Source organism: Oncorhynchus gorbuscha, linkage group LG19 (genome assembly GCF_021184085.1).
Source record: "Oncorhynchus gorbuscha isolate QuinsamMale2020 ecotype Even-year linkage group LG19, OgorEven_v1.0, whole genome shotgun sequence".
In the NCBI taxonomy this organism is placed as follows: domain Eukaryota; kingdom Metazoa; phylum Chordata; class Actinopteri; order Salmoniformes; family Salmonidae; genus Oncorhynchus; species Oncorhynchus gorbuscha.
The window spans coordinates 23,955,520-24,168,792 of record NC_060191.1 but is presented as its reverse complement, the minus strand read 5'-3'; the positions used below and the strand labels follow the sequence as shown (position 1 = coordinate 24,168,792).

General features: G+C 44.4%; 6 protein-coding genes across 9 annotated transcripts; 1 reads left to right on the top strand and 5 right to left on the bottom strand.

Moving 5' to 3' along the window:
• Positions 1 to 7,058: 7,058 nt before the first annotated feature.
• On the bottom strand, positions 7,059 to 16,090 carry LOC124005401 (cannabinoid receptor 2-like). 3 transcript variants are annotated; one of them, XM_046314626.1, is made up of 4 exons: positions 15,884 to 16,090; positions 10,633 to 10,675; positions 9,848 to 9,950; positions 7,059 to 9,648 (listed from the first exon to the last, which is right to left on the bottom strand). In XM_046314626.1, the coding sequence occupies exons 3-4, from the start codon at positions 9,918 to 9,920 to the stop codon at positions 8,549 to 8,551; spliced, it is 1,173 nt and encodes a 390-aa protein (XP_046170582.1). In that variant the 5' UTR covers positions 9,921 to 9,950; positions 10,633 to 10,675; positions 15,884 to 16,090; the 3' UTR covers positions 7,059 to 8,548. The 3 variants fall into 3 exon arrangements, with proteins under 3 accessions (XP_046170582.1, XP_046170583.1, XP_046170580.1); XM_046314627.1 differs by lacking the exon at positions 10,633 to 10,675; XM_046314624.1 differs by lacking the exon at positions 15,884 to 16,090 and having other exon boundaries at positions 9,848 to 11,315.
• Positions 16,091 to 27,204: 11,114 nt separating this feature from the next.
• LOC124005407 (proline-rich nuclear receptor coactivator 2) lies at positions 27,205 to 31,470 on the top strand. The gene is made up of 3 exons (XM_046314637.1): positions 27,205 to 27,360; positions 27,866 to 28,084; positions 28,522 to 31,470. Exon 3 carries the CDS (start codon positions 28,548 to 28,550, stop codon positions 29,016 to 29,018), a length of 471 nt encoding a protein of 156 aa, XP_046170593.1. The 5' UTR covers positions 27,205 to 27,360; positions 27,866 to 28,084; positions 28,522 to 28,547; the 3' UTR covers positions 29,019 to 31,470.
• A 9,015-nt stretch (positions 31,471 to 40,485) lies between these two features.
• LOC124005404 (serine/arginine-rich splicing factor 10-like) lies at positions 40,486 to 44,696 on the bottom strand. Of its 2 annotated transcripts, XM_046314635.1 has the most exons (7): positions 44,496 to 44,635; positions 43,389 to 43,546; positions 43,129 to 43,233; positions 42,084 to 42,187; positions 41,625 to 41,808; positions 41,445 to 41,495; positions 40,486 to 41,267 (listed from the first exon to the last, which is right to left on the bottom strand). In XM_046314635.1, the coding sequence occupies exons 2-7, from the start codon at positions 43,415 to 43,417 to the stop codon at positions 41,039 to 41,041; spliced, it is 702 nt and encodes a 233-aa protein (XP_046170591.1). In that variant the 5' UTR covers positions 43,418 to 43,546; positions 44,496 to 44,635; the 3' UTR covers positions 40,486 to 41,038. The 2 variants fall into 2 exon arrangements, with proteins under 2 accessions (XP_046170591.1, XP_046170589.1); XM_046314633.1 differs by lacking the exon at positions 43,389 to 43,546 and having other exon boundaries at positions 44,496 to 44,696.
• A 10,007-nt stretch (positions 44,697 to 54,703) lies between these two features.
• Positions 54,704 to 56,105, bottom strand: fabp10a (fatty acid binding protein 10a, liver basic). Its single transcript, XM_046314639.1, has 4 exons — positions 55,891 to 56,105; positions 55,414 to 55,586; positions 55,022 to 55,111; positions 54,704 to 54,818 (listed from the first exon to the last, which is right to left on the bottom strand). The coding sequence occupies exons 1-4, from the start codon at positions 55,955 to 55,957 to the stop codon at positions 54,768 to 54,770; spliced, it is 381 nt and encodes a 126-aa protein (XP_046170595.1). The 5' UTR covers positions 55,958 to 56,105; the 3' UTR covers positions 54,704 to 54,767.
• Positions 56,106 to 57,232: 1,127 nt separating this feature from the next.
• myom3 (myomesin 3) lies at positions 57,233 to 150,130 on the bottom strand. The gene is made up of 37 exons (XM_046314619.1): positions 149,872 to 150,130; positions 145,734 to 145,860; positions 128,932 to 129,036; positions 108,509 to 108,668; positions 107,724 to 107,881; positions 107,057 to 107,149; positions 105,855 to 105,943; positions 105,025 to 105,069; positions 100,673 to 100,813; positions 99,553 to 99,714; positions 97,033 to 97,174; positions 86,983 to 87,182; positions 85,852 to 85,905; positions 84,419 to 84,546; positions 80,585 to 80,768; positions 80,057 to 80,231; positions 79,628 to 79,749; positions 77,741 to 77,928; positions 72,432 to 72,558; positions 71,390 to 71,574; positions 71,146 to 71,260; positions 70,805 to 70,961; positions 70,415 to 70,521; positions 70,286 to 70,330; positions 69,875 to 70,011; positions 68,703 to 68,847; positions 68,299 to 68,358; positions 66,240 to 66,307; positions 65,985 to 66,092; positions 61,460 to 61,547; positions 60,626 to 60,664; positions 60,052 to 60,157; positions 58,943 to 59,106; positions 58,618 to 58,654; positions 58,379 to 58,401; positions 58,206 to 58,261; positions 57,233 to 57,863 (listed from the first exon to the last, which is right to left on the bottom strand). The coding sequence occupies exons 2-37, from the start codon at positions 145,838 to 145,840 to the stop codon at positions 57,597 to 57,599; spliced, it is 4,287 nt and encodes a 1,428-aa protein (XP_046170575.1). The 5' UTR covers positions 145,841 to 145,860; positions 149,872 to 150,130; the 3' UTR covers positions 57,233 to 57,596.
• Positions 150,131 to 163,958: 13,828 nt separating this feature from the next.
• Positions 163,959 to 174,152, bottom strand: ifnlr1 (interferon lambda receptor 1). The gene is made up of 7 exons (XM_046314622.1): positions 173,732 to 174,152; positions 170,288 to 170,408; positions 168,790 to 168,956; positions 168,307 to 168,494; positions 168,016 to 168,160; positions 166,885 to 167,009; positions 163,959 to 166,262 (listed from the first exon to the last, which is right to left on the bottom strand). Exons 1-7 carry the CDS (start codon positions 173,778 to 173,780, stop codon positions 165,234 to 165,236), a joined length of 1,824 nt encoding a protein of 607 aa, XP_046170578.1. The 5' UTR covers positions 173,781 to 174,152; the 3' UTR covers positions 163,959 to 165,233.
• Between the last annotated feature and the right edge of the window lie 39,121 nt (positions 174,153 to 213,273).

Here is a 213,273-nt window from a genome sequence, read left to right as displayed (position 1 = left end):
CCCCATAGGTTAATATGCCACTGTCTGCAAGAATACAGCCTAAACATTTGCTAATTGTGATGCATTTAATTAGATACTGTGAGTCCATTGTGACACTACAGGTGAAATGCGTTGTGTACAATGTAGCCTAGAGCCCACTGCACAGGGGAGGCTTCTTTTTGCATGATGGACGTTAGTTAGCATGTCATGTCATTATAGGTCTCTCCCCATGACTTTTCTCTCTACCATTGTCTATTAGAAGTTCACGCAGTCTAAGTGATCCTCAATGGTCACTGACACTGAGGCAATATGTAGTAGCTGCAAGCTTCATACTCGTCGCCAAACCCACTGGCTCCAGGTCATCTACAAGACCCTGCTAGGTAAAGTCCCGCCTTATCTCTGCTCGCTGGTCACCATAGCTGCACCCACCCGTAGCACGCGTTCCAGCAGGTATATCTCACTTGTCACCCCCAAAGCCAATTCCTCCTTTGGCCGCCTCTCCTTCCAGTTCTCTGCTGCCGATGACTGAAACGAACTACAAAAATCTCTGAAACTGGAAACGCTTATCTCCCTCACTAGCTTTAAGCACCAGCTGTCAGAGCAGCTCACATATCACTGCACCTGTACATAGCCCATCTATAAATAGCCCAAACAACTACCTCTTCCCCTACTGTATTTATTTATTTATGCTCCTTTGCACCCCAGTATTTCTACTTTGCACACTCATCTACTGTCAAATCTACCATTCCAGTGTTTTAATTGCTATATTGTATTGCCACCATAGCCTATTTATTGCCTTTACCTCTGTTATCTCACCTCATTTACTCACATTGTATATAGACTTATTTTTCTACAGTATTATTGACTGTATGTTTGTTTTACTCCATGTGTAACTCTGTTATTATGTGTTGAACTGCTTTTCTTTATCTTGGCCAGGTCACAGTTGTAAATGAGAACTTGTTCTCAACTTGCCTACCAGGTTAAACAAAGGTGAAATAAATCAACATTTTTAAAAGCTCACTGTGTGTGGATAGAAGGGTGATACCGCAGCTCAAACTAGACACATTTATTCATGTGATGCACAGTTAAGGAGGCTCTCAGCTAAATGAATCAAGTTGACATTTTAGCACTTCACCCCCCCACAAAGCGTTAGTTGGGCCTGGCACAATGTAGATCTACAGGCTTTGTGTTCTTTTTCTGCAGAGCTATTGAATGTGTCCTTTTAGATTCATATATCCTCATATTTTTATTCAGTGTCAAATCTAATGTGTGGTTGCACATAAACATTGAAGTCAAATCATTAGTGAGTTACCCATTGTGTTTCTGGTCCCTAGTACCTGAGAGGGTCGTGCTTTATGTATTGACATGGGTTTGTTATCCGTGGTCATCTTTTCTGCCACCTTGCCTTAAAGGCCCAGTGCAGTCAAAAACTTGATTTCCCTGGGTATTTTATATATATATATTTCCACACTATGAGGTTGGACTTGTTAAAATTATGATAATGCCCTTTTAGTGTAAGAGCTGTTTGAAAATATAGTTTTGGCCTGCCTGCATGGAGACATCACCAGGCAGTAAATTAGTTAATAGACCATTAAATGGGTTGGTTGTTTAGCAACAAAACCGACATGTGCAACTATGGGGCAAAACAGACGTGGTAAACTATATTTCGTCAGCAAATGTTTATTGAAAACATAAATACATTTGCACAATGAGCACTTATTCTCTCTCAAATACATTGTTACAGTTGTTGGTTAGCTAGCTGGCGAATTTGAGCCATATTAATAATAATAATAATATATGCCATTTAGCAGATGCTTTTATCCAAAGCGACTTACAGTCATGTGTGCATACATTCTACGTATGGGTGGTCCCGGGGATCGAACCCACTACCCTGGTGTTAAAAGCGCCATGCTCTACCAACTGAGCTACAGAAGGACCACCTATATTAACATTGACATGAAATAAGTCAAAACACCGCAAAACAAGACATGGTATTAAGAACAAGATACAACTTGCTGAAATGAGCCACCTATGATTCCCCACATGGCAGCTTCTTGTCATTGTTGCTAGCTATTGGACTGTTCATAATCATAACAAAACAGTGCTTCAAATCAAATGTTCTTTGTAAACAACAGGTGTAGACTAACAGTGAAATGTTTACTTAAGGGTCTTTTTCCAACAATGCAGTTAATTTTTTTAGTTGATTGAACCTTTATTTAACTAGGCAAGTCAGTTAAGGACACATTCTTCTTTTCAATGACGGCCTAGGAACAGTGGGTTAATTGCCTTGTTCAGGGGCAGAACAACAGATTTGTACCTTGTCAGCTCGGGGGTTTCGAATCTAGCAACTTTTCGGTTACTGGCCTGGCCCAGTGCTCTAACCACTAGGCTACCTGCCGCACCGTTAAAGATAAAGATGTTTTATTTTACTAGAAATAGTGACACAAGGTATAAATACACTGTGAATAACAAGTACAAACAACATGGCTATATATCGGGAGTACCAGCACCGATTCGATGTGCAGGGATACCAGGAAATTGAGGTAGCTATGTACACATAGATAAGGGTAAAGTAACTAGGCAACATGATAGATAATAGACTGAGCTGTAGCACCAGCACATGTGAATCAGTAGCAGCAGCGTATGTGGTGAGTGTGTGTGGCATCAGTATGCATGTTATGTATGTGTATATGTAACCGATGTGAAATGGCTAGCTAGTTAGCGGTGGTGCGCGCTAATAGCGGTTCAATCGGTGACGTCACTCACGCTGAGACCTTGAAGTAGTGGTTCCCCTTGCTCTGCTAGGGCCGCAGCTTTTGTGGAGCGATGGGTAACGATTCTACGTCGGTGTCAGTTTTCTGTGTGTGCAGAGGATCCCTGGTTCGAGCCCGGCGAGGGGACGGACTGGGTAGCCATTTGATCAGCTATTTAGCAGTCTTATGTTCAGGGTCCTGTTGGTTCCAGTCTTTGTGCACTGGTAACACTTGCTATGCAGTAGCAGAGAAAACAGTCTATGGCTTGGATGGCTGGAGTCTTTGACAATTGTTGGAGCTTTCCTCTGACATCGCCTGGTATAGAGGTCCTGAATGGCAGGGTGCTTGCCCCGAGTGATGTACTGGGCCGTACTCACCACCCTCTGTAGCGCCTTGTGGTCCGGTGCTGTGCCAAGTGGTGATGCAGCTAGTCAAGATGCTATCAATGGTGCAGCTGTGGATCTTTTTGAGGATCTGAGAGCCCATGCCAAATCTTTTCAGCCTCCTGAGGGGGGAGAGGCGCTGTCGCTCCTTCTTCACAATGATGTGGGTGTGTTTAGACCATGTTAATTCCTTAGTGATGTAAACACAGAGGAACTTGAACGTTCTCGACCCACTCCACTACAGCCCCATCGATGTGGATGGGGGCGTGCTTGCCCCTCTATTTCCTGTAGTCTACGATTAGCTCCTTTGTCTTGTTGAGGTAGAGGTTGCTGTCCTAGCACGACACTGTTAGGTCTCTGACCTTCTCACTGAAGGCTGCCTCGTCGTTGTTGATTAGTCCTACCACTGTCGTTTCGTCAGCAAACTTGATGATGGTGTTGGAGTTATGTGCAACCACACAGTTGTGGGTGAACAGGGAGTACAGGAGGGGACTAAGCTCACACCCTTGAGGGGCCCTCGTGTTGATGGCCTTCATTGCAGATGTGTTGTTGCCTACCCTCTCAGGCAGTGAGGGCGGCCCGTCAGGAAGTACAGGATCCAGTTGCAGGGGTAGATGTTCCGTCCCATGGTCCAGAGCTTGATGATGAGCTTGGAGGGGACTATGGTGTTGAATGCTGAGTTGTAATCAATGAACAGCATTCTTACATAAAGTAGGTATTCCTTTTGTCCAGGTGGGTGAAGGTTGTGTGGAGTGCAATAGAGATTGCGTCATCTGTGGATCTGTTGGGGTGGTGTGCGAATTGGAGGTGTCTGGGAAGATGATGTTGATGTGAGTCAAACTAGCCTTTCGACGTGGCTATAGCTGTGAGTGCTATGTGGGCGGTAGTCATTTAGGTAGGTTACCTTGGTGTTCATGGGCGAGGTCTATTGTGGTCTGCTTGAAACAAGCAGATCACCCAGTCGTTTCTGCTATGGAGAGCAATATCTTCCAGTCATTCTGGCCACATCAATGCCTGCGCATAATTTGTGACATTGTCAGACAACCCATCTATAAGAAAGAGAGTTTGAAACCTCTCTGCCAATAAGAGCTAGTTTTCAGTTGTCCCCTTCCCACTCAGACCACTCCCAGACAGTCGTTGCAAAAGTCTTGCTTGAGAAATTGTTCTTTGGTAAGAAGCTATTTGTTTATTTTCAATTAAAATGGTAGAAAATAATCACAGTAAGGTACTTAATTGTTTCCCAGAAATGACTCAGTATCTCTCTCAATCTAGTCTCTGCCATCTCACCCCCTCACATAAACCATGCTGTCTGTCCTTTTTTTCCACTGTTCTCTGACCTGAAATGGCAGACTCCCTGTCTCCAGGCTGTCATCTGTGTTCAGAAGGATTGTCCTCTTGAGGGAGGTGGGACTATAAACACACAACACTTTGTTTCAAAGGCTGCAAAGTAAATGCAATTGTCTTGGAAGCAGTGCAGTTTGTCACTTTAACAGGAGACTGGGAGCTGAAGAGAAGAAATCGATTGACTATTTAAGGGATATGAAGAAAAAAAATATATACGTATATATATACAGTGGGGAGAACAAGTATTTGATACACTGCCGATTTTGCAGGTTTTCCAACTTACAAAGCATGTAGGGGTCTGTCATTTTTTATCATAGGTACATTTCAACTGTGAGAGATGGAATCTAAAACAAAAATCCAGAAAATTACATTGTATGATTTTTAAGTAATTAATTAGCATTTTATTGCATGACATAAGTATTTCATACATCAGAAAAGCAGAACTTAATATTTGGTACAGAAACCTTTGTTTTCAATTACAGAGATCATACGTTTCCTGTAGTTCTTGACCAGGTTTGCACACACAGGGATTTTGCAGGGATTCTGGCACACTCCTCCATACAGACCTTCTCCAGATCCTTCAGGTTTCGGGGCTGTCGCTGGGCAATACGGACTTTCAGCTCCCTCCAAAGATGTTCTATTGGGTTCAGGTCTGGAGACTGGCTAGGCTACTTCAGGACCTGGAGATGCTTCTTCCGGAGCCACTCCTTAGTTGCCCTGGCTGTGTGTTTCGAGTCATTGTCATGCTGGAAGACCCAGCCACGACCCATCTTCAATGCTCTTACTGAGGGAAGGAGGTTGTTAGCCAAGATCTCGCGATATATGGCCCCAACCATCCTCCCCTCAATACGGTGCACTCGTCCTGTCCCCTTTGCAGAAAAGCATCCCCAAAGAATGATGTTTCCACCTCCATGCTTCACAGTTGGTATGGTGTTCTTGGAGTTGTACTCATCCTTCTTCTTCCTCCAAACACGGCGAGTGGAGTTTAGACCAAAAAGCTCTATTTTTGTCTCATCAGACTACATGACCTTCTCCCATTCCTCCTCTGGATCATCCAGATGGTCATTGGCAAACTTCAGACAGGCCTGGACATGCGCTGGCTTGACCAGGGGGACCTTGCGTGCGCTGCAGAATTTTAATCCATGATGGCGTAGTGTGTTACTAATGGTTTTCTTTGAGGCTGTTGTCCCAGCTCTCTTCAGGTCATTGACCAGGTCCTGCCGTGTAGTTCTGGGCTGATCCCTCACCTTCCTCATGATCATTGATGCCCCACGAGGTGAGATCTTTCATGGAGCCCCAGACCGAGGGTGATTGACAGTCATATTGAACTTTTTCCATTTTCTAATAATTGCGCCAACAGTGGTTGCCTATTGTCCTGTAGCCCATCCCAGCCTTGTGCAGGTCTACAATTTTATCACAGCTCTCTGGTCTTGGCCTTTGTGGAGAGGTTGGAGTCTGTTTGTTGGAGTGTGTGGACAGGTGTCATTTATACAGGTAACGAGTTCAAACAGGTGCAGTTAATACAGGTAATGAGTGGAGAACAGGAGGGCTTCTTAAAGAAAAACTAACAGGTCTGTGAGAGCTGGAATTCTTGCTGGTTGGTAGGGCTGTGCGGTCCCCCAAATAAATGCCACCACACACCATGACTGACCCACCGCCAAACCGGTCATGCTGAAGGATGTTGCAGGCAGCAGAACATTCTCCACGGCGTCTCCAGACTCTGTCACGTCTGTCAGGTGCTCAGTGTGAACCTGTTTTCATCTGTGAAGAGCACAGGGCGCCAGTGGCGAAATTTGCCAATCTTGGTGTTCTCTGGCAAATGCCAAACGTCCTGCACGGTGTTGGGCTGTAAGCACAACCCCCACCTGTGGATGTCGGGCCCTCATACCACCCTCATGGAGTCTGTTTCTGACCATTTGTGCAGACACATGCACATTTGTGGCCTGCTGGAGGTCATTTTGCAGGGCTCTGGCAGTGCTCCTCCTGCTCCTCCTTGCACAAAGGTGGAGGTAGTGGTCCTGCTGCTGGGTTGTTGCCCTCCTACGGCCTCCTCCACGTCTCCTGAGGTACTGGCCTGTCTCCTGGTAGCGCCTCCATGCTCTGGACACTACACTGACAGACACAGCAAACCTTCTTGCCACAGCTCGCATTGATGTGCCATCCAGGATGAGCTGCACTACCTAAGCCATTTGTTTGGGTTGTAGACTCCATCTCATGCTACCACTAGAGTGAAAGCACCGCCAGCATTCAAAAGTGACCAAAACATCAGCCAGGAAGCATAGGAACTGAGAAGTGGTCTATGGTCACCACCTGCAGAACCACTCCTTTATTGGGGGTGTCTTGCTAATTGCCTATAATTTACACCTGTTGTCTATTCCATTTGCACAACAGCATGTGAAATTTATTATCAATCAGTGTTACTTCCTAAGTGGACAGTTTGATTTTACAGAAGTGTGATTGACTTGGAGTTGCATTGTGTTGTTTAAGTGTTCCCTTATGTTTTTGAGCAGTATATATGTATACCCAGGCATTACTTTAAATGGCTTAGAGCTTAGACTAGTACCCATGCACATTGACTCATTGTAACTCGTTATTGTTATTCACTGCGTATTTATTTCTCGTATCAATAAAATAAATACAAATAAAAAAAGAAACTGCATTGTTGGAAAAGGACCCGTAAGTAAGCAAAAACCGTTCAAATGTTATTTTGATTTTATTTTACTTAGACTATCTACAAGACAAAACATCTACCTTTGTGTTCGATTGTTTTGTGATCGATCTACTGAAATTACTTGTGAACTGTAGTTGCCATTTGTAGTGTTCTATAGAAAAAAGTGTTCTAGTCTCTGTGTTGTGTGACTCTATCTTGCTGACCTGTGCCCCACTTATCTCGACCAGTGGCTTAGCCAGAAATTTGTTGTTGGGTGGGCCTGCAGAAATTGGTCTGGGCCCCCAATTTTATTTTATACATTTTGCCATGGAACAGAGACAAATGTGCAGTTTATAGCTAATCTCATGCTATTCTACACATTTTGGCATGTTGCTGTTTTAAAGAAAATTTCCTGCAATTCTACACATTTTGCCATAGGATAGAGAGGAACATGTGCAGTTTTTTTTAGCTCATCTCATGCTATTCTACACATTTTGCCATGAAGCTGAGAGAAAATGTAGGATTTTTAAAGCTAACATATAGGTGTGTTGACTGTAATAAAGGCACTGGATTATGAGCTGTCTTGTTTGCTAAATGAACAAATGAAATAGGTAGTGGCATGGTGCATGTAGCCATAGAAGCACAGTGACATATGCCTCAATGCAGTCATATTCGTTGCTCATTGGGGGTGTGGCTTTCAGTTCTTGTTGGCATGTGATGTCATTCCATGTCATCTGTTCCGTTATATTTAATCAAATCTGACTAACCCAGTGTACTGCTTGCTATGAATTCTGATTGTCTTTTTACCTAAATATGCAAACACTATGTTCCATTTGGAACACTGAGAAAAGAGCATAAAAAAACATACATTTTTAAAATAAATAATACAAAATCTGAGTGGACTTTTTTGTTCTGATTGGACCCACCCAGGCTCTACCTTTCCTACACCTCTGATCTCAACACTGCTTGCAGTCACAATGTGGAGGACATTGTTTACAACCACAGGGCCTCTATTCAGGACAGGTATTTATGTGCAGATGGGAACCCGTCAGGATCCTCTTCTGGACGCTAAAGGACAGACACTCAAGCGAAAACAAGCATAGGGTAGCATAGCTATCTACATTTACACTGCCAACCCCAACAATGCTGTTGTTTTCCCAAAGGTGTTCATTTGGGATATTTCACATTGTAAAAACATATATAATAATAAATCTATCATGTACCTTGGACAAATAATAAAATTATATTATCTCTGATTGACTTGGCTTGTAGGTGGGTCAGCACAATTTATGGTAACATGGTCGATATCTTTGTTTTTGTCCCTGTTATCACAGTTCATTTTAGAGACATTACCTCCTTATCGCTATGAACACAACAGAAGAAACACAAGTTCACAACACTGCTATAACCCTGATATATGGTAAGCCTCTCAACCCTTCTCATATTCCAGTCATGTCCAGCTGCTGCTTGCCAACCATTTCTGAGACTGTGTTCGGTCGGCAGCTAACGAGTCTGGGCGCCTCACTCTCGGAGTGAGCGCTACAGCTGTTGCTCTCGCCTAAGGGAAGGGCAGTGGTCGTGTCTCCCCCTACGTGCCTCTGGCAGCACCCCAGCCTGTCACTCAGGCGCCCCAATAGCCGCATCAGTGCCAACCTCAGCTCCCGGCAGCGCAGGGCATACAGCAGTGGGTTGACGGCTGAGTTGACCAGGCACATGGTGCTGCAGAAAGCAAAGGCCCTCTGCTGAATGCGCACGAGCTGCACCGAGACGTCTGCCAGCATGAAGGAGAGGGTCGGCAGCCAACAGCCCACCATGATGAGCAGAATCAGGCCCAGGGTACGTGCCAACCGAATGTCCAGTCGCATGCGGGCCTGACCACGGGTAGGCACCCTCTGGTGGCCAGTCATGGATGCCTCATGCCGATTGGCCCTCCACAGGATCAGGGCGTAGGCGCCCAGGATGAGTGACAGCAGCACCAGGATGAAGCTGACCCAGCAGGCCAGGTAGCGGTGGTCGATGTATGGGAAGAGGCGCGAGCAGGGCGGGCTGAGCTCTGTGGGGCACCTCCAGCCCATCAGAGGGAGGAAGGAGATGAGGATGGTGGCGCTCCACAGGGCAAGGAGAGCCAACAGGGCCCTGCGGCGCGTCAACACCACTTTATAACTCAACGCCTGATGTATACACAGATAGCGGTCCAGAGCAGTCAACAGAAGACTACCCACCGAGCCGGTGAACGCCATCGTCACCCCGCCCAGCTTGAAGAGGTAGGCGTTGGGGCCGTCAAGGCGGTGGAACAGGTGGAAGTCCAGGAAGCTGGTGGTGAAGAAGCAGCTGGCAAAGACGTCGGCCAGGGCCAGGCTGCCAATGAAAAGGTAGGAGGGACGCTGGCGCAGGGTGGCGGTGGCGGCGATCACACCCAGGACCAACGCATTCTCCAGGAAAGTGAAGGGTCCGGCCAGGAAACAGATGGAGCTGATGGCTGTCTTCTCCGCCTCATGCAGAACCATATAGCACTTCCGGTCCGCACAGGACTGGTTGACTGTTGACACAGGAATACAATTCAGACATCAGTGATTGGCTGCCATACAACATAAGCCAATGTGAACTCACATTACCAATCATCATCATCATAATATGTCATAGTTATTTTTAATATCAAATAATATTTAAGGAGCCGCAGTTATTGTATTATAAGTTATCCTATTTAAAATATGATGACAATATTCTAATATACATACCCAGAGGTGATGTGGGGGTGCTGCCATTGTCTTCGGACATCATGGCCCCTACAGGCTTGTCCCATCCATCCATCTCTTATAGGTCAGGGGTTAGCTCTGAGATCTACTTAGAGGTGCAGAGGGGAAATGTATGAACATTGTTCTCATACTGTATTTACCCATAGAAATTCAGATTGGTCACAAGTCATCAGACAGTACCACATATGACCACTTGATAAAGACATTATCTGATTACTTAAACAGAACTTCCTGAATGGTGCATCTTAAATTGTACTTCCTTTTCGCATTCCCGTTCCTCGCTTCCTTCTCAAAACGCATCGGAGGAGACGGTCCAAGGGGAGGAACCTCTGACCCTTTCCTCCAATGCGTTGTGAGAAGGAGTTGCTGCCTAATTGCCTCCTTCCTGAATCCTTTCAGGGTCTCTTCATGGCGAAAATGTGCTAAAAAATGGCTTGTGAATGTGTTTATTCAAAACCAATTATTGTCCTATTTTCTATTTATTATCATTGATATTTTTTTTTTCTCTGCTGTAAATTGACAGAGTATTGTTTTGAGGTGATGAAACAGGTCCGTGTGTTCAAATATATTCCTATTAGAAGAAATTGAAATCCACCAAAAACAAGCTTCAGACATTCTGTGGAAGCATAACCATTTAAACACGGGGACCTGTTTGATCACCTCAAAACAATAATCTGTCTATTTACAGCAGAGAAAAATCCATCCCTTCTAGCCCACCTCAAGAGGCACGGTAAAAACAAACGCATTATCAGTAGACATAAACAGACCTTGAGGCTCTCACTTGAAGTGAATGAATTGGGTGGTGACTTCCTGAGAAAAACAAATACATATATTTTTATCATTAATGGAGACAACGATGTGATTCATAGTAAACCGCATGAGTGGGCTTGGTGGAAAGAGCCGTGCAGATGGCTTCTGGTCATCATTTCCAGCTGTTGATGGAAGTACATTAGGTTAGAAAGACAGTGTTGAGTTGGGCCTCACCAGGCCATGGTCATTAAGGTCTAGTACAGTCAGACTGAGCTTGGAAAGCATATCCTCATCCTCTCTATGCACTATAGCAAGGGTCCCAAATTACATTAAGCCATGGGCTGAATTTCTTCATGAGCGGATGGTCGGGGGTCCCGAAACATAATTATAATTCATTTGTACTCTGCAAAGTGACCTCAAGTAGCCCAAATAGATACAGTATTTGACAAAAATAAAATAATTTCAAACCTTGATTACATTGGGATATGATCGCATACACTGAGTGTACAAAACATTAGGAACCCCTGCTCGTTCCATGACTTAGACTGAGTGCCATTCAGAGTGTGAGTGGGCAAGAGAAAATGTCTAAGTGCCTTTGAACTGAGTATGGTGGTAAGGTGCCAGGCGCACCGGTTTGAGTGTGTTAAGAACTGCAACGCTCCAGGGTTTTTCAAGCTCAACAGTTTCCCGTGTGTATCAAGAATGTTCCCCCAAAGGACATCCAGCCAACTTGACACAACTGTGGGACACATTTGGCCAGCATCCCTGTGGAACACTTTCGGCACCTTGTAGAGTCCTTGCCCTGACGAATTGAGGCTGTTCTGAGGGCAGAAGTGGGTGCAACTCAATATTAGGAAGGTGTATGTCTCTCTATATATGCGTGGGAATACTTAGGAACATATTTCCAAAATGAAAATATCTTTGAGCTGATTTCCTAGTGATTTTACGGGTCAAAGTGGAAATATTGCAGCGTTAATCAAAGCTCAGAATGCTTATATTCTTGATCTGACTGAGTTCTAATCGCGCTTGCGTTTATGGGAACAAGTGGAATAATGTTTGCTTGCGTCACCCTGGATTTGCCTCCCTGAAGTGAAACCAACTACCCCAGCTCGCAGTCTGCTCAATAGGCAACTAGTCTAGAGATTCTGCTGACATTGTGCAAACTCACTGCACACCCCTCTACTCCTCAATGCAGAAGTGCAGAATATGTCATTTGTTTCCTGTGTACACACTTTGTCTCCTGAATACAAACCTACATGCTGCCTTGAGAACCTTTAGGATCTCAAAATGAAGTTAGTCGGCGCTCTGAAGTTGAGCCAGACCAGGAGGAAGTGGGCCTACCTGCGGCGACAGGTGTGGTAGAGACTTCCAACGTTTGCTCTGTGAATCCTGTCGGAGATTATTTTGATCCGGTTAGGAGTGAGATTTTTGGAAAAAGTGGATTCCTGCTTTTTGGCTGTTCTGCCAAGCTGGGTAAAGGACAAACTGGGAATGGTTAGATCTGTGATCTGTGAAATCTTTTTTGTGCATCCTCAGCCCAGAGGAAGCGGGCGCAACCTGTGTAGTTGTCACGCCCTGGTCAAAGTATTTTGTGTTTATCTTCATTTATTTGGTCAGGCCAGGTTGTGACATGGGTTTTTGTATGTGGTGTGTATGTAGTGGGATTGTAGCTTAGTGGGGTGTTCTAGGTAAGTCTATGGCTGTCTGAAGTGGTTCTCAATCAGAGGCAGGTGTTTATCGTTGTCTCTGATTGGGAACCATATTTAGGCAGCCATATTCTTTGGTTGTGTTGTGGGTGATTGTCCTTAGTGTCCTGATGTCCTTGTTCTGTGTTAGTTTACACAAAGTATAGGCTGTTTCGGTTTTCGTTACGTTTATTGTTTTTGTAGTGTTTGTGTTTATTCGTGTCTACGTTGTTTCTTAAACATGTATCGCAATCTACACGCTGCAGTTTGGTCCGACTCTCCTTCACCACATGAAAACCGTTACAGTAGTGCTTTGCTCTCTGGAGCAGGGCGCCGCTAAAAGGAGTGATCAGTGGGGTAACGTTGATTGTAGAGGTGGATCAAATGAAAAATAATATTCCTGGTGTTTGCGACACCTGTCATTTGGTGCGACGTAGACCCGGTTGAAATGGCGAGACTGAGAATACCTTGTCTGTCTTGTTGAGCTTTGACACAGAGGTTAAGTTATAGTTGCTATTCCGTGAGGGCCTATGTTACGAACCCGCTACAGTGATTTAGGTGCCAAGAATTCGGGCATGTTGTAGAAGGGAGTTCCCACGATGTGAGAAATGTTTAGGGGGACATAGTCAGAGGAAGTGTACAGTTGGGATAAAGAAGGCACCGTGTGACAACTGTGGGGGTGCCCACGCAGCAGGTGATCCAAAGTGCCCTGTGTAAGAAAAAAAACTGGAAATATCACATTTACATAAGTATTCAGACCCTTTACTCAATACTTTGTTTAAGCACCTTGTTTAAGCACCTTTGGCAGTGATTACAGCCTCAAGTCTTGGGTATGAAGCTACTAGCTTGGAACATCTGTATTTGTGGAGTTTCTCCCCTTCTCTGCAGATCCTCTCAAGCTCTGTCAGGTTGGATGGGGGCGTCGCTGCACAGCTATTTTCAGGTCTCTCCATAGATGTTTGATCAGGTTCAAATCCGGGCTCTGGGGGCCAATTGTCCCGAAGCCAGTCCTGCATTGTCTTGGCTGTGTGATTTGGGTCGTGGTACTTGTGGGAAGGTGAACCTTAACCCCAGTCTGAGGTTCTGAGCGCTCTGGAGCAGGTTTTCATCAAGGATCTCTCTGTACATTGCTCCGTTCATCTTTCCCTCAATCCTGACTAATCTCCCATTCCCTGCCGCTGAAAAACATCCCCATAGCATGATGCTGTCACCATGCTTCACCATAGGGATATGGGCTAAAAAGTTTTAAAAAGTTTGAAATATCCAATAAATGTCGTTCCACTTCATGATTGTGTCCCACTTGTTGTTGATTCTTCACAAAAAAATACAGTTTTATATCTTTATGTTTGAAGCCTGAAATGTGGCAAAAGGTCGCAAAGTTCAAGGGAGCCGAATACTTTCGCAAGGCACTGTATAAGGTCCCACAGTTGACAATGCATGTCAGGGCAAAAACCAAGCTATGAGATTGAAATAATTGTCCGTAGAGCTCAGAGACAGGATTGTGTCGAGGCACAGATGTGAGGAATTGTACCAAAACATTTCTGCAGCATTGAAGGTCCCCAAGAACACAGTGGCCTCCATTATTCTTACATAATGGAGGCCACCAAGAGTCTTCCTAGAGCTGGCCGGCCGGCCGGCCAAACTGAACAATCTGGAAAGAAGAACCCAATGGTCACTCAGACAGAGCTCCAGATAAATACATCCACAGGTACACCTCCAATTGACGCAAATGATGTCAATGAGCCTATCAGAAGCTTCGCAAGCCATGACATAATTTTCTGGAATTTTCCAAGCTGTTTAAAGGCACAGTCTACTTAGTGTATGTAAACTTCTGACCCACTGGAATTGTGATACAGTGAATTATAAATGAAATCTGTCTGTAAAAATAGTTGGGAAATTACTTGTGTCATGCACAAAGTAGATGACCTAACCGACTTGCCAAAACTATAGTTTGTTAACAAGAAATTTGTGGAGTGGTTGAATAACGAGTTTAAATGACTCCACCCTAATTGTATGTGAACTTCCGACTTCAACTGTATATATTATTTTAAATATATGTTTTATATTTTCCTTTATTAATGTTTCCCCCCTAACCCTACCCCTTCCCTACGTGGAGTAAACTAATGGACAACAATACTTATGCTTCCACTTCCAGTTAATACATACTACATACATTTCAGACAGTATATTTTACATTAATTATCTTTTTGTTTTTTTCGTCCCAGCTTTCAGCAACCCTCTAACCCTCCCATCTGTCTTTGAAGACCATCCAGTTGATTTCTCGCTGCCATATATTTTTACTCTGTGCTGTGATGTTTCACAAAAGGTTATGAACCTTTCTATTGTCATAGTTTCTACAGATTGTACATTCAAAATGATCACCTTTTGCTAAGAATATTATTATGTTATTGATCGATTGACTATGACTCATTAAATCACCCAGCAGTGCTATTTGCAGAGTTAGCTCTCAGTAAATGTTGGATTGTTTTTTTTGTATATCGACTTAGGTAAATTAACCTACAGCAGGTGATAATGGCTGGGTTAATTTTTGTTCGTTTTTTTTTCTGTTCACCAAATATCCTTTTAAAAAAAATTAAAATTAGTACAGAAATGCAGTCAATGAGCTTCAACTTTCAAAAAGAACCTCGCTAAAACTCGAACTCTAGTTACTGCCCTGCTGTGTCTATAGAAATAGGACGTTCTTAACCACACAAATATATCACTTTTTTTTACGGCATTGCACCAGTGCCCCACTTTTTGCTTACATTTTGTTTTCATTTTATGAGGTTCTGAATGCTCATCATTCCTATTCTTTCCGTCACAAACATCTGCTTTATGAAAGTACATTTTGGAGTATGGGAGCTGGAGAAATAGGAAGTAAATTACTTTTTACAGAGACCCTTATTGACTTTAGTGACAATATTTCTAAATCTGCTTGAGGGAGATGACGGAATATATGCACTCTGCTTATTACACCACCATAGGCTTCCTCTCTCCGTGTGGACCTGAAATATGCTTTGATTGACAGTTCACAGTAGACTACTTTTCTGTTCCTCGAAGATACTTGGACCACTCATACATATCTTAATTAATGCAAAGTACACAGTACCTATTACTGAGTGGGTAATATCTTAGATTTACAGTATGACCGCAGAGACATTTCAACACATGTTGAAATATAGTGTGTCAACTGAGTTGTGACACTGCAAAAAGGCAAGAAGACTTTCACAGACTGATGTTTTAAACGGCCACTTTAAAACATGAAATGAGGTACCAATTAATAAATGCTATTAAAATCAGAACACATGGGTCACAGACTGATCTGGGTCACAGACTGAACATCAGACAGCATCATCTAACATCTATATACATGCAAAATCCTAAGGAAGAGCATGCTTTGTGCTTCAGAACCTAACAATCATGCTCTCACGTTCAGCATTTCCCTCAAAACAGGTTTCAAACATATTGTGCAAATAATGATTTGCTCTATGATGCTCAGGAACCACAAGGTAGTGTTTTTGCCCTGTGTGGGGTGGACTGTATCGTAGTATAAAATAATACAAGAATAAAGGCAGGCGCTTACCTTGTGTGGATGATTTTCTGTCAGTTCTGTTGTGGTGTAGGAGGAAGACAGACCAAACTGGTGACCTCGGCTACAGCGCCACTGAGGTCCATCTAACTCCACTCCCCAGAACCAGTTGGTGACTGAGTGAGAGTGAGTGAGGGAGAGAGAGCGAGAGAGACTGATGTCTGACCGTTTGCAGTCCCTGAAGTACTAACATGTTCATGCTTTTTGGGCTCATTCTAATGGCTGGAATGGAATCAATGGAACGGTATCAAATAGATCAAACATATGGAAACCACATGTTTGACTCCGTTCTGTTTATTCCATCCCAGCTGTCCTCCTGTAGCTCCTCCCACCAGCCTCCACTGGTCCACAGAGACATTGGCAGAAGTGTCAGCACAAATGTTGAAACATGCTGTGCCAACTGAGTTGTGACACTGCAACAAGGAAACAAAACTTACACAGACATATACATTCTAAACAGTCACTTTAATCACTTTAAACATGCAACGAGGTACTAATTCCGACAGCATCATCCCTTGACTTTTTCCACATTTTGTTATGTTACAGCCTTTATTCTAAAATTAATTAGTTTTTTTCCCATCAATCTACACACAATGTTCCATAAAGACAAAGCAAAAACAGGTTCTTAGACATTTTTTGCAAATGTATTAAAAATAAAAATGTGAAATATCACATTTACAAAAGTATTCAGGCACTTTACTTTGTTGAAGCACCTTTGGCAACGATAAGAGCCTCAAATCTTCTTGGGTATGACTCTAAAAGCTTGGCACACCTGTATTTGGGGAGTTTCTCCCATTCTTCTCTGCAGATAATCTCAAACTCATTGGATTGGGAGCGTCGCTGCACAGCTATTTTCAGGTCTCTCCAGAGATGTTTGATCGGGATCAAGTCCGGGCTCTGACTGGGTCACTCAAGGACATTCAGAGACTTGTCCTGAAGCCACTCTTGTGTTATCTTGTCTGTGTGCTTGGAGAAGGTGAATCTTCGCCCCCAGTCTGAGGTCCTAAGCACTCTGGAGCAGGTTTTTATCAAGGATCCCTCTGTACTTTTTTCCGTTCATCTTTCCTCAATCCTGACTAGTCTCCCAGTCCCTGCCGCTGAAAAAAATCCCCACGGCATGATGCTGCCACCACCATGCTTCACTGCAGGGATGGTGCCAGGTTTCCTCCAGACGTGACGCTTGGCATTCAGGCCAAATAGTTCAATCTTGGTTTCATCAGACCAGAGAATTTTGTTTCTCATGGTCTGAGAGTCTTTAGGTGCTTTTTGGCAAACTCCATGCGGGCTTTACTGAGGAGTGTCTTCGTCTGGCCGCTCTACCATAAAGGCCTGGTTGGCAGAGTGCTGAGAGATGGTTGTCCTTCTGGAAGGTTCTCCCATCTCCGCAGAGGATCTCTGGAGCTCTACATTAATTTCACATTTCCACAAACTTCAAAGTGTTACCTTTCAAATGGTATCAAGAATATGCATATCCTTGCTTCAGGTCCTGAGCTACAGGCAGTTGGATTTGGGTATGTCATTTTAGGCAAAATACTTTTTTTTTAAAGGGTCAGTAACGCTATATTGTTGGGAATGGACTCATCATAGTCTAAAAGAATAAAGGCAGGTGTGGATTCTTTTGTGTCAGTTCTGCTGTGGTGTAGGCGGAAGATGGACCAAACTGATGACCTCAGCCAGTCAGTTCCACCTATCTCCCCTCACCAGAAACTGTCATGCAGGTGAATGAGGACCCAAAAGCGACTTGGCGAAAACAGAGTATTTAATCCAGAATAAACTTTACAAAACAAAAAGCATAATACTACACGTAAAGACAAGAACAGACTGGAGACTTGATCGAGAACTGCAGGTTGCCTCGGGAAGGCACTTGAACCTAGCAGACTCAGACACCTGCTCACCACGCAGCATCTGAGGGAAACACGACACGACAGGGCAAAACATTGACACAGCACGGTGAATTATAAATGAGGATCCGACAGGGCAGGTACGGGAAACAAGGAGAGAAATAGGGACTCTAATCAGGGAAAGGATCGGGAACAGGTGTGGGAAGACTAAATGATGATTAGGGGAATAGGAACAGCTGGGAGCAGGAACGGAACGATAGAGAGAAGAGAGAGCGAGAGAGTGAGAGAGGGAGGGGGAGAGAGAGGGATAGAAAGAGGGAAAGAACCTAATAAGACCAGCAGAGGGAAACGAATAGAATGGGAAGCACAGGGACAAGACATGATAATAAATGACAAAACATGACAGTACCCCCCCACTCACCGAGCGCCTCCTGGCGCACTCGAGGAGGAATCCTGGCGGCAACGGAGGAAATCATCAATGAGTGAACGGTCCAGCACGTCCCGAGACGGAACCCAACTCCTCTCCTCAGGACCGTAACCCTCCCAATCCACTAAGTATTGGTGACCCCGTCCCCGAGAACGCATGTCCATGATCTTATGTACCTTGTAAATAGGTGCGCTCTCGACAAGGACGGGAGGGGGGGAGGGAAGACGAACGGGGGTGCGAAGAAAGGGCTTAACACAGGAGACATGGAAGACAGGATGGACGCGACGAAGATGTCGCGGAAGAAGCAGTCGCACAGCGACAGGATTGACGACCTGGGAGACACGGAACGGACCAATGAACCGCGGAGTCAACTTACGAGAAGCTGTCGTAAGAGGAAGGTTGCGAGTGGAAAGCCACACTCTCTGGCCGCAACAATACCTAGGACTCTTAATCCTGCGTTTATTGGCGGCTCTCACAGTCTGTGCCCTGTAGCGGCAAAGTGCAGACCTCACCCTCCTCCAGGTGCGCTCACAACGTTGGACAAACGCTTGAGCGGAGGGAACGCTGGACTCGGCAAGCTGGGAAGAGAATAGAGGAGGCTGGTAACCCAGACTACTCTGAAACGGAGATAACCCGGTAGCAGACGAAGGAAGCGAGTTGTGAGCGTATTCTGCCCAGGGAGCTGTTCTGCCCAAGACGCAGGGTTTCTGAAAGAAAGGCTGCGTAGTATGCGACCAATCGTCTGATTGGCCCTCTCTGCTTGACCGTTAGACTGGGGATGAAACCCGGAAGAGAGACTGACGGACGCACCAATCAAACGACAGAACTCCCTCCAAAACTGTGACGTGAATTGCGGGCCTCTGTCTGAAACGGCGTCTAACGGGAGGCCATGAATTCTGAACACATTCTCGATAATGATTTGTGCCGTCTCCTTAGCGGAAGGAAGTTTAGCGAGGGGAATGAAATGTGCCGCCTTAGAGAACCTATCGACAACCGTAAGAATCACAGTCTTCCCCGCAGACAAAGGCAGACCGGTAATGAAGTCTAGGGCGATGTGAGACCATGGTCGAGAAGGAATGGGGAGCGGTCTGAGACGACCGGCAGGAGGAGAGTTACCCGACTTAGTCTGCGCGCAGTCCGAACAAGCAGCCACGAAACGGCGCGTGTCACGCTCCTGAGTCGGCCACCAAAAGCGCTGGCGAATAGACGCAAGAGTGCCTCGAACACCGGGATGACCAGCTAACTTGGCAGAGTGAGCCCACTGAAGAACAGCCAGACGAGTGGAAACAGGAACGAAAAGGAGGTTACTAGGACAAGCGCGCGGCGACGCAGTGTGCGTGAGTGCTTGCTTAACCTGTCTTTCAATTCCCCAGACTGTTAACCCGACAACACGCCCATAAGGAAGAATCCCCTCGGGATCAGTAGAAGCCACAGAAGAACTAAACAGACGGGATAAGGCATCAGGCTTGGTGTTCTTGCTACCCGGACGGTAAGAAATCACAAACTCGAAACGAGCGAAAAACAACGCCCAACGAGCTTGACGGGCATTAAGTCGTTTGGCAGAACGGATGTACTCAAGGTTCTTATGGTCTGTCCAAACGACAAAAGGAACGGTCGCCCCCTCCAACCACTGTCGCCATTCGCCTAGGGCTAAGCGGATGGCGAGCAGTTCACGGTTACCCACATCATAGTTGCGCTCAGATGGCGACAGGCGATGAGAAAAATAAGCGCAAGGATGAACCTTATCGTCAGACTGGAAGCGCTGGGATAGAATGGCTCCCACGCCTACCTCTGAAGCGTCAACCTCGACAATGAATTGTCTAGTGACGTCAGGAGTAACGAGGATAGGAGCGGACGTAAAACGTTCTTTTAGAAGATCAAAAGCTCCCTGGGCGGAACCGGACCACTTAAAACACGTCTTGACAGAAGTAAGCGCTGTGAGAGGGGCAGCAACTTGACCGAAATTACGAATGAAACGCAGATAGAAATTAGCAAAACCTAAAAAGCGCTGCAACTCGACACGTGACCTTGGAACGGGCCAATCACTGACAGCTTGGACCTTAGCGGAATCCATCTGAATGCCTTCAGCGGAAATAACGGAACCGAGAAAAGTAACGGAGGAGACATGAAAAGAGCACTTCTCAGCCTTTACGTAGAGACAATTCTCTAAAAGGCGCTGTAGAACACGTCGAACGTGCTGAACATGAATCTCGAGTGACGGTGAAAAAATCAGGATATCGTCAAGATAGACAAAAACAAAGATGTTCAGCATGTCTCTCAGAACATCATTAACTAATGCCTGAAAAACAGCTGGCGCATTGGCGAGACCAAACGGCAGAACCCGGTACTCAAAATGCCCTAACGGAGTGTTAAACGCCGTTTTCCACTCGTCCCCCTCTCTGATGCGCACGAGATGGTAAGCGTTACGAAGGTCCAACTTAGTAAAGCACCTGGCTCCCTGCAGAATCTCGAAGGCTGATGACATAAGGGGAAGCGGATAACGATTCTTAACCGTTATGTCATTCAGCCCTCGATAATCCACGCAGGGGCGCAGAGTACCGTCCTTCTTCTTAACAAAAAGAACCCCGCCCCGGCCGGAGAGGAAGAAGGCACTATGGTACCGGCGTCAAGAGACACAGATAAATAATCCTCGAGAGCCTTACGTTCGGGAGCCGACAGAGAGTATAGTCTACCCCGAGGAGGAGTGGTCCCCGGAAGGAGATCAATACTACAATCATACGACCGGTGAGGAGGAAGGGAGTTGGCTCGGGACCGACTGAAGACCGTGCGCAGATCATGATATTCCTCCGGCACTCCTGTCAAATCGCCAGGTTCCTCCTGAGAAGTGGGGACAGAAGAAATGGGAGGGATGGCAGACATTAAGCACTTCACATGACAAGATACGTTCCAGGATAGGATAGAATTACAAGACCAATTAATAGAAGGATTATGACATACTAGCCAGGGATGACCCAAAACAACAGGTGTGAAAGGTGAACGAAAAATCAAAAAAGAAATAGTCTCACTGTGGTTACCAGATACTGTGAGAGTTAAAGGTAGTGTCTCAAATCTGATACTGGGAAGATGACTACCATCTAAGGCAAACATGGGCGTAGGCTTGTCTAACTGTCTGAAAGGAATGTTATGTTTCCGAACCCATGCTTCGTCCATGAAACAACCCTCAGCCCCAGAGTCAATCAAGGCACTGCATGTAGCACCCGAACCGGTCCAGCGTAGATGGACCGACATAGTAGTACAAGATCTAGATGAAGAGACCTGAGTAGTAGCGCTCACCAGTAGCCCTCCGCTTACTGATGGGCTCTGGCCTCTTACTGGACATGAATTAACAAAATGTCCATCAAATCCGCAATAGAGGCACAGGCGGTTGGTGATCCTCCGTTCCCTCTCCTTAGTCGAGATGCGAATCCCTCCCAGCTGCATGGGCTCAGTCTCAGAGCCAGAGGAGGGAGATGGTTGCGATGCGGAGCAGGGAAACACCGTTGATGCGAGCTCTCTTCCACGAGCCTGGTGACGAAGATCTACCCGTCGTTCTATGCGGATGGCGAGAGCAATCAAAGAGTCCACACTGGAAGGAACCTCCCGAGAGAGAATCTCATCTTTGACCACTGTGTGGAGTCCCTCCAGAAAACGAGCGAGCAGCGCCGGCTCGTTCCACTCACTAGAGGCAGCAAGAGTGCGAAACTCAATAGAATAATCCGTTATGGACCGTTCACCTTGGCATAGGGAAGCCAGGGCCCTAGAAGCCTCCCTACCAAAAACTGAACGGTCAAAAACCCGAATCATCTCCTCTTTAAAGTTCTGGTACTTGTTAGAGCAATCAGCCCTTGCCTCCCAGATAGCTGTGCCCCATTCTCGAGCCCGGCCAGTAAGGAGTGAAATGACGTAAGCAACCCGAGCTCTCTCTCTAGAGTATGTGTTGGGTTGGAGAGAGAACACAATCTCACACTGCGTGAGAAAGGAGCGGCACTCAGTGGGCTGCCCGGAGTAGCAAGGTGGGTTATTAACCCTAGGTTCTGGAGGCTCGGCAGGCCAGGAAGTAACAGGTGGCACGAGACGAAGACTCTGGAACTGTCCAGAGAGGTCGGAAACCTGAGCGGCCAGGTTCTCCACGGCATGGCGAGCAGCAGACAATTCCTGCTCGTGTCTGCCGAGCATGGCTCCTTGGATCTCGACGGCAGTGTTACGAGCGTCTGAAGTCGCTGGGTCCATTCCTTGGGTCGGATCCTTCTGTCATGCAGGTGAATGAGGACCCAAAAGCGACTTGGCGAAAACAGAGTATTTAATCCAGAATAAACTTTACAAAACAAAAAGCATAATACTACACGTAAAGACAAGAACAGACTGGAGACTTGATCGAGAACTGCAGGTTGCCTCGGGAAGGCACTTGAACCTAGCAGACTCAGACACCTGCTCACCACGCAGCATCTGAGGGAAACACGACACGACAGGGCAAAACATTGACACAGCACGGTGAATTATAAATGAGGATCCGACAGGGCAGGTACGGGAAACAAGGAGAGAAATAGGGACTCTAATCAGGGAAAGGATCGGGAACAGGTGTGGGAAGACTAAATGATGATTAGGGGAATAGGAACAGCTGGGAGCAGGAACGGAACGATAGAGAGAAGAGAGAGCGAGAGAGTGAGAGAGGGAGGGGGAGAGAGAGAGGGATAGAAAGAGGGAAAGAACCTAATAAGACCAGCAGAGGGAAACGAATAGAATGGGAAGCACAGGGACAAGACATGATAATAAATGACAAAACATGACAGAAACAGTCAGTGAATGAGTGAGTGAGAATGAGACACTGGTCTACGATGAGATCTGCTTGGGGAAGGATGAAGTTAAAAAGAAAGGGAAGCCATACCTGAAATAGATTCAGCATTTAGGAGCTGAGCATTACATTTTACTATCCATGTTTACAGTTACAAATTCCACAGGTTCTAAAGTCATACAGGCCGTGATTAAAGGTCATAAGAGATTTATTTCAGGGCGGGCCATCACTCTGTAATGTCTTAAATAATGTCCTCCTAACATACAATACTCATGAATGGAAAGGTTGGCTACCCCCCCCCCCCCCCCCCCCCCCCCCTCCAACCTCACCTTTCCATTTCTCCAATATATTTAGACACTTATGCAGTCCCTGAAGTACTAACACGTTCATGTTTCCTGCCTTTTTGTCAATCCCATTTGCGCATTAAAAGTTAAAATGGTGCCTCGGGAGGAGACAGAGCACTCACTGTGAGAGTGAGCTGTGTTTCAGGATGTGTGAGGAAACAAGGTTAAAGAACAGAAAAGACCGAAATTGTGACCTCTGGCGAGCCATAAACCAGACAATAGTGATGCAGAAATGGCCTGTTAAGTGCAATGAAATATTGTGTTTACTCCACAGGGATTGATAATGATGGACATTTCACTGATTCTAAAGTACTGCAGCCTTTATTCAGTATGGTACCATTGTTTTTTTTATACAACTGAGAGCTCGAAACCCCTAATTGAATATGATCTGTTCTTTATGCTCGTCCCTTGTGGCGTGATTGTGTCAAGATTCCCTCGTTGTGCAAAAGTTGTATTTCCTGCATATTACTTAATACAGATGTTCTTTTTTTACTATGACCACATCATCTAAATGATGGTCATGCACAATGAGACAACCAGGATGTAATGTTTTTTTTAAGCAAGAGGGGGCGACACTCACTAACAACCAGTTAGTTTTTCTTCACAATCTGTAACAACTACTATACCAACTGGGGGAACTCAAGAATGGTAAAGGTTTGTAGGGGAAGTGGCATGATTGAGGCAAGCAGAAGTTTGTTGCGTACTGTTGCCTAGAAATAATCCATTTTAAAAATCCCACAGGGGAGGAAATTACAATACTTTATTAGCCTATCAAAATTAAGAAACTGTCGTTTAGGACATATTAAATGAATAATGTGTTAATATATTCTAATCAGGTTCTAAGAGCTAATTTGCCCATATGCAATCTGAAATAATTCGTGTTTTACTATTTTAGCTTTACAACACACACGTTATACAATACATTGAACACATTTGGACTGAAAAAGATGGTCTGGTCCGGCATTGACCCACTCACTAGAGTCGACCATGTCTGATTTAAAGGCAGTATACTATCCTCCTCTTCACTGCCCTGTCGGTGACCTGACCAATTTGGCTGGGCAGAGGGAGGAAATCTGATTACAAGCAGGCAGCTAAGCTCCTCCACTTTTTCATTTCTGTCATTGTCTCAACAGGTGCACAAGCTCAGCATTTGGCACCTACTATACCTTTTATGGTTATTAATTGAATGATTTTAAATGTTATACAATGAGCTAAATAACATCGGTCTCCGAACCCAGAACCAAAGACAAAAAGTATCCTCTCCTTATACATTCAATGAGAAATAGCTTCAGGCCAGGTTTCATACTTTTATGGCCATAATGCTGAGTGCTGTCTCAAGATCAAATTTCCTCCCACTCTCCCACCGCCTCTCTTAAAGAGAGAAAAAAAGGCACTGATATGACCCCTCACTTAAAGTGTAGTCTGACCGTGTCCTATTCCCTCCTTTCAGATGAATGGAACAAAGTCCGCCATTGTGTTACAGTTAGTTATTTGCTTACAACAGATTACCTAATGTAAAATGCAATTGCAACAGCCTGTTGGTTTTCCTTTCAGCTCTTTGTATGTATCACAAAACAATATATTTGTAGTCATTATTAATTATACACAAACACACCCAACCTCTTGCCCAAATTAGGGTGAGAGGGATTGCTTGTGTTCCCATGTCAGGAGTTTGACAACTTGGGTTATTTGACATCCTGCGTGTACCACCTCTATACTCCTGTGTGACCTAGTAGAGCCTCCCAATGACCTAAATTCCATACATAGCTTCTGGCCTGAGGAGGCACAACCTTTGCAAGGACTTGTCACAGGGGTGTATAGTACACACTGGGTACTCACTCAAGGTATATGGGTTGATAGACAGGCAAAATGTTGCAACAACACTCTTTTTACAGTGAGAGACACAGATGAGTGTTAGACATTGGCGAGCACAGTTGGAATTCATCCCTTGTAACCGTTATACAATTGTTTCATCCCGGAGACTTGGACCTGCTATAAATATTTAACACGTAAACCCAGTCTTCAAAATCTAGAACAGTAGGTTCTATAATAAGTCACAGACTCACAGTGTATACTGTCATCAATGTACTATTACCACCGATTAGAAACATGCTCTGATGTAAAACATGGAAGCTGAAATCAGACACAGGCGAGACATATTTATTGTCCTCATAAAGGTTTGTTGTTTGAGGTCTGGTCTGAGGTGCTGCTCTCGTCTCTGAAAACAGAAGATATCCTCCTATAATTGTGTAATATGATCAGATCTCCTTACGTGTTCTGAAATAAACCTCCACTGTCAGGCGGCTGGGAGAGAGCTCCATGACAATGGCAAATGCAATTACCCCAAACGAACCAGACACTGTGTACAAATGGATAGTATATTATCAGAGAGGATGCAGCACATTGACACCAAGTGGTATGATGGCAGGAAACGGTTTATAAATCCAAGCTTTGAGGTTTTTAGTGTAACTTGTTGTTCTATGTTCCCAGCCAAGTTAACGTTAGGTTTGCAACGGTAAAATTAGGTCAGGTTTAGGGGCATGTCATTTGAGTATCTTATCAAACAACAGAGACAACATGGAACACACAGATACTAAGTGAGAAAATACTGTTAATAACAGACCATCTTGACAGTGGCTGACTATAGAGCCCCAAAACAAACAAAAAATGATATATACATATGGGCCACCATAGTGATGCAGTTAGGGGTGGGGTTTAATTGAGAGTGCAAAATTGTTTAACACAATCAAGTAAAATGTATTTCACTTTATGATCTATGGTCAATAATCCTGAACCCCTAAATACACAACAACAAACATATAAAGGGAATAAGCTATGGGGACTTTTTTTTGACCATCTTGAGCAAATATCTGAGAAATTACTGCGAAGTAGGCCCATTGTTAGCTGGTAACTGATGACAGTAATTTGCCCAGTCTTGCAAAAGCCTGTTGCTGCTGCTCACTTCCTTTCACATGAATCACCACCCACCCACTACTACAGGAAATCCGGGTTAAATGTTGTTTCTTTTTATATGGTAATAAAATATAAATACAAAACCACTATAAATATATTAAGAAATGCTGTTATATTCAGGAATATACATTGTCATGGCTGATATTGAGTTGGATTACATAATACTGAACCATTGAGAAGCCAATCATGTCATAATCTTAGTAGGAATTGATCTCTGACAGATTCTCTCACAAACTAGGTTTCCGTCCAATTGGCAACAGAATTTCATGCGAATATTCTAAAACCTCCATATAAACAATATGCGCATTTCCCCACGAGTCCTGTTTCCATCAGATTGACTTGTTGTTGATAAAAGGCTGTGCGTGATGACGTAGTGGACACAAATGACTTTTGCTGTTCAATTCCCATGTATCGAATAAAACATATTTTAACGGGGCTCCATCGCATTTCCAACTCTACTGACGGTTTTGTCGCAACACGTTTTCCATTACATAGCGAATGTGCCCACTCTGGTCGTGGCAAGTGCACTCTAGCCAACAGTTTAGCATACAAATGTTGTATGGAAACCTGGTTAGTGTAGGCTACTCAAATGATTTAGTAATGTAGGTCTACATATCATGACATATTTTGTCAATTGTTCATTTGGAAAACCAGTATTAACTTTTTCCGAAGCATCTGCTATTGACTGTCAGGTTTGATGGATAAATACAAGTCGTTTTATTTGATTTGAATCTAAATGGTGGTTTTCTTGATGCTTTTACCACTCCTTCATGGAAATTCCAACAACAAAGGAAGCCTAGGTTGGGAGGTTTGTCTTTTCGCGTCAACTGTCTGGCAACAGACGTGAATGCGTCTGTGTATCGCCTTTCCGATTGGTCCTTCGGCCACAGAGCTGTTGTGATTGGTCAGAGCTCAGCTTGCGCAGCTACATATACCTACCCCAGCTTCCATTTTGTTGCAAATCAGACAGTCGAGAGGGAATAGAGATATACACACACATTTCTAGATATAGCAATTTCTACATTCAGAGAGTTCAGACGTCAATTCAACAATCTCTGATAAAGGGCTTTTACCAACTAAGCCTGAGGAAGTCGGTAAGAGCCGGTGTTTAGCTAAATTGGCTAAGTTAATTTAGCTTTAATTTTGTGACACCATATGACTTATGAGTGGCGTTCTTTGTTTTGTTGCCAGAGAAGTGACCTAGATAGACGGCTTTTACTTCCAAAGATGTATTCAGTGTTATCATCAAACTTTAGTAAATCAGTCGCTCAATTTCTCCACCATGCTAACGTAACGTTATCTTCCACGCCAGTGAAAGCATTATTCGTTGTTTACGTCGTGGCTTTACATAACTAAACATGGACGCTAGTTGGCTACCTACTTTTATTTTCCAGTTAACTAATATGTATTATGTTGCTACCAGTGTATGAATTTTACCAGACAGTTTGTAGAACGTAGTTAGCTTTGTGAAGATGCATGTTTGTCACATGAGAACTGGGCCCATTCTCAATTTGTAACAGCAACCGTTTACATACTTGGAGCAGTGTCTTTCTATTTTACTCTTAAGTATTTCTAAAAAAATATATATGTATCGTTTAGATCGGCTTTGAGCATATTCGTGCGCTGAAGTGAATTGATGTTCTACTCGGCTTCACGGGAAAACGACGCTCATTGGCACATGACAACTCCAGATCTTGCTGGACCTAGAAGTGCAGCGAGAAGTAGACCGAAGACTACTTCGAGGACCTGGAGCCCAATTGGAAAGGAGAAATTAAGAAGGAAGCATCTCTGCACATTCAACTTTCTAACAACAAAGAGGTAGGCATTGGCTACTAGTGTTTTTTGCTGTCGGGTGGGGGAAGGGCTGATCTTTCACACGAAGGCCAATTGAGCGCATTGAAGTAACTTCAGTAATGCACATTTGTTCCAGCAGTTCTGTTAAATATATTTTGCCCGTCTTAAATATAAACTACGCATATATTTTTTTTAACCATATTGGTAAAGCGGTGTTGTCATCCGGGGACAATTGTCATGTTTAATTGTTGGGCTGCAGGTAACGTTCGCTTAGCATTAAGAGCGTTGGAATGCCGCTGGTTCGGATCCCTGAGTTGCCTGAGTTTAATAGGTGAAACACCTCTATGCCCTTGAGCAAGCCACTTGTAAGTTCTGGATAACTAAATTGTAAATGTTAGAAATGAGTTTCTTCAATGTATTTTTTAGATTTGTTTCTTAATATAAATGTATTCCTCCTTCAGGTGACACATAGTCTGGGAAGTACAGTATGGGAGGTGGAGAGAGGTACAACATTCCAGTGTCCCACCCAGAGCGCCCATTGCCCAAGAAGAACCATCAGCTGGGCCGGGCCAAGCAGAGAGTTGTCCGAGATCAGAATGGAGTGACAACCGTAGCATCCTCGGGGGCGGCGGGAGGTCCTCACCAACATGGCCACCGCAAGGGCGCAGCCTACCCCTGGTTCCCAGAGGCGCGGCTGGCCGCGTCGGCTGAGAAGATAAACACTTCTGTCCGTTTTGCCAACGCCTACGATCAGAATTGGGAGGGCGCTGTGTCCCACCTGAACACACTTCTGGCCGCCCAGTGTGGCGGCCCGAGCTATGCAGGGGCCAAGTTCAGCGAGCCACCCTCCCCCAGTGTGCTGCCCAAGCCCCCCAGCCACTGGGTCCCCATTGGTACTCGTGACAGCAGGGAGATGATGGCCTTCCAGCTGAAGAGCCTCCTCAAGGTGCATGCCTAGAGATGGACTCCCATAGCCTGACCTTTCAAAGCCAACGTGTGAACGAAGGCTCCTGCCTGCCTTGAACGCCCCAGTGTTGTAATATACTTTTGCCTATTTTAGTTTGAGGTGTTCGAAGGGTGGTAGGCATGTTGTAGGGATGTCTCTGCAGCTGTTTGTCACCCTTTTCTCTTTTTTTGAGAACCACAGATATTACAGCGCTGCAGCCTTGTTGGTGGGGGAGAATGCTCTCATTGGAGTCTGTTTCTGTCACTAACGATGAACTGGATATCCTTTGTATTTGTGCTCTGTTTTGTTGTTTTTTGTTGGCCGTTATAGCAATTCTGTGGGCTTTTCTTCCCAAGCGGTAAGGTTGGATACTGTTAGTAATAACATGTTAATGCAGTCTCATTTACAGTCCATTTTTGTGGACCGGTAAGTCTTTGGCACGATAAGTTCTGTTAATCATTAAGGATTTCACCTCTGACAACCTAGTGCTGCCTGAAGCACAATCTACAATAGTAGCATTTTCTTTCGTTTGACTTACTGTTTTCTGTTTTTTTGGGGGGGGGGTAAAATCCACTGTTCTGCAGGGAAACCAGAGCTATCTTTCAGGAGGGAATCTGCTGTAGTAGTGAGTACAGGTCACAAGTATAACCTCAAACTGAAGTGTAGAGGCCATGGCACACAGGCCTTGGACGTTCAACTCCTGTACTTTTTTATTGCGCTGTGCGCTCTGCACTATGGCAGTTGTTCTGGTCCAAGGCCTGCAGCTCTATCATACAATTATTTTGTCTATTTGTGATGTGGTTGTTAATCAATGAGTCAGTTTTGTCTTAACCAAACAAATGTCTTTTGCTGTCATTTTTTTCACCATCTCTCCCTTGTATTTCTGATGTGGTTACCAGTGCCATATCAACCACGTTGGCTTGTGTGGCACAGAGAATTTGGTCCTCTGGGTCACTTTTTTTCCCAACGCAATCAGTACTGCTATTAGCCACTTTCAAACCATCTCGTTCCCTACTGAAACCCCACACAGTAAACAATGCAGAGGAGGGCCAGATTCAACAGGAACATGGAACTGTACGTTTCACGACCTCTATCTCCTGTGCCATGGCCCTGTTTGCTGTGTGGTAGTTTCTTACGAGGAAGTGCAACGTTGAGAGACGTGCGTGGCACAGAGGACGTTCGGCGCAAGGCCAGTGTGGATCTGTTTACATTTAAAGTCTCCAGCGGCAATCTCCAGATACTCACTGCTTTCTGCACCCTACTCTTCTTGCACTGCAATCAAAATAGTTTTTATAAGTTACAGGCTGAGGCCCTTTTTATCAGTGGGTGGTTGATTGACTATCTCCCTATTGGTTCTAATTTGAAGGGAGGCAGTCTTTATTTTCTTTGCAGAATGGGAACTGTAATGGCCATCTTAGAGACGACAAAACGGAGCTCACGAGCTTGAAATAAGTTAAAGAAAAAGAGCCATGTAAATAATGAAATGTGTAAAAAATACTTGCAGCATATGTACATTTAGCAGTGTGTTTTTAAACCTGCTTGATAAAGTATTTTTTAGTAATAACACTGAATGTATAAGTCATGCTAAGGACATGTCTTGACTTCAAATACGGAATATTTTTGTAAAAAAGAATCTGCGTATAGCATTTGTCAATACCCCTTCACTGTGTAATGCCTGTAATCTTGCACATGTTTTTTTTATTGTTATTATGCACAGTGGATGGCAAAATGCATTGTGCAAAAGAAACTTGGCTTACATTTGACCCTTTTGAGGAGACTTGGATATGTATGAATTGTTATATTATTTTCCAGGTGTGCTACAGCCTGAAGACAGCTGCTGGGGACTGGTTTCCCAGACAGATTGACCCCAAACCTGGATTAAAACACCTATTTCAATGGATAGTCTCCATTTGAATTGTTTTTTTTTTCAGGACTACTTATGATCTGTCTGGAAAAACGTGCCCTGAATTGAGTTGTTCGACTTGATTGTGCCTACATTTTAACCCAACTTTGCGAAATACTGTTGTTGATCGACATTGATATTTTGATGTGATTCATTGACCAAAAATGTTTATCTAAAAACCACCTTCAGTTATCTGCTGTTCTTCTGCCAGAAGATAATTGAATTTGGCCCTATGTGAATGTCCACCTGGTTTCATCTGCCTTTGTTCTGTGTTTAAATGCATTGTTTTTTTTTTAAAGAACAAAGATGTGTTCTGTTGGTTTCTGCTAATGATTCATACATATATAAGTCTTTGTCCTAAATTTGAAACTCAAGTGTTTCTCAACAAATTGGCTTTTAATTTGTCCCATTTTGTTTACTGTCACCAATGAATATGAAATTATGCCACATGTCCAGACTTGATTGAATTTGACTTTAAAAAAAAGAAGAACCCAAAGCACTGCTTTAATTGGTCTAATCAAAAAGTAAACCCCAAAAAATAAATCCCTTCCCTTTCCCCCCCTACTTTGTGTCTGTCTTTCTGGATGCACTCATTATTCCAAATCATTTCCAACATTTTAGTACAGGTTACTGTATTTATTTGAAACTGTTATACTGATAATTACATTATCATAGAATACCGGTACTGATATCCTCAAGTAATTGTAGCACTCCATGAAGTTCTTTCAGGCTAGTTAAGGATCTCTTCACACTAGACCCACTGCAATTTGAATACCATCCCAAGGTATTCCTCTTGTCCGGATGGATCCAAAGACTATACATTTTTTTTATTCTACAGCTCAGCCTTCAACGGCATGATTACCCTCCAAGTTTTAAGCCCTGGGTTTGCACCACGCCCTGTGCAACTGGGTCCTGCCCCCAGGTGGTGAAGTTAGGAAATAACACCCCCACTATGCTGATCCTCAACACGGGCACCACAGGGGTGCCTGCTCAGCCCCCTCTCGTACTTCCTGTGTGGCCATGCACGCTTCCAACTCAATCAAGTTGGCAGATGACAAGTAGGCCTGATTACTAACGATGAGCCATCCAACAGGGAGGTGAGGGCTTTGGCTGAGTGGTGTCAGGAAAGTAACTTCAATGTAAACAAAGGAGCTGATCATGGACAGCAGATGTAACACACATCAAGGCCACAGTGGAGAAGGTGGAAATCTTCCAAGTTCATCAGCATACACATCAGTGACAATCTGAAATGGTCCACCCACACAGAGGTGGTGCAACAGCGTCCTGTCGGGCTGTATCACTGCCAGGTACAGCAACTGCACTATCCGCAACCGCAGGGCTATCTAGAGGGTGGTGCAGTCCGCCCAACAGCACCTGATGTCACAGGAAGGCAAAGAAAATCAAGGACTTCAGCTGCCAGTCTTCACCCCTCTATCATGCAGAAGGTGAGCAATACAGGTGCATCAAAGCTGGGACCAAGAGACTGAAAAACAGCTTCTCTCTCAGAGCCAGCCTCTGCCCAGTACCCTGGCCTGAACTCAGTCACTGTCACAGGCCGGCTTCCACCCGGTTACTCAACCCTCTACCTTAGAGGCTGCTGCCCTATGTACATAGACACGGGTCACTTTGTTTACATATGGTTGTATCCATTTCAACTGTTTATTTTTAGAAAACTTCACGTGTAAATATTTGTATGAACATAAGATTCAACAACTGAGACATAAACTGAACAAGTTCCACAGACATGTGACTAACAGAAATAAAATGTGTCCCTGAACAAAGGGGGGGGGGTCAAAAGTAACAGTCAGTATCTGGTGTGGCCACCAGCTGCATTAAGCCCTGCAGTGCATCTCCTCAGATGTGCTCAATTGGATTCAGGTCTGGGGAACGGGCGGGCCAGTCCATAGCATCAATGCCTTCCTCTTGCAGGAACTGCTGACACACTCCAGCCACATGAGGTCTAGCATTGTCTTGCATTAGGAGGAACCCAGGGCCAACCGCACCAGCATATGGTCTCACAAGGGGTCTGAGGATCTCGTCTCGGTACCTAATGGCAGTCAGGCTATGTCTGGCGAGCACATGGAGGGCTGTGCGGCCCCCCAAAGAAATGCCACCCCACACCATGACTGACCCATCGCCAAACCGGTCATGCTGGAGGATTTTGCAGGCAGCAGAACGTTCTCCACGGCGTCTCCAGACTCTGTCACGTCTGTCACATGTGCTCAGTGTGAACCTGCTTTCATCTGTGAAGAGCACAGGGCGCCAGTGGCAAATTTGCCAATCTTGGTGTTCTCTAGCAAATGCCAAATGTCCTGCACGGTGTTGGGCTGTAAGCACAACCCCCATCTGTGGACGTCGGGCTCTCATACCACCCTCATGGAGTCTGTTTCTGACCGTTTGAGCAGACACATGCACATTTGTGGCCTGCTGGAGGTCATTTTGCAGGGCTCTGGCAGTGCTCCTCCTGCTCCTCCTTGCACAAAGGCGGAGGTAGCGGTCCTGCTGCTGGGTTGTTGCCCTCCTACGGCCTCCTCCACGTCTCCTGATGTGCTGGCCTGTCTCCTGGTAGCGCCTCCATGCTCTGGACACTACGCTGACAGACACAGCAAACCTTGCCACAGCTCGCATTGATGTTCCATCCTGGATGAGCTGCACTACCTGAGCCACTTGTGTGGGTTGTAGACTCCGTCTCATGCTACCACTAGAGTGAAAGCACCGCCAGCATTCAAAAGTGACCCAAACATCAGCCAGGAAGCATAGGAACTGAGAAGTGGTCTGTGGTCACCAACTGCAGAACCACTCCTTTATTGGGGGTGCCTTGCTAATTGCCTATAATTTCCACCTGTTGTCTATTCCATTTGCACAACAGCATGTGAAATGTATTGTCAATCAGTGTTGCTTCCTAGGTGGACAGTTTGATTTCACAGAAGTGTGATTGACTTGGAGTTACATTGTGTTGTTTAAGTGTTCCCTTTATTTTTTTGAGCAGTGTATATATGTGTAAGAATAAGACATAAAAGTAACAAGTAACTAAAGTGCAGCAGTAAAATAACAATAGCGAGACTACACAAGGGGGTACCGGTACAGAGTCGATGTGCAGGGGCACCGGTTAGTTGAGGTGACTATGCATAGATGATAACAACAGATTAGCAGTGTAAAAGAGGGAACAATGAGCTGCTGTCAATGAATATCATTCTCACACAGGTATTTATTTTGTCCAGGTGGGAAAGGGCAGTGTGGAGTGCAATAGAGATTGCATCATCTGTGGATCTGTTGGGGCGGTATGTAAATTGCAGTGGGTCTAGGGTTTCTGGGATAATGGTGTTGATGTGAGCCATGACCAGCCTTTCAAAGCCGGTCATGGCTACAGACGTGAGTGCTACGGGTCGGTAGTCATTTAGGCAGGTTACCTTAGTGTTCTTGGGCACAGGGATTATGGTTGTCTGCTTAAAACATGTTGGTATTACAGACTTGGATAGGAAGAGGTTGAAAATGTTGACCTATTTAGAGTTTGATCACACAGTCGTCCGGAACAGCTGGTGCTCTCATACATGTTTGTTATTTGCCTCGATGCGAGCATAAAAGTAGTTTAGCTCATCTGGTAGGCTTGTGTCACTGGGCAGCTCTCGGCTATGCTTCCCTTTGTAGTCTGTAATGGTTTGCAAGCCCTGCCACATCCACCTAATGTCAGAGCTGGTGTAGTACGATACAATCTTAGTCCTGTATTGATGCTTTGCCTGTTTGATGGTTCGGAGGGCATAGCGGAATTTCTTATAAGCTTCCAGGTTAGAGTCCCGCTCCTTGAATGCGGCAGCTCTAGCCTTTAGCTCAGTGTGGATGTTGCCTGTAATCCATGGCTTCTGGTTGGGGTATGTACGTACGGTCACTGTGGGGACGACGTAATCAATGCACTTATTGATGAAGCCAATGACTAATGTGGTGTCCTCCTCAGTGCCATCGGAGGAATCCCGGAACACATTCCAGTCTGTGCTAGCAAAACAGTCCTGTAGATTAGCATCTGCTTCGTCTGTCCACTGTTTTATTGATTGAGTCACTGGTGCTTCCTGCTTTAATTTTTTGTTTGTAAGCATCAGGCGGATAGAATTATTGTCAGCTTTGTCAAATGGAGGGAGAGCTTTGTATGCGTCTCTGTGTGTGTTGAGTAAAGGTGGTCCAGAGTTTTTTTTTGCCTCTGGTTGCACATTTATCATGCTGATAGAAATTTGGTAAGACGGATTTAAGTTTCCCTGCATTAAAGTCCCCCGGCTACTAGGAGTGCCGCCTCTGGATGAGCTGTTTGCTTATGGCGGAATACGAATGACACAGATAACTCTCTAGGTAGACAGTGTGGTCTACAGCTTATCATGAGATACTCTACCTCAGGCGAGCAAAACCTCGATACTTCCTTAGATATTGTGTACCAGCTGTTAAATACTAAAATACATAGTCCGCCGCCCCTTGTCTTACCAGACGCCGCTGTTCTGTCCTGCCAATACAGCGTACAACCAGCCAGCTGTATGTTGATAATGTCGTCGTTCAGCCTCGACTCCGTGAAGCATGAGATATTGCAGTTTTAAACGTCCCGTTGGTAGTTTAATCTTCCGCGTAGGTCATCGATTTTATTTTCCAAAGATTGCATATTTGCTAGCAGAATGGAAGGAAGTGGGGGTTTATTCGATCGCCTATGAATTCTCAGAAGGCAGCCAACCCTCTGGCCCCTTTTTCTCTCCCTTCTTTTCACGCAAATGACGGGGATCTGGGCCTGTTCCCGGTAAAGCAGTATATCAGTCACGTCGGGCTCGTCGGACTCGTTAAGTTAAAGAAAAAAAGGGTTCTGCCAGTCCGTGGTGAGTAATCGCAGTTCTGATGCCCAGAAGTTATTTTCGGTCATAAGAGACGGAAGCAGATACATTATATACAAAATACGTTTAAAAAACAAGTTAAACAATGCAAAGAAAATAACAAAAACACACAATTGGTTAGGAATACGTAAAACGTCAGCCTTGTTCTCCGGTGCCATCCTATTCAACTTTTGCTGCACATAATATTCTATCCTACATTTTCTTCAGATTTATTACATATTCTATCCAAATACTGTCCATAATATGCATACAGTGCATTCAGAAAGTATTCCGACCCCTTGACTTTGTCCATATTTTGTTATGTTACAACCTTATTCTAAAATATATTCAATTGTTTTTCCCTTAATTTACACACAATACCCCATAATGACAAAACAAAAACAGTTTAGACATTTTTGCAAATTGTCAGTACTTTGTTAAAGCACCTTTGGCAGAGATTACAGCTTTGAATCTTTTTGAGTATGATGCTACAAGCTTGGCACACCTGTATTTGGGGAGTTTCTCACATTCTCTGCAGATCCTCTCAAGCTCTGTCAGGTTGGATGGGGAGTGTCGCTGCACAGCTATTTTCAGATCTCCAGAGATGTTAGATTGGGTTCAAGTCCGGTCTCTGGCTGGGCCACTCAAGTACTTTCAGAGACTTGTCCCCAAGCCACTGCTGCGTTGTCTTGGCTGCGTGCTTAGGGTCATTGTCCTGTTAGGAGGTTAACCTTTGCCCCAGTCTGAGGTTTTGACTACTCTGGAGCAGGTTTTCATCAAGGATCTCCCTGTACTTTGCTCCATTGATCTTAGTCTCCCAGTCCCTGCCGCTGAAAAACATCCCCACAGCATGATGCTGCCACCACCATGCTTCACCGTAGGGATGGTGCCAGGTTTCCTCCAGATGTGATGCTAAAGTCAGAGTTTCACTTAAATTTTCATGCACTGAATACAAATCTAAAGTTCAATGGGTTTCCAGCGCATTTTCAACTCAACTGATAGTTTTGTCACAACTGTTTTGTTCAATAGCAAATGCGCCAACACTGGGCCAACACTAGGCTTGGCACGGTTTGTGCGTTGTCTAGTCTACATAATGAGTTTTTGGATGAGAGTGAGAATATTTTTACTTGTCAAATGGCAGTCAAGTACCGATCATCTTGTCACCAGAGTAAGACCCTCCATATTTATTGGAAAGCAGCATCGAGCTCATCACCGTGCACTGTCACCACCCTGTGAAGTTCATCATTTATTTCATCTGTTGCCCAATGATATGGACCACACGTGGATCATGGATCATCACGTGACTCTAAATTTACTTCGATATGAGTTATACAGTGCCTTGCGAAAGTATTCGGCCCCCTTGAACTTTGCGACCTTTTGCCACATTTCAGGCTTCAAACATAAAGATATAAAACTGTATATTTTTGTGAAGAATCAACAACAAGTGGGACACAATCATGAAGTGGAACGACATTTATTGGATATTTCAAACTTTTTTAACAAATCAAAAACTGAAAAATTGGGCGTGCAAAATTATTCAGCCCCCTTAATTAGCGCCACCTTTTGCTGCGATTACATCTGTAAGTCGCTTGGGGTATGTCTCTATCAGTTTTGCACATAGAGAGACTGAAAATCACTAAAGCTAGAGACTCTTACCTCCCTCACTAGCTTTAAGCACCAGCTGTCAGAGCAGCTCATTGATATCTGCACCTGTACATAGCTCATCTGTAAATTAGCCCATCCAATCTACCTCATCCCCATACTGTATTTATTATCTTGCTCCTTTGCACCCCAGTATCTCTACTTGCACATACATCTGCTGCACAGTCTACCATTCCAGTGTTTAATTGCTATATTGTAATTACTTCGCCGCCATGGCCTATTTGACTTACCTCTCTTATCCTACCTCATTTGCACATGCTGTATATAAATTTTTCTACTGTATTATTTATTGTATGTTTGTTTATTCCATGTGTAACTCTGTTGTTGTATGTGTCGAACTGCTTTGCTTGAGAACTCTTTCTCAACTAGTCTACCTGGTTACTATCCCACCCGTTTCCCGTATAATTTATTTTACAGACACAAGAATATCCCATCATGTTGAACAAACAAATGAGCTGTCGGCGTTTATAAAATGACACCGAAACTTCCAGTTTCTACTTTACTTGCATAAAAGCTGGATGGAAACATGGTTAGTAACTTTCCATCCATATACAAATAGCCTTTGCACCTGCCTGTATGGAACAGCAGTAGAAGTCAGGGCCTTAATTCTGACCAGGGGGCCCACAACCCATATTATTTATTATTTCCGATGGGAAAACACCCAAAAGCATAAGTCAAGGCAAAATATGTAGAATAGCAGGTGATTTGCTTTAAAAATACAAAATGTTCTCTGTCTCAATGCAAAATGTGTAGAAATGCACTATGACCACTGGTAGTCATTGCATAGCCAAAAGGTTCAAATTAGTTGTAGAAAATAGGGTATTTTATACATCACACTCTCCGGGGGTGTTTCGAGGTAGTTAGGATATGCAAAAAAATGAATTTCCAATTCACACATGCGTATTAATATACACTTGTACATATGTGAAATAGGACTAATTTAAGCACCCACCTGTGCGCATTGACCAACATTTATCCATTCTAATATGGTGTCCGTTCTCCACGGATCAGTCTGGCCTCGACCTATATGATCAGTAACAATTTAACAGGGACAGTGTTTTAGACGTTTCAAACAAACAATTTGTGGGGTGCCGGGATCATAATGAATCATTTGGAATGATATATTGTTTGATATTGATGCCAGCAAGGCTTTTTAAATTGGGTTATTCTTCCTGTTAATCTATATCGCTATGTAAAGCACACGACTGTTCGTGCAGGCACAAAACCCTCACAGACCTCTTAGCAGCCTGCTGATGGGCCATCAACTGGATGTGATTTCACATTGTATTCAAGCTGGTTGGGTAGGTTTATGCTAGAACATACACACCTGGCCCAAAAGGCAATCCATAAGCAGTTATCTGGACTTCAGAGCCGTGGAAGGGAACAGAAAAGTTAACGTTCACTCGGTTGCAAATTGCAATGTATTTGATACAAACCGATAATATCAAATGGAAAAATGCAACTTATATATTTTCCATAATGGTGCTCATCACTAGTAAATACACTATATATAGAAAAGTATGTGGATACCCATTCAAATGAGTGGATTTGTTTATTTCAGCCACACCCGTTGCTGACAGGTGTATAAAATTGAGCACACATCCATGCAATCTCCATAGACAAAACACTATTGTGAAGTGGAAACGTCTAGAGGTGCTGAAGCACATCTGTACTATGTTCCAAAATCTCTGGAAGCAACGTCAGCACAAGAACTGTTCGCTGGGAGCTTCCATGGCCGAGCAGCCACACACAAGCCTAAGATCACCATGCGCAATGCCAAGTGTCTGCTGAAATGGTAACGTTCTCTGGAGTGCCGAATCATGTTTCACCATTTGGCAGTCCGGACAAATCTGGATTTGTCGGATGCCAGTTGATGCGAACTGCCAACTGTAAGGTTTGGTGGAGGAATAATGGTTCTGGCTAGGTCCCCTTAACTCCAGTGATGGAAAATCTTAACGCTACAGCATACAATGACATTCTAGACGAGTCTGAGACGAGTCTGTGCTTCCAACTCTGTGGCAACAGTTTGGGGAGGGTGCTTTCCCATTCCAGCATGACAATGCTCCCTTGCACAAAGCAAGATCCGTACAGAAATGTTTTTTTCAGAGGTGTCGATGAAGAACTTGACTGGCCTGCAGAGCCCTGACCTCAACACCATTAAACCTGGGGATGAATTGCAACGCTGACTGCGATCCGGGCCTAATCACCCAACACTACGAATGCTCGTGGCTGAATGGAAGCAAGTACCCACAGCAATTTTCCAAAATCTAGTGAAAAATCTTCCCATAAGAGTGGCGGCTGTTATTGCAGCAATGGAAGGGCGACCAACTCCATAATTTTCTAATGAGATGATCGACGAGCAGGTTTCTACATAGTTTGTCTTATTACACACAAACAAATATTACCAATAAGGCACATTAAAAGTTAAGGTAAAAAGTCAGATGAACAGAATTAAACATGTCTACAATACCCATTGGCCAGTTTATTAGGTACACCAGGCCACACGCATTTCCTACAGACCACGAGTCACATAACTTTGGCTTGCTATATAAAGCATGCTGGCATCGAGACATTGTTATTGTTCAATTGAAAGTTAGAAGAAAACGAGTGACCTAAGCGACGCAGAACGGCATCTCAGAACGCACAACTCGTTGATGCTTGTCACCGATGGGCTATTGCAGCAGACAACCACACCGGGTTCCACTTCTAGAAGTTAAACACAAGAAGAAGCGGCTCCAGTGAGCACACAATCACCAATACTGGACAACAGAGTAGAAAAACCATCACCTGGAAAAATGACCGCGAGTTCAGTTTACTCAAGAGCATCTTTGGAACGGCCGTTTGCAGTAGGAACGTACCGCCCGCCGCCCAATCGGAGTGATGCCATTGCACCAGCATGGTCCATTATCGTTGTGGAACACTTGACACCATGTAGAATAGCCTGAAGAATAATGGCTGTTCTGGAGGAGGGGCGACCCTGGTAATAGATAAGTGTACCTAACAAACTGTTCGGTGTCTCGCCCATACTTTCAAGGGAGCGATATCTTTGTACAACCCAAATGATTGAGAAAAGTTAAAACTTAACATGTTTAATCCACAGAGAAAACACTGCTGCAAGAATTGAACAAACAAAATAAAAACGGATTTAAAAAAATGCAGACTTTAGTTACATCAAATGTACAAAAATAATAGCAGTAAACTTGATGGCTAGATATCACTGCAAACTCCAGATGGATAACTTGTTCTCTTATAAATGGGTTTTTGCACTCAAATTCTATAGCCAGAGGTTAATACCTGTTAGCTCAAAACAAGCAGTACCATGACATTTCATAGTTGACCAATTCTTATGCACTGAACTTAATTCCATTGGGTTCTCAAATAATAGAATTAAACAGATATGAAGGTAAATTAAAAACAGACAATTTTCTTTAGAGGTGAATGAAACTGAACTAACAAATGACTATCCATCTGTAGGGACAACCAGCTCTGTTGAATGGTATCAGCCCAGAGATATCATGATAACTCAACTAATGAACCAAGGTGGGGTGTGTAATAACCACTCACTAGATGCCATATTCAAAAACATCTTTAGCTACAGAATAACAGGGTTTGAGGGTGGTGGGGTCCTAGGATCTGGAGCGAGATCGGGACACAGATCTCGAGTATGAGCGGCGACAGGCCTGTTTCTGGGAGCCAGAAGAGGGGTGGAAGTCCTTGACGGGGCTGGGGGATTTGGACTGGGACTTTGTGTCTTTGGGCCTGGATCTGGGATGAGAGGGGGAGCGGGAGGCGGAGCGGTTACGAGACGGGGGTGCGTGGTGCATCCTGTGGTGTTCACGTGGAGGGCCCCTGTACCTGGTAGAAAAAAGGAAGATGGGATATGAACAGAACAATCAGTCAACACACTAATGAATACACCGACTTGACAAATGGTGTTCTGAAAACACATAGGCCTATGCAGTATAAATGCAATCTTATTGCACTGTGCCGTGTTAGGTAAGTCAGAATACGGAGTCGTATACATTGGTCTACCTGTTATTTTCATGGCTTCTGCTTCGCCTGTGCCTGCCATTTGACCGAGAGCTGTAGAGAGAAAAGTGAAAGTAAGAACAAGTCTGCATACAAAGGCATTTCAGTCTGCATTGAATGCCCCTTGGGAAGATGACTTGACAAGTGAAACAGTGGTTTCGTTTCAGTGTCAGAGGAACTCACTCTCTCGGGCTCTCTGACCTCCGAGGACGGCGGTCGCAGGAAGGGCTGCGCGACCGGCGCCTTTCGTAGCTGCGACTGCGTCTGCGGCGGCCATCGCCGCGTTCGTAGTCGTCGTAGCGGGAGAAGGAGCTGCTGCGGGACCCTCTGCGAGGAGAGCTCTCCTTAGTCTTCATCTGGTTGGGGGCTGGAGGGACAAGAGTCATTCAAATTAAATACTGGGCACAAGGAGTTGAGGAAGAAGGGTTTTAATTATAATTTTGCATGCAGGTTGGCAATGATTTCACTAGTCTGAGACTCAAGTCAAGATATTACCGCTAAAAGTGATGTAGGCTTAGTTAGACTCTCTTTAGATTCTTGGGTAAACTGTTCCGATAGTGAAACTTACAATTCACGTTGAATTGATTGGTAGGTAGTAAATAGTTCATTCATACAGGGCACCTAAATAAAACCCATTCTTACTTTTTCGGTCACCCTGTGCAAACTGGATCTCGATCTGTCGACCACACACCCACTTGTGGTCCAGGTTGTGGAGGGCATCCTCTGCATCTCGCACATCCTCGAATGTGCTACAGACTGTTAAGGCTTTTTACTTTTACTCGTGGAAAGGGGTGTGGGAATGGGGAGACATGTACTTTAATTAAGTAAAGAGGCGGGGACCTTCAATTGTTCAGTCAATTGTGTGCCAACATGGGATAATAGTAACCTAAAAGATTAAAAACAACATGAAGCTGAAACTTCTTTTCAAATTTCGGGGAGGCAATGAGAACAAAGGCTATACAAATGCAACATTGAAATCTTATTTCAGTAAACTTGTATACACTTAAAGGTATCACACAGATATGATTTTCTTGCTCTTTTGTACAGAGAACAAACACACAGAGTAAAATATTTGGAGGTGAAGAGCAAGGCTACTATTTGGTAGGATACAAAACATTAAGCTTGTTACCTTTAACATGCTTGACCTTTGAGCTTCACCTTGACCATAACACTAACTGCTTGGCAGAAGAACTTGATTTCTGGCTCGTCTTAGCCCAATACATCCTTTTATTTTCTTCGGCAGACAAATGGAAGCCTTCATGCTCTCTTTTCTCCTCCTTGTATCTTCATGCTTTAACTTTGCTCGGTGTTCTTTTCCCACTATTTCGTGTCGCCCGAAATCATTATGGTCCCTTTGGCTTGAAGCTACTCTACACCAGCCTTTACAGTCTTTGTTGGCGTTTCTCCAGAACTGTACGTCTAACATTTCTAGGGTAACAGAAGCAATTTATTTAAGAGAGGAAATGTTGATTAATGTCTGTACACATTTTACTATGTTTGAATGTTAATGTTCCCCTCCCATGAACCAGTATAGCCTATTTTTAGGACAAATATACAATAATTACTTCAAAACAGTAGGCAAACTCAAGACGTGTGACATCGTCAACATGACCCCCACGTGTGAATAATAATAATGCCCCGAATGAAAGACATGTTCATTAATACATTACATCAGGAGAAAGGATATTGAATGTAAGCAAATCCTCTTGGACGCCGTGTAGAGAAGTCAAGTGGAATGTAGACATCTACAATAGGCCCATAACGACCAAATTCACGGCGTAGTTCCTCTGGCCTAAAGTGTTATGAAATGACATGACATTTAGTGTAATGGCCAGTAAAGTACAACCCTTTTAGGCAAATATTAAACCAGTGTGATTCGAAGTTCAAACCTGCAACTGTGGCCAATAAGAGAACCTTCAGATTCAACTAAATTGGCTTAATACTTACCATAGAAATGTGGGTATAAAATGTGACATCGGACAAGAGGTATTTCATGCACTACAAGCCAGGTAGATGGAAGCCTGAGTGCCAGTCTGTCTGTGCCATCATGCCAACTCCTGTCACTCATTGTCATGTTTGGCATGCATGCAAGTTAAGCCCAGGTACTGGTTCTCCATGATATGGAGTTGGCAAAAGAGCAGAAACAGACAGTCAACCAGTGATGTAAAGTACTTAAGTAGTACTTTATTTTTACTTAAGTAGTTTTTGGGGGTATTTATATTTAAGACTTTTACATTTACATTTACATTTAAGTCATTTAGCAGACGCTCTTATTTTTTACTTTTTCCCTGACACCCAAAAGTACTTTTTGAACGCTTAAGCAGGACAAGCAGGACAAGAAAACCCCTGGTCATCCCTCATTGCATCTGATCTGACAGACTCACTAAACACAAATGCTTTGTAAATTATGCCTGAGGTCCTGTGCCCCCCTTGCTATCCGTAAATTGAAAATGTAAAAAAAAAAATTGTGCCGTCTGGTTCTTAATATAAAGATTTATATTTATACTTTTAATGCTTACCATTTATGGAATTACATTTCCTTTTGATACTTAAGTATATTTAAAACATATAAAAAAAAAAATGTTTTACTCAAGTAGGATTTTACTGGGTGACTTGAGTCGTTTTCTATTGAGGTATATTTACTTTTACTATGACAACTGGGTCATTTTTTTCCACCACTGCCGGCAACCTGGCAGATAGATGAATGGCCAGCCAAATCAGGTTATTCATAGTTGGTTCAAACAACTCTCCTGTTTTTGTGCACACCACTATATTTGGTGCAAACTCATGTGCAGCCTAGCAGACATGCTAACGTTAGCTTGCTAAGCTTTGTATCAAAGCTATAAGTAGATCAGCGAACTTTTTCAGATAACGTTAGTTGGATAGCTAAACTAGTTTAATTTTGTATATGGTGAAAAACGTTAAGGCAACAGACAACACTTAGCTACACGTTTTCATTGTAAATGCTAGCTAGCTAAAATCAGTAAACAACAGTTTAGCCACCTAGCTAACGTAGCTGTACCTCGCACGCCCGAATGATTCTATCATAGCTACCTGGATTCGTCGGAGATGTTTCTAATGAAGAGTGATGGGTTAGGTGGTCTCATGTACCTAGCCATTGTAAAATATTGTTATTACGGTTGAAATTTCCAATCTAATTTAATATCAGTAAATTATAGGACTTGTTCTAGCTGTAGCAAAAAGCAGCGAGGTAGTCTCATCAATTGGCGAACAGAGGCCAGCGCGCAGGCTCAAATATTATTATTTTAGCCCAGCCCACCAGGGGTGGCCTGGGCATCTGGTATTTTGGGCAAGGAGTGTTTAGATGTTAAATGATGAGTATCCACGGCCGGCCCGCTAATTAGGCAAGATTAGGGCGAGTGGGCACTGCATCTCAGTGCAATAGGCGTCACTACAGTCCCTGGTTCGAATCCAGGCTGCATCACATCCCGCCGTGATTGGGAGTCCCATAGGGCAGCGACACTTGGCCCAGCGTCGTCCGGGTTTGGCCGTCATTGTAAATAAGAATTTGTTCTTAACTGACTTGCCTAGTTAAAAAGGTTCAATAATAAAGACAACCTCACATAGGGTGTGTTCGTAAATTCAACCTGGAGTGCCAGAGGTGCTCAGAGTGCGCTCTGGGCATTTGTAAATTCAGAGTATTGTCAGTTTCTCCGAATTTGTTAATGGACAATTTCGCTAAGAGTGCACACTGGACTCTGCGGCCGAGGAGTAGGGTTGATCCGAGCCGTTCTGACCACTCAATGGGGTATTGTGTGTAGAATGAGGGGGGAAAGGATTTAAGTCCATTTTAGAATAAGGCTGTAACGTAACAAAATGTGGAAAAAGTCAAGGGGTCTGAATACTTTCAAATACAAATACTGTATATGAAAGTTAAATTTCCAACCCCGTATCACTAGGGATAATGAATAATGCTTATACATGTTAAAACAGTGTCGATAGTTCACATGTATCCAGCTGCCCTCCATACCATCAACTGAGAACCCAAGCCAGGCACTGGCTGTAAAATCACCTTGGGCACCCTTGGGTTGGAGAGCTAAGGTCACTGCAGAAATTATTTAGACTACTATGTTTTGCATGTTTGGGGTAGGCCTGGTTTGGGAGAGTTGTGTGGAAGGGTTTCGAGCACTGAGGTATTTCAGCGTCCGACGCATACTCCGTTTCGGGGTCGCTGCAATCTGCTTTACAGAGTCAATAATACCTTAGTGCACTGGAACAAGCATGAGCATCAACAACGTCGTCCAGAAGCATGGCAGACATTGGATGAATATTACGTGTTTTTTTTGGCACAAATGTGAGAGGTTTCCACTAGATAACACAGCCCAAACAAGTTGAAATTGGCTATATCGTAAACACGTATGACAACAAAAATATGATTTTTTGGGTTAAGTTTCAAATCAGATTTTAAGACAAAATGTAGAAATAGGTGGGGTGTCGTCTTTGTGCCTGTGCTAACTAGTGTTAGCCCCTGTTCTCCAGTAATCTGAAGAGGTATGCAGCAGTGGCAGACTGGGACTGGAAATCGACCTTAGAAATTTTCTCAAAGCCACCAGCCCATTTTATTCAGCCTCATACGAACCATTCTGTTTTGTTATGCTAATATCCGTGTAGTGAAACAGAATGTAAGCTCGCAAGATCAGGATGAGTCGTATGACGCTACCTATTTTTAGCCAAATAATGCAATGTCGACAGGCTGAAGACCTACATTTGATAGGCAGGCCCACTGGGCTAAAAATGGACCAGCCCTTGTTATGGGTGTGCAACGGCACGTTGATGCCATCTGTTGGTAAATGTTCATTACTGCAACACCAGTGTTTTACCAGTGTGCTTGATATATACACCCTGATGTATTGCAATGTGTTAAACATAACTGGTTACTCACAGGGTCGGTCCTTGCCGTTCTGCCGCCCTAGGTGAGACCAAAACAATGAACGCCCAAAAAAATTATGTTCCAAGTGTTTCCAAAACTATTGCATGCGAGACATATTTGCGTTCAGACAGAGCATTTGGGAAGCGTCGGGTCATTTGCCTCACAAGGTTAAAGGGGAGGTCCAATGGCTCATTGTAATGCAATGGAATTGGAGTCATGAATAAGGGTTACAGTAGAGATATGGATATAATAATGAGATACTTATGTCTCCTCCCTAATGATGGGATTCGTAGTCTACAGTTTCAGAAGGCGGGCCTTCCACAAGCTTCCCATAATAAGTTGGGTGAATTTTGGCCCATTCCTCCTGACAGAGCTGGTATAACTGAGTCAGGTTTGTAGGCCTACTTACTCGCATATGCTTTTTCAGTTCTGCCCTCAAATTGGCTATGGGATTGAGGTCAGGGCTCTTTGATGGCCACTCCAATACCTTGACTTTGTTGTCCTTAAGCCATTTTGCCACAACTTTGGAAGTATGCTTGGGGTCATTGTCCATTTGGAAGACCCATTTACGACCAAGCTTTAACTTCCTGACTGATGTCTTGCGATGTTGCTTCAATATAACCACATCATTTTCCTCCTCGTGATGCCATCTGTTTTGTGAAGTGCACCAGTCCCTCCTGCAGCAAAGCACCCACACAACACGATCCTGCCACCCCTGTGCTTCACGGTTGGGATGGTGTTCTTCAGCTTGCAAGCCTCCCCCTTTTTCCTCCAAACATAACGATGGTCATTATGGCCAAACAGACCAGAGGACATTTGTCCAAAAAGTACGATCTTTGTCCCCATGTGTAGTTGCAAACCGTAGTCTGGCTTTTTTATATTGGTTTTGGAGCAGTGGCTTCATTGCTGAGCGGCCTTTCAGGTTATGTCGATATAGGACTCGTTTTACTGTGGATATAGATGCTTTTGTACGTGTTTACTCTAGCATCTTCACATGGTCCTTTGCTGTTGTTCTGGGATTGATTTGCAGATTTTACACCAAAGTATATTCATCTCTAGGGGACAGAATGCGTCTCCTTCCTGAGCAGTATGATGGCTGCGTGGTCCCATGGTGTTTATTCTTGCATACTATTGTTTGTACAGATGAACGTGGTATCTACAAGCGTTTGGAAATTGCTCCCAAGGATGAACCAGACTTGTGGAGGTCTACAATGTTTTTTTCTGAGGTCTTGGCTGATTTCTTTTGATTTTCCCATGATGTCAAGCAAAGAGGCACTGAGTTTGAAACTAGGCCTTGAAATGCATCCACAGGTACACCTCCAATTGACTCAAATTATGTAAATTAGGCTATCAGAAGCTTCTAAAGCCTTGACATCATTTTCTGGAATCTTCCAAGCTGTTAAGGCACAGTCAACTTAGTGTAGGTAAACTTCAGACCCACTGGAATTGTGATGCAGTGAATTAAGTGAAATAATCTGTCTGTAAACAATTGTTAGAACAATTACTTGTCATGCACAAAGCAGATGTCCTAACCGACTTGCCAAAACTATAGTTTGTTAACAAGACATTTGTGGAGTGGTTGAAAAACAAGTTTTAATGACTCCAACGTCAGTGTATGTAAACTTCTGACTTCAACTGTATATACACGAGGCTGTGTCAGAGGAAGGCCCCATAGACCCCCCACCCCCATTTGTTTTGTACATTGCTGCTACTCGCTGTTTTATCTATGCATAGTCACTTCACCCCTACCTACATGTACAAATTACCACGACTAACCTGTACCTCACCACAGACTCGGTACCCCCTGTATATAGCCTCGTTGTTATTTTGTGTTACTTTTTATTGTGTTTTACTTTTAGTTTATTTGGCAAATAAACTCTCTTGAACTGGGCTGTTGGTTAAGGGTTTGTAAGTAAGCATTTCACGGTAAGGTCTACACTTGTATTCGGCGCATGTGACAAAGTCTGATTTGATTTGAGTTTGTGGTGGTAAATAGACAGCTACGAAGAACATAGAAAAACTCTCTTGGTAAAGTGTGGTTTACAGCTTATCATGAGATACTCTACCTCAGGTGAGCAAAACCTCGAGACCTCCTTACTATTAGATTTTGTGCACCAGCTGTTGTTAACAAATATACACAGACCGCCACCCCTCTTCTATCTTGCAGATACAGCGTAAAAACCCACCAGCTGCATCTTATTCATGTCGTCGTTCAGCCACGACTTGGTGAAACATAATATATTACAGTTTAATGTCCTGTTGGTATGACATACGTGATCGTAGTTTGTCTAAACACACAATATCACAATTGGTTAGGGGACCGTAAAACGGCAGTCATCTTCTCCAGCGCCGTTGTATAACTGTTCAGAGACTGTGAATCAGGCCTTTATGGTCTAATTGCTGCAAGGATACCACTACTAAAGGACACCAATAAGAAGAAAAGACTTGCTTGGGCCAAGAAACATGAGCAATGGACATTAGACTGGTGGAAATCTGTTCTATGGTCTGAGTCCAAATTTGAGATTTTTGGTTCCAACCGCCGTGTCTATGTGAGATTCAGAGTAGGTGAACGGATGATCTCTGCATGTGTGGTTCCCAACTTGAAGCATGGTGACACTGTCAGTGATTTGTTTAGAATTCAAGGCACACTAAACCAGCATGGCTACCACAGCATTCTGCAGCGATACGCTATCCCATCTGGTTTGCGCTTAGTGGGACTATCATTCGTTTTTCAACAGGACAATGACCCAACACACCTCCAGGCTGTGTAAGGGCTATTTGACCAAGGAGAGTGATGGAGTGATACATCAGATGACTTGGCTTCCACAATCACCCGACCTCAACACAGTTGAGATGGTTTGGAATGAATTCGACCTCAGAGTGAAGGACAAGCAGCCAATAAGTGCTCAGCATATGTGGGAACTCCTTCAAGACTGTTGGAAAAGCATTCCAGGTGACTACCTCATGAATCTGGTTGAGAGAATACCAAGTATGTGCAAAGCTGTCAAAGGCAAAGGTTGGCTACTTTGAAGAATCTCAAATATATTTTGTTACTACCCGATCCCATATGTTTTTTTTCCATAGTTTTGATGTCTTCACTGTCCTTCTACAATGTAGAAAATAGTAAAAAAAAAAAAAACTTGGATGAGTACGTGTCCAAACTGTTGACTGGTACATATTATTATTATCATTATTATAATAATCATTTTGATTCATCAGGGGGGTGCTGCAGCACCCTCACCACCCGTACTTCCCACAGCTATGAACACATCACTTAGGGTAGAAAAATTACAGAAGGCTGATAAAGAACATTTATATACACCTTTCAAAATAACCGCTTTGTGCTAGTCTAATAAATTAAGAGTTGACAACACTACTCTATATGTATATAACACGTTTTAGCATGGACATTGCCTTTGAGGGCTTCAGCTATTTTAAATTAGTCATCAGTGGGGATTCCTGTGGGTTGGGAGTGATCAGCCAATGAGCAAAGCATTGTCTTCTTCAAATTGGGTTGCACATGGTTAGTAAATGACTTTAAACTATATCGTCGCCATCTATTGGCTGCAATAAATAAATCACAAGATTTGGTTCAGTTCTCCGGCATTGCAGGTGACGGTAAACCAATATTAGGTGTACACTTTTTTTCAAAACAAAAGAAGAAGAAAATTGAAGACTTTGAAATGGAGATAGCATGAGCAGTCCCATTGAGGCTGTCACAGATGCCATAATCGCACAGATACAGTCCTCTATCTAACTGTATGAACCAAATACAAATTTATGTGAGTTGTCAATGGTCGCGTTCTACTGCTCAGACGTTTCATGCGTCAACCAATGGTTGCGTACCACGTTACCGACTGTGTCATCGACTGACAGATCGCTATAACATATGTCGTTAGCGGATACTTAAAATACCTATCCAGGCGTTGTAAGATCTGGCATGCGTCTGGGCAGAGGAACACGCCCAATCAATTACAAAAAACTTGACCAATATGTAGATTAAATGTTCAATTGACCAATCACGTTGTTTAGGTGGAGAGAGTAGAAAAACCCATCTTTGGCGATGCATGAACCGGGCAGAGAGGTATTTGGGTATACCAGATTTGACTTTAATTAGAGTTACAGGGTGTGTTGAGTGATGGTGTCCCGTCCTCCCAGGCCATTGGCATGGTGCAGGCATAGATAAGGTCAAAGTAGTGGAATGGGATAGTTAAAAAATATATATATAATATTAAAAATATTCTAATATTATAGTCCAGTTGGGGATGGTATTGCAACATATTGAATACCAACCACCATTATACTCAAATAATAATAATAAGAAGAACACATGAACTGGTTGTTTATTGGGCTTCCAATCTGACTCCATCTTTGCACATGGTTGTTGCCCGAATATGCACCATTTTAGAATGAACCTGTATGCCAGGGGTCTCAAACTCATCCCATGGAGGGTCTGATCGTTTCTGGTTCCCTTTCAATTAAGACCTACGCAACCAGGCCAGGGGAGTTTCTTACTAATTAGTGACCTTAATTCATCATTCAAATACACTCGCCCCTCCAACCCTGTGGAATGACTTTGACATGTGCTGTAGGCCTGTTGTGATTTTGATGGTGAAGAAGAAAGATCATTTGGGCATTTTGATTGACAGTCTGCTGGGTGAATACCTGTCTTAATCATTTTGTTTCTCCCACCTGGGTGAGCTGTCAAGCGTGCCAAGAGGGTGCAAAGCTGTCGTCAAGGCAAAAAGGGTGGCTACTTTGAAGAATCTCAAAGATATTTTGATTTGTTTAACACTTTTTTTTTGGTTACTACACGATTCCATATGTGTTATTTCATAGTTTGATGTCTTCACTATTATTCTACAAAGTAGAAAATAGTACAAATAAAGAAAAACCCTTGAATGAGTTGGTGTGTCCAAACTTTGGACTGGTACTGTTTGTGTAGGGTTGGTTGGTGGTGCATTTCTTTTTCAATAGGCATTTTTCATATCAATCTGTAACATGATCCACTACCGCACAGTAGGTGGCGGCATGCACAAACAAACGTGTGAATGGCATGAACCTGAAGTGTTTTGTGTAGGCCTAGCGAGCCTATCTGTGCTGGGCCAGTGCATGTGAGGATTTGATGTGTGTGTGTCAAACTAGCCCATTAAAACTGTCTGCTGGGTTTTGAAAATGTGTTAAGATATTTCACTCATTTGTTGGTTGTTAGTGAAAGTTGGACTTTAGGAGCCTCATCGAAGTAGTCATTTGCAACATAAACCGTTTACTCCAAACAGAAGACGTTTTGCAACGAAAACAAGTGTTTGTATTGGACAAATTCAGGGAGGTCCATCCCCATTTCGTTCTGTTTGCTCTGTTTGCATCCTTTTGGTTCTTAAAACGGTAACCGGTTTCCATTGGAAGACGTAATGAATGCACCCCAGTAATAATTATTTCAATCACCAACTCTATTTTGCAGTCATTTTATAAGATTGGTCAATGACCACGTGTAATTATGCCTGATACTAGGTACAGTGCATTCATGAAGTATTCAGACCCCTTCAACACTGGTTTTATTGGCCAATATTGCCCATCAGTTTGAACACCTGTGGCCACCTGTGTATTTAGTAATGACCATGTACGCTGAGGAAGGTTTCAGCTAAAAAAAACAATAACCCCGTACAGTGGACAAAAATATAAATGCAACATGTAAATTGTTGGTCACATGTTTCATGAGCTGAAATAAAAGATCCCAGAAATGTTCCATACGCACAAAAGCTTATTTCTCTCAGGTTTTGAGGGAGTGTGAAATTGGTGGCAATGAGGTTATGATGTTGGCAGGCATAAGTTACGGACAACGAACACAATGGCATTTTATTGATGGCAATTTGAATGCACAGAGATACCGTGACGAGATCCTGAGGCCCGTTGTCGTGCCATTCATCCGCTGCCATCACCTCATGCTTCAGCATGATAATCCACGGGCTCATGTCGCAAGGATCTGTACACAATTCCTGGAAGCTGAGCATACCCTGCATACTCACCAGACATGTCACCTTTTGAGCATGTTCTGGATTGACATGTATGACAGCGTGTTCCAGTTTCCGCCAATATCCACCAACTTCGCACAGCCATTGAAAAGGAGTGTGACAACATTTATGGAAAATGGTGGTCACACCAGATACTGACTAGTTTTCTGATCCACGACCCCTACCTTTTTTTTTTAAAAGGTCTGTAACCAACAGATGCATATCTGTATTCCCAGTCATTTGAAATCCGTAGATTAGCACCTGTACATACATTCATTTGAATCAGGATACAGGTTTTTATTTTAGTTGTACATCTTGAATGTAAATTATGCATTAGCGATTCAGTGGTTTGTTTTGCAATGTAAAATGAGTTTATGTACCCGACTTGAAAGAGCACTGTGAAATTATAGACTGTGTATTTTGAATCATATGTGAAATCTACACTATCGGTCAAAAGTTTTAGAACAACTAGTCATTCAAGGGTTTTTCTTTCTTTTTACTATTTCTACATTGTAGAATATTAGTGAAGACATGAAAACTATGAAAAAAGTAGTAACCAAAAAAGTGTTAATCAAATTTAAATATACTTTATATTTGATATTCTTCAAATTGCCACCGCTTGATGATAGCTTTGCCTTGATGACACACTTGGCAATCTCTCAACCAGCTTCATGAGGTAGTCACCTGGAATGCATATCTATTAACAGATGTGCCTTCTTAAAAGTTCATTTGTGGAATTTCTTTCCTTAATGCGTTTGAGTCAATCATTTGTGTTGTGACAAGGTAGGGGGGTATACAGAAGATATCCCTAATTTGGTAAAAGACCAAGTCCATATTATGGTAAGAACAGCTCAAATAAGCAAAGGGAAACGGCAGTCTATCATTACTTTAAGACATGAAGGTCAGTTAATACGGAACATTTTCTTGAAGATTCTTCAAGTGCAGTATCAAGAACCATCAAGTGCTATGATGAAACTGGCTCTCATGAGGACCGCAACAGGAATGGAAGACACAGTGTTACCTCTGCTGAAAAGTTAATTAGAGTTATCAGCCTCAGCAATTGCAGCCCAAATAAATGTAACAGACTCCTCTCAACATCAACTGTTCAGAGGAGTCTATGTGAATCAGACCTTCATGGTCGAATTGCTGCAAAGAAACCACCACTAAAGGAAACCAATAAGAAGAAGAGACTTGCTTGGGCCAAGAAACACCAGCAATGGACATTAGACCGCTGGAAATTTGTCCTTTGGTCTGGAGTCCGAATTAGAGATTTTTGGTTCCAACCGCTGTGTCTATGTGAGATGCGGTGTGGGTGAACAGATGATCTCCCCATAGGTATTTCCCACTGTAAAGCATGGAGGAAGAGGTGGCTTGGGGTTGTTTGCTGGTGACACTGATTTATTTACAATTCAAAGGCACACTTAATCAGCATGGCTACCACAGCATTCTGTAGCGATAAACCATCCCATCTGGTTCGTGCTTAGTGGAACAATCATTTGGTGAACAGATGATCTCCCCATAGGTATTTCCCACTGTAAAGCATGGAGGAAGAGGTGGCTTGGGGTTGTTTGCTGGTGACACTGTGATTTATTTACAATTCAAAGGCACACCTAATCAGCATGGCTACCACAGCATTCTGTAGCGATAAACCATCCCATCTGGTTTGTGCTTAGTGGAACAATCATTTGGTTTTCAACAGGACAATGACCCAACACACCTCCAGGCTGTGTAAGTGCTATTTGACCAAGAAAGAGAGGGATGAAGTGCTGAATCAGATGACCTGGCCTCCACAATCCCCAAAACTCAATCAAATTGAGGTGATTTGGGATGAGTTGGACTGCAGAGTGAAGGAAAAGCAGCCAACAAGTGCTCAGTATATGCGGGAACTCCTTCAAGACTGTTGGAAAAGCAATCCAGTCGAAGCTGGTTGAGAGAATGCCAAGAGTGTGCAAAGCTGTCATCAAGGCAAATAAAATCAAATAAAATTGTATTGGTCTCATACACATGGTAAGCAGATGTTAATGCGAATGTAGCGAAATGCTTGTGCTTCTAGTTCCAACCCGTGCAGTAATATCGCAAAGGGTGGCTATTTGAAGAATCTCAAATATAAAATAGATTTGTATTTGTTTAACACTTCTTTGGTTACTACATGATTCTATATGTGTTATTTCATAGTGTTGATGTCTTCACTATTATTCTACAATGTAGAAAATTGTGAAAAGCAAGAAAAACCCTTGAATGAGTAGTTGGTCTTTTGACCGTTAGTGTAGATTGAATACTTTTCTGTTATCCAATCAGTGTTTACTGTGTATTAGATGATGCACAGCAGCATGTTCACAGCACACGTAATAAACCACACGTTTTACGTCAAGCAAGTTTATTTAAATAGCCAAGGACTGCCCCCTGCCTGCTACCATTCCAGGTTTACAACTTTTTGCTCCTCCTGATGAGTGACGTAGAGCCCACCGTCAGCGTCTGAAATGGGGGAGGTAGTGAAAAGTGTCTAGTTACTGTGGTCAGGTCACTATTATACAAATAAAACCACCTAAGGTAGAAATACCCAGCTTGTTTGACCTGTGCCCCATATGTCACAACTGTATATGCTGATATTTGACACACTGTACTGACAGATGTGTAGTGTGTTATTCTTCAGTGTTACCAACATTAGGTCAAATTACCTCAACCATCTCTCCGCCTTTGAGCTCCTGGATGTGTGTGAATTTGTCTGTGTTGCACATCAGCTTCCCTCCCGCCAGTCTGACCGTGCACTGTAGGGGCCAGAGAAGAGAGAGGCGATCAGTAATGTGTAGCAATAACGAGTGACGACAGATGAGCTAAGAAACTTGGAAGACTGGACAAGACATAACACTAACTGCAGATACAAGACGATCGTCTTGACCCCCCCTCCCTCATAAGACAGAACATCCATAAGACAGAACTTTTAAACTACCAAGCATTGCTGGACTTCAATTCAAAGATGAAACCTGTCGATTTAACAATATGTCAGTGAATCAATCAATACTTTCATATGTATAGATTCACCACAGACAGGTAAATTGGGATTGCCTACCTTGAGCTTCTTGCCATCCATGGTGGTGATGTCAGCCTCTTTGCCGATGGTGAAGGAGTTAGTGATGGACTTGCCAGGAGTTTTGGAGGTGATGACGAAGTCATTGCCGTTCTGCTGGATCTCAGTCACGGGCTTGATGTCTTTGGCCAGCTTGATAACGTCTTCTGGGAGTGCTGATGGATGGGCAGGAGGTTGACTCATTAGCTTAGGATTGGACCCATGGAGGCAAACCCTACCTTTTCATTTTGGGTCATAGTTGGGAATCTATAGTCGAATCTATTGTATTTCCTTGATTCCTTACATCCTCTCTCCTTTTCAAAACTCATTAGATGAGAAGGTCAGAGGGGAGGTACCATTAATCTTCTAGCCTCCAATGAGTTTTGAGAAAGAGGACACGAGGAATCAAGCACATACATTTCAGATTCAGCCCTAAAACAACCCTATAGGTGCAATGTAATGAATCTTTAGGAAACTCACAGATGGCCCTGAGGAACTCCTCGTAGTTCTCCTGAGCATACACCTGCCACGTTCCACTGAAGGCCATGTCGTCTGTGTCTGTACCGGTCCGGTTTCTCCTCCTTCACCAAAATGGGCAATAGGAGCCTGAGGCAGCTGTGCGAAGCTCAACACAAATGTAGAAACGGCACTGTGTCCCCCACAGCTACTTATATCAGCAGGTAGAAGGGGCTCCGCTCTGTGCCTCTGTGTCTAATCAGTAACACAGCCTCTGAAGTAATGTTCCTCATTGTTTGAACAACCCAGAGTTCACTTACATCTCTGTCTGGCATGACCCCAACTTCCAGTTGTCTTGGGATGGGGAAGAGTACGTTATGTCCGAGCTGTGCTATCGTATAGTCATAAAATGACATATGCATGGGTTTTACTCATCCCAATAGATTCTGAAACTTCTGACACGCAGATCTCAAGTTTGTTTCGGGGGAGCCCTTCTTGCAATTACTGTCCTAAATGCAGACCTGGGTTAAATTGCTGTATGAAATCATTTTGAATACTTTAGCTGGGCTTTATCGAGCGTGCCTAGTACAATGGAAGCGGTAAAATCGTTGCAAAAGTGCAAACCAGACCATATGGCACTCCGGGCAGGCTAAAGCAAACTCTGAAACTGTTTGAATAGTATTCGAACCCAGGTCTGATGTCCTGTGGAATCTTCCTAAAAAAAAAACTATCTACTCCACTGTTTAACCAGGCGATGGGTGAATGACACCTTGGACAAAAGCTTGTCTATCAGTTCAGAAGACATGTCTTAGCTACTCTTTGCTCGCATAATAATTGTTTCTAATAATCATTGAATGACGAATCCCTCTGGCAGACATCTCAGACAATAACAACATCAGAAGCATGTTGAGGTGAATGAAACCGTGTCAAGCCACCAAGATCAAATGACTTGTATTAGCAGCACACAAGCGATTGCAGAGACGCATGATATGACAAATACGGTATGCGGAGAGCTAACAGGCTAATAGACCTACTTAAGCGGCAGGTGCAGACTCTGAATGAGCGAGATTGCTGCCTCATTACACGGAGGTCAAAGCATGAATTAGGTTGATGTGGAAAAAAACGCACTTGACGTGTCGTTGCACCTCTGTAATCTGCTCCATGTGCAATGACTAACATGACACGTCTAGTGAAGTACAACATGGGAGATAATTGGAATTCAGATCAAGTCTGCTGCTGTCAAGACATGGAATGAACATTTATCGTGCTCGCCTTGGCCAACGAATCCTACTTCCGAGCTTTCTCGTCCCTGCTCACGGGTCCTATTATTTAATTGCTCCAGAAAGAAAGGGGCGACATCATAAAATTATAGCTGACACTCTTGGGATATTTATTGGTAGTATAATGACACAAGAATACAGGCTGTTGCAGTTTTGACTGGGCCACAAATTGACCGCATTCCCTCTTGCACATGTAACTTCTTAGTCATTGCTACAGCCCAATGCCAGAAATATGAACTGCTTCTTATATTTCACTCCTCACTAACTAATTGAACCCCATGAAAACTAACTGGCTGAACCACCATACAAACACAACCCTCTGGGCACACACTGGTCGAATCAACGTGGTTTCCATATCATGTGGAACCAGCGTGGAAAAGACATTGAATTGACGTCTGTGCCCAGTTGGAATCCTCTCTTAGGGCAACAAAACCAACACGCCTTCCTTCCTTACATCTCCACTGCATCGGGCGGAGGCTTCTCGCCGTGCTTGTACACGCTCACGGTCACGTTGACCGTCTGAGTGCCGTACTGGTTGCGCACAAAGATGCTGTAGTTGCCCGTGTCCTCGCTAGTCACGTTGTTTACAGTCAGAGTGCTGCACTTATTCTCGTTGGCGATGTTGAACTGGCCCCCCGAGACGATGCCTTTGTCGTTCCTCAGCCAGAACATCTCTGGGGCAGGGTCACCATCAGTGAAGCAGGTCAGGCACAGAGACTGAGGAGGAGAGAGGGAAAAATAAAGATGACATGATTCACAACAGTCAATGTAAATAGGAAAAATGACCAAATATCACTTATCACTGTTGACATGGGCAGGTAAGGTTATTTAAAAAGAAATACGTATTGGAGAAGATGCTGATCTAAGATCAGTCCCCCTTGTCCATTTAATTGTATTCATTATGATCTAAAAGGCTAAAAGGCTAAACTTGTCTAGATCAGCACTTCTACTCGTTGGTCTAACAGTACAATCACACAAATTGGACATAAAGGATAATGAAGTACTGGTGAACATGGTAACCACGTAATAGGACAGTATTATATCCCAAAGTTAGCCTACCTTATTCTCCATGATAGCCACCACATCTGGTAGCCCCTTGGTCACCCTGGCCCGATCTAAAGCAATGAGAAGGACATTTACTCCCTTTTAATCATCCACAGGAAGCTCATTCAATCATTCCAGTGTACAGAAAATGCAATTATTAAGAAATAATGAAAGAGTAGGCTACTCACTTTTCTCAGCAACCGCCACTTGCCTTTGTAGCAAAAAGCAAGGATAAAAACTGGTAAATACATTTGCAAATGGTTTAATTTCCATACTATATGTCAACTCATCAATATTGCATATAGAACCGTTTTCTGTTTGCCCATGTGAGAATAGTGATTGAAAATAGTACCTGCAATTGTTTGTGTTAGTGTTTACCACTGCAAGCCATGCTGGGAACGCACAATCGATATGGTACTGCACTTACTTCAATCTCTGGTATTCCAACAGAGCATCAGCAAAGGCTTTTGAAGAGAGAAAGAGAGAGATAATTCAATATAGATTACTGTAAAAGTATTTATGAAGAGTGTAATATTCATTAACTGCCTGTCTCGAAAGATGTGAATGTAGATCAAGATTGCAGACACATTGAATTATAATTGAGTAATAATAGTCCAACTCGGAAGTTTACATTCCAGCTCTGAAGACATTGACATGAATCTGAAGCAGTAAAACCCCTGTATGAAGCCTATTTCGTTTAACTGCTTTGAGACGATACTGCTTTTTGAGTGAATCAGACCGGTCAGACTAACCTTGTCCAGATAGGTCTAGTGAGCGGGTGTGCTTTTCTTGACCATCAAACATCTCCAGAGTGTACTTCCCCTTATCGTTCTCCGTGGGCGCAAAGACCTCGACCCACAGCTTCTGCATACTGCTGCCAGGCTTACACCTCTCCAACTGGTCAATCCTACTCTCCCTGGTACACAATGAAATAGAATATGGTAATACAATTGAATAGAATATTGTTTTTCTAAAATCCAAACAAAAGATACTTCCATACAAGGCCATGACTATTTATGTCTGAGGGCTTTACTTGTTCAGTTTGTTTGTAAAAAGCCTTTACGTTTGGTCTTTTTTCAAACTGGTGAGATGAGATGGATTTGGGATTAAGGGCTCAGACTGTCTCACTAAGGAAGCTGTGAAGAAAAACACAAATGCTAAAGCAACTCTGAGTTAAAATTAGACAACAAACCATGTTGCTACAGCAGTGCCCTTACAGAAAAATCACATGTGAAAAATCACGATTTCACATGTGTAGTTTCGTGTTATCACATGTTGAGTTACATGTTGTCACATTAACTTCACATAAGATCACATGAAAACGTGTTTTTGGAACAATCCACCTGTGTTCAGGTGAAATTCATGTGTTTTTTCCGTGTTGGGTTGTCATCAGCTCTGGTAATGGAGAGGTACAGGATGTGCAGGCTCTTGCTCCAGACAGGCATCAACACAGCTGATTCAACTAATCAAAGTCTTAATGATTAGTCTATTAGTTGAATCAGGTGTGTTAATGCTGGATTAGAACAAAAGCCTGCCTGCTCCGTAACTCTGTAGAACCAGGGTTGGTGGTTGGTGCTAACCATAAAATCTGCCAGCAGGTGGCGATAAAAGTCCAGTCCCTGCTCCCTGTATGATGTTTCCCTTAGACACAGATTTAGGATCAACTTCCCCTCCCCCAATCCAAACCTTAACAATTAGCGGGGAAAATGCTAAACTGACCCAAGCTCAGTGCCTAGGGGCAACTTCACCCTACTCTGTATAGCATAGGCTGACTGTATAATGTAGACAAAGTGGATACAGTAGGCCTGGAGCACAGCCCGTGTGGCAGGGCAGAGTACAGAGGCCAGGCCAGGGAACTCACTTGAAGTGCCAGCTGGTCTTCATGTAGCTGATATAGTACTTGAGAGAGCAGTAGAGCTTGAAGCCCATAGCAGTGCATTGAATCCTCACTGGGCCTGCAGACAGCGCTGTGCCACAGAGAGAGGAAAAAGTCAAATTCAGAGAGATGATACTCTGTGACAGGATGTCATTGTTGGGATATTGACAGTTGACAGGGCCGGCTCAGTATGGCCTTTTTCTTGCATTTGAAAGACGGTACAAAAAATACGAAATAAGGTTTGTTTTTTTCTTTATTATCTTTTACCAGATCTAATGTGTTATATTCTCCTACATTCCTTTCACATTTCCACAACATTCAAAGTGTTTCCTTTCAAATGGTACCAAGAAAATACATATCCTTGCTTCAGGGCCTGAGTTACAGGCAGTTAGATTTGGTTTTTTTAGGTGAAAATTGAAAAAAGGGGGCCGATCTTTCATCATTTAATGACTTCGTTGTTCCCATCCAAAAATTGTTCATAAGAATGCTTGAGAAGTCACTCCTGTTTCGGTACTGAAATGTTGGCATAATAGTATTAGGAAATCCATGCTGAACTTACCACACTGTTTGCTCAGGAGTTGTAGGAGCTTGTCATACTCTGTAAATAAAGGCAGAATAATTATATATCCAGACATTGGGCTCTATTTAAGCGATAAGGTCTGTGGAGGTGTGGTACATGGCAAATATACCACAGCTAAGGGCTGTTCTTATCAATGATGCAACGCGTGAGTGTTCCCCTATTGGCCCCTGGTTCACCTCTGACCTCTGGGCTGGGTCTCTAAGCGCTGTGATTGGTCTACAGTGTTCCTGCCGGGGCCAACAAGAGTCAACAAAAGTGTCTCCCATCCGGCTGACCAAAGTCCATATAGGACATTCTATGAACGCCTGGATACAGTCATTAGCAGTGGGATATTGGCCATATACCACAAACACCCAAGGTGCCTTATTGCTATTATAAACTGGTTACCAACAGTAAGAAGTATTTTTTTGTCATACCTGTGATAAATGGTCTGGTATTCTATGGCTTTCAGCCAATCAGCATTCAGAGCTCAAAACACCCAGTTTATAATGTTCATTAACCTCTATGCATAATATTACACTATGTGCAGTCTCAGTTTCTGCATCTTCAGAATAATCATGAGACATAACAATAATGCACTTTGAAATTGCCTCATAACAATCTAACTTGAGAGACTAACATTTCCCTGATATTTCGGCTAGACCGGGGGCCCGTATTCACAAAGCTTCCCAGAGTACTAGTGCTGATCTAGGATCAGCCCCCCCCCCCCAGTCCAAGTCATCATATTCATTAGGCTCTACGAAGCAAAACTGATTGCTTTACAAACATGGGCCCATGTCTGTGGTTGTCCATGACAGTGCCATGACGTCTCACCTTCATCTAGTAACTCCAGTGTGCTGACATCCTGTCCTCTATCATCAGACGCCACGGCTTTGTAGTGGCCTGCCTCCTTCTTAGTCACCTGAGATTCACCAGAGAGAAAACAGTCAATCATTATGACACACACACAGGCACGTCAGCACGCACATACACACAGGGTTTGAGAATACCCAAAACACATTTGACTTTCTGTACACAGACAATCCTACCCACAGGGCACAGACGTCAATTCCACATTGGTTCACCGTAATTTCATTGAAATGACGTGGAAGCAACGTTGATTCAACCAGTGTGTGCCCGGTGGGTAATCATGCAATGATCTATAAACACTCATACTGTAGAGACACTCTGACACATTCTGTGTGTGTGTGATGATCACTGATCAAATCAAATTGTACTTTCACCTTACAGTGAAATGCTTACTTACAAGCCCTTAACCAACAAAGCAGTTAGAAAAATACAAACAAGAATAAGAAATAAAAATAACAAGTAGTTCAAGAGCAGCAGTAAAATAACAATAGCGAGACAATATACAGGGGGTACTGGTACAGAGACAATGTGTGGGGGCACCAGTTAGTCGAGGTAATTGAGGTAATGTAGAAGAGTTATTAAAGTGACTATGCATAGATAATAACAGAGAGCAGCAGCTGCGTAAAAGGGGAGGGGGGGGGGGGGGCAAATAGTCTGGGTAGCCATTTGATTAGATGTTCCGGAGTCTTATGGATTGGGGGTAGAAGCTTTTTAGAAGCCTCTTGGACCTAGACTTGGTGCTCTGGTACCGCTTGTCATGTGGTAGCAGAGAGAACAGTCTATGACTAGGGGGGGCTGGAGTCGGACTATTTTTAGGGCCTTCCTCTGACACGGCCTCGTATATAGGTCCTGGATGGCAGGAAGCGTGGCCCCAGTGATGTACTGGGCCGTACGCACTACCCTCTGTAGTGCCTTGTGGTCGGAAGCTGAGCAGTTGCCATACCAGGCAGTGATGCAACCTGTCAGGATGCTCTCAATGGTGCAGTTGTAGAACCTTTTGAGAATCGGAGGACCCATGCCAAATCTTAACTTAATGATGGTGTTGGAGTTGTGCCTGGCCGTGCAGTCATGAGTGAGCAGGGAGTACAGGAGGGGACTGAGCATTAAATAATACCTGCAAAACACTTGTCTCAACGTCAACAGTGAAGTGGCGACTCCGGGATGCTGGGCAGAGTTGCAAAGAAAAAGCCATATCTCAGACTGGCCGATTAAAATAAAAGATTAAGATGGGTAAAAGAACACAGACACTGGACAGAGGAACTCTGCCTAGAAGGCCAGCATCCCAGAGTCGCCTCTTCATTGTTGACGTTGAGACTGGTGTTTGTGGGTACTATTTAATGGACCTGCCAGTTGAGGACTTGTGAGGCATCTGTTTCTCAAACTAGACACTAATGTACTTGTCCTCTTGCTCAGTTGTGCACTGGGGCCTCCCACTCCTCTTTCTATTCTGGCGAGAGGCAGTTTGTGCTGTTCTGTGAAGGGAGGAGTCAAATCAAATCTTATTTGTCACGTGCGGCGAATACAGCAGGTGTAGACCTTACAGTGAAATTCTTACTCTCAGGCTCTAACCAACAGTACAAAAAAGGTATTAGGTGAACAATAGTAAAAAATATAAACAACAGTGAAAAGACAGTGAAAAATAACAGTAGCGAGGCTACATACAGTAGTGAGACTATAACAGTGGCGAGGCTATAACAGTAGTGAGACTATAACAGTAGCGAGGCTATATACAGTAGTGAGACTATAACAGTAGCGAGGCTATAACAGTAGTGAGACTATAACAGTAGTGAGACTATAACAGTAGCGAGGCTATATACAGTAGTGAGACTATAACAGTAGCGAGGCTATAACAGTAGTGAGACTATAACAGTAGTGAGACTATAACAGTAGTGAGACTATAACAGTAGCGAGGCTATAACAGTAGCGAGGCTATATACAGTAGTGAGACTATAACAGTAGCGAGGCAATAACAGTAGTGAGACTATAACAGTAGCGAGGCTACATACAGTAGTGAGACTATAACAGTAGCGAGGCTACATACAGTAGTGAGACTATAACAGTAGCGAGGCTACATACAGTAGTGAGACTATAACAGTAGCGAGGCTATAACAGTAGTGAGACTATAACAGTAGCGAGGCTACATACAGTAGTGAGACTATAACAGTAGCGAGGCTATAACAGTAGTGAGACTATAACAGTAGCGAGGCTATAACAGTAGTGAGACTATAACAGTAGCGAGGCTATAACAGTAGTGAGACTATAACAGTAGCGAGGCTACATACAGTAGTGAGACTATAACAGTAGCGAGGCTATAACAGTAGTGAGACTATAACAGTAGCGAGGCTATAACAGTAGTGAGACTATAACAGTAGCGAGGCTATAACAGTAGTGAGACTATAACAGTAGCGAGGCTACATACAGTAGTGAGACTATAACAGTAGCGAGGCTATAACAGTAGTGAGACTATAACAGTAGCGAGGCTACATACAGTAGTGAGACTATAACAGTAGCGAGGCTATAACAGTAGTGAGACTATAACAGTAGCGAGGCTATAACAGTAGTGAGACTATAACAGTAGTGAGACTATAACAGTAGCGAGGCTACATACAGTAGTGAGACTATAACAGTAGCGAGGCTACATACAGTAGTGAGACTATAACAGTAGCGAGGCTATAACAGTAGTGAGACTATAACAGTAGCGAGGCTACATACAGTAGTGAGACTATAACAGTAGCGAGGCTATAACAGTAGTGAGACTATAACAGTAGCGAGGCTATATACAGTAGTGAGACTATAACAGTAGCGAGGCTATAACAGTAGTGAGACTATAACAGTAGCGAGGCTACATACAGTAGTGAGACTATAACAGTAGCGAGGCTACATACAGTAGTGAGACTATAACAGTAGCGAGGCTACATACAGTAGTGAGACTATAACAGTAGCAAGGCTATATACAGTAGTGAGACTATAACAGTAGCGAGGCTATATACAGTAGTGAGACTATAACAGTAGCAAGGCTATATACAGTAGTGAGACTATAACAGTAGCGAGGCTATATACAGTAGTGAGACTATAACAGTAGCAAGGCTATATACAGTAGTGAGACTATAACAGTAGCGAGGCTATATACAGTAGTGAGACTATAACAGTAGCAAGGCTATATACAGTAGTGAGACTATAACAGTAGCGAGGCTACATACAGTAGTGAGACTATAACAGTAGCAAGGCTATATACAGTAGTGAGACTATAACAGTAGCGAGGCTACATACAGTAGTGAGACTATAACAGTAGCGAGGCTACATACAGTAGTGAGACTATAACAGTAGCAAGGCTATATACAGTAGCGAGACTATAACAGTAGCAAGGCTACATACAGGCACCGGTTAGTCGGGCTGATTGAGGTAGATCTCGTACAGCGTTGTATGAGATCTTCAGTTTCTTGGCAATTTCTCGCATGGAATAGCATTCTCATTCTTCATTTCTCAGAACAAGAATAGACTGACTGTCACGACTTCTGCCAAAGTCGTAACCCTCTGTTTCCCCTCATGTCTTTGTCAGAGATTGTTTTATGTCAGTGTTATTTTATGGTTGTATAGGTGCGCGACGGGTCCTCGTACCCATGTTTATTTATGTATGTACATATTAGTGTTTGGAGCATGTTAATTGGGCATTCATTAAAAGCCTCCATTTACACTCCGTTTGACCCTCCTGCGCGTGACTTCCCTGCCACCTACACACACGACTCTGACACTGACGAGTTTCAGAAGAAGTTCTTTGCTTCTGGCCATTTTGAGCCTCTAATTGAAACCCACAAATGCTGATGCTCCAGATACTCAACTAGTCTAAAGAAGGCCAGTTGCATTGCTTCTTTAATCAGAACATCCGTTTTCAGCTGTGCTAACATAATTGCAAAAGGGTTTTCTAATGATCAATTAGCCTTAAAGATAAACTTGGATTAGCTAACACGACGTGCCATTGGAACACAGGAGTGATGGTTGCTGATAATGGGCCTCTGTACACCTATGTAGATATTCCATTAAATGTCAGCCGTTTACAGCTACAATAGTCATTTACAACATTAACAATGTCTACACTGTATTTCTGATCAATTTGATGTTATCTTAATAGAGAAAAAAAGTGCTTTTCTTTCAAAAACAAGGACATTTCTAAGTGACCCCAAACCTTTTGAACTGTAGTGTACATTACTATGCTGCAAAAATTAGGTGGTTAGGAGCTTAATAGTTAAAGAGGCGGATCTGTAGCCGGAAGGTCACCAGGTCAAATATCCAGTTGTGCGCTAAATAGTGGGGTTGATCAAAGTAACATGTGACATTATGGGCTAGTTCCCTGGAACCAGATTCAGCCTAGTCCTGGATTAAAAACATTCACAAAAGAGAATCTCCATTGAAAGTGTGTTTTAGTCCAGGATTAATTTTAATCTGGGTTCAGGAAACCAGCCCCATGAGGACTGGATGTGGTATGGTGTACCTGTTGCACAGTCATGGTGCTGACTCCAGTCTGCTGGTCATACACAGCTGGAGTCTCCACGCCGTCCTTGAACCACTTCAGAGTCGTATCCTTGCTTACGTTGGTCACCTGGACCCAGAAAGACAGATGATTCTAATCACACAGTAACACTGTTCACGGAATACATTCATAACGACACACATGCATATCAGAATCCAGAATCCATGTGATTATTTAAGAACAAAGATAACAACATATTAGATATTCCTAAATTACCTTGCATTTGATTATAAACTCACAGTCCTCTGTCACGGTCCATGACAAAAACTCCAGGAAATAGGGTCCTTGAAAGACAGAGCGAATGATTAACTGCGTCCACTGGACCAGAGATACAGCGGCTGTCTTTGCTGGCAGTCAATCAATGAAGCCCGCCATATTCTGGTGTGTCAGCATTATATATTATGTTCTAAAGTTATAGCTGCCTATTTGACAGGAGCATTTTACGCAGAAATCGGATCTTTATCCACTGTTGGCAGTAAATAAAAACACATCCCACATGGACTTTGGACAGCCGGATCCGGCACCTCTCAGATTTGACTTGGTTCGTTCCGCCATCTATTTGTGGGGTAAGTAACTGATCTTGACACAGGTCTTGGTAGTGGTGGTCAGCTGGTGAAGAGGTCCCTATGTAATCACGTTACATAGCCTAGGTTGGTCGTCTTCCTACTGAATTTGAATCGTGGGAGGCCACATAAAAAAATGGAAAAGAAAAGGCAATGGAGTTTGACGTCATTTTTTCAAGTCCAAAAATCCAGAAAAAGACGGTGAATCGAACCCAGAACGAGCCAGAGAACTATCGTTCCTGATGCCAATGCCTTAGCTAGCAGCGCTGGTAATCCCACCAGTTCAGCATCACCACCGGCACCTCCACTAGCTTGTAGGCCTACTAGCGAGTCAGACTCAGCAGGAGAGTGAGACTGGGGGGGGGGAGGGGGCAGTGCATCCACCGACGAAGTGCTCAGAGCAGGTGCAATTTGCAGTTCAACAACAATCAAACATATAACCCCTGGCTTGTCATGTAGAATTAAAAGTTGGGCTGTACAACATGAAAAAAGGTGGGGAACTTGGGGCCTAGAAATCACTGGCAGTGATGAAACTAGCAAAAGAGTGGGTGGGATGTACAATAATTTAACATCCTATGCTTACGACGTAAAAAAGTCCTCTGAAAAAAAGGTTTTTGAACATGCCCGAACCAAGGCACATCTGGTGGCAGCAAGCCTTGTAGACAGGGCTAAAGAGGATACCCAGGTAATAGTTTAGGGCTCCCGAGTGGCGCAGCGGTCTAAGGCACTCCATCTCAGTGCTAGAGGTCTCACTACAGACCCTGGTCCACACTCGGCCGTGATTGGGAGTCCCCATAGGGCGATGCACAATTCGCCCAGCGTCGTCCGGGTTAGGCCATCATTGTAAATAATAATTTGTTCTTAACTGACTTGCCTAGTTAAATCAAAGTTAAATTAAAAACATATAAATATTTAACACTCAAAATGAGTAATAGACACTACAGCCAGAGTCTTCAGAAAATCCTTAGAAGGAAGCTAATTGTCCCAGCCACAGGCCCGCTCATGGCTTTGAGCAAGAAATGGGCTCTTAGGGGTTCAATGGACATAACATGGGGAGAGTCATTGTGGGAGGTTCTGAAAACTAAGGTAGGACATTTTTTTCCCTTTACAAACTTGTTCAGTACTGTGAAGGTAATCTGAATAGGTGCTTCACACAGGGAGGCCTATATATCTCATGTGTGTGTTCTGCTGTAGCCTACACGGATTTATCTTATTTGAAGTTATATTCCAATATTGTGATATTTGTTCAACTGCTACATTTGATGTGTTGAAAATGATATGAAATGCTGGTCGTGTCAGCCCCACAGCTGAGCATGTGTGCACAATGCACAATGTGTTCTGCGGTGTCGTCTAAAAAGGTCGCTGTACATATAACGTCTGGAAAATGAGGCTATAAGAAATTCAGACTTGTGTCAGCCCCGCAGCTATACTCCAGTATGTGGGCCTGCTGCAGAGAGTGCTGTCCGTTTCACCACCGTAGACAGTAGGCTACTTGACTGTTTACTCTGTCTGCTGCGCTGACACTTTGTGTTTGACACTTCTTTTCTCAATGTATTCCGGTACCTCAGAGCCCCCTCGGATACCCCCCCCCCCCCCACCCCCACCCCTCCTGCACTCACTCTGTGTTCCAGGACCTCCCGATTTACAAAAGTAAGCACTGGATCCAGCCCGGAGGTCAGGGGTGAACTAGGGGCCAATAGGGGAACACTCACCTGACTTTCTCTTGTAGTCCATTCTGTTGGCTATGGACTGAGCCAGTGTCTGACGGAACTCTGTCAAAGAGACAACCACAGGGTCACTTCCCTACTGGCACACCGAGGATATGTAGTAACTACCAACAATAAGACAGTAACATTGACTGCAATAACCAAATCGATTGGAACAAATCTATATATCAGGCCATGCCAAACATTTACAGCTCTTTAGAGTTCACAGAAATAGTAAGCTGCCCTTTTCACACTATTGTGCCGATCTGAAGCAAACTGTGCTGGCTCAGCACTTCCAGCAACTATGGTGGATGCGAAAACAGGCCAGCTCATCACAGCTTGGTTTAGCTCAGCTCGGTTCGGTAGTATGAACATCCTGGTGATGAGTTTGGGTGACCAGATGGACTCACTCTCGTCCACGAGCACCAGGGTGAACTGGTTCTTGGCGCGGCCGTCGCAGAGCTGGGCTGTGTAGGAGCCCTCGTCCTCCTTAGACAGCTGGTCAAACAGGATCTCTATCAGCCCACTGGCCTTGTCAAAGTTAATCTTGTGGGCCTAGGGAGAGAGAAGAGAGAGGACACACACAAGCACATGAATGCGCACGTATGTACATACATGTGCACACACACGCAGGCACGCGCACCTCACAGAAACCACGTTTCTACAATAACTTCTACAAGTGTGACTTGCATGTTGATTTGAGCTAATCAAGGCAAGGGGATAAAATGGGGGAAATGGGGTTTGGTTTATTCACGTAATCCTCATCTGTAGTCATTTAGCAATAAACCCTTAGCAGTGTTGACACACGTGCATGGATGCAATCATGCCTTTTCCATACCTCGTAACCCCGCGCAAGACACGGAGTCCAAAAACATGCAAGTTGTGTAATATTAGTTTCACCCCATGGAAAATCCACATCTGTTGCAACAACCTCTGCCGACAGTAGTCTTCCAACCTGTGGTTATTTATTTTTTTAGGTTGATTTCATACCAAATCAACATTGCTATCATGTTGCTACGCACATTCTGGTGAAAATCTTTATGAAGGTGATTTGTGTTTACATGAAATTGCAAGTATGATGGTGAGGGTAGACATGTTTTATTGTGATTGTTTGTGTGATTACTTTCTCTTTCTATACAGTCAATACCTCTTACTAATGCAAACTTGAATGGGGAACTATCAAACGTTTAGCTATTTTGTGGCACATCTAGATTTCGTTGATTTATGGAGATTTTCACTAGAAATGAAAATGCATCCGGGAACAAATAACCATCTGCATATATTCAGAAAGAAATGTGTCTATGCAAAATGCAGTAGCTTATGCTTTATGCACACCTCCGGTAGACATGCTATAACTTGCCTGGTTCGGTCTATTTCTATTTCTATTTTTTAACCAACTTGTCATCGCCTTCCTATTCATACAACACTGCACCATCGATTAAAGCAGGAACATTCTGACACCCAAGCTAGTTTTAGTATTCATTTGAGACATACACACTCTACCGACAGACCAGTAGGCACAAGATGTGGTTCTGGGTTCTGAGATTGGAACACATAGCCTGTGTTTTGAAGCGCTCCTTACTGCAGCACTGGAGATCTCTCTGTCGTTGAGAATGAGGCGGAGCTCTGCAGCGTTGCTCAGGCTCTCAGTCTGCATCCAGAGACGCACGTTCCCTTTCTCTGACACCTCCACCTGCCACTTGGAGCGCAGGGCTAGCACTGTAGGGGGCGGGAACAATGACGAGGGACGCGGTTATGGGTTCAGGTTGGCCTCCAAGCTTCCGCAAACAAAATCATCACCGGGAAGGGTGCTCAACAACAAAGGCAGGAATTGAAAAAAAATAGGGCTTTTACCCAAGAAAACATCTGAGGGAATAGCGTGTTGAAATTGGGATGTTGAACAATATATTATGCCTGTTTCTATTTGAAAAGGAGCACTATCGACTGTTTTAGCTCGATAGAGACTTGTATGATTACAGAGACTAAGTCTTACATGGGTGGCAGATGTGCCAGCCAAGCTCGGTCAGTCTGTCCAGATCTATGGGAAAAGAGAGAGAGAGGGAGAATTACAGGGAGCAGCAATCTTTTGCGCAGGTCTTCTTTAGCTTGGAGTATAAAGTACCTTCCGCGGTAAAGGTGAAACTGGAAGAGATGTCTGGGTTGTCACTCATCTCTGCTGTGTACAGGCCCAGGTCCTCTTTAGTGGCGTTTGTGAAGGTTAGGATGGACCTGGGGACGGACAGAAGGACAGTAAGGCTTAAAGGACAGACCAGGGGACTCAGTAGGCCTGAATGGGACCATAGTGCTCAGTGACAAGGGAGTACATTTTGCATTGTAGTGTGAGGTGAGGAAGAATCTCCACTGAGTCTGACCCTTTGGTGACCTCTTAACATTAAACAAGTCTTTCATGGGTTACATGCCCTCTCTCAACTCTACAGGTCACTTTTTTCTTTCTCTATAAATGGCACACACACACACACACACCACACACACACATACAGCATTGCAGTACCTATTGTTCTCCCACAGTACACTGGCTCTCCCAGCTTCAATGGCCTCTTTGTAGTTCTTGCACCAGACAAACGTGCTCTTCTCCGTAATTTCAGTGGCCTCAAAGGCCAGGAAGATGAAGCCATCATTGTCCACACCAATCTCTATGTCTCTGGTGCCTGATGGAGAAAGAACATGAATCAAAAGTAATTCTGGTGATATTATTAATCAGGAACCTGGTATTGCTAAAATCAAGCCTGGTCCCAGACATGTTTGTGCTCTTTGGCCAACTCCTATGGTCATTGTTATGTCAAACACAAACAGACCTTGAACCAGGCTAATTGAAACCCTAAAATGACTCACCTGGTTGAGTCTGGGCTCTGATAAGCTCAGAGGGCAGAGAAGGGATGCCCATTCCAGCCTTGTTGAAGGCACACACTCTGAGACGATAGGTCCGGCCTGCCTGGAGACCTGACACCTGGGAACACAATCACACCAAAATGAAATATTTGATACATTTGATCATTTTATCAAAAACAAAAACATATTAACTCTATTTCAATGTATCTATATCCTTATTACAATAAACCAAGTATATCTCACCAACCTTCAAAAAGGTATCTGCAATTGGCTCATCATTCACGGCAGTCCAGCTCTGTGATTGGTCGCCCTCGCTCAGCTCCACCAGGTACCCTGTGATTGGTCCTTGCTGTCCTTCGTAGAGAGGCACTGCCCATAGGAGGACCAGAGAGTTATGCCTCACCTCCCTGAATTCCAGGTCATACGGGCAGCCTGGGGGGATGAGTGGGGTTAGCATAGTTAGCATAGTTAGCATAACACAAAGAGAGAAACATGGATAAAGCCATACAGCCTTACATTCTATACAGTACATGGATTGAAAAGTGTCTACTGTGTTAGAAAAATACCAACCAGACCTGGGTGCAAATACTATTTGAAATCAGTGTTTGGTTCATCCTGACTGGAGTGCTAGGTGGGCAGGGTCTGCACTTTTTGGAATTTTCTATTGGTTACATTGCAACATGCATGCTTATTTAAGCAGAGATAAAGTATTTGAAATGAGAATATTGATATTTATCCTTTTCCCCGTGTTTATAATCACCCATAAACAGCCAAGTTGTCCGTGACAGAACAGGCCATCATAAAGAAATGAACAAACAATAATAATAACATTTAAAAAACAAGTAAAGTGATTTTGCTTAATCTACCCCTTCGTTCTTAGTGCCAGTGCACGGTAGTTAATTTGCTTAACGATTTTCAGTCGCATTTAAATTATTTACGACGCGGGGAGAGCCGGCTGGATTCAGCTGGATTAATGGGCTGTGTAGGATAAATGGTGTGTGGCTCTCTCCATTTCCAATATGAATATCACAACAGGCAGTGTTATATGAGAAACACAGCTGGCCATGGCTGTGCACTGAACTGCTCCATTACCGAATGGCAGAGTGAGTAGAGAGAGACAGAAAGAGAGAGAGAGAGAGTGTGTTTTAGAGAGCAAACGTGTGAATGTGTGTGTGTTTTAGAGAGTAAAAGTGTGTGTGTGTGTGTACAGCGACCATGTGTGTGCATCCGTGTGTATGTGCATGCGTAAGTGAATGTGTGTGTTTGCATGATGATTGCATCATCCTCACCTGGCTCAGGCATGGTCCACTCCTCACACAGGAAAGCCTCACTGGGCTCAGAGGGTTTACCAACACCAACCACATTGGCAGCAAAAACACGGAACTGATAGTAATGCCCCCCATCCAGATTACAGACCTGTAAACAAGACACCATAAAATGAATACAGTTACTGCACAAATTACAACCAGGGTTGTGTTCATTAGGACACAACCAGGAAAAACATTTCAAAACATTTTTTGCAACAGAAATGAGCATTTCTTATTGGTCAAGTTTTCTGTTTGGTGCCTACTGAACAATACTCTGGTCATTGAGAAAACAAGGGTCAGCTAGCTTTGAGTTTCAGTACGTCAGCTCTTGCATGGACAAACCGTGGACAAAACAAAAAAAGGTACCCTTTTAAAGATAATGCAACACAGTAGCTGGATTACCTCGGGCATATTCGCAGAGATTCATCTTAAATCTGAGGTTGTGTTCTCACGTCCTAATTTAGCTTGGTTTCTCAACTGCACACATGTGGACATGACGGTGGAGTTGGGTTGCGACGTCTGCGGAAGGAGTGTACCTCCAACTACATCGAGACGCTGTCAGTCGAGATGAGGAAACAGTCTGTGGTTGCATTTGATTAACGTTTTGTTAAAAAAGGATGGATTTCAGCAAATTAAGAAAGGCACGGAGCTGCAGAGGACAAACATGGGTACACGGTAAGGGTTTCCGTATTTACACTCTCGTCTCTACTCAACTCCATTGATTTGATGTACACTACCGGTCAAACATTTTAGAACGCCTACTCATTCAAGGGTTTTTATTTTATTTGGACTATTTTCTACATTGTAGAATAATAGTGAAGACATCAACACTATGAAATAACACATATGGAATCATGTAGTAACCAAAAAAGTATTAAACAAAGTAGCCACCCGTTGCCTTGATGATAGCTTTGCACACTCTTGGCATTCTCACAACCAGCTTCACCTGGAATGCTTTTCCAATAGTGTTGAAGGAGTTCCCACTTATGTTGAGCACTTGTTGGCTGCTTTTCCTTCCCTCTGCGGTCCAACTCAACCCAAACCATCTCAATTTGGTTGAGGTCAGGGGATTGTGGAGGCCAGGTCATCTGATGCAACACTCCATCACTCCCCTTCTTGGTAAAAAAAAGCCCTTACACAACCTGGAGGTGTGTTAGGTCATTGTCCTGTTGAAAAACAAATGATAGTGGGACTAAGCACAAACCAGATGGAATGGCGTATCACTACAGAATGCTGTGGTAGCCATGCTGGTTTAATGTGCCTTGAATTGTAAATAAATCACAGACAGGGTCACCAGAAAAGCCCCCCCCCCATACTATAACACCTCCTTCTCCATGCTTTATGGTGGGAAATACCCATGTGGAGATCATCCTTCACCCACACCGCGTCTCACAAAGACCCAGCGGTTGGAACCAAAAATCTCTAATTTGGACTCCAGACCTAAGGACAAATTTCCAGCGGTCTTATGTCCATTGCTCTTGTTTCTTGGCCCAAGCAAGTCTCTTCTTCTTATTGGTGTCCATTAGTAGTGGTTTCTTTGCAGCAATTTGACTATGAAGGCCTGCTTCACACAGTCTCCTCTGAACAGTTGATGTTGAGATGTGTCTGTTACTTGAACTCTGTGAATCATTTATTTGGGCTGCAATTTCTGAGGCTGGTAACTCTAATTAACTTATCCTCTGCAGCAGAGGTAACTCTGGGTCTTCATTTCCTGTGGCAGTCCTCATGAGAGACAGTTTCATGATAGCGCTTGGTGGTTTTTGCAACTGCACTTGAAGAAACACTCAAAGTTCTTGACATTTTCTGTATTGACTGACCTTCATGTCTTAAAGTAATGATGGACTGTCATTTTCTATTTGCTTATTTGAGCTGTTCTTGCCATAATATGGACTTGGTCTTTTACCAAATAGGGCTATATTCTGTATACCCCCATACCTTGTCACAACACAACTGATTGGCTCAAACGCATTAAGAAGGAAAGAAATTCCACAAATGAACTTTAAAGTAGGCACACCTGTTAATTTAAATGCATTCCAGGTGACTACCTCATGAAGCTGGTTGAGAGAATGGCAAGTTTGTGCAAAGCTGTCATCAAGGCAATGGGTGGCTATTTGAAGAATCTCAAATATAACATGTATTTTATTTGTTTAACACTGTTTTAGTTACTACATGATTCCATATGTGTTATTTCATAGTTTTGATGTCCTCACTATTATTCTACAGTGTAGAAAATAGTGAAGAAAAAAAAACTTGAATGAGTAGGTGTTCTAAAACTTTTGACCGGTAGTGTACACTTGTAAGGTTGAGAACAACCTAATCCTAACTGAGCCACATACTGTAAAGCAAAGATTAAATTCTGCCAGTGTCATTTTCATGGCTTTAGGAAGGGGATTCAGATCATTGATCCCAACCACTTTATTCACAGCCACTTAGCCTTTAAAGTCCTTATCGCCTATGAAGTTATTCTGCTTTAGGGGGACTGAGCCATGGGACAATGGCTATCAATAGACAAACCTGAGGGGCTTATTTCAGTGTGATAGGAATCACACCATCGAAAGACTATGCCTCCTTTTTTTATAGATTGGTCACTAGGCTAGCCCTAATTAGGTGCAACAAAAATCTCTTCATCAAATCAATACCTAGGCAGTGCTGCTTGGAGCTCTGCAGTGAAGTATAGCAGGGGTACTTATCGCCAACAGATGGCATCAGTTCACCTGATTCTGAATCAGTGGAAGTAAAGGCACTGCGGTCGAAATGGAGGTGGAATTCCAAACTAAGCGAGATAACTAAAAATCCTAAGGATTCACATCTCAGACATTCTTCTAATGAGGCTGGATAGGTGGCATGTCTGCCTGACTGTTAAACCAGTGGTGGTGGAAGGAAAGGATTCAGGGGTTAAGTCATTTACATTGGCTTAGACAAGCAGGAAGACCAAAGTGTCCCGAGCATGACGCCTCCGTTGGATCAATATTCTAATATATCTCATTTGCATGAAGGCAGCAAGTGAGCAGCTTGTAAAAATAAGAGCAAAAAGCGAACTCAGAGATGGGAGGAACTATTACTGGAAGAGACTGGGCAGTGGTAGGGGCTGGAGTTGCCCAACAGAGGGCACTGCATGTGGCCACTGTTTTCATTAATGCCTGCAAGCAGATCAATGGCTTTATATGTTAAATACCTTGGACATTAGGGCACACCGTAGCATTATGTTTTGCAATAGAAAACAAAAACAAGCGTTTCTTATTGGACATTGCATCCCTGTTTCGGTCTGCTTTCTTCTGCCTCCTGGTTAGTGGAAAAGCACGGTTTGCTCCAAACTTCTAAACTATTTTGCAGTATGGCAGACTTTGAATTGCTTTGTTCTGTTGAGTCTAAAAACAACATTATAAACTGGGTGGTTTGAACCCTGAATATTGATTGGCTGACAGCCGTGGAATATCAGACCGTATACCACGGCTATGACAAAACATTTGTTTTTCCTGCTCTAATTACGTTGGTAACCAGTTTATATTAGCAATAAGGCACCGCAGAGGTTTGTGGTATATGGCCAATATACCATGGCTAAGGCTTTGACTAGGCACTCTACTTTGCTTTGTTCCTAAGAACAGCCCTTAGCCATGGTATATTGGCAATATACCACATCCCCCCCTGGACCTTTTGCTTAAATATAACTCTTTTGCACTCCATAAAATTACAGGACACCTGTAATTTCCATTGCAAAAGGAGACAGGTGACAATTTCCATTAGTCTCCATTGGCACCACTACTCGTTGCCTAGTAACACAGCTAAGGTAGTAGAGGGAATGTGTTTTTTCCTCCAGTGTACCTCCACCAGAGCCTTATGTTCAGCTCTCTGACCACCGCTAATTCTGTTTTCTACGTAGATACAAAGACGTTAGTTCTAATGGGGTGTATTTCAGAAGAGACAAAATTGCAAGTTGTGCCCCTGTTGGTTATTACATTTGAGTTATACCACGACATTGTTGAATAATTAGCTAGGAAGGCATTCTAGACTTGTCACGTCCTGACCTTAGAGATCCTGTTTATTCTCTATGTTTGGTTAGGTCAGGGTGTGACTCGGGTGGGAAAGTCTATGTTTTCTATGTCTTTGTTTTTGGCCGCGTGTGGTTCCCAATCAGAGGCAGCTGTCTATCGTTGTCTCTGATTGGGGATCATATATAAGGTGTCATTTTCCCTCTGGATTTTGTGGGATCTTGTTTTCTGTTTAGTGTTTCTGCCTGACAGAACTGTGCGGTTTTGTTTTTGAACTAAAAGACTCATGAACACTTTCCACGCTGCGCTTTGGTCCACTCTTCCTACCACCAACGAGAGCCTTTACAAGAGGGGGCATTACATGTAGATATACAGGACAGTCTGAAGTAGTTCCAACAATAGGCGCCTTTTTCCCATTCTAAACCACTGCACCATGCAGGCCATACTTGCTACAAAGTTACAGAGAGCCAAAACAACAACCATGCAAACCGAAATAGGATACAGTGTAAACGCAGGTCCAGTGAGGGAAAACTTAGCTCTCTAGATAGCATTGATTTGCTTTTGCATGGAATTTATTTTGCAGCATCTGATGACCTAACGTGGTGAGTGATGGACATGAATTTCTCCTGTTCTTCAAGACGCAGTTGAAGCTATGATTTCAAATCCTCCCACGTGTTCGTAGTTTGACCAGCTGTTTTCAGCAACTGGTATTGTTGAATTTGTTTGTCACATTGGCAGATTTGCTAGCAACAAACTATTTAGCCACAGTAGCTTCTAGCCTAGTGTTTGATATGCAATGCGATCTCTTCTACTGTAAAGAACAGTGTCTCCTTAAGGACAAAGCTGCTCTTCAATGCCAGGCAAAATTGCAAAGAATGGACAACTGGGTCATGTCTTTGGCAACCTAGCCTTAGTGGAGTTGCCAACAAGCAGATGTTCTGAAAACCGGATGTGGGAACTCTGCTCAGAAGTTTGTTCCGCCTGCTATGTTGGCTACCTAACCGATAGAACGAATGACCAGGTTTGGTGGGAGGATGAAAATAACGATTTTACTTATCAAAATTCAAATATCAATGAAAACATGTAATTTCCTCCAGTAAATAATTGCTTCTGTATTGTTTTCTCTGGCAACTGCGGTATAAGAGGAATAAAAGTCATCAGTTATTTACAAGATAATACACAGAGCATCAGCGTTTATCCCTTACTTAACGTTACTCTGGTAGAGGGCCTTTGTCATGTCAAATGTGACCCAACATTCTAACAGCACTGACACCTGGGTACTGGCACCAGATCCTTCCTCACCTTGTGCTGCCTCTCCTTGGCAGGCTTGGTGTTGACCTTTCTCCAGGCGTCCAGCTCTTTGTCCTTCTGGTCCAGGTAGTAGCCTCGTACAGGGTCTCCTCCATTGTTAGCAGGGGCTCTCCAGGTGAGAATCATCTCCGAGCCAGTGCAGAGCAGCAGTGCGATGGCAGAGGAAGGGGATGGGGCGACTGGGAAGGGGAGATGTATTTGAAAAGAACGTTTGGGCATGCTATACTTTTCCTCAGCCTGCCCAAGAGACCAACAAAAAAAGTATTGCATTTAGATAGTTTAGATGGATAGTGTTTTGAATAAATAGCTAATCAGCTTCTATTCTTCTGTATTCCATTCGATTATATTCTATTCTGGCCACTTCCATGTATCAGGTCAGTTAATGTAAGGCCACACAGGGTTCCAGACACAAAGTCCTGGATTTCAGCCGTAACATCAGCTGATCCGAGTCCAGATTTGGAATCTGGCACCACTGTGAGTGGCAGCTAAAATGAGCAGTCATTACAATGTAGCAGCCTGCAGAGTGTATGTTATTATTATCAGACATGCTATTATAGAGTGAGACAGCAGTGAGAGGGGTCAGCAGTTATTGATCAGGTTCCTGCCTCATCACAAGTCTATGTATTTCACTGTGTTTGTGGACACACCAAAATAAATCAGGAGCCATTAGATCTAATACCTGTCATCATGTAATGGGTTCATGAGCCTGTTATGAACTAATGGTGAATTGAGATCAGGAACAGATTGATGAAGCCCACCACAGGTTTTACAACAGTCATAAATTCCTGGGAGAAACTCTCTTTGCTGCCATGGAGTATTGAGGGTGTGTGAAGTGGTTTAAACTACAACTCCAAGACAAGACCAGAAAACATGGAAACCGTCGCTTCATGTTGAAATGGTTGGCAACTCTACCAAAGGACAAGACCAGAGAACATGGCGATCATTCCCACGTTGAAATGGCTAAGAAATCTACAAACTAAAGAACAATTATTCAAGCTGCAGCTGTTTAAATATTTTAGTCTGGTAAACGCATCTGATCTGAGAACATTTCCAAATGGTACTCTGAAGTATCCATTATAACAACCTACAACAGCCATTGATCTCTGCTGGACAAACCAGAGGCTTTCCGTCAACTGACTATCCTGCAGATGGACCAGCGATCGCAGAGGGGGACAGCAAAGGCATGCGCTCGTAAATATGACATTTGCAATTTCATTTTGAATGAGTGGTTGTTCATGTTCAAAGTATTAGCAATTTATATTATAGTTATCAACTGTATAACAGTGAATCCTCTCAGAGCTTCCCACTCTTGATCTGTTCCCACCCCTTTCCTTTGTCTACCAAGCTGCCATATCGGCTTAGCCCACTAGGGACTTTTCTATCATGTCAGTAACCAATTTATGACCTATTGTGTGTGTGTGTTTATGTAATTCTGTGATTAAGTTAGTCAATAAATCATTAAGCCAATTTGTATATCGCTGATTCATGATCTATGCTAGAGTTTGTGCAGATATCCAAGGGTTTGTAAGTCGCTCTGGATAAGAGCGTCTGCTAAATGACTTAAATGTAATGTAAATGGTTTGCAACATTCAGAATATGACTGATGAGGTAATAATACATTAACTGAAGACTGTAATCGATAAGATATGATATATTCGTGAAATTGACATTCTAAAAACTAAATTTGTCCGTGGTGCCCTGACTTCCTAGTTAATTACTATTCCGTGATTCGTTGAAAACAGACGGGGGGGGGGGGAAAGGGAGCTACTATCTGAACTAGTTCTATTTGTTTCATTATTTCAGTTTGCCCTAATGAATATATCCCAGGTGCATGTCCAACATTGTGGGTCAGTCCGCAGTTTTTTGTCTGGTACTCACTGAGTGCTGCTTTCACCAGGATAGGGGGAGACTCGTTGGAGTAGATACTGTTCCCAGCTCGCCCCACAGACTTCACTCTGAACACATACTCCTTCTTCGACTTCAGACCATGGACTGTAAAACTGAGAGGAAAAACAATACATTTAGGCCTAGGTGTTGCAATGTCAAATTTGACTATTCATAATAGCCCTAATGCCTAAGCATTTCTTTCTACAGTGGGATGGTTCTATAGACTAAAAAGCTATTTAACTGGAAATGGTAATGGAGCAGGACTAGGCTTAATCTGTGTCCTGGAAACTGTCCAATCATGTTCTGTTGTAGAATTAGTGGCAATAAGAACTACAACATTTATCCAATGCACAATATAAACAGCCTTCAAAAAAGAGGAGCTCAGTTCATTTAAATGGCACCGTGAGTTCAGTACTGTACTTGGTGTTGGTGGTTGGTTTGTTGTTGACCGTCCTCCACTCTTGCTTCCCAGCCTCGCTGTAGTACAGGTAGTATCCCAGAATGCCCTCTTTCTCCTTGGGCTCCTGCCACTGAAGCAGGACAGCAGAATCTGTGTCTCGGATGGCCAAGACAGAGGTGGCTGGAGCAGGAGCAGCTAACAGGATAACACAGTGAGCTCAGCTGATTGGCACACTCTTAGGAAAATAAAAACATTCTATCTGAAGCCATCCCTGATTGGCACACTCTTAGGAAAATAAAAACATTCTATCTGAAGCCATCCCTGTAGGAGAACCCTTTATGGTTCAAGGTAGAACTTCCATAAGAATCTTCCATAGAGAAGGTACTGAAGGAAGAACCAACCTGGGTGAAAATGGCTAACTGAAGAACCACTGTCCCTGTAGAATAACCCTAGAACTTTGTTTTTTTATTTAGAAGAGAAAACACAAATCCATATCAATGGAACTAGTGTAACATTAAAGAAATAATACGTTTATCCCTCTCCCTCACCTTGGGGTTGTCCCAGTGAGATTGGCGGGCTCGGCTCTGACGGTTCGCTCACGCCAAACTTGTTGACGGAGCGCACCCGGAAGTAGTAGGACTTCCCCTTCTGTAGGTTAAACATGGGGAACCTGGGAGAGCCCACCGTGATGTCCATGCTGGCCAGCTGCCAGCTGTTTTTACCTGCAATGGACTGATGGACAGAAGGAAGTACGAACAGAGAGCGAGACAGGCAGGCAGAAAGAGACAGAGGTGGATGGAAAGAGAAGTAGGCAGAAAGACAGACATACACACAGTGATTAATCTAAATGTTTCTCACCATTATGTCTCATTTCTGCTCCATTAACTTGACTCCCATATCTTTAAGTCCTTTTTAAAATGTACATTTGAATAAAAACCCAGTCTTTAAAAGGAGATCAGCGATTATATAGCGCAAGCCCACGGGCGAGGATGTTTGAATATTCCTGGGCAGAACAGAAGCGGGAGATCTTGGCAATTGCAGATGCTTTTGATGGATTGGACAGTTTTATTACAGAGTTACTTATAAAAGTCCAATAAAGCAATTTCCTGTGGCAGTTTGCCGTTTTTCTTCTCATTATTGCAATTGCAAGCTGTTGGGCATCTAGTATGCAGAGTCCTGGTTGATATTGAAGAACTGGGGCACTTTGGGGGAGATGTAAAATGAATGATCCCCCCCCCCAGGACTTTGATAAACCAGAACTTTGACAAACTTTAGTCATTGTAAGACATTCATCAAAATAGGAACACTTGTGTCCTTTATAGTTTGGTGGCCATGTACGAACACACCCACAACCTGTACTATAAAACCTCCTTGACGTTAAAACTAAACCAGAACAAAACTGTGGCTAATTCACAACCCTGAACCTAGAAAACCAAGATTTATGCTTTTAGTCACCCCCAAAGCCCAGAGAGAGCTTGACCCAGCTAACAATTATGGGGAGAGAGAACATTTTTGTAATGTTATAGGTAATGTCCAGTTGTCCAGTTTTCAGTTAGTTAGGAACATTCTATCTATGTTAGCTAAAACCTTGTGAGAAACGTTTTAGCAGGTTTTGGTGTTCAGGTTAGGAGAACATTCCCTTAATGTCAAACAGAATTTATCAGATTATACAACATTACTGTTCTAGACGTGTTTTATGGGACATTGCAAGAACATTAACGTGTCCAGTTTGAGGGTTAGGAGAGTATTCCATCAACGTTTTGATATCTTTAGGGCATGTGCTTATTGGGCCAGAGGCCCTGGCCAGACTAAACCCCAATCCCCCTCCCTAGGCGCTTGTGTAGATCTGAAACAACCAGTTTTGTGAATACACTTTGAAGTAAATCTCAGCTCTGTTAAAAGTACACTCAAGAAAACATTCTATTGATCATAGTGATTCAGGGCTATCATTAAAACACGCCATTAATATGTGAATAGGTTAATATGCCGCACCAATATTAGACAGCTATACAGAAAGCCTTTTAAATCGCTGAAATAAGTCAATAAATTCAAAGATGAGAGAATAATCAGATTAACTGACACCTGACATGGACATGGTGGCGCATCGGGAAGATCGAAGTACTGTGAACTAAGGTTGTGAGTTCAAATCCCAGGTTAGGACACATTGAATAATAATTACTGTATAAATGAACATGCACAATATAATCATGTGTGTTAAATGTGTCCGTTGAAAACACTATATGTTAAAAGCACTGGTGTGAGTGAGTATCCCTAACATTGCCAACAAGAGCTATGAATGGATCAGTGGTTCACCAATCAGGGCCTTGATTGGCTCGGCATCAATAGGTGATGTGTAATACTTTTTTTGGGAGGGCACATGAATGTTCCTGCAACGTTCTCATTTAACTTGTCTAGAACGTCTTATGTTCTGTGTATTCTTGGTGGGACCTTGATGGAATATTGTCCTCACCACAGAAAACTGGACACCTAAATATCTTGCAACGTTCCAACGAAATGTGTCTAGAACATACATAAAACATTAGGAACACCTTCCACATTTACATTTAAGTCATTTAGCAGACGCTCTTATCCAGAGCGACTTACAAATTGGTGCATTCACCTTATGACATCCAGTGGAACAACCACTTTACAATAGTGCATCTAAGTATTTTAAGGGGGGTGAGAAGGACTACTTTATCCTATCCTAGGTATTCCTTAAAGAGGTGGGGTTCAGGTGTCTCCGGAAGGTGGTGATTGACTCCGCTGTCCTGGCGTCGTGAGGGAGTTTGTTCCACCATTGGGGAGCCAGAGCAGCGAACAGTTTTGACTGAGCTGAGCGGGAACTGTACTTCCTCAGTGGTAGGGAGGCGAGCAGGCCAGAGGTGGATGAACGCAGTGCCCTTATTTGGGTGTAGGGCCTGATCAGAGCCTGGAGGTACTGAGGTGCCGTTCCCCTCACAGCTCCGTAGGCAAGCACCATGGTCTTGTAGCGGATGCGAGCTTCAACTGGAAGCCAGTGGAGAGAGCGGAGGAGCGGGGTGACGTGAGAGAACTTGGGAAGGTTGAACACTAGATGGGCTGCGGCGTTCTGGATGAGTTGTAGGGGTTTAATGGCACAGGCAGGGAGCCCAGCCAACAGCGAGTTGCAGTAATCCAGACGGGAGATGACAAGTGCCTGGATTAGGACCTGCGCCGCTTCCTGTGTGAGGCAGGGTCGTACTCTGCGGATGTTGTAGAGCATGAACCTACAGGAACGGGCCACCGCCTTGATGTTAGTTGAGAACGACAGTTTGTTGTCCAGGATCACGCCAAGGTTCTTAGCGCTCTGGGAGGAGGACACAATGGAGTTGTCAACCGTGATGGCGAGATCATGGAACGGGCAGTCCTTCCCCCGGGAGGAAGAGCAGCTCCGTCTTGCCGAAAGTTCAGCTTGAGGTGGTGATCCGTCATCCACACTGATATGTCTGCCAGACATGCAGAGATGCGATTCGCCACCTGGTCTTCCGTCAGGGCATGGACTGTACAAGGTGTCGAAAGCGTTCCACAGGGATGCTGGCCCATGTTGACTCCAATGCTTCCCACAGTTGTGTCAAGTTGGCTGGATATCCTTTGGGTGGTGGACCATTCTTGATACACACAGGAAATTGTTGAGCGTGGAAAAACCCAGCAACGCTGCAGTTCTTGACACACTCAAACCAGTGCACCCGGCACCTACTACCATACCTCCTTCAAAGACACTCAAATATTTTGTCTTGCCCATTCAGCCTCTGAATGTCACACGTACACAATCGTCTCAAGGCTTAAAAATCCTTCTTTAATCTGTCTCCTCCCCTTCCTCTACACGGATTGAAGTGGATGTAACAGGTGACATCAATAAGGGACCATAGCTTTCTCATGGATTCACCTGGTCAGTCAGTCAGGGAAAGAGCAGGTGTTCCTAATGTTTTGTACACATAATATCTTAAGTTCTGAGAACATGGTAACCGCGTTCTGGGTAAGTTCTATTTGACATTACGGGAATGGTCTCTTGGAATCATTCTTTGCACATCACAGGAACGTTTGTTGTTAGTTCATGAGAACGCAAATTAGCTAGCGACAAGAGAGCAGCTTCAAGGTCTCTCGGTTTTTAGCGAGTGCACCGATGCCCACCTAAACTGACACCGGCAACCGTATAAGTGTTTTTCTGCCGCCCCTTGAATCTTTAATTATCATAGTGGTCAGAGCTCTTCATTCATTTGGCTCCGAGTCTACAACAGTGAAACAGGTCAATGGGCAGTGGCGGGCTGACGCTACACACACTAAGATGGCCGGGTTGAGGGTAGCTGGTGTGTGTGTGTTTCTCTGTATTGTGTGTGTGATTAGGAGCACATGCCTTAACTCACCCGCTCCACATAAAAGGTAAGTTGCTCCTTGCCTCTGGGCTCCGGCTCAGTCCAGCTAAGCACGGCGTAGTTGTCACTCATCTCACAGGCATGGACACCAGTGGGAGGGAATGGGACTTTCATCTGACCTGAGGTCAGAGGGAAGAAACGGGAGGATGGGTGTAGTAGACCGTAAAGACAACCGGGTCATGGTCAGAAGGAGAAAACATTTTGAGACGGGGAGACGGGGACTATTTTCCATTGCAAATAGTTTTGCTACGGTGTACCCTGCTAAACAAGACCCAGAGCATTGTATCACATGACCAAGCAAGGGTCAGATATAAAATGTTTTTTTTTAATGAGAAACGGACAGATTGTCATGACACACACACACACACACACACACACACACACACACACACACACACACACACACACACACACACACACACACACACACACACACACACACACACACACACACACACACACACACACACACACACACACACACACACACACACACACACAGTTATTGATTCATTGAAACCTAAAGTTGTACCAGGATGCCTCGAAAAAGAGAGTATGGCAGTCTATGAGGCTGAGAGAGTGCGTTATTTTTCATAATAGTACACCATTCCCTGGTGTTTCCATGGTGTTTGCCTCCTCCTCCATCTTTGAGCTACATCAGGGTCATGTTATGATCCCTGTTCAGAGAGGAGCACGCTGACTACCCTGGGCTATAATAGGCATTTACTAGGACACCATGGAGAATAGTCCACCTAATGGAACAAAGTACATTGCTTTCACAAAGCTATTACATGATGGATGATATGAAGAAACATGACGTTGTTATATTGAATATCATAGGCAAAATTGCCACTGGGGTTTTGTAGTAAAAAAAGAGAGTGAAAGATAAGTGTTTCCAATGACAACAGTGTGCACTGTGTGATTTTGACCAATTGTTAGTAGGCATTGCCTGTCCGCTAATTGGTTGATGATGTCATTGGAAACGCAAATATTTTTTACTACAAAACATAGAAACACGCCATTTTCATATATGTTGATGTCGGGGTGGTGCTGGAGATGAATATTTACAATTTTAAACTGCAATGTTTTCTTTCTGCCCCATGATTTAAAGTGTTGAAGTTAACTGTTTCCACACCCCACCAAAAAAAATGGTTTTACCAAAACAAAAAAATCACTTTCCACTTCATACCCTCCATAACCCCCCCCCCCCCAAAAAGTAATGTTAAACTGTATAGAATTGCAGAACATGTGTCTTCAAATGTCAAAAGAATAGAAAGGGAAAAGCAGAAATGTACAGTGGCACTGTATCGTAAGTATTCGGTCTAGGGTAAGTAGCTGGGGGATACCATTGAAAAGGCTGTAGTGCCATAGCTACGAACACTGTTAGCAATAGTACTACAATGATGATGTATGTGGTTTCTCACTTTCCAGCTGGTCTTTGGTGATGGTGATCTCTCTACCTCTGTCCACCTTAATAACTGATTGAGAAGAAAAAGAGAGAGAGAGAGAGAGAAAGAAGGAAATTAAATGCATGATAGCACAATGAGTAGATAACATGGAAGAAACCGTCCATACGATGCCAGCATGCCAGGGCTCGGCAGAGAGAGAGGTAGAGAGAGAGAGAGCTGGGGGAAACAGTCAGAGGCGAGCCAACCTCTTGGCCGTACTTCAACTGTGCCTAATGATCCACAGCATCTGACCAGCACACCCATCTGTCCTCTCTCTCTCTCTCTCTCTCTCTCTCTCTCTCTCTCTCTCTCTCTCTCTCTCATAGCCCCCTCCACACACACAATGTATTCTATTTATCCTATGTTATGTCTCTCTCTCTCTCATAGCCCCCACCACACACACAATGTATTCTATTTATCCTATGTTATGTCTCTCTCTCTCTCATAGCCCCCACCACACACACAATTTATTCTATTTAGCCTATGTTATGGCTCTCTCTCTCTCTAGCCCCCTCACACACACAATGTATTCTATTTATCCTATCTTATGTCTCTCTCTCTCTCTCTCCCCCACCACACACACAATGTATTCTATTTAGCCTATGTTATGGCTCTCTCTCTCTCTCTCTCTAGCCCCCACAACACACACAATGTATTCTATTTAGCCTATGTTATGGCCCCCTCTCACACACACAACACACACAATGTATTCTATTTAGCCTATGTTATGCCTCTCTCTCTCTCTCTCTCTCCCCTCAACACACACAATGTATTCTATTTAGCCTATGTTATGGCTCTCTCTCTCTCTCTCTCATAGCCCCCACAACACACACAATGTATTCTATTTAGCCTATGTTATGTCTCTCTCTCTCTCTCTCATAGCCCCCACCACACACACAATGTATTCTATTTAGCCTATGTTATCTCTCTCTCTCTCTCTCTCTCTCTCTCTCTCTAGCCCCCACCACACACACACACAATGTATTCTATTTAGCCTATGTTCTCTCTCTCTCTCTCTCTCTCTCTCTCTCTCTCTCTCTCTCTCTCTGTCTCTCTGTCTCTCTGTCTCTCTGTCTCTGTGTGTGTAAATCTGAGTGTGCAGATTACCCATAGTTCTGGTGTGTTCTAAAGGGTCGGTGGTGATGACAGGCTCGCTGGCCTTAGAGGGGCGTCCTACACCTGCCTGGTTGACGGCACACACCCTGAACTGGTAGATGGTGCTGTCACTCAGACCTCTCACAGGGTAGTGACATGCCTTCTGAATGGTGTCATTACAACGCACCCACTGCCCACTACCAATGTCACACCTAGGATTAGGGAGAGAGAGAGAGCGAGGGAGAGCGAGAGAGAAAGAGACCATATGAGAAGGGAACGGAAAAGATCAAAGATTTCAAAAAAATTGATTTCATTTTATGACTTTTAAAATAGTTCTTAGCTCAACATTCCACAATTTTGTTATTTCTCCATGAATATAATTTTGTCACTATAAAATACATTTGGAAACATTTTTGATTGCATAAAAGAGAAACACATTTCAGCCAACAAAGGACAATCATTTTTCCACCCAAGTACATAACCTCAAAATAACAAGTCTCACAACTAATTTATAAGAAAATATGAAGAAAAGCAGCCGTTGAATGCTGATAAATCAATACTGAACAAGAAGCCACCTGGGAAAGCAAACAAAGAAAGCAAATAGCTTGAGGGAACATTAAGCTGTGTATGTGTTGCTAGGCGACTGGAAGGCTGGGTCTCTCTGATATTAGGTCTTTCTCTCATGCATATAATATATATATCATATAATACATCAGAGTGAGACCTAACATTAGTATTTTAATGTGCCCTCTGCATGCTAACTAGAGACAGATGTGTAAGTATGATAAAAGTACACACACGCGCGCATCGATCAGCTTCAGTGATTAGTGAGCACCTGTTACCTATGGGAGGGCTTTGATTGAGTTAACGTTGTGTTCCGTGTTGAATTATTATCACGCATATCATCCATCTTCTTTGGGCTTTGCCAAATGGATATTACATCAAAGTTGGCAGGGGTTTTATCTCCCCGATCCAATATGCTCACACTCATCTGAGTAAGTTGTGGCCCAACAGTTTAGTTTGGTTTGCTGTGTGTTGTTGATTTGGAGTCAACAAAGATAGCTTATGTCTAAGATCACTCTTATCGTTTAGACTGAACGTACAGGTAAGCAGTGTTATGCAGGTGAATGAGGACCCAAAAGCGACTTGGCGAAAACAGAGTCTTTATTCCAGTAAAGGAAATAGGCAATACTCCTAGACAAATCGGAGCAGAAAACAAAACATAAAAAACTAATTCCACTCGTAGTGACGAGGACAGACTGGAGACTCGACCATAAACTGTAGGTTGCCTCGGGAAGGCACCGACCGTAGCAGACTCAGACACCTGCTCACACGCAGCATCTGAGGGAAACAAGACACGACAGGGCGAGACAAAGACACAGCACGGCGAACAATATACAAGGATCCGACAGGACAGAAACGGAAAACAAGGGGAGAAATAGGGACTCTAATCAGAGGACAAGATAGGGAACAGGTGTGGAAAGACTAAATGAGTGAGTAGGAGAATGAGGAACAGCTGGGAGCAGGAACGGAACGATAGAGAGAAGAGAGAGAGGGAGGGAGAGAGAAAAAAGGGAACGAACCTAATAAGACCAGCAGGGGGAAAACGAACAGAAGGGAAAGCAAAATGACAAGACAATATAAGACAAAACATGACAAGCAGGCCAGGTTCAAATCAAATCACATGTTATTAGTCACATGCGCCGAATACAACAGGTGTAGACTTTACAGTGAAATGCTTACTTACGAGCCCCTAACCAACAATGCAGTTTAAAAAAATATGGACAAGAATAAGAGATAAAAGTAACAAGTAATTAAAGAGCAGCAGTAAAACAACAATAGCCAGACTATATACAGGGGGGTACAGAGTCAGGGGGGTACAGGGGGCACAGAGTCAGGCGGGGTACAGGGGGCACAGAGTCAGGGGGGTACAGAGTCAATGTGTGGGGTAAATCAAATCAAATTGTATTTGTCACATACACATGGTTAGCAGATGTTAATGCGAGTGTAGCGAAATGATTGTGCTTCTAGTTCCGACAATGCAGTGATAACCAACAAGTAATCTAATTAACAATTCCAAAACTACTGTCTTATACACAGTGTAAGGGGATAAGGAATATGTACATAAGGATATATGAATGAGTGATGGTACAGAGCAGCATACAGTAGATGGTATCGAGTACAGTATATACATATGAGATGAGTATGTAGACAAAGTAAACAAAGTGGCATAGTTAAAGTGGCTAGTGATACATGTATTACATAAGGATGCAGTCAATGATGTAGAGTACAGTATATACGTATGCATATGAGATGAATAATGTAGGGTAAGTAACATTATATAAGGTAGCATTGTTTAAAGTGGCTAGTGATATATTTACATCATTTCCCATCAATTCCCATTATTAAAGTGGCTGGAGTTGGGTCATTGTCAATGACAGTGTGTTGGCAGCAACCACTCAATGTTAGTGGTGGCTGTTTAACAGTCTGATGGCCTTGAGATAGAAGCTGTTTTTCAGTCTCTCGGTCCCAGCTTTGATGCACGGGTGGTTGATGTCCTTGATGATCTTTATGGCCTTCCTGTAACATCGGGTGGTGTAGGTGTCCTGGAGGGCAGGTAGTTTGCCCCCAGTGATGCGTTGTGCAGACCTCACTACCCTCTGGAGAGCCTTACGGTTGTGGGCGGAGCAGTTGCCGTACCAGGCGGTGATACAGCCCGCCAGGATGCTCTCGATTGTGCATCTGTAGAAGTTTGTGAGTGCTTTTGGTGACAAGCCGAATTTCTTCAGCCTCCTGAAGAAAGTCCACAATCATCTCCTTAGCTTTGTTGACGTTGAGTGTGAGGTTATTTTCCTGACACCACACTCCGAGGGCCCTCATCTCCTCCCTGTGGGCCGTCTCGTCGTTGTTGGTAATCAAGCCTACCACTGTTGTATCGTCCGCAAACTTGATGATTGAGTTGGAGGCGTGCGTGGCCACGCAGTCATGGGTGAACAGGGAGTACAGGAGAGGGCTCAGAACGCACCCTTGTGGGGCCCCCGTGTTGAGGATCAGCGGGGAGGAGATGTTGTTGCCTACCCTCACCACCTGGGGGCGACCCGTCAGGAAGTCCAGTACCCAGTTGCACAGGGCGGGGTCGAGGCCCAGGGTCTCGAGCTTGATGACGAGCTTGGAGGGTACTATGGTGTTGAATGCCGAGCTGTAGTCGATGAACAGCATTCTCACATAGGTATTCCTCTTGTCCAGATGGGTTAGGGCAGTGTGCAGTGTGGTTGAGATTGCATCGTCTGTGGACCTATTTGGGCGGTAAGCAAATTGGAGTGGGTCTAGGGTGTCAGGTAGGGTGGAGGTGATATGGTCCTTGACTAGAGGACCATATCACGGAGGCGCTCCGCACCGCTAAAGCTAACTCTCTCTCCTCTGCTCTCATCCTTCTAGACCTATCGGCTGCCTTCGATACTGTGAACCATCAGATCCTCCTCTCCACCCTCTCCGAGTTGGGCATCTCCGGCGCGGCCCACGCTTGGATTGCGTCCTACCTGACAGGTCACTCCTACCAGGTGGCGTGGCGAGAATCTGTCTCCTCACCACGCGCTCTCACCACTGGTGTCCCCCAGGGCTCTGTTCTAGGCCCTCTCCTATTCTCGCTATACACCAAGTCACTTGGCTCTGTCATAACCTCACATGGTCTCTCCTATCATTGCTATGCAGACGACACACAATTAATCTTCTCCTTTCCCCCTTCTGATGACCAGGTGGCGAATCGCATCTCTGCATGTCTGGCAGACATATCAGTGTGGATGACGGATCACCACCTCAAGCTGAACTTCGGCAAGACGGAGCTGCTCTTCCTCCCGGGGAAGGACTGCCCGTTCCATGATCTCGCCATCACGGTTGACAACTCCATTGTGTCCTCCTCCCAGAGCGCTAAGAACCTTGGCGTGATCCTGGACAACAAACTGTCGTTCTCAACTAATATCAAGGCGGTGGCCCGTTCCTGTAGGTTCATGCTCTACAACATCCGCAGAGTACGACCCTGCCTCACACAGGAAGCGGCGCAGGTCCTAATCCAGGCACTTGTCATCTCCCGTCTGGATTACTGCAACTCGCTGTTGGCTGGGCTCCCTGCCTGTGCCATTAAACCCCTACAACTCATCCAGAACGCCGCAGCCCGTCTAGTGTTCAACCTTCCCAAGTTCTCTCACGTCACCCCGCTCCTCCGCTCTCTCCACTGGCTTCCAGTTGAAGCTCGCATCCGCTACAAGACCATGGTGCTTGCCTACGGAGCTGTGAGGGGAACGGCACCTCAGTACCTCCAGGCTCTGATCAGGCCCTACACCCAAATAAGGGCACTTGCGTTCATCCACCTCTGGCCTGCTCGCCTCCCTACCACTGAGGAAGTACAGTTCCCGCTCAGCTCAGTCAAAACTGTTCGCTGCTCTGGCTCCCCAATGGTGGAACAAACTCCCTCACGACGCCAGGACAGCGGAGTCAATCACCACCTTCCGGAGACACCTGAAACCCCACCTCTTTAAGGAATATCTAGGATAGGATAAAGTAATCCTTCTCACCCCCCCCCCCTTAAAATATTTAGATGCACTATTGTAAAGTGGTTGTTCCACTGGATGTCATAAGGTGAATGCACCAATTTGTAAGTCGCTCTGGATAAGAGCGTCTGCTAAATGACTTAAATGTAAATGTAAATGACTAGTCTCTCAAAGCACCGGTTAGTTGAGGTAGTATGTACACGTAGGTAGAGTTATTGAAGTGACTATGCATAGATGACAACACCAAAGTGTAGCAGTGGTGTAAAGAGGGGTGGCAATGCAAATAGTCTGGGTAGCCATTTGATTAGATGTTCAGGAGTCTTATGGCTTGGGGGTAGAAGCTGTTTTGAAGCCTTTGATGGCACTATGGTGTTGAAGGCTGAGCTGTTGTCAATTAATAACATTCTCACATAGGTGTTCCTTTTGTCCAGGTGGGAAAGGGCAGTGTGGAGTGCAATAGAGATTGCATCATCTGTGGATCTGTTGGGGCGGTATGCAAATTGGAGTGGGTCTAGGGTTTCTGGGATGATGATGTTGATGTGAGCCATGACCAGCCTTTCAAAGCACTTCATGGCTATAGATGTGAGTGCTACGGGTCGGTAGTCATTTAGACAGGTTACCTTAGTGTTTTTGGGCACAGGCACTATGGTAGTCTGCTTAAAACAGGTTAGTATTACAGACTCAGACAGGGAGAGGTTGAAAATGTCAGTGAAGACACTGGCCAGTTGGTCAGCGCATGCTCGCAGTACACGTCCTGGTAATCTGTCTGTGAATTATGAATGTTGACCTGTTTAAAGGTCTTACTCACATCGGCTGTGGACAGGGTGATCACAGTTCTCCGGAACAGCTGGTGCCTCTAAGCGAGCATAGAAGAAGTTTAGCTCGTCTGGTAGGCTCATGTCACTGGGCAGCTCTCGGCTGTGCTTCCCTTTGTAGTCTGTAATGGTTTGCAAGCGCTGCCACATCCAGCGTTGCCACATCCAATGAGTGTCAGAGCCGGAGCAGTATGATTTGATCTTAGTCCTATATTGACGCTTTGCCTATTTGATGGTTCATCAGAGGGCATTGCAGGATTTCTTATAAGCTTCTGGGTTAGAGTCCCGCTCCTTGAAAGCGGCAGCTCTACCCTTTAGCTCAGTGCGGATGCTGCCTGTAATCCATGGCTTCTGGTTGGGGTATGTACGCATGGCGAGAGAGAGCTTTGTATTCGTCTTAGTGTGTGGAGTATACGTTGAGTATACGTTGTCCAGAGTTTTTTTTCTTCCCCTGGTTGCACATGTAACATGCTGATAGAAATTTGGTAAAACGGATTTAAGTTTCCCTGCATTAAAGTCCCAGGCTAGTAGGAGCGCCGCCTCTGGGTGAGTGTTTTCTTGTTTGCTTATGGCGGAATACAGCTCATTCAATGCTGCCTTAGTGCCAGCCTCTGACTGTGGTGGTATGTTAACAGCTATGAAAAATACAGATGAAAACTCTCTAGGTAGATAGTATGCTTATCATGAGACACTCTACCTCAGCTGAGCAATAGCTCAAGACTTCCTTAGATATTGTACACCGGCCGTTATTTACAAAAATACATAGTCCGCCGCGCTTTGCTTTACCAGACGCAGCTGTTCTATCCTGTCAGTATAGCGTGTAACCAGCCAGCTCTATATTGACAGTGTCATCGTTCAGCCACGACTCAGCCGAAGGATAAAATGTTACAATTTTTAATGTCCTGTTGGTAGTTTAATCGTAGCTCGTCGATTTTATTCTCCAAAGATTGCACGTTTGCTAGCAGAATAGAGGGAAGTGGGGGTTTATTCGATCGCCTACGAATTCTCAGAAGGCAGCCCGCAATTTGGCCCCTTTTTCTCAGCCTCCTCATTACGCAAATCACGGGGATCTGGGCCTGTACGCGAGGAAGCAGTATTATCCTTTGCGTCGGGCTCGTCAGAGTCGTGAAAGGAAAAAAGGATTCTGCTAGTCCGTGGTGAGTAATCACAGTCCTGACATCTTATTTTCGGTCATAAGAGACGGTAGCGGCAACATTATGTACAAAATAAGGAAAACAATAAGTTACAAACAACGCAAATGAATAAACAAAAACACACAATCGTTCCGGGACCCATTAAACGTCTGCCTTCCTCTCCAATGCCATCAAAATGACACCAACAGAGATGGTCACCTTTTTTAATGTATTATTTCTTATATTGTTACCCCAGGAAATCTTAAGTATTATTACATACAGCCTGGAATAACTATTGGATATAAGAGCAACATCAACTTACCAACATTACGACCAGGAATACAATTTTCCCGAAGCGGATCCTCTGTTCGGACCACCACCCAGGACAATGGATCTGATCCCAGTAGGCGACCCAAAACAACGGCGCCACAGAAGGGGTAGACAGAGCGGTCTTCTGGTCAGGCTCCGTAAACGGGTATATTTCTCACTGCTCCTGAGTATACTACTTGCCAATGTCCAGTCTCTTGACAACAAGGTAGATGAAATTCGAGCAAGTGTTGCCTTCCAGAGAGACAGAGATTGTAACATTCTCTGTTTCATGGAAACATGGCTCACTTGGGATATGTTATCAGAGTCGGTACAGCCACCCGGTTTCTTCACGCATCGCGCCGACAGAAACAAACATCTCTCTGGTAAGAAGAAGGGCAGGGGTATATGCCTTATGATTAACGACTCGTGGTGTCATCATAACAACATATTTGAACTCAAGTCCTTTTGTTCATCTGACCTAGAATTCCTTACAATCAAATGCCAATCGTGTAATCTACCAAGATAATTATCTTCGATTATAATCACAGCCGTGTATATCCCCCCCCCCCCCCCAAGCAGATACCTTCGACGGCCCTGAAAGAACTTCACTGGACTCGATATGAAAAATGGAAACCATATATCCTGAGGCTGCATTTATTGTAGCTGGGGATTTTAACAAAGCTAGTCTGAAAACAAGGCTCCCTAAATTTTATCAGCATATCGAATGCGCGACTCGAGCTGGCAGCATTCTAGATCATTGCTACTTCCACGACGCATACAAAACCTTCCCCCGCCCTCCTTTCGGCAAATCTGACCACGACTCCATTTTGTTGCTCCCAGCCTATAGACAGAAACTAAAAGAGGAAATGCTCGTACTCAGGTCTGTTCAACCCTGGTTCGACCAATTGGATTCCATGCTTCAAGATTGCTTCTATCACGTGGACTGGGATGTGCTCCGGATAGCCTCAGACAACAACATTGACGTATATTCTGACTTGGTGAGCGAGTTTATTAGCAAGTGCATCGGTGATGTTGTACCCACGGTGACTATTAAAACCGTCCCTTACCAGAAACCGTGGATTGATGGCAGCATTCGCGCAAAACTGAAAGCGCGTACCACTGCATTTAATCGTGGCAAGGCAACCGGAAACATGACCGAATACAAACAGTGTAGCTATTCCCTCCGCAAGGCAATCAAACATGCTAAGCATCAGAATAGAGACAAAGTAGAGTCGCAATTAAACGGCTCAAACACCAGACGTATGTGGCAGGGTCTAAAGTCTATCACGGATTACAAAAAGAAAACCATCCCAGTCGCAGACACCAACGTCTTGCTCCCAGACAAATTAAACAACTTCTTTGCTCGCTTTGAGGACAATTCAGTGCCACTGACACGGCCCGCTACCAAAACATGTGGGCTCTCCTTCACTATGGCCAACGTGAGTAAAACATTCAAACGTGTTAACCCTCGCAAGGCTGCTGGCCCAGACGGCATCCGTAGCCGTGTCCCCAGAGCATGCGTAGACCAGCTGGCTGGTGTGTTCAAGGACATATTCAATCAATCCCCATCCCAGTCTGTTGTGCCCACATGCTTCAAGAGGGCCACCATTGTTCCTGTCCCCAAGAAAGCTAAGGTAACTGAGCTAAACGACTCTCACCATATAGCACTCACTTCTGTCATCATGAAGTGCTTTGAGAGGCTAGTCAAGGATCATATCACCACCACCCTACCTGATACCCTAGACCCACTCCAATTTGCCTTCCGCCCCAATAGGTCCACAGACGACGCAATCGCAATCACACTGCCCTAATCCATCTGGACAAGAGGAATACCGATGTAAGAATGCTGTTCATTGACTACAGCTCAACATTTAACACCATAGTACCCTCCAAACGCGTCATTAAGTGCGAGACCCTGGGTCTCGACCCCGCCCTGTGCAACTGGGTCCTGGACTTTCTGACGGGCAGCCCCCAGATGGTGAGGGTAGGAAGCAACATCTCCACCCCGCTGATCCTCAACAATGGGGCCCCACAAGGGTGCGTTCTCAGCCCTCTCCTGTACTCCCTTGTTCACCCATGACTGCGTGGCCATGCACGCCTCCAACTCAATCATCAAGTTTGCAGACGACACTACAGTAATAGGCTTGATTAGCAACAACGACAAGACAGCCTACAGGGAGGAGGTGAGGGCCCTCAGAGTGTGGTGTCTGGAAAATAACATCAAACTCAATGTCAACAAAACAAAGGAGATGATCGTGTACTTCAGGAAACAGCAGAGTGAGCACCCCCTTATCCACATCGACGGGACAGTAGTGGAGAAGGTGGAAAGTTTGAAGTACCTCGGCGTACACATCACGGACAATCTGAAATGGTCCACCCACACAGACAGTGTGGTGAAGAAGGCACAACAGTGCCTCTTCAACCTCAGGAGACTGAAGAAATTTGGCTTGTCACCGAAAACACGCAAACTTTTACAGATGCACAATTGAGAACATCCTGTTGGGCTGTATCACCGCCTGGTACGGCAACTGCTCCGCCCACAACCATAATGCTCTCCAGATGTTAGTGCGGTCTGCACAACGCATCACCGGGGGCAAACTACCTGCCCTCCATGACATCTACATCATCCGATGTTACAGGATGGCCACTGCCTATTCACTCCTCTATCATCCAGAAGGCGAGGTCAGTACAGGTGCATCAAAGCTGGGACCGAGAGACTGAAAACAGCTTCTATATCAAGGCTATCAGACAGTTAAACTGCCATCACCAACATTGAGTGGCTGCTGCCAACATACTGACTCAAATCTCTAGCCACTTTAATAATTGGATAGAATAAATGTATTACTAGACACTTTAAACAATGCCACTTTATATATTGATTGCATACCCTACATTATTAATCTCATATGTATATACTGTGCTCTATACCATCTACTGCATCTTGCCTATGCCGCACGGCCATCACTCATCCATATGACTATTTGATCTTACAGCTTGGCTCAGTAGTGTGAAAAGGTTATACGAGTCCTCAACCAATGTCCTTATTACAGTATTCATACGAAGCCCTAAAGGCCTCTTTGCATTTAAATAACAATGGCTAACTGAACGTTAACACCTTCTCACAGAGTAATTGTTTTGATTATGCAGTGGCTCTTCACAAGTCCTCACTGTCAGCCCTAGCTATGGAAACACAGTTTCCCTAGGATAACATAACGGTGCATACACTAGTGAAACACTGGTGTTACAGTCGAAAAGTACCTCTCCACAAAGTAACCCTCCACTTGGTAGGCTCCATCAGCACTGGGAGGCTCCCAGGTGAGGAATACATAGTCCTTTTGTACATCAGACACCTTCAGGTCCAGAGGAGAGCCTGGACCACCGGACACTACTGCAGACGCATCTGAGTAGGGGAGGGAATGGGGAAGAGGGGAGAGAGACGGCAACACAATTAGACCAAACCAAATCATGAGAAAACAAAAAGATAATTACTTGACACATTGGAACAAAAATATATATTTTTTTAAAAACAGAGCAAACTAGAATGCTATCTGGCCCTAAACAGAATACCCGAGTACTGTGACTGACACAAAATTAAGGAAATCTTTGACTATGTACAGACTCAGTGAGCATAGCCTTGCAATTGAGAAAGGCTGCCGAAGGCAGACCTGGCTCTCAAGAGAAGACAGGCTATGTGCATACTACCCACAAAATGAGGTGGAAACTGAGCTGCCAAATGTATGACCATATTAGAGACACATTTCCCTCAGATTACACAGACCCACAAATAATTCACAAAAAACGACTCCAATTTTGATAAATTCCCGTATCTATTGGGTGAAATACCACAATGTACAATCACAGCAGCAATATTTGTGACCTGTTGCCACAAGAAAAGGTCAACCAGTGATTATTATGATTATTTATTTTCTCTTTTGTACTTTAACAATTTGAACATCATTACAAAACTGCATATATACATAATACGACATTTGAAATGTATTTTGGAATTTGTGTGTAATATTTACTGTTTTGTTTATTTCACTTTAGTTTATTATTTATTTCACTTGGTTTGGCAATGTAAGCATATGTTTCCCACGCAAATAAAGCCCCTTTAAATTGAAATTGAATTAAAAGGCTGGAGAGGGAGAGGACACGGAGAGAAGGAGAGAGAGACAGGGACATGGGAGAGAAACACAGAGGAAAATAGAGATAGAAAAAAAGGAGAGGGAGAGCATTAAAAGCCATCAAGGTAATGTAATCCACAGCAGTTCAATTAAACCCTCCCCCGATGTCTGTCTGGGGCCGCCATGTGAAAGCAAGGTGCGTTGTCTGGAGGTAAGATTAACAGGTCATCAAATCTGCATTAGTTATAAAGACAGCACAAAGGAGAGCACTAAACAGAGACTGAGAAAAATAGAGAGAGAGAGAGATAGTGACAGAGAGATAGGAGAGAGAGAGAAGGAACGAGGGAATTATGTTAAAGAGGATTAAAGAGATAAGATGTGATATGTATTAGACCCGTTTTCTATTCTCTGAGGCTTGAGAGACTGTTACTTTGGCACCAACAAAAGAGTAGGGAAATGTCAGGCAAAATGTCTTTCCAACCTTCTTACAGTTTATGCTGCAAGTGTGAGACATTGAAGTTGGAATCCGTCCGTTTGCGATATTACAACAACAAAAGACATCATTGTACAGAAGAGCGGAGTAGGTACTGTGATTTTATTTTAACACGCCACTGGATGTGCATCTCTTCCGTTTGTTAAACAAAACCATAACAAATGTGCCTTGGGCGACCAGTGGCGCTATTTCACTGTTCCTAGATCTCAGCTTTAAGGCCGATGAGTCGTGGCCAATTGCCTAGGTATCAAGTATGAATGTTCATAAATGTCCTTGCGGTCAAATGTCAGACATCTCACTATTTTGACGTATTCTATTGAGACCATGTTGAACGAGTAGACACCCTCAGTCTGTCATTTTACTTTGCTGTACTCGGTGGTGAAGAGGTCCCTCTGTGTGTCTCTCTCCCTCTCTCCCTCTGCCCTCCCTCCCTCCATCTCTCCCTCTGATAAGCTAAAAGACTTAACCAAACATGGCCCTTGTCTCTTCTCTCTTACCACCCATTTGTAATGCAAATTCAGAAAGAAAGAATCCACTTCCACTTCCACTCCCTAATGACTCGAACTCCAGCAGGAGTTAAGGACCAAGATTTTTTAATAAGACAGAAAATACAATGCAGTGCAATGGTTGTTAATGATATCGAGGTCTTACTCTGGCTGGGAGTTTGCAGTGGTGGGGATGAGGGAGGGACAAGGGGGTGGGGAGGTGTGGGTGACTGGAGTCATGAGACATTCAGTGGACGTGACTGTGAATCTGGTGGGTTTCAAGTAAGTGTGGAAGTGTTAGGTTTGTTTCGAAACACACTGCTGCTAAACTCAACCACAGACACCTGTGGGACCCAGACGTATCTCAAGGCCTCCAGGCAACTTTGGGAAGAAGCTACTTGTAATTGTAGTGTTGGCTAGTTGCTTGAAGATCATAACATGTCAGCTGGCAGCTGCCTTGCTCTTGGCATTGTGTTTTCTTATTATTGCCTTAATGTTGGTATAGTGCCCCTGCTGGCACCTAAATCCCACCACTGCCACCAAAGTTATGGTGGCCACATTTTCACCAGAAAAACTAGAAACACTCCAAACTCAAGAGCTGCTATTGTGAATGTTATAGGGAATATGCAACCTCACGCCAGACCCACAGATACACACGAAGCATCCCAGAACCTACCTTTGACAAAAATGTAGGCTTTATGCTCTTTGATCCCCTCCCAGGTACGCAGACGCACCATGTACATGCCCTCCTGCTCCTTGTGCACGCCCTTCAGGGTGAGGGAAGTGGAGCGAAGGGCGGTCTGAAGCTCCACCCTGCTGGACTGGCGCAGTTGGACTCCTGTGGGAGGGAGGTGGCATTCCTGTGTGCGGGTCCTACTTCATTTATACCAGTTTTCTTGGGCCCAGCACCCTCTAGCAAGTGACGCGCATCAGAATAATACATAGAAGCGGAGGCAACAAAAAACAGCCCACTGGGCACACATTGGTTCAATCAATGTCATTTCCACGTCATTTCTGTTGAACGCACGTGGAATAGATGTTGAATTGGAGATTCACCTGAATTAACACTTGAGTGTACAAAGCATGAGGAACACTTGCTCTATCCATGACATAGACTGAGGTAAATCAAGGGGAAAGCTATGATCCCTAATTGGTGTCACTTGTTAAATACACTTCAATCAGTGTAGATGAAGGGCAGGAGACGGGTTGAAGAAATATTTTTAACCCTTGAGACAATTGAAACATGGATTGTGTATGTTTGCCATTCAGATAGTCAATGGGCAAGACAGAAGATTTAAGTGCCTTTGAGCGGGGTATGGTAGTAGTTGCCAGGCACACCGGTTTTGAGTGTGTCAAGAACTGCAACGCTGCTGGGTTTTTCACACTCAACATTTTCCCATGTGTAGCAAGAATGGTCCACCACCCAAAGGACATCCAGCCAACTTGACACAAATGTGGGAAACATTGGAGTCAACATGGGCCAGCGTCCCTCTGGAACGCTTTCGACACCTTGTAGAGTTTATGCCACGACGAATTAAGGCTGTTCTGAGGGTGAAAGGGGAACTACATTTAAGGAAGGTGTTCCTAATGTTTTGTGCACTCAGTGTATAAAGTATGGCATGTACACAGTTCAGACGATACAACCAACAATGCCAATGCCATTTGATATTGGGGAAGGATTCATACTAGCCTGGTTCCAGATCTGTTTGTACTGTCTTGCCAACTCCTGTAGTCATTGTCGATAAGAGTTGACAAGACCGCACAAACGTAACAGACTAATATCCACTTCCACTCACCATCTCTGAACCAGGCCACGTCCTGTTGGAAGGGCAGCAGGGCCGAGGAGAAGGCACACTGCAGGGTCAGATTATCCCCCTCTTTCGCCCAGGTCGGAGGGAAGCTGAACTCAAACAGAGCCTCCTGCTCCAGCATTGCAACTACAGAGGAAGGAGGAGGAAGATGGGTGGGGGGAGGAGGAGGAAGAGTAAGATGAAAAGAAAGAGGGAAAGGGAGGTGGAGGTGGGAATGTTGGGGTGAAGAAGAGGAGGAGAAGGCAAAAAGAAGAAGAGAAATAAGCAAGAACAAACATCTATTTTCCCAACATCTCCAGCCTCATGATGACGTTTTGTCAGATGAAGTTGAGATTTGCCATCAGCGTACTATGGAGGACACTAGTGTGATCCCATTATTCTCAGCAAGCAATGAGTAACAAGTTTTGCTCTCCCTCAGATTCTCTCACCTGTGGCAGCAGAGTGAAAATGCACAAAAAAGAGGAACCTTAATTAACTGGACGAAGGCCCAGAAACGCCAACTGGCCTGTATTAGTAATGGAAGGGGGGATATTTTCATCTTCAGGAATGCATGCACGCACGCACGCACACAAGCACAAAGGACACACACACACACTTACTCCCTCTCTCGCACACATGCACCCTTGTTCCTGAAAAGGCCTCCCTCACAAGGGGGTAAACATAGGATTAAGATTATTGAGAGAAACATTTGACCATTTTGAAAAGGTCCATTATTCCTGAGACATTATACAGTGCCTTGGGAAAGTATTTAGACCCCTTGACTTTTTCCACATTTTGTGATGTTACAGCCTTATTCTAAAATATATTAAATGCATTGTTTTCCTCATCAATCTACACACAATACCCCATAATGAAAACAGGTTTATTTTTATTTTTTTGCATTTGCACAAGTATTCAGACCCTTTGCTATTAGACACAGGTGCATCCTGTTTCCATTGATCATCCTTGAAATGTTCCTACAACAAGACTGGAATCGACCTGTGGCAAATTCAATTGATTGGACATGATTTGGAAAGGCACACACCTGTTCATATAAGGTCCCACAGTTGGCAGTGCATGTCATAGCAAAAACTAAGCCACAAGGTCGAAATAATTGTCCGTAGAGCACCAAGACAGAATTGTGTCAAGGCACAGATCTGGGGAAGGCTACCAAACAATTTCTGCAGCATTGACGGTCCCCAAGAACACAGTGGCCTCCATCATTCTTAAATGGAAGAAGTTTGGAAACACCAAGACCCTTCCTAGAGCCTTGGTCAGGGAGGTGACCAATAATGCGATGGTCATTCTGACAGAGCTCTGGAGTTCCTCTGTGGAAATGGGAGAACCTTCCAGAAGGACAACCATCTCTGCAGCACTTCACTAATCAGGCGTTTATGGTAGAGTGGCCAGACAGAAGCCACTCCTCAGTAAAAGCCACATGACAGCCCGATTGGAGTTTACCAAAAGGCACCTAAAGACTCTCAGACCATGAGAAACAAGATTCTCTGGTCTGATGAAACCAAGATTGAACTCTTTGGCCTGAAAGCCAAGCTTCATATCTGGAAGAACCTGGCACCCTCCCTATGGTGAAGCATGGTGGTGCCAGCATTATGCTGTGGGCATGTTTTTCAGTGGTAGGGACTGGGAAACTAGTCAGGATCGAGACGAAGATGAATGGAACAAAGTACAGAGAGATCCTTGATGAAAACCTGCTCCAGAATGCTCAAGACCTCAGACTGGGGTGAAAGTTCACCTTCCAACAGGTCAACAACACTAAGCACACAGCCAAGACAACGCAGGAGTGGCTTCGGGACAAGTCTCTGAATGTCATTGAGTGTCCCAGCCAGAGCCCGGTCTTGAACCCGATCGAACATCTCTGAAAAGACCTGAAAGTAGCTGTGGAGCGACGCTCCCCATCCAACCTGACAGAGGTTCAGAGGATCTGAAGAGAATAATGTGTGCCAAGCCTGTACCGTCATACCCAAGAAGACTCAAGGCTGTAATCACTGTCAAAGGTGCTTCAATAAAGTACTGATTTAAAGGGTCTGAATACTTACGTATGTGTAATATTTCAATTTTTGTATGTTTTAGCTTTGTTATTGTGGGGTATTGTGTGTATATTTATGAGAATATTTTTATTTTTTTGTAATCAATTTTAAATAACAAATCAAAATGTGGAAAAAGTTGAGGGGTCTGAATACTTTCCGAACGCACTACATGAAAAATGTATTTTCAAAACGCTATATCCACAATTGTTTCACATTTGTGTTTCTTCGTCCTAAATGATTGCTTATGGGTACCTTCATATGTGTGTAAAATATTACTCTTCTCAGATTTGAGATGAGTATGAATGTTTTTATTTTTTTGCAAAACGCTATATATCCATTTTGTAGCTTGAATGGAATGTTTGTATCCTGTATAGCTTACTGTGATATGTAGTTGTCTCACCTAGCTATCTTAAGATAAATGCACTTACTCTAAGTCACTCTGGATAAGAGCATATGCTAAATGACTAAAATGTAAAATGTAAATGTTTTATATACAGATCTCATATTACTCTATTGATTAATGTTTTTAAAATCATATGTACAGTAATTTATAAACAATTGAGTTTTTTGTTACATTTGACTGTGTAAAACCTATCAGTACTAATTACATGTCTTGAGAGGGAGACGGATGTATAGCATTTAGCAAAAAAACATGATTATTTGTCTCTTTGAAACAAAACAATCAAGTGATAGATTTTAAACAAATACATGTCTGGCATTGAACAACCCCATGCCATGATTAAATAGTGAAAAACACACCAATCTCTTTCACAATGTATTTAAACAACAAAAGCTCAGTTACAAACATGAAACTCTTCCTTTTCGGAGCTCCCCTTTTCCGTCGACAGATAAAACTGAAAACTACCAGGCCTCGTCAGATCCCCTTTCCACCAACAGATCTGAAAGGTTGCCGACATGTTTCCATAATGATCATTGTCGAAATAACAGACCAGGACAATCACTCGGATGCACGTCAATTTAATAACTCCCCATCTCTCCCCATCAATCTCTCTGTTTCAGTCATTCTCTGCATGTCTCCGTCATGATTATGATAAATGTGCTGGGGTTGCCCTTTGTTCTAGGGAATAATCCACATCGGCTAATAGTATCCGTCTCCCTGCTCCACATGACAAAATGAGGTCTCAGCACCACACTAATGTCATTCTGCTATTCAAATCCCATTTTCTCCTCAGCCAGTGTGTATGGATGGCATTACATGCTGATAAAGCTTCATTTGGAATGATTGCTATTTCGTTTCAAACATGCAGAGGACACCACTGTCTGAGTCCATTGATTGTGACTTGCACACCACTTTAAACAGTGTGTGACACAGCGAGTTTGTTATTGTCAATAACAGTTTGATCCAGTTGTGTGTGATGCTGACACAATCTAGGAAGAGCGAGTCATTTTCTAAGGCATCAGAGCAGTGCTAAACAATCTATATAAATAAGCTGTTGGTTATTAGTCAGTGTCTAATCACTACTCTGCATGGTCTCCCTGTGGGTGCAACCAGCCTCTCTACTTGCTCAAAATCTGGAGAATGGCTTAGGAGCATTATAGATATAGGCCAAGCTGCCAGCAAAAGTGAACAAATTGCACTCTCTCTCTCTCTGTGCTGAAATATACATGACTCTGACTGGTGCTGAAATGGCAGCGATTTGTTCACCTACCCCTCCCAATCAACCTCTTTATATACAGGCGCGCACACACACACACACACACACACACACACACACACACACACACACACACACACACACACACACACACACACACACACACACACACACACACACACACACACACACACACACACACACACACACACACACACACACACACACACACACACACACACACACACACACACACACACACACAGACACACAGACACACGACACACACACACACACACACACACACACACACACACACACACACACAGACACACACACACACACACACACACACACACACACACACACACACACACACACACACACACACACACACACACACACACACACACACACACACACACACACACACACACACACACACACACACACACACACACACACGACACACACACACACGACACACACTCCGATGAACCATAAGCATCCCCTTGCCATTCAATCCATCCTTGTATCCAGTCAGCCAAACCATTTCAGAGCACATGCAACAGAGCCTCAGAGTTGTCAGTGTCTTCAAAGGCTCCGTCTTAGCGGGAGAGAAGAGAGTGAACTTCAAAAGGCGGCAGAGAAATTAAAAAGGACATTTTTTCATTAGATACTGCATGAAACTTACTTGGGGTCCAGGATTGCTTGATTGCGGCCTCAGCTCCTTGATATGCTGAATCATGGATTGGGGGGACAAGGAGGAGAGAGAGGGGGGTGGCGAGAGTGCAGAGAGATAGATGGAAAGGAGGGAGAAAGAGAGACAAATCAATCCTGGTAAAGACACTTTTATACACGTCACAACTAATATTCCCTTGAGCCTATTTCAAACAATCGAAAGGAGAACGTGAGCATGTGAAATATGGATGATAGATGAATAGGAGCGCTTGCCCCTCTATTATAGGGGCAGTGAAGTGTGTTGTTTTACAGTGTCAGCCATAGCAGTACAGCGACCCTGGAGCAAATTAGGGTTAAGTGCCTTGCTCAAGGGCACATCGGCAGATGTCTGGTAGGGTATTCAAACCAGTGACCTTCCAGTTACTGGCCCAATGCTCTAAGCGCTAAGCTACACGTGTTTTTTCACTCGTAATGGCATGCATGTAATGTATTGCACTAATCAGTTTAGATTGAAGGTGTAGGCTATTGATATGGTATAGAACGCCAGTCATCTAGGTGCAAACCATCACAGCAGATGGAACTGGATCAAGATGAATTGGAAATAATTGGTACGGATGAATGGTGATTTATATCCCATAGAAGTATGAATGAGCATCCCCTTAGGTTGTCTCACTTGAGTAAAACAAGTATGGACTAGTATGGAGCAGGAAAGGGGGAAATGTGACATGGTTACCAATTTAACATGATCTATCTGAATTTGAGGCAGAGGAGCAATCTGCATGTACGGTGTCCATATTAGGAATACCAAGTCCATGACAGTTGTCAGAATCAGCAGCTACTTACAGTTGACCACCAGAGTGGCAATGGTAGTAGCTTCACCCAGAGAACTCCTGGCAACCACCTTGTACTCCCCAGCATCCTCAACAGAGCACCTGGGGATGGGGAAGGGTGATGACTCATGTGTTTGTGCCACAATCTTGGCTCCAGGCTGAGCCCAAAGCTAAATCACAAGACATGCCAACATTCTCATGTACAGTGTCTTCAGAAAGCATTGTTACAACCTGAATTTAAAATGGATTAAACGTAGATGTTTTGTCACTAGCCAACACACAATACCCCATAATGTCAAAGTGGAATTATGTTTTTAGAAATGTGTACAAATTGATTAAAAATGAAAAGCTTAAACGTCTTGAGTCAATAAATACTCAACCCCTTTGTTATGGCAAACCTAAATAAGTTCAGGAGTAAAAAATGTGCTTAAAAAGTCACATGGACTTACTCTGTGTGCAACAATAGTGTTTAACATTCTTTTTGAATGACTACTTCATCTCTGTACACCACCCATACAATTATCTGTACGGTCCCTCAGTTGAGCAATGCATTTCAAACACAGATTCAACCACAAAGTCCAGAGAGGTTTTCCAGTGCCTTGCAATGAAGGGCACCTATTGTTAGATTGGTAAAACAAAAACAGACATTGAATAACCCTTTGAGCATAGTGAAGTTATTAATTAGACTTTGAATGGTGTATCAATACACCTAGTAACTGCAAAGATACAGGTGTCCTTCCACACTCAGTTGCTGGAGAGGAAGGAAACCGCTCAGGAATTTCACCATGAGGCCAATGGTGACTTTAAAGCAGTTACAGAGTTGAATGGCTGTGATAGGAGAAAACTGAGGATGGATCAACAACATTGTAGTTACTCCACAATACTAACCTAATTTACAGAGTGAAAATAAGGAAGCCTGTACATAATAAACAATATTCCACAACATGCATCCTGTTTGCAGCAAGGCACTAAAATACAAGGTATTGTGTGTAGATGGGTGAGAGAGAAAAAAACATCTTTAATCCATGTTAAATTCAGGCTGTAGTACAACAAAATGTGGAATAAGTCAAGGAGTGTGAATACTTCCTGAAGACGGTTCACTCTCATATTCACTCAGAAGGAAGGAGGAGGAAATGGAAAAGGGGAGTGGAAGTAACTACAACGTCTTGAACAGCAGGGTGCTAAAGGCACACATTTGAAAATCCTTTCGGTTACCTTCTGATTTCCAGCGTGTTGAGGCCAAACTTCTGCTTCAGACTGTGGTTCCAAGCCTGGCCAAAGGCACTCAGGGGTACCCCATCCTTATACCTGGGAAGGAGAGAGTTAATAACAGTCCAAATGTCTAGGTATAAACTAACAAAAATCCCAATTAAATGTAAACATGACCACTGTTATGCTTTTAATGTTCATGCCCGGTGCTAATCATGCTAATCTATGCTACGCAACAGTTAACATGACTCCTTTAGCATATAGATGGCTTTTGATCTCACATTTCTTCTTGAGCTCCGTCTCAGTCGAGTCAAGACTCTCGGAGCTCATTGGGATGCATGCGTCCCATCTGGGATTGTTCAACTCATAAGCCCCTGGTCATCTGGTCCACAGCTCTGACTGTGCTCAGGCATGAATACTGAACACATATTCTTTTCATCCGCTAGTCTTTTAGTGCATCTGCTTATCAAGGGTGACGGTTACACACATTGCCAAGGCTAATTATCGAAGCAAATGAGGTAATTTCACCCACAAATATCAGAGCAATATTCCAATTCAGGAATCAAAGGTTGACATGACAAAAACCTGTGTAGCTACATAATAAGCATACTGTAACCTATCCGTCTTCAGAGATTTTCAATGGAGGTCATTAGCCTTAAGTGTGAGTGCTTACCAGGTGGCCCTAGGGGGTGGGCATCCCTGGATGGTGCAGGAGAGTTTGACCCCCATGCCCTCCCACACCATGTGGGCTCTCAGTGGGATAGGGAAGTCTGGGGCCTTTTGACTCAGGTCCTCCAGATACTTCAAATGGATGGAAGCCTTCTGCTCAGCCTGGAACACGGATAGACACAGATGGTATTCAAATACACTTACAGCTGGTATTCAAATGCACCCCCCTCCATTTGTTTTGTACACTGCTGCTACTCGCTGTTTATTATCTATGCATAGTCACTTCCCCCCTAATTACCTCAACTAACCTGTACCCCCGCACACTGACTCGGAACCGGTACCCTCTGTACATAGCCTCGTTATTGTTATTTGATTATGTTACTTTTTATTCCATTTTTTTTTATACTTTAGTTTATTTGGAAAATATTTTTTTAACTCTTCTTGAACTGTACTGTCGGTTAAGGGCTTGTAAGTAAGCAGTTCATGGTAAGGTCTACACTTGTTCGGTGTATTCGGTGCATGTGACAAATAAAGTTAGATTTGATTTGATTGCTGGTGAACTGACATAAGGCAAAGAAACTTAATTGTCAGTAAGCCATGGGGGAATGTAGGGATGTCAGCGTTGGCGACATACAACTACAATGGTTAAATGAGACCATGTTTATTTTCAACTGGGCAACTGTTTTTATTCATCTGGCCCTACTGAATTCACAATACCAAAGGCCTATAACTCAGTGTCCGGAGTGTCCGTGTATATCTGTATGGGATGAGATCAGAGCAGTCTCTTACCTGCCTACGCAAGGCCATGCGGTCACAGCGTTGGCGGACATAGCGCTGTTCCCTGAGCACCTCCACCTCTACTTTCTCAGCCTCATTTCCAAACAGGGTCCACTTCTCTCCAGTTCTCAGACCCTGTTCATCCGCTGCCATGGTCTCCTTCAGGACATCCCTATCGGACCAGAGAACCAAGAGATTCCCTGTTAGAAAGCCACTGAGAAAAGGCCTATTGGCAAACGTGCATAGAGTACATACACCAACTCCTTGTGACACTGAGGCTGTCCTAATCATAGAAATATAATTAAGCAATAAGGCCAGGATGTTTGTGGTATATGGCCAATATACCACTGCTAAGGGCTGTTCTTAAGCACGACACAACGCGGCCATATACCACAAAACCCCGAGGTGCCTTATAGCTATTTTAAACTGGTTACCAATGTAATTAGAACAGAAAAAATAAACGGTTTGTCATAGCATGGTATATGGTCTGATATAGCATGACTTTCAACCAATCAGCATTCAGTGTTCGAACCAACCAGTTTATAATGATATTTGTATGGTCCTAATATGGACACCTTACATATACATAATCTTATAATATATTGGCTTGGCATTTTTCCAATTTTGTTGACTTACAACCTGGACTAAAAATAGATTTTTTGGGGTGTTTGTATCATTTTATTTACACAGCATGCCTACAACTTTGAAGATGCAAAATATTTTTTGTGAAACAAACAAGAAATAAGACAATAACAAAAAAACCTGAGCGTGCATAACTATTCAAAGTCAATACTTTGTAGAACCACCTTTTGCAGCAATTACAGCTACAAGTCTCTTGGGGTATGTCTCTATACACTTGGCACATCTAGCCACTTGGACTGTTGCCCATTCTTCAAGGCGAAACTGCTCCAGCTCCTTCAAGTTGGATGGGTTTCACTGGTGTACAGCAATCTTTAAGTCATACCACAGATTCTCAATTGGATTGAGGTCTGGGCTTTGACTAGGCCATTCCAAGACATTTAAATGTCTCCCCTTAAACCACTCAAGTGTTGCTTTGGCAGAATGCTTAGGGTCATTGTCATGCTGGAAGGTGAACCTCCGTCCCAGTCTCAAATCTCTGGACGACTGAAACATTCCCTGTATTTAGCACCATCCACCATTCCTTCAATTCTGACCAGTTTCCCAGTCCCTGCCTATGAAAAACATCCCCACTGCACGATGCTGCCACCACCATGCTTCACTGATTAATGTCCTCCTTGCCTGGTCCGTGAGTTTTGGTGGGCGGCCCTCTCTTGGCAGGTTTGTTGTGGTACCATATTTTTTCCATTTTTTAAATAATGGATTTAATGTTGCTCTGTGGGATGTTTATATTTTTTTACAACCCAACCCTGATCTGTACTTCTCCACAACGTTGTCCCTGACCTGTTTGGAGAGCGCCTTGGTCTTCATTGTGCCACTTGCTTGGTGGTGCCCCTTGCTTAGTGGTGTTGCAGACTCTGGGGCCTGTCGGAACAGGTGTATATATACTGACATCATGTGACACTTAGATTGCACACAGGTGGACTTTATTTTAGTAATTAAGTGACTTCTGAAGGTAATTCTGAAGGTAAGCGGTTGCACCAGATCTTATTTAGGGGCTTCATGGAAAAGGAGTTGAATACATATGCACGCAACACTTTTCCGTTGTTCATTTTTTTGCATTTTTTGAAACAACTACTCCACTACTATCACATGTAAGTCGCTCTGGATAAGAGCGTCTGCTAAATGACTTAAATGTAAATGTACAAAACCATGTGTACACGTGCGCCTATGTTTGTGTTGCTTCACAGTCTCCGCTCTTCCATAAGGTCTATTTTTAACAGTTTTTTAAATCTAATTGTACTTCTTGCATCAGTTACTTGATGTAGAATAGAGTTTCATGTAGTCATGGCTCTATGTAGTACTGTGCGCACCCCATAGTCTATTCTGGACTTGGGGACTGTGAAGAGACCTCTTGTGGCATGTCTTGTGTCTTGTGTGTCCGAGCTGTGTGTCAGTAGTTCAAACATACAGCTCGGTGCATTTAACATGTCAACACCTCTCATAAATACAAGTAGTGATTAAGTCAATTGTTCCTTTACTTTGTGCCAGGAGAGATTGACATGCATATTATTCATATTATGTTAGCTCTCTGTGTACGTCCAAGGGCCAGCTGTGCTGCCCTGTTCTAAGCCAATTGCAATTTTTTTTCAAGTCCCTTTTTGTGGCTGAACTACTGAACAGTAGTCCAGGTGCGACAAAACTAGGGCCTGTAAGACATGCCTTGTTGATAGTGCTGTTAAGAAGGCAGAACAGCGCTTTATTATGGACAGACTTCTCACCATCTTAGCTACTGTTGTATCAATATGTTTTTACCATGACAATTTACAATTCAGGGTTACTCCAAGCAGTTTAGTCACCTCAACTTGCTCAATTTCCACATGATTTATTACAAGATTTAGTTGAGGTTAAGAGTTTAGTGAATGATTTGTCCCAAATACAATTATTTTAGTTTTAGAAATACTTAGGACTAACTTATTCCTTGCCACCCAGTCTGAAACTTACTGCAGATCTTTGTTAGGTGTTGCAGTCATTTCATTCGCTGTAGTAGCTGACATGTATAGTGTTGAGTCATCCACATACATAGACACACTGGCTTTACTGAAAGTAAATAACCTATGTATGTACCTAGGCAAGTAGTTAGTAAAGATTGAAAAAATGAAGGGGCCTAGACAGCTGCCCTGGGGGAATTCCTGATTCCCCAGCCTGTTGGAGAGGCTTGCATTAAAGAACACACTGTGTGTTCTGTTAGATAAGTAACTATTTATCCACAATATAGCAGGGGGTGTAAAGCCATAGACATACGTTTTTCCAGCAGCAGACTATGATCGATAATGTCAAAAGCCGAACTGAATTGTAACAAAACAGTCCCCACAATTTTACCTTTATTTAACTAAGCAAGTCAGTTAAGAACAAATTCTTATTTTCAATGACAACCGAGGAACAGTGGGTTAACTGCCTTGTTCATGGGTAGAACAACAGATGTTTACCTTGTCAGCTCAGGGATTCGATCTTGCATCCTTTCAGTTACTAGTTCAACGCTCTAACCACTAGGCTACCTGCCACCCCAATCTTTCTATTATCAATTTATCTCAGCCAATCATCAGTCATTTGTGTAAGCACTGAGCTTGTTGAATGTCCTTCCCAATTAGCATGCTGATAGTCTGTGGTCAATTTGTTTACTGTAAAAAAGCATTCTATCTGGTCAAACACAATTTTTTTCCAAAAGTTTACTAAGGGTTGGTAACAGTCTGATTGGTCGGCTATTTGAGCCAGTAAAGGGGGCTTTGATATTCTTACTGTAGGTAGCGGAATGACTTTTGCTCTCCTCCTGGCCTGTGGGCACACACTTTTAGTAGGATTAAATGGAAAATATGGCAAATAGAAGTGGCAATATCATCCACTATTATCCTCAGTAATTTTCCATCCAAGATCTCTCTCCGGTGGCTTGTCATTGTTGATAGACAACAATAGTTTTTTCACCTCTTCCAAACTCACTTTATGGAATTCAAAATTGCAAATGCTTGTCTTTCATAATTTGGTCAGACATACTTGGATGTGTGGTGTCAGCATTTGTTGCTGACATGTCATGCCTAAGTTTGCTAATCTTGCCAATGAAAAAAATCACGAAGGTAGTAGGCAATATCAGTCAGGTTTGCGATGAATGAGCCATCTGATTCAATGAATGATGGAGCTGAGATTGCCTTTTTTTCTCTCTCCAAAATGTCATTTAATTAAGATGCTCCAAAGCTTTTACTATCATTCTTCATGTCATTTATCTTTGTTTCATCGTGTAGCTTCTTCTTTTTATTCCGTTTAGTCACGTGATTTCTCAATTTGCAATACGTTTGCCAATCGGTTGCGCAACCCAGATTTATTTGCCATTCCCTTTGCCTCATCCCGCTCAACCATACAAGTTTAAATTTATCATCAATGGAATTGTTTTTACAGTCATTTTCTTCATGGCTGCCTGCTTATTACTAACTGGAAGAAGCCATTTCATAAATGTGTCAAGTGCAGCGTCTGTTTGCTCCTCATTACACACCGCGGACCAACAATGAAAACCACAGCACACATGAAACAAAAACAATAGCAGCAATGCATATATAAATGCGTCATTGCAGAAGTACTACAAAAGCATGTTTCGACTCAACAGTAGCCTGGGGAAATATCCTGGGGTTGAATAAAAAAAATCTGACAAACTCTATTTCTGCTTATGATCAGTTTTTTTTTTTAGATAGCATACTGTATGTCAGATCCTGGAGATTCGGCGAGAGATTGGCCTCTAAAAATCAAGCTCAATAAGAAAATGATGCTCAACATGCTGGATGTACACTGAGTGTACAAAACATTTTGAAAAGCTGCTCTTTCCTTGACATAGACTGACCAGGTGAATCCAGTTGAAAGCTATGATCCCTTATTGATGTCAATTGTTAAATCCACTTCAGTCATTGTAGATGAAGGGGTGGACACAGGTTAAAGAAGGATTTTAAGCCTAGAGGCAATTGAGACATGGATTGTGTACGTGTGCCATTCAGAGGGTGAATGGGCAAGACAAAATATTTAAGTGCCTTTGAACAGGGTGTGGTAGTAGGTGCCAGGTGCACCAGTTAGTGTCAAGAACTGCAACGGTGCCATGTTTTTCATGCTCAACAGTTTCCCATTTGTATCAAGAATGGTCCACCATCCAAAGGACATCTAGTCAACTTGAAACAACCGTGGGAAGCATTCGAGTCAACATTGGCCAGAATCCCAGTGGAACGCTTTTGACACCTTGTAGAGTCCATGCCCCGACGGATTGAGGCTGTTCTGAGGGCAAAAGGGGTGCAGCTTAATATTAGGAAGGTGTTCTTAATGTTTTGTACACTCAGTGTATAGCCTTTAGGTCTATAGCTTTAGTTCAATAAAATCACTACTGAGCTGTCCTGCAGTACAGTCAAGATGGCAGGTAACATATAAAAGCCCCCATAGTGGTTAGAGCTTTGGGGATCGAATCCCTGCGCTGGCAAGGTCAAAATCTGCCGCTCTGCCCCTGAGCAAGGCAGTGAACCCACTGTTCCCCAGGCACCGAAGATGTGGATGAGCTCCCCACAAAAGAGCTAAGTCCTATGAGTCATCCAGTGAATTTGCATACTGTCCTGAATTTACACTACCTTCCCTGATAGGAGGGTGGGATTTGTAGGAAAGAGTGAGGGAGCAAGGGAAATAGAGAGAGGTGAAACAAGAATAAACAAGAATCTCACACCTCTAATTGGGGGTTAGAGACAGAGAGATAACGAGAGAGAGCATCGTGTTCACATTGTTATCGAATCAAAACAAAATGTCATGCCAATCCCATATCCCCGGGGTGTTCGTTCAGGTGTCCCAGAAATAGACTCAACGAATCCATGAAGGGGTTTAGAATCCATCCCACATATCCTTCCAAATTCACTCAAGGAGGATTTCATCAGTCTCTACTCTCTCCTCCCAAAAATATCCCCTTTCTTTCCGGCTCCTCTCCTGGGTGGAACGGCTTTAGGTTTCCATGCAGCAAATATACTTCGGAAGGGAGAAAGACCTTGTTAATGTCTGAGCGAAAGGGATTACTAGGCAGAGAAATAAAAAGGTGAGCCCGGGCCTTGGAATTCGAGCTAAGCACGTTAGCAGGCTGAGGTCTGGTTGGCACTCCAGTTGATGGGAGGACAAGAGGGCGTGAAAGAGCCACTCAGATGACAACGAGATGCAGGCACGTCTGCACAGCTGAGGCTTATTACTGCTGTCAGATGCATGGACTTTCTCTCAAGTGATCCACAACTTTCCTTTCTTTTTAACTCTTCCTCTCAGTCCGCATATCGTCCTGCTGCCAAACACTTGTCCTCTTTTCTAAAGGAGAAAAGGTCCTCTTCACTCGATCTCTCTATTCATCACTGCCAGTGACTGGCAGATTGCTTCTTAATCTTTCTTGGCTTTCCTGTTAGAGAGGAACCAGAGTTCATAGCACGGTGTAAGAGTTCATTTCAGTGCATTTACATTTCGTGTTTGTACTGCTTTGACATGCTTTGAATAGATCAAACAAGCATTTTTTGTTGTTGTCACAGATCAGTTATTTCATACTTTAAACTTTGTACTGTGATTGCATGTTGTGTCTTTGGTTATGCCGGATTAAATGATGTGACATGCTATTCTATAAAATCCTTTCTCCGTAATTAATATTACCTGATTGAGCTAATCATGTAAATGTAATTAACTAGAGAGTTGGGGCACCACAAAATAATATGTATAGAGCTGTTATCTTCCGGATAAACTCTTAAAGACCTAGTAATATTTTACATCAATAGAAGTCAATATTAATCGTCACCTTAATTCAGTCTCATCGGAAAGTTGTAAACTCTTGGTTATCTTCCGAACCCTGGCTAACAAGTTGAATCAGCAATACAAAATTGGGTTTAATTCTTTATTTACTTAAATACCTAACTAATCACACAGAATTACATATACACAGAATGAATTATACCTTGATTACATATTACGTGATAAAGGAAAACGTCCCTAGGCGGCGGAACAGATATGACAGCTGGTTACACAAAAGAAACGGGTCTGGGTTTGAGTGAAAGAGCGGGAAGACTGAGGGACAAAGGGAGAAGCTGTGTGCTATCGTAAATACAGTATCTTTTGCATTCTAAATTACCGCCCATTTGGAAAAGGAAAATGCAATAAATATTTACTCAAAGCTGCGCTTCGGTAGGTTGGTGGTAGATGGAAGACCGTGTTGCCAAACCGAGTCCTTTGAAGAATGTCTCTGGTGGTCAATTGGATACGTTATAGTAACATTTACATATTTACATTTACATTTAAGTCATTTAGCAGACGCTCTTATCCAGAGCGACTTACAAATTGGTGCACTCACCTTATGACATCCAGTGGAACAGTCACTTTACAATAGTGCATCTAAATCTTAAAGGGGGGGGAGAGAGGGAATACTTATCCTATCCTAGGTATTCCTTAAAGAGGTGGGGTTTCAGGTGTCTCCGGAAGGTGGTGATTGACTCCGCTGTCCTGGCGTCGTGAGGGAGTTTGTTCCACCATTGGGGGCCAGAGCAGCGAACAGTTTTGACTGGGCTGAGCGGGAGCTGTACTTCCTCAGTGGTAGGGAGGCGAGCAGGCCAGAGGTGGATGAACGCAGTGCCCTTGTTTGGGTGTAGGGCCTGATCAGAGCCTGGAGGTACTGAGGTGCCGTTCCCCTCACAGCTCCGTAGGCAAGCACCATGGTCTTGTAGCGGATGCGAGCTTCAACTGGAAGCCAGTGGAGAGAACGGAGGAGCGGGGTGACATGAGAGAACTTGGGAAGGTTGAACACCAGACGGGCTGCGGCGTTCTGGATGAGTTGAAGGGGTTTAATGGCACAAGCAGGGAGCCCAGCCAACAGCGAGTTGCAGTAATCCAGACGGGAGATGACAAGTGCCTGGATTAGGACCTGCGCCGCTTCCTGTGTGAGGCAGGGTCGTACTCTGCGGATATTGTAGAGCATGAACCTACAGGAACGGGCCACCGCCTTGATGTTGGTTGAGAACGACAGGGTGTTGTCCAGGATCACACCAAGGTTCTTAGCGCTCTGGGAGGAAGACACAATGGAGTTGTCAACCGTGATGGCGAGATCATGGAACGGGCAGTCCTTCCCCGGGAGGAAGAGCAGCTCCGTCTTGCCGAGGTTCAGCTTGAGGTGGTGATCCGTCACCTATGTCTGCCAGACATGCAGAGATGCGATTCGCCACCTGGTCATCAGAAGGGGGAAAGGAGAAGATTAGTTGTAGATAGCTAGCTACGATCAAACAAATCAAACCGTTGTACTGTAATGAAATGAAATGAAAATGTGATACTACCTGTGAATGCGACCGGGTTGTTGAGTTCTATTCAGAAGACGTTGGCTAGCGTTGGCTAGCTAGTAACGTCATTATGTGGTAGACGGGATACTCTGTCTGTTCTTTCCTAGCCCGCGTTTGCAGCTGCTGTGGCTAACTCAACGGCTAGGAGGTATCACTTCTGTAGTGAACAAGAGTTCAAAGTTCATACCATTCGCAACCAAAGCTCACGCTGAGGTTGGCTTAGTTCTGTAGTTGACATGTTAGTCCTTTTAACGCAGAGGCTGCAGACCTCACGTACTTTGAACAGGAAGTTACGTCAAGGCTTTATATTGCTTTTGGGCTATATATAGGCTTTTGCCAGCAGCATACCACCCTGCATACCACTGCTGGCTTGCTTCTGAAGCTAAGCAGGGTTGGTCCTGGTCAGTTCCTGGATGGGAGACCAGATGCTGCTGGAAGTGGTGTTGGAGGGCCAGTAGGAGGCACTCTTTCCTCTGGTCTAAAAAAATATCCCAATGCCCCAAGGCAGTGATTGGGTACACTGCCCTGTGTAGGGTGCAGTCTCTCAGATGGCACCCGAAAGACGTCACCCGTGTCCTGACTCTCTGAGGTCATTAAAGATCCCAAGGCACTTATCGTAATAGTAGGGGTGTTAACCCCGGTGTCCTGACTAAATTGCCAATCTGGCCCTCAAACCATCACGGTCACCTAATAATCCCCAGTTTACAATTGGATCATTAATCCCCTCCTCTCCCCTGTAACTATTCCCCAGGTCGTTGCTGCAAATGAGAACGTGTTCTCAGTCAACTTACCTGGTAAAATAACAGATAAATAAAAATAAATAAAAATATAGTGGAGCGAGAAGGGTGTGTCTGAAAAGTTTTATACCCCATGTCTCTTCACAGGGGCGGGCCACTGATTGTGAGCAGAGCCCTAACCTTATGAAAACCCAAATCTCAAATTTGGAAGCTAAAATTACGTTTCATCTCTTCACCAATAATTTTATATTCAAACATTTAAATTGAACAACAGTGAATCCGATAACTCTGATGTGTAGACTTTCCACTGTAGAGTTTATGTCATCCAATCATTGAGGAGAATGTCTCAGATGACAACCGAACTGACATCATATTCATTAAGTGACACCGCATATGTTATTTAATTGGTCGGATTACCAGAATATAGTTCATTTTCGCCCAACCTTCTGATGTTCCCAGACTCTCTATGTTAACCAAGGGGTTTTCAAATTTCACATCAGTAGGCTAGAGAGAAAAAAGGGGAAGAGGTATTTATGATTGTCATAAACCTACCCCAGGCCAACCTCATGACAGGCATGACCGGATTGGTTTTTAGGGTTGAGGTGCCTCAATGACCGAAAAGGTCTTGATGTTTTGTTTCAACCATTTTTCCAGTTACATTATACTTGGAGATGTCAAATCTAACTCCTTTTGTTCTCATTTGCAACTGCGACCTGGCCAAGATAAAGCATAGCAGTGTGAACAGACAACACAGAGTTACACATGGAGTAAACAATTAACAAGTCAATAACACAGTAGAAAAAAAGGGGAGTCTATATACAATGTGTGCAAAAGGCATGAGGTAGGCGAATAATTACAATTTTGCAGATTAACACTGGAGTGATAAATGATCAGATGGTCATGTACAGGTCGAGATATTGGTGTGCAAAAGAGCAGAAAAGTAAGTAAATAAAAACAGTATGGGGATGAGGTAGGTGAAAATGGGTGGGCTATTTACCAATAGACTATGTACAGCTGCAGCGATCGGTTAGCTGCTCAGATAGCTGATGTTTGAAGTTGGTGAGGGAGATAAAAGTCTCCAACTTCAGCGATTTTTGCAATTCGTTCCAGTCACAGGCAGCAGAGTACTGGAACGAAAGGCGGCCAAATGAGGTGTTGGCTTTAGGGATGATCAGTGAGATACACCTGCGGAGCGCGTGCTATGGATGGGTGTTGCCATCGTGACCATTGAACTGAGATAAGGTGGAGCTTTACCTAGCATGGACTTGTAGATGACCTGGAGCCAGTGGGTCTGGCGACGAATATGTAGCGAGGGCCAGCCGACGAGAGCATACAAGTCGCAGTGGTGGGTGGTATAAGGTGCTTTAGTGACAAAACGGATGGCACTGTGATAAACTGCATCCAGTTTGCTGAGTAGAGTGTTGGAAGCCATTTTGTAGATGACATCGCCGAAGTCGAGGATCGGTAGGATAGTCAGTTTTACTAGGGTAAGCTTGGCGGCGTGAGTGAAGGAGGCTTTGTTGCGGAATAGAAAGACGACTCTTGATTTGATTTTCGATTGGAGATGTTTGATATGAGTCTGGAAGGAGAGTTTGCAGTCTAGCCAGACACCTAGGTACTTACAGGTGTCCACATATTCAAGGTCGGAACCATCCAGGGTGGTCATGCTAGTCGGGCATGCGGGTGCAGGCAGCGATCTGTTGAAAAGCATGCATTTGGTTTTACTAGCGTTTAAGAGCAGTTGGAGGCCACGGAAGGAGTGTTGTATGGCATTGAAGCTCGTTTGGAGGTTAGATAGCACAGTGTCCAATGACGGGCCGAAAGTATATAGAATGGTGTCGTCTGCGTAGAGGTGGATAAGGGAATCGCCCGCAGCAAGAGCAACATCATTGATATATACAGAGAAAAGAGTCGGCCCGAGAATTGAACCCTGTGGCACCCCCATAGAGTCTACCAGAGGACCGGACAGCATGCCCTCCGATTTGACACACTGAACTCTGTCTGCAAAGTAATTGGTGAACCAGGCAAGGCAGTTATCCGAAAAACCGAGGCTACTGAGTCTGCCGATAAGAATATGGTGATTGACAGAGTCGAAAGCCTTGGCAAGGTCGATGAAGACTGCTGCACAGTACAGTCTTTTGTCGATGGCGGTTATGATAACGTTTAGTACCTTGAGTGTGGCTGAGGTGCACCGTGACCGGCTCGGAAACCAGATTGCACAGCGGAGAAGGTACGGTGGAATTCGAGATGGTCAGTGACCTGTTTGTTGACTTGGCTTTCGAAGACCTTAGATAGGCAGGGCAGGATGGATATAGGTCTGTAACAGTTTGGGTCCAGGGTGTCTCCCCCTCTGAAGAGGGGGATGACTGCGGCAGCTTTCCAATCCTTGGGGATCTCAGACGATATGAAAGAGAGGTTGAACAGGCTGGTAATAGGGGTTGCGACAATGGCGGCGGATAGTTTCAGAAATAGAGGGTCCAGATTGTCAAGCCCAGCTGATTTGTACGGGTCCAGGTTTTGCAGCTCTTTCAGAACATCTGCTATCTGGATTTGGGTAAAGGAGAACCTAGAGAGACTTGGGCGAGGAGCTGCGGGGGGGGGGGCATGGCCAGCCATTGAGAAATGCTTATTGAAGTTTTCGACGATAATCATGGATTTATCGGTGGTGACCGTGTTACCTAGCCTCAGTGCAGTGGGCAGCTGGGAGGAGGTGCTCTTGTTCTCCATGGACTTCACAGTGTCCCAGAACTTTTTGGAGTTAGAGCTACAGGATGCAAACTTCTGCCTGAAGAAGCTGGCCTTAGCTTTCCTGACTGACTGCGTGTATTGGTTCCTGACTTCTCTGAACAGTTGCATATCGCGGGGACTATTCGATGCTATTGCAGTCCGCCACAGGATGTTTTTGTGCTGGTCGAGGGCAGTCAGGTCTGGAGTGAACCAAGGGCTGTATCTGTTCTTAGTTCTGTATTTTTCGAACGGAGCATGCTTATCTAAAATGGTGAGGAAGTTACTTTTAAAGAATGACCAGGCATCCTCAACTGACGGGATGAGGTCAATGTCCTTCCAGGATACCCGGGCCAGGTCGATTAGAAAGGCCTGCTCACAGAAGTGTTTTAGGGAGCGTTTGACAGTGATGAGGGGTGGTCGTTTGACTGCGGCTCCGTAGCAGATACAGGCAATGAGGCAGTGATCGCTGAGATCCTGGTTGGAGACAGCGGAGGAGTATTTGGAGGGCCAGTTGGTCAGGATGATGTCTATGAGGGTGCCCTTGTTTACAGAGTTAGGGTTATACCTTGTGGGTTCCTTGATGATTTGTGTGAGATTGAGGGCATCTAGCTTAGATTGTAGGACTGCCGGGGTGTTAAGCATATCCCAGTTTAGGTCACCTAACAGAACAAACTCTGAAGCTAGATGGGGGGCGATCAATTCACAAATGGTGTCCAGGGCACAGCTGGGAGCTGAGGGGGGTCGGTAGCAGGCGGCAACAGTGAGAGACTTATTTCTGGAGAGAGTAATTTTCAAAATTAGTAGTTCGAACTGTTTGGGTATGGACCTGGAAAGTATGACATTACTTTGCAGGCTATCTCTGCAGTAGACTGCAACTCCTCCCCCTTTGGCAGTTCTATCTTGACGGAAGATGTTATAGTTGGGTATGGAAATCTCTGAATTTTTGGTGGCCTTCCTGAGCCAGGATTCAGACACGGCAAGGACATCAGGGTTAGCAGAGTGTGCTAAAGCAGTGAGTAAAACAAACTTAGGGAGGAGGCTTCTGATGTTGACATGCATGAAACCAAGGCTTTTTCGATCACAGAAGTCAACAAATTAGGGTGCCTGGGGACATGCAGGGCCTGGGTTTACCTCCACATCTCCCACGGAACAGAGAAGGAGTGGTATGAGGTATGCGTATGAGGCCTAGAGCGTTGGGGACAGAGAATAAGAGGAGCAGGTTTCTGGGCATGGTAGAATATATTCAGGGCAAAATGCGCAGACAGGGGTATGGTGGGGTGCGGGTACAGCGGAGGTAAGCCCAGGCTGTCATGCAGGTGAAAGAGGACCCAAAAGCGACTTAACAGAAACAGAGTTTATTTAAGTCCAAACAGGGAATAACAGAAATCCTCTAGTCTGTAGAGGGGAATAACTGGAGAAGCGGCCACAGACTGCAGGTCGCTTCGGGTAGGCGCAGGCCGTAGTAGACAGAGACACCTGCTCACACGCAGCATCTGATGAAGGCAAAAAACACGACAGGACAGGGCGATACACAATCACAGCAAAAACACGACAGGACAGGGCGAAACGCAATCACAGCATGGTGAATACTAAACAAGGAACCGACGGGACAGGAACGGAACACAAAGGAATAAATAGGGACTCTAATCAGGGGAAAGGATCGGGAACAGGTGTGGGAAGACTAAATGATGATTAGGGGAATAGGAACAGCTGGGAGCAGGAACGGAACGATAGAGAGAAGAGAGAGCGAGAGAGTGAGAGGGGAGGGGGAGAGAGAGGGATAGAAAGAGGGAAAGAACCCAATAAGACCAGCAGAGGGAAACGAACAAAATGGGGAGCACAGGGACAAGACATGATAATAAATGACAAACATGACAGTACCCCCACTCACCGAGCGCCTCCTGGCGCACTCGAGGAGGAATCCTGGCGGCAACGGAGGAAATCATCGATGAGTGAACGGTCCAGCACGTCCCGAGACGGAACCCAACTCCTCTCCTCAGGACCGTAACCCTCCCAATCCACTAAGTATTGGTGACCCCGTCCCCGAGAACGCATGTCCATGATCTTATGTACCTTGTAAATAGGTGCGCTCTCGACAAGGACGGGAGGGGGGAGGGAAGACGAACGGGGTGCGAAGAAAGGGCTTAACACAGGAGACATGGAAGACAGGATGGACGCGACGAAGATGTCGCGGAAGAAGCAGTCGCACAGCGACAGGATTGACGACCTGGGAGACACGGAACGGACCAATGAACCGCGGAGTCAACTTACGAAAGCTGTCGTAAGAGGAAGGTTGCGAGTGGAAAGCCACACTCTCTGGCCGCAACAATACCTTGGACTCTTAATCCTGCGTTTATTGGCGGCTCTCACAGTCTTCCCCGCAGACAAAGGCAGACCGGTAGTGAAGCCTAAGGCGATGTGAGACCATGGTCGAGAAGGAATGGGGAGCGGTCTGAGACGACCGGCAGGAGGAGAGTTACCCGACTTAGTCTGCGCGCAGTCCGAACAAGCAGCCACGAAACGGCGCGTGTCACGCTCCTGAGTCGGCCACCAAAAGCGCTGGCGAATAGACGCAAGAGTGCCTCGAACACCGGGATGACCAGCTAACTTGGCAGAGTGAGCCCACTGAAGAACAGCCAGACGAGTGGAAACAGGAACGAAAAGGAGGTTACTAGGACAAGCGCGGCGACGCAGTGTGCGTGAGTGCTTGCTTAACCTGTCTTTCAATTCCCCAGACTGTTAACCCGACAACACGCCCATAAGGAAGAATCCCTCGGGATCAGTAGAAGCCACAGAAGAACTAAACAGACGGGATAAGGCATCAGGCTTGGTGTTCTTGCTACCCGGACGGTAAGAAATCACAAACTCGAAACGAGCGAAAAACAACGCCCAACGAGCTTGACGGGCATTAAGTCGTTTGGCAGAACGGATGTACTCAAGGTTCTTATGGTCTGTCCAAACGACAAAAGGAACGGTCGCCCCCTCCAACCACTGTCGCCATTCGCCTAGGGCTAAGCGGATGGCGAGCAGTTCACGGTTACCCACATCATAGTTGCGCTCAGATGGCGACAGGCGATGAGAAAAATAAGCGCAAGGATGAACCTTATCGTCAGACTGGAAGCGCTGGGATAGAATGGCTCCCACGCCTACCTCTGAAGCGTCAACCTCGACAATGAATTGTCTAGTGACGTCAGGAGTAACGAGGATAGGAGCGGACGTAAAACGTTCTTTTAGAAGATCAAAAGCTCCTGGGCGGAACCGGACCACTTAAAACACGTCTTGACAGAAGTAAGAGCTGTGAGAGGAGCAGCAACTTGACCGAAATTACGAATGAAACGCCGATAGAAATTAGCGAAACCTAAAAAGCGCTGCAACTCGACACGTGACCTTGGAACGGGCCAATCACTGACAGCTTGGACCTTAGCGGAATCCATCTGAATGCCTTCAGCGGAAATAACGGAACCGAGAAAAGTAACGGAGGAGACATGAAAAGAGCACTTCTCAGCCTTTACGTAGAGACAATTCTCTAAAAGGCGCTGTAGAACACGTCGAACGTGCTGAACATGAATCTCGAGTGACGGAGAAAAAATCAGGATATCGTCAAGATAGACAAAAACAAAGATGTTCAGCATGTCTCTCAGAACATCATTAACTAATGCCTGAAAAACAGCTGGCGCATTGGCGAGACCGAACGGCAGAACCCGGTACTCAAAATGCCCTAACGGAGTGTTAAACGCCGTTTTCCACTCGTCCCCCTCTCTGATGCGCACGAGATGGTAAGCGTTACGAAGGTCCAACTTAGTAAAGCACCTGGCTCCCTGCAGAATCTCGAAGGCTGATGACATAAGGGGAAGCGGATAACGATTCTTAACCGTTATGTCATTCAGCCCTCGATAATCCACGCAGGGGCGCAGAGTACCGTCCTTCTTCTTAACAAAAAGAACCCCGCCCCGGCCGGAGAAGAAGAAGGCACTATGGTACCGGCGTCAAGAGACACAGACAAATAATCCTCGAGAGCCTTACGTTCGGGAGCCGACAGAGAGTATAGTCTACCTCGAGGAGGAGTGGTCCCCGGAAGGAGATCAATACTACAATCATACGACCGGTGAGGAGGAAGGGAGTTGGCTCGGGACCGACTGAAGACCGTGCGCAGATCATGATATTCCTCCGGCACTCCTGTCAAATCGCCAGGTTCCTCCTGAGAAGTAGGGACAGAAGAAACGGGAGGGATGGCAGACATTAAACACTTCACATGACAAGAAACGTTCCAGGATAGGATAGAATTACTAGACCAATTAATAGAAGGATTATGACATACTAGCCAGGGATGACCCAAAACAACAGGTGTAAACGGTGAACGGAAAATCAAAAAGAAATAGTCTCACTGTGGTTACCAGATACTGTGAGAGTTAAAGGTAGTGTCTCAAATTTGATACTGGGAAGATGACTACCATCTAAGGCAAACATGGGCGTAGGCTTGTCTAACGGTCTGAAAGGAATGTTATGTTTCCGAACCCATGCTTCGTCCATGAAACAACCCTCAGCCCCAGAGTCAATCAAGGCACTGCATGTAGCACCCGAACCGGTCCAGCGTAGATGGACCGACATAGTAGTACAAGATCTAGATGAAGAGACCTGAGTAGTAGCGCTCACCAGTAGCCCTCCGCTTACTGATGGGCTCTGGCCTCTTACTGGACATGAATTAACAAAATGTCCAGCAACTCCGCAATAGAGGCACAGGCGGTTGGTGATCCTCCGTTCCCTCTCCTTAGTCGAGATGCGAATCCCTCCCAGCTGCATGGGCTCAGTCTCAAAGCCAGAGGAGGGAGATGGTTGCGATGCGGAGCAGGGAAACACCGTTGATGCGAGCTCTCTTCCACGAGCCCGGTGACGAAGATCTACCCGTCGTTCTATGCGGATGGCGAGAGCAATCAAAGAGTCCACATCTGAAGGAACCTCCCGGGAGAGAATCTCATCCTTAACCACTGCGTGGAGTCCCTCCAGAAAACGAGCGAGCAGCGCCGGCTCGTTCCACTCACTAGAGGCAGCAAGAGTGCGAAACTCAATAGAATAATCCGTTATGGACCGTTCACCTTGGCATAAGGAAGCCAGGGCCCTAGAAGCCTCCCTACCAAAAACTGAACGGTCAAAAACCCGAATCATCTCCTCTTTAAAGTTCTGGAACTTGTTAGAGCAATCAGCCCTTGCCTCCCAGATAGCTGTGCCCCATTCTCGAGCCCGGCCAGTAAGGAGTGAAATGACGTAAGCAACCCGAGCTCTCTCTCTAGAGTATGTGTTGGGTTGGAGAGAGAACACAATCTCACACTGCGTGAGAAAGGAGCGGCACTCAGTGGGCTGCCCGGAGTAGCAAGGTGGGTTATTAACCCTAGGTTCTGGAGGCTCGGCAGGCCAGGAAGTAACAGGTGGCACGAGACGTAGACTCTGGAACTGTCCAGAGAGGTCGGAAACCTGAGCGGCCAGGTTCTCCACGGCATGGCGAGCAGCAGACAATTCCTGCTCGTGTCTGCCGAGCATGGCTCCTTGGATCTCGACGGCAGTGTAACGAGCGTCTGAAGTCGCTGGGTCCATTCCTTGGTCGGTTCCTTCTGTCATGCAGGTGAAAGAGGACCCAAAAGCGACTTAACAGAAACAGAGTTTATTTAAGTCCAAACAGGGAATAACAGAAATCCTCTAGTCTGTAGAGGGAATAACTGGAGAAGCGGCCACAGACTGCAGGTCGCTTCGGTAGGCGCAGGCCGTAGTAGACAGAGACACCTGCTCACACGCAGCATCTGATGAAGGCAAAAACACGACAGGACAGGGCGATACACAATCACAGCAAAAACACGACAGGACAGGGCGAAACGCAATCACAGCATGGTGAATACTAAACAAGGAACCGACGGGACAGGAACGGAACACAAAGGAATAAATAGGGACTCTAATCAGGGGAAAGGATCGGCACTGGGTGATGATGAGAGAGGTTGTATCTCTGGACATGCTGGTTGTAATGGGTGAGGTCACCGCATGTGTGGGAGGTGGGACAAAGGAGGTATCAGGGGTATGAAGAGTGGAACTAGGGGCTCCGTTGTGAACTAAAACAATGATAACTAACCTGAACAACAGTATACAAGGCATATTGACATTTGAGAGAGACATACAGCGAGGCATACGGGGCCCTGTAGCTCAGTTGGTAGAGCATGGCGCTTGTAACGCCAGGGTAGTGAGTTCGATCCCCGGGACCACCCATACGTAGAATGTATGCACACATGACTGTAAGTCGCTTTGGATAAAAGCGTCTGCTAAATGGCATATATTATTATTATTATTAATCACAAGTGTTGAATTGGGAAACCTAGCTAAAACAGTAGGTGAGACAACAACAGCTAATTAGCTAGCACAACAACAGCAGGTAAAATGGCGTTGACTAGGCAACGGGGCCGACAGATAAAACAAACAAGCAGAATGGAGTACCGTGATTAATGGACAGTCCAGTGTGCATCAGCTATGTAGCCAAGAGATCAGTGTCCAGGGGGCAGCGGTGGATGGGGCAGGGAAGCTGGACTGGCGAGTGTTATCCAGGTTAAAAAAACACTAACAATGACTAAATAGCTTGTAGCTAGTTAGCTGGTTAGCTTCTGGAGGTTCTTGAGTGTGTTCTAAAAATTTAAAATAATAGCGATTCCGTATCACATTGGGTGAGGCAGGTTTCCGGAAGGTATAAACAAATTCAAAATCGAAAAGAGATAGAAAGTAAATATGGGTCCAGTGAGTGTTTGGGACGCGGCGATTCAGACGGTTAGCAGGCCTGTGCTAACAAGCTAGCAGTTCGTAGGCCGGGGCTAAACAAGGTAGCAGTTAGCGGACCGGAGCTAAACAAGCTAGCAGTTAGAAGGCCGAATTAGCAAGCAAGGAGATAGCAAGGGCTAGAGAGTTGGCCTTTGGGGGATGTCGCGATGGGGTGAGTCTGTTTATTCCTCTTCATGCGGTGACATTGATAGACCGGTCGTGGGCCAGTGTATTGTAGCCCAGGAGTATGCTACAGTGGTAGCACAGGTGCTCTGGCCGGGCTAGCTTCAAGCTAAGTGGGTGGAAACGCTAGCCAGGAGTAATCATCCGGGATTGCGGTTTAGCTCGATAGCTAGTTGTGAAGATCCAGCTGAAAAAATGTTCCGTTTGCGGTGGGAATCCGGGATGAAAAATAAATAGGTCCGTTATGCTCTGGTTAGAGTCGCGTTGTTCGAACTGGCGAGAGCTTTCCGAGCTAAAGGTTAGCTGATGGCCGGTTAGCTGAAGACCGCTAGCATAGCTGGTGGTTAGCTGGCTAGCTTCAGTTGAGGGGTTCCGAAGTAAATATAAATACTTTAGGAAAAATAGCTACATTGGGTGAGGCGGGTTGCAGGAGAGTATTTGGAAGCTTAGGTTTAGCAAAATGTTTTTAAAGAGATATGCGAAGAAAAATATGTAAAAACGAAAAAGAAACAATATATACAAGGGACACGACACGACAGGACGACTTACTGCTACGCCATCTTGGAACATTGGTTTAGCAAAATCCCAGCTTCAAGCTGAAGTAAAATAGTTGAGAACAATTCTATTTACAATGACGGCCTACATTGAATCACATTATCAGCCACATGAACAATAGGGAAAGGGCAAGGTGTCCCTGGATAAGGGGTTTTATGAGATGCCACTTTTCCCCCTTCCCATCATGTTTACTGTGACCTAAACCTTCCAGTCTGGATCCCTATTTATTTTGAGATGTATAACATTCTCTACAATGACAGCTGGTTATGAAATCCCCAAGCTTGTGATATAATCTTTAAACAAAAGATGCACCCTACTTCATCACATTCACCTCCTCCGCAGCCCTTTTCTCTTCCCTCCCTCCTCTATAACGTCTTTGCTCGTTAATAAACTCGTGTCATCAGGGATTACTGTTTAGTTTATTGACATCACATATAAACTTATTGAGCCAGTATATGAGGTCATAGAGCAGCTGGAGTTTTAAATGACAGCGAAAATGAAGAGTGAAAATCAAAAAAGAGACATGAATGGAATCTTTGTTTTATCGTCAATCTCTGATGCTTCAGAAGGATGGCCCTTGAACTAAGGGCCAGCGCCAGTGGAACCTGATCTCATGTTGTCATGGATGGTGGAGTGGGAGGATGCAGAGATTGCTTTGGCTTTGGCGTTACATGGCGTCCCCATTGATATTTATAGCTGACGTTGCTAACTTAGAGGCCTACGCTATGTTTCATACAGATAGTTGTCCACAGAGAGTCAGAGACTGTGCTGACTGCAGAGTCATGTTCTGAGTCTATTCTCTATTTGATTGGATGTATATTTTTTATTTGACCTTTATTTAACTAGGCAAGTCTGTTAAGAACAAATTCTTATTTACAATGACGGCCTACCAAAAGGCCTCCTGCGGGGACAGGGGCTGGGATTTAAATATAGAAGTGCAACAGGAAAAGTCGAATGAAAGTGTGCAGTGGGTCAGATTCAAACCCATGTACATGTATTCTGAAGGCAGTGACCTAAACTGCTGGACTACCCCCACGCCTCACTCTGGATGTGCTCTACACAGGAGAGATAAGCCTGGAACCACTACCAGGCAGGGATGAATTAGTCAGGAGAAGATGCAGCAGAGATGTCTTTGCTTTGTGCTTCGCTGAGGTGTTGCCGATTGTAGACGGCTCAGTTTGAACGTTGCCTCAACTCTGACTTTGCCATCATTTGTTTCATAATTGTTTCATAATAGCATTCATTGATCTTACCTCAGGGTGCTCCTGTTACAACGGGCCGTTGCTGGTGCGTGAATGCATTTTAGAAGCATAATTTAGTTATGAATTGTACCAATCGTATTGTATTGACTATGCAGGGGGGTGTGCTTGTACATGGAGCTACCTCACGCTACAGAAATAGGACATAGAACCATGCCCTATGGGCCATTCTGGTTCGGACAAGGCTTACTGTATTACTGTATATATCAGACACCCTAACACCTGCATAACTCTTCTCAACATACCATGTCCTGTGCCGTGGGAATTTGCCGATGTTCAGGATCTCCTTGACCGACATCACATCACCGGGAATGATGGGATAGAACTCAGAGTAGGAAGCCTCCTCATCACTGGTGCATCACAGGGACAGAACAAACAACAACATATTAGATTCATTGGGTATTTTAATCAAAGTAGAAATCAGATAATTCAATAAAAGATCAATTAATCATGAGGAGGTTGTTTTGTCCGACAAGAGTTGTGGGACAGGGTGCGTGGATCTGAAGCTCGATGGTGTCATTTCTACCAGGGTGTCAGACATCAACAGCAAATCTCAGCCCCAAGTCAAGTGTAGTTACAACTGTCCTGCTATTCTGAATCTGACCACCAGGGGAGGCCACACAACCTGAGGGAGTTCCGCTCATAGGTGACCTATGAGCAAAACTGAATTACAAGCACAATGTTTTATTCAACAATTTTTACTGGGGACATGGCTTTGGCTTTTAAAATTACAATGTCAAATGAAACGCGGAAACATTGCTTACATTTGCCTTTATTATTTCCAATTCCTGGAGTCTGATTACTTACCAACAGAACAAGTTGATGAGAATAACAGCTGAATAGAAACAAGGGCAATATTAACAGCTGAGATAGAGCTGGAGTTCAGCATGATAATAGAGACTGATAACCTCTGTGAATAACGATGTCAATGTCTCTGTCCAAACTAAGACTACTTGACTAGCTCTACAGCTTAGAGTGGACTACAGGCCTTTATTTGGATCAGCGACTAGATACAGGATAAAGGTAGAGAGGGAATTAAGAGGCAGCGTTTTATTCACGAGTCAGTCGTCGCTAATGAATGGTTTGTCAAATAATTTGTGATATCACCTCCGGATGCATTGTGTAAGTCTGTTCAATGTAAGATTTGAAGTCGTTATCTCTTGCTTTTAAGTAACACGTACAGGGCCTTTCGTCATATCAATTGTAAGGGAACACAGCAGTGCAACACCTGGGATCCTCCAAACCAATGTAAAAAAGGGTGTAAAGATAAGAACAATAAATCAGTTGTGTGATGAATTGTTACCATGTTAACATTCTAACGAGATTATACAATATTCGTATTTTCTTTGGGGGTAATAGTCACTTTACCCCCAGCTGCAGTACATTACATAATACCTCAATTACCTCGTTTAACCGGTACCCCCTGTATATAGCCTTGCTATTGTTATTTTATTGTGTTACTTTCTTTTTACTTTAGTTAATTTAGTAAATATTTTCTTAACTCTTATTTTTCTTAAAACTGCATTGTTGGTTAAAAGGGCTTGTAAGTAAGCATTTAATGGTAAGGTTTACACCTGTTGTGTAGACCTAACAATTTGATTTGATTTGATTTAGCATGGCAGCTCTAGCAATTGTGCATAAATCTTCTCTGTGGCCTTTTCAGTTATGACAAATGAGCATCATGTTGAATCTTTAAACATCCCTGCGAGTTCATCCTGTTTTTATGGATCATGAATTAAAAAGTCCCACAAAACATCCACCCAGCCAGTAACTGCAGCTGACGTGATATCTGGTTGAGATAGGTGCTCCCATGTGGGGTCCTAACCAAGCTGAAATCTAGTCAGGCAATGCTATGGCTGACCTGTTTTCTCTCAACTGAGAGTAATGTTATAATCACCTGCTGCCTTCTGTTCTGCTAGTTCTAATCGTCTTTGTTCCTCTTTTTCAGTGGTGCATAAAGCCATGTTGTTTTGTTGTGGGGAGGTTGTAGAGCCAGGAGGAACGAACGGCCAATGTTTTGACCCCAGGGTCATATTCATTTGGCAATTAGCAAAAATAAAACTAAATGAAACAGGAAGGGACAACCAGAACTTCTCCAATAGGAAAAGCTTTTTTTTTCTGTTTCAAAACACTTTGATACGGTGTGGACTAATGAATACAACCCAGCTCTTTAAAACAGGGTCACTAATCATAAGGATTGTTTGTTGACCTCTGGCTATGAATCCAGTGCATGTTGTGTAGACATGTGCTTAATTAAGACGCAGCAGCATTGTATTCATTTGCTGTTGCATGATCACATGCCATTATTTCCCATGTAACAATTTTTCTTTAAAAAACAAATGGTGTCATGGACCTTCAGGGGACGCACCAGTAGCCATGGCTCTGTGCCTGTTTGTGACAGAAGCACGCAGTAGTGGTTCTAATTCAAAAGTGCATTTCTTGTGCCTCTCAGCTATCTCGAGCTAGGCTAATGTCATTCTCACACACACACACACACACAAACACACACACACACACAAAAGGACCAATACAGTGAGGGAAAAAAGTATTTGATCCCCTGCTGATTCTGTACGTTTGCCCACTGACAAAGAAATGATCAGTCTATAATTTTAATGGTAGGTTTATTTGAACAGTGAGAGACAGAATAACAACAACAAAATCCATAAAAACGCATGTCAAAAATATTATAAATTGATTTGCATTTTAATGAGGGAAATAAGTATTTGATCCCCTCTCAATCAGAAAGATTTCTGGCTCCCAGGTGTCTTTTATACAGGTAACGAGCTGAGATTAGGAGCACACTCTTAAAGGGAGTGCTCCTAATCTCAGTTTGTTACCTGTATAAAAGACACCTGTCCACAGAAGCAATCAATCAATCAGATTCCAAACTCTCCACCATGGTCAAGACCAAAGAGCTCTCCAAGGATGTCAGGGACAAGATTGTAGACCTACACAAGGCTGGAGTGGGCTACAAGACCACCGCCAAGCAGTTTAGTGAGAAGGTGACAACAGTTGGTGTGATTATTCGCAAATGGAAGAAACCCAAAATAACTGCCAGTCTCCCTCGGCCTGGGGCTCCATGCAAGATCTCACCTCGTGGAGTTGCAATGATCATGAGAACGGTGAGGAATCAGCCCAGAACTACACTGGAGGATCCTGTCAATGATCTCAAGGCAGCTGTGACCATAGTCACCAAGAAAACAATTGGTAACACACTACGCCGTGAAGGGCTGAAATCCTGCAGCGCCCGCAAGGTCCCACTGCTCAAGAAAGCACTTATTCAGTGGGGAAACAAATCCAGAAAATCACATTGTAGGATTTTTTTATTAATTTATTTGCAAATTATGGTGAAAAATAATTATTTGGTCACCTACAAACAAGCAGGATTTCTGGCTCTCACAGACCTGTAACTTCTTCTTTAAGAGGCTCATCTGTCCTCCACTCGTTACCTGTATGAATGGCACCTGTTTGAACTTGTTATCAGTATAAAAGACACCTATCCACAACCTCAAACAGTCACACTCCAAACTCCACTATGGCCAAGACCAAAGAGCTGTCAAAGGACACCAGAATCAAAATTGTAGATCTGCACCAGGCTGGGAAGACTGAATCTGCAATAGGTAATCAGCTTGGTTTGAAGAAATCAACTGTGGGAGCAATTATTAGGAAATGGAAGACATACAAGACCACTGATAATCTCCCTCGATCTGGGGCTCCATGCAAGATCTCACCCCGTGGGGTCAAAATGATCACAAGAACGGTGAGCAAAAATCCCAGAACCACACGGGGGGACCTAGTGAATGACCTGGAGAGAGCTGGGACCAAAGTAACAAAGCCTACCATCAGTAACACACTACGCCGCCAGGGACTCAAATCCTGCAGTGCCAGACGTGTCCCCCTGCTTAAGCCAGTACATGTCCAGGCCCGTCTGAAGTTTGCTAGAGAGCATTTGGATGATCCAGAAGAAGATTGGGAGAATGTTATATGGTCAGATGAAACCAAAATATAACTTTTTGGTAAAAACTCACCTCGTCGTGTTTGGATGACAAAGAATGCTCAGTTGCATCCAAAGAACACCATACCTACTGTGAAGCATGAGGGTGGAAACATTATGCTTTGGGGCTGTTTTTCTGCAGAGGGACCAGGATGACTGATCCGTGTAAAGGAAAGAATGAATGGGGCAATGTATCGTGAGATTTTGAGTGAAAACCTTCCATCAGCAAGGGCATTGAAGATGAAACGTGGCTGAGACAAACTTTTATTTTCCACCATAATTTGAAAATAAATTCATAAAAATCCTACAATGTGATTTTCTGGATTTTTCTCCTTCATTTTGTCTGGCATAGTTGAAGTGTACCTATGATGAAAATTACAGGCCTCTCTCATATTTTTAAGTTGGAGAACTTGCACAATTAGTGGCTGACTAAATACTTTTTTGCCCCACTGTACATGTCCGTCTGAAGTTTGCCAATGATCATCTGAATGATTCAGAGGACAACTGGGTGAAAGTGTTGTGGTCAGATGAGAACAAAAGGGAGGTCTTTGGCATCAACTCAACTCGCCGTGTTTGGAGGAGGAGGAATGCTGCCTATGACCCCAAGAACACCATCCCCACCGTCAAACATGGAGGTGGAAACATTATGCTTTGGGGATGTTTTTCTGGTAAGGGGACAGGACAACTTAATCCCATAGATAAACCCATAAACCCATAAATCTGTGGAGGGAGCTGAAGGTTTGAGTTGCCAAATGTCAGCCTCAAAACCTTAATGACTTGGAGAAGATCTGCAAAGAGGAGTGGGACAAAATCCCTCCTGAGATGTGTGCAAACCTGGTGGCCAACTACAAGAAACTTCTGACCTCTGTGATTGCCAACAAGTGTTTTGCCACCAAGTACTAAGTCATGTTGTGCAGAGGGGTCAAATACTTTTTTCCCTCATTAAAATGCAAATCAATTTCTAACATTTTTAAATGCGTTTTTCTGGATTTTGTTGTTGTTATTCTGTCTCTCACTGTTCAAATAAACCTACCATTAAAATTATAGACGGATCATTTCTTTGTCAGTGGGTAAACATACAAAATCAGCAGGGGATCAAATACTTTCCCCCTCACTGTAAGTATACGTTTCACTGATTCAATGATAAGTAAGTCTCCACCTGTTGTCTACGAGGCGTGTGACAAATACATTTTGATTTGATTCGACACTGCAGTGGCACAACAGTGGGCAGAGGAGTAGCAGTTCCACATAAGCACACAAAGGCCCTTAATACCCAGCAGATACCAATGAGGGTTTTAGTAGGGATCACAGCTAGCCACTCTTATTGTCTCGATTCAAATCTGCCTTCATATTTTTACAGGGCCCGATTTCTACTGTTCCTGTTTCATCTGGAGTTATTAAATTAGACTAACCTGCAGGTCTGCAATCTGGATGGACGGACAAAAAGATTGAGATCAAATTTGTCCTTGGGGTACTAGTGTAAACAAGCTATTATTCCATGGACTTGCCTTAGGCTGGTTGGATAGCTCATTTTCACCCTGTTACAGGGAGGTGTGAAACCAGGTGCAGAGGGTGTATTTGTCTCAGTACAGCCAACAAGACGTTGTTAAATGTCTCCGAGGCGTGAAGAGAAAAACAGTGAGAGCCATTGGGTAGATCTCTAAGACAGGATAGCTAATGAATCCATACAGTAGGATCGTCATTTGATCACTCTTTTGTTGCTGAGAATTTTCCTGCACGGCAGGAAATGTAAACATGTAGTGTACTTTGAGGTTTACAAAGGCTTCTAAAGTTAATAATGTCCACCCCAAAAAATCTGACTTAATTTGACCAAACAAAAAATGTATCAACCCCTACAAAAAATGATTATTAATTATAATCCACAAAATAATTCACATTTCCTGTTGCTACAAGATTGTTTTCATTCTGTAGCAAACTGGCTCAAATTAAGATCCCACATCTTTTTACTGGTATATTTTACATAATAGGATGTTCTTGTGGCTTGTTCTATGTTGGAAAGACTTACTTTTCTATAAACATAATCATGTAAAAAAATACAAGTAAATAGCTGTATTCAAGTATGTGGACACCGCTTCAAATGAGTGGATTCGGCTATTTCAGCTACACCCGTTTGCTGACAGGGGTATAAAATGGAGCACACAGCCATGCAATCTCCATAGACAAACATTGACAGTAGAATGGCCTTACTGAAGAGCTCAGTGACTTTCAACATGGCACCGTCATAGGATGCCACCTTTCCAACAAATCAGTTTGTCAACCTTTTCTGCCCTGCTAGAGCTGCCACGGTCAACTGTAAGTACTGTTACTGTGAAGTGGAAACGTCTAGGAGCAACAATGACTCAGCTGAACTGCTGAAGCGCGTAGCGCGTACAATCATATATCCTCGGTTGCAACACTCGCTACTGAGTTTCAAACTATCTTTGGAAGCAACGTCAGCACAAGAACTGTTCTTCAGGAGCTTCATGAATTGGGTTTCCATGGCCGAGCAGCTGCACACAAGCCTAAGATCACCATGCACAATGCCAAGCCTCGGCTGGAGTGGTGTAAAGCTCGCCGTCACTTGGACTCTGGCAGTCTGACGGACGAATCTGGGTTTGGCGGATGCCAGGAAAACCATAGCTACCATAGTGCAAACTGTAAAATTTGGTGGAGGAGGAATAATGGTCTAGGGCTGTTTTTCATGGTTCGGGCTAGACCCCTTAGTTCCAGTGAAGGAAAATCTTAACACTAAAGCATACAATGACATTCTAGATGATTCTGTACTTCCAACTTTATGGCAACAGTTTGGAGAAGGCCCTTTCCTGTTTCAGTACGACAATTCCCCCATTTACAAAGCGAGGTCCATACAGAAATTGTTTGTTGAGATCGATGTGGAAGAATTTGACTGGCCTGCACGGAGCCCTGACCTCAACCCCATCAAACACCTTTGGGATGAATTGGAACACCGACTGCGAGCCAGGCCTAATCGCCCAACATCAGTGCTCGACCTCACTGATGCTCTTGTTGGAAAACCTTCCCACAAGAGTGGAGGCTGTTATAGCAGCAAAGGGGGGACCAAATCCATATTAACCACATGATTTTGGAATGAGATGTTGGACAAGTAGGTGTCCACATACCTTTGGTCATGTAGTGTATCTCATAGGATGCCCATGTATCCTGTTCTATATTGGAAAGAGATGCATTAATATTGATCCCTTTGAATGCATATCATCTATGAATTTACACTATAATTCTGTAAAGATTTGCTAGTGCGTTTTCTACCCCCTCGTGTTGTTGTTCAGCCACATTTTGGGGAGTAATGATATCACTATCGAAACCACACACTTTTCTGAAGGAGCAGGCCTCTATTTACTGTGTGTGCTTAGTGGACCAGAGCCAGAGTGATATTGTCCAGCCTTAGGCTCCATGCTACATTATTCAACAACACCCTATCACTCTCTCTCTGCACGCTGCGGAACAGTCCAGGAACCAAACAAAAGAAAAAGCAGAAGCTGCTCTCTCTGAGCTCTGTGAAAAAGGGGAACTGTCCCAGCAAATAAACAAAATAAAATGGGAAGTCACAACAATTTGCATTGTCATCACAAGTAGTCTTTCTTTCTGAAAGGAGTGCCTGAAGCAATATGGCTACATAAATTAGCTGGCTGTATTCACTTTGTGAGGGAAATAAACTCGGACTTTCAGAAATGTGTTGTAGCATGGGACAATTCAAAACCCCGAATATAGGTCAAGCAGCCCCCATAAGACCTGATACAAGCATGATCTCTCAGAATATCTCCTGAATGCAGCGGAAGTTGCTCTTGTTAAAGTGTAATGGACCCTTGTGGATCAAAGTTGAGCCAAAGTTAGCACCTCTCCTATTACTTTAAGATGCCGTAGACCTTTATTGTCTCGACTTGCCTCCCAAACTGCAAGTGTTCTCCTTACTGTTTATAGGGGTATAAGAGGGCACTTAACAGAGAATGTTGACTTGAATCGGAATGTCTATTGTTTTAAATTATACTGTCAATCCTCCACAAGAAACCTATTGAAATCATAGAAATATAGGTAATAGAACAGAAATGGACATTTAATGGTGGGTGGACCGGATGCCATATTTGTGGTAGTAATTAGAAGTGAAATGTTCAATTCAATTCACATTTCAATGGTGTACCAGCTAAACTGCAGTGGTCTGAAGGGACAGGATATATGAATGATATTTATACGATTGAAATTACCCACCCTATATTCAAGAGCAGGTGGTGTCTGTTGTTGGTCTTATATGTTAGCTTAGAATTCTGTTGTTTTGTCCTTGTCGAGTCCTTCATTATTTTCTGTATCGTGTATAGTACTAAACCATCTTTGAAAGTTTATAGTCCTTTTTTAAAGCCTTTTTATTTTAATGGTTGTTCTCAATGCAAAGAACTTTGTGATTCACATCTATTAATGAAAAGCATTCTACAATTGTAATTTATTATTATTATTATTATTATGATGATGTTGTGTCTCAACTGCAAAAATATTGTATTTTACACGGTTTGAAGCTGGTGTAAAAAAACAAAAATAAAAGCCTCCATAACAAAACTTCATAATGGAAGCATAGAAATAGTGCACATAGAGCAGATCTGCTGCTTCTTAGACTTGCTTTCAATGAAAATAACCGATTGGGTCGGGTCGCCCTAAATGTACATATTGCAGCTTTAAGCACCAGTCTCAACGTCAACAGTGAAGAGGCGACTCCGGGATGCTGGCCTTCTAGGCAGAGTTGCAAAGAAAAAGCCATATCTCAGACTGGCCAATAAAAATTAAAGATTAAGATGGGCAAAAGAACAGACACTGGACAGAGGAACTCTGCCTAGAAGGTCAGAATCCCGGAGTCGCCTCTTCACTGTTGATGTTGAGACTGGTGTTTTGCGGGTACTATTTAGTGAAGCTGCCAGTTGAGGACTTGTGAGGCATCTGTTTCTCAAACGAGACACTCTAATGTACTTGTCCTCTTGCTCAGTTGTGCACCGGGGCCTGCCACTCTTTCTATTCTGATTAGAGCAAGTTTACGCTGTTCTGTGAAGGGAGTACACAGCATTGTATGAGATCTTCAGTTTCTTAGCAATTTCTCGCATGGAATAGCCTTCATTTCTCAGAACAAGAATAGACTGATGGGTTTCAGTAGAAAGTTCTTTGTTTCGGGCCATTTTGAGCCTGTAATCGAACCCACAAATGCTGATGCTCCAGATACTCAACTAGTTTAAAGAAGGACAGTTTTATTGCTTCTTTAATCAGAACATCAGTTGTGCTAACATAATTGCAAAAGAGTTTTCTAATGATCAATTAGGATTAATGATAAACTTAGATTAGCTAACACAACGTGTCATTAGAACACAGGAGGGATGGTTGCTGATAATGGGCCTCTGTACGCCTATGTAGATATTCCATTAAAAATCAACCGTTTACAGCTACAATAGTCATTTACAACATTAACAATGTCTACACTGTATTTCTGATCAATTTGATGTTATTTTAATGGACACATTTTTCTGCTTTTCTTTCAAAAACAAGGACATTTCTAAGTGACCCCAAACTTTTGAACAGTAGTGTATATCTCCGGATGTGTATATAGGGAAAGGGGGATACTTAGTCAGTTGTACAACTGAATGCCTTCAACTGAAATGTGTCTTCTGCATTTAACCCAACCCCTCTGAATCAGAGAGGCGCGGAGGGCTGCCATAATCAACATCCACGTCTTCGGCACCCAGGGAACAGTGAGTTAACTGCCTTGCTCAGGGGTAGAACGACAGATTTTTACCTTGTCAGCTCGGGGATTTGATCCCCAAATCACTAACCACTATACTGTGTATGTGTACAGTATCTGTTAGATAGTGGGAACTTTTATATAATTATTGCTATAAGAACGAGTTAGCTAGCATGCTCTAATTGTATTGGTCACATTAGCTCCCTGCTAATTCAGTTATTTCCATGCTAACAGATCACAAATCTACAGCCATCAACAGACTGTTGTCCTGCACATCTAATGTGCTTCCTTGTGTTTATCGTCAGTTACTTCCCTTTATTGTATTGTGTAAAATGGTTGTCATTGTTATGATGTTTGAATACAAAATACCCAGTCCCTATATTGACATGCATGCTTTGAATCACAAATCTACAGCCATCAACATAAAACCCGCTCCGTGGCTTGACGACTCATTGCGAGCTCACAGAACAGGGCTCCGGGCAGCCGAGCGGAAATGGAGGAAAACTCGCCTCCCTGCGGACCTGGCATCCTTTCGCTCCCTCCTCTCTACATTTTCCTCCTCTGTCTCTGCTGCTAAAACCACTTTCTACCACTCTAAATTTCAAGCATCTGCCTCTAACCCTAGGAAGCTCTTTGCCACCTTCTCCTCTCTCCTGAATCCTCCTCCCCCTACCCCCCTCCTCCCTCTCTGCAGATGACTTCGTCAACCATTTTGAAAAGAAGGTCGACGACATCCGATCCTCGTTTGCTAAGTCAAACGACACTGCTGGTTCTGCTCACACTGCCCTACCCTGTGCTCTGACCTCTTTCTCCCTCTCTCTCCAGATGAAATCTCGCGTCTTGTGACGGCCGGCCGCCCAACAACCTGCCCGCTCGACCCTATCCCCTCCTCTCTTCTCCAGACCATTTCCGGAGACCTTCTCCCTTACCTCACCTCGCTCATCAACTTATCCCTGACCGCTGGCTACGTCCCTTCCGTCTTCAAGAGAGCGAGAGTTGCACCCCTTCTGAAAAAACCTACACTCGATCCCTCCGATGTTAACAACTACAGACCAGTATCCCTTCTTTCTTTTCTCTCCAAAACTCTTGAACGTGCCGTCCTTGGTCAGCTCTCCCGCTATCTCTCTCAGAATGACCTTCTTGATCCAAATCAGTCAGGTTTCAAGACTAGTCATTCAACTGAGACTGCTCTTCTCTGTATCACGGAGGCGCTCCGCACCGCTAAAGCTAACTCTCTCTCCTCTGCTCTCATCCTTCTAGACCTATCGGCTGCCTTCGATACTGTGAACCATCAGATCCTTCTCTCCACCCTCTCCGAGTTGGGCATCTCTGGCGTGGCCCACGCTTGGATTGCGTCCTACCTGACAGGTCGCTCCTACCAGGTGGCGTGGCGAGAATCTGTCTCCTCACCACGCGCTCTCACCACTGGTGTCCCCCAGGGCTCTGTTCTAGGCCCTCTCCTATTCTCGCTATACACCAAGTCACTTGGCTCTGTCATAACCTCACATGGTCTCTCCTATCATTGCTATGCAGACGACACACAATTAATCTTCTCCTTTCCCCCTTCTGATGACCAGGTGGCGAATCGCATCTCTGCATGTCTAGCAGACATATCAGTGTGGATGACGGATCACCATCTCAAGCTGAACTTCGGCAAGACGGAGCTGCTCTTCCTCCCGGGAAGGACTGCCCGTTCCATGATCTCGCCATCACGGTTGACAACTCCATTGTGTCCTCCTCCCAGAGCGCTAAGAACCTTGGCGTGATCCTGGACAACACCCTGTCGTTCTCAACTAACATCAAGGCGGTGGCCCGTTCCTGTAGGTTCATGCTCTACAACATCCGCAGAGTACGACCTTGCCTCACACAGGAAGCGGCGCAGGTCCTAATCCAGGCACTTGTCATCTCCCGTCTGGATTACTGCAACTCGCTGTTGGCTGGGCTCCCTGCCTGTGCCATTAAACCCCTACAACTCATCCAGAACGCCGCAGCCCGTCTAGTGTTCAACCTTCCCAAGTTCTCTCACGTCACCCCGCTCCTCCGCTCTCTCCACTGGCTTCCAGTTGAAGCTCGCATCCGCTACAAGACCATGGTGCTTGCCTACGGAGCTGTGAGGGGAACGGCACCTCAGTACCTCCAGGCTCTGATCAGGCCCTACACCCAAATAAGGGCACTGCGTTCATCCACCTCTGGCCTGCTCGTCTCCCTACCACTGAGGAAGTACAGTTCCCGCTCAGCCCAGTCAAAACTGTTCGCTGCTCTGGCTCCCCAATGGTGGAACAAACTCCCTCACGACGCCAGGACAGCGGAGTCAATCACCACCTTCCGGAGACACCTGAAACCCCACCTCTTTAAGGAATACTTAGGATAGGATAAAGTAATCCTTCTCACCCCCTCCCCCCTTAAAATATTTAGATGCACTATTGTAAAGTGGCTGTTCCACTGGATGTCATAAGGTGAATGCACCAATTTGTAAGTCGCTCTGGATAAGAGCGTCTGCTAAATGACTTAAATGTAAATGTAAAACATTTATTTTTTACCTTCATTTAACTAGGCAGGTATGAATTCTTATTTACTATGACAGTCTAAGAACAGTGGGTTAACTGCCTTGTTCAGGGACCTGAACAACAGGTTTTTACCTTGTCAGCTCAGGGATTTAGATCGAGCAACTTTTCAGTTACGAGACCAACACTCTAACCACTAGGCTACCCCAACATACTGTCGTCCCGCATATCTAATGTGCTTTCTTGTGTCTATCATCAGAGTAAACACCAATCAACTGGGACCCAACTGGGACCACTGGCTGGTTATTCCTTTCGTTAAAAATACCACACAATAGTTACGAAGTATGATCACATATACATATTTCACATATTTCACCTTACAGCGAAATCCTTACTTTCAAGGCCTTAACTAACAATGCAGTTTTAAGAAAAACAACTGTTAAGAAAGTATTTAAAAATAATAAGAAAAGAAAAGAAAAAAATAAGAAAATAGAAAAATAACAAATAATTAAAGAGCAACAATAAATGAACAGTAGCTATATGCAGGGGGTACCGATGCAGAGTCAATGTGCGGGGACACAGGTTAGTCGAGGTAATTGAGGTAATATGTACATGTAGGTAGAGGTAGAGTGACAATGCGTAGATAATAAACAAAGAGTAGCAGCAGCGTAAAAATGGGGGTGGGGGGCTCAATGCGCATAGTCCAGGTAGCCATTTGATTAGATGTTCATGTATCTTATGGCATTGGCGTAGAAGCTGTTAAGAAGCCTTTTGGACCAAGAACTGGTGCTCCAGTACCACTTACAGTGCGGTAGCAGAGAGAACAGTCTATGACTAGGGTGGCTGGAGTCTTCGGCAATTTTTAGGGCCTTCCTCTGACACAGGCTGGTATAGAGGTCCTGGATAGCAGGAAGCTTGGCCCCAGTGATGTACTTGGCCTTACGCATTACCCTCTGTAGTGCCTTGCAGTCGGAGGCAGAGCGTTTGCCATACCAGGCAGTGATACAACCTGTCAGGATGCTCTCGATGGTGCAGCTGTAGAACTTCTTGAGGATCTGAGGACCCATCGCAAACCTTTTCAGTCTCCTGAAGGGGAATAGGCATTGTTGTGGCCTCTTCACGACTGTTTTGGTGTGTTTGGACCATGAACTTGAAGCTCTAATTCTACTCCACTACAGCACTGTCCATGAGAATGGAGGTTTGCTCAGTCCTCCTTTTCCTGTAGTCCATGATCATCGCCTTAGTCTTGATCATGTTGAGGGAGAGGTTGTTATCCTGGCACAACACTGCCAGGTCTCTGACCTCCTCCCTATAGGCTGTCTCATCATTGCCGGTGATCAGGCCTACCACTGTTGCATTGTCAGAAAACTTAATGATTGTGTTGGAGTCATGCTTGGCCATGCAGTCATGGGTGAACAGGGAGTACAGGGGGGAACTGAGCACACACCCCTGAGGTCCCCCCCCGTGTTGAGGATCAGTGTGGGGGATGTGTTGTTACCTACCCTTACCACCTGGGGGCGGCCCGTCAGGAAGTCCAGGATCCAGTTGCAGAGGGAGGTGTTTAGTCCCAAGGTCCTTAGCTTAGTGATTAGCTTTGAGGGCACTATGGTGTTGAACGCTGAGCCGTAGTCAATGAATAGCATTCTCACGTAGGTGTTCCTTTTGTCCAGGTGGGAAAGGGCAGTGTGGAGTGCAATATACATTTGGTCATCTGTGGATCTGTTGGTGCAGTATGCAAATTGTAGTGGGTCTAGGGTTTCTGGGATGATGGTGTTGATGTGAGCCATGACCAGTCTTTCAAAGCACTCCATGGCTACAGACGTGAGTGCTACGGGTTCGTAGTCATTTAGGCGGGTTACCTTAGTGTTCTTGGGCACAGGCAGTATGGTGGTCTGCTTGAAACATGTTGGTATTACAGATTCAGACAGGGAGAGGTTGAAAATGTCAGTGAAGACACTTTCCAGTTGGTCAGCGCATGTACACATCCTGGTAATCTGTCTGGCCCTGCGGCCTTGTGAATGTTGACCTGTTTAAAGGTCTTACTCACATCGGTTGCGGAGAGCGTGATCACACAGTCTTCCGGAACAGCTGGTGCCTTGAACCCAGCCAGCTGTATGTTAGCCATGTTGTCGTTCAGCCATGACTCGGTGAAACATAAGATGTTACAGTTTTTAATGTACCGTTGGTAGGATAGTGTTGATCAGAGCTCATCCAGTTTGTTATCCAATGACTGCACATTGGCTAATAGGACTGATGTTAGAGGTGGATTACCCACTCACCGTTGGATCCTTACAAGGCACCCTGAATTACCCCCACGATATCTCTGTCTCTTCCTTATGCGAATGATGGGGATTTGGGCCTTGTCCGGTGTCTGAAGTAGATCTTCGCGTCTGATTCGTTAATTTTAAAGAAAAAAATATTTGTCCATTACGAGGTGAGTAATCACTACACTGATATCCCGAAGCTCTTTTTGGTCATAAGAGACGGTGGCAGAAACAGTATGTACAAAAAATAAGTTTAAATTAACGCAAAAAAACACACACAATAGCACAATTGTTTAGGAGCCTGTAAAACGTTAGCCTAACGGCGCCATGCACATAATGGTATTGTGTGTGTGTGTGTGTGTGTGTGTGTGTGTGTGTGTGTGTGTGTGTGTGTGTGTGTGTGTGTGTGTGTGTGTGTGTGTGTGTGTGTGTGTGTGTGTGTGTGTGTGTGTGTGTGTGTGTGTGTGTGTGTGTGTGTGTGTGTGTGTGTGTGTGTGTGTGTGTGCGTGTGTATGCGTGTGTGTGTTAAGATAGTTCAATACCATGTGACAGGGTTTAAAAAGACACTAAGAGTCTTCATCCAAGGCCATCTCTTTGTGTGCCGGGTTGGGGGGTTATTTAAAGCATGTGTGTGTCTGTGAGTCATCTGTCTGTACATGTGTGTGCAGAATTTGTGTGGGCAGTCTTTGAGTCAAGGTTGGTTGGTTGTTGTGTGTGTGTTTATATGAGCATGGGTGACTCTGTGGTGAGTCAGGGCTGTTCTGGGGATTGAAGGCTGACGTTGGCAGGGAGAGGCAGACAAGGTTGACTGCCCATCCGTAGGTAAATCTATAAAAGCGGCAACGTGTCTCTCTTTCTGGAGAGGGTCTCAATGACATGTGAATGTGAATGTGTATGCCTGCATACAGTATATTAGTGTAATGCAAAGGCTACTTTATCCACATGGACTTGTGTGTACCGTGTGTTTGTGCACATGAGTGTAGCTCTAATACTGTCCTTAAGCGAACACACACACTCCCGGACACACACTGCGTCACTGCTCTGCTGTCTCAATGACCTCACAATAACTGCCCGACTGGCTACATGTCTGGCTACAAAAGCTCTAATGTCATCCCACAACCCACAACAAAACAGGGCTCCATTATATACACAGCACTTTTCATCTGTCTAGCTATGCACATATCCGGTAACATACAGTAATACTTGGATGGTGCAATATTGACTGTACTTTACTCCCATGCAAGCCGTTTTCCATAAAGTAAGTGTATGATACACGACATAACCAAATGTATGTGGACACCTGCTTTTTGTACATCTCATTCCAAAATCATGGAGTTGGTCCCCCCTTTGCAGCTAAAACAGGCTCCACTTGTCTGGGATGGCTTTCCACTAGATGTTGGAACATTGCTGCGTGGATATCAGCCTCAAGAGCATCAGTGAGGTCGGGCACTGATGTTGGGCGATTAGGCCTGGCTCGCAGTTGGTGTTGAAATTCATCCCAAAGGTATTCAACAGGGTTCAGGTCAGGGCTCTGTGCAGGCCATTCAAATTCTTCCAAACCGATCTTGACAAATCCTTTCTGTATGGACCTTACTTTGTGCACAGGGGCATTGTCATGCTGAAACAAGAAAGGACCTTCCCCAAACTGTTGCCACAAATTTAGAACCACAGAATCATTTAGAATGTCATTGTATGCTGCAGAGTTAAGATTTACCTTCACAGCCCCGGACCATCATTCTTCCTCCACCAAACTTTACAGTTGGTACTATGCATTGGGGCAGGTAGCGTTCTCCAAACCCAGATTCATCCGTCGGACTGCCAGATGGTGAAGCATGATTCATCACTCCAGAGAACGCGTTTCCACGGCTTCAGAGTCCAATGGCAGAGAGCTTTACACCACTCCAGTCAACATTTGGCATTGTGCATGGTAATTTTAGGCTTGTGGGCGACTGCTTGGCCATGGAAACGTATTTCATGAAGCTCCCGCCAAACAGTTAATGTGTTGACATTTTTTCCAGAGGCAGTTTGGAATTCGGTAGAGTGTGTTGCAACCAAGGACAGATGATTTTTACACACCACGCGCTTCAGCACTCAGTGGTGCCGTTCTGTGAGCTTGTGTGATCTACCACATCGCGAGTGAGGCGCTGTTGCTCCTAGACATTTCCACTTCACAGTAACAGCACTTACAGTTGACCTGACTCGTTGGAAAGGTGGCATCCTATGACGGTGCCATGTTGAAAGTCACTGAGCTCTTCAGTAAGGCCATTCTACTGTCAATGTTTGTCTATGGAGATTGCATGGCCGTGTGCTCCATTTTATGCCCCTGTCAGCAATGGGTGTGGCTGAAATAGTCGAATCCACTAATGTGAAGGGGTGTCCACATACTTTTGTAAACTATAGTGTATATACAGAACACCATATTCAACTAGATATCTTCTGGAAATTCTTCATTCTATCTAATTATTTATAAAAAAGCATTGGCTGAACATGATCTATGGTATGATGACGAAGCAGGGTGTGTGTGCCAGGGTGCCTTTACCTGGAGGTGAAGGTTTTCTTCTTGATCTGCGAGGCCAGTGCCATGCTATGGGACATCTGGTGGGACTGCTCTTCCTGGACCCGTGTCATCAGCGTCTTGGTTGCCATGGTGAACCCCTGACCAACACCTGTGGAGGTAGGAGGTAGGAGAGATGAGAGAGGGATGAATGGAGGGAGGAGGATGTATCATCTAACATTGCACAGTAGGACCACTCTGTGAGATGACATGTCGGAGACTCGCAAAGGAACGCTACAGAGATCTCTTTTCACTTTCATTGGGAGGAATATGTACATTTATGACCATAGTAATTATGCTCATGGTGGATCTCAAATAGCCAGGTGTCAATGGAAATGCATCCAAAACCTGTAATATCGTATTAGCACAACAACAACACATATCCAATGCGTTGTTTTGTGTTTGAAGTAAAGACAGGTGCAGCTGGCGTGGAGAAAGGTGTGCTTCAGGCCTCTGTTAAATGAACTGGCCCTTTGTGGGCCATTGAGCGAGTTATAATTCATTAGTTCAGGTCTGCCACCATGCCGCTGCCTGCCACCCAAGCAGTCATTAATCACTCTCTACTCTGGGGCAGGCCGACAGTGCAGCTCGCCCAACCAACAGAACCAGGCCAGAGCCTGAGTGATAACTTCCTTCACCCACCCCCACAAGCAACTGTCACCAGTGTTAGCGCGTTAGCATTATAAACACCCTCATTTGTTTTTCCTTCTGGTCTGTTCGAATTACATTGGACTACCAGGGCTAACGTTAGCGAGTGGCTAGTGTCTAATGCTTTAATGCTTTGAATGACATTGCAGTGAGCCTGCTGGTCTGACGTTAGCAAGCGGCTGATGGCAAACGCTTCAGCAGGATAGCATCCCCACTGGTTTCCCTTCACGGCTCATTGTTGTGCAAAACAAAAGGGTTGTTTGTGCACAGGTGGTAAAAAGGTCAACCTCCAGTGTGTTAAAATGCATCTGTCTTAGTTGGTGCCTGGATACCCGGACCCCTGTGGAGAAAGTGGAGAGTAATGTTCTTTCTGCTCACAATGCAATTTCCCCTATGTCTTGAGTAGACTGCAAAGTCCAACTCTCTGATGAGAAAAGACAAAGTAATATGGGGATGAATTATTTGTTAGATCATGGATTGTCTGAACAACACATGTGGGCTTTACCTAATCGTCCTGAGAGAGTAATTTCAACTCATATCCATGAAGGCTGCCAAACGTAGAGACTCTTTTGACACTCAACCAGCTTGAGATATGATTGGAGTATCTGTCCATAGGACCACTTTAAGCCGTACACTCCACAGAGCTGGGCTTTACAGAGGAGTGGCCAGAAAAAAAGCCATTGCTTAAAGAAAGAAATAAGCAAACACGTTTGGTGTTCACCAAAAGGCGTGTGGGAGACTCTCCAAACATATGGTAGAAGGTACTCTGGTCAGAGAAGACTAAAATTGGGTGAATAGTTATGCAATCTCAAGTTCTGTTTTTTTTGTTTGTCTTACTTCTTGTGGAGACAAAGGGAAATGGGACATGCAAAGCTCAGCGTAATAGTAACATGTATTATTTGTATATGGAGGCCGTTGAGGCTACTCCATGGAGGAAGAGGATGACGTTCAACCACATGAATTTGAGGAAAGATGAAGAAATAATACAAACACTGAAACATAGTCAAACATTTTTGTAAACACATATTGCCATCCCATTGGCCAGTGTTGGAAAAAGTACACTTGAGTCAAAGTAAAGATACCTTAATAGAAAATGACTCAAGTAAAAGTGAAAGTCACCTAGTTAAATAATACTTGAGTAAAAGTCTAAAAGTATTTGGTTTTAAATATACTTAAATATACTTAAGCATGAAAACTAAAAGTATAAATAAGTTCAAATTCCTTATAATTAACAAACCAGATGGCACCATTTTCTTGTTTTGTGTAAAATGTATGGATAGCCAGGAGCACACTCCAATGCTCAGACATCATTTACAAAAGAAGCATGTGTGTTTAGTGAGTCCGCCAGATCAGAGACAGTAGGGATGACCAGGGATGTTTTCTTGATAAGTACGTGAATTGAACCATTTTCCAGTCCTGATTAGCATTGAAAATGTAATGAGTACTTTTGGGTGGCAGGGAAATTGTATGGAGTAAAACTTACATTATTTTCTTTAGGAATATAGTGAAGTAAATGTAAAAGTTGTCCAAAATATTAATAGTAAAGTAAAGTACAGATACCCAAAAAAGCGACTTAAGTAGTTCTCTAAAGTATTTTTACTAAAGTACTTTGCACCACTGCCATTGGCTTAATTAAAAGTCTATCATTCTCCCTTACTTAATAAGTCACCAGACGCTAATTGTCATTGGGTTACTTTCCCAGTACTGGTTTTCACTATACAGTGCCTTGCGAAAGTATTCGGCCCCCTTGAACTTTGCGACCTTTTGCCACATTTCAGGCTTCAAATATAAAGATATAAAACTGTATTTTTTTGGGAAGAATCAACAACAAGTGGGACACAATCATGAAGTGGAACGACATTTATTGGATATTTCAAACTTTTTTAACAAATCAAAAACTGAAAAATTGGGCGTGCAAAATTATTCAGCCACTTTACTTTCAGTACAGCAAACTCTCTCCAGAAGTTCAGTGAGGATCTCTGAATGATCCAATGTTGACCTAAATGACTAATGATGATAAATACAATCCACCTGTGTGTAATCAAGTCTCCGTATAAATGCACCTGCACTGTGATAGTCTCAGAGGTCCGTTAAAAGCGCAGAAAGCATCATGAAGAACAAGGACCACACCAGGCAGGTCCGAGATACTGTTGTGAAGAAGTTTAAAGCCGGATTTGGATACAAAAAGATTTCCCAAGCTTTAAACATCCCAAGGAGCACTGTGCGATAATATTGAAATGGAAGGAGTATCAGACCACTGCAAATCTACCAAGACCTGGCCGTCCCTCTAAACTTTCAGCTCATACAAGGAGAAGACTGATCAGAGATGCAGCCAAGAGGCCCATGATCACTCTGGATGAACTGCAGAGATCTACAGCTGAGGTGGGAGACTCTGTCCATAGGACAACAATCAGTCGTATATTGCACAAATCTGGCCTTTATGGAAGAGTGGCAAGAAGAAAGCCATTTCTTAAAGATATCCATAAAAAGTGTTGTTTAAAGTTTGCCACAAGCCACCTGGGAGACACACCAAACATGTGGAAGAAGGTGCTCTGGTCAGATGAAACCAAAATTGAACTTTTTGGCAACAATGCAAAATGTTATGTTTGGCGTAAAAAGCAACACAGCGCATCACCCTGAACACACCATCCCCACTGTCAAACATGGTGGTGGCAGCATCATGGTTTGGCCTGCTTTTCTTCAGCAGGGACAGGAAAGATGGTTAAAATTGATGGGAAGATGGATGGAGCCAAATACAGGACCATTCTGGAAGAAAACCTGATGGAGTCTACAAAAGACCTGAGACTGGGACGGAGATTTGTCTTCCAACAAGACAATGATCCAAAACATAAAGCAAAATCTACAATGGGATGGTTCAAAAATAAACATATCCAGGTGTTAGAATGGCCAAGTCAAAGTCCAGACCTGAATCCAATCGAGAATCTGTGGAAAGAACTGAAAACTGCTGTTCACAAATGCTCTCCATCCAACCTCACTGAGCTCGAGCTGTTTGTCAAGGAGGAATGGGAAACAATTTCAGTCTCTCGATGTGCAAAACTGATAGAGACATACCCCAAGCGACTTACAGCTGTAATCGCAGCAAAAGGTGGCGCTACAAAGTATTAACTTAAGGGGGCTGAATCATTTTGCACGCCCAATTTTTCAGTTTTTGATTTGTTAAAAAAGTTTGAAATATCCAATAAATGTCGTTCCACTTCATGATTGTGTCCTACTTGTTGTTGATTCTTCACAAAAAAATACAGTTTTATATCTTTATGTTTGAAGCCTGAAATGTGGCAAAAGGTCGCAAAGTTCAAGGGGGCCGAATACTTTCGCAAGGCACTGTATATTCATGTGAAGTTTATGACCCTTGCAATGTATCCATAACACGTCCTTGTGGATGAGAAAGAAAATAGGAAGTGATTACATCATGACATCACGGAGTACCGTAAGGGTGAATTAAAAAGCCACTTACGTTTGTCTTTGAAGAAAGGGTTATACTCCACAGGCCCTCAAGATGAGCATGAAGGACACACGTCTCTCTCTCTCTGTCCCCTGTCCACCTTTCACTGTCTGTCTCTCTCAATTGCTGTCTCACTCTCTCTTAATCTCCCTGCCTCACCTGTCTTTACAGTACCTATATTCTTTCTCTCTGGTGCTCCTCGCTCTGCCTCTCCCTGTATGAGCAGTGAAGGTGAACCTGGCCCTGGACACAAAGTGTCCTTCACGAAGAGAATGTGGCCAAACACAATGCACTCAAGGTGGTAAATATAGACTACTGACACGTCCCCTCCGGTGCCCCCACCACCAACCCCCAAACCCCAAACCCCCACCCACACCGGCCAATGCCATCCAGCCAGATAGACTAACAGTCAGCACTGCAGACCTGCGGCCAAGGATGCCACAGTAGCAACAATAGAACAACACAATAGGATTGAGGGTTGAGTGGACGGTATGATCTCGGCAGCTGAAAGCAGCAGCTGGAATGACCACAGGGGAAACGATGCCTAAGGTATTCCACCAATCAGTAACTGATCAGTAACTGTCAGGTTGGGATGAGTGTGAATATATGGTTGACTTTATATAGTGAACGTGTCTATAAAACAAGATCATCTTAAACCTATTGGTAGTTGAACATTCACAGAAAATGGGGGGTGGGAGCTCCTCCATTCTTTGTGTTCCTCTTCATTTGGCCCCATAATGGCCTTCCCTCATAATTGAGACCAAGGGCGAGATGGGTAAAGACGGAGCCTAGATAAAACAGCCTGGTTCTCTTCTATTGGAAGACTGGCCTTGAACACCCTCTCAAAGAACAAGGGTTATTAGTGATTGTATTCGCACCTGAGATCCAGTCACGCCATCCCTCCTTTCAAACCTCTCCCTTTATCTCGCAGACTACTTTTCCGTCCTTGATTTCTTTCTCTATCAACCCCCCCTCTCCTGCCTGTATCAACCCCTCCCCTCACCCCTCCCCTCTCACTTTGAGAGAGAACATAGGCTAGAGAGAGAGACAGAGAGAGAGAGAGACGGCAGCTAGGTGATATGGACAAAAATCTATTTCACTATAACATTTGACTGCTGAACGATATCAGCAAAATGCCTGTGATCGCTATGGTCGGTGTCGATCATTTGTGGTTTATCATCCCAGCTCTAGTGTTTGTGTGTGTGTGTGTGTGTGTGTGTGTGTGTGTGTGTGTGTGTGTGTGTGTGTGTGTGTGTGTGTGTGTGTGTGTGTGCGCGCGTGCATACACGTATGCATGTGTTTTAGTGTATGCGTGTGTGTGTTAAGATAGTTCAATACCGTGTGACAGGGTTTAAAAAGACACTAAGAGGCCTCATCCAAGGCCATCTCTTTGTGTGCCGGGTTGGGGGGTTATTTAAAACATTTACTGTCCACACCTGCCTCTGGTATATCAGTAAACAATGCAAGCTGGACTTGCCAGCCCCCTCTTCTCATCATATACCACCAGTGACAGTCTGACTAAGAATAACTGGACTGCCCCTGCCAGAACAAAGCAGCTGAAGAGACCAGCTTTATTAGTTCCTGTTGTAATGGAAAATCTAGCTCCACTTACCGTACAAATCAGTGAATAGTCAGTCAGTAATGTTATAAATACACCATTATAGTGACATACAAGTGACACATCAATTTAGGTGACACTTAACTAATATGTCAGCTTAAAGTGGCATGCTGTATAGCTACAATGGTTAAATGCCACTATTTGGACATTCTAATGAGACCCCTCTTTTACAACTCTCTCCAATATGACACCCACCCGCTGTCGACATGGCACTCCACATCCTCCTCTTCCTCAAGCCAGCTGGTGTAACTGCTTACTGACTATACACTGTAACGTTACTGCATGATTGTAGCGGGTTTACTAACACATTAGTTATATTAGCTATGTTGACTAGGACGTTACTTTAGCTAACATGGGGACAACGACGTAGGCTGTGTGTAACGATGTAGGCTGTGTGTAACGACGTAGGCTGTGTGTAACGACGTAGGCTGTGTGTAACGACGAAGGCTGTGTGTAACGACGTAGGCTGTGTGTAACGACGTAGGCTGTGTGTAACGACGTAGGCTGTGCGTAACAACGTAGGCTGTGCAGGCTGTGTGTAACGATGTAGGCTGTGTACATTTGTACATTTTTTTTCGCCTGGTCACATACAGCTGATGTGTTGTTCACTGAAGTCCACAAATGAAGGGAAAAGGTGAGAGGAGGAGAGTGCATAGAGGTGAGAAGGAATACAATGTGGCTGTTTTGATCAGGGGTGTATTTATTCCACTGATTCTGTTGAAAACGTTTCTTAAACGGAAGCAATCGAAATGGCGATAAAAATACCTGAGTTTGTCCAATAGAAACTCTTGTTTGCAACTGCTGGACTAATGATCACACCCTAGATAAGCTAGATGCAGGTAAGAGTGTGAAAGACTGTATTGAACGTGTCACTATCTGTCCATGTGTCACTGTCTGCCATCTCAACTGTTTCTCTCGACCTGTGTGAACCTACATTGTAAATTCATAGGCTAGGTTGTGGCGACCTCATGATGGGTATAGGGGGAAAACTAGAGTATCATGTAGTAGCCTTAAACCTCTCAATGTTACGTTGAACTGGGTGAATGGAATATGAATGACAGTTATCCAACATGCTGTAATAGAAATAAGGCCATGCTCATGGAAAACACTATTGTCGTCCCTCATCGTAAACGGCACTGACTGCCAGTGCAAAGACCCATTTCCCCGCTACGTCATGAAAAGTTGCCAGCACAGTTCCGAATCAGAAAGCGGTTTGTTTGCATGGCAGTAAATACGATCACATCCAAATTCAGATGCAGTTCATGGAAGTCAGAAAATGGGTAATCAGATGGTTATTGTCGTCATTACAACATCGCAGATGTCTTTTGAGGGTTGATTTACCTCGCAAGCTAACAAGCCAACGAGGCAAGGTAAAGTATCACAAATAGAGCTACATAAAACTAGAAGAATAATATACTTGTTGAGCATAGCTATAGCCATCAGTCTTGTGTGTTTTCATGGTCATGACTCACTCACTGCTCAGTTGGTCAAGATCCCGGCATCCGTACACAGCTATCTGCTAGGGGGCTTTTTGTTGAGAGGGTGCACGAACATTACTCGAACATGTCTTTTTCGCTTGTAAACCAAAAATTGCTCTGTATCTTCAACCTAATAGACTTACCAAACATGGGCTATAGCTATTGCTCGCCAGAGGTAGAGTATCTCATGATAAGCTTTAGACCGCACACCTACCGAGAGAGTTTTCATTTGTGTTCTTCATAGCTGTTTACATACCACCACAGTCAGAGGCTGGCACTAACACCGCATTGAATGAGCGGGACTCTAACCCGGAAGCTTATAAGAAATGCCACTATGCCCTCTGACGAACCATCAAAAAGACAAAGCGTCAATACAGGACTAAGATCAAATCGTACATCGCCGGCTCTGATGCTCATCGGATGTGGCAGGGCTTTCAAACCATTACAGACTACAAAGGGAAGCACAGCCGAGAGCTGCCCAGTGACACAAGCCTACCAGACGAGCTAAACTACTTCTATGCTCGCCTCGAGGCAAATAACACTGAGACATGCATGAGAGCACCAGCTGTTCCGGAAGACTGTGTGATCACGCACTCCACAGCCGATGTGAGTAACCTTTAAACAGGTCAGACCTTTAAGCAGGTCAACATTCACAAGGCCACAGGGCCAGATGGATTACTAGGACGTGTACTGCGAGCATGCACTGACCAACTGGCAAGTGTCTTCACTGACATTTTCAACCTCTCCCTGTCTGAGTCTGTAATACCAATATGTTTCAAGCAGACCACCATACTGCCTGTGCCCAAGAACACTAAGGTAACCTGCCTAAATGACTACGAACCTGTAGCACTCACGTCTGTAGCCATGGAGTGCTTTGAAAGGCTGGTCATGGCTCACATCAACATCATCATCCCAGAAACCCTAGACACACTCCAATTTGCATACCGCCCCAACAGATCCACAGATGATGCAATATCTATTGCACTCCACACTGCCCTTTCCCACCAGGACAAAAGGAACACCTATGTGAGAATGCTATTCATTGACTAGAGCTTAGCGTTCAACACCATAGTGCCCTTGAAGCTCATCAATAAGCTAAGGCCCCTGGGACTAAACACCTCCCTCTGCAACTGGAACCTGGATTTCCTGACGGGCCGCCCCAGGTGGTAAGGGTAGGTAACAACACATCCGCCACGCTGATCCTCACCACAGGGGCCCCTCAGAGGTGCGTGCTCAGTCCCCTCCTGTATTCCCTGTTCACTCATGACAGCAAGGCCATGCACGACTCCATCGCCATCATTAAGTTTTCTGCCGATGACACAACATTGATAGGCCTGATCACCACTATCGATGAGACAGCCAATAGGGAGAAGGCCAGGTGATTGTGGACTACAGGAAAAGAGGACTGAGCATGCCCCCATTTTCAGCAATGGGATTGCAGTGGAGCATGAGAGCTTCAAGTTCCTTGGTGTCCACATCACCATCAAACTAACATGGTGCAAGCACACCAAGATAGTTGTGAAGAAGGCACAACAAAACCTATTCCCCCTCAGGAGACTGAAAAGATTTTTGATGGGTCCTCAGATCCTCAAAAGGTTCTACAGCTGCACCATCGAGCGCATCCTGACTGGTTGCATCACTGCCTGGCATGGCAACTGCTCGGTCCCCGACCACAAGGCACTTAGAGGGTAATGCGGATGGCCCAGTACATCACTGGGGCCAAGCTTCCTGCCATCCAGGACCTCTATATCAGGCGTTGTCAGAGGAAGGCCCTAAAATTTGTCAAAGACTAAAGCCACCCTTGTCATAGACTGTTCATAGCCATAGTCTAGGTCCAAGAGGCATCTAAACAGCTTCTACCCCCAAGCTATAAGAACATCTAGTCAAAGAAAATATGAACATCTAGCCACCTCCCCCTCTTTACACCACTGCTACTCTCTTGAAATAACTCTACCTACATGTACACACTACCTCAACTAACCGGTGTCCCCACACACTGACTCTGTATCAGTACTCCTCTGTATGTAGTCTCGCTGTTCTTATTTCACTGCTGCTCTTTAATTACTTGTTACTTTTATCTCATATTCTTATCCATATTTTTTGGGGAAATCTGCTTTGTTGGTTAGGGGCTCGTAAGTGTGCATTTCACTGTGAAGTCTAAATCTGTTGTATTCGGCGCATGTGACTAATACAATTGGATTTGATTTGTTCTGAATTGGTCCACCTTATCTGAGCGAAACCTAATGTGCGTAAGTAGAAAAAAAGATAGCCACTGCCAAGAGAGACTATTGGGGTGATAGTGTGTTGTAAAAGATACCAAAATGTACCCGTTCCCCTTGTTTAGGCCCATCAAAGTCTTCAAACGCTAGCTGATAAGATTTTCATTACTTCAAAGAAAATTGAGTTTGCCCACCCCGTCAAGCTGTAGCTTTTTGAGAGGCTACATTTTGCCTCAGATCAGAGAATATGCTAAGTGAGCCCATCAAAATGCCCACTCTTAAACAAGAAATTTGGAACAAAAGGTTTGAGTTCAACTCCCAAAGGAACTATTAAGTAATATTTATGTAATATGTAAGATGATAAGTTATGAAACACCAAAGAGCAAAAAAAAGTATAAGGAACTGTATTTCTCTTAGATAAGCTCTTTATTTTCCATCCATCGTCTCCTTGTTGCACTTTTTGAAAAATACCATGCTGGCTTTTCCACCTGGCTGTTTCGTTTGTGAGGGGAGAGGTTGATGTAAACATTATCCTTCTATAGGGTCAGTACGAGCTAACATCAGGTTATTAATACCTGAAAATAATTTCTAAGTGAGTAAAACTCTCATTGCGTCAATTGATCGAGAGCAGGCGGTGACACTTTTCAATTCAGTTTGAAATGCAATTTGCACTCTATTCAAAAAACTCATTTGGGGTCCGCTGAGAAAGTTCATGGAGATTTGTGAATACTGTATGTTAGAGGAGACCAGAGGGTCATCACGGCAATTCTCTCTCTCTCTTCTTCTTGGGTATGGAGAGAAGGCAGGAGAGGATGTGTAGAGGGAATGTCTGACAGATAAGGTGGAGTTTATGTCTGTCACGATATCCCTCGTCATCTGAGGAAGAGTAAGAAGGATCGGACCAACATGCAGCATGGTAAGTGTTGGTCATAATGTAATTGGAAAAACTGAACACTACACAAAATAACAACGAAGTGAAAACGAAACAATTCTGCCAGGTGAACAGACACTAAATAGAAATTAAACACTCCACAACCAAAATGGGGAAAACCGGCTACCTAAGTATGATTCTCAATCAGAGACAACTAACGACACCTGCCTCTGATTGAGAACCATACTAGGCCAAACACATAGAAATATAACATAGAAAAAAGAACATAGACTACCGACCGCAACTCACGCCCTGACCAACCTAACACAAAGACATAAAAAAGGAACCAAGGTCAGAACGTGACAGTGTCAGAGTGTTGTTGCAAGTGAACACGGCTTCAATAGTCTTGACAGCTGTTCAAAGGGAAACAGTCAAAGTAAGAATAAAAGTCTGCAATATCCGCCAAGGGGCTGGACAGTTTCCCATATCCTTACTCCACCTCTCGCATTGTCAGGATGGTTGCAGTCTCTTTCACTACATTTTCACTACATTTTAATTTGTATACAGGCTGTTGTTTAAAGAAAGAGGATAGTCTAAGTTTGGAACCGTGCTAAAGGGCTCTAACAACTGTAAAAGAAATGTAGCTCAACAGAACCAGTTACAACTGAAGTATCTGATCATCAACGAATTTAAGAAAAAGCCATTTGTTTTTTTAACACAGCAGCTGCATAATCATCAGGTAGGCCTGCATGCACTTGTATGCACACTGCATGATCCTCAAACCAGATACGGGCCAAACTCGTGTTTCTAAAAGTCAATTCAAAGGCAATGTACTGTATAAGGCATTTTTCCGTTGAACTGTTATTTAACTTTAAAGTATTTTTCACCTTTATTCCCTTAATTTCATAGAGCCTAAATGCTACATTTATAGGCATGCTGTTGAAGTGCTGTTGTTGATGTGTTGTTGAAATGCTGAACACTCCTGCCAGCCTCTAGGGTGTCACAAATGTTTCACAATATATATTTTAAATGGCAGGCTATAGCCTTGAAATAATAACAATAATATAGCCTAAATAACACTTTTGTTCCTTCTTAGGCTACCTGGCTTGCTCCTGACTGATATGGAGTTAGTATGTTGTTTAATAGCCCATTGAAATGTTGAACATCAATTGATAGTGACAGAATCACATTACTTCCCGTGCAAAGTACATTCTTGTGTGTGGTCGGCAATAGAAGGTTTAGCGCAGCCTCTGAATGTCATAGAGCTAAATGAAAGATGTCCCATATGCATCGGAGTCACGTCTTTCCCTGCATTTTACGCGTTGTTTCTAGCATTAAGAATTGTGGACTAAAAGCGTCGTTATAGATCGGTTTATATAATCAGGTCCATCATGTATTTTTTATCTTAAAGTAACAAGCGGTAGGCCTATGCTTTCAGCCATTTTCTTTAACATAAGAGGGGGGGGGGGGGTTCTACTAAGCTAACATATGGAATTGTTTTAGGATGGTCATACCATGGATCATTTACAATTTTAATTTGGAATTTTAGGGCCAATGTAGATGTAAAACTATACATAAATTGAATTAGGTATTTACTACTAAAGCCCATAGAAACACATCGAATCACATTCATCAATGGCAAAACAGTTAGTCAAAAAATGTATCATAATGAATAAGGTGTCCTATATCTGGGAAGTATAAGAAAGCTCTGGAAATATTTTTGTGTTTGACACATTTTTAAACCTTTTTTTTGGCACAAAACTACCTCGGGGGGGGTCGTAGAGCAAAACGGGGAACACCATCATGCTCCTGAGTCTCATATTTTCCATAGAGTGGTCATATTAAAATTGAAAAAAAATCAAGAGAAAACTGCAAGACTCAATAGAAGACAAAACAAGGAACAAACTAAACAAGACAGGCTTTTGAAAAATTAACTATTTTTTTCATAAAATTGTACAGTTATCTTAGCTAGGTGAATTGCTAGCAGAATTGTTTACTTGTTGCTAAGCAGTTGCTAGGGACTCTCCTGGAAGAAGCTAGCTAGCTTACAAAGAATAACAACAAAAAATATCTAGTTAACAGAAGAAAGGAAGACAAAATAAGGACAAAAGAAGGACAGAAGAAAAAGGAAAAGAAAGAGGACAACAAAGTGAAACAGTCAGCACTTCTATTGCAACTTCGTATTTCGTCGTCCTAACGTAGTCTACACTGCTATCTGCCCAGCAGCTAGCCAGCTAGCAAACGTCCACCGTCTACCGAATAGCAGCACTGTAGAAACTATTACACTCAACTGAACGACTTGATTAGTGTAGTGTTAGCTAGCTACATAGTTGTCTTTGCTGTCTTCGTATCCAAGATAATTGTGTAGTTTAGAGCGTGTAGTCTTAGAGTGATTATCTTAATTTACCGAGGTTAGCTAGCCAGCTATTTGTCGTCCTTAACGTAGGAGACACTGCTAGCTAGCCAACAGCTAGCCAACGTCTACTGAATAGAACTTCCGCACTCAACAACCCGGTCGCATTCCGCTTCGCTCCACAGGTAGTATCACATTTTTCATTTCATTTCATTACAGCACAACGGTTTGATTTGTTTGATCGTAGCTAGCTACATAGCTAGCTACATAGCCGTCTGTGTATCAAAGATAATTGTGTAGTCTAGAGCGATTTTCTAGGTTAGCTAGCCAGCTATTGTCGTTCTTTTAACGCAACGTAACGTAATCAACACTGCTAGCTAGCCAGCTAGCCCCCGAATAGCAGCACTGTAGAAACTACTACACTCAACGGAACGACTTGATTAGTGTAGTGTCAACAACGCAGCCACTGTCAGCTAGCCTACAAAGTCAACAACGCAGCCACTGCCAGCTAGCCTACTTCAGCAGTACTGTATCATTTTTAATAATTTTAGTCAATAAGATTCTTGCTACGTAAGCTTAACTTTCTGAACATTTGAGACGTGTAGTCCACTTGTCATTCCAATCTCCTTGCATTAGCGTAGCCTCTTCTGTAGCCTGTCAACTATGTGTCTGTCTATCCTTATCTCTCCCATGTGGTCATTCTCTCTTTCTCCCCTTACCCATCTGTCTATCGCCTCCTTTGAATTTCATGCTGTCACAGTTACCAGCCCTTTCAAGCTTAACATCCTTATCATTTATCGCCCTCCAGGTCCCCTCGGAGAGTTCATCAATGAGCTTGATGCCTTGATAAGCTCCTTTCCTGAGGACGGCTCACCTCTCACAGTTCTGGGCGACTTTAACCTCCCCACGTCTACCTTTGACTCATTCCTCTCTGCCTCCTTCTTTCCACTCCTCTCCTCTTTTGACCTCACCCTCTCACCTTCCCCCTACTCACAAGGCAGGCAATACGCTCGACCTCATCTTTACTAGATGCTGTTCTTCCACTAACCTCATTGCAACTCCCCTCCAAGTCTCCGACCACTACCTTGTATCCTTTTCCCTCTCGCTCTCATCCAACACTTCCCACACTGCCCCTACTCGGATGGTATCGCGCCGTCCCAACCTTCGCTCTCTCTCCCCCGCTACTCTCTCCTCTTCCATCCTATCATCTCTTCCCTCTGCTCAAACCTTCTTCAACCTATCTCCTGATTCTGCCTCCTCAACCCTCCTCTCCTCCCTTTCTGCATCCTTTGACTCTCTATGTCCCCTATCTTCCAGGCCGGCTCGGTCCTCCCCTCCCGCTCCGTGGCTTGACGACTCAATGCGAGCTCACAGAACAGGGCTCCGGAAGGCCGAGCGGAAATGGAGGAAAACTCGCCTCCCTGCGGACCTGGCATCCTTTCACTCCCTCCTCTCTACATTTTCCTCCTCTGTCTCTGCTGCTAAAGCCACTTTCTACCACTCTAAATTCCAAGCATCTGCCTCTAACCCTAGGAAGCTCTTTGCCACATTCTCCTCCCTCCTGAATCCTCCTCCCCCTCCCCCCTCCTCCCTCTCTGCAGATGACTTCGTCAACCATTTTGAAAAGAAGATCGACGACATCCGATCCTCGTTTGCTAAGTCAAACAACACCGCTGGTTCTGCTCACACTGCCCTACCCTGTGCTCTGACCTCTTTCTCCCCTCTCTCTCCAGATGAAATCTCGCGTCTTGTGACGGCCGGCCGCCCAACAACCTGCCCGCTCGACCCTATCCCCTCCTCTCTTCTCCAGACCATTTCCGGAGACCTTCTCCCTTACCTCACCTCGCTCATCAACTTATCCCTGACCGCTGGCTACGTCCCTTCCGTCTTCAAGAGAGCGAGAGTTGCACCCCTTCTGAAAAAACCTACACTCGATCCCTCCGATGTCAACAACTACAGACCAGTATCCCTTCTTTCTTTTCTCTCCAAAACTCTTGAACGTGCCGTCCTTGGTCAGCTCTCCCGCTATCTCTCTCAGAATGACCTTCTTGATCCAAATCAGTCAGGTTTCAAGACTAGTCATTCAACTGAGACTGCTCTTCTCTGTATCACGGAGGCGCTCCGCACCGCTAAAGCTAACTCTCTCTCCTCTGCTCTCATCCTTCTAGACCTATCGGCTGCCTTCGATACTGTGAACCATCAGATCCTCCTCTCCACCCTCTCCGAGTTGGGCATCTCCGGCGCGGCCCACGCTTGGATTGCGTCCTACCTGACAGGTCGCTCCTACCAGGTGGCGTGGCGAGAATCTGTCTCCTCACCACTCGCTCTCACCACTGGTGTCCCCCAGGGCTCTGTTCTAGGCCCTCTCCTATTCTCGCTATACACCAAGTCACTTGGCTCTGTCATAACCTCACATGGTCTCTCCTATCATTGCTATGCAGACGACACACAATTAATCTTCTCCTTTCCCCCTTCTGATGACCAGGTGGCGAATCGCATCTCTGCATGTCTGGCAGACATATCAGTGTGGATGACGGATCACCACCTCAAGCTGAACTTCGGCAAGACGGAGCTGCTCTTCCTCCCGGGGAAGGACTGCCCGTTCCATGATCTCGCCATCACGGTTGACAACTCCATTGTGTCCTCCTCCCAGAGCGCTAAGAACCTTGGCGTGATCCTGGACAACAAACTGTCGTTCTCAACTAACATCAAGGCGGTGGCCCGTTCCTGTAGGTTCATGCTCTACAACATCCGCAGAGTACGACCCTGCCTCACACAGGAAGCGGCGCAGGTCCTAATCCAGGCACTTGTCATCTCCCGTCTGGATTACTGCAACTCGCTGTTGGCTGGGCTCCCTGCCTGTGCCATTAAACCCCTACAACTCATCCAGAACGCCGCAGCCCATCTAGTGTTCAACCTTCCCAAGTTCTCTCACGTCACCCCGCTCCTCCGCTCTCTCCACTGGCTTCCAGTTGAAGCTCGCATCCGCTACAAGACCATGGTGCTTGCCTACGGAGCTGTGAGGGGAACGGCACCTCAGTACCTCCAGGCTCTGATCAGGCCCTACACCCAAATAAGGGCACTGCGTTCATCCACCTCTGGCCTGCTCGCCTCCCTACCACTGAGGAAGTACAGTTCCCGCTCAGCTCAGTCAAAACTGTTCGCTGCTCTGGCTCCCCAATGGTGGAACAAACTCCCTCACGACGCCAGGACAGCGGAGTCAATCACCACCTTCCGGAGACACCTGAAACCCCACCTCTTTAAGGAATACCTAGGATAGGATAAAGTAATCCTTCTCACCCCCCTTAAAATACTTAGATGCACTATTGTAAAGTGGTTGTTCCACTGGATGTCATAAGGTGAATGCACCAATTTGTAAGTCGCTCTGGATAAGAGCGTCTGCTAAATGACTTAAATGTAAATGTAAATGTAAATATTAGTTAGTAGGCCAAACCGTTCGGACATTACAGACGTTTTTGTGACAAGACCAATTTTCGGGAAGTCTCCTGGTCTGTAGCTCTGCCACTTTCCACCATCCACCACAGATGTGGAAGGCCGAAAAAGGTGGATGTGGTGGATTGAGACGCACAGCCTATGCAACAAAAACTGACATCTCTAGCTTAAACTGACAGATTTTGATGGGGATTTTTTAAATGAGTTAATTAGACTCTTAATTAACACACCAAGCCTTTCACTGACACCGATGGATTTTGCTGACCTTTGGAATCAGAGGCAGATGCTTATGCCTACTTGAAGGTAAGAGCACTCATTGTTGCCCCCAGTGGCCGGTTTCCACATCTCCTGACATCCTCAGACATGGATGGACGTCGAATACTGACTTGTGTCACGGGTGACCAGGCTGGTAATGCAGTGAAGCCTAGTTTTATATACACCATCCCAGCGATGCAAAACCTCAGGAAGAAAGACATTTTCTCAGAAATATAACTTTGCCCTGTACTTCTCCGAGCATGCACTTCGTATAGCCTAAGTCTATAGCCTATAGTATGTGTGTGTGTTCGTGTGTGTGTGCGTGTGCGTGTGTGTGTGTACACATTTTACTATACTTGTGAGTACCAGAAGTCCTCATAAGATTAGTAAACCAACTAAAATTAAAATAAGTGAGGACATTTTGCCAGTCTATTTTAGGCTAGGGGGTTAGGGTTAGAATTATGGTTAAGGATAGGGGGTTAGGGTTAGCGTAAGGTTTAGGGTTAGGATTAGGGGTTAGGAAAACATTTGATTTTGAATGGGAATCAATTGTTGGTCCCCCAAAAGTCCTCACACGTATAGTAAGACATGGTGTGTGTGTGTGTGTGTGTGTGTGTGTGTGTGTGTGTGTGTGTGTGTGTGTGTGTGTGTGTGTGTGTGTGTGTGTGTGTGTGTGTGTGTGTGTGTGTGTGTGTGTGTGTGTGTGTGTGTGTGTGTGTGTGTGTGTGTGTGTGTGTGTGTGTGTGCTTGTGCGTGTGTGCGTGTATGCGCTTGTACACTGTGGCCATAAAATGTCCAAATGAGGTCTGGAGGCAAGACCCCTGTCACGCCCTGACCTTAGAGATCCTTTTATTTCTCTATTTGGTTAGATCAGGGTGTGACTAGGGTGGGCATTCTAGTTTTTCGTTTCTAGGTTGGCCTAGTATGTTTCCCAATCAGAGGCAGCTGTCTATCGTTGTCTCTGATTGGGGATCATATTTAGGCAGTCTTTTTCCACCTGTTGTGTGTGGGATCTTGTTTTTGTATTGTAGTCTTTTTGCACTTTACTCTTTATTGTGTTGTTGCTGGTTCACATTAATAAAGATGATGAACGCTTTCCACGCTGCACCTTGGTCCAACCCTTCCAACAACGAACGTTACAACCCCCTTCTGCACAGCAGAACCACACGTTATGCTTATGAGCAATTAAATCCATTCAATTATTACAGTGATATTTAACCTCTCCAGTTTCTCACTGCAGAATAGCTGGTGTCAAATTAGATTTCCGACTCCAGGGCTGAAGTAGATTTGAGGGAATTATTTCAGGGCCCAGGAGATTTACGTTAGCAGGCATAAAAAAAAGGCGTGGCTTAGTTATGAATCTCCTGGAAAAAAGTTCCCTAGTTCGACAGTTGGTTGTTCAGAAACCGTAACCTGGCAACTGGCAGCCACACTGTACCTTGGTACCTTGGTTCAATATCCCACCAGCCAACACTTTATTGAGTCATCTAATATATATGGATGGAGGAGGGACACACTGTATTTCTTTCTGTGCCCTTTGGTTTGTTTGCATAAACCACATCACGGGTTGACATGGCAGGGAGGGAGGTGATTCTGATGTGTTTGGCTAAGACCTCCTGATAAGGAAGAACATGCTGGAGCCTTGCAGTGAGACAGCAGTGAAACGTCTTGTTATTCACACGGGCACTCATCTAGACTGATCAATAATATTTGTAAAAGTGAAGAATAGTCATAGAAAAAGCACTTGATGTGTCAGCCCATCAAGACTTCCCCTCAACGTCCCTTGCTTACTAATGTCACTGAAGCTCATGTTTGCTGAAGTACTTTTTGACAGCAGTGATGGATCAACCAATTCAGTAGCACAAGTAGTTACCTTTTTAATGAAAACATTCAATTCACAGTCATATCAGTTATAAAAGTGACCCACATAAAAAAACAAATCAGTATTATACTGTACATATATGCTGAATATGTGATACACATCACACCTGACAGTTTTAACAGTTTATTAGCCTATTATTTTATCAAAGTGTAGTAAACACATAGGTATTGTCACTTAGATACTAAGTGCCCTGTTTGGCGTTAGTAGCTCACCAAAGTACCATAACCACCACACCCTCGTGGAGAATTACCCAAGCCTTTTGTCTCCTGTACTGTAGTTTCATCACCTCAAAAGGGCAGCAAACAATGAGAGGACGTTATTGAGGTCACGTACTCTGAAGACAAAAACACACACAAACAAAGTTATTTGACACGTTTCTCGGGTAACTCACGCTGCCATGTTTTGTATTTCTGACAATACTATTTTGGAAATGTATGCATCACCTTCAATGCTAATATGAATTTCAATTGTTTTCGATACATTTTTCCCCCCCCCCAGCATTGTGATGCATATAATGTGGAGCACGATAACACAGATAATATGACAAACGAGAAACAATAAATGAAAGAGACAAAAGTACAGATATGCTGAAATGAAAGCTTTGTGCCTATGACATTATGACATGAGAGGACAGGCTGTTTACTTACCTTATGCCACCCAGATTCAACCCTGGATGTACATTGAATTTCTTCAAATGATACAGAAACTTCAGTCATGGTTTAAATGAACATGTTAGTGTACATTAAGATGTGTGTATGTATGCACACATATATTGGAAGAACTAGCCTGTTTCTGGAAATGTTGCAAAATATGCAAATGAAAGAGAGCGTCACAATCAAATGTACAGAATCTATTTTCACAGCATTTCATCCTATATTCTTGATCCTACATTTTACAGCACTTGATCCTACATCCAACATTTGTCATAATGTAAAAAAGGGCCAAAATTATAGCGCTAATTCAGTAGGATTCCATTGAGGGGGGCATGTGTGCTGGATACTGGAGTAGAATCCTGCTCTTGTTTCTGAATCATAAGCTCCATGGCAGGCAGGAGAGGGACCGTGAAAGCCCCACTCTGCACTGCCACCAAAACCCTCTCTCTGCTCCTTCCATCTTCTCCCTGCACTTTGTGAAGGCTCGCTGAGACGGAACTTGTCTCTGGCGTACATTGGAGATCCAAACAGAGTGAAGAACAGGCACAGAGGCCCTTAAGATTATTTTAGGGATCTAAAAAACGAAAACCAATCATCCTAGAATTTGTACCACCCAACCTCCCAGAAAAAATTCACTGCCTCTTTCATCCCCTCCTTCCTCTCCTTCTTCCTCTTCCTCCTGATCAATCCAAGCCTGTTGTGGAGCATATGAGGAAATCACAAAGTTATCTGCTGTTAGACCTTGAGGGGCAAGGGGTACCCAGTGTTGTTTGTAACCAGACAACAATGTCATTGATGAGGTCTCGCAGTCTGCAAAGTTGATGGGAGGTATGGAGTGAGATGGTGAGTCATTGGAGTTATTGAAACACATTGGAGAGATTGGGGTGTATATTGTTCTCTCCTCCTCTCTCCCTGTACCAGGGCCCAACCACTCTGTCTCCCCCGTGGTGACCAGATCAGACAATAGTGATGCCCTTTGCCCAGTGGTGTCTAGGTCCCACAAAAGGGGCTGCCCCTTAGTGTCTGTAGGCAGTGCCATGCTGGCCATGGCACTCTGTGTCTCTGGCTGGAGCAGCAGAGTGGACAACTGCAGTTGGCCATCAATACGCCGCAATGTGGGCAGGACCAAGGGGTGCCCTGTTGAGTCCCTGTCTCCAACACACTGGTTCGGCTCAGGTGGTGCTTCACGCGAAAACAAAACTGGACCACCTTGAACCCAACTGGGTTTGTGGTCACTGGATTCAGATGACCATGGAGAGTTGATGTTGTCTTCGCTGTCTGGATGGTGATGGCATTCTTCCTTCACACCTTCATTGGATACCTGCACTACGACCATGCTATAGTTGGAGGACTGGGTGCTGTTGTTGGAGTGCTCTGGGGGTGGACCCTGCTGGCCCATGTAGGTGTCACAGTGCCTGGGCTGGGCAATGGAGGAGGGTCTGTCCTGGGGGGAATAGGACCCAGACCCACTGCTGGTGAACTTTGACCCCATCTGGAGTTTACCAGTCTTCAGGTCACCATAGGAGAACCCCACAGGGTAATGGTACAGCTTGGCAGTGGAGAAAGTGATGGCTTCTGGAGGGTACCACGATGGAGGTGGGATGTTGCTGGTTGTCAGTTTCTGTGTAGAAGAGAAAGAGGATTTAGTTTATGTAACTTACTAAAACACCTCTATGACCCCCTCTACATCCCACCAAACCCTTGGAATCATTGAGTGGTTACAATGTATGTCAAACCATAATGAACTTGTTCAATTATAATTCTGAACAACTTTCATGGCAAGAATGAAATGAGCTCAACTGAAACAACACTGCTGTAATCTTTTGTAATTGCTTTCAGTTCTTGGCATAAAATGCAAATTACAGTGATACAACTGATTAAACAGGTATGATTTCTCAGCATATGAGAGGAGTTGGAATAAAACAGATACAACTTTGGGAAGATTGGAAGTGCAGAAGTGCAGCCCTTTAAAGAGAAAATTAATGACGATAAAGTTCAATCATTTCCTCATAAATCAGTGCATGTGTAAATTGCAAAGAGATAACATTTTATTGTAACTACTGTTACACATTGTGCCCTCTTCCAAGTTAGGTGTTGCTTGAGATGAAACTCAGGTTCGGTTTCACCCTATTGAGGCCTCTCATACACATGTTACTGTAAGTTTGGCCTGGAGGCCTGTTTTTCCAGTAACAGGAACTGGCACTCCTTCATATATGGGGAAATCTCTAATCAACATTTCTTACCAAGGCGTCTGGCATGTTACTCTTCTTTCTCACATAGTGACGACACACCACCACCGGTAGCAGGAGAGAACCAAGTAGCAGACACCCTAAGAGGAGGAACCAGGGGAACAGCAGCCGGGGGTAACCTAGACGAGGGAAGATTGTTTCTATTACACCTCAGTAGTGGCAATACAGCTGCCTCACTCTCTGAGCCTATTGTAAATTGCCAGCGCTATAGAGCAAGCGTGGGCGTGTCTGTGAGGTCAGTCAGTGCAGTAGTTTCAAGGATGCATAAATAAGAGGCTCCATTCAGTCTTGTCACCAGGAAGTGAGCCTTTATATAATCTTTGAAAAGGCAGCAGGAATACCCTTAACATTGTGAAACCACAGTCTATGCATTTGCAGTATGCCTTTAAGTTCTTTATGGTAACAGTATGGTTACTCAAATCATTCACAGATGATTCATTCAACATAACTAGCAAAGGCAAAAATGAAAGGCATTACCAGCCTGGTCTCATAGACTAGACGTAACATAGTAAATGTAAATCCGGGACACTCAAATTAGTATGATATGTTACGTTTGGTATGGTTACAAAAGACAGATGGTTACTTAAAGCAAAAACGAAAGTTGGGTGGTTGGTCGGGGTGGATGGGTGGATGTATAACCAAAGGATGCGAGTTCAAATCTCATCACGAAAAACATGAAAACTTTTACTAATTAGCAACTTTTCAACTATTTACTACTTTTTAGCTACTTTGCAACTACTTAGCATGTTAGCTAACCCTTCCCCTTTGCTTAACCGTAACCTTAACCCTTTTAGCTAAACCTTCCCCTAACCTTAACCCTTTAACCTAACTGCTAAACTTAACCCTAACCCCTAGCCGCTAGCCTAGCTAACGGTAGCCAGCTACATAACATTAGCCACCTAGCTAGTTCATAACATATTGTAAGTTTTTCTAATTCAGAACATATAATACAAATTCCAATTCGTAACATATCGTACGACATGGGTGATGGACAACCACAAATGAATACATACAATAGGAAACGTAACATGGAGCGTCTCGGATTTACATACAAAATAATACGAAATGCTCTGAGACCAGCTTGTGCATACATGCAGAGCCTTGAGGGACACCAGATGACCTCACCTGGTAATGCCACACAGAATGTATGGCTCTCACTGGGATTTCGGTGCCTTTCTACAGTTGGGACGTACACTACATAGCCACAGTACTCTACACTGATGTTCTTTAGATTGTTGAGGACAAACTCTCCAGTTGTGCTTTCGTGGACCTGTGAAAAAAAGAGTCAGCAGTCAGAACATGTTTTGTGTATCTAACGTGTGTGCGTGTGGGTGGGTGTGCGTGTGTCTGCATGCATATTGTGTGAGCAGTACGTGTGTGTGTGGGGGGTGGGGTGGGGGGGGGGGGGTTTATCACCTGTGCTGCCCAGCTAGGACGAGTGATGTTGAGGGTATAGATGGTTGGAGGTTTATGGTAGGAAAAGCTGGTACTGTTGAAAATCTCCTCGATGGAAGTCTTATTATCCGGTCCTAACGGTAGGGTGACAGTCACTTTTACAGATGATGTTGTGGCTTTCACAGACACATTGGGTGGCCCAAGGACGGCTGACGTGTAAAAGACAAATTAAGAGTGAGAATAAGACTAAGGAAAAAGAATGAATTAGTGACAATCTGAAGAGAACAGGATAAACCCATTGAGTATGGGCCAAATGCTAACTGGACGAATTGGTGAGTAACAGAAGCTTCCATGGAAACATACTTTGATGTCATTAGAGAATATGAACGGACAATTGGAGCGATGTGTATGTATCACAGCTAAGGATTCTGCCCTCTGAGCCAACACATACTCCAAAAACATCCCAAACTAGAAAAAGTATGATAAAGAGAGGAAATCGCTTACTGTCTCTCAGAGGTTTAAACAGTGCTGTATGGCCTAGGGAGTGACTGTTGGCGAAAACCTGAGCACAGTATGAATTTTGATAGATGTATGGTGTCTCTGCAGTGAGGTCACAAGAAAGAGTTGTGATGTTCTGGCACGCCATATTCAGCTTGTATGGCTCTCCGTACCTATAATGAACACAAAAAACATGATCAAACATAAAACACAATATGTAAGGAACCCTTAGCCAAAATTGAATGTTGCATTTTGTAATAAATATTGAGTAACACTCTACTTGATGCCTGCAGGTACAATGCTTTAAAAAAATTAATTATAAGCATGTATGAGCATTTATCATGACATATCACATGTTGTAAATGTATTGCCTTTCAGGGTGTGCGTGCGGCATCCTAGCTGCTCGACCATAAATAGTACAACAGAGTTCTGAAATAGGTGTGTTATTTTAACCCCTTACTTCCTCATAGAAAAATAACTGAAGGATAGTGTGTCAAACAGGGAACCGATATTCAGCGGGGATGATCAGGGCCAATCTTTTTCTGAACTGATTTGATGGTGGAGCTATGAGGCATTGAAGAAGGACATGCAAGCCATTCCAGGTGACCGTCTCGGAGAAACAAATCAATGCGATTGGTGTCAAACTCGGCATTTGCCCGTCAGACCGTGTCATGACCAATTAGATGAGCTGACGTTTCCACTTTCTGGCGATATCTCAAAGAGGTGGTAAGACAAGTGATTGAGACGAAAACGTTGGCCTTGCATAGCCACAGGGGAACTGAGTGCCGTTTGTAAAGTTAAATGTTACATTTTTACAGGCAATTATTTTTACAGATTTATCCCTGTGGTGTGCAGAGAAACAGAGTGAGGCCTGTGGTGATGCACAGTGGAGCTCAACCTGCAGCATGGAGAAGTACAGTAGCACCACGGTTTCAAGGCTGATGGCAGTAGGTGGAGCAGCAAATTGAACAACCCACCATATCCAAAACAATGGGGACAACGATGGGGACATCAATGGGGATAATGATGGGACAACAATGGGGATAACGATGAAGACAACAATGGGGACAACGATGGGGACAACAGTGGGGACAACAGTGGAGATAACAATGGGGATAACGATGGGGACAACAATGAGGACAACAATGGGGACAACAATGGGGATAACGATGAAGACAACAATGGGAACAATGATGGGGACAACGATGGGGACAACGATGGGGACAACAGTGGAGACAACAATGAGGACAACAATGAGGACAACAATGGGGGCAACAATGGGGAAAACGATGGGGACAACAATGGGGACAACAATGGGGATAACAATGGGGATAACGATGGGGACAATGATGCTGAAAAGGAGCATGGTTCCGTCTTTCAGCACACAGCTTTAAAATGTTGTTGACATAAGTCACATGTCGCCCTAGGTCACCCTAGCCTAGGCACATAAATATGTTGTTGGGTTGAAAGGTGAAAAGGTGACCACTGTATTCCTGTCTCTCACCTTTTGTAATGGACACTGTAAAGGACCCCTTCATCTGGGCTGTCGAACTTGTTCCAGTGGAGCACAGTGTTGAAATTCCTAGAGATGAAGTATGGCTTACCTTCACCAATGGCAGAACAACCTATAGATAAAGAGAAAGACGGTGGGGAAAGTGAACTTGTCCATTTCCAAATAGCATTCGTAGTATAACGTCTCTCTAGTCAGTACACAAAAAGCATTGCTCTATTATTCAACATTGTCGCGACCTATGTGACATGCTCACAGCAACAGCCTCTGTCAAAGGATCTGCCTCCCTCGGGATACACTTGCTCCATTTTCACTCATAGCAGCTGTGGGCCAAACTCAAACAGCGCTTACGTAAGCTGGGCTTTGTTTCATTGGCAGCAGGAACTAAAGTGTGTAATTGTTCCAGGGCGACAGAGAAGGGAATATAAGCAACTGAACATGTGGAAGCAAGCCAATTGTTTGATTTGAGTGCGAATAGGATGAAACAAAAGCCACAGTTTGGGTCTGTAGGGCCCATCCACAAAGGGATGTTTAACAAAAAATACAGTGTCCATTATAGGACAGCCTTAATTCCTCAAGAGGTTTGTGCCAGTCTTATCGGGACTCTATAATAAGATAGAAACTGTAGTGGAAGAATAATAGAAGGTGATAATTGCGACGAGCGACTTGCAGGCGCTGAGGCCCAGCGTGATGACATGAATCATGATTTATGACATAAGTTTGGATGGCTGACCATCTGTGGGGCTACCACGGGGTTTAAACACACCTTATATGTGGACTTCTCTGTGCAGGGACGTTCCCACAGAACCCTGCGAGTACAGAGACCATTGGAGGTGTGAAGACAGATGAAAACGTGAAATAGACTAAATGAATGTTGTTGGGAGTTTTAAACTATCATGTTTGAATTGTTTCAAGAGTTCATAAAGAGCCATGGATTTTGATATGTTTCATTGTGCTGTAAGTGCTATGGATGTATTGTTACAGGGAAAATGAGTCATTCTGTTAATCGGAGGGCTGATAGTTCAAAGAGGGAGCGACACAGTGGCGCTCTGCTATATTCTAAATTGAGTTGATTAGATTAGAATCTGGGTGTGTTTTTCTGTCTTTTGTTTTTACTAGCCAAGTGCAAAGAAATGTTCATTCAGCTTGAGTGTGTGTTCATGCTTGAATTTGGTTAAAGGACAGTAAATTTGTTCATATGAATTGAAGGCAAGTGTAACCACGTTAAGTCTCATTTACGCTGATTAGTCTGCAATGTATGTATGTCACGTACACTGCAATTGTTTGAGTGTTAATTATTTAATGACCGGGACATTCTACTAGTTGAATTGAGTAAATGCGTTCCTCCTTCTACAGAGTAATTCTTTGATTGATTCTACTCTTATAATTTAGCAGGTCTATTGGCAGTTGTTATATACACAATACCCATAGCATATGCCTGAGTACCACCTTGACATCCCTGATCTGCTTGCTTCAGTAAATTAATGCTAGTACATTGGACGCCAGGATTAGCTATTCGTATCTAGTCTCTTAATAATTGAATAACGGTGCAAGTTAGACATGTTCATTATAGTCATTCTGAGAGGTGATGCAAGGCTCGCTACCTTGACTAGATCCTCTAGAGACGTACAGGGCCTGTTGCATTTATTTACATAATGTTGGAGTCAGATTGATAAAGGCAGTTTATTATAATGCTCAACATCATTTCTACATAACGTTTGGATAATTTCCATCCAACTACATAACGGTTGGATCATTTTCATCCAACTACATAACGGTTGGATCATTTTCATCCAACTACATAACGGTTGGATCATTTTCATCCAACTACATAACGGTTGGATCATTTCCATCCAACTACATAACGGTTGGATCATTTCCATCCAATTACATAAAGTTTGGATCATTTCCATCCAATTACATAACGGTTGGATCATTTCCATCCAACTACATAACGGTTGGATCATTTCCATCCAACTACATAACGGTTGGATAATTTCCATCCAATTACATAAAGTTTGGATGATTTCCATCCAATTACATAACGGTTGGATAATTTCCATCCGACTACATAACGGTTGGATAATTTCCATCCAACTACATACCGCTTGGATAATTTCCATCCAAATACATAACGCTTGGATAATTTCCATCCAACTACATAACGTTTGGATAATTTCCATCCAACTACATAACAGTTGGATAATTTCCATCCAACTACATAACGGTTGGATAATTTCCATCCAACTATATACCGGTTGGATAATTTCCATCCAACTACATAACGGTTGGATAATTTCCATCCAACTACATACCGGTTGGATAATTTCCATCCAACTACATAACGGTTGGATAATTTCCATCCAACTACATAACGGTTGGATAATTTCCATCCAACTACATAACGGTTGGATAATTTCCATCCAACTACATAACGGTTGGATAATTTCCATCCAACTACATAACGGTTGGATAATTTCCATCCAATTACATAATGTTTGCATAATTTCCATCCAATTACATACCGTTTGGATAATTTCCATCCAACTACATACCGTTTGGATAATTTCCATCCGACTACATAACGTTTGGATAATTTCCATCCGACTACATAACGTTTGGATAATTTCCATCCGACTACATAACGGTTGGATAATTTCCATCCGACTACATAACGGTTGGATAATTTCCATCCGACTACATAACGGTTGGATAATTTCCATCCGACTACATAACGGTTGGATAATTTCCATCCTACTACATAACGGTTGGATAATTTCCATCCAACTACATAACGGTTGGATAATTTCCATCCAACTACATAACGGTTGGATAATTTCCATCCAACTACATAACAGGTGGGATTTTCACTACACTACAATATAGATACACTAGGAAGAATTTATACTTAATTAACCTTTCATTTTTTAAATGTCAGTTACGTATGTAGAACCACTTATGTCACAGTGCATCTGGTCATGTCTTGTGCAGAGTACAGGTTACGCAATTCACCAGAAAATTATACACAGTCTCGACTCCCTTCCACATCAGCATTTTGATATGCCCTATAATAATGTAGTCGATATAATAGACCACTCAAATTAACTTGCCCTGGGGATCCATTTTCCATTGATGGCTATAATTTAGTTCACACAGGGTTCACTACTCTTTGTCCACCAGGATCTTGATTAGAACTGTGGGGAAATCTCAAGAGACTCACATCATCTAATTCATTACGACCTCATATTAAAACAATGACTGTCATGATGCGTCCCAAATGGGCCCCCTATTCCCTATATGGCGCAGTGCTTTTGTCCAGGGCACCAGTGCACTATTTAGGAAATAGGCTGGCACTTGGGACGCATCCTAGGTTTATATCTACATAGAGTGCGCTCATCCAAATCAAACAGGAGATCAGTAGTGCTCCGTTAAACTCACCATAGCAGTACAGGAGAAGCACCACGACCTTCCTAGGCCTCAGATCCATTGGGCTTTAGGAGTCAGAAGAGTGAGATTAAAATCCCTTTCTCACAGTCTGTACTCCTTTGTCCTGATTTCTTCAGGCAGAACCCACCATGTGATGTGTACTAAATACGACTCCAGTCAACAACAAAAAAAAACAGTAATGGTCCAGGTCAAAAAAAAAATCAATGAAGACACAAGGAGAGACCAAGTCCCAATCCTCCGGGTATCGGAGAGCAGATCTGGGATTCATAGGATATCCTATCCACGACCTGAACCATCTCTGACCAGTTTAGGGAAAGGAGCACCCATCCCCAGGTGAGCTGCAGGTGAACTTTGGAACCGTCTTATCAACTTTGTTCCTGTTTTTGTCTCCCTATGCTCAACCTCCCTCCCACAAAGTCTCGGCTACTGTGTTGGCTGTCCTCTCTCTCTCTCTCTCTCTCTCTCTCTCTCTCTCTCTCTCTCTCTCTCTCTCTCTCTCTCTCTCTCTCTCTCTCTCTCTCTCTCTCTCTCTCTCTCTCTATTTTTCTTTCTCTTTCTATTTCTCCCTCTCCTGTTCTTGTCTTTCAGGTTTTGTCTGACAATTTATCCTACATCATTTACAAAGGCGATAGAATGTGCAATCTGTCAACACATCGCACCGCCACATGAGAATAAACTGTTTAACCTGTTTTCAGTTTCACCAGTGTTCTATTGCTGTGTTTAATGGTTTTCAAACAATGGTATGTTACATAGCTAGTTATTCAATGGCACACCTTTCTCTGCACAACCAAGGTGTGTACAGAACATGATTTATAAGGAGACTCCAAGAAATATTGCTTCAATGGATCTTTGTAGGATAATTATGGAAATCTGATTTTATAATGGAACCCATATTTTTGCCCACAGGAGTCTATGCATTGTCCCTGCTATCCACCACCATATCACATAGACTTTGTATTAATAGGTTAATAACATGGACCATCAAGCATTTTGATTCTCAACCCAGAGGGTATAATACACACTGAATGATGTGTCTATTATCTATTGTCCACACTGGTGTGAAGAGTTGCCCAGCAGTTTGCAACAGGAGAAAGTGTCACGCCCTGATCTGTTTCACCTGTCTTTGTGATTGTCTCCACCCACCACCCGTTTTCCCCCATTAGTCCCTGGGTTTGTCTTGTCAAGTCAAGTCAACCAGCGTGGCTTTCCATGTTCCTGCTTTTTCTTATCTCTCTTTTGCTAGTCCTCCCGGTTTTGACCCTTGCCCGCCTCGACTTTGAACCCTCCTGCCTGACCATACTGCCTGCCCTGACCTTGAACCTGCCTGCCACTCTGTACCTCCTGGACTCTGACCTTGTTATGATCTTTTGCCTTTCCACGACCATTCTCTTCCCTGCCCCTTGGATTATAAAACATATCAGAGTCTCGAACCATCGGCCTTCCGTAGAACCAGGTAGAACCCTTTTTGGTTTCAGATAGAAACATTTTGGGTTCCATTTAGAACCCTCTGTGGAAAGGGTTCTTCATGGAACTCAACAGGGTTCTAACTGGAACCAAAAAGGGTTCTTCAAAGGGTTCCCTTACAGGGACAGCCAAATAACCATTAGGTTCTAGAAATACCTTTTTTCTCTAAGAGTGTAGTGTGCACCCAATAAATTGTTCTATCAAAAAGTTATTGAGGATTATTGTATTTATAAATCCGACCAGTTTCTTATTTAGAACTTTTGATCCAAGGCTGTTTGCCGAGAACTTTGATACGAGATTAAGTTTAGCTTTGAGAAGTGTCTCAGAGTTGTCACCATATTCTCAGGGAAGAAGTGCACACACAGATACAATAAAATGCAGGGTTTTATATTTCATTATGTGAGTCCACGCACCTCTTCCTCCATTCTCTTCCAAATCAAATGATAAAAAAGTAAACAAGGAATGCCTTGGAGAGATTAAAAACCATGGCCTCATCTGCTCCCTAGCCGACGCTTTTCATACACTGCCGGCAGTCCTCTCATCATTACACGATAAATTCATTAGTCTCTCCACAATTAACTTGTTTTACCTCCCACTACTCACGCTCGCATCTCACCCTTGCAAATGAGAAAAGCCAAAAGGTAGACAGAGGATCAGGGAAAATTACACCGTACAAAATGGATGAAAGGTCCCATGGTGCAACAGTGCTTCTGCTGCCTTTATTTGGCATTCAGAAAATGAGTCTGAAAAAGAAAACAGTTTGGCGTCAAATGAATTGTTATAATGACTCATAATCATAGCCATACTGCTGCCAGTCCAGCCATGCAGTCCCACAGTACACTGTGTGCATCTTGGTAATAAAAATATAATAAAACAAAAAATGTTATGGCCACAAATGTACTGATCAATCATAGCAAAACAGATGGCCTTAAAGCAAACAGAGGGATTGAAACTTTCTGAAGAGTGTCCTTGCTTCAGCTGCAGAGTTAACTGTGCAAAAATTCAATAATTGCTTTTGTGAAAGAACAGATTCAGCTCAGCAAATGAATCATCGATGGACTCCAAGCACAAATCACTTGTCGCTCATAATTGCAATAGGCATCATGATGTTCTCTTTCAAATTGGCTCCACTTTACGATTCTTTGCTATCCTCACTGGTCAGACATATGGAAGTTAATAAAAATATTCTTCATGAGCTACATTTTCAATGGTTTACTTTTTTTGTATGGTCTATAAACTCGTAAAATATACACAAACATGCTGATAGCGCTTCGATCCAATTACCAAGTTTAATTAACTGCTGTTTGACTACTGTGGCAGAGCCACTGCCACCTGAATATGACAGCTGGCCACAGGCTGATAGAGGAGTTGGCCAACTTACAAGACGCTGTGTTCTAACAGAAAGATAATGGAACAGCCACCTCAACCTGGCAACAAAATGATCTGGCAACCCAGCAACATCAAACGCAAAATCCACAGCATCTTAAGGTACTGCAGTGTGGGCTACTCTATTTAACAATGCAGAGAGGCCCTAATGTTCTTTCCAGTATTCCTTTTCCTCAGGACTTGTGAAAATGTGATTATTTTTGGGGAACTTTAATTGTCCGTCTGTTCGTTCTGAACTTTTCATGAGGCATGAGATGAGACATCTGCCCATTTTACTGACTCCATTTATTGGGCCTAGTAACAAAGAAATCAATCACAAGATGAGACTATTCATTAAAAAGAGAACAAATGAACTGAAAGGGGGATGTTCTGTGTAACTACAGTATATTGGACAGTGTGTTACTATGCTGACCTCAACTACTACTCAAAGTCGTCTGACTCCCTTTGAAGCCCAAAGTTCATCCTGTCGCCAAGTTTTTTTGATCAGCATGTCATCCGAGAAATCCATACGCTCCTGTGATCCCTGGCTGTTTCCAATTCCTACTCTGCTGTAACAATGTGCTCGAGTGGATTCGATACGAGAATCTATCTCCTTTCTCCTTGTCACCAAATCAATTCACAGCCAAGGCACCCTTGAGAGAAAACAGCTTTGAAGTTGGACACAGACTGAGTGAAGAGAGAGAGAGAGTGAGAGCAGACCGAGCCTTGTGCTTCAGGAGCATCATCAACACTGATTCTTCCTGCCTGTTTGCCATCACAGCCAGTCAAACATGACTCTCACCTTTCACCTGCAGCTAGCTGGTCTACAAGAAGTAGCGGAATGAGTCAGTACCTTTGATCTGGCCTTGGAAACGTACGTTGGTCTGAGATAACACTGTCTCCTTTAGGACCAATCATCTAGGGGTCTCAGTGCAAGAAGGAACAGAGGGAGCCGGGACTGCGGCCATATTAGATATTTTTTTCCTGTCAACTTAGGGACTTTCTAACATGGATTCTGTGAGACAAGGGGGGTCTTCAAGCATACATCACCTTACATTGCTGCGTTTCGTCACGCTAGAAGATGTCTCGCCTACATCAACTGACATACATAGCCAAGGATTGTCTGCACGTCTCTGACTTTGTGTGTAACTATCCGACATGTCTTTCTGGGTAGAAAGCAGAGATTACTGAATGCTGATCGCAGCCGTCCTTCTCATATAGAGTAATACATTACGAGCAGACCACAAATGGATTCAGAAGGGAGAAATAGAAACACAAAATAGAATGCGACCCCATTGAAATGATACGTCTTAGAATGTGTGTAGAGCATGGAACCAAGGTGTTCTACCTCTGCGGGGGAAAAGGAGCTAATTACGGGCTGCTGACGGCAGCGGTCGATAGGCCCTAGTTCCCTGCAGGGCTGTATCCATTGGAAACAGGTCTGAGATCGAGCTTGCTGCGGGAATGGGAGAAGTGATCACCCACCGCCTCCCTGGAAAAGGTCTCTGTGGTATTTTGAGGCTCGGGAGGGGGGCCACGACAAGCCTCCACTCAATCTAATGAAAGCTCACAGGTACCCTGAGCAACTCTGACAGATCCCTCTCAGGCAGAGAGAGACAGAGAGAAGGGCAGAAGGCAGGTCCACAGAGACTGGTGGACTGAGAGAGTGTACACAGAGACATTGACAGGCAGGCAGGCAGGCAGGCAGGCAGGCAGGCAGGCAGGCAGGCAGGCAGGCAGGCAGGCAGGCAGGCAGGCAGGCAGGCAGGCAGGCAGGCAGGCAGGCAGGCAGGCAGGCAGGCAGAGAGGTCAACATGCACAACAGGGGCCACATTTCAACCTGAATTCACAGGGATCTAATTTACAATCTATTACAAACCGTATTACTGCCTCCTAAATTTCCTCGAAGATTTTGTTCTCGACACAGTCATAAACTGTCATGTGTGTGGCACAATGGGCCAACGTGACAATGAAAAACTATTATTTGATTGGGGCGAGGGACGAGAAGAAAATGTGAGCCATGTCTTTATATCACAGTAACACAAGTATGGAAGGAGTCAGATTGTTCATCAGTGTCAATTTATTCACTAATGGCCTCAAAATAACCCTCTCAAAAGAGGTGCCTTTTTCCGACATGAATGAGAAATGATTATAACGAGACAATAATGTACTATTTGTCTCCAGGCAAAGACATTTGATTTTATCATTAAAGTATGTGGCACGTAGCTGTGCTAATGGTGTGGCATTATCAAAACCAATCAATTTTGCCTCCATCATTTTAATTTGTGGACGACCAAGATGTGTAACTTCGCAAACAACTGGAAACTGTTTGTTACACCAACAGTCTTGCTTTGTTGTAAGGTGGGGGTAAAAATACTGTAGTATGACTAATGAGAGTTAAGCAACCAGACTTTCTTACGCTCAAATCCTTGATGGCGCTTTTGCTGTTGTAGCTTTATCCAAGTACTTAACCTGCATTATTCCAGGAAATGAATCATTCAATACAACCACATTCTTATCCCTGATCCCCACATCAATATGAATGAGGCCAGGCAGACTAGCTTTACAATCAATATTTCATTCTGCCAGGAGCAGTAGCATACCCAGCCAGGCGCCAGAGCCCACAAACAGCAGCCATATACAACGCTGAGACGCTGCTCTAGACATCTTCTCGCAAGTCGGCCAAATTAGAGCAAGTTGGAAGCAAGTGTATCTACAGAACGATGAGGAAATGATTCACATGGAGAATGATCACATCATCCGAGATGTGCAAATCAACACAAAAATGGCGAATTTTGAAGCTTCAAAGCAATGGTCGGTGTTACTAAAGTGAGGGATAGTGCGGCAGCCATGTTGGACTTTCCATGCACAGATAAAAGACAGGCCGCTTCATTTATAAAAGAGTGAAAGAGACACTTTGGGCAGGAAACATTAACAATCAAAAGACATATACTAGATGCTAAAGATCTGGCCTTGGGCCACGTGAGTACCCACACACATTCTACACATCCAAGCACCACCGTGGGGAATAAGAGGAGTGAGAGAAAAAAAACACTGAATGACTGTGTCCTTCAAACCTAGAGTCCATTTATTCTGATTATTGGATTCTCTGAGATGACTCTGAATTCACAATGTTGGCATTTTGGTGCTCTTCTTACAAGTCAGCAGCAGCATATAGGACCATACTGTCAGCGTTAGTGTGCAGTGCCGTTCTCCTACAGCGGGGCCATTCCACAAAGCCAAAGACAAGGCCTGTACCAGAGGACATTACACTTTTTTTGTTTTAATTAGGGACAGTTCACCATTTTTGCTGGTCATTTAAAGAAATGCACCCGACCCTCCCTTTGTACTGTAAAATAAATATAATAAACCCCTCATAGAATAAACTCAAAATAATGTTACCGACCACAAATAACAACAACTGTAGCGACCCTGTGTTTATAATGCCACTTCAACATGCTTTTGTGGTACAGACGATGCCACGCAGGGCTACGGGGCCAGAATGTTGAGGGTTTGACCCCCTCCATGTACGAGCTCACTCTCCCTGCCTGACTCATTACACTACGATCAGAGCCGGCTGTAGACAATGATCAGCTAGGGGGAAATCAGATTTTCAAAATTTTGATGCAATATTTATAATGATATAAAATATAAAGCATACCTGTCACGCCCTGACCGTAGAGATCCCTTTACTCTCTGTGTTTGTTTGGTCAGAGTGTGACTCGGGTGGGAAAGTCTATGCTTTCTGGTTCTTTGTTTTTGGCCGGGTATGATTCTCAATCAGGGACAGCTGTCTATCGTTGTCTCTGATTGGGAATCGTACTTAGGTAGCCTTTTTTCCTTTTCTCATTTGTGGGTTGTTGTCTTTGTTAGTGGCATGTATAGCTTTACAGAGCTTCACGTTTGTTTTGTTGTTTATTGTTGGCAACATTTAACATAAAAGAATGTACACTTACCACGCTGCACCTTGGTCCGGTCATTTCCTTGACGACGATAGTGACAATACCGACTTCGAGCACCTCCATGTCATGGTTTGCATTCTGCCACCTCTGGTCTCTTGGCCATCTCACCATCTGAAACCTTACCTCTTGAAAGAGTATCTTAAATAATCTCACAGCACCCGCCCTTGCATCACATCCTCACCCCCCTCACTTGAGATGAATGCACGAACAGTAAATCGCTCTGGATAAGAGCGTTTGCTAAATTACTAAAATGTTATTTTAAATTTTTATGTAGGCTGCTGCTATCGAATGCTTGACAATCTCCAAGTCTTAACCTTTTGTGTAACAGATGTCTCTTTACATTCATCAATGGAAAGAGACATAGTTTGTATTGATTTATTGGCTGATTTTATTTGTCAGTAAACAAATACATATATACACAATCAGTGGCGACTTGTCATTCAGGGCAGGTGGTTCTTTTTTTTTCTTGAGTAAGGCAGCTCCAAAATGCAGGTGTTTCAGCCTAGCTTAGTGCTTTCTGTGGTGTTGGGGTAAGTCAGCCGAAAGTACGGAGTGTTGCTTCGTGATTGGCTCAGTGTTCTGTCACTCATGGGGACACTACGTCACCACCAAGTCTAAGGGTAGAGCTTTAATATTCTAGACTCTTGGGTGCTGCCATAGAGTTACATTAGAAGTGCCTATCCATGAAGGTGTTATATCTACACGTTATATCCAGAGTAACTTTGATCGGACTGATTATGTCAACATCATACTTGAAAAATCTTAGATATCTTGGACATAAAGATTACACAACAAGTTGGAAATCGCAAATTCAACAATGAATGGTTTGGAAAGAATCCGTGGCTAACTGCAAGCATTGCAAAGTAATCATTCACCTGCTATTCAGTGGAGTGGCTGTGTGGTCCCAAGTCTAAGATTAAGGGTCTCTTTTCCTAGTTTAAAATGACAAAACATTCAAAATTGGCCATGGTGTCAATTAAGCATGATTTGTGCCGCACTCAAAATAATTGTTAACTCGGAACTGCAAAATCTCAGGCCTCTTTCTAGAGCTACAACCTGAAGATTTCTGACTTCATCATGATTCAACCTTTTTTCTCTCTTTGAGTTCCCAGTTGTCTTGAAAGCACCATAAATCCAGAGAATGGCAGACTTCATGACAAAATTTGCCCACGAATGACCGCCGCACCACTTCCTGTTCAAGTGAGCACAACACAACAAGGTGAGTCCAAAAACGTCTTGCATGCTGCTGCATAAATGATGTAATATGCCAGGGAGATGTGTATAGTAGCTAATAAAGTAATACTAAGTGCATGTTGTGTAGTAAGCTGTTAGTAGCCTGTGTGCATCACCCTAACAATTTGGTCTACTTTCACCTACTGTTCTGACTTGGTGATGCACATGTAGCCTATAACCTGTTTTTGAGAAATGTAATCATTAAATATTGTAAGAGCTTTCAATTGTCTGCTTGTACGTCCCCTTTATTTATCCTACCGTTCTGACTTGGTGTACAGGGAGAACACTGTAAGAACGGCCCATGTTCTGAATTCTGTCGCTGTACATTTCAAAAGCGCTGAACAAATAGTTATATTGACTACGTCCGTCCTAGCTCTCTTATTAATGAATGTCAATCGAAATGACACAAATTACGGATTGCCTCTTATCCTCGTCGTCCTCTTTATGCCATAGTTTGTACATCTCAATTGTCAGTAGAAACCACATTTGTTTAAGCAAGTCAGCCATATCAGCTATATATTTTTTAAAGGCAGTAAATAAGGCTGAATGAACTGTTTCGCTGCCAGACAAGGCTCCGCTGATAGTCAGGTGTAGCAGTATTAAGGTTTTGGGACTGCTGTTGGGACTTTATGTAGTTTCTGGGCACCGTTTGTCACCTTTATAGTGCAATTAATGTATTGTTTAGTGTTGTGTGTCTTTGCTGGCATGTATCCCACATCATTTATTGTTGCCCCACAAAGATTTAAATGCTAAAATCGCCACTGTACTGCCACGACTCCCACCGAAGGTTGCTCCCCTTCCTGTTCAGGCGGTGCTCAGCGGTCGTCGTCGCCGGTCTACTAGCCTCCACCGATCCCTTTTTTCCTTTTCTGTTAGTGCGTTTCTTGATTTTTGTCTATTTAAGCCTGTTAGGCCCGCTTCAGTTTGTGCGGGATTATTTTTTGTTCTCTGTGGGCTGTGGATGTTTTCTCGTTGTTTTCTCCGGACCGTTTGTCCTGTGTTTGGGCCGGTCAGTGTTATGCGCCCTGTAATTTGGCGTGATCGTTTTGTGCTGGAGAATAAATATCACAAATCACCGAACCCTCTGCTCTCTGCGCCTGACTCCTACCCACCACTCATAGTAACCTGTGACATGTACACAATACAAAGATTTTTAAAAAGTGACCAGGATTGCACAATAAAGTCAGGGACTTATTTCCTTTGGTTGCATTTTTTTTTTACAGAACTACGTATACAATTACAAAGAGAGATACAGACAAAAAAATCCTAAACCTCCAGATGAGTATCCGACATCTACTTCACTTGCATAAAAAGGTTAGATGGAAACCTGGTTAATGTCAAGACATTGAGGACTCTGGAGTTACATTTTGGATGAACGTGCACATGCCTACAGGAGATTTTTGAAGGAGCCTAATCAGATTCAAGGATTGGGTTGTGTTTATGCCAGATATACAAGAGAATACATTTTAAAAGTGAAATAATAAATATTTAGGCTTTATCGAAGCATTAGGTTCTAGGTGTGCAAGGAACACGTTTGGAGGGGAGGCAGAGCTCAAGTTAAGCTTTCCTGAATATCTGGGCCTGCCGGGAGCGTACGCATCCACATTATTCTCCCAACGACTTGATCTGCAACAGACAGTTCATCTCGGTGTCAGAAGTAAAAATGCAGCCAGTCTGGCCTGCTACTGTGCCTTTCTAGACCTTATAAACTGTTGAGAGTAGACCCACAACCGATCCAAATGGAATGAAACATTCAAATCATAGGGCTTTTACACTTTTATTCAAATTACACGTTCACTGCAGCCTATTTTAGAATTGTGTACTCGCTTAAAAAACACTAATGCAATTATTCATTGCGTTATGGTGTTGTAGGATAGTCTAGGTAGGATAATTGTATTGTCCCTGAACAAGATCAAAAGCTTTTTGAGCAGAGTGCCTCATGTCTTTCATGCTAAATCAGCTATTCCTATTTGTTCTTGAGGATTCATATTGAAAATTGATGCAGCTTTGAATGCTTTTATGTGTGGTACAATTGCAAGTTAGCCCATCGTAGATCTGGACAAATGATCCACCTACCACTATTGTCACTATGATTGGTGGAAGAAGGGCAGGATAGACAGTTAGACTGGTAGACTAGATTGATCTGTGGTATAGTTAAGCAATAAGGCCCGAGGGGGTCATACTGTTGACCTGGTCAGTCTATGTCATGGAAAGAGCAGGTGTTCCTAATGTTTTGTACACTCAGTGTACAATGTACTAACTGATGAAAAGGCAATTGAGAAGTGAAGCTCCGAGATAACAAAATTTCCAAATTCATCCCTAAATTAACATACTTTTGGGACACTGCCTCCAGTAAATAAAAGCAATTGCACTTGAGTTAGCCACCTGGCACTTTCATCTACACAGCCTTAGGAACAGTTTAGGACTATTCCTACACACGACGCAACACGGAGTGCTTGGACACAGCCATTTACATTACATTTACATTTAAGTCATTTAGCAGACGCTCTTATCCAGAGCGACTTACAAATTGGTGCATTCACCTTATGACATCCAGTGGGACAGTCACTTAACAATAGTGCATCTAAAACTTAGGGGGGTGGGGTGAGAGGGATTACTTAACCTATCCTAGGTATTCCTTAAAGAGGTGGGGTTTCAGGTGTCTCCGGAAGGTGGTGATTGACTCCGCTGTCCTGGCGTCGTGAGGGAGTTTGTTCCACCATTGGGGGGCCAGGGCAGCGAACAGTTTTGACTGGGCTGAGCGGGAGCTGTACTTCCTCAGTGGTAGGGAGGCGAGCAGGCCAGAGGTGGATGAACGCAGTGCCCTTGTTTGGGTGTAGGGCCTGATCAGAGCCTGGAGGTACTGAGGTGCCGTTCCCCTCACAGCTCCGTAGGCAAGCACCATGGTCTTGTAGCGGATGCGAGCTTCAACAGGAAGCCAGTGGAGAGAACGGAGGAGCGGGGTGACGTGAGAGAACTTGGGAAGGTTGAACACCAGACGGGCTGCGGCGTTCTGGATGAGTTGAAGGGGTTTAATGGCACAGGCAGGGAGCCCAGCCAGCAGCGAGTTGCAGTAATCCAGACGGGAGATGACAAGTGCCTGGATTAGGACCTGCGCCGCTTCCTGTGTGAGGCAGGGTCGTACTCTGCGGATGTTGTAGAGCATGAACCTACAGGAACGGGCCACCGCCTTGATGTTAGTTGAGAACGACAGGGTGTTGTCCAGGATCACGCCAAGGTTCTTGGCGCTCTGGGAGGAGGACACAATGGAGTTGTCAACCGTGATGGCGAGATCATGGAACGGGCAGTCCTTCCCCGGGAGGAAGAGCAGCTCCGTCTTGCCGAGGTTCAGCTTGAGGTGGTGATCCGTCATCCACACTGATATGTCTGCCAGACATGCAGAGATGCGATTCGCCACCTGGTCATCAGAAGGGGGAAAGGAGAAGATTAATTGTGTGTCGTCTGCATAGCAATGATAAGAGAGACCATGTGAGGTTATGACAGAGCCAAGTGACTTGGTGTATAGCGAGAATAGGAGAGGGCCAAGAACAGAGCCCTGGGGGACACCAGTGGTGAGAGCGCGTGGTGAGGAGACAGATTCTCGCCACGCCACCTGGTAGGAGCGACCTGTCAGGTAGGACGCAATCCAAGCGTGGGCCGCGCCGGAGATGCCCAACTCGGAGAGGGTGGAGAGGAGGATCTGATGGTTCACAGTATCGAAGGCAGCCGATAGATCTAGAAGGATGAGAGCAGAGGAGAGAGAGTTAGCTTTAGCAGTGCGGAGCGCCTCCGTGATACAGAGGAGAGCAGTCTCAGTTGAATGACTAGTCTTGAAACCTGACTGATTTGGATCAAGAAGGTCATTCAGAGAGAGATAGCGGGAGAGCTGGCCAAGGACGGCACGTTCAAGAGTTTTGGAGAGAAAAGAAAGAAGGGATACTGGTCTGTAATTGTTGACATCGGAGGGATCGAGTGTAGGTTTTTTCAGAAGGGGTGCAACTCTCGCTCTCTTGAAGACGGAAGGGACGTAGCCAACGGTCAGGGATGAGTTGATGAGCGAGGTGAGGTAAGGGAGAAGGTCTCCGGAAATGGTCAGGAGAAGAGAGGAGGGGATAGGGTCAAGCGGGCAGGTTGTTGGGCGGCCGGCCGTCACAAGACGCGAGATTTCATCTGGAGAGAGAGGGAGAAAGAGGTCAGAGCACAGGGTAGGGCAGTGTGAGCAGAACCAGCGGTGTCGTTTGACTTAGCAAACGAGGATCGGATGTCGTCGACCTTCTTTTCAAAATGGTTGACGAAGTCATCTGCAGAGAGGGAGGAGGGGGGAGGGGCGGAGGATTCAGGAGGGAGGAGAAGGTGGCAAAGAGCTTCCTAGGGTTAGAGGCAGATGCTTGGAATTTAGCGTGGTAGAAAGTGGCTTTAGCAGCAGAGACAGAGGAGGAAAATGTAGAGAGGAGGGAGTGAAAGGATGCCAGGTCCGCAGGGAGGCGAGTTTTCCTCCATTTCCGCTCGGCTGCCCGGAGCCCTGTTCTGTGAGCTCGCAATGAGTCGTCGAGCCACGGAGCGGGAGGGGAGGACCGAGCCGGCCTGGAGGATAGGGGACATAGAGAGTCAAGGGATGCAGAGAGGGAGGAGAGGAGGGTTGAGGAGGCAGAATCAGGAGATAGGTGGGAGAAGGTTTGAGCGGAGGGAAGAGATGATAGGATGGAAGAGGAGAGAGTAGCGGGGAGAGAGAGCGAAGGTTGGGACGGCGCGATACCATCCGAGTAGGGGCAGTGTGGGAGGTGTTGGATGAGAGCGAGAGGGAAAAGGATACAAGGCAGTGGTCGGAGACTTGGAGGGGAGTTGCAATGAGGTTAGTGGAAGAACAGCATCTAGTAAAGATGAGGTCGAGCGTATTGCCTGCCTTGTGAGTAGGGGGGGAAGGTGAGAGGGTGAGGTCAAAAGAGGAGAGGAGTGGAAAGAAGGAGGCAGAGAGGAAAGAGTCAAAGGTAGACGAGGGGAGGTTAAAGTCGCCCAGAACTGTGAGAGGTGAGCCGTCCTCAGGAAAGGAGCTTATCAAGGCATCAAGCTCATTGATGAACTCTCCGAGGGAACCTGGAGGGCGATAAACGATAAGGATGTTAAGCTTGAAAGGGCTAGTAACTGTGACAGCATGGAATTCAAAGGAGGCGATAGACAGATGGGTAAGGGGAGAAAGAGAGAATGACCACTTGGGAGAGATGAGGATCCCGGTGCCACCACCCCGCTGACCAGACGCTCTCGGGGTGTGCGAGAACACGTGGGAGGACGAAGAGAGAGCAGTAGGAGTAGCAGTGTTGTCTGTGGTGATCCATGTTTCCGTCAGTGCCAAGAAGTCGAGGGACTGGAGGGAGGCATAGGCTGAGATGAACTCTGCCTTGTTGACCGCAGATTGGCAGTTCCAGAGGCTACCGGAGACCTGGAACTCCACGTGGGTCGTGCGCGCTGGGACCACCAGAGTAGGGTGGCCGCGGCCACGCGGTGAGGAGCGTTTCTATGGTCTGTGCAGAGAGGAGAGAACAGGGATAAACAGACACATAGTTGACAGGCTACAGAAGAGGCTACGCTAATGCAAAGGAGATTGGAATGACAAGTGGACTACACGTCTCGAATGTTCAGAAAGTTAAGCTACGTAGCAAGAATCTTATTGACTAAAAATGATTAAAATGATACAGTACTGCTGAAGTAGGCCAGCTGGCGGTGGGTGCGTTGTTGACACTACACTAATCAAGTCGTTCCGTTGAGTGTAATAGTTTCTGCAGTGTTGCTATTCGGGGCTAGCAGGCTAGCTAGCAGTGTTGTTTACGTTACGTTGCGTTCAAAGAACGACAATAGATGGCTAGCGAACCTAGAAAATCGCTCTAGACTACACAATTATCTTTGATACAAAGACGGCTATGTAGCTAGCTAAGTAGCTAGCTACGATCAAACAAATCAAACCGTTGTACTGTAATGAAATGAAGTGAAAATGTGATACTACCTGTGAGTGCGACCGGGTAGTTGAGTTCTATACAGAAGACGTTGGCTAGCGTTGGCTAGCTGTTGGCTAGCTAGCAGAGTCACCTACGTTAAGGACGACAAATAGCTGGCTAGCTAACCTCGGTAAATTAAGATAATCACTCTAAGACTACACACTCTAAACCTAAACAACACAATTATCTTGGATACGATGATACGAAGACAGCAAAGACAGCTATGTAGCTAGCTAACACTAAACTAATCAAGTCGTTCAGTTGAGTGTGATAGTTTCTCCAGTGCAGCTAATCAGTGGACGTTAGCTAGCTGGCTAGTGAAGACTACGTTAGGACGGCGAAATACGATAATTACGCAATTATCTTTGATACAAAGACGGCTATGTAGCTAGCTGAGAAGAATTTGCTAAGATAAGACAAATCAAACCGTTGTGATATAATGAAATATAATGAAACATTTATACTACCCGTTGGAGCGACGTGCAGATGCGACCACTCGCTCCAACCGGAACCGGAAGTTGCGGAACCGGAAGCCCTTAGCCATGGTATATTGGCCATATACCACAAACCCCTGAGGTGCCTTATTGCTATTACAAACTTGTTACCAATGTAATTAGAGCAGTAAAATAAATGTTTTGTCACATCCATGGTATGTGGTCTGACATACCACAGCTGTCAGCCAATCAGCATTCAGGGCTCAAACCACCCAGTTTATAACAAAAGTTGACTCGTGGAAAAGCAGATGAGGACATTTGGCTTGGAAGGAAGGAAGAAATTATATAGTAAAAGCTGGAAAAGAGTGAATGTAAAGGAGGGAAAAAAACTCCCTACTGTCACGGTTTTCATATGGTGAAGGAGAGTCGGACCAAACTGCAGCGTGTATATTGCGATCCATGTTGAATCAAACAACGTAAACACGAATAAACAAACACTACAAAACCAATAAACAAAAACAGCCTATACTTGTGTCAACTAACACAGCACAATGCCATCAAGACACTCAGGACAATCACCCACAATACAACCAAAGAATATGGCTGCCTAAATATGGTTCCCAATCAAAGACGGTGCGAAAAGTGCAAATCAATCCCAGAACAACAGCAAAGGACCTTGTAAAGATGCTGGAGGAAACAGGTACAAAAGCAACAATATTCTCAGTAAAACGAGTTCTATTTTGACATAACCTGAAAGGCCTCTCTGATGAAACAAAAATAGAAATGTTTGGCCATAATGACCAATGTTATGTTTGGAGGAAAACGGGGAGGCTTGAAAGCCAAAGACACCATCCCGAACGTGATTCACAGGGGTGAAAGCATAATGCTGTGGGGGTGCTTTGCTGCAGGACGGACTGGTGCACTTCACAAAATAGATGGCACCATGAGGAAGGAAAATTATGTGGATATATTGAAGCAACATCTCAAGACATCAGTCAGAAAGTTAAAGCTTGGTCGCAAATGGGTCTTCCAAATGGACAATGACGCCAAGCATACTTCCAAAGTTGTGGCAAAATGGCTTAAGGACAACAAAGTCAAGGTATTGGAGTGGCCATCACAATGCCCTGACCTCAATCCCATAGAAAAGTTGTGGGTAGAACTGAAAAAGCATGTGCGAGCAAGGTGGCCTACAAACCTGACTCAGTTACACCAGCTCTGTCAGGAAGAATGGGCCAAAATTCACCCAACTTATTCTGGGAAACTTGTAGAAGGCTACCCGAAACGTTTGACCCAAGTTAAAGAATTTAAAGGGAATGCTACCAAATTCGAATTGAGTGTATATAAACTTCTGACCCACTGGGAATGTGATGAAAGAAATAAAGGCTGAAATGAATCATTCTCTCTACTATTATTCTAACATTTCGCATTCTTCAAATAAAGTGTGATCCTAACTGACCTAAAACAGGGATTTTTTACTTGGATTAAATGTCAGGAATTGTGAAAAACTGAGTTTAAATGTATTTGGCTTAGGTGTATGTAAACTTCCGACTTCAAATGAATCTTGTAATGCTACTGAACTCTGACAGTTTCAGGATGTGATGGGAAACCAGGGGATCGCACTGAAACATATATCTCAGACATGATCTGAAATATGAAATGCTTTGCTCCAAAAACATCTATAGCGACATAAATCTCAGTATCGGCCAGATACACCAGTTTCAATGTTTTAAACATTGCCTATGATGTCCAAATAAATGTTTCAACCTTTCAAAGATGCATAGCCAAACCTCCCAGGCACATCAATACACACTCATAAAAATGAAAGCCTATCAAATGCTCTTTAAAACTATAAGTGCCTATTTCCCAGTCAGAGATTAGGCCTAATCCTGGACTAAATGCTCTTTCAATGGAGAATCTCCACTGAGAATGCCCTTTAGTCTTGGACTGGGCTTAATCGGTGTCTGGGAAGCCATCCTTAACAGTTTCCACATGGTAACTGCAAAGGTATAGCTAAGCCCTCTCATGTCGTTATTAACTCCTCTGGTACTTTCCAAAAAAAGGAGAACTGGATTTAAATGTCAGTTCCCTAAAATACATACACACAATGAAATCACTTGAACAGCGCTTTGCTTTCACCTTTCACCCTGTTCCTTTTGGTCAGGGTTATTACAGTGCAGCCAACTGACACCTAATTAGAGCACCATCTGCCTGCTTTTTCCCACCATGTTTAAACCTTAACAGCCATTTGATATGTTCCACTCCATACTTCTTTCTGTGGGAGAGGGAGAGGGATAGAGAACGAGAGCAAGAGAGAGATGCGCACACACACACGCACACGCACACACAGACACACACAGACACACACACACACACACACACAAGTCACCTACACACGAAGGCAGGCAGGCTTGGGGCATGTGTTTTGCAAAATAAAGTGGTGGTGGAGTAATTTGAAATTACAGAGTCAGTGATCTGTTAACAGGGAGGCCTCCAGTGATGTCAAACCCAGCACAGTGTTTGAAAGCTGGGCTACTGGGGACTTGCTGTCCCCCTAGCATAAACAAACCCGGTTGTCACCCAACCACAACAACACAACTGAATAGGAGAGCAGGCATAGCTTAAGAGTAGCTGTAGGGTCCTAAGGCTGTGTCGATGAAAGTGCCAGGTGGCTAACTCAAGTGCAATTGCTTTTATTTACTGGAGGATGTGTCCCAAAAGTATGTTAATTTAGGGATCAATTTGGGAATTTTGTTATCTCAGAGCTGCTTCACTTCTCAATGACCTTTTCATCAGTTATTACATTATACACCGAGTGTACAAAACATTAGGAACACCTGCTATTTTCATGACATAGACTGACCAGGTGAATCTTACAGTATAATCCCTTATTGATGTCACCTGTTAAATCCACTTCAGTGTTGATAATGGGGAGACAGGTTATTAAAGAAGGATTTTTAAGCCTTGAGACAATTGCGACGTAGACTGTGTATGTGTGCCATTCGGATGGTGAATGTTTAAGTGCCTTTGAACTGGGTATGGTAGTAGGTGCCAGGTGCACCGGTTTGAGTGTGTCAAGAAGTGCAACGCTGATGCGTTTTTCACACTAAACAGTTCCCTGTGTGTATCAAGAAACATCCACCACCCAAAGGACATCCAGCCAATTTGACACTGTAGGATGCATTGGAGTCAACATGGGCCAGCATCCCTGTGGAACGCTTTCCACACCTTGTACAGTCCATGCCCTGACGAATTGAGGCTGTTTTGAGGGCAAAATGGGGTGCAATTCAATATTAGGAAGGTGTTCTTAATGTTTTGTACACACAGTGTATATCTTTCCGTCTATTAGACCTCTGACAACTTTGAGTGTGTAGATGAAGTTAAACTTGAAGGCAAGAAATCTCAATATACAGTACAAAAGTGAATGGCTTTGTTATGTAGATTACAGCAGTTAAGGCCAACAATGCCAATGGCAATAAGTACACCCCAACTGACAGCTTTATTCTGTGTGTTCATTATGTTAACTTCCATCTCTTACCTTCCCAGTGGAAATGATCTCTTTGATAAATCCAATGGGAAATTCCAATTAGAAAATCTAATCCTTTCAACAAACACAGGGGATACAAACTAGGTGGAATGAATGTGTAAATGATTGGAGAGTGATGCGCAGTATAAGCAGACCTCATCTAGGATGCCAGTTCTAATGACTCATCTGACTCGAGAGCAGCTATCTAACAGCAGGGAGAACATCTCAGTTTACCAGACAAGTCCACATCCAACTCTAGTGGTTTATCTATTTGCTGGAACTCGGAAGGGAAATCTCTCAGTTGTCATGTGCCTCCCGAGTGGCGCAGTGGTCTAAGGCACTGCATCGCAGTGGTAGCTGTGCCATTAGAGATTCTGGGTTAGAGTCCAGGCTTTGTCGCAGCCGGCTGTGACCGGGAGACCCATGGGGCGGTGCACAATTGGCCCAGTGTTGTCTGAGTTAGAGGAGGGTTGGGCCGGCAGGGATGTCCTTGTCCCATAGTGCACTAGTTACTCCTGTGGCAGGCCGGGCGCAGTGCACGTCGGGTGCAGTGCAGTGCATTTTTGTCCATTATGAGTGTGTATCCTTATTGCAATAATGAGAAAAACAAGAGGTTGAGGTATTTTGTAGTCTCAGGACATCATTTGCCTAACACTAATCCTGGAGGCAGGACTGAACGATAGAGACACACACAGAGCGAGAGACACAGAAAGAGAGACAGAGACAGAGAGAGAGACATCAGATTGATGTTCCAAGTGCAAAATCAAAATGGTCTATATTGTAATAATGTATGATGTTTTGTGTTGTTGCTTTTAGGTCTTGATTTAAGGTTAGGGTGATGCATTAGGGATAGTGTAATGAATTTCCTCCTCTTCTTCCGAAGAGGAGAGGCGAAACGGATCAGAGGACCAATGCGCGGCGTGGTAAGTGTCCATGGTTCTTTTTAATACGTTAAGGTACACATGAACAACTGACTACAAAAAAACAATAAATGTGCAAATTCAAAACAGTCCTATCTGGTGCAATCACAGAGACAGAAACAATCACCCACAAACACACAGTGAAACCCAGGCTACCTAAGTATGATTCTCAATCAGAGACAACTAATAACACCTGCCTCTGATTGAGAACCATACTAGGCTGAAACATAGAAATGCCCAAAACATAGAAAAACAAACATAGACTGCCCACCCAACTCACGCCCTGACCATACTAACTAAATACAAAACACAGGAAATAAAGGTCAGAACGTGACAGTACCCCCCCCCCAAAGGTGCGGACTCCGGCCGCAAAACCTTGACCTATAGGGGAGGGTCTGGGTGGGCGTCTATCCGCGGTGGCGGTTCTGGCGCGGGACGCGGACCCCACTTCACCATTGTCTTAGTCCGCCTTATTGTCCGCCTCCGTGGCTTTCTCACCATGGCAACCCCTCTCAATGACCCCACTGGACAGAGGGGCAGGGGCTCGGGACAGAGGGGCAGGGGCTCGGGACAGAGGCTCTGGCGCCTCTGGGCTGAGGGGCTCTGGCGCCTCTGGGCTGAGGGGCTCTGGCGCCTCTGGGCTGAGGGGCTCCGGCAGCAGCGCCGGGCTGAGGGGCTCCGGCAGCGGCGCCGGACAGGCGGGAGGCTCCGGCAGCGGCGCCGGACAGGCGGGAGGCTCCGGCAGCGGCGCCGGACAGGTGGGAGCACCTGCAGGGAGGAGACAGAGAGACAGCCTGGTGCGTGGAGCTGCCACAGGAGGCAGCGGCGCCGGACAGGCGGGAGGCTCCGGCAGCGGCGCCGGACAGGCGACGGGAGGCTCCGGCAGCGGCGCTGGACAGGCGACGGGAGGCTCCGGCAGCGGCGCCGGACAGGCGACGGGAGGCTCCGGCAGCGGCGCCGGACAGGCGGGACGCTCCGGCAGCGGCGCCGGACAGGCGGGACGCTCCGGCAGCGGCGCCGGACAGGCGGGAGCACCTGCAGGGAGGAGACAGAGAGACAGCCTGGTGCGTGGAGCTGCCACAGGAGGCAGCGGCGCCGGACAGGCGGGACGCTCCGGCAGCGGCGCCGGACAGGCGGGAGGCTCCGGCAGCGGCGCCGGACAGGCGGGAGGCTCCGGCAGCGGCGCCGGACAGGCGGGAGGCTCCGGCAGCGGCGCCGGACAGGCGGGAGGCTCCGGCAGCGGCGCCGGACAGGCGGGAGCACCTGCAGGGAGGAGACAGAGAGACAGCCTGGTGCGTGGAGCTGCCACAGGAGGCAGCGGCGCCGGACAGGCGGGACGCTCCGGCAGCGGCGCCGGACAGGCGGGATGCTCCGGCAGCGGCGCCGGACAGGCGGGATGCTCCGGCAGCGGCGCCGGACAGGCGGGATGCTCCGGCAGCGGCGCCGGACAGGCGGGAGCACCTGCAGGGAGGAGACAGAGAGACAGCCTGGTGCGTGGAGCTGCCACAGGAACCACCAGGCTGGGGAGACCTTCAGGAGGCTTGGTGTTAAGAGGAGCCTGAAAGACCGGGCTGTGGGGGAGCACTGGAGCTCTGGTGCGCAACCTTGGCACCACTTCCCCAGGCTGGACAACTACTCTAGCCCGGACCCTCCAGAGTGCAGGCACAGGTTGAACCGGGCTGTGGGTAAGCACGGGAGATCTAGTGCTTACTACACGCACCTCTCCCTTAGGCTCCACTCCCACAGTTGCCCGGCACGAGCGGAGCGCAGGCAGAGGACGCACTGCACCCTCCCAGCGCACCGGAGACACAGCACGCAGAGCCGGCGCAGGATAACCTGGACCAAAACTGCGTACCGGCGACCAGACCCGCTGAGCAGGCACCATACGCCCTGGCTCAATGCCCACACTCGCATGGCACTGAGCTATGGACACGCACTGGCGACACCGTGCGCTTAACCGCATAACACGGTGCCTGACCAGTAATGCGCTGCTTATAATAAGCACGAGGCGTGAGCTCAGGTCTGCTACCTGGCTTAGTACCACACCTCGTGTGCCCCCCCCAAATTTTTTTTTGGGGCTGCCTCTCGTACCTGTCGCACTGCCGTGCTGGCTCCTCAGATTGCCGCCGCTCAGCTCTCGCTGCCTCCAGCTCTGCTTTGGGGCGGCGATTTTCCCCAGCCTGTGCCCAGGGTCCCTCTCCGTTCAGTATCTCCTCCCATGTCCAGGAGTCCTGTGATGCTGGCCTCTGTTGTTGATGCTGCTGCTGCTGTCGTCGCTGTCCTTTAACACGCCGCTTGGTCCGATTTTGGTGGGTGATTCTGTAATGAATTTCCTCCTCTTCTTCCGAAGAGGAGAGGCGAAACGGATCAGAGGACCAATGCGCGGTGTGGTAAGTATCCTTGGTTCTTTTTAATACGTTAAGGTACAAGTCGCTTTGGATAAAAGCGTCTGCTAAATGGCATATATTATTATTATTATTATTATTACATGAACAACTGACTACAAAAAAACAATAAATGTGCAAACTCAAAACAGTCCTATCTGGTGCAATCACAGAGACAGAAACAATCACCCACTGTCATGCAGGTGAAAGAGGACCCAAAAGCGACTTGGCGAAAACAGTCTTTAATCCAGTAAAGTAAATACAATCAAAAAAACACAACTTTCACTCGAAATGACGAGGACACACTGGAGACTCGATCTTGAACAGCAGGTGAACAGCAGGTTGCCTCGGGAAGGCACTTGAACCAGACAGACTCAGACACCTGCTCACCACGCAGCATCTGAGGAAAACACGACACGACAGGGCGATACACAAACACAGCACGGTGAATTCTAGACAAGGAACCGACAGGGCAGAAACGGGAAACAAGGAGAGAAATAGGGACTCTAATCAGGGAAAAGGATCGGGAACAGGTGTGGGAAGGCTAAATGATGATTAGGGGAATAGGAACAGCTGGGAGCAGGAACGGAACGATAGAGAGAAGAGAGAGCGGGAGAGTGAGAGAGGGAGGGGGAGAGAGAGGGATAGAAAGAGGAAAGAACCTAATAAGACCAGCAGAGGGAAACGAATAGAATGGGGAGCACAGGGACAAGACATGATAATAAATGACAAAACATGACAGTACCCCCCACTCACAGAGCGCCTCCTGGCGCACTCGAGAGGAATCCTGGCGGCAACGGAGGAAATCATCAATGAGTGAACGGTCCAGCACGTCCCGAGACGGAACCCAACTCCTCTCCTCAGGACCGTAACCCTCCCAATCCACTAAGTATTGGTGACCCCGTCCCGAGAACGCATGTCCATGATCTTATGTACCTTGTAAATAGGTGCACTCTCGACAAGGACGGGAGGGGGGAGGGAAGACGAACGGGAGTGCGAAGAAAGGGCTTGACACAGGAGACATGGAAGACAGGATGGACGCGACGAAGATGTCGCGGAAGAAGCAGTCGCACAGCGACAGGATTGACGACCTGGGAGACACGGAACGGACCAATGAACCGCGGAGTCAACTTACGAGAAGCTGTCGTAAGAGGAAGGTTGCGAGTGGAAAGCCACACTCTCTGGCCGCAACAATACCTTGGACTCTTAATCCTGCGTTTATTGGCGGCTCTCACAGTCTGTGTCCTGTAACGGCAAAGTGCAGACCTCACCCTCCTCCAGGTGCGCTCACAACGTTGGACAAACGCTGAGCGGAGGGAACGCTGGACTCGGCAAGCTGGGATGAGAACAGAGGAGGCTGGTAACCCAGACTACTCTGAAACGGAGATAACCCGGTAGCAGACGAAGGAAGCGAATTGTGAGCGTATTCTGCCCAGGGAGCTGTTCTGCCCAAGACGCAGGGTTTCTGAAAGAAAGGCTGCGTAGTATGCGACCAATCGTCTGATTGGCCCTCTCTGCTTGACCGTCAGACTGGGGATGAAACCCGGAAGAGAGACTGACGGACGCACCAATCAAACGACAGAACTCCCTCCAAAACTGTGACGTGAATTGCGGGCCTCTGTCTGAAACGGCGTCTAACGGGAGGCCATGAATTCTGAATACATTCTCGATAATGATTTGTGCCGTCTCCTTAGCGGAAGGAAGTTTAGCGAGGGGAATGAAATGTGCCGCCTTAGAGAACCTATCGACAACCGTAAGAATCACAGTCTTCCCCGCAGACAAAGGCAGACCGGTAATGAAGTCTAGGGCGATGTGAGACCATGGTCGAGAAGGAATGGGGAGCGGTCTGAGACGACCGGCAGGAGGAGAGTTACCCGACTTAGTCTGCGCGCAGTCCGAACAAGCAGCCACGAAACGGCGCGTGTCACGCTCCTGAGTCGGCCACCAAAAGCGCTGGCGAATAGACGCAAGAGTGCCTCGAACACCGGGATGACCAGCTAACTTGGCAGAGTGAGCCCACTGAAGAACAGCCAGACGAGTGGAAACAGGAACGAAAAGGAGGTTACTAGGACAAGCGCGCGGCGACGCAGTGTGCGTGAGTGCTTGCTTAACCTGTCTTTCAATTCCCCAGACTGTTAACCCGACAACACGCCCATAAGGAAGAATCCCTCGGGATCAGTAGAAGCCACAGAAGAACTAAACAGACGGGATAAGGCATCAGGCTTGGTGTTCTTGCTACCCGGACGGTAAGAAATCACAAACTCGAAACGAGCGAAAAACAACGCCCAACGAGCTTGACGGGCATTAAGTCGTTTGGCAGAACGGATGTACTCAAGGTTCTTATGGTCTGTCCAAACGACAAAAGGAACGGTCGCCCCCTCCAACCACTGTCGCCATTCGCCTAGGGCTAAGCGGATGGCGAGCAGTTCACGGTTACCCACATCATAGTTGCGCTCAGATGGCGACAGGCGATGAGAAAAATAAGCGCAAGGATGAACCTTATCGTCAGACTGGAAGCGCTGGGATAGAATGGCTCCCACGCCTACCTCTGAAGCGTCAACCTCGACAATGAATTGTCTAGTGACGTCAGGAGTAACGAGGATAGGAGCGGACGTAAAACGTTCTTTTAGAAGATCAAAAGCTCCCTGGGCGGAACCGGACCACTTAAAACACGTCTTGACAGAAGTAAGAGCTGTGAGAGGGGCAGCAACTTGACCGAAATTACGAATGAAACGCCGATAGAAATTAGCGAAACCTAAAAGCGCTGCAACTCGACACGTGACCTTGGAACGGGCCAATCACTGACAGCTTGGACCTTAGCGGAATCCATCTGAATGCCTTCAGCGGAAATAACGGAACCGAGAAAAGTAACGGAGGAGACATGAAAAGAGCACTTCTCAGCCTTTACGTAGAGACAATTCTCTAAAAGGCGCTGTAGAACACGTCGAACGTGCTGAACATGAATCTCGAGTGACGGAGAAAAATCAGGATATCGTCAAGATAGACAAAAACAAAGATGTTCAGCATGTCTCTCAGAACATCATTAACTAATGCCTGAAAAACAGCTGGCGCATTGGCGAGACCAAACGGCAGAACCCGGTACTCAAAATGCCCTAACGGAGTGTTAAACGCCGTTTTCCACTCGTCCCCCTCTCTGATGCGCACGAGATGGTAAGCGTTACGAAGGTCCAACTTAGTAAAGCACCTGGCTCCCTGCAGAATCTCGAAGGCTGATGACATAAGGGGAAGCGGATAACGATTCTTAACCGTTATGTCATTCAGCCCTCGATAATCCACGCAGGGCGCAGAGTACCGTCCTTCTTCTTAACAAAAAGAACCCCGCCCCGGCCGGAGAGGAAGAAGGCACTATGGTACCGGCGTCAAGAGACACAGACAAATAATCCTCGAGAGCCTTACGTTCGGGAGCCGACAGAGAGTATAGTCTACCCCGAGGAGGAGTGGTCCCCGGGAGGAGATCAATACTACAATCATACGACCGGTGAGGAGGAAGGGAGTTGGCTCGGGACCGACTGAAGACCGTGCGCAGATCATGATATTCCTCCGGCACTCCTGTCAAATCGCCAGGTTCCTCCTGAGAAGTAGGGACAGAAGAAACGGGAGGGATGGCAGACATTAAACACTTCACATGACAAGAAACGTTCCAGGATAGGATAGAATTACTAGACCAATTAATAGAAGGATTATGACATACTAGCCAGGGATGACCCAAAACAACAGGTGTAAACGGTGAACGAAAAATCAAAAAAGAAATAGTCTCACTGTGGTTACCAGATACTGTGAGGGTTAAAGGTAGTGTCTCAAATCTGATACTGGGAAGATGACTACCATCTAAGGCGAACATGGGCGTAGGCTTCTCTAACTCTCTGAAAGGAATGTCATGTTTCCGAACCCATGCTTCGTCCATGAAACAACCCTCAGCCCCAGAGTCTATCAAGGCACTACATGTAGCACCCGAACCGGTCCAGCGTAGATGGACCGACAAAGTAGTACAGGATTTTGATGGAGAGACTTGAGTAGTTGCGCTCACCTGTAGCCCTCCGCTTACAGATGAGCTCTGGCTTTTACTGGACATGAATTAACAAAATGTCCAGCAACTCCGCAATAGAGGCACAGGCGGTTGGTGATCCTCCGTTCCCTCTCCTTAGTCGAGATGCGAATCCCTCCCAGCTGCATGGGCTCAGTCTCTGAGCCAGAGGAGGGAGATGGTTGCGATGCGGAGCAGGGAAACACCGTTGATGCGAGCTCTCTTCCACGAGCCCGGTGACGAAGATCTACCCGACGTTCTATGCGGATGGCGAGAGTAATCAAAGAGTCCACATCTGAAGGAACCTCCCGGGAGAGAATCTCATCCTTAACCACTGTGTGGAGTCCCTCCAGAAAACGAGCGAGCAGCGCCGGCTCGTTCCACTCACTAGAGGCAGCAAGAGTGCGAAACTCAATAGAATAATCCGTTATGGACCGTTCACCTTGGCATAGGGAAGCCAGGGCTCTAGAAGCCTCCCTACCAAAAACTGAACGGTCAAAAACCCGAATCATCTCCTCTTTAAAGTTCTAGTACTTGTTAGAGCAATCAGCCCTTGCCTCCCAGATAGCTGTGCCCCATTCTCGAGCCCGGCCAGTAAGGAGTGAAATGACGTAAGCAACCCGAGCTCTCTCTCTAGAGTATGTGTTGGGTTGGAGAGAGAACACAATCTCACACTGCGTGAGAAAGGAGCGGCACTCAGTGGGCTGCCCGGAGTAGCAAGGTGGGTTATTAACCCTAGGTTCTGGAGGCTCGGCAGGCCAGGAAGTAACAGGTGGCACGAGACGAAGACTCTGGAACTGTCCAGAGAGGTCGGAAACCTGAGCGGCCAGGTTCTCCACGGCATGGCGAGCAGCAGACAATTCCTGCTCGTGTCTGCCGAGCATGGCTCCTTGGATCTCGACGGCAGTGTAACGAGCGTCTGAAGTCGCTGGGTCCATTCCTTGGTCGGTTCCTTCTGTCATGCAGGTGAAAGAGGACCCAAAAGCGACTTGGCGAAAACAGAGTCTTTAATCCAGTAAAGTAAATACAATCAAAAAAACACAACTTTCACTCGAAATGACGAGGACACACTGGAGACTCGATCTTGAACAGCAGGTGAACAGCAGGTTGCCTCGGGAAGGCACTTGAACCAGACAGACTCAGACACCTGCTCACCACGCAGCATCTGAGGAAAACACGACACGACAGGGCGATACACAAACACAGCACGGTGAATTCTAGACAAGGAACCGACAGGGCAGAAACGGGAAACAAGGAGAGAAATAGGGACTCTAATCAGGGAAAAGGATCGGGAACAGGTGTGGGAAGGCTAAATGATGATTAGGGGAATAGGAACAGCTGGGAGCAGGAACGGAACGATAGAGAGAAGAGAGAGCGGGAGAGTGAGAGAGGGAGGGGGAGAGAGAGGGATAGAAAGAGGGAAAGAACCTAATAAGACCAGCAGAGGGAAACGAATAGAATAGGGAGCACAGGGACAAGACATGATAATAAATGACAAAACATGACACCCACAAACACACAGTGAAACCCAGGCTACCTAAGTATGATTCTCAAGCAGAGACAACAAATGACACCTGCCTCTGATTGAGAACCATACTAGGCTGAAACATAGAAATGCCCAAAACATAGAAAAACAAACATAGACTGCCCACCCAACTCACGCCCTGACCATACTAACTAAATACAAAACACAGGAAATAAAGGTCAGAACGTGACAGATAGCAGTGTGGTTAAGGTTAGGGTTAGGTTTCAAATCTGATTTTAGGAATCTGTGGCAGTGCCAGCTAGTGGCCACTGCAGAACTGCCTCCAGTACATGAGTCCTCCCAATAAACGCTAAGCTGCCATCATAGCATGGTACCATGGAATACCATATTACCATAATACCATAGAATATGTAAATGTTCCGTGGAGGAAGTAGAATTCCCAGCAAGACCATATCATAGATTGTACAGTATGAAGATATGTAGAAACTGCTTCTCCAATAGAAATCCCCAATCTCACTTGTAGACGATGTGATGGCTACGTTAGCTAACATAGCTCATGCGCAGAAACACGTCATCGGGCCTAACGGGGTTATGTCTGAAAAGGATACAGCTTTTGTCAAAAAGTACTTTTACATTCAGGAATGAATGTAGAAGTTTAGGAGAATTAGGTTTAGGTTAGGGTTAGCGAAAATGCACCACAAATATGATTTTTTTAACGTTCAATTGGACAAAAGCGGTATCTCATCTAGACCTGGCCATCAAACGGTCTTGTCACACTGAAAAGCACATGTGCAGGCCATCAAATGAAAAGGACTCCTTTGGTTTGTCACTTTCACGTCGTGCCAGGCTTCTTTTGCTATACTTGACCTGAGTGTGCTTGTGCTGTCCTTGAGCTTGTGTGGCAGGGGAGATCTTTGTGGGCTATACTTAGCCTTGTCTCAGGGTAGTAAGTTAGTGGTCTGTTGATATCCCTTTGGTGGTGTGGGGGCTGTACTTTGGTATGGTGGGTTGGGTTTTATCCTGCCTGGTTGGCCCTGTCCGGGGGTAACTTTGGACATGGCCACGGTTTCCACCAACCCGCCGTCTCAGTCTCCAGCATCTATGGTGCAATAGTCTATGTGCCGGGAGGCTAGGCCCAGTCTGTCATATTTGGTGCAATTCCCCTGTCTTATCTGGTATCCTGTATGATCTTAGGTATTCTCCCTCTAATACTCCCATCTCTCTCTCGTCCCAGAGGACCTATTATTTAACCCTGCTGGTCATCTATGAACATTTGAACATCTTGAAGAACGGACTGTCCTTAATGGCCACGTACTCATATAATCTCCACCTGGCACAGCCAGAAGAGGACTGGCCACCCCTCAGAGCCTGGTTCCTTTCCTAGGTTCCTAGGTTTCTTTCCTAGGTTCTAGCCTTACTAGGGAGTTTTTCCTAGCCACCTTGCTTCTACATCTGCATTGCTTGCTCTTTGGAGTTTTAGGCTGGGTTTCTGTATAAGCTCTTTGTAACAACTGCTGAATTAAAATGGGCTTTATGAATACATTTTGATTGATTTGATTGATTGTAGTAAAGACACGTTTAGCTACTTGGCACAAATCTAGGTTTTGCCTTTAGAATTCGAGACAATTAACAGCTAAGGATGCTTTTCACTTCTCTCATTGACTTGCCAAACCCCAGAACTGGTCTGTCGAGTCTGTCAAGTCCACTTCTCAACACGTTGCTGGAAGTATCGCTATGATGTGCCTCTGGGTTTGAAAACTATGTGACCATATTGTGTATGAATCTATCAAAGCAGTATGATCTTGGTATTAATAAAAAGTGAAAGGAGAGCTCATCATTCTTATACTCTCTCTCCCTCTTCCTCTCTCTGTCCGTCCTCTCAGCTGTCTTTTTCTGCTCCATTTACCTTTCTCTCCTTCCCTCCCCCTCTCTCTCTCCTTCCCTCTCTTTCTCTGTTCTGTTTTGTTTAATTCACGGAGAGAAAGGGGTGAAGGAAAGAAATAACCTTTAGCTAGCAAATGACTGTAAACAATGTTCTTGTCCGTCCAAAAGCCTCCAGTAAAATAATGATTTTATTAATATCTCTGATCCTAAAATCTCTGCACCGGTTTTGAAATCCAGAATCGTCATACCAAGTGAACCGGACCCATTGGCCCTACTCAGTGCTTCGTGTTTTATTGCCGGACGGGGAAAGAAGAGCCTGGGTGGAGATAATACTCTGTGGTCTTTCCTTGGATTTATTCTTGTTTTTGTCTTCACTTTTTTTTTTTTATCGTGTTCAGCTTCCAAAACTCTCCAGTATGGTGGTCACAAGTTGGAAAAAATAATGTGTCCTTCTGGCCAGCCCTGTTCCTATACCTTTCTTACTATGTTCACAATCATAGGCATAGTCATTATCTAGTTCCTCAACATCGGTGACCTTCTGTGTATTATTAAAGGTCCCATCACAGTCATCCTATTTCTCAAGCCTTTGAATGACCAAAACGTCACCCATAATATTTGTGCAACATTAAAACACTCAGCATTGAAGCCATTTGACCTTTTCTCTCATCTTTAAATATCAGGAAGCCTGAAGGAACAGGCTGAGTGGGCGGAGAGCTTATCTTCATGATCTCGCCTTGATTGACAGCTCTGAAATGCACTTGTGGTCGTTGCCAAGGTAACAAGGTAAACAATGGGCTACAGGATGTAGATGAAAACAGCATAAAGCAGATGTACTGGACAATTTGAAATATGCAATATTTGGTTGTGCGCTTTTTTGTGAAACTTTTGAATGTTTGTATTTGGAAATGTTTGTCTGCCTGAAATGCTCAACTGATGTACAGTAGATTTGAAATGAACGACTATAACTCGTAGATGTTTTCACAGGCTACACAGCATAACCCCTCGTCCTTGACGGTGGGGGAGCTGATTTTGTATAAACAGCATTCCTGCAACAGTGGTTACCTTGGAAGCTGTGCAGATAGACATTTTAGAATGTGCAGATAGGCATTACTGCCCGATGGTAGTAGAAGGACAAAAGGAGATGAAGAGTGAAATGATAATCCCACGGGTTACATTTGAAACACTATACACACCGCCACTCCTTATGTGGACAACGTTCCTGTGTGCTGGCAGTTTTCAAACTCAATACTTTGAACTGGTTTCATCCAAATATCATCCAATTTGATGAAAAACCTGATTTTCACTGTTTACTGTTTCACCGTAAGATACTGTTGATACAATGTAAGACATTGCAGAAATCCCTAAATTCATCAAAATACAAAACTGTTATGTATAGGTACCTGTTTATTTGAGATAACCCATAATTGTGATGATTACCAAAATAATATTTCACAGTAAAACCACTACAACAGACTGTGATCCTTAGGTAAATGATCTCTTGGGACAGACACGTTTATTGATTGTTTTTCCAGAGCTCGTTATTGTCATGTGGGATAATAATCCAACCCTTATCGTTCATGTAGAGGAAATGAGTAGGCAGCAAGATGGTTATAAACATTTAATCAACTTCATACAAGTTAGTTTTTTTCTGGCTTGGGGTTTGCAGAACTCTGCAGCTCTTGCACGCAGTACAGCAGCCTTGCATAAATCAATTGCTCAAAATCATTTAAGTCCTCAGCTTGGGCTCAGCCGCATCAAATTGGTCCAACTCCAATTCAGGCTTTGGGTGACACACATCCCTGATATTCTTCTTCCACTTTGATAAATGAGAGCTGGGCTCCAGTGACTGTGGGACACTTAGAAGAGCATGAGAAGGGGAGAGTGAAAGAGTGAGAGAAAGAGTGAGAGAGCGGTATAACCAAAAAGTTGCATTAAAACTTTCTAGTCAAATCACTGCATGTACAACACATCAGGAAGACCTTTCTAGTATTGAGTTGCACCCCTTTTTGCCATCAGAACAATATCAATTTGTCGGGGTATGGACTCTAGGTGTCGAAAGCGTTCCACAGGGATGCTGGCCCATGTTGACTCCAATGCATCCATTACATAGTTGTTCCAAGTTGGCTAGATGTTCTTTGGCTGATGGACTATTCTTGGTACACACGGGAAAGCAGCATTGCAGTTGTTGACACACTCAAACGAATGTGCCTGGCAGCTACTACCATACCCCGTTCAAAGACACTTAAATCTTTTGGCTTTCCCATTCAGCGGCTGGAGAAAGAGGAGGCAGAGGAAGAGAGTCGGAGAAAGAGAGGCCGGAGAGCAGGCTACCTTCTGAGGATTCGGAGGCGATCTAATAAAACTTCCCTCAATTCTGCTAGCAAACATGCAATCTTTGGACAATAAAATCGACGAGTTACGCGGAAGATTAAACTACCATTAGACTTTCAAAACTGTAACATCTTATGTTTCATGGAGTCGTGGCTGAACTATAACAATATCAACATACAGCTGGCTGGTTATACGATGTACCGGCAGGATAGAACAGTGGCGTCTGGTAAGACAATGGGCGGCGGACTATGTATTTTAGTAAATAACAGCTGGTGCACGATATCTAAGGAAGTGTAGAGCTATTGCTCATCTGAGGTTGAGTATATCATTATAAGCTGTAGACCACACTAATAACCAAGAGAATTCTCATCTGTATTCTTCGCAGCTGTTTACATACCACCACAGTCAGAGGTTGGCACTAAGAGAGCATTAAATGAGCTGTATTCCACCATAAGCAAACAAGAAAACGCTGACCCAAAGGCAGCGCTCTTAGTTGCCGGGGACTTTGTAGGGAAACTGCAGGGAAACTTATTAAATCAGTTCGACCAAATTTCTATCAGCGTGTTAATGTGCAACAAGTGGGAAAATAACTCTGGACCACCTTTACTCCACACACAGAGACGCATACAAAGCTCTCCCTCACCCTCCATTTGGCAAATCTGACCATAATTCCATCCTCCTGATTCCTGCTTACAAACAAAAATGAAAGCAGGAAGCACCGGTGACTAGATCAATAAAAAGGTGGTCAGATGAAGCAGATACTAAACTACAGGACTGTTTTGCCTGCAAAGACTGGAATATGTTCCGGGATTCCTCCAATGGCACTGAGGAGGACACCACATCTGTCATTGGCTTCATCAATAACTACATAGATGATGTCATCCCCACAGTGACCGTACGTACATACCCCAACCAGAAGCCATGGATTACAGGCAGCTTCCACACTGAGCTAAAGGCTAGAGCTGCTGTTTTCAAGGAGCAGGACTCTAACCCGGAAGCTTATAAGAAATCCCACTATGCCCTCCGATGAACCATCAAACAAGCAAAGCGTCAATACAGGACTAAGATCGAGTCGTACAGATGCTCATCAGATGTGGAAGGGCTTGCAAACCATTATAGACCAGCTGTTCCGGACTACTGTGTGATCACGCTCTCCGCAGCCGATGTGAGTAAGACCTTTAGATAGGTTAACATTCACAAGGCCATAGGGCCAGACAGATTACCAGGACGTGTACTCTGAGCATGCGCTGACCAACAAGTTTCTTCACTGACATTTTCAACCTCTCCCTGTCCGAGTCTGTAATACCAACATATTTCAAGCAGACCACCATAGTGCCTGTGCCCAAAAACACTATATATATATCCCTGTATATATTGTTATTTTTTACTGCTACTCGTTAATTACTTGTTACTTTTATCTCTTATTCTTATCCATATTTTTTGGGAAACTGCACTGTTGGTTAGGGGCTCGTAAGTAAGCATTTCACTGTAAGGTATTCGGCGCAGGTGACTAATACAATTTGATTTGATTTGAATGGCACACATACACAATCCACGTCTCAATTGTCTCAAGGCTTAGAAATCCTTCTTTAACCCGTCTCCTCCCCTTCATCTTCTCCCCTTCAATAGTGGATCATAGCTTTCCCCTGGATTCACCTGGTCAGTCTGTGTCAACAAAATAGCAGGTGCTCATAATGTTTTGAACACTCAGTGCATACTGGAATGTGCCAGTGTATGCATCAAGACAAAAAATAATTATAATAATAATTATAAAACCTCTGCCAGAAATGCACAGAGAAATACTCAACAGTTCTAAGGTAATTTTCATCAATGAGGTAATATCACAGCAAATGTTTTTTTGGCTTAACATAACATTTCCCGCAATCTTGGCTGGTGCAATAGAAAGGATATTGGATTCAAACCTACAAGTTTTACCATCCATGCTATTAATTGGCTAATTAACAGGGAGAGCACAGGGATAAGGCTTATGATTATTAAAGATGTTGTAAATCTGATGTCTCCTTTTGAACTCTGAATTAAAATACTTGAAATAAGGCATTACAACACTAAAGGTATGATTTAGGAAACTGTTTAACCAGAAGGGGACTAGGGTTCCAATTTGGGAACCTCCCCCCACGTTCAGCTGGAAGGTGGCGCATGGAACGCAAAAATATTCCTAAAAATATTTAACCTCCACACATTAACAAGTCCAATGGCTCAAATGAAAGATAAACACCTTGTTTATCTACCCAGAAAGTCAGATTTCTAAAATGTTTTACGGCGAAAACATAGCACATATTTATATTAGATCACCACCGAAACAAAAGGCAAGCGGCGGCCATTTTGTCCCAGAAAAAATAAAATGTAAAAGTAGGATTAAAAAATAAATAATTCACTAACCTTTTGAAAATATTCATCAGATGACAGTAATATTACATGTTACACAGTACATTTAATTTTTTTTCAATAATATGCCATTTATATCCATAAATCTCTGTTTACAATGACGACATTTCAAAAAATGCTACTCAAATGTCAGGAGAAATGATGATAGCTCCGACAGATAACGTCAGATAACAAGCAATAAACATGACTAAATATACATGTTCTACATATATTTACAAAGATACACTTCTTCTTAATGCAACCGCTGTATTACATTTATTTTTAACGTTACAGACATCGTTCACTGAGCTATACTATGAGTCAGCGCTCAGATATTAGCAGTATGTCTCCTCTACATTTGGAGTCCACAGAAACACCAAATAACCACATAAATATTCCCTTACCTTTGATGTTCTTCCATCAGGAGACGTAGAAGGAGTCATACTTACCCAATACATGGTTTGGTTTCACGTTGTGTATCTCTGTATTAGCACATGTTAACAGCTTCGGCTGAAATGCATCCAAAATTACTTCTGGTCCAGCACTCTTGCGCATCAAAACTTCCAATTTACATATTATATGTCCACTAAACTGGTCAAACAATGTGAAAAATCGAGCTTTATGATGTTTTTAGCATGTAGAACAAAGAGCAACGCTAACAGACAATTCGGCTTGAAATGCTGCATCATGGAAAAAGACATACTCCAAATCGGCCGCGCGCAAAAGAGTGCCTGTTTTTCAGAGGGACACGAGCAATTTTGCCTGTGGGATTCTCACAATGAACGTGCCATTTGAAAGCTGACATCGCGCTGAACAGATAGAGACTGTTCCTGGATCCGTAGCTGCCTGGGAAGGGTAGGGGCCATGACGTCAAAGTTGACCCAACTTTTCTCATCACAAGAGAGAATTTGGGAGAAAGGCTGCCCTGATAGTTCTGCTTTACATACAGACATAATTTAAACGGTTTTAGAAACTTTAGAGTGTTTTCTATTCAATAATAATTTTTATATGCATATATTAGCAATTTTGGGAAAAAATATTTTCAGTTTACTATGGGTATGCACTTTCTCCAACGGGGGCAGTATAGAGGGGTATCTCTAATTAACCACATTTTTTTAACATCTAAAAACCACAAAGCTTCATTTTGCGTTCTGTCTTGTTTCTGTCATTTCAGAAAACACTGTAAACATTCTGCTGAGACTAAGGCTGCTGTCATACTGTTTTTAAATTGCTAAAGGAATTGAACCGCGACTCCTTGAAAATGAACTGGACTGAAAACACACGAGTCTTCAGTGTTCATAAATCCCCCACGTTCATTCTCATCTGTATATCCACATCCAAAATCCAGCCATATTCATTCAAACGTTGGCTTGACAAGAAGATCTGCTCCAACTTCTGAACGTCGAAACGCTCCTCTCTTATCCTTGTCACTCTTTCCTTCAACGTGAGGACATTTCGCAAGCTATCTGCATGATGCAAGCTATCAAAGCTAAGCCTAAACATGATCTTGTAGAGGTATTATTTTATGAATGAATAAGAAGGTAAAGCGCGATAAATTGACTGCCAGTGTTTGGGTTGTGTGCTTATAGCGCAAACGTATCTTTCCACCAAGGTTTAATAAGTCATACCAGCTTCACCCGCACACGGTGCACTGAAACAGCCAGGGAATATTTCTGACAATAGTTTCAGTCAAGGAGGTCACAGAAATGTGACTGCGCATAACAGTGAGAGTGACCCTAGAGCTTTCAATAGTCAAAACAAACCGAAGTGGCATTCATAATCTTGAAAACAGAAAGAGTGTTTTAAAGATTATGAAAAGCATAGCCACCATTTCAGCGAGCAAGAGATCAAACCATGAAACATCGGACTGCAGTTTGCAATCGGAACAAATCTGATAGTCTGGCTTTGTCTTAAAAGAGTGAGTTCTGGTTGAAACTGTGCCTTCAACTGTCTGTGTCAAAGGTGATGACTTGAAAACCCGACACCGCCTCACAATAGTTCATTTTTGTACTAAATTCTCTCAGTGAGCCTTGATATTGGAGCGTTCAGTCAGCCAAAGTGAGATCCAAAAAAACGTTTCCCTGTGGCTCGGACTTAAAATGCCAACTCATGATCTGTGAAATCCTAACTTAATAAAGATTGATTTGGGGCTCTATTCAATCCGCATTGCGGAAGTTCAGCTTTAAAGTCTGCTGTAAAGCTGAACTTCCATGAAATCTAAAGGCAATGAACTTGTGAAAATGAAAGACAATTTAAAGGCAATGTTCCCGCTTTAGCTTCATATCTTAGCTCAGTCGGAAATTACCTTTACATTTCTGTTGCGGATTCTGTAACGCTTCAGCTTCACAGATTTAAGTCGGGCCGTTGATCAATTGATTGGATAGGGCAGGTTCATGTCTCAGTAAAGTAACGAGGTTCTAAGAGACATTGCTTTGGACCACCACCAAACCCAGTGGGATGACGTCAATCGTTCAGCGCGCTGTTGATGTCTGACTGCTGACATTTTCGGTAAATCTACATGTAAAATCGGGTTGCACTCTTCTCTCTGCAGGCAAACACTATTGGTGTGTTCGAGCCCTTACTCGAGCCAAAGTGCATCTCAAACAGTACCTACTGTATGTTGAAGACATGTCAGAAACTCTACTCAAAAATAATATTTTGGTATTCTTTTATTAGTTCACTTTTGATGCAGTTCCAAAATGGAAAATGCATCATATGATGGAAAACACATCATCGGGATGATGTGGAAAGTGAAACTTTGTTTCTTGAAAGTCCAATATCTTGAAAACTTGACTGCTTACTAATAAAAAATATATTTATGCTGTATATATTATTTTGGAGTGGATTTTACCTTCAAGAGATCAGGCAACAATAGCAGCCATGCCTGTGCCCTAGTGTGGTTTTTAAATGACCCTTCTTCATGCCTTTTTTTACTACCATAAAACCCTTACTTACTCATATCTTACTTGTATCTTTTTGGTTTTGTTCATGGTACACCATATCATTAATTAGTAATTCCTTCAGTATTAGCATAAACTCTATCTGGTGCAATGGTTTCAACAGTGAATCATCTCACAACCAGCTATTAGAACAAAATAGGAGAAAACACCCATGAATAACTTTTCTTTTAAAAGCTCCCATGTAGACAGACAGGGGTGGGAGATAGAGTGGGAGACTGGGAGTGGGGGGAATGAACGAACGAACAAACGCATTATGAAAATGAAACACCAGAGTTTTAGGCTGTCTGCTGTGACCTTTAGCAAATTGATTTCTGTAAACTGACAGAAATGAAAAATAATGACTGTGACATTCTGATTAGGGAGTTATATTTGTGTGGCCTTGGAAAATGTAACACCCATACAGACACTCATACACACGCAGGCCCAAACTTGCGCAGGCACAAGCGGCAGTTGCCGCTTCTGATTGAAGAGGGCTCTTGAGAACTCACACCACGTTATCATGGTCACTGTCACCACATTTCCTGGTAAAGGTCAAGAAAGGATGCAGTGTTGACATTACAAATAGCCAAAACTCAACTTGAAGTTCAGGGCCTGCCTTCAAGTCGAAATCGGCCCACGGTGACGGACGAGGGATATGGCTTGAAAACGTATCTCAGTCCATGGATGGAAGGTGCATGGATGGAAGGTGTCGCTGTACTCCTAATTATCCCATTATCCAGGTCGCGAAATTAAGATCAAAATAATGTTTTTCTATTCAACTGCCTTTTTCATCAGCGTGCCAGGCTAGCTAGTGCTTAAGCAGCCTATTGGATTCAACAACACTTTCAGCAGATAGGTATTTCAAAATACAAAATACATTTTGCATCAGACGATACTGCGTTTTGCATCATATGATGTCAAATGCATCATTCCGGCTGTATTTATATATTTTAAAAGTTATATTTCTTGATTGCTGACATTCAAAACATTTTGGGACTATATAAACAATGGACTAATGAAACAAATACCAAAAGATAATTTTTGGGTGGAATTGTCCTTTAAATCAGTTCCATTCAGATCTTGGTGGTTCCCTCCTGCTGTGTTTTGAAGAGCTCATGAGAGAGAGAGAGAGAGAGAGAGAGCGATGCAGAGACTGAAAGAGAGACAGAGAAAGAGAAAGAGAGGGAGGATTAGAGAGAGAGAGAGAAATAGAGAGAGAGAGTGTTAGAGAGAGCGAGGGAGCGAGAGAGAGAGAGAGAAATAGAGAGAGAGAGAGAGAGTGTTAGAGAGAGCGAGGGAGCGAGAGAGAGAGCGAGAGAGAAATAAAGAGAGAGAGTGTTAGAGAGAGCGAGGGAGCGAGAGAGAGAGAGAGAGAGAGAGAGAGAGAGAGAGAGAGAGAGAGAGAGAGAGAGAGAGAGAGAGAGAGAAAAAGAAAGAAAGAACGAGAAAAAAACAGAGATTGCTCACAGGCACAAGACAGACAACACTTGACTGGAAACAGCGGGAGCCCTGGGAAGATGTAAATAGTAGTGACATTACACAGGGGACGGCTGCCAATCTGTCTGAGACTTTGTCTGTCATTCTGTCCTCCCTCGCGTCCGTATGTATGATAGGGAATCTGTAATAATGTAATAATATGAATAATACTAAAGGTCCATAACCAGTAGTTCAATAGCTCTCCAACGCAGATCTATTACACTTGGTATTCTTGCAATACATGTCTCAGACCACCCCTCCGCACCCTTCGCTCCTGACTGCCTTTACCATTTAAACTAGCCTGGCAACTCATGGTGGCATTGCTGCAGTGACCACAGTGACAGTCCCATTGACGGACATTAGCTGTGGATTCACCAGGCTCAGTGGAGTGGACATTTTTCCGCTAATGCGCCAGAGCCCTGGTCAGAGGGTGGCCTACTCCAGCGTCTCTATTACATTAAATGGATTGAAGTGGGCTGCTCAGAGGAGACCATCTCGTAGCGCTCTTTACGACTCCGCCAGTACCAGGGAGCATTCCAACGGCTGCAAACAGGCGGAGAGAGAGGCGCATAAAGAATTCTTAACAAGACCCAATTATCCTGCAAGAAAAACTTCCTCCAGACTTACCTACTTACCTTACCTACAACTACATGAGCTCAATTTACACCAGCACTCCTTTATACCCACGTTGGCCCCGTATTCACAAAGAGGTTCAGAGTAACAGCACTTATATGGGATAAGATGTCCCCTTTTATATCCTAATGAATAGGATTATACGGACAGAGTGGACCTGATCCTAGATCAGCACTCCTACTCTGAGACTGCTCCTCTGTGAGTAACAGGTCATTCTCCCTAGAACTGAGTTCAGTGTAAACCAGCACTCCTGTATACCTTCATGCTCAGATGCTATACGAGTACAGTATACCTTATTGGGTGAAGAAGTGGGAACTGGAGAATAAGACCAGCTAGGTAAAGAGAGGGACATTGATGTACAGGCATTGAAGATCGGGGAGGATATTGAAGTATAGAATGTAGTAGATAGAACATTTTCATGAAGGGCAAGTGTGTTGGGGGGGGGGGTGTCTTATAAGTGTGATGGGGGGGGGTCTTATAAGTGTGTTGGGGTCATGTTTACCTATGTGTGTGCTGTTATCACACTATGTGTCCGGAGAGAGGATGAAGTTCCTCGTCAAGCGGAATTCTAAGTATGTATGGCATGGGAGGACAAATGATGATGCTCTCTATGAATAATGCAGCTCATGAGGGAGGTGCCATGTCTCCTCCTTAGCATTTGCTTTGCTGACACCTGCTGGTGCATCCATAACAAAAGCAATTAGAGCCGTGGTCCTCTAGGACATCCTGGCACGGTCTCAAACTCAGTCGAGCAGCTTTTTGTGTCCTCGTTCTCTCTCGCTCTCTTCTCCTCTCAGTGAATGTCTCTCTGTCTTCCTAACTCATACCCTTTGTTTCACTCTTTCTCTCCATCTCTCACTTTCTTCTCTCTCCTGTTCTCTCTCTTTGTTCCTCTCACAGAGTTTCAGGGACACAACTTTCCCCCAAAAGGTTTCCCTGCGGTTTGTCCCCCTTTTGTTGTTTATTTGATTGGTGGAATCGAGAGACCATCCTGCACTCATTTCACCGCTGTCTCTCCTAATTCAATTCCGCGCTGTTTCCCCCGAAAACAAACATTGCCTAGAATCTTAAACTTCTCT

Bases quoted from the DNA above. Each gene is read 5' to 3' on its own strand.
- LOC124005401 (XM_046314626.1), bottom strand. From the start codon at position 9,920: ATGGATGGATGGGACAAGCCTGTAGGGGCCATGATGTCCGAAGACAAT. The intron at 9,649-9,847 runs GTATGTATATTA...CTGTGTCAACAG, and splicing joins CACCCCCACATCACCTCTGG to TCAACCAGTCCTGTGCGGAC.
- LOC124005407 (XM_046314637.1), top strand. From the start codon at position 28,548: ATGGGAGGTGGAGAGAGGTACAACATTCCAGTGTCCCACCCAGAGCGC.
- LOC124005404 (XM_046314633.1), bottom strand. From the start codon at position 44,560: ATGGCTAGGTACATGAGACCACCTAACCCATCACTCTTCATTAGAAAC. The intron at 42,188-43,128 runs ATATCCTTTCTC...AGTCTGTAGCAC, and splicing joins AGAGGATTTGCTTACATTCA to ATTCGAGGATGTGCGAGATG. The intron at 41,496-41,624 runs GTGAGTTCCTCT...TTCTCTCTACAG, and splicing joins AGGTCAGAGAGCCCGAGAGA to CTCTCGGTCAAATGGCAGGC.
- fabp10a (XM_046314639.1), bottom strand. From the start codon at position 55,957: ATGGCCTTCAGTGGAACGTGGCAGGTGTATGCTCAGGAGAACTACGAG. The intron at 55,587-55,890 runs GTGAGTTTCCTA...CCCATCCATCAG, and splicing joins GGAGTTCCTCAGGGCCATCT to CACTCCCAGAAGACGTTATC. The intron at 55,112-55,413 runs GTAGGCAATCCC...TGGCCCCTACAG, and splicing joins TGGATGGCAAGAAGCTCAAG to TGCACGGTCAGACTGGCGGG.
- myom3 (XM_046314619.1), bottom strand. From the start codon at position 145,840: ATGGCAACCAAGACGCTGATGACACGGGTCCAGGAAGAGCAGTCCCAC. The intron at 87,183-97,032 runs GTACTTTTCGAC...CCCTAATCCTAG, and splicing joins GAGGGTTACTTTGTGGAGAG to GTGTGACATTGGTAGTGGGC. The intron at 71,261-71,389 runs GTTGGTGAGATA...TTGTGTTCCCAG, and splicing joins TTGCAGATACCTTTTTGAAG to GTGTCAGGTCTCCAGGCAGG.
- ifnlr1 (XM_046314622.1), bottom strand. From the start codon at position 173,780: ATGGATCTGAGGCCTAGGAAGGTCGTGGTGCTTCTCCTGTACTGCTAT. The intron at 168,495-168,789 runs GTAAGCGATTTC...TTTACACGTCAG, and splicing joins GTTTAAACCTCTGAGAGACA to CCGTCCTTGGGCCACCCAAT. The intron at 166,263-166,884 runs GTAAGAAATGTT...TCTTCTACACAG, and splicing joins GTAACATGCCAGACGCCTTG to AAACTGACAACCAGCAACAT.